At 37.7% G+C, this 221,823-nt stretch overlaps 1 protein-coding gene and 1 pseudogene across 1 annotated transcript; one reads left to right on the forward strand and one right to left on the reverse strand.

Annotated features, from left to right (window-relative positions):
• Positions 1-2,106: 2,106 nt before the first annotated feature.
• PIK3C3 (phosphatidylinositol 3-kinase catalytic subunit type 3) lies at positions 2,107-144,640 on the forward strand. Its single transcript, XM_003995149.6, has 25 exons — positions 2,107-2,276; positions 5,759-5,947; positions 10,409-10,552; positions 17,816-17,945; positions 43,022-43,108; positions 45,208-45,303; positions 47,908-47,979; positions 51,340-51,444; positions 52,165-52,257; positions 61,176-61,361; positions 65,966-66,120; positions 67,705-67,795; positions 73,930-73,997; positions 80,366-80,471; positions 81,978-82,094; positions 85,118-85,249; positions 88,707-88,835; positions 89,692-89,761; positions 91,515-91,579; positions 98,301-98,385; positions 104,861-104,935; positions 119,415-119,583; positions 124,922-125,012; positions 134,572-134,697; positions 144,279-144,640. Exons 1-25 carry the CDS (start codon positions 2,209-2,211, stop codon positions 144,291-144,293), a joined length of 2,664 nt encoding a protein of 887 aa, XP_003995198.1. The 5' UTR covers positions 2,107-2,208; the 3' UTR covers positions 144,294-144,640.
• Positions 144,641-167,633: 22,993 nt separating this feature from the next.
• On the reverse strand, positions 167,634-168,106 carry LOC101099664 (annotated as a pseudogene).
• Positions 168,107-221,823: the final 53,717 nt, after the last annotated feature.

Below are 221,823 nucleotides of genomic sequence, written 5' to 3' on the forward strand. Positions count from 1 at the left end.
AATTGGTCTGGAAAGGCATTGCCAGTTTTGGTTTCTGTGACTTTTACCATCCTTCTATGACTTACCAAAATCCTCCTTAACTGGCACACTAGCGTTGTTGTTGTTGTTGTTGTTGCTGCTGCTGCTGCTGTAGTAGTGTCTCTACCAATTACTGTCCAATCTTCTAATATTTCCCATAATAAATTTTTAATGTTATTTTTTCTTGATGATTATCTTTAAAAGGTTAATATATGTCTATCCTGGATTCTATGAATGAATATCTTAGAACTAAGTGCTGACACTTCATTTTTATGCCTTTATCTGTGTTGTGTTTGTAGCTGCATTCGGGTCAATTAGTATCACTTTAATTGTCATGAGCTAAGGAGAAATGGACAGAGATAGACTTAAGGCTAAAAAAAACTCTTTTGGGGCCAACTAAAGGCCAAATGCCATTATGGTACTTATACTCCTGAAAATTTCATAGTAATGTGAATAAAAAAGGAGGCAAGAAAAAAATATTGCTATGTGAAATACAGCAATACAGACATGCTGAATTTCAAAGAACCAGTCCTGTAAGAGTAGGCAATGCATGTTGTAGACAATAGAGTTTCAGCAAAAAGACTATATATTATATTAAGGTTGTTAATTTGAAGCTTTTTATATTTAATTTATAAATTTTAAAAATAATTTATAAGAATTATAAATTGCACATATATATGTAGGTTTATGGTGTTTTACTTAGGTTTATACATTAAGTAACATTATAATAAAAGTAATTTAAGTGAGTACTGGGATCATAGAATTTATCCTTCATAAATTATAACTATTTTATTCAATTTTGGTAAGTCTGTTTCACATCAAACTTCACAACCGTTGCTGGAATTATCCCATAGGGCACGTGTATTTGTTTTACTGTTAGACAGCTCTGAGGATTAGACAGTTTAATTTTTATTGTTTCCTGATATTACATTTCCTGTAAGTTCCAACTATTGGTAGTAGTTACACTTAAGAACAACTCAATTCTCTTCTCCTTTTTGGGAACTTTAAGTTACAGGAGGATAACTATCATGTTTTTTTTTTCCTTAGCCTTGCTTTCACAAATGTTTTTGAGAACTTACTTTGACCAAAACATAGTGCATAAGCCATGTTTTGCTCTTTTAGCTTAACAGCTACACTCCTTCTAACTCTTCCGTGAAACCTATTTTTCCCCTAATTACTGTAATTTATACAAAGTCTACCCATGTTCCTATTGTAATGTGGCACCTAAAAATAAACATATACAAAATGGAAACTTTTATTTATTATAGCCGATGATAATAAATAGGAATTACTAAACTCGACAGTGTATTGAGCATTAGTGGGGGCAGATACTGAAGTAAATGCACACTATTCTTGTCTTCCAGGAATTTTGAATCTAGTTGAAAATAAAAATTACAAGTTTAAGTAATACTAAATATTATAAAAAAAAATATGCATTGTAGGAGTTCATAGGGTTCAGGAAACTTAGTGCTAGATTGTTACTGGATGTTTCCACGTTCTAACTAGGGTTGTCTTGAAATCCAAATTGAGTGTGAAAATTAACTTTGCAAGCAAGTACCAAGTGATTTGCCCAAAGTAACATAAATATCGGTAGTGCCAAACTGGAACCCAAGTTTCTTTGTTCTTTGTTTGGTCCTTTCTCCACAAAGGAGAGCACACAGAGGAAATATAGCACAAAGAGAAAATCTTTGTTTGAGATAGGAAATTAGCGATTAAATTCACAATTTTTGTAAACGCCGCTGGAAATTGAACTTGCCAAAATTCTAATTCCTGTAATTGCTCCTTGTTTAGCCTACAGCGAGCGAAGACTGTTACCGTTCTTTTTGAATCGAATTTTGTTTTGATTTTAGATGGAGCTCAAGCGCAAAAGCCAGCTTCTTTTCTTACGGGGGAAAAAAAAAGTTCTTCAAACAGGAAAAACACAGGAAGCCTGGAATGTAACCAGATAGGTTGTTTCCGGAGTCCCACTTACCCTTAAGCAATATGGTGAGCTACTTTTGCACTTGCGCAGAAGGAAAAGTTGGGCGGGGAGTTCCGCTGCGTCGGGTCGCGCTCCGGACAGGGATTGGTAGCAGCGGGCGTGAGAGGCGGAACCGGAAGCGCCTGTGTTGTGGGGCTTAGCTTGCTCGGTCCCGGTGTCTTTCCAGCGCCTTGTTTCTAGAGGTTGGTGCTGCCTTTGCCGCGGGTGCCATGGGAGAAGCGGAGAAGTTTCACTACATCTACAGTTGCGACCTGGACATCAACGTGCAGCTTAAGATGTAAGGGAATCGGGACAGTGACTGGGATTGCTGGGGCTTGGGGACGCTGAGGCAGGGGCCTGTGGGTTGGGGGGGAGAAGATGGTTATTAGCCTAAAGGCCTGCCTGGGGCGGCAGGGAGGGCTGCAGCCAGGGAAGCGGAGGAGAACGGGAGCGTGGAGAGGGGCGATGTCAAAGAAAGATTGAAGACTAGGTCTCTGGGAGAGGGTAGCGGTAGGAGGCTGCTCTAAAGTCCCACGATGTTTTACTTTGTTTGAAGCATCTTGCTGTTGACAGCAACCTTTTGAGGGTTTTTACATTTTACAGATGAAGGAATCAAGTCTCAGTTAAGTCGTCCTCTGGCTGGTAATAGTTGGAAGGTCTTTAGAACGGGGCTGGCAAGTGGAAGGGAGACTAAAGAAATTATGGAGAGGTAGACACAGGCAACGACCTGGTAGTTGAGAATAAGATGAGCACATGGATACAGTACTAGAAGCACAGGAGGTGATAGAGGCTTGGATTGAATCTTTGGACCGTGTGGCATTATTTAGCCAGGGAAGTTGGGAGTCATTCGGAGGTGACGGTGGCAGTTGCAAAGGGACCAGAAGATATGAGAAAAGAGCCTTGCAGGAAAATCTTGGGGCATCACAGTTGAAGTAAAGGCCAAGGGCATGACAGCTGGAGATGAGATTACTGGAACGGAGACTGGGAACTGGTGGGACTGAGTTGGAAATTATGTCCATTTTAGGGCAGTCTTATAGAAGTATTTTCATATGTGAAAGCTATCATAAGTTATGAATCATATCATCATTCATAATATGTTTAGTCAGTATTCGTCTAATGTGCCTCTGGCAAAGGGCTGCATACAGGCAGTGAGTACGTTTTCTCAGCTGTCAGATGCACCTTTGAAGGACTGTTTCCTTTTATTTTCAGAAGTTACTTATTTCAGACTCTGACGGATCTTTTACTATCCATCTTGTGGTGGTAGTAAAAATAATAATTCAACAACCAAACTATACTTTTGTAAAATCATTTACACACCCATTTCAGGAAATTTCTACAGCATGTGGCACTAGTTGTTTATACAGGACTGCATTGTTATTATTTGGTAAAGGGCTTTCCTTCAGTCTCCTGCCTCTCAGTATTTCTTGGACATATGAATGAATTTTTTGAAACTTTTGAATATTAGAAGGAAAGAAGAAAAGTGAAACAAAACAAAACAAAAACAAACACAAAAAAACCCCTGACCTGTTAACAGTTACACACTTGGTATTTTGAGGCAACAATAAAGCATAAATTAGAAGTTTGACAAAATTCAGTGCTGTCTTTCAGCTTCTGTGACTGCCATTGTTGTTTATTGGGGCACAGGAAGTAGCAACTTAGAATCATATAATCAGAGAATAGTGAATTCTTTAATTCAGCTTGTTCTCCCCTTCAGTTTGTTTCTCCAGTTCAGTTTGTTCTTTAGGTTAATTGCTACAGTTTTAATAACAAGTTACACTTTGATGTCTCTTTTCTTAGCGCTGTAATTGGAAATCAAACTGCCTGAGAGACATAGTCACTTTGGATGTGCCAAAGCACTTTAAAAGCAGCTGTCTGAAACTGGCACATCATTAGCCTACCCCTCTAACTCTAATCTTCCCATGTTGTCTCTCTTATTTTCATGATTGTTGGCATCATTCAGCGGGTTGGTTAAGACAGAAAACTTTGGAGTTCTGCACACACCCCTCTCTTACCTTCTGTGTTTAATCATTCACAAATTGTCTTGAATCTACCAGCTTCATATCCTTGATCCACACTTTAGTCTCTCCTCTCCATTATGTTCTTATACTGCTGCCAAAAGTATAAATCTGATTGCATTACTGTCGCTTCAGATCATTCATTTAACAGATTTTTGAACGTTCACTTTGTGTCAGGCACTGTGCTGAATATGGTATCTGCCTAGCTTCATTTTATACCTACTTTTCATTTCATCTCTAGCTTCTTTGCCACATGAGCTTTATGCTTTAGCTATACCAAACAACTTGTAGTTCCCTAAACCTACCATCTTGCCTCTTTGCCTCTATATATGGTTATCTGTTCTTCTGGGATGACTCCTTACCTTTTGGTTCTCATCTCCATATATTGTTCAGGCTCATTTCAGACATCTGTCTGGGATGCTAAGCTCTTGCTCCCAAGCAAGGTTAGGTGTTCGAGAGACTCTTTGAGTTATCTTTCTGCAGTAGGAAGGACATTGGCTGGCTTTGGCCTCTTCTGCCCTTGTTTCTATTCTCAGCTCTGTTACTTCGTGAACAATAAGCTTGATCTCTGAGTCTCTGCTTCATTATTTATAAAATGAGAAAAGAGTGAAAAGTAATAAAGTTTATAAAATGCCAGGCACAATATTTGACATAATCTTGTCCAAGCAATGTTCCCACCTCTTTTTTAATGTCTGTACGTATCTTTTATGACTTCTTTTAAAAAAAAATTTTTTTGTTTGTTTTTATTAAAAAAATTTTTTTTAACGTTTATTTATTTTTGAGACAATGCGAGAGACAGAGCATGAGCGGCGGAGGGACGGATAGAGGGAGATACAGAATCTGAGGCAGGCTCTAGGCTCCACGCTGTCAACACAGAGCCCGACGTGGGGCTCGAACTCATGAACCGCGAGATCATGACCTGAGTTGAAGTTGGATGCTCAACCGTCTGAGCCACCGAGGCGCCCCGTTTTTATTTTATTTTAACATAAAATAGATTTATTTTATATTTTGAGAGAGAATGCAAGCAGGGAAGGGGCGGAGAGAGAGGGAGACACAAAATCCGAATCAGTCTCCAGACTCTGAATCGTTGGCATAGAACCTGACTTGAGGCTCTAACTCACAGACCGTGAGGTCATGACCTGAGCTGAAGTCGGACGCTTAACTGACTGAGCCACCCAGGCGCCCCTCTTTTATGATTTCTAACTGTGTTTTTTAATTTAATGTGATCAGATAATATTATGAGTTACATTATATATGTAATGATAATATATATAATAATATATATAAACATATATAAATAATAATACATAGTAACAAAAATTAAAAGAGTAATAAAAGAATATACAGTTACAAGTAATTGGAAGCAAAGACTTTATTTATTATTTATCTCATCTTTCATTTTTGGACATCTGTGCCCAGCACAGTGAATGTTTGTTGAATGAATACATGAACAAGTTCTCAGCTTGAAATTAAGTGAAACTAAGGCCTGGAAAGCTGGTGATGTCTAGAAGGTAGATCAAGAGATGATGACAGAATATAAAATTAAGTAAAAGCGTAAAATAGAGAAATATGTTGATGAAGATTAGAATGATTTTAGGTATGTTGGGATTTTAAGAGACCTTTATAAGATGTAAAAGTGGCTTTAATTTTATATACAGGAAAATGTTGAGGTAAGATTACCGTGATACAAACATAAACTATTTTTGGTGTATGTTGTGTATATGTTTAAAAATGTCTATAAACGTTATTATTCTTATACTTTCAGAGGAAGTTTGGAAGGGAAGAGAGAACAAAAGAGTTATAAAGCCGTTCTAGAAGACCCAATGTTGAAGTTTTCAGGGCTGTACCAGGAGACATGCTCAGATCTTTATGTTACTTGTCAAGTTTTTGCAGAAGGGAAGCCTCTGGCCTTGCCAGTGAGAACATCCTACAAAGCATTTAGTACAAGATGGAAGTAAGTTGTTGTCTTGCATATGGTGGGTTCCAGACTATTCTTCTATTTCTTTATAAATGTGGCAAGAATGATTTGGTAGGGATTAAAGAGGAAATTAAAAAAAAATTTTTGTACCTAATACCTGTAAGCATTGATCTAATAGTTTAAAGCAGTAGCCTCCTCAGATGGAATAAAATATTATATATAGTAATATTGTAAGCACAATTTAGGTAGAAGTGAATTTGTGTTTGTATTCAATATATTGGTGTATTTTTATAAGTACTTGACTGATTCACAAAGTGAGCCAAACCAAAAATACATGTGTAACATCTTTAAGTTTTCTACCACTCTACTCCCTGAACACGTGAACACTCCTGGATTGTCTGAAATGTTGTCCAACCTGATGTTTGTAGCTCAGATTTTCAGAGAGAGAGATCTGTTGTCATCTGTTCGGATCGGATTTTTATTATTATTTTAAATATGAAGCTAACTTAAAAAAAAGTTCATGGTTTATTGAGCATGGTACATTAGCAGACCATTGTTGGGTTGGAAGGTAAATCTAGTGAACATGAAGTTCCTGTTTTTCCAGAACACTGTTGTGGGTCCTGAAATCAAACTCTTGTCTCCTCTTATTTGATAGATTATGTGGTGCAGTTTTGTTGCTCTACCCATGAGGGTTATTCAGCACCCTGGTAGGCTCTCTGCAGGATTCACAGGTTATGTGCCTCTTAAGGAAAAAGCTTATGCCCACAGTGTTAATGAAAAAAGGGTGTGACCAAATGGACTACCAGGTTGAGGGTACAGCCCTGTGTTTACCAAGTGTGGTCTAGTAGGTTGAGAAGGGTTTTTTCAGAGCAGAAATCTGAGCTCTAGTGATCTGGCTTCGTTGAAACCAACTATTTTAATAGTGTAATTTCTTTAGTAGTCCTTTTGTGGATAGCTATAAACACACACAAACACACTCAAGTATATATATATGTATATACTTGTTATTTTGGAAAATTTCAAACCTGCAAATGTAGAGAGAATAATACAATGAACTTCCAAGACTCTATCACCTGGCTTTGATAATTACTAAATCAAAGCCAATCGTGTTTCATCTATATCCAGTTATTTTAAAGCATATTCTAAATATTTTATCATTTCTGTGTTTTTTTTTTTTTTTTTTTTTTTTTTTTTTTGAGAGAGAGAATATGTACATGCAGGGGGAAGGACAGAGGGAGATGAAGAATCTTGAGCAGGCTCCACGCCTAACGTGGACCCCGACTCAGGGCTCGATCTCACTGAGATCATGACCTGAACTGAAATCAAGAGTCTGATGCTTAACTGACTGAGCCACCCAGGCCTCCCTTTGTGTATTTCTTTTGTTAAACAAAACTGCAGTACATAATTATAATACATAATTACATCTAAAGCAATGGACCAGGATTCCTTAATTATATCAGGTTTTTAAACTGGAATCAGGAAATGTGCAAAAACCTGCAATTGTATGTAGAATTTTGTATCTTGTGCATTTTTACAAGGACAGAGCTCAAAGCTTTTATTAGATTTTTTGAGGTGGCTTATAACTTCAAAAAAGACTTTAAAACTACAAATTAGGTTTAGACCATCAACATTTATGGTGAGTTCCACTTTTCTTGGTGAGGGAAATTGTATAGTGGTTTTGCTTCATGCCTTGGCAATAAAGAAAATTAGAGAAAAAGCATATTCCTAGTTACAGGGAGATTCAAGTCTTTTCCCATTTGCCAACTCCTTTCTTCATTTCTTATGTGTTATGTATTGTTGAAAGATATAGACTGCCATATTCACTGTCCTGAAGTTTGAATTTTTTTTATATTTTTAAAATTGTGACTACACAAGTGAGTGATTACTACACAAGTAAGTACTGCAGAATAATTAAAGGGGCTTCTTTTAATTGAAAGGTTCAACACATCTGTGTAGGAGATAGGGTGAGAAAATACCTCCTGTTGGGTTAATATGAGGATAGGCTTTTTGTTTGGTTTATTTGTTTCTTTTAAATATATTCTTTTGGCTCAGGGGGAAGACATTTGTAGATTTTGTACACCCTGCTTTTTGGTATTTAAGAGGTGAATTTTTTACAGTTTATCAAACCAAAAATTGCCCTCCTAAAATGCTTGAGGGCAAACTTTTCACAGTCACCTTTTATACACTTAAAAAAGAAATAGTGTAAACTTAGGAAAAATAAATTATACTGTAAAAGGATCTCTTACAATGTAAAATTTTGCATTTCCTTAGTTTAGACCGTATTTTTGGATAGTTGAGATTCCTAATGATCTGAATCTGATTTTTGAGATTCTGATAGTGACTTGTGAGAGTTCAAATAGTAAGGATTCATCCAAAATTTACCCAAGTCTATTCTATCTTCTCCTATTCTATCCTGTCCATAGTGGGGAATCTTGTACTTTAGTTACATTTAAATAGAGTTGTCATTTGTGTGGAATATTGCAGATTTCCATGTTTTATATGTAAGTATTATTCTGTAGGCAAGTGGTTTAAATCTTTTTTTTTTTTTTAATTTATATTCTCTCCTGTCCCATAAAGGATGTAACATGACTTTAGAGAGAGAAACAGACTGATAATCTAATATAATTAAGAAATGACAAAAGTAGGATTTAGGAGTGCACTGGTCAGACAAGAAGGTTAGTACAGTCATATGTGGGGTGGTGAGAATCCAGCCATGCAGAATCAGGCTTCAGAATATTGAAATGTTTTGAAAGTTGCCAACTAGATTTAGTCTCTAGCTCAGTGAGGGTTGGGGCGTGTGGAAGGCCTGATGTGCTGAGAGGGAGAGAACAAAATGGGGTTCAGAATTTATATCTTCTTGATATCTGATCAGATCTTTCCATAATTTCTGGAAAATCTAGAGTTTTGAAATCATATATCTGCAGATTGATTTTCTTCAAAAGAACTCTTCTGCAGCAGTCCAGTATATAAAACAGGTTACAGTATAGTTAATTTGATTTTAAAAAGGTGTGGGGGTGTGTTTTTAGATGACAAGTTTGAGGCAGATGATTGTGTGGTCATAGATATTGTTCTTTAGTCAAAGGACAGAATATAGAAGTGAGAATTTCCATAGTTCATTTTGGATATTGTTGTTGATTTTTCTGTCTTTAGCCTGTATTAGTTAATTTTTGTGTTTTTTTTTTTCCTTGGCACAAGATGATACTGCTTAGTATTTACCCTTTCAGTCAGACCCACCTTGTGTACGGTAATTAAATAAATTCATTTAGTTCCTGAAGTTTATCTAGTGAAGAATGGCTTTTTTGAGAAAGGCTTTTTTGAGAGATGATTTATTTTTTTAAGTTCTTCATAGAAGAAAAGGATTTAATAACTTTTGATTCTCCTTTAAATTGGTAGTCATGTCTAATTTTCCTGTAGGTCCTTGAATTTATATGGTGGGCATAAATGATTTATCCTTTAAGTTTTTGAAAATTCTGTTCGATTTCTTACTGATGCAGATGTATTTGACCTAGACTGGGATATGCCCCTTTGATAATAATTTTGAGCAAACAGAATAATTTTGAGTAAACAGAGAGAAACAGTTCTGTGTGTCTTCTGGGTATTAGTTTGTGTATTGTTTGCATAATTTTCTTTTGGGATTTTAAAAGCCATCTGTTGTTTAAGGGAGTTGAAATTGTCAAATAGATTCAGTATGAAGTTTGAATGCAGAAGAAAATTTGCAGGGATAAATAGAAATAAAAAAAGAGCTGTGTTATTACTAAATTATTAAGCATGAACATTCTTTAGTGAAATCATACATACAGGTATGCTTTAAAAATGTGACACCTGATAGCTTTGCATTATCAGTATTGATGAAATAACTTGAGGAACAGAAAAATATGTAAAAAATTGTCATATATTTGTCCAGAGCAGTCTGGTAACTTCTTCATGTTAGGGTGGTAGTAGATAGTCTACTTTGACCTCCTTAGGGTTTTGGTTGTTTTTTTCTCCTTTGTTTAGGTACTCTTGTATAATATGGGACCATACTATCCTCAGCAGAATTTTGAATAATTCTTTTTTTTCTCTTTATAATGTAAAAACTGTGTTCTGGAAAATGCTTATAGATAATCATACTTACATTCAAAACAAGTTTGGATCTAACATGCTTGTGTTTTACCAGATTTTTATTAGCCATTATCACTTTCCTGTGTCTTAGTGATATGTGAATTTCTTGATTAAAGCATACCAGTGTAAATTTTCATGAGCTTGGCTTTTCATTATTTTTTTTTTCATGTGTTCTGTATTTAAAATTGAAGTTGCCTCCATCAGAATCGAGGTAAGTGTCACATTTTTTGTAGTACCAACCTAATCTTTTGGAACATTTTCTCTCGACAAATCATACAGAAGTATGGTTTGTTAATTTAAAAGGAAGTTTACACACACACACACACACACACACACACACACACACACACACTTTATTTCCTTAGCTTTATGTTTATGTTGACTTTATTTCTATAGCTGGAATGAATGGCTAAAACTGCCTGTAAAATACCCAGACCTGCCCAGGAATGCCCAAGTGGCCCTCACTATATGGGATGTGTATGGACCAGGGAAGGCAGTGCCTGTGGGAGGAACAACGGTTTCGCTCTTTGGAAAATATGGGTAAGCATTCTTTTCTTCTGATCTTTTAGGAATGTTGGGAGAGCTTTTCTTTTTGGGAGAGCTTTAATAGTTTATACCCACTCTGGTGCTCTGTGTCCTATGAAGCAAAAACATATTTGGTATATATGATTCCTTTATTCTTGAGACTGAATTTGACACAAATTTCCTATGGGATATGCAGGTAGATTAATTAAGAAACGCAACTTCAGTTACTATACAGTTAGTGATTGGTAATATGATTTCTATTTGAAAATAGTCATTAGAAATTCGAATCTTGCTAGAAAAAGAGGCTCTTTGGAGTATACTGTAATTGCATTGTTAAAGCATTTTTTTTTTTTTTGCTTTCTCAAAGTAGTGACAGGGCAATAAGCAGAGTTAAAAAGCATTGCTAATAATGACAGTGATTATATCACTGTGACTGTATCATTGAAAAGGTGTCAGCTCAGTTTTTAAAAATTTACAGATAATAGAAGTTTGTTGTAAAACAATAACAACAACAACAACAACAAAAGCATAATCCTGAAAGGTATTTTTTCTCCTTTTTTCTCCTGGAACAGAAGGATCACTATCTTTAGAGAATTGGTGATATTCTATTATTCTTTTCTGTGTTTATTAATTGGGGTTTTCCTCTAAAGAACGTGGTCTTTCATCAGGTATTGAGTTATCTCGGTACACTGTTTATATAGGAAAGGCAGATGAATGTTCACTTTTTTCTCCTTTACCAATTTTAAGAATGAGTTGGTGTTCTGATAACTTGTCTATTTGATGATGGAGGTTTTTTTTTTTCCTTTTTGTTTTTAAGTTTTGTCATTAACTTTTAGTCTTAAACATTTTTGAAATGTTTTAATTAATTTCACAGTGTTCAAACACTCCCATTTTTGGTCGGTAATAGTTCCTTCAAGCTTATCCCCTCCCTGGTTCTGTGACAGTACTCCAGTAGTCATTCGTACCTTCTTTGCTGTCTGGTTGACACACTATTTCAGGCTAATTGGGCAGTTTCTCATCCCCGAACTGGAATCTCTGAAACCCTACTTCTTTTCAGTGCAAAATAGGTAGAGAACTTAATCTAGGTATTATCAGACTTATTAATTTGTGTTTTTAAAGTCAGATAATGTTATTGCCTGAATTAACTTGCACATCATTAAATTTAAACGAAGATGGTCATATTTTAATATGTTCGTTTACTGTTTGTGTATGTTTCTGTGATTGCTTTTTGATGTCCACCTATTTTTTCAAAAAGTGAAATATAATTCACATGCCATAAAATTCTGCTTTCTTTTTGAGTTGTCAGGTTTCTTACTAATGTATAGGTGTTATTTGTAGATTAATGAAATTAGCCATTTGCATGTTACATGTTACAAATACTGTGTTTCCTGTTCGACTTTTTTTGAATTAGTATATATTTATTTGTTTGCTTGCTGTTCATGGACCTTAAATTATCATGTTGATCAGCTTTTATTTTTATGGGCTGTGAATTGTTTTAGAAAGTCCTTTTCTAATTTTAAAAGAGATTTCCTCTTATGATTTTTATTCTTATTTAAGTCTTTGATTCATCTAAAATCACTTTCTGAAAGGGGTGATGTATTGAGAATCAACTTAAAAAAAACCAGAAGACTGACAAATGGCTACTTACTTGTCTTAACACTATTTATTAAATTGGCTTTGTTTCCAAATGTTTTGAAATGGTACCCTTATATATTCAGTTCATCACATATTGAAGTCTAAGAGAAACAGTGTAGTATATCATACGGTGGTGGTTAGGGATGCAGCATGGAGAACCAGATTATCTGGGTTCAAATCCTGGCTCATTTGTTTATTATCTTTGTACCCTTGGGCAAGTTATTTAATATCCTGCTGCCTCAGTTTCCTCATCTCTAAAATGATATAACAATATTTATCTTATAGAGTAGTTTATGATGATAAATTACTGAAGACACATAATTAACTTAATAAGTGTTCAGTAAATATTAGCTTCAACATTATTTCTGAACTATTCTGTTAGTCTTGAATACTATTACAAAATGTTTTAATATTAGATGGGGAGCATTTTCCTTATTTGCCTTTTTATAATTTCTCTGGATATTCTGTTTGTTAGATAAACTTTTTATTATTTCTTCAAATAAAAAAAGCTCACTGTTATTTTGTTAGGAAATTGTATTGAATTAGATATGTTAATTAAAGGAGAAAATTGACACCTTTGTAATATTGAATTTTGCCATCCAGGGATAGGGTGTGTTAGAAAGCCTTCAACTCATGAACAAAATCTAGATGTAATTTCATTTAGAATACTTTGGTTGCTTAATAATGTGAAGGTATTTTTGTTTGATGTAATTATTAAAGAGATATTTATTACTGAAATTCATGAAAGAACAAATTTAGACATAGTCTGACACATTACATATAATTTGGTTAAAATAGCATGTTACATTAGAATGGACATGTCACTAAGTCAGTATTGTTCCTTTTCCAGAGTGTCTGTTCCTTTTTGCTGTACTCTACTAGGGTGGGGTTTGCCACACAGTAAAAAAGTGCACAACAGTTTATTACTCTTGCTGTGTAGTTAGTGGTTAAATGTTCTTGAGAAACAACAGATACACCTCTTGGTTTTTCCTCTTGACCTCTTTATAAGTGGTTTCCCTTTTGGAAAATCAGCTGGAGGTTTTGTCATAAAAGCACACCTCTGCATTTAGATGACCTTAGGATATAGTTTCAGGAGACAATTGGACTAGACAGTAAGTATGAGACAACCGAAATTTCCACAGAAGTGCAGTAAAATGAACTGCCTAAAGCCAAACAAACTCTTTCTTTCTCAAATTAACATTTGTGACCCAGTTTTACTTGACTTTTGGCAAGTTTTTGAAAAGTACACGAAGTCAGTAGTAATCAACCTATGAATAAGAAGCATCTGGGAAGCTCACTAGACAGTCATCTTCCTGTGTTCTCACTAATTCAGTGAGGGTGTCATGAGGCCCAAGATTCGGCATTTTTAGTAAGCAGGATCCCGAGTGATGCTGTGGCCTATGGATCAACATTTTGGGAAACGCTGCATTAACCTTTTTATAATAGTCGACTTGTAGAACTTATGCCAGCAGTTGTTTTCAGAGTTTCTTTCATCCTGTTGCCCGCTTGATTTGTATTTCTGTATGAACCCCAGTAAAGGAAGCATTCCTTTACCTCTCATCCAAACCATGATGGAAATGTGCCTGAAACATGAGTCAGTAGTATTTGTTGTACTTTAAGAAGTAATTAAACACCAAATATTTCCATGAAGGTAGTGGTAGCAATAGGTGGGAGTTCAACTTCATTTAGTTTTCCTGATATTAAGTAAATTAAGACTTTGAATCTTGGAGAGTCCTCTGTTTTTTCATAACTCTTAACTGGACATTAGGTCATGCGGCCCGTCCATGTCCTGAACACATGAGGTGTCAGGTGAAAATAAAACGTGTTGGAGATTGGTACCGACTCTGTGCACCTCCCTCACTTAGAGCAGGGTTTCTCAAATAGGACTGGTTGACTTATTACTTTCCGAATTCCTGCCTTATCTCTGTACTGAGTATCTCTGTACTTGATTATCTGAATTAGCTCACTTTTAAAACAAAAACAAAAACAAAACACATAGCTCCTATGTGGTTGTATGTCAGTTAGCCAAATGATAACATCAGATTTCAATAGAGGTTTCTCTGATACTTTGAACAGTGGGGAAGGAATGAAGAAAAGGTGGATCATCTACTCCTGTTCCCTCTAGGTTGACGTTTATCCTGACCTTCACCTCAGAAAAAGGAAGCATAAGAAACTTTATGAAATTGAAATAAGTCCTTTTTCTCTGTGTGTCCTGGGGCCTTTCCTTGAGATGAACTGGGTTGTGCTGCATGTAAGCCCAGGCGTCTCCTGGCACGGTACTAGACTGTGTGCAGCTTTGTGTGTGACTGCTCAGGATGTTCAGGTGTTGTGGCAGGGTACACACCTCTGCTGGTACTGCGGGGTCACAGCTGCTTCTCTGCATGCTGCTGCTGACATTTCGGCAGAGAGAGTGGCATCCATCTTTTGGGTGGCCTCAGCAGGAAGCTGCTGCAGTTGTTTTTTTTTTTTTCCTTCCTACCGTTAAAAATCATGTCACGTGCCACCACGGTTTTTGTGATTTAAGGAAACTGCTTTAGACTGTAGTTTCTTCAGATGTTTCTTGAACCATTACATAACCCCAGTTGCTCCTCACCTTTTCCCCTAAGTAGGGCTGGTATGGACTTAGTTTTTAAGAAGTGGTCTTCAAAGCATGTGATAGTTGTCTTATAATATTGGGAACCTTGTGACTGTCAACTCTTGGTATTTGCTAATGTCTGTTTTGTTTACTTGAGTCTGTGTGAAGCAGTGCTTCTTGGAGAATAGTATAATTAATAATTGAAAGACTCATCTCTTAAGATACAGCCAGAATGACTAATTGTCCTCATTTTGAAAGTCTAGTTGGTGAGATTTCTAAGTAGCTAAAAAACGGATTGATCATTAGATTGAATTGGCAGAGAACCATAAGCAGGCTGCAGATTTCTCGTGCAGATGTTTTTCCACATGTGAATTTGAAAGTCAGGGCAGTGGCTGTGATAGTGGCTTGGCACTGGGAGCTGGAACGTCAGCAGCAGCTGTTGCTGGGGCCTCCGCTGGAGTCCGAAGGAGATCCTGCTATGCTGTGTCTTTTGTCTTGCCTGTTTGGCTTAATTTCCCAAGTGGACATGATGCTCTGAGCATCTTTTGGCTTGCCACCTGGAGGCTGTGTAACTCTCTGCAAAGGTTCCATTAGTGTCAAAAGAAAGTAATATGTTCACTTGATCATTTGAGTCACTTGGCATCACCCCTTCCCTCCACGTCCCGTATCCTTAAATCTTCTCTCCAGATTCATCCCAAGGCACCTAAATCATTTAGTAAACTGACTTCCTGCCAAATGTACTTATTTTTGATTTAGTTACATTCAGCCAGTCACAGTATTCACTGGGGGATACAGAGGTAGAGAGAAGGAAGGCAGGCCTTCTGCTGTTTCTCAAGGTACATGTAAGGATATTCATTTAAAGTGGCATTATTGCTTCACTGTACCCAGTTTCTTAGAGACTAAGCAGGTCTGCTTGATATTGAATCTATACCTGATTTGAAAGAAAGTGAACTTTATAAAAGGCTGGCATATGTGCTTTTTTTGTAATATAACTTTTTGATCTTTATTTATTTAATTTTTTTTAAAATTTATTTATTTTTGGGACAGAGAGAGCCAGAGCATGAACGGGGGAGGGGCAGAGAGAGAGGGAGACACAGAATCGGAAACAGGCTCCAGGCTCTGAGCCATCAGCCCCGAGCCCGATGCGGGGCTCGAACTCATGGACCGCGAGATCGTGACCTGGCTGAAGTCGGACGCTTAACCGACTGCGCCACCCAGGCGCCCCAAACTTTTTGATCTTTAATATGGTAGATAAATCTTGAGAATTTTTATTCTTTACAACTAATCAGTGCATTTTTGGGGGGCCTCTAAGGTAAGCTTTTGCATGGCTGCTGGGTGCCACCTGTTTATTGCCAGCCTTAAAGACCTTGTAACAAATATGGTTATACCTTAGTCTTACTGTGCTCATGAGCTTGTAGCTATCGTTTATCATTCCATTCTCATTGTTCATGGCATCATTGCTTATATACATTACAGAATCAGTGAAAATCCTCTTTATTATCTGGGAAAAATCTGTGAAGAAATTTTCCATTAGTCAGAACATGATAATAAATGGCTTAAAAATTTTATGTAAGCCTTTTATAGTTAAGTATAATGTTTTTAAAGATGGAAAAATCCTGTATCAATATATGTAATGTACTTTATTAAAATTTTTTTTAACGTTTATTAATTTTTGAGAGGCAGAGCATGAGTGGGGGAGGGGCAGAGAGAGAGGGAGACACAGAATCTGAAGCAGGCTCCAGGTTCTGAGCTGTCAGCACAGAGCCTGACTCGAGGCTTGAACTCATGAACCATGAGATCATGACCTGAGCCAAAGTCCGACGCTTAACTGACTGAAGCCACCCAGGCACCCCATAATGTACTTTATTTTAAAAAAAATTATTAAATGTGAGAGTGTGCAAAATGCTTTGGACTTGCCTACTCACTTCCAGTCTTATTTTTTTCCATTGCAGTCATCAGCTTGCTCTTTGAGCTTTGGGAGGATGCTCTTTGATAGACTTTATATTGTTTGAAAGGTCTTGTTTAAAAAACAACAACAACAACAACACTTAAGAAAAAAGAGAACACACTAACAGAAGGACATCTCTAATCCTTCCCTGAAAAAACACTCAGACACTTAGTAGTAGCATATTTAAAAAACAGTTGTCTAAATCTCCTTTATGACTTTGCTCAACCTTTACTCTAGATCTTCTTGGTAGCTTTTGAAGGAAATTTGGCCATCAATAATCATATATATAGTTTTTCACTATAAAGCAGGATCTCACCATCCTCAGATTGAATTTTGGCTGTATGTTAAATCTCTTGATTCATATACATGGGATTTTTTTCTTATACGAATCTGCATTTGTATTCTGTTTTAGACCTATCTCTTGTGCAAAAGAAGATAGAGAAATCATGATACCTAGTGAAAGGCTGATAATAGCTAACATTTATTGAATACTTCCTGTGTTGCAGGCACGGTTCTAAGTACTTCTTACTTCTACCGATCTATTTAATTTTTCTAACAACTCTGAGATACAGGTACTCTTTATAATCTTATTTTATAGATGAGAAAACTGAGACATAGAGGTTGGGTAATATACCCAAGGTCATGTAGGTAATAGTTGATGGCACTGCTGGGATTCAGATCCCAGCATTTTGACTTCACCTTCTACTGTGCTGAATTGTCACTGAAAGTAGAGAGTTATGTATTCATTTAAATTTGGTTTCAGTTATTATAAATGTGACATTCTTTTATTTGATAGGAATTTGGTCTCTATTATTTCTCAGATCTCCACTGAAATGATGAAATGTGAGTGTGGTCCATTACGGAACGTTCTATTTCTACTCTACTTGTAGGATTTCTGTAATAGTTCTGTGTGGAGGGGAAAAGAATGGCATGTAAAAAAACAGTGTTAACATGGATTTTAGTTGCTTAGTTAATTGCTTTACAACCCACTGGAGGTTTCAGGCTTGGCAAGACAGACATGCATTTTCCTGTGTGGAATTCTCTCTGTTTTAGGAACCTAAATGTCCTATAATGAACTGCATTAATTTACTTCTACCCTGAACACTATCTTTTCGCCTAGCATGTTTCGCCAAGGGATGCACGACTTGAAAGTCTGGCCTAATGTAGAAGCAGATGGATCAGAACCCACAAAAACTCCTGGCAGAACAAGCAGTACTCTCTCAGAAGATCAGATGAGCCGCCTTGCCAAGGTAAACAAGAAATTTGGATCAGGTGGAAAGTTCTGAATGTGTACTATAGTACAAATGACATTATGATTTGTCCGATTATTTTTTAATTTAAATTTAATTTTTTTAAGTTTATTTATTTTGAGAGAGAGAGAGAGAATGAGAGGGATGGAGGGAAAGTAGGGGAGGGGGAGAGAGAGAGGGAAAGAGGATCGCAAGTAGGTTCTGCACTGTCAGCGCAGAGCTGACACGGAGCTCAAGCTCAGGAACCATGACCTGAGCTGAAATCAAGAATCTGACTGACTCTTGATTAACTCACTGAGCGACCCAGGTGCCCCTATTTTAATTTTTAATAAGAATATTATTGAAATAATAATTCACATACCATAAAATTCACCCTTAGAGAATGTATAGTTGAGTTGCTTTTAGTAAATTCACTAAAAGTTGAATATGTAGTCACACTACTATTTAATTTTAGAACATTTTCATCAAATATGTCACCATGCACTGTACCTATTAGTGGTCAATCCCCGTTCCCTCTTCTCTTTGGTTCCTGGCAACTACTGATCTACTTTTTATTTCTGTGGATTTTCCTATTCTGGACGTTTCAAAAAATTGAATTATATAGCACATAGCCCTTTGTGTTTGAATTCTGTCAGATTTGAAACTGTGGAGCTTTTGGTGATATTTTCAAGATAACCACTTTTTTTTGGTGATATAGTCTTAAAGATGCAGGTGTTACATGCTACAGATTCTTACATTGCTTGCTTGGAGGTAAAGATTCCTTGTATTACTAGCTGGTCTAAATGGCTCTCACACCTCCCCTGTCTCTTTTTTTTGTAAGCAGACTGAATTACTACCTTTTAATTTAAAAAATGCTTCATTTATTTATTTATTATTATTATTATTTTTAATTTACATCCAAATTAGTTAACATATAGTGCAACAATGATTTCAGTAGAGTCCTTAATGCCCCTTACCCATTTAGCCCATCCCCCACCTCCCACAACCCCTCCAGTAACCCTCTGTTTGTTCTCCATATTTAAGAATCTCTTATGTCTTGTCCCCTTCCCTGTTTTTATATTATTTATGCTTCCCTTCCCTTGTGTTCATCTGTTCTGTGTCTTAAAGTCCTCATATGAGTAAAGTCATATGATATTTGTCTTTCTCTAATTCGCTTAGCATAATACCCTGTAGTTCCATCCACGCAGTTGCAAATGGCAAGATTTCATTCTTTCTGATTGCCGAGTAATACTCCATTGTATATATATATACCACATCTTCTTTTTCCATTCATCCATCGATGGGCATTTGGGCTCTTTCCATACTTTGGCTGTTGTTGATAGTGCTGCTATAAACATGGGGGTGCATGTGCCCCTTCGAAACAGCATACCTGTATGCCTTGGATAAGTACCTAGTAGTGCAATTGCCTGGTCGTAGGGTAGTTCTATTTTTAATTTTTTAAGGAACCTCCAAACTGTTTTCCAGAGTGGCTGCACCAGTTTGCATTCCCACCAGCAGTGCAAAAGAGATCCTCTTTCTCTGCATCCTCGCCAACATCTGCTCTTGCCTCAGTTGTTAATGTTAGCCATTCTGACAGGTGTGAGGTGGTTTCTCATTGTGGTTTTGATTTGTATTTCCCTGATGATGAGAGTGATTTGATCATTTTTTCATGTGTCGGTTGGCCATCTGGATGTCTTCTTTGGAGAAGTGTCTATTCATGTCTTTTGCGTATTTCTTCACCGGATTATTTGTTTTTTGGGTGTTGAGTTTGATAAGTTCTTTATAGATTTTGGATACTAACCCTTTATCTGATATTTCATTTGCAAATATCTTCTCCCATTCCGTCAGTTGTCTTTCCATTTTGCTATTTGTTTCCTTCGCTGTACAGAAGCTTTTTATTTTGATGAGGTCCCGATAGTTCATTTTTGCTTTTATTTCCCTTGCCTTTGGAGACGTGTTGAGTAAGAAGTTGCTGTGGCCAAGATCAAAGAGGTTTTTGCCTGCTTTCTCCTCGAGGATTTTGATGGCTTCCTGTTTAATTTAGGTCTTTCATACATTTTGAGTTTATTTTTGCGTATGGTGTAAGAAAGTGGTCCAGGTTCATTCTTCTGCATGTCACTGTCCAGTTTTCCCAGCACCACTGGCTGAAGAGAATATCTTTATTCCATTGGCTATTCTTTCCTGCTGTGTCAAAGATGAGTTGGCCATACGTCTGTCAGTCCTTTTCTGGGTTCTTTATTCTGTTTCATTGATTTGTCTGTTTTTGTGCCAAAAAATTGTTTTAATGTAGTGTTTCCATTTAGGAAAAAAGGTAGGTTCAATTCTGTGTTTAACTCACAACAATATATCTTATGTGATGAATGTTCACAAAGCGCTATGCTAGATACTGCTTAAAGATCCTTTTACAATTCTTTTATTAAGAGACTCTCTTTTAATTCTTACATGTAAATTTCCTTTGCAATCTTGTTCGTGTGGATAACTCTTTAGTGTCTGGAGAAAGTTTTCATGCCAAGCATTTTACAGCTTGTTGTCTTAACCTACATATGGAAGAAATATTAATTATCAAGAATAAGTACTTGCATTGGGTTTGCTTTGTTCTTCAACATAAAATTTTCATTGTCAAGTTCATTCTGTGATTTTTGTATTGCTCTTTTATGGAAAAGTGATGTATGTCATGGTTTCCTCATAAGCTACTTAAGCAAATTACTGTTGTCAGCTTCCCTCCCCCCATAATTAGAATTTAATTTCTAATTCAGCCACTCATTCTGAGGTTTTGTTTGCATTTTTACATGGGATACAGAAAAGTTCTCAAGCTTTTCATATGTCAGCCTTCTTTTTAAGAGTTTATCTTGGTGATGGACTTTATGCTACACTTTGTGACTTTTATAAACCTGGAACAGTTATAGAAATTTTATGAGAATCAGCTCATTTATAGCATGTGGGTCACAGAAGGTTAAATCTCCAATGCAGGAGGAAGGTAGCATGTGTGGAAGAAGTAAAGCTCTTAAAATTTTTTTCTGTTTTTTGCGAACAGCAATGTGATGCATATTATGGATGAAATTCCAAATTTGAGGGGGTAACAAGGAGAGTCAAGAAATACATCCATTTTGGTTCTCTTTTAAATGAATTATTTATGTTTCTGTCCATATGTTCCTAATTTTTTTTTCTCCAATTATTTTTGTTGGAAGATTCAGATATAATTTTTATAACAGGTGACTATGCCATTTTTCAAAAAGCAGTATATGCAGCATAGGAATTTGTTTGAACTGGACTTTTCTGGATTTGTAAGGTAGCACGATGTTAAGTATTTCTCATTTTTATATTTTGAATTTTATGGTAGGAAAAAAAGATGTGACTTGATAGTGATCAACTTTTTTTATGATTGAAACAATAACCGCTTAAAGAGTTTTATGGGTTCACATTTATTCTTTTGGTTCTTAGTGCACATTTGCAACTCTGGAAACGACGAGTAACCATATGCAGAGCAAAATAAGATGTTGGGAAGAAGCTTTCTTAACATGTTTGGTAATTGATAGTAATCATTAACTGTCTAAATTCTTTATATTGAAGAATATGGCAAGTTTGGTCCTACTTTTTTAAGAGATACTAAAATTTTAATGTTGTCTGTATTTCCCAGAGTGGATAACAGTTTTCAAATAAATTTTTATCCATTAATTTCTAAATCTTTAAAATGGGTGTAAAAATTAATGAGAATAAGCATCTTACAGCCTTTCTGAGGCTATTTGTAAATGAGCTCTTTTCAAAGTTCTTTGCTCCTAACAGAATTGTACTTGTTATTTCTGAGTGGAATGGAAGCTTCAGAACTTGCTATGCTGTGACTTCTTGCTTTAGTGTTACCTCAGTGTTCCCCAGAGACGAAAGAAAAACTATTAAAACCAGTAATTACTTTTCTTACATGGAAAATACATCGTGTTTGTAGCATTGTTGAAAGAACTGTTCCCTCTTTGAAGGAAGCTCTTTCTTTTTCTTGGCACTTTTGGCTAATGTGTTTCATTCTTTCTGTATAGAAGTTCGTCATGCTGTTTGAGATTTCAAAACCTTTTCAAAGCCTGCTGCTGTGGAGGAAGAACATGTTTTAAAAAATGATGTCTTAGGTTTGATGAAATTGGAAGCTTGGGCACTTGGAAGCACTTTTCAGTGGGAAGAGCACTGTGGTATGAGTCAGAGACTTGGCCATCCCACTGACTCACAGAAAATTTGAGCCCGTAAAATCAGAAGTTTAGAATGGATGATTCCTATGTAGGTCCTGTGTAGCAGCTATTCATACTCTGTTATTCTAAGAATACTGAAATAACAAATGATCAGGATTGTTTATCTAACTGGATTTTACAGTTATCACTTTAGTAGAGAATAAACATGTGATCATCTATTTGCAGTTGTGAATGAGCTGTGTTCATGTCATTCCTTCTGTGATCTGTATGCCAAAAGTATTATTCCGACCTGCCTAATAGGAATGATATGGCTGTGCTCTTAGATTTTATTTTTGTTGTTGTTGTTTGATTCGTACCTTCTTTAGTTACACCTTTTTCAGGCTGGCTTCCTGAGTCTGTGTCTCTTGTCTCATACCAGAGACAGTATACTTTGGTATTTGTTATACCTGAACTTAAAATTATACTTCCATATTTCTTTTGTTCTGAAAATTGTGCCACAGTAGCTCTCTTTCCCCCTTATTCTCCTGCCCCTCTCATTTTTCTGGTTCCACATTAAAAACTTTGTTCTTTTAGATTGGCATTCTCTTCCACAAAACACTTTGAAGTTGTCTTTGGTACAGTACATTTTTAAGAACTGGGAAAGAATGTGTATGATTGTGTTTCCATTTGTATACAGTAAGAACAGATTTTAGATATAATACTCAAATTTCTCACACTACCATTTTAAGAAAATAAATAAGTATTCCAGTAGAAGAGACTTAAATGGTTAGAACCGAATGGTTTATTTCTTGTACTTTGATTTTCCAGCCGGTGAATTTACCATGATTGTTTCTAATTGTTGAGAAGGCAGTTGGACTCAGAGTAGATAGGTGCACATAAATCTTAATAATAGCAAAGCATAGTTACCATGCATTGTACCCATGAGCCAAAATAAATAGCACAGAGACAATTTTCAAAATGCAGTGTAAGAAAGTCTATTCAGTTATAGAAGTGCTTCAGTCTTGGCTGCCTGGGGATAATGGGACAAGAGGACTGTGAAATGAAGATGAACTACTTAAATGACTTGTGAAAAGATGGTGTTCGATAATTATTAAGCAAAGAACCTCAAACTCCAGCTGGACTAAATATTTTTATTCTCACTTATTGCTTGCTTAACTATGAAGTTTGTATTATAACTGCAATATGAACAACTGAAGTTTAAAAGCCTGATTTTTAGGTTGAATATTTTTAAAAGTCAAACCCTTTCAGAGGGAGTTTAGTGGAATTAACCTCTCTAATGATTTTACATCATTTTGTGAACATGCCTAGTTTTCCTTTGAGGAAACGCTTGTGAGAAAAGGAAACAAATTGGAAGTCTTCAGTTTGGTTCTTATTTTTTAAAAGTTGGATTTCTTAGATTTAGCAGGGAATAGGGAGAAATGAATTCATTAAAATATACTCCTCTCCCATCCATTTCTTCCTAATTATCTTTTCTACCCCCGCTCTACATTTTCCTATTTAATATTTACAAGTATAGTATCTTTCTGTTTGAATTGATTTGTGAAAATAATCAAAGGCCAGACTTCTGGAACATTTATTCTACTTTCATTGTCCATGACCCAGCCTTTTAATGATTGTGGGCCTTACTTGAGCAGATTTGCCCATTGTTCCCATCTGCTGCGTTTTTCAGCTTGTCATATTGTAAGAGTTTTATGACTAGGATGCATATCCACCTGGGGTTTTGGATGTGACTACCAAGCTTCAGTGTTTGATTTATATTTGAATCCATGTCTTTAGACATGAAAGGTTAGTGCAAAAGCATGCCTCTCCACTGTCTCCTTTTCATTTTAGCAGCTCTGCTTGATGCCTTTGGAATGTGCTTTAGTTTCTGTCAATTTGATTAAGAGGAGGCAAAGAGAAAGTAACCCACTAGATGAAAAATGCTTTGTGGTCTGTGTGACACAGATAGGTTGGGGAAAGTTGAGTGTATAGGTGAGCATTGTGACAGTGAAGTTGTGGTAAAGTGAGGTGATGTTTCAGGCTGACCCTAACATTGTCTGCATGGAGTCATTCTGGGTCCAGGGTCCAGACTTCAGGTCTATAGCAGTAGGATCTGGATATTTTTAGTTCATTCAGGAGCAGTTAGTATCTTGAGAATAGGCTCATGCCAATCAATTTAAAGAGTTATAATCTAGAGTTGTACTGTCTAAAATAATAGCCATAATTCACAACTAGCAATTTAAGTTAATAAAAATTAAATAAGATTAAAAATTCAGTTGCTCTGTTACCATAATCACATATCTAAGTGTTCAATTGCCACATGTGGCCAGCAGCTATTGAACAGTGCAGATATGGAATATTTCCATTATTGCCAAATGGTCTGTTGGATAACACTGGTCTAGAGTGCCAATTTACTAATTTGTAATGGGCTGGTAACCATATTATCTTTCTGGTAACCATGTAACTTGTATCTGCTACCCAGGACACCATTTTTTTTTTCCTTTTTTTTTTTTTTAAACGTTTATTTATTTTTGAGACAGAGAGAGACAGAGCATGAATGGGGGAGGGTCAGAGAGAGGGAGACAAGAATCCGAAACAGGCTCCAGGCTCTGAGCTGTCAGCACAGAGCCCGACGTGGGGCTTGAACTCACGGACCGTGAGATCATGACCTGAGCCGAAGTCGGACGCTTAACCGACCCAGCCACCCAGGTGCCCCATAGACACCATTTTTTAAGGTACCTTGGAAATTAAATTAGTCTTCAGGAGATTGTTGGTTTCTTAGTGAGCCATAAAGGAGCTAAGCCTGAAGGAGCTAGAAAGTTCTGTAAGTCATTTCAGTTTGGGGAAATCTTAAAAGGACTTTCTCTCTTGACATTAACTTTTTAGTTGCAGCATTACTTGAATATGCTGTCTACACTGCGTCTTTTGAGTAAACGTTGACAAATTATCATGGTTACAAAATAATCTTTTAAAATTGAGACCAAGGTAACAAATTTTCTGCTGACATAATTTCGTGAAGTGGGATTGAGGCTATTTATTTTAGATTATTTTATAGTACTCTTTGACCTGCTGAAACATTTGCCCTTGAAAGAAAATAGTTTACATTGAATGCATTACATTGCAGGGGTACTAGTCTAGAGGTTTTAATTAGAGGAGCTCACTGAGATTTTTATTTCAAGTATATGGAAAAGTCCTCTTTTTTAAAAATGTTTTTATAAAACTAAATTTATTCAATGTAAGGGACTTTATTCTAAGATTGTGTTCTTTCTGTGCTTTTGAGTATTAAAATGACCCTCATTTGACAGTAGCATTTAAAAAATGACTATCCTTGGCAAAATAAGATTTGGGAACATCTATAACTGTAAAAAAATTCAGTTGACATGTTATATTATATTGGTTTCAGGTGTACAACATGGTGATTTGGCATTTATATACTTTGTGAAATGCTCACCACGATAAGTGTAGTTACCATCTGTCACTATATAGTTATTATAGCATTATCTGTCTCTATCTCCATCACCATCACCTCCTGTACTGAAGGCACACTGCTGTATGTTGGAGACAAAAAAAAAAAAGTTATTGGGTTGATGCTGTCATTATTCATAGTGCCATTATGAGTAATAATAACTAATAATGATAATCAGCTTGCATGTATAAAATGTTTAATGTCTATAAAGCCCTTTAGCATAGATTGAGAACTAAAATGGAGAAGTGGTAAAAATCATGGCTTTGGAGACTGTTTTTCATTCAGATTTCAGTTGTCTTTTGTTTAGTTGTGATCTTAGATTAACTACTTAACTTTGTCTAAGCCATGAAATCCTCATCTGCACAATAGAAATAATACTTACACCTACTTTCTTCAGTTATTGTGAAGACTAAATCTAAATGAGATAAAATAATTAAGGATTTAGCATATTGCCAGGCATCACTGAGCATTAATAAATATTAGCTGTTGTTATTACTTTATCTTATGTGCCTTCATTTGATTCTAATGAGTGTAATGATTAGACATTGTACATATTAGAAAATGTACCAGACATTGTTTTTAAACTAATGAAAAGATGGAAGCTTAGAGAAGTTAAGTGATTTGCTTTAAGGTGTCGTGTTAATAAGTTGAATCTGGACCTAAAATCAGGTCTTTAAATTCTTCATGTAAATGTGTTTCCAAAGGTAATTATCTTGTTTTCTTAAGATTTAAAACTTGTGAAGGATTTTTTTTTTTGTATGGAGAATATGTTTTTCTTATCAGGAAGATTAGAATTGAAAATGGAAGAGACGGAGTAAGAAACTGTATATATCTGGAGGTACTCACTCAGGTATGGCATAAAAAAAGATGGTGCCCAGGAACTTAGTAAACGGTGACTTCCTGTGGTCAGTACCTATGGCAAATGTGTGCCATGAAGGAACTAGAGTTATAAATGAGACTTGTGACTTCAGTTGTTACCAATGCATAAGTTAAAGGTAGTAAGTAACAGTCACTCTTAAGATTTCTTTCACCCATAGACCTCAAACAGCTAAGGCTTAAGAGGAAAGGAAACACGATAGTGAAGAGGATAAGTATTGTTCAAAGAAACAATATGGTAGGAACTTCAGGGTGCAGATGCATGTGAGAATCCTTTGCTAAAGATAAAAGAAGGAAACAGATGCTGATAAAATTGTGAAAACATTTCAGAGCTGTGGAGAGGAAGGTGCTGATAGTTTCTTTGTGTCATCACAAAAAAAGATACACCTAGAAAGTTATTAGTGGTAATGAAGTCTCATTTGTGCAGCCCAGGCTTTTGTCAAAGTATTGCTTGATCACTGGGTAATTTTTTAGAAGATTAAGGAAAAAAGGTGTGGCTTCTCTAGCATTAAGTTATTATCAATATGAAGGAACCAGTTGGTGAAAGGGGAATAATAGGAAGTTTGGAAGAAACTAAGGATGTCTCATCATACCTTGAGATTGCAGTTATAGCCAAGGAATGGGATATTGGATCAAGAGTGGGGTTAAGAAAACAATTTCAACTAGAATGGAGAAGGGCAAGACATTATGGCGATTTGAGAATCTAAAAAGGAAGACAGCCCCAGAGAATCAGTGATTCTCAGGTGATTTGGGCTGGGCATAAGAAGGATTTATGACAGGAATTGTTTTGAAGAAAAAGTCCCTAAAGATAACAATATTTATATTTAAAATATATTTTAATAAATATATAAATAAATTTTATTTTAATACATTAATAAAATAAATTTAATAAATATTTAAATATATTTTAATAAATATATAAATAAAAATATATTTAAATAAATATATATTTAAGTATATTTTAAATATAAATATTGTTTTGTTTTGAAGGCACTAAAAGCACTTTTGAAGTAGGTCTATGTGAGATAACCTAATTGAATTAGTTGAGTTTTATCTTCTTCATCAAACTGTTCTTTAGCCTAAGGGAGTTAACCAAGTAAGTTAAGTGGTAATTGAACCCTAAGAGTGGTGAGAAGAGGTAGTAGAAGGCACACACAGACTGTAGATTAATTCAGTTTTCCCAGCCCTGCCAGGTTAAATGCCTGGGTTTTAAAATTACGTATGTGTACAGTTATGTTTTTAATTTTTATTTTAAAACAATTCAAATAAAAATAATACTGTAATGGACACCCATGTATTCATTGTTAAGATTGAACATTCAACATTTGCCTTGTATCACAGTGTTTTAAAAAAGGATGAAAAAAACCACAGATACTTGTTAAAACTTCCCTTGTTTTTTTTGTTTGTAATTTGCTTTTTTAAACTTAATGCTGTTTTTGAAATTTATCCATGTCAATATATGTAGCTTGAGTTCTTTCATTTAAACTTCTGTGTAGTATTCCATTGGATGAATAAATCAGTTTATTTGTTCTCCCAACAATTTCAGCTTTTTGTATTATTAATAGGGCTAAAGTGAATGTCACTTATTGCCCACAAGTGATTTCTTTACTATAGAAATCTAGGAGTGAAGTTGTTGGATTTCAAAGATTAACATCCATACATTTTCTGTTCCATTTATTTCTAAATTTCAGGTAGTTTTTGTTGCTATTGTATATATTTTCTAAGGAGTGTATGTTTAGATTGGTAAAAAGGAATTTGGAATAACATTGATTCCTGTTTATTGACCTTATGTTCAGCAACAATTCTGAACTCATTGTTTCTAATAGTTTGTCTGATAGTTCTTTTGACTTTTCTATGTGATAATCATCTTAAAAAGTTTTAATTTCTTTCATTTATGTTTTTCTTGTATGACTGGTACACGAAGCTCTGGTATAGTGCCTAACAGAAACAGTAGTAGAGGCATCCTTGTGTTCTTCCCGACTTTAGTGAAAATGCTTCTTACATTTAACCATTTGATAAGATGTTGGTTACCACTTCCTCATATATTTTTTAAAAATCATGTTAAGAAGGTCCTCTTTTACATTACCAAAGCTTTATGCGATGCATGAGTGTTGAAACTTATCAAAAAATTTTTGGGATCCTTTTACCAAATGTTTTTTTCAAAGCATTTAGTGTAGAAGGCCCGAGGGCTGCTATTTTTATGAGGTCCTGCCTGCAATGTTGGCCCTTGGCTGATGTTTGAGAACTTGGCTTCTGAAACATTACCTAGCTGGTATAGATGTATAACTGTGCCTAGACTGTCTGTACATTGTGATTGATGGTGAACACCTGCTTTCTTCCTAGGAGTCTAGAACTTTGGTAGGTGATAGCAGAGAATGCCTGTGTGACTAGCCCTCTATAAAAACTTCTAATCTCAGTCTCAGTGGGCTTTCTTAGGCTGCATTTTCCTTGCTAGAGAAAGAAGCATACCCAAGTATGTTTCTTTTTGGGCAGGGGAATGAAGGTATAGGAAGCCTGTGTATGGACTTTTCCAGACTCTGACTTTTCTGTTTCCCTTACTGAACCATCTAGCTGTATATTCTTACTGTGTTGCTATAATAAATCTTAGCTGTGATTACAACTGCCTCTGAGTCCTGTGAATTTGTCTACTGATTTTGGGGACCCTTGATAACACTCAATAATGTAATGGATTACACTAATAAGTATTCTGTGTTAAACTGTTCTTGCATTCTTAGAATAAATCATGTTTCATCATGATACGGTTTTTTAAAATTCCTTGATTCATTTTGCTAATTTTATGCTGAAGTTTTGCATCTATATTTATAAGTAAGAATTGCCTATAACTTTCCTTTCTTTGACTTTATAGCTCTAATTTTACTATCATGGTCATACTGATCTTAGCACGTTTTGTGGATCCAGATTATGAAACCACTTGAGTTTGAAAAAGGGGAGTAAAGGGGGAAGAATCACTCTACCTAATATTAAGGCATACGTATGTTTGTGATAAATAATGTGTTATTCTTTTTTTGTGTGATTTCTTGATTTATGTTTAATGTTTTTATATTGTTATATTTTGAAATAGTTGTTTTATTTTCAATAACATACTACCTGAATTTCAGACAGATGTATTCCAGTTTGCTATGATTATTGATTTTATTTTATTTATTTATTTATTTATTTATTTATTTATTTATTTATTTATTTAAAAAAAATTTTTTTTTCAACGTTTACTTATTTTTGGGACAGAGAGAGAGACAGAGCATGAACGGGGGAGGGGCAGAGAGAGAGGGAGACACAGAATCGGAAACAGGCTCCAGGCTCCGAGCCATCAGCCCAGAGTCTGACGCGGGGCTCGAACTCATGGACCGCGAGATCGTGACCTGGCTGAAGTCGGACGCTTAACCGACTGCGCCACCCAGGTGCCCCTATGATTATTGATTTTAGCTTTCATTGGATTGTAATTGTAGATTGGAAACTCATCTCTTACGAGACTTACCTTTCTAAGTTGTTATACCTATTTTACTGTTACTTCATATGTTTTAGCTGTTTGTTGTGGGAGGATTTTCAGTTTTTCTTAGTCTTCACATTATTGAAATTGGAACTCAAACCCAATGTTACTTGCTTATTTGCTCTTACTGTTAGATGAATGTAGAGAACAGAAGAGCTATTTTGGAAAACTGAGATTGGCAAATGTTTGGGGTTTTAGAAATATGATTTAAGAAAGGAGTTTGTGATAGGCTGGACATCATTTCTTGTTACAGATTTGAGGACAGATTATCAGATTGATGATTTAAATGTGTACTTGCATAATGGTATTCTCTGGTTAGATTTTAGAGACATTAGAAACATGGAATTATCCATGGAGATGGTTTGAAAAATGAAGGCATTGCCTTTTATTTTATGCTTTTAAAATTAATAGAACTATCAAAACTGATGGAAGATTTAAATAGTAATGAGATACATTATAACTAGGTAGGAAGACTGGCAGTCAGAACCCCTGATTTATAGCTCTCACAGTTCATTGCATAACCAGCTATTTCTGCATTTGTAGATGTTTTTCATTGATAAAAAGTGGTCAGTTGGACTCCATTCTCTCTGTTTTTATAGAAATCATAAAAATGCCCTTATTATTGTGATTGTTATCATCATCATTACAATGAAAAACAAACAATTGAAACTTGACCACATAGTAATGAATACAGTAGAAGTATTGTCATGCTCTCAAAAAAAATGAGAACCCCATTTATGTATTTTGTCTATAATAATGTACTTTAGGGGCACCTGGGTGGCTCAGTCGGTTAAGCATCTGACTTTGGCTCAGGTCATGATCCCAGGGTTCGCAGTTCCAGCCCTGCTTCTGGCTCTGTGCTGACAGCTCAGAGCCAGGGGCTTGCTTCAGATTCTGTGGGGGAGGGGCAGGGAAATCTCTGTCTCTGTCTCTTTCAAAAATAAATAAACATTAAAAAAATTATAATAATGTACTTTAGTGACAAGAAACCAGCAAAGCCAAAAAACTCGTATTTTTAAATGTTTACATTTTGGGGGAAGGAAAACAGTGGTCAGAAGTGTTAATGGAAAAATTTCTTACTTTAAAAATGAAAAAACAGAATCCTGCTATAAAATTTCAGTTAGGCAGAAGCATCTCACTTTGGCTTATTTCCTTCCTTAGATCTTTTGTAAATGACAGTAATAAACAACAGAATTATGATGACAGCTGCTGAAATTACTCAAGGCTATGAAACATTTTCAGTGGCACCACTGACATCATCAAAAATACCTCTTAAGTACAGGTTTTTATATAAATAATACGTGTAACTTTTCTAGACATACCTTATATGATTTGATTCTGTGTTGCTGTTCTTTTTTGTCATAAAAGGAAGATTTGGGAATCTCTTCTAAATTTGGTAGATGGTATATATGGTAGAATCTAATGCTATATGGTAGAATCTTCTTTATCAATCACTTTGGTTTGCTTACTGTTGTCTGAGACTGTCAAAGCTTTTAGATTTGTCTTGAAAGCAAGGGTAGCAAGTAGACTAAATTAGTTTTTGTCAGTGTAAGATTGAGCCCTAAAAGAATATTGATCGATGTTCTATAAATCTGTTGTCTGTCTTTACAGCGATGGTTTCTGCCAGAAAAATAGGAAGTAACATGCTTTTAAGAGTAGATTAATCTCTGAGAAATTTAACCAAATGAAACTTTTATGATGCAAAAGCTACTCTTCCTAAATAAGATTTACATGTAAAATTTCAAAGTAAAATTGAAGATTTGTAGCTAAGATTTCGTTAATCAGGAAGATAGAAGAAACTTTTGCTTCCTAAGAAAAAATACATAAGTGTGTGTGCTGAGTCTCTAACACACATACACAGCTGCTTTTGTAATCTCAGTAGTTCACATGAATTCATATATACAACTGTATTTGGTCTTGAATTATAAATTACTATATGGTTTGTATTTGATTTGATACAGGTAGGACGCATCGTCTTATGTTTATGGAAGAATTGTACGTTTTAACAATAGAAATTTATGAGCCATGGTGCATCATGTGAATGCATTATCTGGCCTATAATGGTATTCTGTTCGATGAATATTTATTAATTTAGCTCAGTTCCAATCTAGGCTCAGGGAATTGTTAGAGTTGAAAGAGTTATATTTTGGCCTTTACGTTGAGGGAATTTAGAGGAAGAAGATACAAGATAGTTGAATTAAACACCATTTATATAATCATGCAGGAGAAAAATAGTCTTGTGTCTGGTAGTAGCAAGCACTTTTATTGGTCAATATTCTCATAACTGTTTCAAGACAGAAATTTTGATCTTTTCACATAGGTTCTGTGAATCTGAAAGTTTTCTGTGTAGTGACGGAGCAGAGTAGGTTTTTTCATTTGTTTAATATTCCAATGGCAGGGGAAAAAACACAACTTCACCATTTTTTCCCCCTTATATCCCCTAGAGAGCATATGTGTATCTGGCCCAGGCATCATCTATCATATAGCTCCTGTTTTTTGGGGGGTGGGAAATTCATTTATTTCCAAGAGTCCTCGTAAAGTTTCTTGACATGAGTAAGGTTTGACACATAAAACCTATAAATTTCTCTATATAGGGATTTTTAGTAAACTGCATATTGAAAAATAGTAGTTTTTAATTTACACAGTTCTTTACTTGGACCTAGTTGAAAGGCTTTTGGAAGAAATAATTTGAGAGAGAACAGTTATGTTAATGCCTGGTTTCTATTTTAGGTGATCAAATTAAATTATTCTGCTAGGTCTTTAAAAAATTTTTTTTTAATGTTTATTTATTTTTTGAGAGAGAGAGAGAGATACAGAGCATGAGCAGGGGAGGGGCAGAGAGAGAGGGAGACACAGAATCTGAAGCAGGCTCCAGGCTCTGAGCTGTCAGCACAGAGTCTGATGCAGGGCTCGAACTCACGAATCGTGAGATCATGACCTGAGCTGAAGTCAGACGCTTACCAACTGAGCCACCCAGGCACCCCTGTGATTTTTATTAAATTGGGATCATATTGTCTGTGTGTTTAATTGAGTCCCATTCTTGCACTTAATGTGTGTTTTAAAAATTGTTCCAGGTCATTTAAGAGACTTCTACCACATGATTTTTTTTTTTTTTTTTAAGTTTATTTATTTTGAGAAGGAGAGCCTGAGCAGGGGAGGGGCAGAGAGAGAGGGAGAGAGAGAAAATACCAAGCAGGCGCCACACTGTCAGCACAGAGTCCAGTATGGGGCTTGAATTCAACGAACTGTGAGATCGTTACCTGTGCTGACAATTAAGAGTCAGAGGTTCAATCGACTTAGCCACCCAGGTGCCCTTCTACAACATGATTTAAAAAAAAAATTTTTTTTAAGTTATATATTTATTTTGAGAGAGAGAGAGAGAGAGAGTGCATGCAGGAGGGGCAGAGAAAGAGGGAGAGAGAGAATCCCAAGCAGGCTCCACACTGTCCACGCAAATCCTGATGTGGGGCCTGAATTCAAGAACCACAAGATCATTATCTGAGTGAAAACAAGAGTCGGATACTTAACCGATTGGACTACTCAGGCACCCCTCTAATGAAGTTTGGGGTGATGGTGGGGTTCGTGGGGTCCAGAGCCAATGACCAAGAAAATTCTTGAAGATGTCTTTGGTGAAAAAAGGTGATTTTATTAAACCATGGGGATAGCATCCATTGGCAGGAAGAGCTACACTGTAAGTGTGGCGGGGGGAGGGCGGGTTTGTGGGGGTGGTGGTGACCATTTTATATGGTGTTGGGGGAGAGGGGGTTTCCAAAGAGACTTTGACATGCTAAAGACTTACTGGAGGCCTAACTGTGGTCAAGCTAAGGTTGTTTTTCCCTCTAGCAAAGCATTAACATTGAGACAGTAGGGAGTTCCTGGACTTTAGGCTATGATGGATGGGATTGCCTTTTTCTGGTAAACTGATGGAGACTCTTATGAGTTTAACCATTTGTTTTTTCTCCTTTCCCATTTTTGGATAGTCATGAATGTCCAAGAAATATCATACTGTCCCACCTGGGAGGGAAGGTGCTGTTAGCCTGCACCTTGCCCTCAGCTTGCCCCATGCTCCCTCATCACGTATACAACATGATTTTTAAAGACTACAGGAATTTGCATGCTGTGGATGGATATGCCATAATGAATTTCAGCAGTCCTCTATGGTTGAATATTCAAAATGTTTGTGAATCTGTGCTGTTGTAAAGCCATTATCCACTTTAAATTTTCTGTTGGCTTGAAAATAAAAAAGGAGGATTTTTCTGAGTCATATTTAGATTGCTAATTTGATTTGCTCATATACTATATTTCCATGTTATCAGACATAGTCATAAGGTATATGCGGGTGCTTAAAATCAGGATTAAAGTTTGGTGTACATCTTTGAATTCTTTTATTTTATCAGTTATATTCTGTCTTAGGTGTGTTCATCTTGTTTTCCAGCTACATACTAAACTCTTTATGCAATCATGTCATCTCTAATGTTGCAGGATTTTTTACCTCAGCACCCAGGTTGTACTGTCTCGCCACTTCGAAGAATGAAGAGATGGACACACAATAAAATTAGCTGCATGCAAAAGTTTATTAAAGTATGAGATCAGAAAGGAGGAATAGTATGAACCTCTCTTTACAGAGAGGGGGCATCTGAAAATGAATGCCTGAGACTATAGGCAAGGGACTTTGTATTTGTTCCAAATACTCGGAGCCCAGGAAGAGAACAGCTACAAGCACTCAGGAATCAGAAAAGACTGTTTATTTCGCACCTGTGCTGGCCAGTGGGGTCACTTCCAAGGGCTGAGCCTCCATTTTGGGTTTTACTAATCTTTTATACATATGTGCTTCCAGGTTGGGTGGGACTAGTATAGTCAACCTTCTGGTTCCTGGCTGCTCGCTGATGCAAGAGGCAAGCAAGATTGCAGAAGCCAGAAGCATGCAAGGGGAGTATCTGGCCTCAGACATCTTGCTGGCTCTTCTTACTTGCTTTTACCAGCTTTCCTTCTCATGTTTTATAAGGTTTTTGTTGGCCTCTTTTCTTTCCCCTTGTTCCTTCTCAGACTCTATCCTTATTGGCTTGGTAACTCTAAATGCCTAGTCATTCCTTTTTAATTGGGTTTTTGTTGTATGAGGGGTGGTCTGTGGCCATACTGTTCCTTGTGGGTCATTTATGCTCTACTTATTTTTAGTCAGGTCTTTTGTCATAGAGAAGCCTGAGGTGGGGAGGAAGAGGGGGGCAAAGGGGAGGGGTAAGTGGTGTCTGTCACATTCTCAGGAGGAACTTTATGTTTGAGGGATTTTGCTCTTGATCCAAAGCTCCCAGCATTGTTTTAAAACGTGCGTTTTTCCCCCACCCAGGGACCTCAGGTCCTAACCTTTCCCTCTCTGCCTATTTTATCCTATCTTTGCCTATCATATTAATAAATAAAAGTAATCCCCTTTCATGGCACTTGTGAACTTAAGCCATGTATCTGATATTGTTTGATAAATACATGTTGATTGATGTCTTTTGTAAAGATAAAGTAGGTGTATGAATATGGAAGAAATTGGCCAAGGAATATTTGTAAAGCAGAAATCCTTTCTCTCCATTTTCCTTGTGAGTGAGTCTCTTCCTCCTCCTCCTCACAGATTCCTGGGCGGACTTGAAATAAACATTGCTTTTTAGTCCTTATTCTTTCCTTTCCCTCTTTAGGCTTTAAGTATAGTATCTACTATAAGGAAAAATCTAGATATTGATGAACCTCAAGAAAGCAGATTCCCAGTAAGCGTCTTATGTATATATAGATCTTTCTACCCTCCACCTTAAAGATAGCTTGATTTATTTAATTAAATGTTCACTGAGGACTACCTTCCTCCTGTTTCTTTAATGTCTGAGCATATCAAGCTTATTTTGATGCTAACAGCCATTTCCTCTGCCCTGGAAGTTTCATTCTTTTTGTTTGGCTGATTCCTTTATGTTTGAAGTGCCTGCTTAAATGTTAGGTGCTTGAGAAGCCTTCTTAAGACTACCTATTATTTTGTGTCACAGCATCCTGTTCAGTACTTTTACATCAGTGTGTCAATTTGTTGATACACATATAGACATTTACCATATGATTGACTCACCCCTTCCTACCCTTAAGTTCTATGAGGGCAGGAACTTGCTTCTGTTGTTCAATATTCTGTGCTTCCCTCCAGAGCAGAGGACCTAATGGAAGTTTGTAACTTACAATAGCAATCAAGTACTATATATTTATGTTGAGAGTATATAAATGTTATGCCCAGAATTCATGATCCCCAAAAACCACCAGGGAGCCGAGTCCCATGCAAAAGCAAAAGAGCCTTTATTCGAGCTTGCTCGAGCTCGAGCTCAATCCCCTACCTGCACCAACGCAGTGGTGAGATACCGGGGAGAGAGAGCGAGAGTTTCAAAAGCACAAAGGTTTTATTGGGGTCTAGGGGCAGTTGGTGAGGTAATGGCTGTGGCCTCAGCAAATTGGCTGGGGAAGGGCAGGTCGCCGGGACGTGTTTTGATCTGGAAGTTTGAACGGGTGAGTGGGAGGTTACTCAAGGAGAGGAGGCGTGGTCAAGGTGAAGGACACAGAACAAGATGGAGTAGGCAGGCGTAGGCCCGCCCTTTCAATAAATACTATGGAAAAGTGACCCAATGGCATGAATCATTCTTCTCTTCAGTTTCCTTTTGAGTGTTACCCCTTTCTCTGATACCGTGTTTCCCATCCACTCCCCACAAGTCTGAAGCAGAATTCTGAAGTATACAAACATTTGTTTTCCATCTATCACCCTTTTACATTAGAAGGCTTTTCAACAGATATATTCATTGAGTAAATGCTAGGTTCTATCAACCCTCATAGTTTTAGCACTCAGGAAGCTTATAGTCTAATAGAGCAGATAGAAATATATCTAGTAAAACAGATAAGGAGAGATGAACGGTGAGTTGTGATCACAAAGTCGGTATTCCCAGGGATGACTGTCAGATTTGGCATTTGTTTTCCCAACTGTTCTTAGTTCATATGCAGGGCAGCAAATTGGCCTACTTTTAGTTCTGTTCTTAGTACTTGTATTGAACACCTACTAATCTGAGACCTTGTTTCTGCCTTCTCATCACATCTGATAATACATGGTTGGTTAGTCCTCCAGGCAGTTTCTTGGGCATGTTGTTACTTGCTTCTTACAGATTTTTTTTTTTTTTATTTAAATAGACTTTAAAATCCATTGCTGTAATTTTGGAGAAGTTAGAGCTAGTAATTTTGCTATTACTTCTATGACAGTGGGTTTCTCTCTGAATTCTCTGTGTTTTCTAAGTTTCTCTGTAGAAACCTGTGTTCCTTAAAAAGTGAAAATGACACTTTCATTGATTTGTTGACCTATCTCCTTCCTAGGATGGGCACCCTAGTGAGGATTATTTCTTTACAAGCAATTTGAAACAGACTGTACTGGTTTTATCCTGCTATTTAACAGAATGCAGATTTGCTCCTTTGAAAGATCTAGGTCACTGACATTTCAGACCCAAAATGAAATATAAGTTTAAGTTCATTTTTTTAAAAGTTTATTTATTTTGTGTGTGTGTGTGTGTGTGTGTGTGTGAGAGAGAGAGAGAGAGAGAGAGAGAGAGAGAGAGAGAGAGAGAGAAAGAGAGAATTCCAAGTAGGCTTTGTGCTGTCAGTGCATAGCCTGATGCAGGGCACATTGCGGGGTCGATGTGGAGCTCAGACTTAGGAACTGTGAGATCATGACCTGAGACAAAGTCAAGAGCTGGATGCTTAATGGACTGTGCCACCCAGATGCTCCTGTTAAAGTTCATTTTTGTTTTTTAGTTACTGTGAAAGTTCCCAGACTGGAGATAACCAGCAGCTTTGGACTGGTGAAAATCATCCAAGTTTGTCTCTATTGTTATCAGCACCTATAAGAAATGAAATGACGTAGATTATGGTCTAATTATGATAGTTGCTTATATTGTGCATAGTGCTTTACAATTTTATAAAATTTTATAAAACTTGTAGTAAAATTTTTTTCCTCTAATACTTAATCATTTCATCCATGTTGAGTCTTCAAAGTAAAATGCCTTTATAAAAGTTTGAAGAACAAAAGGGGTGACTGGAGTATAGTGTGTAAGTTGTAGGAGATCATTTTGGAGAGGAAAACAGGACTTAGGAATTGTGATAACTATTTCTAGACTTTGCCTATTGCTTGAAATCTAGGTAAGAGTTGACTGCCTTCTGCAGAGTCTCTCCCACTGCTGTTTTGCAATTGAGCAATCAACTACATGGTACGCGTGGGCTTTCCAATAAGTGCTGTGCTAACTAGTCTCTAAAAAACACCCTCAGTGATGCCTCCTGATACTTCTACCCTTCTGTTCCACATTGGGATCTGCATTAGTGCTGTGACTCATTTTAACTGATACAGTCCTGCTGAAGTGATGCTATGTCTCTTCCAGGCCTAAACCTTAAGACAGTTTGATAAGCTTCTGTTTTTCACTTTTGGGACAGTGAGCTATATGTGAGAAGTCTGGTATCCTATTGTGCTGACTATATTGAAAGACTACCTGGAGAGGGAAAAAGCACTGAGAGTAGATGCAGAAAGAGAGAGGCCCACCCATCCTGGTTTCCCAGTTGAATGCACTTTTTCCCACAAATGTATTAAACGTGTGAGTGAAGCAAGCTATCATGAACATTCTAGCTCCAGCCACCAATATGACAGTAGACTGTTGAGACACTGGTAGGCCAATAGAAAAAAAAAAAAATCTAGGTGTCTCACAAGAAGATGGCTTCTTGACTTCTTGAAGTATCAGAAATAAAAAAACTGAATATTGTTTTAAGGCACTCAGTGCCTTAAACTGAGTGCTTTGTTACGTAGTAATAGGTAAATAGTGCAGATGGCTAGTAGACATTTTAAATAGCAACTTTCTAATTCTGCAGAAATTATAAAACTAATTCAAACAGAATTAGTTTTATAGAACATAGAATTTCTTGCAATTTCAGAGTCTGATGCAGGAGACAAACTGGTAAGCAGTCATAGTATAAGTGGTATCTCTCTTTTGGCAGTCACTTTTGCATTCAATGGAAACAGTGATTTTTCCATGTCAGGGTACATAGTATTCCATAGTGTACATGTATCATAATTTACTTAATAGTTTAAGATGGACATTTACATTTCTTTATGTCTAAATTTTCTGTATTGCAAATAAAGATGCAAAAATGTGAATTTAGGATAATTAAACTTGTCCTCGTGCTTTACCAAGTTTATGGTACTACCATCTTAACCATTGACATTCTTCGTTGTAAATTTGAGAATGGTCACCTTTACTATTCAAATGGGGGCATTTGGAATATGCCATATAGGAAGTAATATGTATTAGTAGACATGAATTCTGGAACTAATGAAAATGACCCCAGAAAATTTATGATTTGTCTGATGATTTAGTAAGGGAAAGAAGGAGCCCCACCACATTCTCCCACATCTAAACTTAGCCTGCTATTGCTAATTCTTTCCTCAAAGGAAACTAGTGGAGAATCAACCACAATAACATAAATATGAAATTAGTATTTAATAAGTTACAAAAATTAGTTGAACTTAAATGTCTTACTAAGAGTGCATATTAGAGTGGGTAGCAAAACCTGGTGGAAGGAACATGGACTTCAGGATCATATAGACCTGGGCTTTAACTCCTCATTCTGCCGCTCTACTGTAGTAGTTGATAATCATCTGCAAATTGGGGTCAGAACTATTTATTTTATAGTGTGGTTAGGTTATAAAAAGTGCCAAAAATTTGGTATGTGAATAAATGTTATTTTCCTCTTCCTTCTTGCTATATATGTCTAGGAATATAAACTCTAATTACTGGTTTTTACCATTACTTTGTTCATAAGTGTAAAGCATGTAATATGACCCTTTATATTTTCATTAATTTTAAAAACCAGTTTGGAACATGCTGCAAAGTGTGTGCGAATATAATTCTTTTTATTTATTTATTTATTTATTTATTTATTTATTTATTTATTTATTTATTTATTTTTTCAACAGTTTAATTTATTTTTGGGACAGAGAAAGACACAGCATGAACGGGGGAGGGGCAGAGAGAGAGGGAGACACAGAATTGGAAACAGGCTCCAGGCTCCGAGCCATCAGCCCAGAGCCCGACGCGGGGCTCGAACTCACGGACCACGAGATTGTGACCTGGCTGAAGTCGGACGCTTAACCGACTGCGCCACCCAGGCGCCCCAATTTTTTAACATGTTTAGATTGGCAAATTATGGACCTTTAAATAAAATGTTTGAAAATTGTTTTTCTCTAAAAATCGTAGATGATTAGTCTCTAGCCAAGTCCATCTGTTATCCTGATAGTTGTATACGGTTTCTATTATGTATAGGAACGTGTCAAATGTGAAGGTGACATTACTATCCATTTTTTTAAAAGACTTTTTAAATATTTTATTTTTGTAGAGAAATATTAGGTTCATCGTGATATTAATAGGAAGATACAGAGTTCCCATATACCCTCTGCCCCCATATCTGTGTAGCCTCCCCCATTATCAGCATCCTCTACCAGAGTGGTACATTTGTTTTAATTGATGAATCTGTATTGACACATCATAAACACCCAAAGTTCATAGTTTTCCACAGGGTTCACTTCTGGTGTTGTATATTCAGTGGACTTGGACAAACGTATAATGACCTTTATCCATCATTATAGTATTGTACAGAGTAGCCTCACTGCCCTAGAAGTTCTCTGTTGCACCTATTGATTCCTCTTCCTTTGCAACCTGAAGCAACCAGTTATCTTTCTATTGTCTCCATAGTTTTACCTTGTTCAGATGTCATATAGTTGGAATCATATAGTATGCATGCTGTGTAGTTTTTTTCAGGTTGGCTTTCTCATTTAGTAATGTGCACTTCAGGTTCCTCCACATCTTTTTATGGCTTGATAGCTCTTTTCTTGTTAGTACTGAGTAATTTTACATCGTCTGAATGTACCACGTTTATTTATTTATCTATGAAGCACGTTTTAGTTCTTCTAAATATTAGCAATTATGAATTAAGCTGCTATAAACATCCATATGCAGACTTTTGTGTGGACATATTTTTAACTCCTTTGGGTGAATACCAAGGAATACATTTCCTGGATTTTATGGTAAGAGTATGTTTTTTTTTTTTTTATTTTTTTAAGTTTATTTATTTGGAGAGAGAGAGAGAGAGAGAGAGGGAGCAGGGGTGAGGCAGAGAGAGAGGGAAAGAGAGAATCCCAAACAAGCTTCATGCTATCAGTGCAGCGCCCAATGCAGGGCTTGAACTCATAAACCATGAGATCATCACCTGCGCCAAAATCAAGAGCCAAACCCTTAACTGAGCCACCCAAGTGCTCCAGATTATGTTTAATTTGTAAGAAACTGCCACACTGTCTTCTAAAGTGGCTGTACTATTTTACATTCCCCGTGTAGCAACCAATTTCCAGCAGTGAATGACACTTCCTGTTCCATTTCTGCATTTTCTTCCTGTTCTATTTCTTCCTGTTCTTTATCTGAATGTGGTGTTGTAGGGTTTTACAGATTTTGGCCATTCTAATAGGTGTTTAGTGGTATCTTTTTTTTTTTGTTTGTTTTTCTTTCTTTCTTTTTTTTTTTTTTTAAAGAGAACGAGAACCAACAATCTCAAGCAGGCTCCAGGCCCAGCACAGAGCCTGGTTTGGTGGCTCATTTTCATGACTTTAAGATCATGACGTGAGCTGAAATCAAGAGTCAGACACTCAACGGACTGAGCCACCTAGGTGCCCCAAGTGTTATCTTGTTTTAACTTGCATTTCCTTGATGACATATTGATCATTTGCCATCTATGTGTTTTCTTTGATGAGTTGTCTGTTAAGGTTCTTTGGCACATTTTTCTTAATTAAGTTGCTTATTTTCTTGCTGAATTTTAGGAGTTCTTTGTATATTTTTCATAACAGTCCTTTATCAGGTCTTTTGCAAATATTTTCTCCTAATCTGTGGCTTAGTTTCTCATTTTCTTAACAGTGTCTTTCACAGAGCAGAAGTTTTTCTAATTTTAATGAAGTCCAGCTTGTCAGTGATCTCTTTCATGGATTGCGCCTTTGTATTGCATTTAAAAAAAATCACCTCCATACCCAAGTTCATCTAGTTTTCTCCTATATTATCTCCTAGGAATTTTATAATTTTGCATTTCACATTTAGGTGTATAATCTATTCTAATTTAATTTTTGTGTGTGAGTTCTGTGTCTAGATGCATTTTTTTGCATGTAGATGTCCACTTGTTCCATCACCATTTGTTGAGAAGACTGTCTTTGCTCCATTATGTTGTCCCTGTTCCTTTGCCAAAGATCATATGTCTGTCTTTATGGAGTCTAGTTCTGGGTTCTGGGTTTTGTTTACATGATTTATTCATCTATTCTTTTGCCAAAACCAAACTGTCTTGATTACTGTAGCTTTATATTAATCTTCAAGTTGGGTAGTGTCAGTCCTTCAATTTTGTTCTTCTTCAGTATTATGTTGGCTATTCTTGGTCTTTTGCCACTCCATATAAACTTTAGAATCAGTTGACATCTACAAAATGTCTTGCTGTAATTTTGACTGGGATTATATTGATTCTATAGATCAAGTTGGGAGATACTGACATCTTTACAGTATTGAACCATCCTATCCATGAGCAGAATATCTCTCCATTTATTTAGTTCTTGGATTTTGTTCCACAGATTTTTGTAAGTTTCTTCATGTAGATCACGTTTTGTTCGATTTATACCAGTCTCATTTTTGGGGTGCTGATGTAAATGATACTGGGTTTTTAATTTCAGATTTGACTTATTATTGGTATGTAGGAAAGGGATTGACTTTCATATATTAACCTTGAATCATGCAACTTTACTATATAATTGCTTATTAGTTCCTGGAGTTTTTTTGATCTTTCTTTATTTTCTACATAGATAATCATGTCATGTGCAGATAAAGGCAGTTTCATTTCTTTCTTTGAAATTCTTATGCCATTTATTTCCTTTTTAATGTCTTATTGCACTTTTTCCCACTATCATGTTGATGATCATTACCATTTTTATTCTCCTTTCTGTGAAATCTATGTTAAAATTTTCTTCATTGTATTTGTTCTGCAGCTCACCAAAGCTCATCGACAAGGACACATGGTGAAAGTAGACTGGCTGGACAGATTGACATTTAGAGAAATAGAAATGATAAATGAGGTGGGTTGTATCCCTCGTTTTTTGCATTTTGTTTTCTTACAAAATATTTTTTCCATATTACTAACTCAAACTTTGTTTTTTTTTAACTTTATCTTATTATGAGAGAGCATGTGCATGTGTGCATGAATGGGGGAGGGGCAGAGAGAGAGTAAGATAGAATCCTAAGCATGCTCTGTGCTGCCAGCATGGAGTTCGACTTGCGGCTTGATCCCAGGAACCATGAGATGGTGACCTCAGCTTAAGTGACTGAGCCACCAGGCAGCCCTCTAAGTCAAACTTTTTGAGAAGCATTGTTTATTGACAGATAACTTAGAAATGTGAGAGCATTTAGGATAACCTGTAGTTGTGAGTTCTATGGTAATAATTGGGAAATTTGAGATACCTGTTTTTCTTTAATTTTAATGTTCTCTCAAACCATGAAGTAGGTATAAGTTATCCTTAGTGTACTGAGTATTATACAAGTGAAGCCTGTGTTAAACTTGATGCCTCTTTTGGGTGTTCTCTTTCTCCATTTGGCAGCATATATTTATGTTCAATTCAGTATTGGATTCTTTCAACCCAGTGCTACCTGTTTATTTCAGTAATCTTAAGTCATTGTTACTAATTCTCCCCAGTTAACATACAGTGTGTATTATGTACTACGTACAGCACTCTGCACCCTTTGTGAAGTTACATGGTTCAAAGTAATTTGTTTGTTTTTTAATCTTGTTTACTGGCCCAAAATATGTTTAATTAAAAGATGGCTTCCGTGAAACTCCGAAAGTTAGAACAAAATTTTCTTTTCTTTTTTATATATTTGCACTGACATAGTACATGTTTGGCCTAACATTCTGTGTCTGGGTAATAGAGAGAACAATTATTTTAATCACATTAGGAGAGAGGAATTTCAATTTTTGTGATATGCCTAATTTACTGTGATTACCACAGGGCATAACTGACTTATTTTATATTCTGTGAATGTTTTTTTAGCAGGTTGAAAGAGAGAAATTTTTAATTTACAATGAACACTTATAAAAGTTAAATTCTACTATTGTTTATTTAAAAAAATGAGTGTTTTGTTTAACAATACTTACATTCAGTATGAATAAACTGGGCATCTTTTCTAAATTTATTCATAATACATTTTCATACTGAAACTGAAAGAAAAATTTATTTTTTGAATTTTTATAATAGTTACATTCCTAAAATAGTTAAAGTGTTTTCATTTTTCTGTTCTTCAACTTAGATACCCTTGAGTGTAGAAGAAGCTGTGTCACAGCTTACTTTGTCCAGCCTTACTCACCTTCCCTTCTTTAAAAGATAGGAGCGCATTGCCATTACCATAATTAGACTATTATATGCTTCATAAAGCTGAACAATTTAAGTGACTTCTTTAGACCTTTATGATTTTATACATACAGATTTAATACCATTTTTAAAACTGGGTTAAGACTTATCACCCTTTTAGACTTTATTTTCACTTTATTATTGTCCTAGTATTTGCTTTTTCCTTAAGAGGACACATTTATACATGCAATATTTTTTTATGTTGGAGAAAAGTAACTATTTCCCAGTATATTTAAAGTATATTGATAAAAATGTATAAATGATTGCCAGTTATCTTAAGACCATTTGTGAATTGTGAATAACTTGTAAAGGTTGTATCTGGGAAGCTCAAATAGCTTCTGTTTTTAATTATATACTTTACTTAATTTACATACTTAGACATATGGTTTAAGGATAAACAGTTATTTGCTTAAATTAGAAGTACAAAACATCTTTATTTCTAAAATAGTTTTCATGAAAATGTATATAAAATACCTTCCAAGATTTTATATAATATAATCCCACTAGAATAAACCAGAAATGTCATTGACTTTGAGGAGGGAGTTATAGGAGAATAGTAGACACTACTTTATAAAACAATGGTGCTATATAAAATAAAATAGCAGTACTGTATAAAACAGTGTGTTTATAATAATGCAATAAAAATTTACTACATTTTAAGTTGTACTTGATAGGTCATGTATTACTGAATTGGAAATAATGATGTATTACTGATCCTTTAAAGGAATGTTGAAGATCATTATTTTTCATAAAAATCTTTTTTTTTTTTTTAGAGTGAAAAACGAAGTTCTAATTTCATGTACCTGATGGTTGAGTTTCGATGTGTCAAGTGTGATGATAAGGAATATGGTATTGTTTATTATGAAAAGGTATTTGTCTTGGAACTGTTTATAGTCTCTGAAGTAGAGGGGAGGGGAAACATTAAAAAAAATTACCGTTGTACCTGCTGAGATGAATTATTTGGTTGCAGGATAGCAGCAGACAGCTGTCAGCCGCAGCTGTTTGTGTATACACAAATCAGATCATATAGCTACAACAAGATTACAAAAACCGATCATTCATGTAATGGAGTTCTGGGTTCCAGAATTCAATAAATATGCAACAGATTAAAAACTTTTTGATTAATTGTTTTGTAAATTGACAAGTAGGACATTAAAGCAATAGCTTTGTTAACAATTGATATTCATTTGAAAAATAAAAAGAATAATTTTTTTAAGTGATAAGGTGTTGAAAATTAAAGGTATACTTCTTATTTGAGTAAGCATATATAATGTGTTAGAATTGTATATGTGATCCTTACATAAGTATGCTTATGAAAGCCATTCTAAATATGTATTTTTTATATATAATTAATGCAGAATTAAGAAACCCATGTTATCTGACAGTGATAACAAGTACGCACTTATGGATTTGTTCTGGTCTGCTCATTATGCAGAAGAAAATACGTGTATGTTTGATATGTAGCTAGATGAAAAATATCTGTGCCTTTAATGCTTGTTGAAGGGTCTTAATTTAAGCACTATAGAAATAATTGCATGCATAGTTCAGAACTACGTAAACCAGGTATTATTGTGGAAATACTTAGGTGCTTAAATCATCGTGGGTGAGGACAGACTTTTTGATACATGGCATAATAGAATAATATTTCTTCTAGTATATAGTTATATGCAGTATATTTGTTTATTAGAGGCAGCACTTCTAAATTATATTTACGCTCTAGTGTTATTTATTAAAGCTGTCTCAGTGATTTTTGAAAATATACATCTTTTTATAACTATAAATTATTTGAAAGATCTTTTTGTAATGGAGTTTTAAGGTTTATATAGTTCATTTATGATCATTTTTTTGATACTTTTCAAGTTACCATATATCTTTTTCTCTTAGGCTTGTACCCCTTCTCTTTAATAAAAGGTTAGGAAAAGTTAACTTGTTTCAGCTTTTTATTTTATAAATGATAGTCTTTGGTAAAAAGACATTAGGAAGGTAGACTATTTAACATTGTTTATTAATTCATTAGAAAAACTGCATTAAAAACAGTGGGAAATACAGATGAGTGAAATTATTTTGTCACTAATACACTTTAATAAACTCACATTTTACATTTTATACTATATATCATATAATTTAAAGCATTATTTCCTGCCTATGTGGAGTTTATATTGCAAAAACATGATAATGGAAATGGTACTTTCAAACATAAGAGATGTGAAGAATCTTTTGAGAGACAGCTTTGATAATAGATGAAATAATAACAGAACAAAAATTAGAAGAATTTCAAGTATTTTTGAAAAGGTTCTTGACCCCTTTCTACTGCTTCTTGAAAATTGCTCATAAATTAATGCCTGTCTACCTACCCTGTCATATTTCCACTTAGTGTAAAGATTGCTGGGCCAGTGTATTGAATCTAATGGAAATAGACTTTCTTGTCACCTGTCTTTTGTGACAGATAGCCTTAGTGAAGATTACTTGTCACAGTTGGGCTGATAAATGTGTCTTCTGGTATTGTGACTGAGAACCAGCCTGTTAAACAACGGCTGTGGGAATTTGTGGTTTTCTGTAAGACTCAATTATTGAACTAAAGTCAAGTCACAGTACTTCCCCTATTTCAGTCTCTCCTGGTTTTGTGCACATTATCTAACAAAGGAAATACTAGCATTTGGAAATTGACACAACAACTTGATCCAAGATGTACAGTTAGGAGGAAATGAATTTTGCCCTTAATTAGTTTAGCTTTTCCCACTATGTACACAGTGACATTTATTATGCTGAATTACCTCTCTTGCCTGATTTGGATAAAAATAAAAGCCAATACTCTTCAAAAATGATAATACCAACAAAATAAGGCAGCTTTATTTCTTAATAATTGATGGATTGATTCTTTTTATTCAGGTTTGCATTGCACTGAAGAGGTGTCCCTCTAAGAAGCAATGCTGCTGAGTCTCTGTGTATAAAGTTCAGCAACATTAACTCCACACCTAAAATTTGACTTCTTTGAATGGAACTTTATTGTGATAGTTTGAAAAGTTACCAACATCTACTCAGTAGTTTTTGCAAATAATGCAACACATCCCTTGTACATTTTATTCATATTTATACTTATTATATTTTAATTATACTTTGTGGTTTCTTGTTTTAAGTTGGAAAATGAGGACATACTAATTTTGACCCATTATCATTATAAACAGTTAAAAAAGCTTACAAAAACAATCTACTAATTTCTATATCTAATATATCTAAAAACTGTAACAACTTTTTGTTAGATTTTATTTTTCCCAAAGTATTTCCTCAGCAACAACAGGTAAAAAATGGATATGTATTTTAAAATACAGTTGAAAGAAGATACTTTTTTTTTAAAAGGAGGAATGATGTTCATTAAATAGAATTAAAATATATAGGATGTGCATTATCATGTATTATTTTTTACTATTTGGTTAAATTTTATCTGTTTTTTAACTTACTACACTGTAACCCAGGATGGTGATGAGTCATCTCCAATTTTAACAAGCTTTGAGATAGTGAAGGTTCCTGATCCTCAGATGTCTATGGTGAGTTATTGTCAAATTTCTTATGAAAGTGTGTTTCTCCACAGTGATTATGACTTGGATCCACACATACACTTTCTTTTAAAAAAGTATGTAACTAATTCAGACACCTAAAAGTAATTCATAAGTGCATTTTAGCTATCTGGAGTCAAGTTCAGTGAACTTTTACAGTATCAACACCTAAAAATAAGGTCAGGAGAGTATAGTATTGGGGAACCATTTTGATTATTGGAAGAGTTAGGGAATGTAGTCTTGAGAACTTAGGGAACAGGTATTTGAAAGGTTGTCGTCATGTGGAAGGGGAGTTTGTTTATGCTGGAATGAAACTGTAGGCTCAATAGATAATTATAGGGAGACTGATTTTGTTGGAAAATATGGAAGATTGTTGTAGCTACAAGAACTTTTTTATTTGGATCATGGTGACTTGGATGATTTTGAGAGATACCTACATATGGAAGTTTGAGATGATAGCACTTTCAGGGATAGGAAACAGGAAGAATTCTTACTTTGTACCAGAGGATTAATTAGATGACTTTAAATTTAGAAAGTTTCAGGCAAAAAATACTTTTAGTAGCATAATGGATACCATGATATTCACACTTAAAACTCCTTTACATCACTCTGAACCATCTTATTCTTATTTTTTTTACCTTTCTAATTGGATTAGTTACCTTCCTAATCAGACCAAAGTGGATTAAAAGTGGCATATTAGAAGATAAAAACATGATGATAGAGGTAAATACACATCATTAAAGCAGGAAGTAGTAACCGATGGCCCAACACCAAAGGAAGAGATGGCAGGAAAAACACATAAAAATTAGGAAAAAAAAGGTCACTTGCAAATCTTTTAGAAACAAACATCCTGAATTCCTTCACAGTCCCTGTGCATAGTATAGTAAGTTCGAGTTAATATGTCTAAAATTGAAACTGAATTTTCATTATAAGATGGTATTATATTTTTTATTCTGGATATTTGAAACACATGAATGGACATATTTTATGCTTACCTTCAAAGTGGCCAACAGTAAAAAAGATTTTTGGGGGCACCTGGGTGGCTCAGTCCATTGGGCACCCTGTGTCGGGCTCTGTGCTGACAGCTCAGAGCCTGGAGCCTGCTTCAGATTCTGTGTCTCCTCCTCTCTGCCCCTCCCCTGCTCATGCTGTCTCCCCCTGTCTCTCAATAGTAAATCGTCCGACTTCAGCCAGGTCACGATCTCGCGGTCCGTGAGTTCGAGCCCCGCGTCAGGCTCTGGGCTGATGGTTCAGAGCCTGGAGCCTGTTTCCGATTCTGTGTCTCCCTCTCTCTCTGCCCCTCCCCCGTTCATGCTCTGTCTCTCTGTGTCCCCCCCAAAAAAATAAATAAACGTTGAAAAAAAAAGTAAAAAAATAAAAAAATGTAAGAAAAAAAAAAAAGTTTTTTATACCAGGACCTTAGTTAGCACTGTTACTCCTCCCAAAAAGTCCGGTAAATGAGATGTTTGTATTTTTAGTGTATTCTTTTCTAAAGAAGATACTCATCAAGAGTTAATAGCTTTAGGGTGCCTGGGTGGCTAAGTTGAGTGTCCAAAATCGGCCCAGCATCACAATCTTGTGGTTCCTGGGTTCTAGCTCCACATCTGGCTTGCTGCTGTCAGCATGGAGCCTGCTTTGGATCTCCTGTCTAGCTTCTCTCTCTGCCCCTCTCCCGCTTGCACTCTCTCTCAAAAATAAATAAAGCTTAAAAAAAAAAAATTATAGCTTTAACATTATGGATACTGTAATCAAAACAAAACAGGGGCGCCTGGATGACTCAGTCGTTTAAGCATCTGACTTTGGCTCAGGTCATGATCTAACTGGTGAGTTCCAGCCCCACATCAGGCACTGTGCTGACAGATGAGAGCCTGGAGGTTGCTTCACATTCTGTCTCCCTCTCTCTCTGCCTCTCTCCGGCTTGAGCTCTGTCTTTCTCTCTCTCTCAAAAATAAATAAATATTAAAAAAAATTTTTAAACAATTAAAAAAAGTTTTAAATGCAAGTGGGCAAACACTAAAAAGATAGAAAGAAATCCAAAACTAAAACAAAAAACCAAAACTACTCTCCTTATCCCCTGTGCTCAAAAATTTAGTTCAGTTTGTAGTCATGATTATTTACCAAATAGAGGACTATATTTTAACAACAACAACAACAAAAAAACCCCAGCTATTATACTACTGAATTGGAGAATAAAGCACTATAAAACTTCTGTAATTATAAGCACATGTACTAGCACGTGTACATACACAGATAGACACAGATAGACTGATAGAACAGCAGAAAAAGCCCAGAAATAGATCCAAGTACACATGCAAATTAGTATATGATAATTAGTGGCATTTCATTACTGGAACATAGTCGTGGGGAACTGGTTAGCCATTTATAGAAAGATAAAATCAGACCCATACCTCACATCATACATTTCGAAAAAGATTAAGTCAGATCCATACTTCACATCATACGTAGAGAAAAATTCCAAATAGATCAGGGATTTAAGTATTAAAATGAAACCTTACTAGTACTTTACTGTCAGTGTAGGGAAAGCTTTGTAATCATGTTATGACTCAAAATCTAGAGACTGTAAAAGAAACGATTGATAAATGTGACTACGTTAAAACAATCATGGCAAAACACTATAACAAAGTCAAAAGACAAGTGACAAACTGGAAGAAACTCTTTTTGACCTACATCACAGACAAAGGGATGAGTATCTAATGTATTGAGGATTCTTAAAAACTGAAGTAATAAAGGACCAGAAAGCCAATTGGAAATTAGGAAAAAGATATGAACAGATAATTCACACATGCAAAATAAAAATAAAATAAAAAAATCCCTTAAGCAAAGACAGTATTTTCAAAACTAATGGCTTTGGCTATAGTTAAAATAGTCCATACCAAGTATACATATGTATGTTCAAGCATTATGGTCACCATCCCTTCCATCAGTCACTGCTGGCAGATGTCCCAGGGTCATTAGTAGCTCATAGGAAGAGGGAATGCTTTAGTCTGGGTTGTCAGGGAAGATTTTAGAGTAAAGGTGATACCCGAGTGGGTATGAAAGCCTTGAATATATGAAGAACGAGGGGTATAATGAGATATTTTAAGAAGCTGGAACGGTATGTGCATATTATGGCACTAGTGAAGCATAAGGCATATTTAGTTTCCCTATCTCAATATGGTGATATTTAAAAGAAACATACACAGGGGATGAAAGTTGTAACAAGAATAAAATGTTAATTATTTTAAAATGGTTTTAAGTAAGCAACTACTTACTTTTATATTTCTAATTGGCTATTGAAACTTCCTTTTGATGAAGTTTACATTATTGATTAATTTTATAAATAATTTATAGGAGAATTTAGTTGAGAGCAAACATCACAAGCTTGCCCGGAGTTTAAGAAGTGGACCTTCTGACCATGATCTCAAACCTAACGCTGCCACAAGAGATCAACTAAATGTAAGAGAATTTATGGACTAATAATATAAAAATAATGAAATGTGTAATTTAGTTGCAATTGATGTGATAACCACTTCATTTGAAAGTGATTCAGGTGTATGTGTTTTCCAGGGTAATGAAATCTGCATAATTTCAACAATTTTGCATTTTCTGTATGTTTTTTGAAATCAATTTTGGGGCTTTAAGAAAATATATTAATCCTGGAGACAGAGAGACAAATAGTATATACTTTCTTGATATAGTGGTCTGGCCACCATATAGAAACTGGCCCCAAGGTACATTGCCTGGGAATATAGAAACTGGCCCCAAGGTACATTTCCCAAGGGAAAGCCTTGGTGTGCAGATATGCATTGTTGTGTGCTTTGACTTGACAGGGAAAGTGTTCATTATTTATTTCCTTTTTCCTTTTGGAAAGAAAGGGGGATTTTGTTGTTTTGATATGGTTTATTTTTGGTTGAATTAAATGAGCTCTGTAGTTACAGATTTCTATATGGAGTGTGACTTATTACATCATTTTTTTCTGTCCCTGCACTCTAATAATATCCTTTTTTGGACTGAGAAGTACAGCAAATTTAAGCCTTATTCTGCTTCATGTACATTTCTCTACTTCTGTAATATTCTATTATAGAAATATTTAAATAAATGAAAAATTTTAAATGAAATGGAAATACATAGGAAGAATATATTTAACCAACGTAGTTCTTTTTTTCTTTGTTGTAGATTATTGTGAGTTATCCACCAACCAAGCAACTTACATATGAAGAACAAGATCTTGTTTGGAAGTTTAGATATTATCTCACTAATCAAGAAAAAGTGAGTATCTTGAATATTTTCGTATATCAGATTTATTTGCAAAATTTGTTACAAATGAACAGGAGAGGTAAAACTGCCATGGAAATAAAATGTTATTGTCAAAATAAAAACATGCTATAGAGCAATATACATGATACTTCATTTTTTAAATATTACAAAGGGTATATACACAAAGATACATGTACCAGTTTGTTGATGCATAGATTATTTATAGGTGCGTAGTTTGAATGGTTAAATCAGAGAGACTTGGGTTCACTTTTGGTACCACTACTTATTCTTACTAGGTAAGGTGAGGAGAATTGCCTTGGAAGCTTGGTTTCCTCATTTTTCTGGTGATGACAATCCTTGATAGGTGAGGTAATACTGGTGAATAACCTGGCCAAGTACCTGGCACATAGTAGATGCAGAGTAAATGTTTCACTTCTATCTTCATGGTTCTCACCTCTTTGAACTTGGATGACTACCAAACTATTTATGTTATTAAAAGGAATATAGAACTTTGGAGGAGATGTGGCTGGAGAGGGAGTATGAGAAATGTAATTTGAAATGTATAAGTTGAGTCATAGAGTGGGATCCATCTTGGCATGCGGAATAGAGGCAAGGTCAGAACTAGACATTTGCTTTTCTTAATGAAACCATGGAGTTACTAAGTTTCTGGAGAGAATTAGGATAAAGTAGTCAGCACTAGATTACAGTCTAGGGACTTGGTTCTGAGTCTTACTGTTGCCACTAAGAAGCTTTTTGAGTACTGGCAAATCACTTCCACCTGTCTGAATTTTAGTTTCTCATATTTAATATGAGTTGATTAAATGTGAACTTTAAGTCTCTTTTAGTTCTTAAAATAGTCTGTAAATTCTTAGAACATAGGTTCAAGGGCTAACTCTTAAGATCTAAGAATAATAACCAGTATCTGTTAATCAGCCACAGTATGCCAGGGATCTTTTAAATCCCACAACAACCCCAGAATGTTGGTGTGATCATGAGTGTTCTATATATGAGGAAGCTTGAGTCTTAAAGACATTAAGGAACCTGTGCAAGAAGCACAAAGCTCTTATACCATCTTGATGTGCTCACATCTGTGAATTAGAAGAGAACTTAGTGGATTTTAGAGAAAATATTTGCAACATCACGTACATGCCTCAGCAGGAATTATGAAATGTGTTGGGCACAAAACATAGCAGCATCAGGAAAATTAATATCTGTCAGAAAGCTATTACATAATTATATGAGAATGAATGAATATGTTTTACAATCTCATGAGACAGTCTTTAGCTACTTTAACTTGTTTTTCTGAAACAATTTTATTTCTTTTCATTTCTAAAGTAAAGGTAAAAATTCAATTGCAGCTCATCTTAAACTTTCCAGCTTTACTTCTTTATCTTTTATTGATGCCTTGGGAAATTCTTTGTAGATGAATTATATTAACTCTCCTTTACATCCTTAACAAGAGTGAAAGAAGAATTTTAAATTTTCTATAGCTTTGAGTGTTATTCTCTTCATGACTGCAAAAAAGGAAATATTCATCAATAAAAACTTAGGTTGTGATTCTGGGTTTCATAAAAAGATTGAGTTAGTACATGATACTCTGTTAAATGAAGAAAAACCTTGGTCACAGAAATTGCATCTTGAATGTAGAAGAGTGTTTGCTAAAACACACAGCAAGATATTGAATTAAACCTGTTAGAATGTATGGGTTCAAGAAGCATAGAAAAGATTTACAGAGCAGAACTGCCTTAGATAGAAACACTTGCAAGAAAAATTGTTTGTTTAAACAAGTAGTCACTTCCCACCGAAATTCAATTACTTCCAGATATGTGCAAAAGAAATAAAATGCTCAAGTGATATAAAGTATGTGACAAGTTTCATTTAACTAGTTGATTTCAAGTTTTTGAAATGTGGGTGATGAAACTTCAGTTCTCAGGACACATTATAGGATTCTTATGATCACTAGAGTAGAACAAACAATATTTCTTAATGTTTGGGAAGCACTTTTCAGTAGACCAGATATATATATTGGCTTTCAAGTGACCAGAGGAATTATTCACACAGCCACATTTGTGTCTTTGTAATAATTTAAAATGGGTTTTGTAGAAAACAAATACTCTTGTACTCCTGTCCCTTAATTTACTTACACAAAGAAGTTCTTTCCGTGTCAGTTTCTCTGAAACTGATTTAGGTTATTTGGCTTTGGGCCCTGAAGCTGAAAAGATTTGGTGGAGAGAAAACAGTGGTCAAAAATTGATGGAAATTAGTTCTTACAAACTTACATTTCTTATTTACTTTTTAATTAAATTTGGTCTTTCCACCTATTTTTTTCTAAATGACCTGTCTTAAGTATTTTGGATGAAAACCTTCTACTCTGGATGTGTTGTTGCACCTACGAAGTTCACAGTAATCACTTTATCTAGCAAAACCAGTGAAATTCAGGAAGATTTTAAAAATTTGTGGTCCATACTATGTAGAACTATTTCTACATAGTATGGAAAGTGGCTTATTATTAATGAAATCCAAAATGTGAATACTGTAACTTTTCAAAACCGGTAAATGGCTTCTTATAAAAATGTTAATTGAAAATAACTTTCTTAATGCCTTTCTGTTATCTTTGGGGGAAAAAAAGCATAGGAACTGTCACACAGTGGAGGTAATAGTGATGCACTGAATGTTCATATGAGGCTTTTCCTGAAGTAGCTGTTGGGACCGTAACATCAGGACAATAATCATATTTGTGCTGTCAAGAAGTCGATGAGGGGCAGAAATGAATTCACTTCAGCAAGCAAAGTTACCACTTTGGCCTAGTAATATTTAGACTCAAGGCTTCAAGATACCATTTCTCTGTCTTCATATAAATTAAAACTGTTTTTAGGGAAAGGATATTTATACAGAATCAAAATGGGGAAACATAAGCATGTAAATTGATTAAAGGTTATCCTCCTAATAAACATTTAGGTAATTAATAGATATGTAGAGTATAGCAAGATCAGTGTGCTATGATATGAAGGAAATTTCACAGAGCAAAAGATTGGTCTTAAAGTTTGAATAAGCTTCGATGATATTTTTTATGTGATGATCATTTTTCATGGAGAAGAAAAGCATGAGTAAGGCAGCATGTTAAGTTCAGAGACAGAAAAATTTGTGTGAATGGTTATGAAATAAACAAGTTGGAGTCAGTTTGAGCCTTGGATTCTAGGTTGGGAGTTGGATTTCACTGGTGATAGGAAACTACTAAAGCAACAGAGTATGTCTTAAGAAGTGATGTTTTAAGGAAGTTGAATCAGGGTGGGTTGGAGCAGATCTGAGAATGAAAGAAGAGACCTAATTAGGAGACTCATGTATGATTTTGAGAGTGATCTTGGAGGGCAGGGGAAGGAGAGGAGAATGTGTAAGATGACTTGGTGACAACTCCCAGGAGTTAGGCTTGAGTGCCTGAAATAATGAAATAGGGCAAATGGAAGGAGCAGGGTGAGCAGATATTTTCAGTTTTGAAATTAGAAGCACAACTGTGATACTGTGATCTAATAAGAAATATATACTTGGTTTTTGTTTCTGGCACAGTTTCTAAAGCCCTGGGGATTTCCTGAGTGGTAGGGATGGGGGTGGTGTCTTTTTGTTATTCATAATAAGCCCCTTTCAGCCATACCTGAGTTTATGCTAATGAGGTGATTCTTGCAAGATGGAGCTGGTTGCTAGAGGAACCAACCAGATGAATATGATTAGAGGGTTGGAATTTTCAACCCCACCCCATGACTTCTGGGAGAGGGACTAGGCATTGCATTAATCAACACTGGCCAGAATAAATCAAACCTATGTAATGGAACCTTCATGAAAACCTATAACGACAAGGTCTGTAGAGCTTCTGGGTTGGTGAATGCATTCATGTGACAGGAGAGTGGCACATCCAAACCTCTATAGGGACAGAACCACCTCTGCTTGGGACCCTTCCAGACCTGTTCAATGTACCTTTTCATCTGGTTATTCATTTTGTATCCTTTGTAATAAACCAGTAGTAATAAGTAAAGTATTTCTGAGTTTTGTGAGCTATTATAGCAAATTACTGAGCCTGAGGAAGGTGTCATTGGTAACTTCTGATTTGTAGCCAAGTCACACACAAGTGTGGGCAACCTGGGGATCCAAAATTTGTAATTGGCTCTAAAACAGGAAGCAGTTTTGTGAGACTGACCCTTTAACCTGTGGAATCTTCAGTAACTCCAGGTAGTTTCAGAATTGAACTAGATTTTGGGACATCTTGTTGGTGTTCTCAGAGAATTAAGCAATTGTTTGGTGTGGAAAACGACACATTTGTTGTCAGAAGTGTCCTGAGTAGAGGAATAGATTTCCCTTTAGCAACAAATTAGAAATTTCCCATAACTTAGTTGGTAGGAGTTAGAAATAGAGATATATATGATGAACATAGTTTTTTTCAGCTCTGAAGTGATTGTGAATGTGATTCTAAGAATAGGAGATAATAGTGAAGAGGTTCTAAGATCAGAAGGGAGGTTAATTAAATACTGCTATTTAGGGGTGCTTGGGTGGCTCAGTCAGTTAAGTGTCTGGCTTAGGTCATGATCTCATGGTCTGTGAGTTTGAGCCCCGCATCAGGCTTTGCGCTGACAGCTCAGAGCCTGGAGCCTGCTTCCGATTCTGTGTCTCCCTCTCTCTGTCTGCCCTCCCTCCCTTGCTTGCTCTCTATCTCTCTTTCAAAAATAAACATTAAAAAAAAAAATTGGAAATACTGCTATTTAAAACATGGCAATAAAAGTGGTAATGTTGTCATTTGACATTGCACCCAACATCAGAAGTAGAATAACAATAATATCAGATGATAAAATAATTAACATCAAATATATATTATTTCCAAAGTACTGTTCTAAACATTTGCGTTCAGTAACTTATTTAATCATTACTGCAACTTTATAGGACAAGTCACTTAAAAGTTAAATAATGTGCTAGAGGTGACTCAGCCAAAAAGTCATGGAGCTGGGAATTAGGATTTGACCTCAAACACTCTGGCTCAAAAGCCTGTACTTCTCATTTATCAGTGGAAACTCTAAAGATAAAATTGCTTTTGAATCCTTAAATTTACATACATCAGTACAGCATCTTTAAAGGGCCAGGAATTAAGTATTATTATTGCTTCAGATTCTTAAATTTTCTATCTTTCTCATTTCCCTTCTCCTTGTTTTCCTTCTTCATTCTACTACCTCTTTGCTTACATTTGTAACATTCAGCATTAGAAAGTTGTATAATTCTTTGTACAGTGTCTTAAGTTCCTTGGCAGCAGCATGCTATAAATCTTACTAGTAAATCTGTAAATCTGAGAATCTGGGGGTTAGATTGTTTCAGTTATTGAGCTGAGTACATCAGCATGCTGCAAGATTTGCTTGTAAGTACATATCTGCACATTTCTATTAAGACTGCTGATGTGCTGTGAAATGGAAAAGGTTTTGCTGTAGTTATTTAAGAAGTATTGCTTTGCTTCAACATTCAACATAGAAATGCATTCTAGAAGTGAAAAATAAAATGCATGGAATAAGTTAGAAGGGTGGTCTGTGTTCTTACATGGAGAGGGAGCACTGTGCTAAATGGCATGCTGTCGGTACTGAAGAAATGGATAGCTGCCCTTTCGGAACACACTCCAGTTGTAGAGATAAGAGTGCCCACAAAAGTGTTTGGCAGTTAAGAAGAGCATCATTTGAATGAAAGGGATAAAATTGAGGTAAGTACTAAAGGAAGAGCTCAAAGTTGCTGAGAACTTACTGGAAAAGTTGAGTCTGACAAGCTGGCCTTGAAGATGACACTACTGTTTGGGTGAAGAGCATAGGGAAAGCTTGTAGACAGGAATTAGAGAGTGATGTATTAATTAGGTTAAGTTGGTTGAAGCATAGAAAGAGAATGGGAGTTAGCTTAATGAGAGAGGATTGTGATGAGAAGTATCATTGAAGTGTTTTGAGAAAGAAGCCAAGGTTTTGTTGTTATGTTTGTTTTTTGTTTTGTTTTGTAAATTAGAGTGATCCTATTATCTAATGGGAAACCACACTATAACAATATGGTAGTCATCATTTCTATTGGAAAAGTTGTCCATGTATGGGGGGGGAGTTAAATTTACTCTCATTCTCCGCAATGAAACGGACATTGGGAGCAAGTTACATGAAAACACTTCTGTCTTTTGGTTCATTATAGTTAAAAAACAACAAAAATGGCTTCAAAGTAGGTACTTTAGAAATTAGCCACTGGAATTACTTAAATATTAAGTCTCTTTTTGTCAGGGATATTAGAAATACATTTCTGTTGACAATTGGTGGTTCATGCTAACATTACTTCCAACTTGAGCTTCTGAGAATTCCTGTGAAATGATTAGAAGAGAAACTGGTATTAAGGCTCTTAGCTAGAAGGCTATGCTAAACTCTAAATGTGTGACGTAGTGAGAATCAAGCTGAGGGTAAAAATGCAGGAAATATTGCTTGGGAAATAATGGACAGGAATTGGTAATGGATTTAGGAGATCAGTGTTGATGGAATAATGGCTCTACGGGGCATGGATTTAGCCAGTCAGGAGATGGCAGTGCCTTAATGGTAGGGAGGAACCATCTGGTGAAAGATGCATGGGCTCAGAGTTAGTGGATCCCAGTTTTGGGTGTAGCTTCTTCACCATTTTGAGGTGACAGGCAAGCCACTGACTTCATTGAGATTATATACAGTTTGAGCACTGGACTAGATAATCTCCATCGGGCCTTTTTGCTTAATTTACTTAAATCAAGAATAAGTTAGGTCATGGGCATTAGGGTTCATTTTTTTTTTTTTTTAATTTTTTTTTCAACGTTTATTTATTTTTGGGACAGAGAGAGACAGAGCATGAACGGGCGAGGGGCAGAGAGAGAGGGAGACACAGAATCGGAAACAGGCTCCAGGCTCTGAGCCATCAGCCCAGAGCCCGACGCGGGGCTCGAACTCACGGACCGCGAGATCGTGACCTGGCTGAAGTCGGACGCTTAACCGACTGCGCCCCCCAGGCGCCCCATTAGGGTTCATTTTATGTCATACTAACCAATAACTGTGTTTTGTTGTCCAAAAGGGCATTTTCTTCAGAACTGGATTAGATTACTAATGAAAAGATTTTAGTTGGGCAGAACAGGAATTTTAAATTAAAAAAAAAAATTTTTTTTTTAACGTTTATTTTTGAGAGACAAAGAGAAATAGAGCATGAGCAGGAGAAGGGCAGAGAGAGAGAGAGAGAGAGAGAGAGAGAGAGAGAGAGAGAGGGACACACAGAACCGAAGCAGGCTTCAGGCTCCGAGACAGAGAGAGAGAGAGAGAGAGAGGGACACACAGAACCGAAGCAGGCTTCAGGCTCCGAGCTGTCAGCACAGAGCCCGACACGGGGCTCGAACTCACAGACTGCAAATTCATGACCTGAGCCAAAGTTGGACGCTTAACCGACTGAGCCACCCAGGTGCCCCAGGAATTTTAAATTTTAAAGTTATCTTTGTTCAAGAGATGAATTCATAGACAAAGAGAAAGAAGAAAATGGGATCAGCCAGGAAACTGTTCCCAGTAGGGAGATGTGACAATAGAGATAGTTTTTTATGGAGAACAAATATACAACCTTGTTAAAAGAGCACTTATTATGTATGCAACCATGAATGATATGCTTGAAGGTCATTTATTTACCTGGACAATCTTGTAAAAACTTTAGTTATGCTGCTTGTCTAAAGAAGTGAGGTTCCAGAAAGATACTACAAACAGGTAGCTGAATCATAGAATATTTGTTGCTGCTTCTGTGTTTTTCTCTATGCTTGTTTGTGTGGAGTTTTTGTTTGTCTTTTAAAATAGTTACTTCTCTGTGTAAGAGATGTACATATTTAATTTAGTTTGAGCCCTCATGTGTGAGTATCTAGGAAACCCAGTGATCCTGGGGAGGTTTGAGAGTGAGGTTCGTGGTAGAGATTGTACCTTTGCTTGACTTTGAACTCTTTTTATTTATTGGCTGCAATATTTTATGTCCCATGTTGATGTTGTAAAATGAAGGTTGTTTGTAAAACATCTCATGAGAATATGTACGCCTCTTTATTTCCATGTCTTGAGGCCTGCACTATTTTGTTATTAAAAAAATATTTTTTAATGTTTATTTACTTTTGAGAGAGAGAGAGAGAGGGCAGGGGGAGGGGCAGAGAGAGAGGGAGACACAGAATCTGAAACAGGCTCCAGGCTCCGTGCTGTCAGCAGAGTCCTAATCCGGATCTTGAACTCAGGAACCATGAGATAATGACCTGAGCCGAATTTGAATACTTCACTGAAGGAGGCACCCCAAGGCCTGCGCTATTTTAAAATAAAAAAGGAAAATGAGGAAAAGTCAAAGAAAACTTAAAAATTTGTAGTGCTCTGTATAGTGGTTTAACTTGAAAAATGTAGGGTCGCCTGGTACAAGGTACAAGGTACAAGCCAGTACCTTCATGTGGGTTCAGACTGGGTGGCTCAGTCCGTTAAGTGTCTGACTTTGGCTCAGGTCATGATCTCATCACGGCTTGTGGGTTCGAGCCCCGTGTGTGGCTGTGTGCTGACAACTCAGAGCCTGGAGCCTGCTTCGGATTCTGTGTCTCCCTCTCTCTCTGCCCCTCCCCTACTCACGCTCTGTCTCTCTCTCTGTTAAAAATAAATAAAACCTGAAAAAAACAAAGAAAAAACTAAGCTGAAAAATGTAAAGTTACAGGGAACATGCTTTTTTTTTTTTTTTCTTTCTGTCCTGCAGTATTTTTCTAGGAACATATGTGTAACTATGTTTAGTGGTTACACATGGAGTCTGTCATCAATTCTGTGACTTTGTCATCAGGACCAAGTGGGAAACTCTGCCTACTCACTCTTGACCTTTCCTTTTCCCAGGTAATAGGCTGTTGTTTCTAATGTTAAAATCTTTTCTGATTTTAGGCTTTAACAAAATTCTTGAAATGTGTTAATTGGGATTTACCTCAGGAGGCTAAACAGGCATTGGAACTTCTAGGAAAATGGAAGCCAATGGATGTAGAGGACTCCTTGGAGCTTTTATCCTCCCATTACACCAATCCAACTGTGAGGCGTTATGCTGTTGCCCGGTTGCGACAGGCAGATGATGAGGTACATTGTTACTCATTACTCTTCTTTGGGTACATTTTAAACTAGAGCCTGATTATAGACTCATTTACTCCTCCCCACGCAGTCCAGTGTGTGTGTGTGTGTGTGTGTGTGTGTGTGTGTGTGTGTGTGTGTGTGTGTGTGTGTGGTAGAGAGAGGGGGAGAGAGAGAGATAGGTAGACCGGAGAGAGAGAAAGAGATTTTTAGAAGGGAAGAGGATATACTAGGTGTGTTTTCAGAAGTAAAATTAAAATATTCCTCCAAGGACTCTTCTGTGAAATGAAAATTTACTTCCTGATCTGTTACATGATAGGACAATCTCTCCCAGGACATTTACCTGGCAGCAGAGCTTGTATTGCTCTGTCTGGAAAAAGGAATTCTAATGAAAAATGGTTTAATGCGGTACCAGCTAGGGAATAATTCAGATCCCCTCTATCAGTCAGTATACAACAAGCCACATTTAATTGCAGCCTTGAGAAGCCCTTGGGGCCTTTAAAGCATAGAGATGCATGGTCATCTTATTCTCCTTCAAACTTCTCCTTTAAACTTTCAGCTGCTGACAATTACATGTATATGTAGATTTTCTGAAGGTGGTTTGAATCCTCTGGAAAGCCAAGCCTGCAAACTTTATGCTGGCTATTTATATACATATAAAACCACCAGGGAAGGAGGAACACTCTGTGGACACAAAGCATTGCTGGATTTTGAATTGGAGTTATTCCTAATAAGATAGAGTAATCCAGCAAGTTTTTAACGTACTAATTTTTATATGGTGAATGAATGCCTTTTCCAAACATAACCTAATAATTTATGCTAGCCTGCAGGGCTTATGGGATACAGGATAACTTTTCTTAAGCCTCGATGTATATAACAATGTTATTTCCATAGAATAACTAATACTGAAGATCTTTTTTTAAAAAAAGTCATTTTGAATTTGTAGTGGCAAAACATAGCACTAAGGTCGATGTATGTCTTTAATTATAGTAAAATATGAGCACTAAAGTAAATAGTCTAGTGAATGCTCACATATAATTTACCCATCTTCAGTTGCCAGCTCACAGCTAGTCTTGTTTCATCTGTAACACCACTTATTTTCTCTTCCCCTTTTCCTACCCTTCACTGGATTATTTGGAGGCAAATCTCAGCTGTTGTATAATTTTATTGGAACAGTGTTTTTTACTCTCCTGTCAAAAAGCAATCCTAAGCATTGTGATTCAGCATATTATCTTCTTCCTCACTGTCTTTACTGTATCACAAGTAAAATTTATTACATATTTATTTGAAATGTAGAAATGTTGAAATATTTATTGTGAAATTAATTGGAAATTTAACTTAAATCATTAATTCTCAATGTTTGATATGAGTCATAGCGTTTAGCTAAAGGCCTCTGGGCTACAGTCAAGACAGTACCTTCGTGTGGGTTCAGAATTTAAATAGAAAAATTATCAGTCCTAATTTTTGATTGTCTTATTTCAATTCCCTCACAAGCTTCTAGCTTAGTATTTGATTGTCTCTGGAGATAGCTGTATTCATGCAGGTACTGAACTATTTCCAGACCATTTTAGAATTTTTGTTATTAGGTAGAGGATAATGATAGAAACATTGTGTACACTTTAAATTGCAAAATATGGTAGTTTTTTTTAGGTTTTAGAGATCTTAATCTTTGAATACCTTTCTGAATTTAATTTGCTAATATTCTATGTAGGAATTTTTTATTTTTATTTTTATAATTTTTTTTTCTTTAATGTTTATTTTTGAGAGAGAGAAACTGAGAACGTGAGTAGGGAGGGGCAGAGAGAGGGAGACACGGAATCCAAAGCAGGCTCCAGGCTCTGAGCTGTCAGCACAGAGCCCAGTGTGGGGCTTGAACTCATAAACCATGAGATGATGACCTGAACTGAAGTCGGATGCTTAACAACTGAGCCACCCAGGTGTCCCTTTAGGAATTTTTTAAAAACTGTATTTCTTATTGTTGTGTGGTTCAAAAGGAGAGGTTCCCCATTAGAGTTTGAGGAGGAAGTGGCATTAGAGATACTCATTAAAGGAAGAGTAAATGTTCACAGTTGGACATGAGTTTACATTTTAAGTGGAGAGACCAAAATGAGCAAAGGCAAGGGGAGTGAAAAGTAATAAGAAAATAGCAAGTATTTCACTTTAACTGGAATGTGGGATGTATGTAGCTAGCTGTTCAGGATGTGAGATCAGAACCTGTGTCCTTCTAACTGTAAATGCCTATATGAAGAATTACTCTTAATTCAATAAGAAATGGGAAGTCACTTAGTGATTTTTGATACGGAATTTTGCCTGTGTACCCTGAAGCATTAGAATTAACTTGTTATTGAGAGAAATGGTGATCACTATCTAGATAATATTCCATAGCTCTTGGGAAATTTTACTGAATTGCCTCAGATGGAAACCTGATCTTTTCTTTTGTTTTACTCCAATGCTATGTCCTTCATGCTTAGAGGAATTTTATGTTTTTCAAGATGTGACTATATAATGAGCAAATAGACTTTGTACAAATGAAGGAAAGTATAGTTTGAATATAGAATACCAAACCAACAAATCAGATAGTGATGAGTGACAAAAAGAGGAACGTTTTCTTCTGAATTCCTCCTTTGTGGGGAATTTAATAACGATATACCCCTTTTGATTTCATGTGGAAAGTCTTCTATAATTGGGAAAACATAACAGGTGATATACTCAGCAGCATTTTCGAAGCATGCTTAGCAGTGAAACACAATTACTTAATTCTCCTGAGAAGGATATTTGTCATTAAATATATTAATCAATTTTTTGTTATGAAATTCACCTTTTTTCCCTTGGAAAAAGCGTACCTATTGCTATTAGATGTCATAAGTCTCAAAATAATAGTAGAAAATCAGATGTTTATTACTCCAGTTAAAAAATGGTTTTGGGGCACCTGGGTGGCCCAGTCCGTTAAGCTCTTGATTTTTGCATAGGCTGTGATCTTATGCTTTGTGTGATCGAGCCCTGCATGGGGCTCTGTGCTGACAGTCTACTTGGGATTCTTTTTCTCTCCCTCTTGCTCTGCCCCGTCCTGCTCGAACTCTGTCTCTCTGTCTCTCTCTCTCAAAATAAATAAATAAACATTAAAAAAAATGATTTTTAGAGAACAAAACACTGTAGAGGTGCTCTGATACAGCCATTTGATTTCTCTGGCCACTGACATTGATATATTTGAATATGAATGAATAGGCCAGTTAAACTTTAATTTTTTTGTGGCAAAATCATAGTCGTGAAATCCTGTGTATTCTTCCCCTGTCGCTATTTAGATAATGATAAAAATATTGACTATGTCAATGTAAGAAAAAAGGTACGGAAAAAAAAATACAGTAGAGTATAAAGTAAAGGAAAATAGGTTGTTGGGAGTGGACTTTGTCCTCATGGAGTTTGCAGTAAACTGGAGAAGATGAAGAGTAAATAAGCAAATAACTACAAATTCTATAGCTGTTACAAGTAAGGAAGGAAAGCGTGGATCCCGACTGAAGTTCTGACAGGGGATTTCACTTGGCTTATGGGCCTAAAGAGGAGACTGAGATTGAGGTGGTACTCATCAAGTCTCAACAATTATCTGATTATGAGTTTTGAGGGGCTAACTAGGTGAGTAGCAACTAGAACTCGAAGATAATGAAACTTTAAAAAAGTGTTTGAGTTGTGTGGATTTCTTCAGTTTATTATTGGTTTTAAAAGTGACACTTTGGGAGTTTTCTTAATAGTCATTGAGAAGGGCTAAGAACTACATTTATGGAGAGTAAGATAGGCTTCATATCCATGCTAAACATTAAACTGGAAGAGTCTTTTTACATTAAAGGAAAACTCAGAAAAGTAAAAACGATTTTGTTGACACTTTTGAGTCCTAATTATCGTGTTGATTGTCAATATCAGTATGGGAAATTTAACCTTGGGCATTTGTTTTTTTAAGCCATTATTGCTAGTTGGCAGGAAAGTAAGCTTTTCCTGTAACCAAGAGTGTTAAAATTAAAATGTCTGTTTTATAGGATTTTTCCATTTAGGTAGCAACCTAAATTCTCTAAAACCTGAGCTCTCAAGGAAAAAAAAGAAGAAAGGACTCAGGATTAAAAAAAAAAAAAAAAATCCTAACCAGAAAAGTTTATGAAACAGGAATTCTTTGAGAACTTGAAAATTTAGAGTTTCTTATGAAATCTTAGACATAAAATGCCGTTATCTGATCTATTGCTGAAAAAAGGATCCTTTCTAAATTTTTTAGTTTTACACGAACCATCTTAATCCTTGTTTTTGTTTTCTGCCTTGCTTTTTGGATACCACTTTAAATGCATTTATTGGCCATTTACTCTGTGCCAGGCACTGTTTTGTGACTTTCTTCTATTAACTGATTTAATCCTCACAACTTATCTCTAAGGTATAGATGATTTTGTCCATTTTACAGATGAGGACCCCGTGAGGCAGCAAGAGGTTAAATAACCCAGTAACTTGCCAAAAGTAGCACAGCTGATAAGTGGTAGATGAAACTAAACTGTTAGCTTGATATTTAAGAATAAATGATGTCTATAATCAGTTGCATTTGTTTTTCTAATATTAGCCTATTTTTGTTTGTTTTCCAGGATTTGTTGATGTACCTATTACAGCTGGTCCAGGCTCTCAAATATGAAAATTTTGATGACATAAAGAATGGATTAGAACCTACCAAGAAGGATAGTCAGGGTTCAGTGTCAGAGAGTGTGTCAAATTCTGGAATCAATTCTGCAGAAATAGATAGGTATGGATATGCAGGGAGGACTTATGTTCAAATCTAATAGTCTCCCCTCTTTTCAAACATCTCCTTTCCTTTTTCCTTAGATGTACCAAGCCCTAGTTGGTACTAAGTTTAAAGTTGTACCGATAAATGTGACATATGCACTCACAGAACACACATTACTGTATTACAGAGCAGTGTTTTGCAAGCTGTGGAGTCAGAATACTTGAGTGAATATCTTGACTCTGCCACTTACTAGCTGTGTAAACTTGTGTAAGGTGCATAATCTCTGCTTGGCCCCAGTTTCTCATCTTAAAAATGGGAATATAATAATAGTAACTGATTTTTGCAGGTTGTTGGAAGATTAAATGAGTTAATACACATAAAGCACTTAAGATAGTGCTTGGTAACAGAAAGTGCTCATGCAAAAATAAAACAAATGGTGGGGCATGGTAGTGGACTCAAATATTTTATTGTAAAGTTTATGTTTTACACCTTTATGCTTTGCACCTTTTTAGTAGTCATAATAAAAAAAAATGCCATAGTACTTGAATTAAAAGCTGTTAACAACAATGACAATTAAGAACTCCTACCTCTGTAGCAGACACTGTGAGGGGGCCCACATACATTAAGTCATTTTAATAATCCTCTGAAGTACATATTCATATCTCTAATTTAGAAATGAAGGACGGAGCAAGAAGTTAATTGTCCAGAGTCTTATATCCTACAAATGGTAGAGTTGACTCTAAAGCCCACGTTCTTTCTACTTTGCCATTTTAGTTTCCATAAAATCTTAAAGAATTTGAGACAAATAGGAACCTTTGGGTGAGAAACCTGAGGCTCAGTGATGAAAATTATTTTGTGAAGGTCATGAGATTTGTTAATGACAGATGAGGTCTAGAATTCAGATTTCCTGAATTAGTCCAATGATTACAATTATCCTATGGGCTTAAGTTTGTGTTTTTGAATTTTTCACTATGATTATGATACTGCTGTTTTTATCTTCTGTGTTTCATTTGAAGAAGAACAGAAAAACGGGAAAGATCATTTTTTTTTCTTCTATCGTCTGCTTTATATTTTTTGTTTTTAAAAGAACAGACCCTTGACTTTGTCTTCCACTGTACATTGGAGTCAAGTCATGCTTATTTACCTTCTTCCTTACTTCTGCCACCTAGAATATTTTCTTAGAAGCCTGTTAAGATTTTACAATGTAATGTAAGCTGTAATTGAGTATTTCCCAATTATGGTCTGCTGCTCACTAACTTCTATATTTTGTAAAAAGATAAAAAAAGAGATGGGCTGCTCTTGTGGGCAGAAATGTTTGGGAAATGGTGGTTTAAATTAAAATGGGCTTTTTAAAAAACTACAGTACTTATCAAAAACCTTTAATATGCCAGCTTGCACAAAAATCTTCCGAGAGGACTGTGGCCCATATTTGTTGACTATAGGCTTTTTCCAGGCTATGTGACTCTAGTGTTGCACACAACATGCTTTAGGAAGTGATGCTTTAACCAGACAGAGCTGAGGTGAACTATGCTAAAAAATGTATATCTTCTCTTATAGGCAGAGTATTTTACCTATCAGTTATATCTCCTATTACTTTTTCAGCTCCCAAATTATAACCAGCCCTCTTCCTCCAGTGTCTTCCCCTCCTCCTGCATCCAAAACAAAAGACAGTTCAGATGGTGAAAATCTAGAGGTGAGTACAAAGCTTTTCAAGTTTCCTACAGGAGAAATCTTATAAGATTTCAAATGAACATTTTATGTTGGTCTTTAAAACATTGATTTTGATTAATAAACAAAATATTACAACCTTATTAAATAACTTGTTTTATGATGTATGTTTATGACTTTCTTCTCAGCAAAAAGTGCCAGATAGTCTTCAATTCAAGGCATTTTATTGGTGCTTTGGGCATATAAATGGATTAATGAGAAATGTGAAAATAAACTGGGCGTAAATATTTTATTAAGGAAACTCAGAATATTTATTGTTAACATTTATGAATATTACTGTAATTGTCGGTATTTGTGATTACATTGTAGAAATGTATGACTTTGATACTGGGACTTTTATACTAAGTAGCTGTTTTTAACTCATAGAGAAAAATTAAGTGAAGTTCTTCTAAATAAGTAGACTGATTTTTGAGGTAAAATAGGCCAAATAGGCTAGCACTACTCTGAAAGGTACTTTTGGAAGTACATTTGCAGAAGCTGATGTAGTATGTTGTTGAATTTCTCCCCAAGACTTCTAATTTGAGAAGAACTTTTCACATCTCTGATGTTGAAAACAAATAGTACATGCTTTGATACTAGAAAGTTCAGCTAATTTTTTTTTAATATATATCATATTGCTTTTAGTCCGATTTTAGGAGTTAATGTTGATGAGTGCATTATTCCTGTTTTTATTACTGTTAACCAGAGTTTGATATCTGCCTACCTTTTGATATAATAGGAAATATTTAAAAAAGAATTTTACATTATAGGATCATAGAATATTTAGGGGAGCCCTTTAAATAAAGAACCATTTAGCTCCAGTTTAATTGTTTTGCCTTTTCAAAGCTAAGGTACTGATAGATTGATTCAATAATTCATCCTTTCACACACTTTTTTAAAAAAAGTTTATTATTTTTAAAATTTTCATTTTTTATATTAAATTTTTTTTAGATTTTAAATGTAAATTAAAACTTTTAAATTAATTTAATTTTTTTATATTAAAAATTTTTTAAATTTTATTTACTTTTAAAAAAAAAATTTTTTTTTCAACGTTTATTTATTTTTGGGACAGAGAGAGACAGAGCATGAACAGGGGAGGGGCAGAGAGAGAGGGAGACACAGAATCGGAAACAGGCTCCAGGCTCCGAGCCATCAGCCCAGAGCCTGACGCGGGGCTCGAACTCCCGGACCGCGAGATCGTGACCTGGCTGAAGTCGGACGCTTAACCGACTGCGCCACCCAGGCGCCCCAAATTTTATTTACTTTTGAGAGAGAGAGAGAGTGTGTGAGCAGGGGAGGGACAGAGAGAGACACACACACAGAATCTGAAGCAGGCTGCAGGCTTTGAGCTGTCAGCACAGAGCCTGACGTGGGGCTCAAACTCATGAACCATGAGATCATGACCTGAGCCGAAAGAAGTTGGATGCCTAACCAACTGAGCCACCCGAGCGTCCTTTAAGTTTATTTATTTTGAGAGAGAGAGACTGGGAGAGAAAGAATCCCAAGCAGGGTCTGCACTGTCAATGTGGATCCTGATGCGGGTTTCGAACTCATGAGCCCTAAGATCATTACCTGAGCTGAAACCAAAAGTCAGATGCTTAATCGACAGACACCTAGGCACCCCTCACACATATTTTTTAAGCTCTTATTATGTACCAGAAACTATTCAAGGTGTGAGGGATGGTGCAAGAGAGAACAAAAGAGTCAAAATCTTTGTCTTCATGGAGCTTATATTCTGGTGTTTAGGCTGATGATAGTGATACTTATATATAGTAGAAAAGATAATAATATCTACTTTTTAAGGAAAAAATAAATCAGAGAGGGATGATTAGGGGGTGTTGGGGTGGGGCTAGACAGTTGTGATTTTGAAAAGCGGTCAGGGAAGGCCTCCCTGAAAAAAGTAACATCTTTTGTAAAGGTGATAGAGGTGAGGGAACAACCATGTGGATGGTCTGGGGAGAGGAGCATGTGAGGCAGAGGGAACAGCCAGTATAGAGGCTAGAGCTTAAGTGTGTGAGGAAGAGCAGAGGATGCCTAGCTCCAGATTGTGAGCAGAAGGGAGCATGGGAGAAGAATGAGTCCAAGAAAGAGCGGGAGATTAGCCATGCAGGGCCTTGTAAGCCATGTTACCAAATGACTTTTACTGAGAAGCTATTAAAATAATCCACATAAGACTTATTGGTGGCTTAAACTAGGATAGTTTACATTGAAGAGTGTGTGAGGTGATTGGATTCTGAATGTTATATTCAGAATACAGTTGTACACACTGTCATAGTTTTTACATATTTCTGATTCCTTCTCTTGTGAAAGAAGGTATATTCCCCAATTTTTGGGTACACCATTGTACATGTCTGTTTGACCTGTTATTACGTAGTGATTAAGCCATTCTGCCTTTTCTCAGCTGAATAGTTTCTTAAAGGGTTTATGTAATTCAAGCTTTCCCAGAAAGCACTGGGACTTATTTTGAGTACTTTTTCCCTCCCCTTTCCTGTATTGCTCCCAGCAGAGTAATAATGCTGTACATGCAGTCATCCCCTTTAAGGTACTTCTAAATGATTAAGTGTTTAGAGATGTCTAGGTATTACTATCTGACCAAGCTGAAATTCCCTCTCTTATCACTGCAGATACTAACATTCTTGTCTTCTCTTTGGCACTTGAGGAGTGTCTTGCCTTTTCCCATCATTCCTTTCCCTGTTCTTAGAGTTTTAGGAAACCACTATGCATGTCTGGCCAAATGTTAGAAACAAAATAGAAACTCAGTTAATCTAATTGCTCAAATATGGTCATTTTCCATAAATTCCCTGGATTCTTGAAAAGAAGATATATTCCCCAATTGTTGGGTACACTATTGTACATTTATCACTAGAACCAGCTTGAAGTTTTTCTGTGTTTGATATCTTAAGAATTAGGGTAAAAATACCCCTGTATCATGGTAGAATTGTTAATTTCTCCTTTTTGCCCCCTGTTGATGTTTGCTTTAAATATTTTGAAACTGTTTTATTAGGTGCATTTGAGTAAATTGATTCTTTTTTCACTGTTTATTAGTGACCTCCTTTATATTTAATCATATTATTTGCCTTAAAGTCTGTTTTGTTTGATAGTAATGGAACTTCGTCTTGATCAGTGTTCACTGGTACACTTTTCAGTCCTTTCATTTGAGTTTTTCTCTGGAAAGCGTATAGCTAGAGTTTGTTTTTCAATCCTGTTTAACACTATTATCTTTTAACTGGAGGTTTTACCCCATTTTTATTGTGTTTAGAGCTCTATTTGGATTTATTTCCTCATCTTATGTGTTGGTACTTTTCTCTCCTTAAATATTTTTTCCTTGCCTCTATTTGGCTGGATCCCCCTCCTATCCTTAACGTGGAGGTTATATTGTCTTTATCAATTCTTTAACTGTGCTAGATATTTTAACATCCATCTTTTAAATTTGGCATAAGAAGTATTATCCTCCTCCAAAACAGTGTACCTCTTTACTTGTATGTCACTTTTACCCAGTGACTCAGTCCTATCTTATTTAATTCCCTAATTAGATAATATTATTGTTGTAAACAGTAGTAATAAGTATTTAGAGGTATTTATCTGTGTTCTTATTTACTGTTTCTTTTTATATCTTTGACCTTTAATAGGAGATCATTTTTTTCCCTAAAGCACATTTTTTTCTAGTTGTTTTAAAATTTTAAAAATTGCTCACCTAAATTGAGTTTAAAAATTAATAGTACATATATATGTACTAGCAAAAAGTACATTTGTTTCACAAATATTTTTATATTTAATTCTTCCCTGTTTATGCTCTGTAAATCATTTTTTAATGAAAATAGCACACTGTCAAGTGAAATATGTGTTCTCTATTCAAGTATATTTATAAAACTATATAAGACCATAATGTCCTTCTCAGAAAGCCAGAGATAAACTTTAGGCTTAGATTCTACCTGTTACATACATGGATTCAGTATTATGGCTTTCTGGTTGAGGCATTTCCTTACTGGACATTTAAATGTTGCCCATTTAAAATCTAGTGCTGAGGTTTTAGCTCTAAAATTAGATAAAAATCTTGCCACTTCTGACAGCATCTGGCATATCTGCTTTATGATAACAACCTTTTATTACTAGAGCTTACTTTCTGAAATACCCCTACCACATAGACACTTCTAGTCTGTTGATCTCTACCCCTTTTTTTGTTCATCAGCCCCCTTCAATATTTGCTTTCCTCCGAATACAGCTTTTATCCCTTGGCTCAGCATTTTAGTCATTTTTTTTAATTAGTACCTTCAGTTCCCCTAGTGAAATCTCAGCTCTTGATAAGGCTACTTACCTAATTGCTTTATACCTGAATATTGCTGAAGAAAAGCACATAGCCTAGCATGTTGGCATTACTCTAAATTCATGATCATAGACATCAGGTGGGCACTCAATGCTGTCGGCCATCTTACATTTCTCTCAGTGGGTTGGGTCGCTCTCCCTGCTCTGCAGTGACTCCTTCCTACTTTTTCTACTCTGTTCTTCATGCCCTGCCTCACACTTAATGGAAACAAATAGAAGTCGCTAGGTAAGAATGGTCTCAATTTCCCATCACCAGGATTTACAGAATCCTTTTCCATCCTTTCCTTCTGTTTTCTTACACAGAAGAAATATAACTCCCTTCAAAGATACATTCTCTTCTTTTCCTGGTAGAAATATTCAAATATGTCAGTATCTCTTATCTGAAAAATTCAAAAATGAAACAAAACAAAACAAAAAAAACTCTTGACACCATATCCTTGACACCAGCACCTTTATGATCAAGCTTCTAAAAGGAGTTGTTTGTACAAAGTGACTCTTCTTCCTTTCTTTCCATTCTTTAATCCACATCATTCTGGCCTTGGCTTCCCATCTTTATATCAAAACTTACTTTGCTAAAGTGGGAAATGACTTTAATTTTTGTGGTTATATATACTTCTCAGTTCCTCTTTGTAGTATTCAGCAAAGTAAATGGCTCCCTTCTTGAAGGACACTTCTCATGGTTTAGATGATACTGTACAGCCCATGTTTTCCTCCTCACTTCTCTGGCTGCGCCTTCTCAGTTCCCTTTGTCAGCACTTTCTCTGCTGCCTGACATTTTAATGTTCCTCAAGGTCTCAATTTATACTCTTGCCCCAGGCAGTACTGATAAACTCAAATTTATATGTCTTGCACATTTCTCTCATCTGAGTTTTAGATTCATATATCCAGAAACCTACTTGATCTCCTTTATATATCCGACAGGCATTTCAAAGTTAATATTTCAAAATACAACTCTTTCCCCACACTCCAACCTGTTCCTCAGTTGGAATTTCCATCTGTGAAGTAGCAGATCAGCCCATTTGTTAAACCTATACATTTGGAAGTTACTGTCCATTCTTTTCCTTCCTTCTTCCTTTCCGTCAGCAACTCTTATTAATTATACTTCCCAAATGTTTTAAAAATCTGTTTTTTCCTCTCCATCTTCATTCTCAAGGTTCACTTTTGCAGACTACTGTAATAAGCATCCTAACTGATCTCAGGCCTATACTTCTCAGAGCAGCTGGAGTCATTTTCATAAAATAGAAATCAGATCATCTCATTCTTCTGCCTAAGACCTTTTGTTCGGTATCCATTGCTTTGCAGACAAAATCCATACTCAGTAGTATGACCTTAAAGGTCTTGCACAATTGGGCTTTGCCTGCCTTTTCAGCCTCCTTTACTTTCATGTTCACCATATTTAGCTCTACCAGGCCTCTTTAAAATTTCTTTAACAGTCAAGTTTAGGGCCCCTGTACATAGTGTCATTTTGGTCTTGCCTAATATCACATCCCCATTGCTGCCTTTTCTGACCTCCTGTGATCTGAATTATTCCTCTGACTTTCTTTGATGTCTGTCCTCCACGAAGTGTTAAACTCTAGTAGGACAAGTAACTCTGTGAACTGTGATGTCGTTAGCCTCTCATATTCTGCCTGATTGAGAATAAATATTAGATGAAGGGATGGTGGGATAGATGGATGTGTGAAAATCTGATCTGTGACGAGATATGTAGATCAAAACGATAGAGAAACATAGACTCTCTTCTTTCCTTCTTGTTATTAGCAGATGGTAATAAATATACATTTCTTTTAATTCTTTCAGCAAGATCTCTGTACCTTCTTGATATCAAGAGCCTGCAAAAACTCAACACTGGCTAATTATTTATACTGGTATGTGAAATAATTTTCTGTTTATTTTCTTATTACTGGTGAGGACTATTTTTTCCTCCATACTATAAACATAAAGGCAGTTTAAAATAAGGTATAAGAAGTCATCAAAAGCCTAAGTGTAGTACTTACATCTCTCTGGCTGTGCTTCTTTACAACTGTGCTCGTGGAAATGCTTGTTGGCACCACTGTTTGTCTTCCCTTTACTGATTTGCCACGATCTAAGATAAAACTGGGTAATGGTTTTGCAGTTTGATGTCTGTTTGCCTTTTATGCTATTTAAGTAAAGTATGATACATCACAGTCCTTCAGGAGTGTGTATTTTCACATTGTTTAACAAAACATTGGAATCATGCAAACACAGGAAGTTGGAATTTGAAGTTACCTCTCTCATAAATGAAGAAACTGAGGCAGAGAGAGGCATGATGTAACTCAACTGGGTAGAACCTCAGTTAGAATTAGATCATTTACTTAGCACTTTGCCATTTATAGAATACTTTCAGTGACCTTTTCTCACTTGTTCCCATGAAGTTAAATAGGGCAAGTAGAAGTATCTGTATTTTACATGAGAAAGGTTCCCTTTTGAGTTGAAGGAAGAGAAACTAAGGCCATAGAAAGTTTGACTGACTTCCTGAGACACAAGTAATATGAGGCTTGGCTTCCTTTATCTGTCACAGGATATTAAAGTGTAAAGGACAAGTAGCTTAAGCCCCAGTGAGTAATATATTGGTTAAATGAAAGAAGGCACAATGTTTAAACACTAGACAAGAGAGACTTATCCAGTTTTGTAGAGCAAATGAAGGTCCAAGCCAGCTGGGCCAGCCTTACCTGAAGCCTTCTGTACATTCAGAAATGTTTAAACTTATTGACATACTGGATAGTATTTAACTATGGAAATTATCTCTGATCTAAAATACTCCTTGACTGTGTTTGTTTAAACAGTAGAAATGAATAGATACCCATTTTGAAAACTCATTATTTTTGAAGTATAATGAGGCATTTTGCTTTCCATGAAGAAATGAAACAAAATACTGTCTTGTTTTAGACTGAGTTTGGAGAACTGTGCTGTAGATCAAATCAAGCCTTAACTTCATTCCCCCATTCTCCAAACATAATGTTATTTATTTTTTTTTTTTAAATTTTTTTTCAACTTTTTAAAATTTATTTTTGGGACAGAGAGAGACAAAGCATGAACGGGGGAGGGGCAGAGAGAGAGGGAGACACAGAATCGGAAACGGGCTCCAGGCTCCGAGCCGTCAGCCCAGAGCCTGATGCGGGGCTCGAACTCACGGACCGCGAGATCGTGACCTGGCCGAAGTCGGACGCTTAACCGACTGCGCCACCCAGGCGCCCCAAACATAATGTTATTTTGGACACTGCCCTTGTAGCCAAGAAATAGGCAACTAAATCAGAGGACTCTTATACAAACATAGCTGTCCATTATGGACATAAACAGTAAATAATTGTTTAGTTTTAACCTTTATGGTTCCTTTTATGATGAAGAAAAACTGCTATCAACAATTGTAACTAAATTTGTCTCCCCCCTCCCCCCCCCATGCTTTGGAACCTGTACTTTTTTTTTCCCTATTGATCTTAGTAATGGAAAGAAAAATAGTTCCTACTTTTGTTTTATCAGTGTAATATAATATTCATAAAACTACATTTCTTTCACAGTAATTTTCAGTATGTCCTTAAAAAACACCCACAGAATGTTTTGTCTAGTTGTTAATCACCATTTTTATTTTGAAAAGTTTACTTGGAAATTCACATATTAACAAATACCTATTTCTTTGTAATGTAATCTCTTGCTTCCTAATGTTCTCCATGTTCCAATCTAATTTCTTAAATGTGTGTCTATTCACTGGTGTTATGGAAAATTTCCTCATGAGCATCTAAGTAAATATTTAAAAGGAAATAAAAAAAAATGTAGCACTCAGCATGTTGCTGAGTTTTTGAGTAAGTACTTACAAGCTTCTCAGGTATTTTTAAATTAAGTTTTAATTTTTTAAGTCATTTACTTAAAAATACCTTTATAGGTATTTTTGTTTTCTCGCACTATCTATAAAGAGTTTTCTCTGGCTCAGAATTTATAGTCTAGAGTAGTCACTATTGTAAGAGCTATGTGTGCATATACTGATTAAATGGTGTTTTAAAATTCTGTATTCAGATTTAATTGGAGACCAGATTTCATTGTAGAATCTCAAGTTAGTTGTGATAGAAACTTTGATCTCTTATTTCAAGTAGGAAAATTTTCAAACCATTTTGAAAACAGCTAAACAATAGGAACCCTGTTAGAGGAACAATTTCCAACAAGGCAGTAGCTTCCATTCAGAAAGAGTGCTTTTTTTTTTCTCCATAGACGATAAACAAAGTGCAACTCCAACTCCCAGTCTTATAAGCATTCCATCAAACTTAGATTTGATTTGTGTTTTCCTGCTATATCTCTGATTCATTGAAGCAATAGCATGTGCTGTGTCTGTTCCTTCTCAGAGGAGTAATTGTTTTTCCTGTAGTTACAGTCTGCATATTACATATTCAGAAATACTCACAGGGAGGAAAAAGCTATTGATGGGGGCTTCTGACGTTGGTAGACACTGCTTTTGTGATTGTTGGGTGAAAACATGGAAAATAATTTCAGTACTTGGTTTAAAATGATCATTCTCTTCCTTTGAACATGGACAAAATAGTATAAAAATATTAATCAAATGTAACATTTCAAGGCCTCTCACTCTAAGCGTACTCTTATTATATAACATAACAATTTTAATTGATTGTGCTGTTTTCTTCTGAACATTTTGAATTTCCTTTTTCATTTGTTGCCTTTCCAGTGATTTAAATGGGATTCCTGCTATAGCTGAATCCTTAGGGGCCTATAGTTGTACAGACAATCCTTTTAAAATGAATAGTGTCAACCTTTTAAGCCACAGAGGGGAGTTATAGTCTCCAATCTGTAAAGTGTTAGGCATCAGGATCTATAAATCGTTCCACTTTTTTATTTTTATAGCTATTCCAGTATGTCGAAATTGAAAGTAAACTTTGGATGCTTTGACATGTTTTTCTATGACTGTTAAGACCTTTCAAGGTAATAAAGGTTATTTACCTCACAAAATGAAATTGCCAGGAAGCAGGTAGCCCACTGATGTCATCTTACAATGGGTACCTGGACAGTTTTGTCTGCATTTCTACTTGAAGATGATAGGTTTCAAGGGAATACCTTAGACTGCTTTGTAGAATCTACTTACTGCTGTGACCAGAAGATTCAGAAATGATTCAAATCTACGTCTTTTAGTCTTGATCTAAATTTGTCCTTCATATATAATTGTCATGATATAAATGACACTGTCATCTGTATTTTAGATGGACTTTTCTTTTTGTAGAAGAACGTTGGCTTGGAAGAGTTTTGACCTTTATCATGAGCACCAATGTAGACCCTCAGTCAAAGGAAATAGCTGTGACCATTGTGTGTTTACTTGGTGGTCAGGGAGACCTGAACAAAGCAATGGCTATATGTTCTGGTTATCTGTATTGTTCATTTGGAAGTGAATTTCTGTGTAAACACACAGAAAAAGACAATTAATATACTAAGGTGATGGAGATAGGGACTTTAAAAGATGGGAAGTTTTGGATAGGTTTTGAATAGGAGTGTGTTGGCAGTTTTATAGTTTAGAATCACTGTCTATTTAACACTCCTAGGTAGTGTCCTGAAATGACCAAACATTTTGGAATACTGTGAATAGGAAATAGGAGTTTATCTTAACTGTTCTAGCTTATTCATCTACAACAGAGCTGTCCAATGAAACTTTCTGCAGTGATGGAAATTATCTATAATGCTGCACATACGGCTACTGAACACCTGAAATGTAGAATGTGTGATTGAAACACTACATTTTTAATTTTGTTTGATTTTAATTAATTTTACTAGTATAAATACTATTTAGTCATATGTATCCTGTGGCTCTAGAAGGCTTCCTTGATTCAAGATTAAAGAACGCCTTCTTGAATTTTTGGCTTAGAACTTCTGTTGGGAACATGATATGGTGGCTGTAAGGTCATGGTTCAGTTCTTCATTCCACTTTACAGAAAATTCTAGGTTGTGCAACTCTACGACTTCAGAACAGCTGCTATTATCATGGTAAACCATTGCACTGGTTGGCTAATAGAGGAGGTAGAGAGGCTTTTACTTTTATCAGTCCTTAAAATTTTTCTGTGTGTAGGACTATTAGGGGTGTATCCGGGGCTGCTGAAAAATTTTAAGATATGGCATATGGCATCAGTTTCTTTGTAATCTATGAAGGGAACTAAGAGTTAAACACATGAAACGGTGATGAGCTAGGTAACATCAGCACAAGTTGTCTGAGAGGCCAGGCCTATTCTAGGAAATCAGAGAAGAGTGAACTCGTCAGGGTCTGTGAAGACTTCCTAGAAGAGATCAAGTGTCTCCTGTACTTGAAGGGTGAGTAGAATATGGAAAGGTGGAGACTGGAAGGTCTTTCTGGAAATTCCTACAACATGAGCAAGAGCACCAAGTGGGTGCATACTAGGAGTGGTTAGGGGACTGACCTGACTGCAGTGTGTGTGCATACATTGAGGATAGTGGACGTTTGAACCAGATGCTTGGGGCCACAGAAACTGTTTTAAAATAGTCAAGGGGCACCTGCGTGGCTCAGTCGGTTAAGTGTCTGACTTGGGCTCAGGTTAGGATCTCATGGTTCGTGAGTTCGAACCGCATATTGGGCTCTGTGCTGACAGCTCAGAGAATCTGAAGCCTGCTTCAGATTCTCTCTCTGCCCTTTCCCTGCTCATGCTCTGTCTCTCTCTTTTTGTCAAAAATAAATATTAAAATTTAAAACGGTAGTCAAGAGGGAACCATTGATGTTTTTGTTAATACAGGTGGAACGTTATGAAGATAGTTTAAAGAAGAAAAATTTAGGGGGCTTCTGGGTGGCTCAGTCAGTTGAGTACCCAACTCTTGATTTTGGCTCAGGTCATGATCTCATGGTTGTGAGATCAAGTACCCTGTCCGCTCCACACGGAGGATGGAGCCTGCTTAAGATTCTCTTTCAGGGTACCTGGTTGGCTCAGTAGGTTAAGCGTCCGACTTCGGCTCAGGTCATGATCTCACGTTTCATGGGTTCAAGCCCGCATTGGGCTCTGTACTGACAACTCAGAGCTTGGAGCCTGCTTCAGGTTCTGTGTCTTCTTTTCTCTCTGCCCTTTCCCTGCTCGTGCTCTGTCTCTCTTTCTCAAAAATAAATAAATATTAAAAAATTGATCCACTGAAATCAATTTAAAGCCTCACAGTCTAGGATTTGTTAAAGAAAAATGAAATAGAACAGAGTAGCAAATATTAACATTGTTTATAGAGTATTTTTGAAACTTTTTTTCCGTTTTTTGGGCATCTGTGTGTACCCACATGGCTGTGTGTCCTGAGTTGTGATATAAAATGTGTTTGTTAGTATGGCTTGTTCCCATGAGAGGAGTTAGAAAACATTGGTGTCTGAGATCTAATTCAGATCAGTGGTTATATGACTTGGCAATTATATAAGCAGTTCGGGTGTAAAAATATATTAAAAATTTCTTTAACCCTCTAAAACCACAATTTTGTGATACACAAATTTATATATGATTATATATGGATTTTTGAGGAATGGGGAGATTGGATGGGAAAAAAAACATTTTTAAATTATTTTGAAAAAGTATGTAAATGAGAAGTTAGCTTCAGAGTAGTTTTCAAAATAAGAGAGCCATATGTAATACCAAAAGTATTACACAGATTATGAAAATATTGTTTGAGTTACTTGGTAGACATGGGAGCTTAGATGATTTCTGAGGATGGTAATGCTGTATGTACCATATAAAGTATTAGGAGAAAATGTTGGCATCAAAAGAACATCTAGGATATTATACAAATTAAGGCGTTATTGTTATTAATTTACTTTTTTATAAATGGTTGTATATGTGCCCTACTTTTCCACTTTTATTGTTTTTAAAATTTTTAAAGTTTATTTATTTTGAGAGAGAGAGAGAGAGAGAGAGAGAGAGAGAGAGAGACAGACAGACTGCATGTGTGTGAGGGAGGGGCAGAGAGAGAAGAAGAGAGAGAGAATCCTAACCAGGCTCCACACTATCAGCATGGAGCCCAATTCGGGACTTGAACTCCCAAACTGTGAGAGCCAAAATCAAGAGTCAGATGCTTAACTGTCTGAGCCACCCAGGTGCCCCTAATTGTCCACTTTTAAAGAGTGATGGAAGAATATGTTTCATTTCTTCCACTTATTTTTTGCAAATGTGAATTAATCAAGTTTTGTGGAAAAGAATATGTATTTACAAAATGAATCTGAGTGTCATTTCACCTCTTATGAATTTTTAAGGTATGTGATAGTGGAATGTGAAGATCAGGACACTCAGCAGAGAGATCCAAAGACCCATGAGATGTACTTAAATGTAATGAGACGATTCAGCCAAGCATTGTTGAAGGTAACCATTTAATGTAGGGGTTGCCAAAAACACCGTACATGGGCCAGATCTGGTCTGTTGCCTGTTTTGGTATGTCCCATGTGCTAAGGGTGGTTTTGATGTTTTTAAATGGTAGAAAAAACCAAAAAGAATAATATCTTGTGACATTTGAAAATTATGTAAAATTCAAATTTTGGTGTTCATATGTAAAATTTTATTGGAACATGATCATGTTCATTTGTTCTCATATTGTTTATGGCCACTTTTGCACTGCAATAACAGTTGTATAGTTGAAATGGAAACTGTATGGCCAACAAGACCTAAAGTGTTTCTTCCTTGATCTTTTACAGGAAGTTCGTTGACTTCTGATTTAATGAAATAAAACTATACATGTAACAAATTCCAGAACTTTGCTTTTTTATTTCCCTTTGTCTTTTCTATTTTGTTTATCAAGATAGGTACATTTTTAGAAATCTGAAAATGGTCATATTGCAGGTACTTACTACATAACTTATATTTTTGCTTCCTTAACGGTTGTTAAAATCTATGTAAAGCCATTTTCTCCTCTTAGGTGTTGTGATTCTTAAAGCACTGTGGCACAGTGCAGCCAGCAGAGGGTGCATGGGCAGTGAGAACTGCCACATCATTGATCTGTGATTTGCTACAGAAGTATATTACTTCACAGCATCTTTTATCTGCAGTTTCATGTTTCATGTTCTTAAAATTTTAAAGCACATCTTATTGAGCTCTTTGAGCCTAAACATTTCTATAGTTCTCAGAACTTCTCTGCATTTAGCTTATTGGCAGATAAGTACTTGGTTGTCTCTTCTAACGTCAGTCTGTCACAGCTTTTGTCATCTTGTGAAGAAATTTCATTTTCTCTGAGCTTAAATTTCCTCACTTTCAAAATGAGGATGATAACATTTGCTCTTATACTGATAAGCCACTCTTATCAGTTTATTGAGAAGATTAAATGAGAAAATGTATTTTATAATATTTTATGAACTGGGTATTCACTACATAAGACTTTATGGCATTTAATTTTTATAACTTACATTTTACGAAGCAAGCATGCATTATGTTGCTATTTGAGTGCTTTCCTTTTTTTTTTTTTTTCCCAGTAGAGTTTTCATTCCTTGAAGGTGATATTGTTTCTACCATATGCCCAGTGCATTTCTAAAGACATCATAGGCTTTCAGATACTTACTGAGTCAATGAGCGAATGCATTTTGGGTGAATGAATTCTATCTTATCACATGGTTGTATTTGAAAAAAAGTGCTGTTTTTGATAGATTAGTATTCGCTGAAGACTCAGATAATTTTCAACTTTGGAAGAGTTGGCAGTGTTTAAATAAGCTAGCAGTTTTCTCATTATCTCTGAATCAAGATAATTAATCTTTTTCAATTTCAGTTTGTATTGAAGTTTGTAGCTATTAGAAGAATAAATAAAGATCACCCATGCTATTAAAGAAACCCTGATCATTATGCTACACAGAACTAATTTTCCTTTCCTTTGAATCCCTTTAGGGTGATAAGTCTGTCAGAGTTATGCGTTCTTTACTGGCTGCTCAGCAAACGTTTGTAGATCGTTTGGTGCATCTAATGAAGGCAGTGCAGCGTGAAAGCGGAAATCGTAAGAAAAAGGTAAACCTATGGGCTTTGCTTTTTATTTTTGACTAATGATGTCTTGGTATCATAAAAATACTGAGTCCTGGTACTATCTTTTTGGGTTGATCTATTTTATGAAATTCTTATGCAATTATAATAATAGGAGGATTTATAAGTATTGATTATATACAGGATCCTGTTTTATGAATTTATATCTATATAGGTATAGATAGATAGATTTAATCCTCACAACAACTCTGTAAGTTAGATGATGCTATTATCTCAATTATAAGAACAAATAGGGGTAGAGGGGTTAAGTAATTTGTCTACCATCCTCAGCTAGTAAATATTATAGTTGGGGTTTGTTCCTAGGCATTCTAAGTCCATGTATATTTTTTAAGTTTATTTATTTATTTTGAGAGAGAGAGTGCAAGTGGGGGAGGGGCAGAGAGAGAGGGGAGACAGAGGATCCAAAGCGGGCTCTGTGCTGACAGCAGAAGGCCTGATGTGGGGGCTCAAACTCCCGAACCATGAGATCATGACCTGAGCTGAAGTTGGACGCTTAACTGACTGAGCCACCCAAGTGCCCCTCTATGTCCATATTTTTAATCTACAGTGCTTTATTGGGTCTCATTTTAGCATCTTAGCATCTTTGAATATAATCTGTTTGATGTGGAAAGGACCTGTACAGATCATTGATACTGGAAGCACTCTGAGAAAATGAAAGTCCAGAGTGACTTGCCCAAGGTTGCAGAATTAGTTGTTCGTGACCTCACTGGCTTTGCATCTGTTCTCATGGCTAGAACAGGGATCTTTCCATCAAGTAAGGCTTCTACTTGATGACAATAGATGAGTATTTGTTCTTCATATGTTGTTTTTCCTCATCACTAGCCCAAATGATGTGAAGGATTCACTCTGAAATCTTCTCTTTACCTAATCCCATCACAGGCAGATCTTTCTTAGTGATCTTTGTAAAAGAACACAACACACTTTACTGTTGTTCTTCAGACTTGTGAGAGGAAGGTGGAGAGAGGAAAAGGTGAAAAATTGAATCAGGAGTTCAAAGGCAGGGGATCAGCTGTAAAGAGAAATGCTAACAGATATGTGCGTAAGGAATAATATTCACAAGGTTAAGAAGGAGAAAATAGGCGGAAGAGAAACACATTTTTATTGAGATGACCTTTTTTTGTTGTTGCTGAGAAAAATAAGAAACCAAAGTTAAATAACTAAATCCCTACTGCTGTTCCTTCTGGAGCCGCTCTCCCCAGAGGTGCCTGTGTGAGGGAGCAATGTGATCCCACATACCCACCTGCAGGAATGTCTGTTCCTGTGGCTGTCAGTGTGGGGCATGGATTTCAACCAGCTTGTTTTTGTGTGGTGTGCTCTTCTTTTTGGCACACACATGAGTCTCTGGCTACACTTCAATTTTAGCTATCCTGGAGGATAACTGACTCCTTACCTATTTGAGGCATCGCTTAAAGCTTCCTGAAATAACTTTTGTTTTTACCACACAGCCTAATATTTAAAAAAAGTTTTTTTAATGTTTATTCATTTTTGAGAGAGAGACACAGAGTATGAGTCGGGGAGGGGCAGAGAGAGAGGGAAACACAGAATCTGAAGCAGGCTCCAGGCTCTGAGCTGTCAGTACAGAGCCCGATGCGGGGCTTGAACTCAAGAGCTGTGAGATCATGAACTGAGCCAATGTTGGATGGATGTTGAACCAACAGCCATTCAGGCGCCCCCAAAATTTAAAGCTTTCATTTTGAATATTGTTAAGTATTCTGTTTTCACTTTATCATTCTTTAGGTGATAATATTCATGTATTTGTTGTATAAAAATGTATTTGGCATGCCTACAGCATGAATCTAGGGATACAGCAGCAAACATAAAGATCTCTATTCTTAGGGAGTTTTGGAGGAGAAAGTAAATAGAATAAATAAGTGAAATATGTAGCGTGCTAGATACTGTTGTATGCTACAGAGGAAAATAAAGCAGCAAAGGAAGTAGGAAGTGCTGGGTTTGAGGAGTAAGGCAGTGAGTGTTTCACTTCTCAATAGAGTGGTCGGGAAGACCTCACTAAGAAGGTGACATTTGGACAAAGACCTGAAGCAGGTGAGGGAGCGAGCCATGTGAATATTTAGAGAAGACCATTGCAGCCAGAGGGACACCAAGTACAAAAGCCCTGAGGTGAGAGTGTATGTGTGTGTGTGTGCACGTGCGTACGTGCTCACGAGAGATAGAGAGATATATGTGTGAAATAGGAAGAAGCCCTGTGTATTTGGAACAAAGGGGAGAGCAGTAGGGGATGAGGATGGAGGACAGAGATAATAGGGACACAGATGGAATATATCCTCGTAAGTCATTACAAGGACTTATGACTTAAAAACTGAGCGTAGAATCTGTTGGGAGTTTTGAACAGAAGAGTGACATGACCTGACTTTGGTTTTAGCAGCAGTTCTCTAGTTGTTTGTTTGTTTTATGTTTATTTATTTTTGAGAGAGATTAGAGCATGAGCAGGGGAGGGGCAGAGAGAGAGAGAGAGAGAGACACAGATCTGAAGCAGGCTCCAGGCTCTGAGCTGTCAGCACAGAGCCCGATGTGGTGCTTGAACCCACAAACAGTGAGATCATGACCTGAGCTGAAGTCAGATGCTTAACCAAATGAGCCACCCAGGTACCCCTAGTTGTTTATTTATGTTAAAGTTTATTTATTTTGAGAGAGAGAGGGAGGGAGCAAGCGCGTGCATGTGTGTGTGATTGGGGTGGGGCAGAGAGAAAGGGAGAGAGAGAGAGAATATCCCAAGCAGGCTCTGTGCTATCAGTGCAGAGCCCAACCCGGTGCTTGATCTTGTAAACTGTGAGAAGTTGAGCCGAAGTCAAGTGTTGGACACTGAACCGACTGAGCCACCCAGGCGCCCCTCCTTTATGATGCATTGCACATAATTTTATGGTGCTTTGCAAACATTTTAAAGTTAGTAGAATTAGTTTTTATGTCTTTACCCTGTATATTATAAACTACCTTTACATTTTAACTCAATTCTTTCTGATTTGTTCTCTTAGAACGAGAGACTACAGGCATTGCTTGGAGACAATGAAAAGATGAATTTGTCAGATGTGGAACTTATCCCATTGCCTTTAGAACCCCAGGTGAAAATTAGAGGAATAATCCCAGAAACAGCTACACTATTTAAGGTAATTGTGATGGATATCTAATGTATATCATTGGAACCTAATTCTGTAAAGCAAAAACACTCCCTTCAACAATGATTACGTTGCAGACAATATCTATAATTTTGTTTGATTTAGTACATGCTAGATAAAAAATTGTCTTGTTTATTCAGTGTGTCTTGATTTAAAGATCTTGTATTATCAGTAGGCATTTTTATGTGAAATGTGTAAAATACACTTTTTTTTAAACTCTGGGTTTTTTAATCTTTAATTTTTGAACTTTTTATTAATTAGAACCACACCTACTTTTTCCATGTAAGCTTAAAAAAAAAATAATTGCAAAACTTATATTACTCATTCAGTTCATAAATCTATGTAGTAACAGTCTCAGTTAACCTTTTTAACATTTCTTGATCTGATATCTGTTCTTGTGACTTAAATTTTTTCTTGTATCTTCAACTAGTAATTCTCATTAGTCCTTTATAGCATGTCACGCTTCTTTTGGCTGGCCACGACTTGGATAGTTAGAAAGAGCTGGTAGCAGCCACTTTTTCCACTTAGTCCCAAGGAGTGAGCAGCATTAGCTGTGAAGCATCATTATCTGTTGGGCATCATAAAGAATGGCCTCAGGGATACCTGGTGTTTAAGTTTTGTGATTCTAGGGGTACAAGGCATAAGTTGCACTCAGATATTACTTTGTATCCAGAAAAGAAAGGGCTCATAGGACAATGACTTATGAATATAAAAAGGGGTGTGATTATAGTAAGAAGTAGTTTGGAATTTTTTCAAGGGTGTGTTTAAAGGCAGCCTATGGCTGCACATCTCATTCAACTGAAAGGCTGAGTTTTATAAAGCAGCACTGAACCTTATTGCATGGTATGGACTCTGATAGTTTCTATTCTTTTAAGAATTATTCTGTTCCATTAAGTTTTACATTTAACTTGCAACTTGTTTAATTGGTTTTAAATCTCATTAATGGATTATTACCTGCAATTTGAAAAATACTGGTACAGGAGATAAAATGCAAATATTTCTCAGCTTGTGCTTACAACCCACTGGAAGCTGAAATGTAAAGAGTTGCACACAGACATTAACAACCAGTATACCTGTATACAGCTGGTGTTCCTTTGGACTTGAACTCTCAAACAAGATCAGCTTCTAATATTCACATTCCCTGAGGACTAATTGATAGAGCAGTAAATCAAAAAGGTAGTTTTACCAATTTTTTGAAACAGGATGAGTTGAAAGCAGGAGTTATAAGAGTGGAGTATAAGAATATACCTGCCACTATTGTTAGGTAGATTCTGGACCCATTTTCTCCTGAAGTATGCAGATAATTATGTCTTACATGCACAAAATGGGTAGCCAATAAAATACCATGAAATGTATTTTTGATCCTGATACTCAGTTTTTTTTTTTTTTTTTTCTTCCAACCCTAAAGTATGTGAGCATTCTTGAAAATTCTGGGTTGGAGTTTAGGGTTAATGGTTTTAGGGTATTTACTACATAACTCTATCATAGTAATTCTTTTTTTTTTTTTTTTTTTTTAAAGAGATCGAGCTCATGCACAAGAGCGGGAGTCGGGGAGGGGCAGAGGGAGAGGGAGAGAGAGAATCTTAAGTAGGCCCCATGCCCAGTGAGGAGCTCCATCTCAGGACCTTGAGATCATGATCTGAGCCCAAATCAAGAGTCAGAAACTTAACTGACTAAGCCTCTCAGGTAAAAATACTATAGTATTTTTAAAAAAGTTTATTTATTTACTCTGAGACAAAGAGAGTAGCAGGAGTGGGAGAGGGACACACACACACACACACACACAGAGAGAGAGAGAGAGAGAGAGAGAGAGAGAGAGAAAGAGAGAGAGAGAATCCCAAGCAGGTACCCTGTCAATGCAGAGCCCAATGTGGGGTTCAATCCTACCAACCTCGAGATCATGACCTGAGCTGAAATCAACAGTGGGATGCTTAACTGACTGAGCCACCCAGGCACCCCAGTCCTAGTAACTCTTAATCATTTTTTGGGTCACAAAAGCCTTTGAGGTAATTTATAAAATATATTTTTGCTTGGGGTGATAAAAGAATACTCCAAATTTAAGATAATTTAAAATTCAGAGTTTTAATACACAAGAGGTTGTAAGTTCTAAACATATATTCACTGAAGCATTTTTGATGCCTTTTACCCTTTCATTTTATGGGGAACTGTTGAAGCATGCAGCAGTGTTTAAAGAATTATACAGTAAACAACTATATATACCTACTGTTTGACTTTTGTTAACATTTTATGTATTTGTATTTGCTCTGTCACAAATTTGTCTGTTTATCCCTCTGTCTGATACTTCTTTCTGTTATTTCTCATCACCTGTGTAAATTAAAGTTGCAATGGCTTTCTTTGTCAGACACATTTCTTTAGACTATCATATATTTTTTCAAATTTCAATATTAAAGGATTTTTTTCCCCTCAGTGATCTAAACTAATAGGGCATCTTTTTCTGAACAGTTTTCTGACCTTTTATCTCCAAGTAGGTATCTCAGTGTGCTACTACTCCACATGAGGTGGTTTCTAAAGTGAGTTTAATTCCATTAATCATTGATTTAGGCACATTTATAAGCTACATTGGAGATTTCAGCTAGTTAAGGGAAAGATTCAGGGCAAAAATATAATTATTCCAGAATAAAATATATAGGTATTTGAGACCTCCCCTCATTTTATAAAAGAGGAGTTTGAGTCTCAAAGCTGCATGACTAATCGTATGCCTGCTATTAGTAACCATGGCTCATGACTTTCTATCTGGTGCATTTTTTTTTTTTTTTAATGTTTGTTTATTTTGTGAGAAGAGGAGAGTGTGTGCATAAGTGAGGGACAGAGAGAGAGAGAGAGAGTTCCAAGCAGGCTTTATGGTGTCAGCGGGGCTCAGTGTGACAAACCGAGAAATCATGACCTGAGCCGAAATCAGGAATCGGATGCTTAACTGAACTGAGCCACCCAGGCACCCCTCTATCTGGTGCACTTTTATGCTGTAGTTTTATCTCATTTATTTCATTATGTCTGTAATACTAAAATGATGATGGCAAACATAGATAGAACATCTGCTTTGTATCAGGCGTGGTGCCAGACTCTTGTTCCTCTATGGTTTCTAATCACCTTAGCAGCTGTGCAGAGGAAGTGTTACCTTCATTTTACACGTGAGGAAACAGGGTAAAGAATATGTGCAAGATCCAACATCTAGTACCTGGTGGAGCCTGGATTCCTATCTGTGACTGACTCCAGAGCTTTTGCTCTATATGCTGTGTAATCTTCTGAGTATTAGCTAGTTCGTAGTTTTCTTCAAGGATTCCTATTGTGTCTTGTTGTCAGCCCATTTTGTTTCTTTAGGTTCTGCTTACCTATTTGTTTACCTTATGTGTCAGCATTTCCTATGTGCGTGGTAGATCTTTGTGCATTAATTTACATCCATATTTGAAAACAATATTTTTATTTTCAGAGTGCTCTTATGCCTGCACAGTTATTTTTTAAGACAGAAGATGGGGGCAAATACCCAGTTATATTTAAGCATGGGGATGATTTACGCCAAGATCAACTTATTCTTCAAATCATTTCACTCATGGACAAGGTAACTATAACTTTATATTGGCAGGGACCATTTTTTAATTTTGGTTTAGTATATATGCAGTGAATGGACACTGAATTTTTTTTAACATTCAGGTGCAATCATAGGAAGCTCAGCAATCTCCAGTTGACCTTAAACAACTTTAGTTGTTTTTATGCACTGCAGAGTGACTCTTGGGTTGAGTATAAAATGAAATTGCAACTGTTCCTTTTTTTTTTTTAATTCTTTTTTATGTTTATTTATTTTTGAGAGGGAGATAGAGTGTGAGCGGGGAAGGGGCAGAGGGAGGGAGACACAGAATCCAAAGCAGGCTCCAGGCTCTGAGCTGTCAGCACAGAGCCCGACATGGGGCTTGAGCTCACAAACCGTGAGATCATGACCTGAGCCGAAGTCGGTTGTGCAACTGACTGAGCCACGCAGGTGCCCCTGCAATTGTTCGTTTTTATTAAAACTCTTTTCTCAGTTAAGTTCTCTTGATGTCGAGTTTAGTAACTCCCTTCCTCTTAGTCAACTAGATCTTTTTCTTCTTTAAATCGCATCTCTGCCTCTGGCTTTTAAAGGAACGTATTTGTCCTCATTTCCTTTTTTTCTGAGTTCTAAAATACTTTGTGACTAGAAAGAGCTGCATAAATGAGTTGGAAGACCCCCCAGTGTTGATTGGAAACTATTGACAGTGATTTAGAATAAGTTTAAAAAAATTGACATTCCATCAAGTGCTTAATAAATTTATTTTTGATGATCAAAGTACAATTAATTTAGTAATCTCTTATAATAAGCTATTATAATACTTACCTGCAAGACTGCTTCAGAACAATCTTTATACTTGTTTGGTTAATATATTTTATCATTTGATCAAAAGCTGCTACGGAAAGAAAATCTGGATTTGAAGTTGACACCCTACAAGGTATTAGCCACTAGTACAAAACATGGTAAGTTTATTTTACACCATGGTTGTTTATTTGAGTATCTAATAAGTATACTTTTCCTCTTTTAATTGAAAGTTAAGAATGCTAGAGATTGAATTCATTTGTAGCACTGAAGGCTGACTGGGCCTCTTTCTCTTTCTCCCTGGCTCCCTCTTGAAATCAGCATATTTGTAAGACAAATTAATACCTTTACACTGTATTTCTTTGCATTCAAAACTGGTTATAATTTACACTAGTTTTTTTTCATACTAATCTATGTCCAGAATCATCATTTGAGAGTTACTGTGACCCAGAGTGACTCTGTATTGTGCTCTTAAAAAAAGCCACTCAGCAATGATGCTGCCTCTGAACTAGTTTTTTTTTTTTTTTTTTTTTAATATAGAATGATAGCATCTAAATCTTTCTGAGATTGAATAACCTCTGGAAATTTGATAGACGGTTCCCTAGGAATGCTTGCCTACAGCCTATTGTCAATTCCATAGTCTTGATACTCTCAGAGCTTCTCACCCTTCGACACCTGGGAAAAACAAATGTATCCATTTTAGGTTTCTTGGCCTTCTGCTGGCCACCCTCAAATCTTTTTGGTGGTGGTTTAATTCCTCTTCTCGCTTTCGGAATGATGTTGTTTAAAGTGCACATATGATCTTTGACTATCCTGCATAAAATGATTTATTCACTTCCATTTGTTCTTTGGACAAAGTCAAAAACCTTAGCTTGTTTTACAAGTTCTAGCATCCTGTGACACACTCCTGTACCTGTCTCTCAAGCCTCTCTTTTTCCAGTCTCCCCCTTGCTTCCCAGGCATTAGCCACATGGGCCACCTTCCATTTTCTCGAATGCACCATGCTCTTTTCAGCCTTAAGGCCTTCATTTATGTTATGATCATTATCTTTAGCATCCTTTCCTCACAGCTTTACCTATTAACTTTCACTGTCCTTCAAAGCATGGCTCAAATGTCAGATGCCCTCTGATCTCTATGGTAATTTAGGTCTCCCTACACTATTCTCTTTCACAGTACCTTTTTATTCACAATATTTATCCCAGTAAAAATTGCAGGCTTCTTCAGTGTATAAAGGCAGGGTCAAAGCTCTGTTTTTTATTGGCAAACTTATTATTGCATGGGAGAAAATCAGTAAATATCTTAAGTGAACTGATACACACTATTCCCTGTTTGTGATACAGGAATGAATGAGACATTTCTTACTTTAAAGGAGTATACGGTAGTTCCTTCATTCAACTTTGATTTTTCATAATGTCCTCCTCCTTTTTGGTAGTTTAAGGGATTTATACTTCTGTCATTTCCAGGAAATGGCAGAACATGGAGTAGTAGATAAAAAAGGCAATGAACATAATGCAGTTTTAGGCTTAGTTGATTGATATTACATAATTTCAGAGTTCTTAAAGTGATTTTAAATTTGGAATATTTTTAATTGGCATATGTTATAAAAGTACAGAAAGAAGAAATTTTTGTGCATATTTAAGAAGCTTAGCTATTACTTTTTGTCTGTGTATACAGTAATAGAAATTGCCCTGGAGAAACATACAGATTAAGTCAGTTTAATTGAAAGAAGAGTTTACTTCTAGTTCCTATGACTCAAATGCCAGTCTAAACTTAATATATTGTTTACAGACTCTTTAAGTCATTTGAGTATGCAGTGTATGCATTTGAAAATGAAGGTTATTCTTAGTAGAACCCTTATTATTTTTATTGCTTAACCAGTGTTGCGCTTAATGCAGTGCATGTATTTCTGTGTAGGCTTCATGCAGTTTATCCAGTCAGTTCCTGTTGCTGAAGTTCTTGATACAGAAGGAAGCATTCAGGTACAGAACCAATTTTAAATGAGTTATGCAATTCATGGATATAATATCGTTTTAAAAAGTTCAATCTTCATAAAAAGTGTGTAGAGTTAAAAGTGCATGTTTCATTTTATCACTGTTCTTTCCTTGAGTTGTTTTTCTTTTCTCAGAAGTGAATAATACTAAAAGTTACAAATTCTTCCATGTTAGTATGTACAGATGCTTAGTTCCTTAAACGGTGCCTGGCACATAATAGGGGAGCGGGAATAAATTTTAAAAGTTTGTTAGTTTATAGTTATCTTATATTCCAAACTATGGAAATTCTACAGTGTGTTTAACTACAAATTAACATTTGGCTATTTCCAACTTTATGGTTCTTCACAACAGTACTACATGCTCTTGCTGACACATGTTTTGCTCATTTGTTTTTAAGACCCCTCTTTTCCCCTTCAACCTTGTTGCTGTCCTTTAATATAGGAATAGGTGAGCAGTTCCTAGGATTATGCCATGTGTGTCTTTGAAAATTTTACACTTTATAGACATGGATCAATTCTTATCACATCTTAATGGTTAATTTGTGTTATTTAAAAAAATTTTTTTTCGTGTTTTATTTATTTTTGAAAGAGAGAGAGACAGAATACGAGCTGGGGAGGGGCAGAAGGAGAGGGAGACACAGAATCTGAAGCCGGTTCCAGGCTCCAAGCTGTCAGCACAGAGCCCGACGTGGGGCCCGAATCACAAACTGCCAGATCATGACCTGAGCCAAAGTTGCATGCTTAACCGACTGAGCCACCCAGGCACCCCAATTTAAATATGACTCTCTTTTTCCCTGTGTAAGAAGAATGTATGTAATTTACACAAAAAAACCTGATATGCCTGAAATGAAAGCTAATACAGGACGGACTTGACAGGGGATATTTGTTACAATGTGTTTTTGTCTTTCCCAGTTTAGCATGTAATTCAGTATGGAGTTTAGATTTGCAGAAAAGCATTATTCTCATTTCTTGGCAAAGCAGGTGGTTATACTGTTTCTTGGTTTAAGGAATAATCACTTGCAGTAGTTAAACATTCATGCTCACTAGAGTCTTTTGGGTTTTCTATGTATGTAACACATCATCTGCAAATAGTGAAAGTTTTACCTCTGCCTTACAAATTTGGATGCCTTTTATTTCTTTTTGTTGTCTAATTGCTGTGGCTAGGACTTCCAGTGCTATGTTATATAAAAGTGGTGAGCGTGGACATCCTTGTCTTGTTCCAGACTTTAGGAGAAAAGTTCTCAGTTTTTCCTCCTTGAGTATGATGTTAACTGTGGGATTTTTATATAAGGACTTTATTATGTTGACGTATGTTCTTTCTAAACCTACATTGTTGGGGTGTTTTTTTCTTTTTATCATGAATGGATGTTGTACTTTGTCAGATGCTTTTTGCATCTATAAAAATGATGCAAAGATAATTTTAAGAATAAAAATTATTCTTTCTCTTATTAATATGACATACCACATTGATTGATTTGTGAATATTGAACCACCCTTGCATGCCAGGAATAAATCCCACTTGATTGTGGTGAATGACTTTTTTTTTAATGTATTCTTGGATTCTGTTGGCTAATTTTTTTAAATTAAAAAAAATTATTTTTAATGTTTATTTTTGAGAGAGAGCGAGATTGACAGAGCATGAATGGGGGAGAGACAGAGAGAGAGGAGACACAGAATCTGAAGCAGGCTCCAGGCTCTGAGCTGTCAGCACAGAGTCTGACACAGGGCTCAAACCCACAGACCATGAAATCATGGATTCATGAGCCGAAATTGGATGCTTAACCAACTGAGCCATCCAGGCGCCCCTTGGTTTGCTAATTTTTTTTTTTTTTTTTTTTAAGATTTTGCATCCATGTTCATCAGAGATACTGGACTACTAGAACTGATGAATGAATTCAGTAAAGTCGCAGACTACAAAATCAAGATATAGAAGTCTATTGCATTTCTATACGTTAATAATGAAATAACAAAAAGAGAGGAAAATAATCCCATTTATAATTGCACCAAAAATAATAAAATACATAGGAATAAACTTAGCTAAAGAGGTGAAACACCTGTATTCTGAAAACTACAAAATTGAAGATGACACAAAGAAATGGAAAGGCACTTCATACTCATGGATTGAAAGAACAAATATTGTTAAAACGTCTATGCTAGTCGGGGCGCCTAGGTGGCTCAGTTGCTTAAGCATCCAATGTCAGCTCAGTTCATGATCTCGCAGTTTGTGAGTTCAAGCTCCGCGTTGGGCTCTGTGCTGACAGCTCAGAGCCTGGAGCCTGCTTGGGATTCTGTGTCTCCCTCTCTCTGCCCCTCCCCTGCTCGCACTCTGTCTCTCTTTCTCTCAAAAATGAATGAACATTAAAAAAAAATGTCTATACTACTCAAAGCATTCTACATATTTAATGTAATCCCTATCAAAATGCCAACAGCATTGGGGCACCTGGGTGGCTCTGTCAGTTAAGCGTCATCCAACTTTCGGTTTTGGCTTAGGTCATGGTCTCACAGTTTTGTGAGTTTGAGCCCTGCGTCAGGCTCTGCACTAACAGTGCAGAACCTCCTGGGATTCTGTCTCCCTGTGCTTCTCTCTCTATCCCTTCCCCACTCATGATGTCTCTGTTTCTCTCAAAATAAATAAACTAAAATAAAAGAAGAAAATCCCTTAAAAAACTACCAACAACATTTTTCATAGAACTAGAACAAACAGTCCTAAAATTTGTATGGATCCACAGAAGACCCCATAAATAGTCAAAGCAATCTTGAAAAGCAAAATTGGAGTTATCACAATTCCAGACTTCAGATTATATTACAAAGCTGTAGTAATCAAAACAATATGGTACTGGAACAAAATTAAGACATACACATCAGTAAAACAGAATAGAAAGCCCAGAAATAATCCACACTTACATGATCAGTTAATCGTTGACAAAGGAGACAAGAATATGCAATGTGAAAAAGTATCATCAGCAAATGATGTTGGGAAAACTGGATAGCTACATGCAAAAGAATGAAACTGGACTACTTTCTTAAATCTGAAAATGGATTAAGGGCCTAAGTGTGAGACCTGGAACCGTAAAAATCCTACAAGAGAGCATAGGCATTAATTTTTCTAACATCAGCTGGTAACAACATCCTTCTAGATGTTGTATGTAGATGATGTCCAAGGCAAGGGAAACAAAAGCAAAAATAAACTGTTGGCACTACATAAAAATAAAAAAAGCTCTGTAAAACAAAGGAAATGACCAATAAAACTAAAAGACAGTCTGCTGAATGGGAGAAAATATTTGCAAATCACATATCTGATGAAGGGTTAGTATCCAAAATATATAAAGAACTTACACAACTCAATACCCAACAAATAATTGAATTTAAAAATGGGCATAAGACATTTCTCCAAAGAGGACGTCCAGATGGCTAACAGACACATGAAAAGATGCCCAACATCACTCATCATCAGGGAAATGCAAATCATAACCACAGTGAGATACTACCTCATTTCTGTCAGAATGCCTAAACTCAAAAACTCAAGAAACAACAATTGTTGGTGAGGATGTGGAGAAAACGGAATCCTCATGCACTGTTGGTGAAAATACAAACCAGTGCAGCCATTGAGGAAGACGGTATGCAGGTTCCTCAAAAAATTAAAAATAGAACTATCCTATGGTCCAGTAATTGACACTGCTGGGTATTTACCCAAAGAATATGAAAACACGAATTTGAAGGGATATATGCATCTTTGTGTTTATTGCAGCATTATTTATAATAGCTAAACTATGGAAGCAGCCCAAGTGTCCATCAATAGATGAATAGATACTAGGGCGCCTGGGTGGCTCAGTCAGTTAAGCATCCTACTCTTGATTTAGGCTCAGATCATGATCTCACGGTTTGTGAATTTGAACCCTGAGTTGGATCTGAGCTGACAGATCAGAGCCTGCTTGGGATTTTCTCTCTCCATTTCTCTCTGCCTCTCCCATGCTCATGCTCATTGTCTGTCAAATTAAATAAACTAAAAAAAAAAAAAAAAAAATCGATGATACATGCTTGCACACACACACATAGGAATATTACTCAGCAATTAAAAAAGAATAAAATCTTGCCATTTGCAACAGCATGGCAGGATCTAGAGGGTATAATGATAAGTGAAATAAGCTAGTCAGAGAAAGACAAATACCATATGATTTCACTCCTATGCAGAATTTAAGAAACAAAACAAACGAACAAAGGAAATGGAGACAGATCAAAAAACAGACTTTTAACTATAGAGAACAAACAGAACATTAGCAGCAGGGGTGGGGTGGATGGGGGAATGGGAAAAAAAAGAAAAGCAAATAGCTGGGGCTCAGAACATTAAACTGCCTAGGGTTGATGTTTTGCTATGCAGTTTTCCAGCTGTGTAACCTTGAGTCACTTCTTAACCCTTTGTGCACAGAAGAGTTAACAGAGCAGACCTGAGGCTATTACCTTTAGAAAGGTCTGCTTGCTAAGTTAGCCTTTGACTGGTATCTGGGAACTTGGCTTTCAGTGTGTTATTCCTGTGTTCTCTGATAAGAGTGGTTCAGTGTGCCTAGACTGTACAAATAATTTGATTTACAGTGAACAACTTGCTTTCCTTCTTGAATTTTAACAGTTGCTAGACAGAGGGTGACTTTATGACCAGCCTCCAGTAAAAACCTTGAGTGCTAAGTCTATAATGGGCTTCCCTGGACAGAAACATTGCACCCAGATTATTGCCTTTTTTTTTTTTTTTTTTTTTTAAATTGGCATTGGAGTAAAGTAGTAAGTATGCTCAGCATATCCCCTCATAGAAGAGAGCCAGGAGGCTGACACATGGATTTCTCCAGACTTTGCCCGTGTATTTTCCCTGTCCTGATTCTACTGTGTATACTTTTGCTTTAATAAGTGTCACTTGTGATACAACCATATGTTGAGTCTATGATTCCATCTAACAAACTTGTCGGAGTTGTTGACCTCCTAACATACCCTTTAGGTCTCAGTTTTTGCATCTGTGAAATTTGGATAATAATTTAATAGCATCTGCCTCTAGGATTAGTACCTGAAAATGAGGTGAAGTGTATGAGAGCTTTAACATAGTTTCTAACTGAAATTATTATTTAATAAAGTTATTAGTTATTATGTTGCTGTCTGCAGTTGTGATTTGGTAAAGTAAGGACAGTGCAGTTGGTATATTGATTCTTGGTTTCATGTCTGATCTGTGTAAATAGTTTTGCTGAGTCAGAGGTTATTCTCATGTTCAACTTCAGTAGACAATTAAAACGTATTTTCTAAAATAGTTGTTTTTGGGAAGTTATTCTGTTTCTCATTGCTATACATCTTTGCCTAATCTTAATATTGTCAGACTTTTAAATTTGGTATTGTAGTTTTAGTTTTCCCTAATTATCACAGGTTGAACATTAAAAAATATATGTGTAGGCTATGCATTTCTTCTGTGGAGTCCTTATTTACATTTTTTGTTCATTTTCCTCTTGGGTTGTTTGGGTCTTATTGATTTATAGGAGTTCTTTATATATTCTAGGCATAGATCCTTTGTCAAGCCCAAGGGTGTTCAGAAAAGCTGAAACATAGGGTAAACTTTTTTTTTTTTTTTTTAAACAGCATGTTACTTGTGTTTTCAAATAGTATATTCTGTTTTTCTTTAACATCTACATGTAAGGGAATAGTTCTAGTTGGTAATCAGAAACAAAACAAAACATTATTTTCCCCACTGTTTCCAGACTCTTTGGACACTCTAGTGCATGTATTGTGTCCCTATAATTCTTTTGTTCAGTTAGCATCTCTCGTATATTTATCTTTCCATCAATTTCCCCTGGGAATTATTGGCACTTTCTAATCATTTTTATTGAGCTTTTTTTTTTTTATTATTATTGATGTATCATTGACATACAGTATTATATTACTTTCAGGTGTACAACACAGTGATTTTGACAATTACATACATTATGAAATGATCACTATAAATCTAGTTACCGTCTGTGACCACACATAGTTATTATAAGCAATATTATTGACTATATTCCCTGTGCTGTAGTTTATATCCCCTTGACTTACTTGGTTTATAACTGGAAGTTTGTTAATGCTAACAGTGTTTCAGTAGCTACACTTAAAAAGTAATTTCAATAACTCATGTTCACTTTAAGGAGAATGTATGATACAAAAAACCCCCTCTGAATCGTTTACATTCAGAAGAAAGGTGAAAAAAAAGTGATAGAGTATAGAGAAATAAAAGTAAATTCATTTCATCTAATGTTTACCCCCTAAGGTGTAAAAGTAGCAGTATACTTTTTTTTATCTTAACTGTCTGCAAGCACAGTAGTAAGACTGATTCTTAGAATATACTTTTTAGGGGCGCCTGGGTGGCGCAGTCGGTTAAGTGTCCGACTCCAGCCAGGTCACGATCTCCTGGTCCGGGAGTTCGAGCCCCGCGTCGGGCTCTGGGCTGATGGCTCGGAGCCTGGAGCCTGTTTCCAATTCTGTGTCTCCCTCTGTCTCTGCCCCTCCCCCGTTCATGCTCTGTCTCTCTGTCCCAAAAATAAATAAACGTTGAAAAAAAAAAAGAATATACTTTTTAAAGTCCACATTTTATAATTATTGACTAAACATTAGGTCAGGTACTTGGTCATGTTTTACAATTGCAAAATGTCTGATTTGTTAAGGATTGTATTGAGTTTGTAAACATGTGAATTATATCTTTTCAGAACTTCTTTAGAAAATATGCACCGAGTGAGAATGGACCAAATGGAATCAGTGCTGAAGTTATGGACACTTATGTTAAAAGCTGTGGTAAGTTTTTCAAGCTCTATTTTCCACTGATGCAGTGAAGTCAAGGAAATAGGCTATCCTGATGTTGCTATATTCATACACATTTGTACATTGTAGGATTTTATCTTACTCCATGTGGGCTGCTCTAACAAAATACCAGAGACTAGGTGGCTTGTAGGCTGGAAGTCCAAGATAAGGTACCTACGTGGTCAGTTGACGGCCCTTTTTGAGGAGAAGACTTTTTTGTTGTATCTTCATCTGGCAGAATGGGCTAGGGAGCTGTGTGGACTCTCCTTTTAGAGAGCACTAATCTCATTCATGAGGGGTCTACCCTAATGATTTAAGCACCCCTAATACCATTACATTGGGCTGTACGATTTCAACATGTGAATTTTGGGGGCCACAAAGACATTCAGATCATAACATTTCAATTCTCTATAAGAAGATGACTAAAAGATATACTGATAGAAGAAGTCAATTAATGTTTTGACATAATAGTAATTAACAAGGTATAAATTCTGTTTAGTCTTTGGTGAATGTATCTTTGCAATCAGTTAACTGTGTTATTATTACAAGTTATCTCTTCCTGGAAGCTGTTAATTTTCTCCAAGATTTTCCCTGTGTTTGAGTAACTACAATTAAAGAGACTGAGGGAAAAGTCTCAGCAATAATTATGCTTTAGATAAATCTCAAGAGCTATGTTAGGAGGATGCCTCTCATGATATTTTATTTTATGGTTCCTTCCTGGAAATAAGTAGGTAGTAGAATGCCAGAGGGATTAATTTGTATCGTTTCGACCATTTATGCCTACCTATCCTCATGAAGCTTATGTTCTAGAGGATTTTTTAATTTTCTTAAGCAGTTTTTTGTTTGTTTGTTTTATTTGTTTTTGCTTTTAATAGCTAGATTGTTTAAAAGAGGGTTAGTAAAGGAGTTGACACTAGAGTTAGCCCTGGATGGGATATGGTATATAAGTTGTTCCTGTTTTAAGTTCCTATTTATACTTAAGGCAAAGTAGGTAAGGGACTTTAGACACATGTAACAGTTGTATTTAAACTTTCATATCATTTAATGGCTTATAAACTGATTCTTATACATGACATTTAAGAATTTTTCACAATGTTCGTATGAGGTAGTATTCCAAATTATTTTAGACAACATAATTTACTCCCAAATTTATACTAGATGATATATAAATAAGTACATCTAGTTGGCTGAGAAGTATAAAGAAAATGTAATATTGCTGGGAACTTTAAAAGTACTGAAATAAAACATGTATGTGTATATTAAAATCCTTTATGGTTTTAATCGTATTTTTACTGAAGGAATATAACGTGGTACGTGTAATTGTGCTCTCCCTTAAAAATGACCATGTACAGTGTATTTAAAGACTAAAGAAAAATTATTGAAACATTCTAGAGAAAATGTATTATTTCTTTTAGTTCCCCTTGCTCTCCCAACTCTGTATTTCTCTTTTCTTTCTCTCCTTCCCTGCTTTCCTTCTTTTCTTCTTTCCTTTGCCCCTTTCTCTTCTTTCCTATTTTTTTTGACCTTCAACTCTTGTTTTCTGTGTTCTGAAAAAAATTACGTATCATCTAAAGACTAGGCAGGACATCTAAGATCACTCACATGACAGTTCATAGTTCATACTGTCTTTTATAGCAAGACTTGTCTGTCAAATGACCTGTACGTGGCTTCTCTGTGGCTTGGGGTTCTCAGAGCTGGGTCCCAAGAGGAAGTATTCTAAGAAACAGAAAGTAGAAATTGTTGGTTTCTGATGGCTTGGACTGGGAAGCTGGTCATTTGTCATTTCTGTCATAAGCTCTTGGTCAAAGCAGTCACAGAGCTTGCCCGGACCCAAAGGGAGGGGTTATAGTTCCCACCTTGAGTGAAAAGCATGTTAAAGAATGTGTGGCTATTCTTTAGTCCACCATGCCTAATTACTGAAAACTTTTTAACATCATGAATCTATTTAATAAATGAATGCTAACTTTTTCTGCTTGAAATATATACACACACATACTATCTATAAATATTGACTAAAATTTTGAAAGCCCTGCTCACTCTTAGTAAAATTACCGGAACAGTATATTATGGTTGCATGTCGTAATTGTTGTACCTTTTATGTAATGTTCTATTTTTTTCCAAGACCTAATGAAAATATGACTGGGTTTTTCATATAAAAAAATAGCCATTTCAAATTGAACTTCTTGGGGCACCTGGGTGTCTCAGTCAGTTGAGCGTCTGACTCTTGATTTCAGCTCAGGTCATGATCTCACAGTCCTGAGATCAGGTTCTGTGCTGGGTGTGGAGCCTGCTTAAGATTCTCTCCTCCCTCTTTCCCTCTCCTGCATGCTCATGCGCGCGTGCTCTCTCTCTCTCTCTCTCTCTCTCTCTCTCTCTCTCTCTCTCTCAAAAATAAAGACATAAGTTAATTAATTAATTGCACCTCTTGGATACTTCAGTTCAAATTGGATCTTGCTCCTTTCTTTCCCCAATATTGTACTTTTATTCCTTTCCTGATAATCGATTTGATGGCAAGCCTTCTCTTCATCTTATTTTGAATAGCCTTCTTTTTCCTTTGTATCTTGTTGTGTTACAAAATAATCATTTGTATTTTAGGGTGTTTGGTATATTGGAGATTGAAAGCCATTATTTGAGTTTTTCATTAGAGGATTTAGTGATCAATAAGTTGCTACTTTGTACTAGAATCTGATTGTTGGACATTATCATATAGATGTATGTATAAGTTTCATTTTAGAAAGTAAAGTTTTAGATTTTTGGCAGAGTGTAAGAAGAAAGTGATAATAGTTTTGGTGACAGTTTTTTTCCAGATTATGCAAGGTATCAAGTATATTTCATGCAAGTAAATAGAACATTAATTATTTTTACAAATATATTTTTGTTAAGTAAAGGGAGATACTATCGTTTGGTTCTCTAATATTTCTCTGAATTTTACATCAAAGTTGTATTATAATACCAATTTAAAGATATTGTGCATTTCATATGGGCTCAAAACACTAACGGACAGCATCCTTTGGACAAAATTCTCTTGGACAATCTACTCTTTGCCATCTCATATTGTTCTGAATCTGTTTTCTGTGCTTTAAAAATTTCTGGGGATCATCTGACTCTTAATTCATGTCTTTTCCAGCATGTTCACTCTTAAGCATTGATACTTTGAATTATTGGAACACCCTGATTTCACCACCCCCCTCCCCCATCTATATACATATGAAAGAGAGAAGATCATATGTTATCTCACTTGACTTAAAAAACAAAACAAAACAAAACAGCGGTGCCTGGGTGGGTCAGTTGGTTAAGTGTCTGGCTCTTGATTTTGGCTCAGGTCACGGCCTCATAGTTTGTGGGATCGAGCCCTGTGTCATGCTATTAGCATGGAGCCTTCTTGGGATTCTCTCTCCTTCTCTCTCTGCCCCTCCCCTGCTCGTGCACTCGCTCGCTCTCTCTCAAAACAAATAAACTTTAAAAGAAAAAACCAAAAACATCTATTAAAATGACCCTTAAACATATTTATGACCTTAACCCACTGAGGCAGGGTAAAGGCTCTTTCCCATACATTTCCCATTTCCATTGGAAAATAATCCAGTAATAATTACTGTAAAAGCAAACGTGATGATAGAAAGTAGTATATAAAAACATCTTGCTTTGTCAGTAGAGACAGGCAAAATTCATGGCATGTCTAGTTGTGTAAAAATTTTAGGTCAAATGTACTGTTGCTACACATGTGAATCATTACTCTGTAGAGGTAGCTAAACAATGAAACAAAGTAAATAATGATAAAACTAATTTATAATGAACCAAAAGAGAAGCTGCACCATACAACAATTCAAGTATATTGATAACACAGTGATGTTCTTTTGGAAAATTGCCAGTGTTTTAACAATGTTCTGATGCACATTATCAGGAGTTTTCTATCCTTCACAAGTATTGAGTGGCAGCCAGATTGCTAAGTGACTCATGTATTAGAGAGCTCGGTGTCCTAAATTCTTATGTGTTCTCGTTATGAATTTCCTTTAGCATGGCACTCACTAATGTCGGAGTGGAGGTCCATTAGTCGTTTGTGGATTGCATATTTTGCAGCAGTTTTAGAGCAGCACCACTCCAGCATTACCACTGTAATCCCTGGACCAGCAGCATTGGCTTCATCTGGGAACTTGTTTGTATTAACAGAATCCCAGGCCTTGCCCCTGATGTTTTGATTAGAATCTTCATTTTAACAGGATTCCCAGGGGATTCTAGTACATTAAAGTAGAAGGGAGTACACAAACTGTGGTGTGTATAGCAATCACTTTCTAGCACTGCCCCGAGAAATTCTGATGCAGCAGGACTCAAGTGGGCCCTAAGGGTTTGCATTTTTAAGAAGCTTCTAGGGGAGAGTGATGCTGCCAGTCTGTGCATCACATTTTGAAGAGCAGTTTCCTAGCAAGAGTCAAATTAGTTTCTTCCTACAACCTTCCTCATAGTAAGTATTTTAGGATTTTTAGGCCACATGATCTCTTTTGTAGCCATTCAGCCAGACCAGTGTCGTGCTCAAGAAATAGGTAAATGAATGGACGTGGCTGAGTTCCCGTAAACTCTATAAAATATAAAAACAGAGGAGGTCCCATTTTGGCCGTCAAGCTGTATGTGCTCACCCTTTATGTAAGTGGCCCTCAAGTCCCTCAGTGGACCACTTAATGTGTCAACAATTGTATTCAGCTGAAGTTAACATAATCTATAGTGATGTACACACACAAGTCATTTTCTTTTTTGTAAGAAGCCCAGATGTCAGTCATTGTAGTTGCTTTAGCTGCTTATGGATGTTAGGGCCAACCAAGGTCTTTGTGATTCTCTTGGCCTTCTCCCAGTGGTCCCAAATGACTATTGCAAATGCAGTCATCATGTTTGCAGTCCAGCCAACCAGAAGAAGAAACCTAAAAGGCTCACTTCCCAGCTCAGCCAGCCCCATCTTTAAACATGCTCATCACAAACCTACATTTGCTTATAGTTCCCTGGACATGCCTAAGTGCAGGTGAGGCTGGGAAATACAGTCTTTTACCTAGGCATGGTCTTGTCTCCCAGATCCTGGTTTTGTTTTAAGGAAGAAACAGATTAGATGGTGTGTAGGCAAACTAGTAGTTCCTGTCACACTGCAGGTTATATTTTGAGAATAACTGATTTGTTACAGTTTAGTGAAAATTGTTAGTAGACCAGTAATATGATTAGAAGCATTTTTTTGGGTAATAGTGTGCTTTCATTCATTCTGATACATTTTGAAATATATAAAATGTATAATTTCACCTGTAATTAGTCTATGGTTAGTTATTCTAAACAAATACACTTGAACTTAAATATCTTGAGTGTTGCATCTGTCTAAATAGCCACTTTGGGGAACAGGAGTTATACAATGCAGAAGTGGCTTGAGCCAAGGACTTTAGAGTGAGAGTTAGGTTCAAATCCCAGCCTAGTGACCTTGGACAATCTCGTTAACTTCTGGAGCCTGAGATATTTTCATTAGAAGGATAGTTACAATACTTAACTGGCATCATTAAAGGGCTAGAGACGATGAATGTAATGTGCCTACCTAAGGGACTAGCTTTCAGTAAGTTGTAACTATGATTAATTAATTAATAATTAATGATTAATCCGGTGAAATTAATTTGGTCATTAACAGGTGGTCCAGTCTTTTTCCTACATATTAACTGAAATAAACATGCTTTTGTAAATACTGATATAGCCATGTGTATGTTTGTAAGTTATGTTTCTTGTTACATTAATAAGAGAAATAGAATGGAAAAAATAATCTTCAAAAAGGTGATATTTGCTTAATTTTATTTGAGCATTTTCAACACATGGCAGGTTTCCAGACTTTTTAGAAGAGAAAGGCAAAAGAATAAAGATAGAGCCAGTGACTCTGCCCCTAGCCCTGCTCATGTAATTTTTCTTAATACTTTAGAATATTGTGCTGTTAACTTCTTAAGCGCCTTTACCACTCAAGTGAATTTAATTGTTTTTCTATCTGCTGGCACTTCACGATTGTTTCTCCAAAGATTTTTCTTTTAAACCTGCATTTACTTTTGTTATCTTATAGATAATAGGGTTGTGGGATGCTTGACTTCATTATGTGTATTTCTGTAGACACTTCTTTTTTCTGCTGTCATCTGTAACATGTGTCCAATTTGAAATGAGAAATGGGAGAATCATATTATAATTAAGGTTCCTGAAGCCTGAATTAACTTTTGATAGAAATGACTTTTATAATTTGACAAAATTCTACAAGATGTTATTTCTCATGCAAATAGCAATTTATATTGAGTTTCAACTGATAAACTCTTCATAGAGTCAAAGAAAATTACACAATTGAGAATTTGGGTGATAAATCAAAAAATAGTAATTAAATTGAAATGAAAGTAACACAGACTGCTTTTATACTCATTTGTATGTTTGACCTGGTTTGCATGTGTTTTCACAATTTTTTAACTGTTATTTGCAGCTGGATATTGCGTGATTACATACATACTTGGAGTTGGAGACAGACACCTGGATAACCTTTTGCTAACAAAAACAGGTATCAAATCATGGCCACCAGTAGATGTATATATTTTATATGCCGGTGATTTTTACTGTGGAATCTGCTTAGTAAAACAAAATAAGTTGCATAAAACAAAATAAGTTGCAAAATGTGGTAGGCACATTGCATAAGTGAAGAAAAGTCAAATAGTCTTTTTTTTTAAATGTTTATTTTTAAGAGAGAGAGAGAGGGAGAGACAGAGCTCATGAGCACAGGAGGGGCAGAGAGAGACAGAGGGAGGAGAGAGAGTCCACAAGTGGAGGAGGGGCAGAGAGAGAGGGAGACAGGATGCAAAGCAGGCTCTGTGCAGAAAGCAGAGAGCCTGATGCGGGGCTTAAACCCATGAACTGTTGAGATCATGACCTGAGCCAAAGTTGGATGCTTACCTGACTGACCCACCCAGGCACCCCTGAAAAATCATATAGTCTTAAAAGTCCCTTCATATGGTACCTTTGAAAGAAACTCCCATTCTTTTTTATTTTTTTTAATTTTTATTTATTTATTTATTTTGAGAGCACAAGCTAGGGGAAGAGGGGTGTGTGTGTGTGTGTGTGTGTGGAGAGAGAAAGAGAGAGAGAATGAATCCCAAGCAGATTCCACGCTCAGCATGGGCTTAATCTCACGACCCCGGGGTCATGACCTGAGCTGAAATCAAGAGCTGGACACTCAACTGACTAAGCCACCTAGGTGCCCCCAAAACTCCCATTCCTTACAAAGAATCACTTCAGTAGTAATTCTATGGGTGGTCTTCTCGCTCTTCCTTCTGAAAATGCCACCTTTGGGGGAAAGCCCATAATAATGTATGCAAGCAGTTGAGTTAGTGTTACTTACTGCTTACTTACAGTGTTACTTCCTTACTTCCTTACTTACAGCTCTAGTTAGTGTTAGAATGAGCTCACATTAACCCCTGTCTTTAATTTTTTGCTTTTCCCCTTGGAGTTCCATGGAATAATCATTCTCATCCCCCTCTTCGTGATAATTATTTAGCCCCTTGGCTTTAACACCATCTTGAAGCAAACAACTTTCAAACTTACAGCACTGTACTTTAGTCCATTTCATTAAGCTTCAGACTGAAATATCCAACCACTTACTTGACACCCAAATTATATGGTCAGTTGTAAAAGTTGTTCCCTTCCTCCACTACCTGCTTAATTATACCTGCTCCTCACCTAATTTTTTCCCATCTCAGTTAATTGCAACATCATCCACCCAGTTGTTTAAGCCCCAGGTTTAAGAGTCATTTTTAATTCCACTCTTGGCCTCATTTCACATATCAAACCTATTAGCAAATCTTGTCTACTCTTCACCTCCAAAGTGGATCATGAAGTTATCCACTCTCTTCATTTCCACTCCTTTGACTCCATTTGAAGCCACTACCATCTTTTGCCCAAACTATTTGAATAAAATCTGAACTCTTTACTGTGGTGCTTGTGGCTTGCCCACACTGACCAATTTGATTGTGTAATGTCAATACTCCTGCCTCAGACTAATGCCCTTGTTTTTCTCTCTGGAAAGCTCTTCTCTCAGATCTTTGCAGATCTGACTTCGGTTACTGAGTCTAAGTTTGAGTGGCATCTCCTTAGAATAGCCTTTTCTAACTCTCTGATCTGAAATGGCTTCTGAAATGTACTTTCCACACCACCCTTCTCCATTACTGTCTATTATTATTTCGTTTTCTTTAAAGCACTTACCACAAGCCAAATTTATCATTTTTTGTACGATAAAACCAAGATTTATTGAGCAACTGCTATGTGTCCGGTATTGTTCTGGGTTCTGGGGATACCAAAATGAACAGAACAGACACAAATCCAGGTCCTCATGGAGCTTGTTGATCTTCTCATCATCTTCTCCCATTCAGGATGCAGGTTCCATGAGAGCAGGGACCTTGTCCATCCAGTTTGCTACCATTCCTCCAGAACCTTGAACAACACCTAGCTAAAGTGATTGATAGATCACTGTTGAAATAATGAATGAGTAAATAATTCTTCTCTTCTGTGTAGTCTTTTCTTCCCTGGGCTAAATAATTCAAGTTTCTTCAGTCTTCCACAGAAAATAGATTTTAAATTACTCTTAAAATGGTCTCTCAGGTAAGAACATTTTCTGTTTTGTTAGTATTCCTCCAGATTGTGATACCAAGAATTTAACACATCAAATGTAATTTAATATATCAAATGTAGTCTAATTATTAATATATAATTATTAATTCACAGAATCTAGGATTTCATATATTAGTGTGAAAAATTATCTGTGACAGAATTTGCTTGTGGGATTCATGTCTGTGTCAAGGCCAGGCTGTCCCTGTAGTAACTAGGACCACAGAATGTTGTGGAGGTTCTCGCCAAATTTGCCAGTGTAGCAGAGGATATTCAGAAAATTTTATGGTGTATTTGGAGAGAATTTTAATTTGGAAAAAGTTTTCCTGTGTTGTTCCTTAATGCTCTGATATTTTAATTGAATCTTTTAACCACAAGAATCAAAGTACCAAAGTGATTTTGTTTGTTTTTGTATTGAAATTATTTTATAATTATTTTATAACTACAATGCAATTATTTAATGTATAGAGTGCCATTACATCTATAATGTTATTTTCACGTATCTTGTCACATACCTTGTCTCTTCTTTTGGAAATTGATAAATAATAGACCTTTTTCTTTTGGACTTTGAGAACTGCTGTCTTTGTGTGTGTGTGTGTGTGTGTGTGTGTGTGTGTGTGTGTGTGTGTTGTTGGGATTTTTAAAAATAAGATTTGGAAATCAGAGTCTATTTAATACACTTCTGTGGTCCAGTTCACAATTAATTTGTTTTAATGGAAATAGAATATAAAATTTCAGAAGCAGGTTTTAAGCATCTTGTCACCTATTTTCCACTAGAGGGTGCTCTAAATATGACTTTAAAAATCAAAAACTTACAATGTGCTAGATGAGAGACATATTCTCTTTCTTTTGAAACGTCATTTCTTTTGGTTATTTTTTCTTAACTGGTCTTTAATTATTTCATTATTGATATCATACAGTTAGCATTTTAAGTCTTACTTGCTAGGATTAATGCCTTTAATTTTCAAGTTTAGTTTTAATGAAATTAGATTATATAAGGAAATACCAATTATATCAGGACAAATGCAAGTATGATGTATTCCTCAACCTCTAAAAATTTGTAATAATTTATTTTAAAATGTTTTGTGTTTATAGTCATTTTTTACTGACAGTTTATATTTCAAAGTGGTTTTTACATATGTGATATAATTAGACTTTGTATAATTTAGACAAGTATTACATATTTAATTATATACATGAATTTTGAATGTGGTTCATTGCAGGAAATACACCTTAGAACTTGTAGTTAAAAAGTGCCTCAAGTATCATGAAGCTCCTCCATTGTGTATTTTGTATCCACTATGTCTTAGGCACAGACTGTGACGTATTAAAACTTTAAAACTTTAGATTCTCTTATGTAACTCTCCAGTCTCAGTGTTGATGGTGCAGTTTTTATTATAAGTAACATTGCTCCCATTCTTCAGAATAAAATACCTTTTGTCTTCTTATCTGCCAGCTTGAGCAGGTGTAGTATCCATGACTTTGCTTTCAGATGAAAGTGGTTTGGAATTGTAATCAGAGTTCCACTGATTCTTCTGTGCCCAGTTCCTTGGCATGAGAGATGGAGCAGAGAGGAAGAAGATACTTAGATTTCATTTTATTGGGGATCTCTTGGAGATTTGCCCCCAACACACTGTTCCACCTGTAAACTTAGATGAGACACAAGAGGGTTAGATTGATAACTTTAGAAGTGTGTGGAGGAAAATGTTTCACTGCATAGAAAAAAATTTCAAAATGTATACAACAATAATGTGCAAAAAGGCAAAATATGAGACTCAATTACAGATTTCCCAGAAATTTTTTTGCCTGGGTTTATTGGTGTGTTGATACTTTAGCTTGGTTGAAGTATCCTCAGCTTGTCCAGCAGAGGGCATTGTGTGTCCACCATAAATGTGACAGTCTGTTAATTCCTTTGTCAGTGTATTGCCCTGTGGTCACTTAAAACATTGTTTTCCTGAAGCAAATTTGGAGTGAATGGTATTTCACTTATCAATGCAGTGATGTAGCATTATTTGGGCAAGAAATTAAAAATGTAAGCTCTAGAATGGGATTGGAAACGTGTATTTCTTTCAGAGCTGGTATCTTTTGAGGAAGCTTTGAGAAGTTTGTTCAGGGTTATTTGATTGTGACAGGACTCAAAGCCTGATTTGGGTTTATCTCAACTGTGGGGAAAAATTTTTTTATTGTTTATTTTTTTAAAATTTGAGGGGTAAAAACCAGGACTGGTATAACTGAAAAACTTTATGATTTACAGACTTTATAACAGAATGAACATTTATATCAGTATATAAATAAGTGAAAAACATTCATAAATGAAAACAAGGAGCTAGATATCTGTAGTAAATGGAAAGTTCCCTGTAGTTCCTGAGGATGGCTCTTCTAATCTGGAGCTGTCCATTTGTACAGTGAGAGGGGTGGTGTCTCTTTGTCTGTCTCAGCACTTCAGAGTAATGCTCTCTGAACCTTTTGTCACAAAGCCTGAAGGTAAGAAAGTCATTGTTCCCTAATTGGAAACTTTTCTTCATCATTCTTTAACTTTATGTCAAATTGATGCACATCCTTTTTTAATTCTGAGGAACAGTCTCACATAGGAGTTAATGTGTCAGGATCTAAAGTAAACATCTTTAGTTTTAAATTGCCCCTCCACCATTGGGTGACTTTGGGTAAGTTGTCTCTCTCTATGACTCAGTCTCTTTTCTGAATGTGCCCATAAGAATAGAACCTCTCTGCCTGTGGTGTGTGAGAGTTGAATGAGATAATGTGGGCAAGGTTTTGTACGTATCGAGCATATAGTCAACATTTCTTAAGGACTGGCTAGCTATTATGGTTTTCTTTGTTGGTTTCCTACCAAAAAAGAAGAATGCCTTCCTTTTTTGGCTTATGTAGCTTTTTAATTTGCAGTCATAATTTTAGAGATAAAAATATAATTAATGTATTTCAAAAATTTCTTTTTCCCACTCTTAAAAATACAAACTCCTTTCAGTTACTGCCTTTTAAATTCTGTTTTGATTGGCTCTTTATTTTAGTAGTATAGGAAGGTTTATGAAAGAGAAACAGTCAATTTTATCGTGGATTTAATGTTATTCTTTTTGTTTTAAGGTAAATCTTGATATTTTGAAAGTAAATATGTTTGTTTAAGTGTTTTATTTTTTTCTTAGGGTAAAACACAGTAGTTCAAAATCTTCCATAGGGAGAACTTAGTTACTACTCAAATGGTGATGTTTCCTAAGCTATTTGTATTTAAGTTAATTAGTTTGGTAGGTTAAAAATACTGTAAAATCTAAATCTATAGACTTACTTTATTAAAAAAAATATTTAGTGTTTATTTACTTTTGAGAGAGAGAGAGTGTGTGAGCACAGGAGGGGCAGAGAGAGTGGGAGACACAGAATCTGAAGCAGGCTCCAGGTTCCTTCAGCATAGAATCCCATGCGGGGCTCAAACCCACAAACCATGAGATCATGACCTGAGCCAAAGTCAGACCTTGACTGAGTCATCCAGGCACCCCAACTTGCCATTAAAAAAAATATATATATTTATTTTGATAAAGAGAGTGGGGGAGGGTCAGAGAGAAGGGGGGAGAGAGAATCCCAAGCCGGTTCTGCCCTGACAGTGTGGAACTTGATGCGGGGATCAATCCCATGAACCATGAGATCATGACGTGAGCCAAATTCAAGAGTTGGACAGTTAACCGACTGAACCACCCAGGCACACCGAAATCTATAGATTTACTTTCTTAATGTGCTTGTTTATTCCCTGGGACTTGAGAGAAAGGGGTGTAAAATGTTTTATGCAGTTGGTAGGCACCTAGTAAATGCTTTTAAAATGAACAAATGAATGAAGTTTTTTCCTGTTATTTTTATCCATCTTTAGGGTTTCTAGAATAATCTGTTTTCCTGCCTAAACTTATTTTTACTGTAGACTATAGACATAGTAGTATTTACCAGTTTGTTTTTTCTCAGTTGATGTATGCAAAAGAGAATCAGGCACATAAGACCACCCCTTTTTAATCCATAAATACTTTTTAGTCTCTATTAATCATTACTTTAGTTGCTTAGATAATGACAAGGACTCACAATCATGTGAATAATTTTCTTTTCAGACATTATTTAAAATATGATATTTTGAAAGTTTCTTGAATTTTTCAGTATCAGAAATCTGGCAGTCTTTTTTTTTTTTTTAATTTTTTTTAACATTTATTTATTATTGAGAGACAGAGAGACACAGAGTATGAGCAGGGGAGGGGTAGAGAGAGAGGGGAGACACAGAATCTGAAGCAGGCTCCAGGCTCTGAGCTGTGAGCACAGGCCCAACGTGGGACTTGAACTCACGAACCATGAGATCATGACCTGAGCTGAAGTCAATCACCTAACCAAATGAGCCACCCAGGCGCCCCTGGCAATCTTCTTATACTTAATGAAACCTATCATAAAGAAATTGTTAATGGTGCCTTAAAAGGTGCTGGGTTTTTTTCTTGTTTGTTTGTTGTTGTTGTTTGTTTCTTTTTTAGAGAGAGGGAGAGGGACAGATGGGGAGAGAGAGAGAGAAAATCTTAAGCAGTCTCCATACCCAAGTGTGGAGCCTGATGTGAGACTCAATGTCACAACCATGAGATCATGACCTGAGCTGAAATAAAGGTCGCTTCACCAATTGAGCCACCCAGGTGCCCTGGTGCTGTATTTAGAAGGACATTGTTTCCTCTCATTAGAAGTAATAGAAAATGATAAAGTGCTATATATACTCTTTATGCCTAAGGAGCTGAAAATTACATCACAGAGAAAGTAACTTAGTATGAAGAATGTGCTGGGTTTCTATGAGCTACACATTCCAGTAAAAGTACGCATTCCAGCAAAAATACCTGGAAGCTGAAATAATCAATGCCTTTGCAGGTAATACATAGGTTGGTTAGATTGATTTAGGTCAGATTGTGGAGACAAATCAATCTGTTTCCTTTTGTATCACCTTTTATATGACAAAGCTTGATTCATTGAAGTAAAACTGTAGATTAGGACATTACTTTTTTTTATGTAAGTTTTCTTATCAGGTGATATATTTCTTAAAGCTGGGTAGACACTGTATTTGTTTTGCAATACATAATTTGGAGGGGGTTCATTTTTTTTTTTAATTTTTTTTTTCAATGTTTATTTATTTTTGGGACAGAGAGAGACAGAGCATGAACGGGGGAGGGGCAGAGAGAGAGGGAGACACAGAATCAGAAACAGGCTCCAGGCTCCGAGCCATCAGCCCAGAGCCTGACGCGGGGCTCGAACTCACGGACCGCGAGATCGTGACCTGGCTGAAGTCGGACGCTTAACCGACTGCGCCACCCAGGCGCCCCTGGAGGGGGTTCATTTTTAATGAACTTTAAAGCATTCAAGTTCCACCATAAACTAGCAACCATAAACCAGATCTAAAAAGTTAGTACAACCATAAACTAGCAACCATAAACCAGATATAAAAAGTTAGTACATTTTTATAGTGACCCCTCGAACAAAAGAGGTGTCAAATTTAAAAGTAATGGGGTTGTACAACACAGAGAAACAGTAACCATTGGTATCAAGTATGAGTTTTTATTCACTGAAGTGATTCACCTTGCCACTGTCTCTTCCATAGTGATCTAACTGAAGTTAAGAGTTGTATTCAATGTAAAGTAGATCAGAAGTCCTCAGACTTTGTCTTGTATCAGTATCACCTGGAGAGCAACTTAACCTATAGATTGCTGGGCCCCAGGCTCAGTTTCTGATGCAGCCTGGATGGTAGGCCTGAGAATTTAAGTATCAAAGAAAACTATCCATAATTATCTGAAAACGTAATTAAAATTCTGAAAGTTTGTATATATTTAGAGGCTGGATTCTCTTCTTACTTAAATCAAAATAACACAATAGAAAGAAACAAATATGAGAATCTAGCAGTCACCTATTAAACCAGACATTAAAGAGGTTTGCAAAATGAAAGGAGTGCCACTCATCTCATTAATTTTTTGTATTAGAAAATAGTTATTATTCATAAAAAATGTTAAAATGTTCACTTATTTTTAGATTAATATTTTTGGGAGGTCTCAGTTTTAATTTATTTATTTATTTATTTATTTAAAAAAATTTTTTTTTTCAACGTTTATTTATTTTTGGGACAGAGAGAGACAGAGCATGAACGGGGGAGGGGCAGAGAGAGAGGGAGACACAGAATCGGAAACAGGCTCCAGGCTCTGAGCCATCAGCCCAGAGCCCAATGCGGGGCTCGAACTCCCGGACTGCGATATCGTGACCTGGCTGAAGTCGGACGCTTAACCGACTGCGCCACCCAGGCGCCCCCTCAGTTTTAATTTAAAATGCAGGAAATATCTATAGAAGTAGCCCAACTAAGGCTTATTTGGGGTCTTCAGTAATTTTTAAGAGCATAAAATTTTACACAAAAGAGTTTTAGAATTAATATCAAAGGCCGTTTTTTAGGTTTTTAAAAAAATCTATAAAGGGTTTCTGTTCTGTTTTAGACATTAAAACAGTTCTGTAGAAGAAAAGAATATTGCAGGGAATCGATCCTTTATTGGCCTTAATAACTGTAGGAAAAATGAAAATGAAGATCATTTAAAAGTTTTTCTTGAATAGAAATGGACTATATAATCAGATATACTACATAGATATGTTTTGCCCCCCTTTCATTAGTTAGCTAAATTTTGTTCCTATCATCAGAAACCTAAGATCTTTATAGTTGAATGTGAAAAAATAAATTATATGAAATATTTACCAGATAATTGGCATGTCTATACTGATTTTTACTTATGTATGTCTTATTGTTTTCGTTACTCAAAAACTATTACTAAAAATATTTCATCATTACTGTGCTTTTAACTGTAAGTGAAAATAGCTCTAACCAAGTATATCATAAGGGCTTAACTAATAAGCATTGGGAACATTCGGAGTGTAGTTTAGGGAGCGTTTTTAATTCTAAAAATACAGGTTCCATTGTATCAGTAAATGGTTGTTCACTACCTTCTTTGTTTCTAGGTTTCATAGTAGGGCAACTTCAACATTCACATGAAGAAACATAAGAAAAATACAACATTCACATAAGAAATAAAAGGCATTCTGTGGAAAAATAGTAAAATGTCAGGTGTATGCCAAGAAACTGAAGACTGGAAAACTTATTATAGAGTAGAGTGGCAGGGAAGAATATTTGAATTGGGGAATTGTGTGGGATTAAAAAAAAATCGAGTTTGGATTATAGGGAACAGAAGAAAATTGTCAAATAGAAGCAAAGTTGTGAAAAAAATGGAGTAAGTACAATTTTGAGATTGGTCATATGTAATTATTGTATAGACAAAAGGGAAATAAAAAAAAAACTGCTGTAAAATACAGTTCATTTCAGCAGTATCTTTTGTCTTTAATCCAAGAACTACAAATACTTTGAACCACAATTTTAGAAATAAGTTCGTGTCACTTATTCAAATAACAAGAAAATTTAATTAGCACATCTTATTCCCTTTGTATTGCAAGTCAGGGACAAAAGGAGGTATTTGCAATCAACAAACATTGTTTGTTTTATGTACACTTTACCTCTTGATTGTTTAAGATTAATAAATTTGTTAATAGATTTGAATAAGCCCATACTTCCTGAATTTCTTAATTAAACATTTTTTTTAAAATTTCATGAAGTGCATTTATAAAATCATTGTAAGTTTCACTTTAGATATTAACTTTAAAAGAGCCGCTCCCTTTGGTATCTGCAAGGGTGAATTTTCTTAAAACATTAATAGCCTCTTTTCAAAATACATGACTCTTTGAACTTGCAAAGCATAATAATGGTTTCATTGTTAGATACTGAATCTTTTATACCTTATAATTAAGCAGTAATCCTATTCTTTGAGAGTTTTCTTACAAGAAAGATAGAAATATACTCTCCATTTGCAAGCAGTGATGCATAGCCCACACTGGACTTCCAGTAAGGCCTGTGGTGAGACAGAGAAAAGTGGGGCTAGGTTTCTTATTAAAGGATGGAGCCCATTAAATAAACCATGTGTGATGGCTGATACAGTTTGATACTAGGATAGCATGATTTATTAAAAATCAGTTTGAATCAAAGAGGGGTCAGATAGGTTATCTGCTCAAGTGCTAAGTATCATTAGAAATTATATTGGTAACAGAACAAAACAGCATTTAAAAAAATTTTTTTTAATGTTTACTTATTTTTGGGAGAGAGAGACAGAGAGTGTGAGCAGGGGAGGGGCCGAGAGAGAGCGAGACACAGAATCTGAAGCAGGCTCCAGGCTCTGAGCTGACAACACAGAACTTGATGCAGGGCTCAAACTCATGGACCATGAGATTATGACTTAAACCGAAGTCAGACCCTTAATTAACCGACTGAGCCACCCAGGCGCCCTGAACAAAACATTATTTAAATAATTAAACAAAACCAAGGAAAGCTTATCTGTACCTATAATGTAAGTTTTTCATCTCTTTACCTTTTGAGGGGTAGACTGGTATTTGTCTAACAAGGTAGAAAACAAATGGGAGCTCCAGAGTGAGAGGAAAGCACAGAATGAAGTGCTTAGCTTAGCTGTAGGGAATACACATTTAGTTTAAGGAAATGGAATCCTTAAGAGAAGTTGATCAGGACTTTTTACCAAATAATGGACAATTGAATGATAGCCTGCTTCCTTGGACCTTAAGCATTAAGAAATGATGCTTTCCCAGTAAATACTACAATTATCAAACTCCTTGTTCTAAAAGTACTTTCTCATCTTTTTTGGAATCATGAACTTCCCTTGGGGATTTGGTGAGGTCTATGGCTTTCCCCCCAAAATTAATTTTATTGTAGTTAGGGACCTCTGAAGTCCGTTTTGGGATTCTGAAATGGTGTTTTTCAATCACGAATAATACACAGAACTGTTTTAAATAGAAGTAAAACCCATTGTGCTGAGTTTATAATCTTAAATATGTACAAGGTAAAGCTAATACTAACTTCTTGTGCGTTTCCTCTTCTATACTATAAAATAAAAATAACTTTATAAATTAAATCATGTTACAAACTAGCAAAATGCAATCCAACAACATTAATGTGACAGATGAAATAATATTGTAACTAAATGTCACTTGCAGTGTGAATATGGTGCAGATAATAGTATAGTGTGAGTTTGAGTTCAGAGCACTGTAAATATATCTCATGTGAATATTCTGAAACTACTTTTCTCTACCTGAACTACTTTATAACCTTCATTATTTCAGCATGCTGTTAGGTAATTTGAAGATATAACCAATTCTGCTTCTCTTAGCGTTAGCCTGAAAAAGTTAAAGTAGCCTTGTTGTTTAATACCAACCCAATCAAAAAGTGAAATCACAGGATAGTACTAAGTAGTAAGGTAGCATCTAGGTGATCCAGACTCAGCCTGTATTAATTTTGTTGTAGATCTTAATGGAAGTGAAAATACAAAAATTTTAAACAAAACAATTTCCCATAAGAGCTATCATTTCCAGAAAAAAATTTCTTGCAATAGCAATGTTATTAAAAGGTGCCTAAGCTATAAATGTGAAGTTGAGGTGTCATTGGTTAAGTAAATGCAAAATAGCTACACTGAGTCCTTCTGCATGCTAGGGCATTATCCTAGGTTTCAGTACTATGCAAAAATAAATAAAGCACAATTCTTAATTATAAGACTCCTAATGGTTCAGTAAGAGTTAACTTTGGGGAGAAAGATAAGTGAAGAAATAATTTCATTATACTCTTAGCTGAAGTGTTTTGAAGTAGGAGCCTCACTAGTAACTACTTAACGAATCCTTGCTCAGTAAGCCCTGGGTGTGAGCTTGAGGAACCAATTCGCTAAACTGTTACTTTGTTAGTTTGGAGAGAGCAAACCCTTTTCCAATTCTATATAGGTTCCTTGCTTTATCTAATTATAATTCCTTCTCCTCTCACCTCCCCCATCTGTCATTTACTATACTAGATACACACATTTTTTTTGAAAGTTCTTATGAGATTTTCATCATTTCTCCAATTTGAACAGAACATTTTAAGTGTGGTATAAGCTTGAAAAACAAAGACAAGGAGATGATGTGGAGAAATGGAAAACTGGTTTTCAGTGCAATAGTTACATTGTTAATGGGTAGTTTTTCTATAGGCAGGTGATGATAGTGTTTAAACCTTCCAATACTTGTTTTGTGAGCAATCATAAATAAGCTGTTGCTTCTTTTTATATATGAACTCCATATCCCAAATGTAGTACATTGTCTGCTGTCTACTCCAGATACTTTTCAGTGTAGTTTTCTTTACTAATGTGTGAAAATAACGCCAGTGTCTACTTTGAATTTTACATAAGCTTAATATCATTATTGCCTTTAATCTGGACTTATTATTATTATCATTATTATTATTACTTGGTCTTGGCAAATCCGAAGTTCTCTCTCATTTTCAAAGTTGTATAGGATTTCCCGCTTAATGTATTATTTAGTTTTTCATTGTAAGAACGATGCCTGAGATGAGTTGCAAATAAGATTGCTTATCCCTTTAATATTTAATTTTCCTAATCCCTGGCAGTAGTGATCTCAGGTATAAGGAACATATAAATACCAATTCAGTATATTTTAAATATCTTTGAAGTGGTACTTATTAATATTTCTTTTTGAGCAGTGTTTAGTATTTTACATTTTTTTAAAAAGTGGTATTCAAAGTATTTAAGATAAACATTTGTATGCGCCTTTAGGAGACATGGTCATTAGATATCATATAGCTTGATTTAGTTTTATGTTCAGACTAAAATGTTTTTTTTTCCTCTGAGGGACATAGCTTCTTAAATGAGACAAGGCTATAGATGTAATCATTCTTGACTTAAATGGGGTTTTTTATTTTGCTTGACCCTGTCATCTGTAGCTTAGTTGGAAATAATAATAATGACAGGAGACATTTAGACTGTTTACTGTGTATCAGGTACTATTTTAAGATAACATATCTTTATCTCTTTTTAATTCTGTCTTATGAGGTAATCAACAGTATTAACCTATTGTGCAGTTTAGAAAGTGAGGATTAAAACATTAAGTGGCTTTGTCCGGGTTACATATCTCATCAAGTGAGACGTGAAGGTATCAGTCGTACTAAGGGGCAGTTATACCACTGACTCAGAAGGCCTGCCAGTGTGTCACTGTTCACCTGTGATTTCATTGCCACACCCAGAGTCAGTTCTATGCCCATCATTGCCTTAAATTTCCAACAGTGACCTAATGATGGAGTATAACATTCGCAGATAACAGTAATAACGCACAGAGAAAGAGGTAGGGGGCTTAGCTAATATGTTAATGGATAGAATTGATGTATAAAAATACTTTGCAGGATGGCAAAAGTATGCTCAAACTCAGTACATGTACTTGAAGAAGGAAAGATTTTGGCTGCTCCCCTTGAGGGGTAGGGGGAACCTAAGCTTCCCAAATGCATGATGGAGGATAGGTTTTCACATAAAAAAGGTCATATAATGTATCACAAGACAAACAAGAGTGGGAAGATTACACTAGGAAGATTTTAGGTTGTTGTTTTTTTAAATGAATTCATCCCTTCATTCAAAAGTGAGTGCCTAGTGTGCCAGAAACTATTCTAAGGCATGGGTAGAGTGATGTACGAAACGGCATAAATCCCTGCCTTGGTGGAGCTTGGGTTGTAGGATCCACGTGGCTACTCTTTGTGTTAAAATGTATGCTTCTTTTACACCTACTTGTAAGTCACAAAATGCTTATGAATTCGGTGGTGAATCCTTCTCTAAAGTGAATGATCAATCACATTTTTACATGTCTAGTCTGTGGGCTTTGGCGACTCATGGAGAATTTGTCTTCGTGGGCACCGCAACTGTATTCAGTTCTTGGTAGACATAAATACTGTGGTTTGTTCCTAGTTTGCAGCTAATGAGTGACATGGATTAGTTGAAAATGGTTTAGAAGAAGCAAAGAATATAATTTGCATTTTGGGGGATTTTTTTTTTTTTGCGAGGGGAATAGTGAAAAGTTAAAGGATTCGTTTCAGAAATATTTAAAAGAAATGGTCTTCTGCTGTATGAATGGAGTTTGTGTAAACTTCAGGGTGAGAAATTTGCTGCAGGACACTAATTTCTGCTAGTACCTTAAGTTACGTAGCCTTTGATTGTCTTTGATTCTGGAGATCTTGAAGTAGAATATAGATTAATATTACTATGAGATTATTTTAACTGAAGTTTCATTTGAATAACTGCGTTACAATGAACTGCAGTATGCTCTTAAGGCCACACCCGAGCCTGGCTGTAGAGGATTCAACAATTGAATAGACTTCATCATGACTTAGTATTCGTTGTGAAGAGACACTGCACATACAATAATATGACATATTCCCTTCTCAGTTTTTAAAGATAACAAATGAGTTTCTTATCAACATCCAGGCAAACTCTTCCACATAGACTTCGGATATATTTTGGGTCGGGATCCAAAGCCTCTTCCGCCTCCAATGAAGCTGAATAAAGAAATGGTAGAAGGAATGGGGGGCACCCAGAGTGAGCAGTACCAAGAGTTTCGTAAACAGTGTTACACGGCTTTCCTCCACCTTCGAAGGTAAGTTGATTTGCTTGGCATAAAGAATTTTGATAAATTCATTTCATAGAGCAAGAAAAGGAGTTGTTCCAATGTATACATTCTTTCACATCACTCTTTCTCAGAATGACACAGACAAATGTATTTAAAAATTTTTTTTGTTTTACATTTATTTATTTTTGAGAGACAGAGCACGAGTGGGGGAGGGGCAGAGAGAGAATGAGACACAGAATCAGAAGCGGGCTCCAGGCTCTGAGCTGTCAGCGCACAACCCGATTGCAGGGCCCCGGGGCTCGAAGTCACAAACCGTGAGATGACCTGAGCAGAATCCAGACACCCCACCGACTGAGCCCCCCAGGCGCCCCAGTATTTCTTAATATACGTTTGATGTCTGTTTTGATAAACAGTCTGATAGCAAAAGGAAGAAGACTCTCTTGCTTTCCTACTCAATATTCGATCGCTAAATCCACCAAACAAGAGGCTGACATTACACAAGATTAGGCAAATATGGAAGCTTCAAAATCAGTGGGTTAAAATCATTTTAATAAAATATACTGTGTTCTTTGACAGTGCTGGAATAGAGAAAAGATTAAGAAGCTTCATAACCATTCACATCTCCCTGAAGCCAGTCTGGAAGGATTATAATCACGATATTGAGTTGTTTAACTTCTCCCAAGCTCACTTCCCACTTTTTTATCAAAGAATGAAGCATTTAGCTTATTTACAGTGATGTTAATCCATTCATTTTTATTCTTTAGCAACTTTATCAGCCTTGGTTTTGGTTGCTCTTCAGGAGCATTCAGAAGTTTGTTAAATGATGGAGTAATAAATGTTACACATGATTTTGTCTCCTTTTAACACCTCATCAGTCATTTTGCTGAAGGAAAAAGGTTGATTTTTCTCTATCCCTTCTTCTCCAATGCCATTCCATCTCTGCTTTCTTCATCCTGGTTTACTTAGAACTTGTAACATCATATATCATCAGGAAAAAAGTAAATGAAGTCAGGCTGGTTAAATTTAGGACATGGCTCTGATGGTTAGTCAAAAATGACGGGATCATTTGACTCTAAATCCATTTTCAACTTAACTTTGCAAAAATGAATATTCTTAGTCCAATGAAAACTCCCAGCCCAGGAGACCTACTACCTTCTTTCACCTCTTCCAGATGAAATTATAACCAGTAGACAGTGAGCTGCCTGTGCACGTGGGTTCTGTCTTATTTGTCTTTATAACCTGTTACTCATGTGGTTAGAACGTAAGACTCCCAGTGTATGGTTATTAAATGAATTTCTGCTTCTTATCTGGGTTGAGACCATGTTCCTGGACGATGTTGATGCAGTTGGTCCAAAGAGAGTGGCTGTACACTATTAATTAGATTTCATCTTGGCAGTGACTCATTAGGCCTTCATTGTTAACTCAGTCTGTACCATGTGTCACAAACTCTGATGTGCATTTTACAAACAGTCACACTATTTATCCTTTAGGTGGCAGAGTGACTCAGTTTTGCTTTCAGAAATGCTAAAACAATAATGGAAGATGGGTGTTCTGTGATTTGTCTGGTGATGCAGAAACACTTTCAGAGAGATGAAAGTTCCACTTTAATATCTTAGGATTTTTAATTTAAAATAGTCCAAGCCTCCTAAAAACTAGATGGAACCATGGCATTCTCGGTAAGGAGGCAGACAGAATGATATGAAATGATAACTAGAGAAATGTCAGGGGTGCTCTGTCTTACTGAAAGCAGAAGGAAAACAATGTGCTTTATAAACTGTCATTGATAATGGATTAGTAGCAATTCAGTAGAATGGAAAAAACAGAGGCAGGTTATTAATGTGGAGCCAAAGTTAACTTTTATCACTGCTAAGAAAAATCACAGAGTAATCTAAATAATTTTATGTTAAGTCATGAAAACTTTTATTTTTTATTTGTTTTTAAATGTCACTATACTTTGGTTAAGATCAGCTGGACCCTAATATTTGGATCAACATTTATTTTTTAATGTTGTATTTTGGAATATGGTTCTGTTAGTAAAAATTTTTCTTTATGACATGAGAATTAACCTGATAGTTGAGTCAGTTTGGAGTTAAGGTTACTTGACACTTTTATTATTAGGGTTTGGTTTCATGGTTTTTGTTAATTGTTGCTCATTTCCTGCAACAAGAAACCATTACTAACATTTGACCACATAAGTAGAGCAGTCTGTTTTGAACTAAGTTGTGAATGCTTACAACTGTATAGATGTTAGAACACATTTTATGCTGTTATGATTTTCATGTAACAAAATATATTATTATCTTTTACTAAATAATACCTATTAATTATATGCATTCCTATTTTTAGTATTAAAGGTTTTCACTGAAAAATTTAGACCATCTTTGTATGACCTTATATTTTTTCTTGATAATGGTTTTAAAGATTTCTAGTAACCTTTAAATCTATTTTCTGGGTAGGATATTGAATGACTATTCAGAATGTATACTTTCTGTTTGGGGTCGCTCACCCTATCTTAAATGGAAAATTCAGGTTCATAGCAGCAGGTGTAAAAGTTAAGGTTGTGACAGATGTTCTACAAAATAATTGAATGTTTAAGCTTCTTATAGACTATTCCTTATTTACATTTTGTTTCCTTTTGCTACAATAATAGAAGCATGGGTGGTTAACTTAAAACCAACAGATAATCCAGAAAACATTAATATTTGCCTTATTAAAAAGAAACACACATATGTTTCCACAAAAACAAACATTTTAACATGGATCCTGGCTGTCCATTAGAATTGCCTGGAGGAACTTTAGGGGGAAAATAGTTTGGGGGCCCATCTGATTTACTTGGTATGGGATTGGGCTCAGGCATTAATATTTTTATAAAGCTCCCAGGTGAATCTAGTGGGCAGCCAGTTTTGAGGACCTCTGAAATATCCCCTTTGAAGTTGAGCCTTGTATTCCCCTCCCTGGGTTACTCTGAATTTACCCTGTGATATATTCCTGAGATTCCCTTATGACAAGATGGGAAAAAACTGTATGGTCAACAAAGGAGAGTAAAAGTAATTGAGGGTTCATAGAAAGAGCATATTTTATTCATGACATAATACATAGCAGGTGGCTGTACTCTGCTGATGCCATGGTCCTTGCAGCCCTCCCAAGTGGATCTTCTTTATTTCCATGTCCTACATATTGTAGAGCTTAGAGAAGGGCTTGGTGCCCCCCTTGCTCCCTGCTGCAACTTCCAAATGATTTCTTTCCTTGCTTTCTTAAGGAAGAAAAGCATAGACACACACTGGGAGATCACACCAATAGGTATCCTCCCCATTGCTAAAAGTCAGGTGTCTGTCTGTCATGCTGTATTCCTTGAAAACTTGTATTGTCTACTTCAAGACTACTGCTGTGACTTCCACATTCACATAAGTGGTCCAGCCATGACCTGACCTCTGAGTGTCTTGTCCTCTTCATGTAGAACCAGCCTTGTCTATTGCCTCTCATGAGTAACATTAATTTACCCCTCAAAATCTCAATCACCAGCTTTCCACTGTGACCAACATCGTCTATCCTTGCAGCTCATTTTCGGATTATACTCCTTCCTGGAAGACTTCAACCTCACTGATAATGTCCAGTCACCATTACACCATATAAAATTACACCATATTAAATCTGCCTTATATTCTCACTTTTTTCCCCACTGAATTTTATGCCCTAAAGCTATAATCACTGCCCTTCTCTCTAAACTTTCTTACACATTTTTATCCAGTCCAATAACCTCACCTGCTGACACTTCATCTCTAATCACAACTCTGTTCCTTCCTGTCTCATGTGTACAGTGCAACAGCTGTACGTTACTGAAGAAACTTCCAACAGCCATGGTGTTCTCACCATTGGTTTTAAGTAGCGGTTCTCAGCCAGACCTGTTTTACACTCCCCTTTTCCCCAAAGCACATTTCACAATGTCTGGAGATAGTTTTGGTTGTCACAGCTAGGTGAGTACCTCTGGCGTCTGTCTGGTGGGGAGAAGTCTGGGATAGTCCTAGACATTGTACTTCTGCCCTAGTTCTTTACTCTTTCACAGCCCATTTGCTTTAAAAAAGTCTATCTTGGTGCCTGGGTGGCTCAGTTGGTTAAGCATCTGACTTTGGCTCAGGTCATGATCTCACGGTTCATGGGTTCGAGTCCCGTATTGGGCTCTGTGCTGACAGCTCAGAGCCTGGGGCCTGTTTTGGATTCTGTGTCTCCCTCTCTCTCTCTGCCCCTCTCCCACTCATACTCTTGTCTCTCTCTCTCAAAAATAAACATTAAAAAAAAATTTTTAAAAAGTCTTTCTCACTGTCTCCACTAACCTTCCTTTTCTTCCTTCAGCATAAGACTTCCAGATGTACCCTATCAAAACTAATTTTATCGAGATAAACTGTCACCTATACCAAATCTAGTGGCCACTTTGCTTTCTTGCCGCTTGACACAGCTGAGCACCCCTTTGTTCCTGAAAACCTTTTTTCGATTTGGTATAACCCGCTCCTCTGTTTTCTTTGTGCCTTGCTGACCACTTCTGCTTCTTTCCTGATTTCTTCCCTCTTCTGTCTGACCTTTACATATTAAACTGTCTAGAATTAAGTTCTGGATCGTTTTTCCCCCTAAACTCCTTTTCAGCATTTTCATCCAGACCTGTGGCTTCAGTTAGGAACCAAATGCTGGTGTTTTGAACTAATACCATCAGCCCTGATATCCCCCCTGAGTTCTCTGACTGCCTACTTGATGTCTTGACTAAGAGTCTGCTAGGCATTTCAAACTCTCAATGTGTCTAAAACAGAATATTACTGATCCTCAGCCCCAAATCCTGCTCTTTGTTCATTCTCTCTTATTTTGGTGAATAGTAGTTTCCCATTGCTTAGGCTGAATCCTTAGTAACATTCAGTTCCTCTGCCCCCTCTCCCTTGCTCGTTGAAACCATCAGCAAGTGTCATCCACTCCATCTCCAAAGTACATCCAGACAATATCCATATTGTTTCTTTTCTACCTGGACATCTGTGAAATAGTTTCCCTACCTCCATTCTTAGTCCCTACGAGATGGCCAGTGAGAGCTTTTATTCATTTATTTTTATTTTCTTTTTGAGAGAGGGGGAGAGAGAGCGAGCGAGCAGGGGAGAAGAGCAGAGAGAGAGAGAGAAAGAGAGAAAGAATTCTAAGCACCCTTCATGCTTAGTACAGAGCCTGACACAGGGCTCGATCCCACAACCCTGAGATAATGACCTGAGCCAAAATCAAGATTTGGAAACTCAACTAAGTCACCCAGGTGCCTCTAGGAATATTCTTGACAGGAGAAGAAGCTGCAAAATTCTAACACACTGCTATTTTTTCTTTCTTTCCCACTCTCTAGGTATTCTAACCTGATATTGAACTTGTTTTCCTTGATGGTGGATGCAAACATTCCAGATATTGCTCTTGAACCAGATAAAACTGTGAAAAAGGTAACTTTTATGTTTTCTACTTTTTATATATAAAAGATGTTAAGGTTTTAATAACCCATTTCCCTTTGATGTCCCTGGCTCTAGACTCTTAAGTAACATAAATTAAGAAAAAGAGCTATTGTATAATTATTTTTTACCTTCCAGAACACAACAGCCTCTTAGGTCCATGCAGCCAGCTCTGTTCATACCCGCAGTCACATGACTAGGTCATTGCATCTACAGAGAAAGCTTACTGCTACAACCATTGCTCTTTTTTTTTAGAAAGTTGTAGCTCTCCTTTAATAATCCTGATACGATATCTGATGCCTGGCACTCACAGGCTATACACGCTAAGGATCAGAGACAAAATATTATAATCCTGTCTGGGACAAGCCATTTTATATCCTTCCCATCCATACCTTGGTTACCAGAGTTTTTTTCCATGTCAACAAAGTAGAGACATCCCCTTTAACTCAGCTTCCAAAGAGAAGAAAAAAGGGTAGTCGTCATATAGGTGAACAGTGATTCAGATTGCCTTACCATGAATTCTTTGTTTTTTGTTTTTGTTTTTGTTTTTTAACATTTTTTATTTTTAAGACACAGAACATGGGGGAGGGGCAGAAAGAGAGGGAGACACAGAATCTGAAGTAGGCTCCAGGCTCTGAGCTGTCAGCACAGAGCCAGATGTGGGGCTCAAACTCAACAAACCGCGAGATCATAACCTGAGCTGAAGTCAGACGCTTAACCAACTGAGCTATCCAGGTGCCCCTGTTTTACCATGAATTCTAACAAGAGATGGGAGGAAGGGCAACAGATTTGAAGATTTTTATCTGAATTAGCTTCTGATTCTCTGATTCAGCGGGCGTGTTGGGGGTGGTGTATATAAAGTGCTTTTTTTTATATCCAGAGATAACGTAAGATCGCCTTCAATATCAGTATGATAATCATTATTGAACTTGAAAGAAAGGTAGTAAAACTTTTTACCTTGCAGAAGTATACAGTTACTCAAGGACAGTAGCAGTCTCTGAGATGGAGTCTCTGTGGTGGTTGAAAATAATAATTGGAACCAAAAAGCTCTAAGTTCTGACATAACCGACTCCGAACCAACTCCAGATTCCTCTGGATTGAACATTGTCTTAGTCTATTTGGGCTGCTGTAAGAAAGTACTAGAGACTAGACGGCTTATAAACAACAGAGAAACAAATTTCTTATAGTTTTGGAATCAGGAAGTCCGAGATCAGGGTGTTTGTATGGTCAGGTGAGAGCCCTCTTTGGGTTGACTTTTTGTTATATCTTCATCTGGCAAAAAATGTTAGGGAGCTCTGTGGGATCTCTAAGAGCACCAATCCCATTCATAAGGGTCCCATGTTCATGACCTAAGTGCCTCCCCAAAGCTCTACCCTAATATCTTCACATCGGGCATTAGTATTTCAACATGGATTTGGAAGAGACACAAATATTCAGACAATTGCAAACATAAATGAGAATCCCTTTTACTTGGTTTTATAAGTCTGTCACAAACAATGAGGGGTTTTAATGTAAATATTGTTCAGTCTTTTAAGTAAATTATCCTCTTATTAAAACTGCATTTATTATTGTATCCACAAGCACTGTTTCAATAAACACCTTTTTCCCCTTAGGAAATAGACTACTTATCACACTGGTTTTTGGCGTGGCTTATTTTTGTCATTTATTTTTTATTTATGGACTAAACCTGGTCATCAAGAAATGTAATTGGTTGATGAAAATTTAAAATTTCCTTGACTATAATTGATGGGTGCACTAGATTCCAAATACTATTATTTTTTTTGTTTTTGTTTTTTGCATTGATATATTCAGGATTTGTTTTGCTGTGTATTTTAAATCCATTTATCTCTGGTTATATATTCACTTTTCCCTAACTTCACTTGTGTTCAGAAGTCAAATTATGAAAATTCTCTAATGGTGTTTGTCAAACAGAGTCTTCCAGTTTCTTCTGCCAATTAAGTTATGTCATTCTTATTCTTAGTAGATCTTCTATTTCTCTTTTAGAAAGTCATGATTTTACTGTATAAGGTCAGTGACCTTTTGTTAACAGTTGTCTTTGCGGCCCTATCTTTTAACACAGAGGTAATTTATTTTGTGAAGAAAAAAATCATGGATGTATTAGTTGTTTGCATTTAGATGGGTACTCCTTAGCTGTTTTCTGATTTCAGTTAAGTGAACCTTGAAAAAAATGTATTTCACCAAATATCTCCTCAAAAGGGTATTTCATAAAAGGCTTTCTTTGCTTTCTGCTCTTTTATTAAGAATGTGAGGTAATTATTTGCAACATACACTTGACATTACCTGATAATGTTGTAAACTTATGCTGGAATAGGCTAAAATTTATGTTTCATATATTTCATTTTTTAAGAAATGTAAATATTTGGGGCGCCTGGGTGGCTGAGTCGGTTAAGTGTCCGACTTTGGCTCAGGTCATGATCTCAGCTTGTGGGTTCGAGCTCCATGTTGGGTTCTCTGCTGTCAGCACAGAGCCTGCTTTGGATCTTCTGCACCACCCCCCTCCCTGCCCCTTCCCAGCTCATGCTATCTTTCTCTCTCAAAAAAAATAAACATTACACAGAAAAAGTGTAGATTTTTATACCTTGTTGAAATAACAATTGCTAACATTACTTCGAAGTCTTACCACTTGGAACATTTTTGTGTTGGCCTCATGAATAGAAGCCAACTAGGGAAATAGAGTGTAGCAATTTGAAGCTGAGAGAAGGAGAGATTAGTTAAATTATTCGAGTAATCCTAACAAAGTGCAACAAAATTTTCCTGTCTCCATAACTTAATTTAGTATATATCAGTTTTGTTTTAATTTTTGAATTGAATACTTATAGATGGGATACATAATATTTTTGCTGATCAGATTTGTTCATTTCTTATAAAACCCAATTGCCCAAAAAATGTGAGATGGAATCACAATGATTTAAACACATGGTCATCAATCACAGACATCAGTTACGTATCTGGTGGTAGTAGGTTAGTGTGCCAGTCTTTGCTATATGCTGTGGGAAGCTTGCACAGAAGTTGCTTTAATCCTTTTAATAATTTAGAACAAAGTTATCCAAGTAGTCTAATAAAAATAATGCATATTGATAAAAGCAAAGTGTTGTAGTGCTAATATAACTAAAGCATAATGGATAGACTAATTTTCAAAAATGAGCAAACAGATCATACTAGTTTTTTTCTTTCAGTAAATTTTATATGAACTACTTAAATCATAAAGAATACAGATGCTCACGTAACAAACACCCAGTAATCACCATCTGTATTTAAACATTTTGCCCTATTTGCTTTAAATCCTCTTTTATTAATGGATCAAAACAGTCATTAGTGTTGAACTGCACCCTACCTGCCTTCCTCTAGTCTAAGGGTGATTATTCTCCTACATTTACCTTTATCCTTCTCATGAATATTTTTTCTACTTTATTCATTTACTCAACAGTATTTATTTAAATTTTTTTCAACTTTTTTTTTTTTTAATTTATTTTTGGGACAGAGAGAGACAGAGCATGAACGGGGGAGGGGCAGAGAGAGAGGGAGACACAGAGTCGGAAACAGGCTCCAGGCTCTGAGCCATCCGCCCAGAGCCTGACGCGGGGCTGGAACTCACGGACCGCGAGATCGTGACCTGGCTGAAGTCGGACGCTTAACCGACTGCGCCACCCAGGCGCCCCGGCTACAGTATTTATTGAGCTATTTAGATTTACTATGTCTCAAGCACTATCTTATTGTTTGAGTTATAGTGATAATAAAATAAAATTTCTTGCCTTCAATGAGCTTACCTTCTAATAAGGGAAACAGAAAAGAAACAGGATAAAGTAAGTTAAAATATGTAACATATTAATAGTGATTAGTGTTTAGAGAAAAAATAAAAGTGAGGGGAAAATGAAATGTTGAGTTGGCATTGATTTTGAAAATTTTAGGATTTGTGGCCAGGAAGGGCCTCACCAGTTAGGTTTGTCAGCTCTTTCTGAATAAATTAAAAGGAGGTATTTTATGAACCTGTGGTATGGAAATAAGATTTCTTAGCTCTGTCCGACTAGATTGTCCTAGTGAATAAAAGGAAGTTAAGATATTTGAGATAAAAGACCTGTGTATTCAGAAACTGATGTAACATTGTATGTTGACTGTACTTCAATTAAAAAAAAAACAAAACAACTCTATTTCCTAGCAAATTACTCACTTTGTTACCAGGGAGAGTGTGTTGAAAAAAGGCAATTGCCTATCTACAGGGAGTTTTGAATTTTCTTAGCTTTTTGATACAGGTGAGTCTCTATTTAGAAAAAAAAAAAAGAAAGAAAGAAATAGAATAGTTTAATGGATAAACATCACCACTTAGCAGTGCTTTTTCATTCCTGTTTTTCTTTAAATGAGTAATAAATCTTTTAAATTGTGGTAATGAGTTTATTCAAAGGAATTTAACAAGATAATACTGTTTTGTGTTGAAGAATAAAGGGATATGTTCTTTCTCTAAATTGATCTTTGACTAATCTGTAAAACAAAAAAAAATTATATACATATATATTTGTATGTATACACATATTTATAATGAATATGTGTATGTATAATTGAAAATCTACAAATTGAAGATCTGTTTCGAATGACCTGTAAAATTAAATTTCCTTGGTGCCTACAAGTTATGTTTATTAAAGCATATAAGCCATAATATCCACTCTTAGGGAGTTTTGGTAATGTAGGTGTCATTTTTCTTTAGCAGTCTTGTGTCCTATTACAAACAATTATAGCATTGATTCTCTTTTAGCAGTAGTTGGATGGGGGTTTCAGTTTTTATCATTTTTCTTTTTAATTACTCTTTATTTTAAATTCTGGTTTTTATTCAATTAAGGGATTTTTTTTTATTATTCTAATGCAGTTCAGATAATCAAATGAACTCAGCAAGGAAATACTGTTTAGATTAAAACTCTTTCTTTCACCTTGATGAATGAAAAGTGTTCCTTTGTTGTAATCACTTTTGTGATTGAATAATTATTACAAGGAAAATTTTTTTATTCTAATAATTTAAATAAAAAATTTTAATAGGAAGTGTCTGCTTGTATTATTTTAATGAAAGTTACTCTTATTTCAGAGATGCTAAACACTAAATTGTTTTAAGCAAAAGTCTTTATTAACGAATGCTAAATTAGTTTCGCAATGATGTGTTTTGAGCTTTCAGAGACAAAGGGTAAAGATTAAGTATAAATGATATCTCTGTGCTCCTTATGAAAGACAAAATAGTTTAAATTTATTTTCTTAATGTTTATTTTTTAAGAGAAAGAGTATAGAGTATGGAGAAGGGGAAGAGAGAGAGGGAGACAGAATCTGAAGCAGGCTTCAGGCTCTGAGCTGTCAGCACAGAGCCCCACACAGGCCTTGAACCCATTAACCATGAGATCATGACCTGAGCTGAAGCTGGACGCTTAACCAGCTGAGCCACCCAGTCGCCCCCAAAGACAATATAGTTTAGTCTAGAAATGTGTGTTGTGTGGGGAATAGCTCTACACCCCTGAGAGTGTGGATGCAAGAAGAGTGTACATCAAAAGGTCATTGAAGACAAACTCAATATTTAGTGCTAATTGGAATGTTAGAGACTATGTTTGTGCATGTTTGTGTGCATGCACACATATAAATAGAGCTTACGTATACAATCTGAAGAGCAAAGAGAATATAGCTTGAAGAAAATGATTAGAATCTTAAGGACCTAGGGGACAATACCAAGTAGGCCAGTCAGTATATGTGATACCAAATCAACCATTTATATGCAGTTAACCTTAACTTCATTGTTATAAAAGATTATTTTTTCATATTTGGTAAATAACATCTTTTTATGCCAAATATATATATTCTGTTTGTGTTGCAAGCGCATATACAAGCATTTAAGTTTTGATCAATTGGCTGAAGTTCTGATTCTTCTGATCTGTAGTTTTTTGATGCTTTTAAAAATAGTTCCAGACCTGTCAGACATCTTTCTAAGTCAAGGAAAATAAAGGATTAAACTCAAAGAAGAGATATGCCATTAATTGGGATTCAGAAATAGGAGAGCTAGTTCATTCAAGATAGACTTTCAGAGGCACCTGGGTGGCTCAGTCAGTTGAGCATCCTACTTCAGCTCAGGTCATATGAGTCATACGAGCCATAGTTCAGCTCAGGTCATACGAGTTTGAGCCCCGAATCGGGCTTTGTGCTGACAACACAGAGCCTGGAGCCTTCTTCGGATTCCGTGTCTCCCCCTCGCTCTCTGCCCCTACCCTGCTCATGCCCTGTCTCTCTCAAAAATAAATGTAAAAAAAAAAAAAAAAAAAAAAAATTAAAAACAAAAAAACCCAGACCTTTAGATGTCCCTCCGCCGAATCATCCTTCACTCTTTATGCCCACTTCTCTTGTACTTCCCAGCCTGAAGCTGCAGAGCTGTTGGGTCATTCGGTATACCTCCGATCTAGCAAAGAGATGAGCACCGTTCCACGGCCATGGTTGTTGTACTGTGTCCTTCTTCGTTTTTCTGGTAGTTAAATTCTATACTTAACAGTAAATACTAAATACGACCATTTTTTATCTGCTTGGAAACATCATTTTCTCCTTGCCTGCTTTTTCCAAAGTATATATGGATCACTTAGAGGAGAAAGGAGTAGAGTATAATGCTTATAAGCATTATCTCCACTTATAAGAGGAGAAAGGAGTAGAGTATAATCTCGTGCAGTGGCATGAAATTGTCTGGAAGTGTGAGACCCCTGCCATCAGTTAAGGGTCTTTGGGTTGGCTTCATAAATTCTCTGTGCCTCAGTTTCTGCATCTTCTAGATGGAAATACTATTCTACTTCACTGCTATCTCAGAGTCAGGCAAAATCTTGATGTGAAGTGTTTTACACAAAGTGGTCATCAATAACATTGACTTTTATTTTTTAGGAACCATTCTCATACGTTTCTACTAATTTTTCTAGTACTTCTTGTTATTGGGAATCAACTGGAACTATAAATATGAAACAAAGAAATTTTGCCACTGGAAATTACAGACCAACTAAAGTAGTTCTTTGCAGAGGTATAAGGAATTGCTATAGGAAGGGAGACATTTTTGGAAGATCTACTTCAGTTGATTTTGCCGGTGACTAACATAGTTTCTGTTCTTCTATAGGCAGTGAAACAGTGGGGGAGATTATTATTATCATCTCACCTTGGTATATCCATTTAATAATGAACAACAGGGATAAAGTGAAGGAGATTATTTATTAATAAATATGTCACATTTTAAATCTTACACAGTAGTTCTAGCTTCAAAATGTGAAAAAATAAAGCACCCTTTTGAGTTAAAAGAACAGTTTTTTTATTTTTAATTTGCAGGGCCTAAGAATCATGTTTACTATTTAGTTTTTCTTTTTTTAAAAATATAATTTATTGTTAAATTGGCTTCTATACAACACCCAGTGCTTATCCCAACAAGTGGCCTCCTCAATGCCCATCACCTACTTTCTCCTCTTCCCCACCCCCCATCAACCCTCAGTTTGCTCTCTGTATTTAAAAAGAGTCCCGTGTGGTTTGCCTTCCTCCCTCTCTGTTTGTAACTTGGTTCCCCCCTTCCCTTCCCCCATGGTCTTCTGTTAAGTTTCTCAAGATACACTGACTTATTTTACTTAGCATAATACTCTCCAGTTCCATCCATGTTGCTGTAAATGGCAGGATTTAATTCTTTCTCATTGCCAAGTAGTATTCCATTGTGTATATAAACACATCTTCTTTATCTATTCATCAGTTGATGGACATTTACGCTTTTTCCATAATTTGGCTATTGTTGAAAGCACTGCTATAAACATTGGGGTACCTGTGTCCCTATGCATCAGCACTCCTGTATTCCTTGGGTAAATTCCTAGTATTGCTATTGCTGCGTCATAGGGTAGTTCTGTTTTTAATTTTTTGAGGAACCTCCACACTGAGGTTGCATTCAGAGCAGCTGCACCAGTTTGCATTCCAACCGACAGTGCAAGAGGGTTCCCATTTCTCCACATCCTCGCCAGCATCTACAGTCTCCTGATTTGTTCATTTTAGCCACTCTGACTGGTGTGAGGTGGTATTTCAAGTGTGGCTTTCATTTGTATTTCCCTGATTATGAGTGACATTGAGCATCGTTTCATGTGTCTGTTGGCCATCTGGATGTCTTCTTTGGAAAAGTGTCTATGCATGTCTTCTGCCCATTTTTTGTCTGGGTTATTTGCTTTTTGGGTGTTGAGCTTGATAAGTTCTTTATAGATTTTGGACACTAGCCTTTTATCAGATATGTCATTTGCAAATATCTTTTCCCATTCTGTCAGTTACCTTTTAGTTATGTTGATTGTTTCTTTTGCAGTGCAGAAGCTTTTTATCTTCATGAGGTCCCAATAGTTCATTTTTGCTTTTAATTCCTTTGCCTTTGGAGATGTAACAAGTAAGAAATCCCTGCAGCTGAGGTCAAAGAGGTTGTAGCCTGCTTTTTCCTAGGGTTTTGATGGTTTTCTGTCTCACATTCAGGTCTTTCATCCATTCTGAGTTTGTTTTTGTGTATGGTGTAAGAAAGTGGTCTAGTTTCATTCTCCTGCATGTTGCTGTCCAGTTCTCCCAGCACCATTTGTTAAAGAGACTGTCTTTGGGGCGCCTGGGTGGCTCAGTCGGTTGAGCACCCGACTTTGCCTCAGGTCATGATCTCACAGTTCATGAGTTCAAGCCCCGCATCGGGCTCTGTGCTGACAGCTCAGAGCCTGGAGCCTGCCTCGGATTCTGCGTCTCCCTCTCTCTCTGCCCCTTCCCCGCTCATGCTCTGTCTCTCTCTGTCTCTGAAAAATGAATAAACATTAAAAAAAATTAAAAAATAAAATAAAATAAAGAGACTGTCTTTTTCCATTGGATACTCTTTTCTGCTTTGTCAAAGATTAGTTGTCCGTATATTTGTGGTTTCTCTATTCTATTCCATTGGTCTATGTGTCTGTTTTTGTGCCAATACCATACTATCTTGATGATTACAGCTTTGTAGTAGAGGCTAAAGTCTGGGATTGTGATGCCTCCCATGTTGGTTTTCTTCTTCAATATTAGTTTGGCAATTTGGGGTCTTTTCTGGTTCCATACAAATTTTAGGGTTGTTCTGACGTTGAGAAGAATGCCAGTGCAATTTTGATTGGGATTGCATTGAATGTGTAGATTGCTTTGGGTAGTATTGACATTTTAACAATATTTATCCTTCCAATCCATGAGCATGGAATGTTGTTGCACTTCTTTGTATCTTCTTCAATTTCCTTTATAAGCTTTCTATACTTTTCAGCATACAAATCTTTTACATCTTTAGTTAGGTTTATTCCTAGGTAACAACCAACAAGGATAGGGTGATTTACAGCATATAGCAAAAACAGTAAACTTTGACACTCAAAAGAATAATAACTTCAGAACTTCTTGTAAGCTATAAAACACTTCTTTGTCACAGAAATCAGTCATAATATATTGTAATAACGTCTGTATCCATTTGGTTCTGTCTCTTCAAAGTATGTCCCCCCCCCCGCCACACACTCAAGACTAACATACTGTGATCTTATAGGTTCAGGATAAATTCCGACTAGACCTGTCTGATGAAGAGGCCGTGCATTACATGCAGAGTCTGATTGATGAAAGTGTCCATGCTCTTTTTGCTGCAGTGGTAGAACAGATTCACAAGTTTGCCCAGGTAAGTTCTCAGTGCAGTGGACTTTATCTCTGCCTCCCCGTGTCCTACCCCAGAGTCCTCAGAGAGCCATACTTTTCTCCTGCTAATGATGCCTTTTCCTTATTTTCTTTGTCAAGTCGTTTTTGCCATCTCACCAGCCAGCCACTGTGAACATGCTGCATACATTATCAATTCTAAAACAGCCCACTGATATTTTCTTAGTCGTCAGCTAAATTGTGGAGTATCAGCATTGGTGTATTTGTCCTTTGGCGTCAGTGTTGATTGTAAACCTTCCTTGAGAATGATCATGGGTCTAATGGTGGCCTTGGCAAGTGAGACTTGAGCACATGTTGGGTTTTCACAAATGGTGAAGTGCTGGGAAAGGAGTTTTGAAGCTGAGTGAAGCAGTGCGCATCATGTACTGAAAAGGTCTGTCTGTAGCCTTACTGTTAGCAGAAGCTTGCAAAGAAATGTCTGAGGGAGGGAGACCTTTTCACACTAGCCTGTGATGCTAAACCTCAGGTTTAAAGCCTGGTTTCATTATAAATTTCATAATGAGGGTGATTATGAAAATGGTGAGCAAACAGAAAAATGAGACCTCTTTCCCCCTGCCCCCTACCCTCACACTCTTCTCCTTGTGCACCCCTTCCTCACTTCGCATATTCTGTTGGTAATTTTACTAATCACCCAAGCTCAAAGCCTGTCCGCTTGACTTCTCCCTCACCCTGTGCCATTGTACCACCAAGCCTTGCCAGTTTAACTATTTCTTTAATTACCATTTTCTATCATTTTTGGATTCCTAACATTTTAATCCATTTTTTGCTCTTTACGATACCTTGGATAACTAAAATGCTTTATAACTCTTCTCTCTGTTTTAGCCTTTTTTTTTTCTGTTAGCATTTTTTATTCTAAATATCAGATATATTTTCACAATATAATGTTTTATTTTGTCCTCTCGCCCCCCTTGTTAATGTCAATGTGCAGTGTTTCCCCGTTGCCTAACAGTGAAGACCGGTCTCTGGAAGTTCAAGGCCTTCCAGGATTGTATTCCAAGCTACTTTCCAAGTTGTTTCCCTAATACTGTCTCTGAATATTTTGATCTCTTCTGTCTCTGTGATTACTTTGCAGCTGCCATTTCGTCAGCACCAGAACATCCATCTTTTCTTATAATGAATCTTTGGTAAACTTATGCTTACCAAATCCAGTCTGTCCACCAAGATGTATTCTTTTTTTTTTTTTTAATTTTTTTTTTCAACGTTTATTTATTTTTGGGACAGAGAGAGACAGAGCATGAACGGGGGAGGGGCAGAGAGAGAGGGAGACACAGAATCGGAAACAGGCTCCAGGCTCTGAGCCATCAGCCCAGAGCCCGACGCGGGGCTCGAACTCAGGGACCGTGAGATCATGACCTGGCTGAAGTCGGACGCCTAACCGACTGCGCCACCCAGGCGCCCCCCACCAAGATGTATTCTTAATGCCACTTTGATTGATCTTCCTCTGGATATTTATAATACTTTTAACTTTATTGAGTTGCACTTATATTTGCTTTCTATTATAGATATTTGTTAACGTTTATTTATTTTTGAGACAGAGAGAGACAGAGCATGAATGGGGGAGGGTCAGAGAGAGGGAGACACAGAATCTGAAACAGGCCCCAGGCTCTGAGCTGTCAGCACAGAGCCCGATGCTGGACTCGAACTCACAGACCACGAGATCATGACCTGAGCTGAAGTTGGCCGCTTAACTGACTGAGCCACCCAGGCGCCCCTCTATTATAGATATTTGGATTCTTGTCTTATAACTCCTAAAATGCAAACTTCTTGAAGTCAGGGCTATGTCTATTACTCACCTATTAGTACAATGGCTTATCCACTTAAAAAATATCCAATGAACTTAAAGGGGTTTCTTCCTGTAGATGTTAGCTTATACTCTTTTCCTGGTTTAACAAAAAGTTTCTTCTCCCAGAACACCAATTCAGGTCATATTTTATTATAAGGACCAAATCAAGTTCTGCGTCCTAGGTTATTAATCCTAGCCAGTCAATTCTCAAGAGAATAAACTGTGATTCAGATGGTATGTAAGTGATTTGTCTAGCTAATGGTGAATCTCAGTCCACACATAATACAGCAGAGTGTTTTAGAGCAATAGAAGCAATAGAATAGGATAGAAGTCCAGAACGGTTTAATGACTTAGCCATCTTCATGTGGCTAACAAAGAAGGGACAGAACCAAAACTTGAACCCAGATCTTTTGACTTCCATGTCTAGTATTTTGAAGCCAGTTCTCTTGTCAACATTTTGGTCACCACTATTTATGTTATGTGTTAATGAAATTTTCTGTGGCATAGCCCACGCAGTCCTGTTATTTTCTCTCCCTTTTTCTTCCCCTTTATTTTTTAAGTTATCTATAAAAAAATTTTTAATGTTTATTCATTTTTGAGAGACAGAGACAGAGACAGAGTGTGAGTGGGGGAGGGGTAGTGACAGAGAGGGGGTGACACAGAATCCAAAGCAGTCTCCAGGCTCTGAGCTGTCAGCACAGAGCCTGATGCCGGCCTTGAACTCACAGACCATTAGATCATGACCTGAGCTGAAGTTGGATGCTTACGTGACTGAGCCACCCAGGTGCCCCTCTTTTTATTTTTATTTTTTTTAAGACAGAGAGAAAGACACAGAGCACAATGGGGGAGGGGCAGAGAGAGGAAGATACAGAATCCAAAGCAGTCTCCAGGCTCTGAGCTGTCAGCACAGAGCTGGATGCCAGGCTTGAACTCATGAACTGTGAGATCATGACCTGAGCCAAAGTCAGACACTTAACCGACTGAGCCACTCAGTCGCCCATCTCTCTCTGCCTTTTTCTATGTACACCTTTTGTTTTTCTTTTTTAAATACTCAAATAGTTGTAACGTGTTTGAGGTTAGAAACTTTTAACTTCTGTGTCTTTGCATTTCCTTTAGAGTTGGTTATTTATATTTTATTTTGTTCTGTCCTTATTGACAACTGTACAAATTTCTCTCCTTCATGGGTTTTCTTTCTTGTATACTTGAAGTTTCTCATTTTTCTCCCTTATTTTCCTGGACATTTATTTACCATATATAATGGAGCTAAAATTCCACACTTGAAATTAATGCAGCTGCCTAACACCTCATTTCAGATTATCTGTAGCTATGTAACAAACCTGAACTTCCTAGCTTAAAAAACTTAAAAAACTTCTTATGATTCTCTAGTCAAGATTTCAGCCAGAGCCCAACCACATGGTTCTTTTGTTTCCTGTTACGTCAGGTGGGTTCACTATTCAGCTGCTTTCAGCCCATGATTGGCTTTGTCTGAAGGGCCCAGAAGGTTTCACACATCTCTTTGGTGCTCTTCCAGACGGCCTCTCCACTTCTGTCACCACTCAGGACTCTAGCCAGGGCTGCTGTTCTACTGCATGGTGACTGGCTGCTCCACAGGAACGCGAGAACAGAAGCAGCAGGCCTCTTAGAGCAAGTCTCAAGGCCAGCCCCTGTTCTCAGGAACAAGAGATAGAGTGTTCTCTTGGGAGGAGAGGGATTAAGTGTTACATCTTTGAAGGCTTAACTACCACTCATCTGATACAATCCAGGTTAAAGTTTGAGCCTTCAAGTTCTGTAAATGAACTTGTGGCATACTTTACTATAGTTTTGAAATTGTGTTGTCAATTACATAAGATGTCTGTTTTTGCATTGCTCACTCCATCTAAGAATAGAAAGACTCTTTTTCTTAATATTCTGTGTTAAAAATAGAGGAGACAGAAAGCTAGATTAAAAAAAAAGGGACCACATATTATCTGGGGGAGGTAGTAATAGAGGCACCTTCATTTACCAATGTCTCTGGGCCTCAGTTTCCACATCGGTAAAGTGATTGGTATTGAGGTAAACGCTAATATAAATTTAATCTATAACCAGAGATGTACAAAGGTCACTTGCTTTCCATATATAAAGCTTATACTGACTACTACAAAAACTAAAAGTAAATGAAACCCCCAGCACTGATGGTTAAATTATGAAGGTTGGTCAGAACTAAGAGTTGATGCACATACCTTTAATGTTCACAGGGGAAATATGAATATGGGTGATAAATTGGTAATAGAGATGGATGTATTCTTAGATGTGGGAAGGATCATTTTATACATATGAACTAATGGATGATTATATTTCTTGGAAAGAAGTATTAAGTCTTTTAGGTTTCTATTTTCTTAGAAATCCTGGATAAATAGTTATTTGATCTTACGTGGTCTTCGTTGTTACACACTTTCTTGGGCTAGGATAGATTCTTGATAACAAAATAGTGTTATTATCTAAAATTAAGGCTGTAGCAGCATGAATATTAATAAGAGCAAATATCTGGATTATTCCAGTGACTTAATACTACCAGCATCATCCCAGACAGGTAAAAGTAGAGGTTTAATGCAACATGAATATTTATGTAGACAAAAATTTTTAGACCATCTCTCTCAGCTGTCTACTTTGTAATGACAGATAACAGTGTCTGAGACAACAATAGCTATACTTTATTTATTTGAACTTTGTATTTCATATAGTGCTTTGCTATTTTTTAACATTATATAATCCTTAACAACCACAAAAGTGAGTTTTAACATTCTCTTCTTTTATAAATGAGAAGGCTGAGCCACATAAAACGTTTCCTAACTTACTAAATTCAGGTCTTTACCAGAATATCCCCTTTTCTACATCCTAAGAGATGAACTTGAAAATGCTCATGCTATCTGAGGTTTCCTTAAATATATTTGTCACCTGTGTCTGTACTCTTGTGCAACTGAAACAATATCAGAATAAGAATAAACTAAGGATGTTTGATTTCATTGGAATTTTTTTAGGCATTGAGGGTTACAAGAGACAGTAAAGTTTTAACTTCACATAGTCTTTTGAAATTATCAAATGACAGAAGCATAGCTGTATCTAAACTGAAGTTTATTTTCTTCTTGAAACTCACACTCCTAAATGCAGTATATTTTCTAAATAGTGACTATGTATCTTTTTTAGGTAGTGATACTAATAAAGTATTTGCACATGCAAATCCGGGTGACCAACATCTGTTTCTTCTGGTCACTCAAAGCATTTATTATAAAGATGTACATTGCTAAATGAGTTTGGCTAATTTCAGTGCATTCCTATTAATCACTGTGGATTGTAGGACAGTTTTCTAAAAATGGAGATAAATTAATTGATACATGTTAACAAAAACTATAGTTTTTCAGCATAAAAGAAATTATAGTCTATAAGAAGACCACAAAATTGCCACATAGAACTATTATGTTGCAATGCTGAAAAGCCTTATTTTCTTCCATCATACCATTTGCTAGGAAGGGTAGAGATTAAACACTGCAATATATGTTGCCTAGCAACACCCACCTATTAGTGATACAAATTTTCCACTGAAAAACACTTTTATTTAGGTCATTGTCTTTGAAATTGCTTCATCAGAACTCTTGTCTCCACTGAAATGGTCTTTAAAAGGCTTTCTAGTCTTAGCTGCACAGAAAGGTAGAGGTCACTTAGTTTGGGGCACTTACTGCACTAAAACTAGGCCTTTGGATGGTGACCTCTCACAGTACAACCCATTTCTTCCCTGTTTTTACTTTCTCCTGTCTCTCTCTTTACCGATTGATGATAGAAGGCTAGAAAGTGGGGTGTGGTTTCCAATCATTTTAATACTTATAGATGCATTTTTTGCAGACTGAGAGTAAAGCAGTAACAGATTGGGTTCAGAAAGTTTGCCTAAATTCCAGCCCAAGATACCGAGAACACATTACTGCTATACATTTGGCAAGAATCCTTACTTAGCCCCTGTGGTGCTCAAGGGGGAAAAGCACAGGTCCAAGCAGAGGGGCACCTGAACTTAACACTTGAGGTAAAGTTATATGCCTTAACTGAAGAGAATTCAACTATACATACTTGTGGGGATTAAAAGAAAAATGAAAAGAGAAAAACAATGTGGTTATTCTACCTGATGTTTTTACTGAAGAGCATACGTCCTCTAATAAATGTGAGAGGAGCTCCTTTGGTAATGTTTCAGACCCAGTGTCTCCCATGACTGTGCTGCGTGTGATTCCAGTATTGAAGATTCTTGTGTTTTGCACAACACGGCTTCTGAGTGCAGGCAATCTATCTGCCCCATCTGCTGCTCAGAGAAACAAGTTGTTTTGCGTCAGTATTAAGGGAAAAGCTTCCTGTTTTGGACTTTTGGGGGGAGATAACTGTCTGCAATGTGTTTCCTTGTGAAGGGCTTTTCTCGAGTAATCGTGTTTTTTTGTGTTGCTATTTTACCTTTGTGTACTGACCTTACCACTGACCACAGTGTAGATGTTTGCACTGTGCCTGCTCTACCCTCTACTCTCTCGTGAGAGCGCATAGATGCAGAAGATGCCCGCGGAGAGGAGAAGAGAGCATCGTTTCTGAGTTTATGTTATATGGACCGTATTTTACCATTTGGAATAAAGGACAACAGTATAAAATATTTTATTGAACAAAACAAAGAGTATTAAATTCTTTAGCCAAAGAGAAATTTTTCTCAAGAAACAAACTTTTTTTTTTAATTAAATAATTTTCTAAAGAGTCAGATGATTCCCAGACCAGTGGCTTAAATAAGTATCATAATGCCAGTATATCATACAAAACTATTTTATATCATTTTGTGTCCCCGATCTGATCTATTCCTAATTTGTTTGAATTATCCTGGGAGGAATAAAAATTAACAACAAAGAAACAGCAATAATAGTAGTAATTACAGCCTATTGAACACTTGGATGTACCAGGAATTATGTAAAGAGATTTCTCTGCATTGCCTTGTTTAATCCTCACACCTGTGAAGTGTGTATATCACCAGGCCTGTTTCATCGATGAGAAAACCGAGGCTGAGGTTAAATAACATACACAAGGTCTCGTGGTTAATAGGGGACAAAAGTCCAGAATCAAACCCAGACCTGTGGTTGTAGAAATAGACAGTAGTTTCTAAATCATGTTTTTCTTGATACACGTTAAAGCTTTAATTTAATGGAGGTGAATGGATTTTTTTGTGACTAGCGAGTTTTAAAAAATACACTTGTAAATAAAAAAAGAAATGATCTTTAATTTTTCTTTGATCTTTCATCTGCCCAGTGAAAGAAAAAGTCAGCTGTGCAGACAGCCAATGGAGTATGATATAAAAAGGAGCCATTGGGAGTAGTTACTCCCAGGTAAATATGGTAAATGTGGGACAACGTTTATTTTGCACGTTGGTCATAAACCAGTCTTGCTTGAATTTTATTGACCCACATGTGCTCTCATGTTGCACTGCTGTCAGCACCACGGCACGAACAGCCATCAAAACCTGTGACATTTACAAACCTACTAGAGGAGCTTGCTGCATTCCAAATGTTTTAAAGTCTTAAGATCAGTTAATTACTATAATAGCAACAGTCAGCAGAATGCCCCAGAATTTTCAGCTAAAATGCCCTGCAGTTTACTTTTTATCTGTAGAAATTTAATTTCCTTTAATTTAATTTAAATTCTTAATTTCTTCTCCGGGGAAAGTTTTTAAACACTTGAGTATCATCCACGGTGAGATTTGTCTGTTTGCTTCATTAACTGCTTTTAGGAAGGTTAGTCGTCATGACCTTGTTTTTCCGCCCTTCTGGTTACATTTAACTGTTTTTTATAAATTCATCAAACGTACAGGGCTTTTGAATATTGTGGGACTGGCTCTGCTATGTAGTATTACTAACTTTTTTCTCACAGAGACACTTTGAAGTACTTAGGAGATATAGACCGTTTGTTCAGTAGCAGTGTTTTTCTCACACATACAAACACATATATACACTTGTGTGGTTTTTTTTATCGTTTTCAGGATATTTAGACTTCCTAACAGGTCTGTGAGGACCCTTCACAATTTGGCTCTAACCTGCATTTTCAGCTTTAATCATTTTCTGCCAACCTTAAAAAGAGTCCTTTTTGTATTATACTCTAATGATTTACCCCCATGACAATTTCCCATACGTAGTATTTCCCCCCAAACCCTCACAAGCACTACCTCTTTGCTCTTTGCCAGGAATGAGTTCCCCAACCATTGCCCAACTTTTGGATATGCTTGTGTGTGTATATGAGTGGTGACTCTCTCTATGAGCATTTTGTCTGCAGGGTTTTTTTTTTTTTTTTTTTTTTTTTGTCTTAAGTAACTTGGGGACTCTCACACAACCTGAGGCATTCCTGGCACATGGTAGGCACCAAATAAATGTATGTGATTTTATATAAGTGCCCAGGACCATTTGAGAAGTTGATTTTCTCTGATACCATCTTGAAAATATTCAAACAGCGTTTTGTTTTCTTTTTTTCCCTAACTAGGCTCCATGCCCAGCATGGAGTCCAGCATGGGGCTTAAACTCAAAACCCTGAGATCAAGACCTGAGCTGAGATTAAGAGTTGGATGCCTAAACTACTGAGCCATCTAGGTGCCCCTGTACAGCTTCTTTTTATTTTATTTTTTATTTAAAAAAATTTTTTTTACATTTATTCATTTTTGAGAGACAGTGCACAAGAGAGGGAGGGGCAGAGAGAGAGGGAGACACAGAATCCGAAGCAGGCTTCAGGCTCTGAGCTGTCAGCACAAAGCCTGACGCGGGGCTCAAACTCACAAACCACGAGATCACGACCTGAGCCAAAGTCAGGCACTCAACTGACTGAGCCACCCAGGTGCCCCCTATACTGCTTTTTAAATCAGAAATTACATTCCTCTTAGCATTAAAGCTGAATCTTACCATTTTCTTGCTAGGATTGCCACCCTAAATCATATCAGACCAAAATCAGTCAGCATCTTTGACATTTTTTCACATATATGTGAACGCACATCCACATCCACAAATACTTGTCAGTGAGTTTTTTTCCCCCTCATGTTTTTTTATCAGAGTAATAATGAGGTGAAGTTCACGGAAACAAGATTTTGTTTCACATGTACAGCATTCTTATTTCCTCCGAGATAATGGCCAACATCTATTTTATTGAATAAGATGGCACATGAGTTATGGATGACTCAGTGTATGTTCGCCCAACAGGGAGAGTTGTTTGTGCTGAGAAAGTGGTGGTTGGTGGCATCTGTACGTGTTAATGACAACCGTTAACTGTTACAGATTATTTTTGCTTAATACTTCTCAAAAGTAAGCATCCTCTCAGTTTCAATGAATGCTAATGTAGAGAGAAAATGAGAAGAGGGTCAGTGTCACAGATCTCTTTATCAGCCGTATCTGAGGTAACTGTGAAGAAAAGTAGCAAAAATAGGTGATAAAAGCATTGCTTTCTTTTATTTTTACTTGGTATCTTAAAATCAAACACTGTTTGTATGTTGGCCCCCAAACAACTCTTGACCGGGCTTCCTTGTTCTTTCAGGACTACTTTCTTTGATTTGATTCCAGCTCAGTACTGGAATAAAGTGGTTGCACTCAATGAAGTGGAATAAGCAACAGGTTTTCACAGTCTCTAAAAATGTCATGACATAACTAAGCATTTTTTTTTTTTAACTATAGACTCTGTTGTCTTTCTTTGTGAACATTGATGTTAATTACTACTTGTTTATCTGTTTTTAATTTTCATAGTACTGGAGAAAATGAAACTGGGTTTGGCACCTCAAAATGTTTGGCTCTGTAAGAGAACTACTTTAGAAGCAACCTCTGTATAAGGAAGACTTCAGAGTGACAAGGAAGAGAACATTTAATCTTCAAGATACCATATATCCTAAATGTTACATGGTGCCTGAATTCAATTTCCTTGGATGTCCCTGTCTAAATATTGTCTTGAAGGGTTTGTTTTGAAATATTGTATATATTTATTTTCAAATGTACACATTGTTAATAAGCTAAGAAGTGAAAAATTTATTCCAGGATCATGTATATACTTTGAGAGCTCTGGAAGAATTTTATGTTGAAATAGTAAAACATTTTAGTCTCTGCGTTTGAAATGTTCTTTTTTTTTTTTTTTTTTTTTTTAATCATCTCTTCACACCAAGACAGCCGTTATGAATTTGGACTGTCTCACTTAAGAAGGCTTTTTTGTTGTGTCTCTCCCTTCTCCCTCCTTCTCTTCCCCCTCTTTCTCCCCTGCTCATGTTTGTTTTTGCCTAATCTACAGTACTTCAAGGTTTACATATTGTGACTCATTCTTTTACAAAAGTTCAGCAATTGCATATACTTCAAATAAGACAGTCATTTTCTCTCTAATTATTAAATATATATCTTTTTTGAAAACTATAGTTAGTTCACAGTTCTCCTAGCGTGTAAGTACATGAAGCAAGACATGCAAATACGTCAATCTGAGTCACTGGCCAAAAGGTAACAATGACACAGATGTTAGTATTGAGCCCAAGATACTTTTACATACACATGTAAGCATAAATTGTCTTTCTGCAATAAATACTTTTTTGATGTAAACTTACTTTTCAAAAGCTTTTTGAAATAGCTCTCTTAGACTTGTTAATATAATATATCTTTCCTGATTATTGTTTGTATTTAATAATAATTATTGATTATTATTTCTGATAATTGTTTGTCTTTTAAGACGAAAAGTCCTGCTAATCCATCTAGCCTTTTTGCCTCGTGGAACTTTGGGAAATGGCACATCTGAAAATAGAAGAGTAACACACTAATAATCTCTACAAATTAATGCATTGCATAGTCACATGTGACTTTGTTTTGGAAGAAAAACAATGTCTCATTCTTCCATTGAGTAAATAATATTTGAATAAATATTAAATATCAGATGACAGAAAGATTAGAAGGTTAAATTGAGGCACCGTTTCAGAGAGTACAGTCAATTACAACATCTGTTTGTCACCACATCGTCATTATCTGTGAGCTTGCCCTTTTAGAATGAGGTTACCAGCTGGATAGCAAGCACGTAATTGGGAGACGTCCTTAGAGGCACATGGAGTTTGGTTTGTGCAAAACATACGTGCTGACCTGAAAACCAGAAAAGATGAAAGGGCCTCTGCAAATCATCTTTCGAGACTTGACGCCCACGTGAGCTGGAAGCTCCATCCTTCTCTTGCTTTTTCTGTGCTTCACATGTTTTTATCACTTTCTGTTGTTATGAAGTGTTGAACCCATCTGCATTCTCTTTCCTTGAGTCCTATGTCTATTGGCTCTGAAAATTTTTCTCAAAATGGCCCTGTTGAAAGTGGCCAACCTTCTGAACTCTTAAAATTCTTTATTTATGGCCTTTTAATTGGCATTTAGTAAAGGTGGGTATTATTGTTATACTTGCATCTCCCAATTCAGAGGTTTGGCAAACTTTTTGTGTAAAAGGCCAAGGTAGTAACTATGTTAAGCTTTGGAAAGCATATAATCTTTGTTAGAACAACTCAACTCTGCTGTTAGGGGGAAAAAGCAGCCATAGACAACATGTAACAAATGGCCTTGGCCAGATTTGACCCTCGAGCCTTCATTTGTTGACTAGTTTGAACTAAGTTTAAGGTAAAAACTCCCATCTTACTCATCTTTATGAACTTTGCTGCACTTTGCATAGGTAGTAATATGTTGATAGCAGGGCTCAATGAATTATTTTTGGACTAATAAGGAATTCTATAAGGGCCAACACTGACAAGTGGTATGGAGAGTTGATCATGAATAACCTTGTATTCAGTGCAAACTTGGTAAGAATCATAAGGGAAATAAAGTTTTCTAAGAAGGAAGATGGGTACTGAGTGAGGAAATAGCATCTTTGAGGATAGACAGTGGCCATGGTTTTGCAGAGAGTATTTTAGCTGTGGGTGGTGAGCCTACATCAGAAAGAAAAGTGATTTATCAGTCTTAATTTCTGTTGCTTCAAGCAACCTCTTTGTTCCTACTCTCTTCCCCAAACTCGATTGTTTTTGTTGTTCAGAGCCTTCTTTACAGTGTAGTCTGTATGTTTCTTCATTATCATTACCTTCCACATTCTGTCAGTATTTGTTTTGAGTTTGAGAAAGGTGTTTGTGAGGACACAGTGCTTTGATTCAAGAATGTGGGTACCATGGTCACGTACCATAAGCACTCAGAGTGAGATTTCTGCATTGGGGAAAGAAAATGTTGATGGCAGCCACCAAGAGTGGGGCTGCAAAAGTGGGGAAAGAAGTAAAGTGTGGCTCACATTCCTAAATGAAGAACTGATACAACCTGATTTTTGCTATTCTGTATACACTAGGCTTAGATGTTCCCCAGCTCATTTGTATTATAGAGGTTTCAGTTGGGTATATGTTGTAATAATAGCAGTCAACATCATTTATAAGGGCTCACTGTTATATATTAGGACTCTGCTAATTGCTTCATATGCTTTATCTCATTATTCTGTATATAATGGTCCAATGAGGCAGATGTGTGTCCCCATTTTCCAGAATTTTAAGACAGTTGAGTCATTGCCCAAAGTTAGGTTGCAAGCGAGAGGAGAGTTGGGATTTGAAGTTGAATAACTCAGATTCTAGTGACCAGTCTTGACCATCAAATTCTCCTGGCCTTCATTTCTCACTGAGTCCGTGGTGACAGTCCTGACCTCTACTATGTGCAGGAGGTATGTGTATGTGGTCCATGAGACTTGGATCCCCCCAAAACAAAATTCCATTTATTTATTTATTTGTTGATTGATTGATTGTTTGATTTGTTGACTGATTGTAATGAACAGGATTACCAAAGGTACAGGCAGTAGTTAATAAAACAAAATTAAAAATTCTTGAGAAAGTAAATTGAAGTAAATTTCAAATTTTTAAGAAATGGAGTTGTATCATCATACCACATATTCATACTTGCCTTGGCATAAATCATTCGAAAACATACAGGTAAAATAAATCTTGACTATGCAACTGTTAACCTACAATCCTGATGTACCTTGTATCTTTGCACATAGACCTAACATTGCAATTAAAAAATAGATAAATAAACCAGATTGAGATTTAGGATTAAAAAAAAAATAGATCGCAAAACACCATGGACTATCTATATCAAATACAGAAAATATACTGGTTTGCCAAAATGAATAATTTGATATGAACTTCACCATAAAGAATGCATACAACCTGGATGGGATCCTGGAAAAGAAAAGGGACATTAGCTAAAAACTATAGGAATCTGAATAACATAGCAGTTTAAAGAGGAATGGTATGAGTAGCCTCAGAGGGTCGTGAATGTCCCATGATTTGTGTCCACTTAGAGAAGCTGAACTGCTTCAGAAGGCGATCTTCCACCTGAAATTACTCTTCAGCCCTCTTGTCTTTCTTGACTTTGACATATTTTTAAAAGTACAAAGCAGTTAGATACGTTGGGTTTGTCTAATTTTCCTCAAGGTTGATGCATTTTCTTGTAAGAATACTTAAAATGCTTTGTTCTTCTCAAGTACCCACCAGAGGGTACAAGATGTCAGTTTGTCCTATTCCTGGTGGTGGTAACTTATTACTTGGTTAAGATGGTTTCCAGCTTTCTTCATTCTGAAATTAATTTGTAGTTGATACTTATAAAATATTAAGCAATTCATAAGTTTTATGAGGAGACACTTTAAAACCATGTAAATATCCTGTTCTTTACCACTTTTACCCATCAATTTTAACATGGATTGATGATTCTTGCCTGAATCATTTACTACTATGGTAAAAGCCAAATTGTTTCTTTTTTTAATTTCATTATTCTTCTACGCTTTTTAGTGTTCTACTGTAAGATAGAATTCTCCTTTATCCGTTAATTATGAATTTATTTGTTTATATTAATATGGCTTCCTATTGTATTAGGAAATGCATTCCTATTATCATTTATTTTGATGGTAAAATTACTCCAGAACTGAGGTATTTTCAAGCTCGTGCCTGTGTCCCTTGACATAGTCCCAATATTCTCTGAGCCCTTTTTTTTACTTTTTGGCACAACAAGATATTCCAGGCTCATCTCCTTTCTCTGCCTCAGCTCTGGAGTCAACCATTTCTCCAAGGAGTCCTAGTTCTTAGCTGGTCTGAATTTAGCAAATAACTCCCCAAATAAAATACCTGATTTTTCTAAAAACAAGTTAATTTAGCATCCAATATTGCCATTGTGGAACTCTGGAGTGTAGATAGGGACATATGGATATAAATAAGCTCAAAATAGAGTAATCCATATCCGAATGAACCAGCTCCACCTTAGGGGTCCTTAGCTGTAGATCATCACCATCCTAATTGCCTTGAGACCATGAGGACTAGTCTTATTATTATGCCCTTTATCTCTGTTTATGTTGGTCACTGCAAGAGACCCAGACCTCCTTAAATCATTCTTTACACCCAGGTCCCTCATTTCCATCAGCTTTGTACAACCCCTGTCTCCCAAACCTCTGGACTTCCTTGGGCCGTTATCCATCCACAGAATGAATCTGTGAGAGTCAAAGTTTACCTTTTGTGCTGTATAACTAGGTATTGCCTATATATATATATATATATATATATATATATATATATATATATATATGAAAAAAGCAAGTAAACCAAGTTAGTTTCAGGAATTCAGTGAAAAGTGAACTAAAAAAAAAAAAAACACCTCAAGAGTATATCCTAGTGCCTCTATACCTTTAGCCACATTCTCTTTACACAGTACTGAACAATTACTGTTTTGTTCATAATCATGACCCTTTGCAAGATTACCAGTCATCAAAGGAAACAATTATGTTTAGTTAATTATACCAAATTCCAAATACTTAATACAATGTCTATCTAGCTCAGTTTTTCAAAAAGTAAAATAATGGTTAATTCTCAATTAACAAGATAATAATTAGAATTTCCATCACCAACTTTAATTAAGTTGGATTCTTGATCTAACCTTCTCTTTTAAACCTAATAAAGAGATCTGAGTTTGGCATAAAAAAAAAAGTTTGACATAAACTTAACTTTCAAAACTGCAATCCCACTCTTCGATATCTACAAGAGAATTGAAAACCTGCCCATCTAAAGACTTGTATATAAATATTCCTAGCGTGATTCATAATTACCCCCAAAATTGGAACCACTCAAATGTCCATCGACTGACGAGTGTCCAAACAAAACATGATGCATTCACACACTGGAATATTATTCGGCAATAAACAAAAACTGCTTACACTGCAACAGTATGGATGAACCTCAGAAGTATGACATTTAGTGAAAGAAGCCAGGCACAAAAAGCCACGTAGTATAAGCCTCCAGAAACAGTAAATCTTCAGAGGCAGAAAGCAGATCAGAGGTTGCCAGGCACTGAGGTAAAAAGGAGAATGGACTATAAAAAAATGAGGGAGCTTTGTGTAATAGTAATGTTCTGAAACTGGAATTTGGTGATGGCTGCACAAGTCCATATTTACTAAAAGCGACAGGATTACATTACGTAAATTGTACATCAGTAAAGCCAGGGTTAGGAAAAGAGATCCGAAGCAACTCCAGGTCTAAAGCAAGGCAATGCTGGCTTCCTAGCTCGCCGGAGGCGCCAGAGGTGGCCGGGGAAGTAGGTTGGCTCCTTGGCCGGGTCTCCGCCTCCTGCGCACCAGGTGGTTCCGGGGGCGACTCCTCCCCAGGCTGCCGCTTCCACCACGTGTCTACCTGGGCTTCGCCTCCGTCTCCAATGTCGCCCACGCTGTAGCTGTGGGACCTGCCGTGAACCTCCAAGACCCTGGCGGACGCCACGTCTACCAACTGTCCTTCCAGAGTCACCGAACCTGACGTCTTGCACATTTCCAGCTTTCTTGCCTGTCGGGGTAAGTGTGGACCAGCCCAGGCCGCTGCAGGGGAGCGAGAGGAGCCCGCGAAGCCGCGGTTAAGTCCGAGGCCCCAGGCGGGTGCTCGCAGACGCCCACGGACGCACGTTCCTGAGCAGTTGGCCCAACTCCGACCAAGATAACAAATTGCTAGCAAGACTTCGGTCTTGAAGGACAGTATCGTGCTTTATACATTATTTGAGACGTGAAGTCATCAATTCAGAAAATGCTTGAGACTGGAAAGTCAAGTGCAAAGCAGAAATCAAACAGGAGGCCATGCTCAGGGTATAAGCGGACACCTCCCAACTTCTGGGCACTTCTCTTGGGGCCTTTCTTCTGCTTGGAGTAAGAAAGCACCACCGCCTTCACCATGAGGAGGAGAATAACCTCTTTTTGAGTGTTGCACTCCCATCAAAAAGGTAACCCCTTTAATCCTTTTATTTGCAGCATGCGTGGCTGGTGTAGCGCCCTTTCTATAAATTGATGCCTCTTAAGTTATGAGAGGACAAAGCCAAACTGGTGTTCTGGGATTACCGGAACTCTTTCTTGCCTCGGGAGAGGAATTTGTCTCCCTTCCCAAAATGTATTGGTAGAAACCTCCAGTGGTTCTAATCCCTCTTCTAGGGTTACTGCTGCAGTACCTGTGGGCATTACCACTACGAAGCAGAGGTTTGGGCTTGTCTTTCCCTATAGAACCCCCCCTCCCCCACCCCATGCACCTTGCTGCCACTGAATCAGTAGAATTAACCCTCAAATGTCTGGTGCATGTGCACACACACCTAACTCAAATTTCCTTATGAGCATCTCTCTGAATCCAAAAACTGTTTGGAACCTGCTCTCAAATGTTACTGCACTTTCTTTCCTATGAGAGCATTTATATGCCAGTCCACTACAGCTGAATGGACTCACTTCTGCCATACCCACCCACAGTCCGGGTAGTTATGCCAGAAACTCAACAGTGAGCCCCTCAGACATCACTGCCATCCTGTTTAGTGTGTCACAGAAAGAAAGGCCCAGAAAATGCAGTTAACAGCATCAAGTCCAAATATCTCTTCATATAGTGTCCTTACTTCCCTGGTTGCTCTTTCTTCACCACCTTTGTGGGTTCTTCTCTGATGAGCCCCTAGATGTTGAACCACCACAGTGCTTGTGGCTGGGACCCTATGTTCTTTCTGTCTGCACTTCCAGAAGTTATCCCATCCAATCGCGTGGAGTTAGAGGCCAGTGGTGGCCTGCTGATGACGGGGGCCAGCTTGGTGGGGGTACTACGTGTGCAGTTGCACAAAAGTCCACATTCAGAAGGGCCCTGAGCTTAGTTTAATGCTCTGTTGTTGCTGTGTTAAGAGCGTTAGTAATTTAATCTTTGAGTTGGTGTTTTTTATCTGAAGTCTGTTGAGACAGTGGAGCATGTGCACGAGTGGAGGAGGAGATGCCCATAGTAGGTTTATCTGTCTGTCCCCATCCCCTGCCCTTGCTACTCCATTAGCATTTATGGTGCCAGGTGAGCACGGAACTCTGGGAGGCCCACAGTACAAGGGGAGAGGGGATTAAGTGAGACTCAAAGAGAGAATAAGATAATTATGTTCTATCTGTGACTGAAAGTGGGGACACTGAGAGCTTTAAGAGGCCACACTTTTCATTTGAAACAGAACTCACTTGGAAAACGGAAAGAAGACAGTGGTGTTCTAAGAACACAAACATCCAAGAGCCCTGTGCACATCCGAAAATGTCAGGGAGCTCTGTGAGTGTGTGAGTGTGTGAGTGAGTGTGTGTGTGTGTGTGTGCACGCGCGCATGTTGTGGCAGTGAGGATGGTGGTTTGAAGGTTAAGGCCCATACCATGCACAGCAGTGCCTGTTATGAGGCTTCCATCTATAACTCATTTTAAAAAATATTTTTTAATTGAAATATAAGTGACATATAACACTGTGTAAGTTTAAGGCATACAGTGTGCTGGTTGGGTACATTTATATATTGCAATGTGATTACTACAGTAACGTTAACACCCTTTTCACGCCTCTATCATTCTTTTTGTGTTGGGAACAGTTAAGATTTAGTCTCTTGGCAACTTTGAAATTTATAATACAGTATTGTTCACTGTTATCACTCTGTTGTGTATTAGATCTCCAGAACTTACTTGTCTACCAGTTATAAATTTGTACCTTGAAACAACATCTTTCCAATCCCTCCCTACCAAGCCTCTGGTAATCACCATTCTACTCTGTTTTTATAAATTCTTTTTTTTTAGATTCCACAAAAAAAAGTGATATTTATCCTTCTTTGTTTGACTTATCTCACTTAGCGTAATACCCTCCAGGTTGATCCATGATGTTACAAATGACAGGATTTTGTTCTTTTTGAGGCTGAATAGTATTCCATTGTAGGTGTGTGTATGTATATATATACACACACCCACCATGTTTCTTTATCCATTCATCACTCGACGGACACTTGGGTTTCCCGATCCAGGCTGTTGTGAATAATGTGTTTCCATGTTTTGTCAATATCTTGGCTGCAATGAACATGGATGTGTAGATATTCCTTCAAGACACTCATTTCAGTTCCTTTGGACATATACCCAGAAATGGGATTATTGGATCAAACGGTATTCAATTTTTAAGTTTTGAGGAACTGTTATACTGTTTTCCATAATGGCTGTACTAATTTACATTCCCACTAGCATGGTTCCTTTTTCTCCACATCCTCACCAACATTTGTTATCTTGTGTCTTTTTGATAAAAGCCATCCAGCAGGTGTGAGGTTGATAGCTAATTGTAATTTTGATTCACCTGCAACACTTAAATTCACATACCCCTGGGCTCAACCATTTCTATTAAGAGCAGCGGCTTCTCCTGACAGAACTCACTGTGTCAGCCACCCATCCGAGGTCACCAGCCTAGACTTCTGATTCCTTCAAGCATATTTTACTTTGAGGACCTTGCTATCCTTCCTGTCATCAGGCTTTTAGGAGGCACCTACTTCCATCCTTTATACTCCCTTAATCTTAGAATTTCAGAGTTGAAGCAAGGTGCTTTTTTTCTGCCTCACAGTCCTGTGGGATCGTCATGCAAATTGTTCCATCCTTTCTCCTAAAGTCTGCACACAGTCAGGGCCAGGGAGAAGATGCCAACCTCCGAAAGTCAAACCAAAAGCCCCCTTCCTCTTTTTCCATAGGACTTGTGCCTTCCTAATGTACATCAGTGTAGCACCGTAGTTGCAAATGTCAGTGCCAGAGCCAGAGTGCCTGGGTTCCGATTGTGGGTGCTCATATCTTATCAGCGTGACATTGAGGAAGTTGCTTATCTTCTCTGTGTCAAAATTGGCTTTTCAAAAAAAGAAAAAAAAAAGAGGGATAAGAATGGAAGTACCTCATAAAATTATTTTGAGACTTAGATAAATTTTTTGTGTGAAGGTTGTGTAACAGTGACTGGCCTGTACTAAGCATTATGAAACTGTACTCTATTATTAATTTTTCAAAAATGGCTAAAAAAGAGATATTTATACAAGCACCGATTTAACCAGTACTTACTGTGTGCTTAGTACTGAAGATAAACTCTTGAAAAGAACACATCTGGTTCCTGCTTGTATGGCTCTTATAACTTAGTGAGAGAGATGGACAATAACCAAGCGCATAAGTAATTAAATTAATAACTATAAAATGGAATAAATATTTTGAAAGAAACAACTGTGTGCAGTGAAAAAGGATACAGGAGAAAGACTTAATTTAGATATAGTCACCAAAGAAGAATTCTTTGAGGAGGTGATCTTAAGCCAATAAAAGATGAATCAAAGGAACTATCAGTGGAAGAGTATGGGGTCATTGTGGCAGGAGGAGCTTTATAGTCAGAGGGAACAGCATGTGCAAAGACCTCAAACGAGGATAAAAGGCTGCTTTGTGCAAGCACCTGAAAGCTGGTGTGTCTAGAACCTATGAGCAAAGTGAGACACTAAAAGATGAGGTGGGAGAGGAATCATGCAATGTCTTATATAAGCCATGGGAAAGATTGGAGATTTCATTATAACTGTAAAACTTTTATTTAAAAAAATTTTTTTTTAAATTTTTTTAACGTTTATTTATTTTTGAGACAGAGGGAGACAGAGCATGAACGGGGAAGGGTCAGAGAGAGAGGGAGACACAGAATCTGAAACAGGCTCCAGGCTCTGAGCTGTCAGCACAGAGCCCGACGCGGGGCTCGAACTCACGGACCGCAAGATCATGACCTGGGCCGAAGTCGGACGCTTAACCGACTGAGCCACCCAGGCGCCCCTAAAAAAAATTTTTTTTAATGTTCATTTATTTTTGACAGAGAGAGAGAGAGAGAGAGCACAAGCGGGGAGGGGCAGAGAGAGAGGGAGACACAGAATCCAAAGCAGGCTCCAGGCTCTGAGCTATCAGCACAGAGCCTGACGCGGGGCTTGAACCCATGAGCTGTGAGATCATGGCCTGAGCTGAAGTCGGATGCTCAACCGACTGAGCCACCCAGGCGCCCCTAAAAAATTTTTTTTAAAGTTTATTTATTTTGAGAGAGACCAAGAGTGAGAGTGGGAGGGGCAGGAGAGGGGGAGAAAGAGAAACAGAAGTATGCTCTGCACACTGTCAGCATGGAGACAGATGTGGGGCTCAATCTCATAAACCATGAGATCATGACCTGAGTTGAAATCATGTCTGCTGCTTAACCAACTGAGCCACTCAGGGACCCCTTATACGTGTAAAACTTTTAATAAGGGCACCAAAATGATTTGTTGAAGTTATTATTACTTTGTTTCTGGTGTAAACAATGGACCTTTTGGGAAAAAATCAGGGAGACCAATTAGTAATTTTGGAGGCAATTATAGTGGTTTGCATTAAGGTTTTATTTACTTATTTATTTTAATGTTTTATTTAGTTTTGAGAGAGCGACAGAAACAGAGCGTGAGTAGGGGAGGAGCAGAGAGAGGGAGACACAGAATCTGAAACAGGATTCCAGTCTCTGAGCTGTTAGCACACAGCCTGATGCAGGACTTAAACCCATGAACCGTTTGATCATGACCTGAGCCAACGTCAGACGCTCAACCAACCAAGCCACCCAGGAACCCCTGCATTAAGGTTTTAAAAATGGCTGCAGGGACAAGTGAATGAGTTTGAAGTTTGGTTTGGAGGAAGAATGGATAGAACTTACTGATAGAATACGAGGATAAAGACTGGCCCCAGGTTTTTTGCATGAACAATGGGATGAATGGGGTCACTTGCAATGATTAAGTACAAGTGACAGAAGAAGAAAGGGGATTTTGGGGGGAGTTATGAGGATGAATTTTCAGTTTGGACACTTTGAGAAAGCTGTGAGATAGTCAACTGTGGAAGCCAATTGAAGCACAGCTTGTGACAGCTGCAGAAAAGGATTGGGGGATATAATCTCAAGTTTTCTGTTAGTAAATGGTATTCAAAGGATAAAAATTTATGAAGTGAAAGTGATCAAAAATGCTCAGAACAGGTTTCAAAAAGAACAAATTTAAAGGACTCAAGCTCCCTGGTTTCAAAACTTACCACAAAGCTATAGTAATCAAGACAGTATGGTATTGGCATAGGATAGACATATAGGTTGATGGAATATATTTGAGAATACATAAATAAATCATTAATTTATGCTCAATTGATTTTTTTTACCTTATTTATTTTGAGAGAGAGAGAGTGTGAGCAAGGGAGGGTCAGAGAGAGACAGAGGGAGAGAGAGATTCCCAAGCAGGCTCTGTCCTGTCAATGCAGAGCCTGACATGGGGCTCAAAACCATGAACCATGAGATCACGACCTGAGTTGAAATCAGGAGTCAGATGCTCAACTGACTGAGCCACCCAAGTGCCCCAATGGTCAATTTATTTTTTACAAGAAAATCCAATTGTGGTAGGGACTGGTTTTCAACAAATGATGCTGTGACAGTTGGATAGCCTTATGCAAAAGGATAATGTTGTGGCTGTTTACCTCACATTATACACAAAAACTAACACAAAATGGATCATAAGCCTTAATGTAAGAGCTAAATCTACCTAAAATGGTTAGGAAAAAAAAAACATAGGAAATCTTTGTGACCTTGGATTAGACTATGGCTTTTTAGCTGTGACGCCAAAACCATAAGCAACAAAAGAAAAAATAAATTGCACTAAATCAAAATTAAAAACTTTTGTGCTTGGGAGAAAATATTTGCAAGTCATATATTTGATGATGGCCTTGTATCTAGAATATATAAAGAACACTTACAATTCGGCAATAAAAAGACAAATAATTAAAAAATGAGAGAAGATCTGAATAGATATTTCTCCAAAGAGTATGTATATACACATGGCCAATAAGCACATGAAAAGATGCTCAACATTATTGGAGCGCCTGGATGGCTCAGTTGGTTAAGCATCTGACTTCGGCTCAGGTCGTGATCTCACAGTTTGTGAGTTTGAGCCCCATGTTGGGCTCTGTGCTCATAGCTCAGAGGCTGGATCCTGCTTCAGATTCTGTGTCTCCTTTCTCTGCCTCTCCCCTGCTCATGCCCTCTCTCTGTCTCAAAAATAAACAAACATTTTAAAAAATTAAAAAAAAAAGAAAATATGCTCAACATTATTAGTCATTGAGGATGTGCCCCTTCATACCCACTAGGATAGCTATAATAATAAAGACAGACAATAACAGTTGTTGATGAGGATGTAGAAATATTGGAACCCTCATACACTGTTGAGATTGTATAATAGTTCAGGAAGCTTTGGAATGCAGTTTTGCAGTTCCTTAAAATGTTGCACAGGGTTACCATATGACCTAGAAATTCTACTCCTAGCTATGTTGAGATAAATGAAAATATACATCCACATAAAAATTGTATACAAGTGATCATAACAGCATTATTGATGACAGCCAAAAAGTAGAAACAACCCAAATACCGGTCGACTGATGAATGGATAAATCACTGTAGTATATACTACAGTGGACATTATCCATCAGTAAAAAAGAATGAAATTTTGATACATGCTATAATGTAGATAAACCTTGAGAACATGCTAGGTGAAAGAAGCCAGCCATGAAGGCCACATATTGTATGGTTCCATTTATATGAAATATTCAGAGTAGGCAGATCTCTAGAGGCTAGCAAGTTGAGTATGAGGAAACAACCACTGTATTTGGTAAAGCAGCATTATCTTTATTTCCTATTAGACTCTAAGTTCTTTGAAGGCAGGTTGATAAGACCATCAGTTTGTATGGGACAGAGCCAGCTGGGGAGGGTTGTAGAGTGAATGGCAGGTGAAGGACTGGAAACTAGAATGGCAGGTGAAGGACTGTCTCCACTAGAAACAATAAGTGGAGACAATTGGCAGAGCTGGTAGGTGAAGGGGCAGATGGAAGAGGATATAGGGCAAAGGGATGTTTTTCTTTTTAAAAACACAGAACTAGATAATAGAGCCATAAGAGGGTGGTTATGAATTGAAAGAAGGAAGGCTGATAATGGAGAGAGGGCTGTAACTAAAAGAGTAAAGTTCGCAAGAAGGTGACGAGGCTTGTCATCCAGAGCCAAGTGGAGAACTTTGTTTTAGATGGCAAGAGAGTGATTTTTCCACTGTCAGGGGCAAAAGGTGGGGCAGGAGAAAGATATAAAAGGTTGATAGAGGGGCATCTGGGTGGCTCAGTTGGCTGAGTATCTGACTCTTGATTTTGGCTCAGGTCATGACCTCATGGTTTGTGGGATTGAGCTCATTTCAGGCTCTGCACTGTGACAGCATCAGCCTGCTTGGGGTTCTCTGTCTCCCTCTGTCTCTGTCCCTGCCCTGTTCTCTCTCTTTCTCTTAAAGTGAATAAATAAAATTAAAAAAAAAAAAAGAATGGAACTCTAGTTAATTTTTTTAAAAGAAGGTTGATACATAGGAAGGAGTTTTAATTTGAATTTTTAATTCCACAGTGTAAAAATGGTAGGAAAGGTTATTAGTTGAGAGTGATAGGATACTGTGGGAGGTTTGATGGAAGAGATTATATTTAGAAATGTCATCATCTCACATTATTACAATTTTGTACGTGTATGTGTGTGTGTTGAGAAGTTGTAACATACTCTCTTAGTAACTTCCAAATATACAATATTTTTAACTATAGTCATCATTCTATACACTGCATTCCTAGAACTTAGTCTTCTTATAACTGGAAGTTTGTATCTTTTGACTAACTTCATGGGTTCCCTCACCTCTGGCAACTCCCTAGATTTAGGAGTTCATTTTTTTTTTTTTTTAGATCCCACATATAAGTGAGATCATACAGTAGTTGTATTTTTCTGACTTATTTCACTTAGCATAATCCCTGCCATATCCATCCGTGTAGTTGCAGATGTTAAGATTTCCGTCTTTTTATGGCTGAACGATATTCCAGTGTGTGTGTGTGTGTGTGTGTGTGTGTGTGTGTGTGTGTGTGTGTATGTGTGTTCCATTTTCTTTATACTGTTATCCATCCATGGTCATGTAAGTTGTTCCATATCTTGGCTGTTGTAAATGATGCTGCAGTAAACCTGAGGGTGAGGATGTCTCTGTGAAAGAGTGATTTCATTTGGTTTGGATATATACTCAAAAATAGAATTGCTGGATCATATTCTTTGTTCTATTTTTAATTTTTTGAGGGACCTATATGCTGTTTTTCATAGCGGCTGCACCAGTTTACATTCTTACCACAAAGATTTCCTTGTGTACAAAGATTTTTCTTCCTCCACATCCTTGCCAGAACTGTCTCTTTTCTTTTAGATAATAGCCTTTGTAAAAGATAGGAGGTGATATCTCATTGTGGTTTTGGTTTGCATTTCCCTGATGATGAGTGATGTTGAGCATTTTTTAATGTGTCCATTGGCTATCTGGATCTCTTCTTTGGAGAAATGTCTGTTCAGATCTCTTGTCCTTTTTCAAATCAGATTATTATTATTATTATTATTATTATTATTATTATTTTTGCTATTGTATGAGCTCTTAATATATTTTCTGTATTAATCCCTTAATCAGATTAATTGCCAGTTGTATTATTTGTCTAATATCATTAATAAACATTAAGCATTATTAATTAATTGTGTTAATCAGATATGTGGTTTGTAAATATTTTCTCCCATTCTGTAGGTTGCCTCTTTATTTTCTTGATCATTTCTTTTCCTGTGCAGAAGGCCTTCAGTTTGTTGTAGTCCCACATTTGTTTTTGATTGTGTTCCTTGCGCTTTTGGCCATATCCAAAAAAAATCACTGCCAAGACCAAAGTCAAGGAGCTTTTTCCCTGTGTTTTCTTCGAGGAGTTTTATGGCTTCAGATTTTCAGTTTAATTCTTTAATCCATTCCTAGTTAATTTTTATGAGTGGTATAGATAGGGGTCCAATTTTATTCTTTTGCATGTGAACATCCAATTTTCCCAGCATCATTTATTGAATAGACTATCTTTTCCCCAATGAGTATTCTTGACTCTCTTGTCAAATATTAGTTGAGGGTATATGCATGGGTTTATTTCTGGGCCCCCAATTCTGTTCAATTGATTTACGTGTTTTTATGCCACTACCATAGTTTTTTTTATTATCATAGCTTTGTACTATAGTTTGAAATCAGGAAGTGTGATGCCTCTAGCTTTGTTCTTTCTTAAGATTGCTTTAGCTACTCAAGGTCTTTGGTGGCTCCATATGAATTTTAAGATTGTTTCCTATTTCTGTGAAAAATGCTGTTGGACTTCTGATACGAAGTACATGGAATGTGTAGATGGCTTTGGACAGCATGGGTAGTTTAACAACAATAATTCTTCCAGTACTTGAAAACACAGGGTATCTTTGTATTTATTTGTGTCTTCTTCAGTTTTTCTTATGAATGTCTTATAGTTCTCAGTACAGATCTTCTACCTCTTTAGTTAAATTTATTTTTAATTGCTTTGTTGTTTTTGATGCTATTGTAAATTAGATTGTTTTATTTCTTTTTCAGATAATTTGTTGTTAGTGTGTAGAAACATGATTGATTTCTGCATGTTGAGTTTGTGTCCTGCAACGTAACTGAATTTGCTTGTTAGCTCCAATGGCTTTTTGGTGGAGTCTTTAGGATTTTTTTTTACATATAAGATCATGTTTTCTGTAAATAGAGACAGTTTTATTTCTTCCATTCCATTTCAGATTCTTCTAATTTCTTTCTCTTGCTTGATTGCTTTGGCTAGGATGATTACCCCAGTAAATAATTGACAGTGTTCTTGGCCCATTTCAAGATTGTGATAATGAAATAAAGTGAAGAGAGTTGTGTAATTTCTCCTTTTCTAACAATATTCAGCTGCAAGAGTGGAAAAACTAGATTGTTGGGGGTGTCCAGAGCTTGGGTTTGACCCCACTAAAGTGAAGAAGACACAGAAGAGTAAGAGAATTCAGGATTTTTTCAGGAAATTCTTGAATTTGATGAGGCATGTAATCTACACTCCACAAAGAATGGGATGTGAAGAATGAAGAGGGAGAAGATTGTGAAAGTGGCGGAGTCAGTGCATTGGAGGTCTGTAGGAGATTTAAAATGTAGTGGGCATGGGTGAGCAGGTGAGGTAGAAAGGTAGGTGGTGACAGTCACCAAGTGACAGTTGAAGCCAAGATTTTGTAGATAATGGAATTTCTGATGTTGACATAGTCTTTGAAGAATGGGACACTGTGAGTGTATAGCTAAGAAAGGGTTGAGAAAAAAAGTAAGGGGTATTCAGTTGAGAGGCCTGGGCTTTGGATGGGCCATCTTGGTGCATATAGAAGAGAGTGAGAAGGATGGTTCCCTAACTACTCATAGTGGTGATGGGCTGCTCTCTCCAAATCTGCTTTATGGTGACACCTCATTGTGGTTTGAATAGAGAGCAACTTGCAGCATCTGCCTAAAGAAAATTGGTGTCACCCATGTGCACATTGGAAATATTTTTGGTGGTCAAATCTAAGTGTGTCCCAAGGACCTTTATGTACTTTCATTTAAAACTTAGAAAACCTTAAAAAAAAAACAAACTTAAAAAATCTTAAAGATTTTCTTTGTGGGACCATTTTCATAATCCATAGATGAGAAGGGACATTTTATTATTCTGTGCCTCTCTAATTCTGTGTTTTTCCAACTTATTCACTTGGTAGTTTCTTTGTCCTTGCATGCTTAGTGTCAGGAATGTGTGAGCACTGCAGGTTCTGTTCCATACATTCTAGCACTGGCCCTCCCAGAGCTCTTGGTATGACAGACTGTATGGTAGTCTAGAGTATGTGATGCCTCATTATATATCGTGTGCATAATTCTCTTGTGTTGGTTAAGTTTGTGGTTTGTGCATAAATAAATGATTATGACTCACCATTAGGAACTGAAGGTAAGTTAAATTCTTTTGTAGTGTTGACATCACCACACCTGCCCAGATTCATTATACATATTACTTTTGTAGTTATTTTCTTAGCATTGTCTGGTTTGACTTATATGATTTCTTTGCCTTCCAGACTTTGACATTTCACTGAAAGATGGTGAACTGGGAATGTCTTGGAATGGAAACCCTTGATGGTCTTGTTTTAGGGTATGTGCCACTGAAGTATTCAGGGTTGAAGGATTTCTAAAATCTGGTGTCAGGAACTTATTGTTGGAAGCTACTTTTCCTGATTCTAAATCAGGGCCATTGAGCAAATTCCCAAACTCTTCTCTTGGGATATGCGAGTTGCTTAGGAAAGGAGACTCAGGTTCTTTCAGCTTGGCATGTAGGGACAGTCTGAAAACTGCCTCAGATGATCAAATATTCCCTCTTCTTTTTCAAACATTTTTAATTGTACTTCAGTCCTCCTGTAGTTTAGTGTTCAACCAGGGTAGCCAGCCCTCTTCAGTATTTCAGCCAATCAGATAGCAGCTCTGCTCAGGGTCCCAGCCAGTGCATTTTCTTGGCACATATAGAATTGAGCTTAGCAATGAAATGCCAACTCATTCTCTATTTAGCTTCTCTAATGACCTCATTTTGCAACCTCATTCCTACCCATTCTCCTAAAAAGGAAATGGGTTATAAATGTGGTTGCATACATGGTACTCCTGTTCCTACATCCTAATTTCCTTTTGGACTTCAAAACAAAAGTTCACGTTATGCCTTGTAGGAGCTCATGATAGAAAGGACAGTCGTCTAACCCTCCCTGTTCTCACAGTTTTCCTAAAGCGAACTGGCGTGGAATTTTCCACTTCTGCATGTTTCCGCTCAGTTGAGAAAGCTTAGTGGTGAACTAAAAATGAATGTTGCCATTGAAATGTATCATGTTATGAAAGCATTTCCATACAGATCTATATATATAGAATTTTTCTCACCTTATTGGTGGGATTTTACATTTTTAAAAATCACAAGTACTTTGGATCTTGAGAATAAAGCAAATACCAGGGTAAACATTTTTGCTCATGTTAGTTCTAACTTTGAATCTTCAACTTCTTTACATGTGAACTGAGGTTTCCACCATTTTCAATGAAATGCAGGGTAGAAGGTTTCTTGTTAGGGAAAATATCTAAAAAGTGCTATGTTCCTTTTATAAGATTTTATAAAATGGCAGTGGTTTGAAACAGCAAAAAATAAATCTTTGTAACTCATAATTGTAGTGCCTAAAATCATAAAATGCTTAGAAATCACAGAGTTTAAACTCTGGAAACTGAGGCCCAGAAAGATCAACTAAGTGAGTCCTTTGAGTCACAGGGGAATGTGTGTGGGGCTGAGACCATGTGTTGAATTCCCAGTCTGCAAACGAGCTCCTCCTTCCCGTGGGGAGGCACCTGCATGGCCTTCCCTGTGCTACTTGGTTCACTGAAGATGGGTGAGATCCCATTTTCTCTTCTATCAAATGAAGGGGGTTGAATTAAAATTATATGATTCTGCTTGGCTAGAAAACAAGATGATTGTAGTCTCTGAATTTAGATAAGAAGGAATCCAAGTGGCAGGAGAAGAATGTGCTAAATGGGGTTTTTGACCCCATCACAAATTTCAGTCACGTTTTCCTCTTCAAAATAACAATACAAAAATTCTTTTCATTTTTGTAACATTCTGTGTAGCTCTAGGGGACCTCCCGGTTATGGTTCATAGCATCCACAGCAACAGCGGTGGCTATGTGACTTGCGCCTGCCCTAGTCATAGTACCCATGCATGTTATATACAGATGGGACTTTATGTGCTGTCACTGGGAGAATCAGTTAAGAACCCTTTGCTGTGGGGTTACCAGCTGGGATGGTGTTAGCCTGGAGCTCTCTGTGGATCTTCCCAACCTTCCAACCCCAACCCTAGCTCCCAGCCCCCTGGTACAAAGGAAATATGACAGGAGAGAAAAGGGGCAAATGAGAGGACATGAGGGGCTGAGGCAAATGCAGTCATTTGAATCCTAGCCTTATCTATGCTCAAAGTGTCTTCCTGATCTTCCCAATTACATGAAGTAAGGAATTACTCTTTTTTTTTTTTTTTTTTTTTGCTTAAGCCGATTTGAATTGGTTTTCTATCACCTTTATCTGTAAGACTCCTGACTAATGCAATTACCTATACCCAATAGGGGAATTGAAACTGGGTCAGGAAAAAGCTTCAAAGTAAATCCCAAGGATACTGGGTAATAGTGGATGATCCTTAGTTATTTTCATTTACTCATTCATTTGCTGAGCACTTTCCATAAGCAAAGCACCCTAACTTAGGGGAGGGAAACTGAGAACAGCGTAAAAAATGAAACCAGAGAGCAAGTCAAAACATGATAAGGCCAACATACCAACCTCAAGACCTATGGTTTGTGGAAGCAGGGAGTGAAAATCAACTGAAAAATCTGGGGGATGTCTTTTAGACAAGGTGAGGACCGCCTGGGACACTGAAGTTCCAGATGATTTGGGCTGAAAGCAGTTTGGTTGAAATGAAGATTTGGTGTGGACAAAAAAAAAAAAAGAATGCCTTTTTGGCAAGGATTTTATAGTATTGGTAACTGTGGTGCACTATGGGGTAATTTAATAACTTTTTAAGCATTTTCTTTCTGCTTAGAATTTGTGTAGTTTTCTTCTTTATTTTTGCTTTTAAAAAAAGTCTTTCTTAATACTATCTGTAATGAAGAAATTTGGTATAATAATTGTCACCCAGTGATGGATTTGTTAAATAAAGTAGGTTATAAAACATAATGGATGGCACGTTCCTATTTTTGAGTAAAATAATACATGTGCATATAGAAAGATTTATAAGGGGATATATGCCAGTGTGTTATCAGCAGGTGACTCTGGGCAGGTGGGTATCATGAATATTCTTTATATTATTTTGCCTGTCTGTATTTTCTGGTATTTTTGGAGTATGCATGCCTAATCTTTGCACTAGGAAAATAATAAGAAAAACTTAAGAATTAAAAATATAAAAACAGAAGAAACTTGAATATGACCAGCAATGGCAAGAAGGAAGGGCTGGATTCATAGGAGGTAAATGGACATCTGGACAGAAAGTAGAAATGGCACAAGCAGAAATCTGGGACTGGGGGGCAGGCAGCTTATACTAGGAGTTTAGGAGAAAGGGAATGCAATGAGGAAGAGAGCTTTTTCTGTTGTACCTGCTTTGTGTCATCAGTATTTCAAATAGCAAGGTGAATATTGTTTTGAAGGGAAATTTCAAATAAGGATATATCAGTAAAAGGCACTGCCTTGGGCTTAGAAAGAAAAATGACTGAGAAGTCAAATAAAAAGGTATCTATAAATATCAGATATATACGATATATATGTATGCTTTTTAAAGTCTATTTCAGGGGCGCCTGGGTGGCGCAGTCGGTTAAGCGTCTGACTTCAGCCAGGTCACGATCTCGCGGTCAGTGAGTTCGAGCCCCACGTCAGGCTCTGGGCTGATGGCTCAGAGCCTGGAGCCCGTTTCCGATTCTGTGTCTCCCTCTCTCTCTGCCCCTCCCCCGTTCATGCTCTGTCTCTCTCTGTCCCAAAAATAAATAAAAACGTTGAAAAAAAATTAAAAAAAAAATAAAGTCTATTTCAGGGGCACCTGGGTGGCTCAGTCGATTAAGCGGCCAACTTCGGCTCAGGTCATGATCTTGCGGTCCGTGAGTTCGAGCCCCGCGTCAGGCTCTGTGCTGAACAGCTCAGAGCCTGGAGCCTGTTTCAGATTCTGTGTCTCCTTCTCTCTGACCCTCCCCTGTTCATGCTCTGTCTCTCTCTGTCTCAAAAATAAATAAACGTTAAAAAAAAATTTAAAGTCTATTTCAACATCTGTAGTTGTTTTGGACCTTGAATGTGTTGATGAAGGGTTAGCATACATGTGACAGGTAAGATACGATGACTTAATAAAGTTTGTAAGGAGAGGTTATAAGCTAAGGTGGATGTTACCTCTTGGATAGAAGCCCCTGCCTTTGCCCCTTTGCTGTTGACTTTGAGAGAAATTCAAAACACACTGACAATGTGAAACAAATAATTCAGAATGAAAGAATGTGAAAACAGAAGCAACAATGAAAAGGGAGGAGGGACTGCCAGGGATTCATTAGGACAACAGATATCAATCTCCATGTCTCCAGGGACTTGAAAAATTAGTTGGGTTACTGGAGAAGAAGCATTTCTCTTTGAATGTGACTGATGGAAAGGATCAAAAGGCAGGAGTTAGAAATAGGTTTGTGAATCTAAATAAGCTACTTAATGTTGCTGAATACAGGAAAAAAAAACATAGATATATATTTTGAGCTTGCTTCTTAGAATGTTCAAATATACAAAAAAGACAAATTAGCAGCAACAACTTTCTATAGACTGAATCAGAACAAGCTAACAGTGATGGGAAGAATTGAAGTCTTGGCAATAAAGTTCTCTGGGGAAGATTTAAAAAAAAACACAAGGAAATAAAGCTTACAACATTGGAACAGCCTTTGAAATGAATATCCTTTATAACTGGTAATTATGTGAACTTTGTTCCAAAATCTGTGAATTATTCAATGACAATATTTCATAGAGAGTTTTCTTTGGGGTCATTTCTCTATTCCTGGGTTAGGGATAACATAGGAGTACTTACCTGAAGAGAAGACAAAATTTGAGATTCAGAAGTTTTTTTGTTGTTGTTTTTTTAATGTTTGTGTATTTTTGAGAGAGCATGAGTGAGGGAGGGGCAGAGAGAGGGGGAGACAGAGGATCCAAAGCTGGCTCTGCACTGACAGCAGTGAGCCTTATGTGGGGCTTGAACCCACAAACCGTGAGATCATGACCTGAGCTGAAGTTGGACGCTCAACCGACTGACCCACCCAGGCACCCCTGAGATACAGATTATTATTATTATTATTATTTTTACTTCAAGGCACATTTCATTTAATGTCAAGAGTGTAATACAAAAGGCCCGAATGCAATGAAGGAAACATTCCCCCATGAACACCAACAACAGTGCTCTTTCAACATGTGCCTATTGAATGGAATGGGGATTTAATTTCACTACTAAAAAAGATAACTCAGTGAGTCTCATCACAGCCAATATCCTATACAATCTAGTGGTGAAACGAACGTTCATAATGCTTCAAACAGTCTCAACCTGAATACCACACCTTTACGTTTGTACAGTCCTCCATAAGATTATCTACAGCACCAACAACCATTCAAAGAATAAACCACTGATTAAAACCACATTGATTTAAGGCTCAGTCAGGTAATATAGAGCCCCAAACTAAATGGTTAAATATATGAACTACTTGTACTGACATCTATTATTTGATTCTCTCACAGCTATTAAGTTGGTTCTTAGTGAATGAAACTCTTTAAAGGCAAAATTCACCTCATTTGAGTTTTGACCCAGAAGTTCAACAACAATCACAAAGTCCACAGTCTTATTGGCAAAACTGACATACAGTGTCTCTAAGTCACTTTACTCAAGGTTAAGAGCGATGCATATTCCACTTTTACATTTTACTGGAAGTTTACATGTTCAATTCATGATTTTAAATCTCTAGGTTTTCATTCCTCCAAACGGTCTGAATACACAGTGTGCCACAGACTTAAGACTTCTGCTTCTCCCTCTATTTTCTTCAAACAGAAACATTTCTCAAGTGTCTACGTGTTGTAGAAGGGAAAGTTTTCGGAGGTGGCCACTTCTTCGGAATAGTCTGATGCCATCAGGCCTCTGAAGCGAGGGGAGGGGAAGAGAAAAAAGCTGAAACACAGGGTTCATCTGGTAAGTTTTACAATAACAATTACAAGCTGAATAGTATAGGAATGTGGCTTTTTTTTGGCTCAAAAAGTCTGAGTCTTGGTGTAGCAACGAGTACGTGGCTGTCCCACCACAGCTTTCTCGCAGTGGGACTGTCCGGGAAGTCTTGACTGGGGACTATGATTTGTTTACCTATCAGGTGTATACTTCCAGGCACTCAGTTCATTTTGGGCTTGTTCCAGTTTGTCTTTAGTCTGTTCCAGTTCACCTTTCATTTTTAGGAGAAACAAGTTGATCGCTGGGTCTGCCGTCGTTGATCTCAGTTGGGCAACGCTAGGCTGCTGGACTTGCTTGAGGTACTGGATTTGAGTAGTACACTCTTGTGTCTCCTGCTCCTTGGTAGCTAGTGTCATTACAAGGATGTTTTCCCTGCGGGCAGACTCTTGTTATTGCTTTAGTTTTTCTTCAGACTCCCTTAAACCCAGTTACATCATTAGAATGAAGATCTATGTATTTGTCCTCCAGAGCTTGGATGTGTGCTTCATATTGTTTCCATCTTAGAATTAACTCATCTCATGCCATAACTTTAAAGTCTGTTTCACTCAGTCGAACCTTTTTTGGGAAGAGGTTCCTCTTTGGTCATCTTGAATCTTCTCCAAACGGAGGCTGTGCAGGTGCTACCCAGTCACACAGGCCAAGGTGACACTGCTGGCTCACTGCCCAGGCAACCAGACCATGCTGCCGCTGGCCCCCATGCTCCTCCTCTGGCCACAGCCCTGGCATTCCCCTTTATTTGCGGGTCTCGCTTGAGATTAAGTTTTAAGTGAAGGATCTATGATATCAGACTACTAAATGAGAAGATACAATATTTCTTTGTAGTAACATGGTCATGAGAAAGTTAAGTTAGTGAGTTAACAAAATTGGATGGGATCCCAGAACCTTTTCCTGTGACTGCTTCCTACCTCTTCATTTTCCATGACTCAAATTTAAGTCCAAGCTCTTGCATTTGTACCATTATTAGGGATACAGTGTATGTCCCACCCATTTGTCCTCTTCAGACAGTTATCTGAGGTGTTGTTTTTGTCAGGGGATACCTATGGTCAGGCCCCACTCAGTGCAGCCCAGCAGATCAGGTTCTTGGCTGGCTTCCCAGAGACTTTGGTCCCTCACTCTGCAACAAATGACCTCCATGCCGCTGACAAGAATGCTCCTGCTGGAACACCCATTGTCATACTCTTGAGTACTTGAGTACTTGTCCAGATTAAACTGCTGCTGTTTGCTGGCTCTCAGGGGTTATTAATGCCCAGGTAGCAGGGTTTCCTGCTAGTAGATCCGGAGTTTCAGCTGTAGTATTTCATATCACCTTACGGAGTCCTCACTGGGATGGAAAAGCACTTGTTCCATTCTCCATTTCTCTTCTGCCTGTTACGTCTCAAAGACAAAATTCTGGACTTACAGCTTCATCTGCCTTCTCCCCATGGTGCATGACTCCCACCTCCCACCTGGTTATTTGTAGTTATAACTAGTCTGTAGCACCCTCGGGCAGGGAAGCCCCATCATGACACTTAAATTTTTATAAGAAATTTGCTCAGAACCTTACATCTGCTGGTTAGGTGTGGACCAAACAGTGGCCCTCCCTGTACAGCAACACCTGGAGAAAATCTCTAATTCAGCCGGAAGATGTGTTGGGAATAACTGTACCTGCACTCTGTATAGCTGTCTGTCTATACCTTACTATGCATAGTTGATATATAAAAAATTATAGAGTGCTTAGTGGAAGGGGTGGACACCCTTTAAGGTGTGGCTGATGGAACAGTTGTTAATGTGTTTCGACTATTTCCCTTTGCAGTCCATAATGCTTTTGTCATCCTATCTGTTGCTTTAGGGACTTGTACTCTTTCTAAAACCAACCCTTAAGCACTGATTCTCTCAGTTGATTTCTGGGAAGGTTTTGGTCCTCCCACTGAGTTTTGCAGAGTGCTGGCTGCAATGGTGAGCAGTGGTGAGGTATAGCATATTTCTTTCTCTCCCTCCATCTCTTCCTTCCCCCATCCCCTCTAGATCCTTCCCTCCCTCCGTCCCTAATGCAGATGTTCTGCAGCTGTGTTAGCTTGGCCGTGCTAGTCATCCTCTGGCAGTCTGATGTAGGCAAGGGCCCTAAAACCAGCGAAGGGGGCGGTTGGAGGGATCATCATCCATCTTCTGTCTACACATCAGCTGTCTCATCTTGCTAATGCAGGTTTCTGACTCTGAAGGTAGGGAGATGGAGAAGGAGGTGAGTGGGGGGCCTGGAAAGTCATTCCTTGAATGGTGCTGCCCTGAGACAGCTTTGTAATGGTTGGGTCCTGCAGGTGACAGCTGTCCCTTTCTCAGGTGCATGCTGCAGTGGGCTTCTCAGAGGCCTCCTTCTGGGAGTGTGTTGCCGGCGACTTCCTCCAGATCGCTGCGTTGCTCTCAGCCCTTCATTTTTTGGCAGTTTACCTCAGACACACACTCTGTCTGCTGGAACCCATCATCCTTCCTGGCAATTTTCTTGTGTGGGATTTAGCATGGCTCCTGGCCAGCTCTCTCTCCTGCTTGGACCACATCTGGTCCATGAGAAACTCCTAATGTAATTTTGGCCCAGCAAAGCAGTGGCTCTCCTTTGCTTTCCCTCCCAAACTGTGCACCAGCCATCTCTTGTCCTGTGAGTTTCGTAGACTGGAGTTGGCTCCCAGTCCACTGAGTTCTGTCCTTAGTGCAGGGAACCCACAGAGGTTTTACTTGTAGTCTCCTCCTTAATGCTTAGTTACAGGGCTGGACCACAGGAGAAGCTGAGTGAGAAGTATGGCTAGGCTCTGAATCTCTTCTTCCTTTCAATCCTGAGTAAATGCCCTTGAACTAAAAGTTTATTCTCTTTTCCTTAGACTGCAGTTCCCTCTGGCAAGCAAAGCCACTCCAGAGACCTTCTAGACATGTAAAATGAGGATAATAATAGTTCCTACATCATAGGGTGTATGAAGGTTAAATGAGTTAATGTGTATAAAGCACTTACAACAGATCCTGGCACATAGTAATTGCCATGTAAGTATCCGCTATTATCATAATTACAATGCCATGTGGATGAACCGTCTAGTTCTTCCCTCTCATTCTGTGGGCTTGCTGCAGAGGGGTGGAGGTAGAGGTGGAAGAAGCCAGAGGATCAGTCTTGAGCTGGTGACATGGGACCACGAGTGGGGGTGCCTACATACATGAGGCTTACCCACTGGACAGGAAGTAGCTGATTAAAAAGTGTTATTGGAATTTCTTTGAGCTAGACTTCATGAAGAGGAAATGTTGAATAGCCAGACAGTGAAATATTAAAATTATGCATTTGGCTGGATTGGAAGAATGAGTTGATGGGACATATTGCCTTGTTAAATATATACAATAATTAATTTGTTACTCAGTGAAGTAGGTAAATTGTTAAAATCCCAATTTATTCCTCAAACAGTGCCTGAATGATTTGGCTAAGATTTCAGAGGGACTGTGAAGCCCAATAGGAATTAAGATGCCAATTCATTAGCCCATGGCTATCAATATCTTGCTGTCAGCAGTTGCTCATTTAGGCATTGAGTTGCTGTGTCTCCTCTGTTCTTAGGCTACTGAAAGGTGCAAAGTATGCATACCAAATACAGGTAATGCCTGGTAGTCAAAGCTCAATAAATGTGGACTGCATGTTGAATATTTACTGGCCTACCTGGGTGCATTCATTCATTCAACATGCCCTACCATGTCTTAGGGCTCTGTTAGGGGTTTTCCAAATTTTATAAAATTAACACATTCTTTACGGTCAGATAAAGTTCCCTCCAAGCTGAACTCATAAGCACTGTGATCAGTGTCCACCTGCTTTGATTGTTCTTTCTGCTTATCTGCATGCTTGGGCTCTCTTCAGCCCCTGCCGGCCTCCCTGTCTGCCAGTTTCGCAGCCTTGTTGACCAGTTCAGCCTTTACATGTTCTTTCAGATACTGCTGTCTGTGTCTGCTCTTTCCCGATAGTGGCATGTAAAACACGGGATGTTCTGCATGTTTTAATTTAGCCACATTGATTCCATCGATGTCTTGTCAGATACTCTGGAGCCTGTGGCCTCATCAGCCACATAGGACACATCAGAGATGGGCCCTCTGGTCTTTTGACCCTGATTATTCTTTCTTTTTGTTCTGATTTTCTTTTGGCATTATAGAAGTATGTGGACATGGAGAGCCAGGGGGAGGAGGAAGGGAGGGAATTAAGGAGGAGGGAGTAGGAGGTCAGTGCTCACAAAAACACAAGAACAAAGGAACTGCAAATTGGGACCTCTCTTCACAGGCACCTTCATTAGGGAAGTCAGTGGGGAACCATCCATCATCTTCTAGGACTCCTGGCTCAGGGCTGGCTTGGACCAAGTGAGAACTATCTAGGCAGCCACTTGTCAGACCCTTTCTAGGGACACCTCTGTGCAGTCATCCTGCCTTCTCCAGGAGGACCCTCCCACTGTCTTTTGGGGCTTCACATCCCACTTAGTTATTAAGGAGACAAAAGGAATGGTTGACAGAACCCATGGTTGGAGAGCAGCAGATAGTCTGTGGCTGGAGGGACAGGCTGTGCTTGGTAAAGGTTCAACCAGGTTTATTTTGTTTGGATGTTTTTGTGTAGTTGTTATTGAACACACCCAGAGATGATATGTACCCTAATTGCATTTCCAGAGCATTTCTTGACAATTCTGATAATCTATTGGTTTTTAAAATTCAAGTCTTGGCATTGGAGGTTCCTTCAATACTCGAATCTAGTTTGTATGTGAAGGGGGGTCGGGACTGGGGAGTCCATGAATAATATATGCAATTTGTAACCATCTGTGGAGATGAAAATAAAATAGACTGGGTGTTGTGTGTGTGTGTGTGTGTGTGTGTGTGTGTGTGTGTGTGTTTAAAATCTCTGCATTTCCATCCTGTATTTGGAATTTAAAGTTTGAAGGGAAAGTTGGTGCCTTTATCTGACCTGTCAACATTATAGATGATACTGTATATTTATAAAGATATTTGCATATCTTCTATCAGATGGATGCTCTTAGTTGATTTAGTGTTCCAGTTGCTATTTGGAAGATGAATTAATATTTGAAATGAAGATGAAAAACTCTGGGGACCTGGCTCCCTGTCGGTCCTAGGTTCCTCATGTACTTGGGATGTTTGACCTTTTGGGGTTAATGCTGGATGTAGGGCATATTAGTGAATTAGGACCTCTCTTACCTCCTTATCTTTTGTAACCACCCACCTACAGATCTGTAATGTATCTTAATCCTGAAAGTTTCCTCTGAGCTCTGCTATTCACTAGTTATCATTTAAAATGCACCTCCCTTCTATTGAGTTTTAAGTGGACATTCTTGAATACTTAATGTATCTAAGATTAAAAAAATAGAATGCTTTAAGGATTTCAACAATGAAAGAAAACTGTAAGAGTGTTTTTTGCATATATCTTATTCTGATTTTTCTAAATTATAGAAGCGCTATTCAATAGGAAGGACAGACTTTATTATGTATATTTCAAAGATGATAAAACTGATATTTAGACAGGTAAAGGATTTATTATTTTTTTTTAAATTTTTTTTTCAACTTTTATTTATTTTTGGGACAGAGAGAGAGAGAGAGAGAGAGAGCATGAACGGGGGAGGGGCAGAGAGAGAGGGAGACACAGAATCGGAAGCAGGCTTCAGGCTCTGAGCCATCAGCCCAAAGCCTGACGTGGGGCTCAAACTCACAGACCGCAAGATCGTGACCTGGCTGAAGTCGGACGCTTAACCGACTATGCCACCCAGGCGCCCCGACAGGTAAAGGATTTAAACCCACAGTGAGCCTCAGCCCAAAGATACGAGAATTCACTGAATCTCACAAATGCTTTTTCTCCTATGACACAGCACTGCCTGTCTTCTCCAATAATGAAGTTTTAGGTGGTAGGATAGAAGAGGGAGAGGGATTTTTGGTTGGAAGCTTACTCATACCCTTGAGGATGGCCTTCTGTTCTAGCTCATCCTAAGGAATAATATGGAATGATACAGAATTCAGTTTTTAATCCACCTCTGTAACTTGCTAGCCATGTGCTCTTTACAAAGTATTCAACATCTCTAAGGCCTAGTTGATATTTTGTAAAACGGAAAGAAAATGAAGAATTGTAGTGAGAATTTGAGATGTGCGTGTAATATTGGGATTCTTTCTCTCTATCTTTCTCCCTCTCTCTCTGCCCCTCCCCCTCTCTAATAATCATAATCATAATCATAATCATAATAAAAATATTTGTTATTGAGCACTTAATATTGTACCAGGCATCACCGATGCCTTTCGTGAGTTTGATAATGTTATTTCCATTTCACAGATGAAATAAGTGATAAGGCAGCTTAACTAGGGTCACAAGGGTGATTAGTAGCAGGGATTGTACTGAAAGATCTTCTGGTTCTTTACAATTTCACTAAAAAAAAGAAAGAAAAGCATAAAGAATTTTTGATGCAGTTCTTCCTTCTTGAAATACAGGAGGGGAGAGGGGAGGGGTGGGCATAGATGGAATAGGCAACTGAGAAGCAGGGGCAGAAAAACTGGGGAAAAATTATCTTCACCCTTTATGGTCACCATTTACGTTGCTATATATACAAAGGGTGCTTGGGGAAAGCTATAACATAATTAATAGCGCATGGGAGGAACATTTATATTTCAATTGTCTACATTTAAGAAATACTTTGCATATCTGTTCAAGGCTTCTGATCATGGTCTTGAATATGAATGAGAGGGAAGGCAACAAAGGAAGCCCAGAGGCAAGAAAAGCCAATTAGAGGGCCTCAGATAGGACACCTCAATGCCATAGAATCCCAGGTATGACTTTGTGGCCAAGCTGGGTAGAAGTCCATATCTGATTTTGTCTGTTTTCTCTCTGAGTATCAAGTCCCCTTCAGGGCCTCCTCTGAGATTTACCACTGATTGCTTCAGAACTGGGCCCATAATTTCCCTGCATAATTGGCTTGTGTGGGCCACAGACGATATAAAGGTTATTGGGTTCTAAGCAGTCACTTCATAAATTTTCAGATGCACTAATTAGGTTCATGTGTGCTACAGTCCTAGGAGAGAAAACAAATAGTTTTCAGCTACACTTACCTAAACTCACAAGACCTTGAGGGTTCTGCTTTCTGTTAGCATTAGAGCAAAAATTAACTTTCATCTTTCAAGTGAAGTTATGAACTTATGATAAAGACCCCGAGGCTCTGCATTACTTTGTACTTATCACCCCAGTAGCTCAGAAGGTCTACAGAGCAGGCACTGTGGTTTCCAATTTTATGCAGGAGACCCCTGATGCAGAGTTTAAGCACTTCCTGAAGCTGGCCACCTAATTGCTGGTAACACCGAGACTAGAAACAAAGTGTTTCCACTAGATGGCGCTGCGCACTAAGATAGAGGGTTAGTGCTGCCCTGCCCGCAGTTCACTGAGCTTGTTTATCAGTATACAGCCTGAAAGAGCTTTTCTCCTTAAAAACTAAAAAAAGAAAGTCTCCTTTTATGTTCTAGGGCCTTCCTTAACTCCACTCATCTCAACTGTGTGGTTAGTAACAAGGCACAGATCTGAGCACAGTATTCCTGAAATAGCTGTCCATTTTGGAGTCAGCATTTATAAAGCAAATTTATAAAAAATTTATAAAATTTAAATTTCCGAAGACTGGGGTCATTTTTTTTAAACTTCTGTTTACATGATTAAAATTGAGATAGGTATCAAGAAAATAAACATCCCAGACAAAATATGGACTAGATAGAAACAAGAATAAGCAATTAAGATAAGAGTTCCAAAAGAAAATCATACATACCATTAGGATGTGATTTTGGTAATAATAACACAGAATAAGTTATAAGGAGAAATACTATTTTGAAACTTCATTCTCTTTGAATTACAGATATCCAAGGAATACCCTAATAGTGTCGGAAGTCAGCTTCTTTTGTTTGATTAGTGCACTCTTTCTATTCTAAATATTCTTTTAAAAGACATTCACTTTATAAATATAAGAAAACATTGGCCATGTGCTTGAGTTTAGTCCTAGTTGCTGTATTGAAATCTCTTTGTTGATCGTTTGCATGATAAATATTTCTGTCCTGGTTCCTGTTGAATTTTTTTTTTTTTTAAAGAACTCCCCCCCCCCCCTTTTTTTTTCTATTTAATAGATTTATTTTTATAAGTATGTTTAGATTCACAGGAAACTTGTTCAGAAAATTCAGGGAGTTCCCAGATCCCTCTATTCCTGCCAATTTTCCTTATTATTAACATCTTGCATTAGTGTGATGTATTTGTTATAACTGAGGAAACAATATTGACACGTTTTCTTAACTAAAGTCTATAGTTTAATTAGGGTTCGCTCTTTGTGTTGTACAGTTCTGTAGTTTTTCATGATGTATAGTGTCATGTATCTACCATTATTGCATCATACAGAATAATTTTACCACCAGAGAACTACTTTGTGCTCTACCTATTCATCCCTCCTTCCCCCAGCAACAACCCTGGATCACCCTTGATTTTAGATAGATGATAGATAGATAGATAGATAGATAGATAGATATAATTGTCTTTTTTTTTCCTGTCACTATAGTTTTGCCTTTTCCAGAATGTCATATAATTAGAATCATTGTACTTAGCCTTTTCAGACCGACCCCTTTCACTTGGCAATATGCATGTGTGGCTCCTTCATGTCTTTTCATGGCTGGTAGTAGCTATTATTATTATTATTACTGAATAAAATTCCATTGCATGGATGTACCAGTTTGTTTACCCATTCAGTATTGAGTGTCATCTTGATTGCTTCCAGTGTGGGCAACTATGAATAAAGCTATTATCACTTGCGTGCAAGTTTCTCTGTGAACATGTTTTCAAATCATTTGGTAAATACCTAGGAGCATGGTTGCTGGATGACATAAATGTATGTTTAGCCTTGTAAGAGATTGCCAGACTGTTTTCCAAAGTGGCTGTACCACTTGGCACTCCCATCAGCATGAGTGAGAGCTCCTGACGTTTCATATCCTTATTGGCATTTAGTTTTGTCGGTGGATTGGATTTTAGCCATTATAAGGGGAGTGTAGTAGTATCTCATTGTTTTAAAGGTTTTTTTTTTTTTTAATGTTTATTTTTAAGAGAGAGACAGAGTGTGAGCAGGAGAGGGGCAGAGAGAGGGAGACACAGAATCTGAAGCAGCCTCCAGGCTATGAGCTGTCAGCACAGAGCCCAAAGTGGGGCTCGAACTCATGAACCGTGAGATCATGACCTAAGCCGAAGTCAGATGCTCCACTGACTGAACCACCCAGACACCCTGTATCTCATTGTTTTAATCTGCAATTGAGCATCTTTCATATTTATTTGCCATCTGTTTTCTTTGGTGAATTGTTGATACAGATCCTTTGCCCATTTTTTAAATTGGATTTTCTTACTGTTGAGTTTTAAGAATTCTTTGTATGTTTTGGATATATGTCCTTTATCAGATATGTCTTTCTGCAAATATTTCCTCCAGTCTTTTGTTTGTATTTAATTCTCTTTAAAGGACTTGCTGTTTTGGACTTATTTTAAAATGATCTTGGGCTAACATGAAAGCTTCATTTCTTCTTTTCCTTCTATGGCCTCTGTATGTAAAAGAAGCCAGTGGATTTTCAGGCAGGCTCTGCTTCTAGATAGGAAAGACAGTTTCCTCTCTAAGCATCAAGTTTCTCATATATAAATACAAAGAAGTTGAATTGGATTGCTTCTGAATTTGCACATAGCTTGAATGTGCTGTAAATCTGTTTGATAACTGCAGATTCTACATAGGCAGGGAGTTTTCAGAAGCTTACTTCCTCTACATGGGTGTTATTACTGGGGACTTTTGTGAGTCTTCACATATATTGAGGTCAGAAGTGGAGAATTCATTCTTCCTTGGGATGGGTACTACTCAATCTGTTTTAAAGTGTTTGTAATTCTGTAAGATAAATAGAAGAATGACTTTGGAATACTGCACACAAACTCACAAAAAAATAATGAAGTAAAACCTGAGTTGGTAACGTTGAAGAAAGAAGACTGAAGGACAATTAGAACCTCTGCAGTAGCACTCTCAACAATAGCCAAATTATGGAAAGAGCCTAAATGTCCATCAACTGATGAATGGATAAAGAAATTGTGGTTTATATACACAATGGAATACTACATAGCAGTGAGAAAGAATGAAATCTGGCCCTTTGTAGCAACGTGGATGGAACTGGAGAGGGTTATGCTAAGTGAAATAAGCCATACAGAGAAAGACAGATACCATATGTTTTCACTCCTATGTGGATCCTGAGAAACTTAACAGGAACCCATGAGGGAGGGGAAGGAAAAAAAAAAAGAGAGGTTAGAGTGGGAGAGAGCCAAAGCATAAGAGACTCTTAAAAATGAGAACAAACTGAGGGCTGATGGGGGGGGGTGGGAGGGAGGGGAGGGTGGGTGATGGGTATTGAAGAGGGCATCTTTTGGGATGAGCACTGGGTGTTGTATGGAAACCAATTTGACAATAAATTTCATATATTAAAAAAAAAAAAACAAAAAAAAAATAAAACAAAACCTCTGCAGTAGTCAAGAGTAGTATCCTAGGAAGTGTGGTAGCAATCAGCCCAGAAGATGGTGTTTAGCATTTAGAGAGAAGAAAAAAACCCAAAAAACAGGCTTTTCTTCTGTCCTTCATGCCAGGGAATTGGGGATTGGGCAAACAAGAGCTTGTGGAATAAATGGGGAGTCCAAGGCATAGGATGATCCAACAGTGTATCCAGGGTATTTTCTGATCGCAGTTGGCATTGAGTGTGCTCCAGAACTAGACTTAGCTTATCTTTGGAGCTCGTTTCCATTTCTTCCCTTTGCTTGGGTGGCAACCACCCCGAACCCATGCATCATCACCAGATCCTAGTTCCAGCTCCTCCACCAACTCTTACTGATTCCAAGTCAGAAAGAAAAAAAAAAAAGGTTTTAATTTACCAGAGATCCTAAATACACTTTATGCGTCTCTACCTTCTTAGACAGATTTTTCTGCATGTTCCTACCAGGTACTAGGCACTTGTCCCAGAAATAATCAAGTTCACTCCCATCTTAGGGCTTCTACTCTAGCTCTTAACTCTGCCAGTAGGTTTGTTCTCTCCCTGGCTTTTGCAGACCTGGTAACTTGTCGTTCAGATCTCAACCAAATACCCCTTCCTGGAAAGATGCTCTCTCTGACTCCTCAACCCAAAGTAGAAAGCGTTATCCTCTTTTCCTTCTTCCCCTCCTCTGTTTCTGGCTTCTGTTAGGATGATTAAGATTTCAAATTTCTCTTGTTACTCTATCACTTTACAAGTTATCCAGATAGTTTGTTTTCTTCTGATGGTTTCTTTTACATTTTAAACATATACACTTACCCCCCAAAGGCTAAAATTAATTAGTATCTTTTCTCCTCTGAAGCATCCTCTGAAGTTTAATCATGATCTTTGCCTTTTTTTTTTATCCTTAATATACATTTCTGCTTCCCAATGTTTGCCATCTTTTTTCTTCCTTTTTGCATTCCACTTCTTCTGTTTTCCTCATGTGCAAGTATATCTCTTGTATAGTTACTTTATTCAGGATTTGTAAAGAGTTAGTCCTTCTGCTTTTTGTATTTGTGAAAATATTTTATTTTGCATTTTGTTCTTGAGTGATTATTTTGTTCCCTCTCAAAATCTAATCTGACATTAATTTCCACACTACTCTAGAAATGTGAATCTTTGGTTTTATGGCCTCTGTTATTGCTTATAAAAGTCTATGTTGGGGCGCCTGGGTGGCGCAGTCGGTTAAGCGTCCGACTTCAGCCAGGTCACGATCTCACGGTCCGTGTTCGAGCCCCGCGTCAGGCTCTGGGCTGATGGCTCAGAGCCTGGAGCCTGTTTCCGATTCTGTGTCTCCCTCTCTCTCTGCCCCTCCCCCATTCATGCTCTGTCTCTCTCTGTCCCAAAAATAAATAAACGTTGAAAAAAAAAATTTAAAAGTCTATGTTATTAGTGTACAGTTCCTTTTTAGAGAAATAGTCATCTCTTTCTGGTAGCAGTTGGAATTTCTCTTTCTCAGTTCCATTGTGTGGTTGTTCACTAGGAGATGTCTAGTGTGGATTGATTTCTTTGTTTTGTTTTGTTTGGGATCTAGTACACTTCTCAAATATCAGAATTCATAACTTTCATTGATTTACATTCCAGTCTTTAAAACTTCCCTTCCTCTGCTTACATTGTATTTTATTTACTCTTTTTTTCTATAATGCCTTTAAATTTTTTTGTTCATTTGTTTGTTTGAGAGAGAGAGTGTTCAAGCATGAATGGGGAGGGGGCAGGGGTGGAAGAGAGAAAGTGCCAAGCAGGCTCCATGCCCAGTGTAGAGCCTGACATGGGGCTCAATCTCACAACCTTGAGAATCATGACCTGAGTGGAAATCAAGAGTCTGATGCTCAACCCACTGAGCCACCCAGTTGCCCCTAATACTGTCTTAAGATGGAAGGTAAAGTCATTCAGTTGAGGCCTTTGAGTTTCTAGATTTCTTTTTGGTATTTATTTCTAATTTAATTCCACTGAGGTCAGGGAAAGTATTTTTCTTTTCATCACTGCTTTTGAGAAAATTGACTATCATGTGCCTTGGTATAATTTTCTTTATGTTCTTGTACTTGGGATTATGTTCTTGTACTTGAGATCCATTAGTTTGTAGTTCTCATCAGATTTTGGAAAGTTTTGGTCATTATTTCTTTAAATATTTTTTTCTGCCCCTCTCCCTAAGGACTCCAATTATACATTTATTAGATTGCTTATCCCACAGTTCATTGATGCCCTTGTTACTTAAAAAAATTTTTTTTCTTGCTCTCTTTCCTTTTGGATAGTTTTTATTTCTCTGTCTTCAAGTTCACTAATCTTTCATCTGCAATGGCTATTCTACCACTACATACACACTGTATTTTTTTCTCCTCAAACGTAATTTTAAACTTTAAATGTTTGTTGAGCTTTTATTCATATCATCCATAGTGTTGCTTACTTTTCTTTTTTGAACACCTGGAATACAGTTACCTTTTTTAAATGTTAGAAATTTTATTATTTCTATTCTGTTTATTCATTCTCTTTCTTGTTTCTCTGTTTGCCTTTTTTTTTTATCATCTTGTGACTTACCTGAACTTTATTAGAATTCCATCGTCACTTCCTCTGGTATTATTAAATATAACATTTTATAGTTTTTATATATAAATATGTAACATATCACAGTCTACTTGTATCAACATTTTATTACTTTGAGTTAAATGTAGAAACCTTACCTCCATTTAGGTCCCTTTATACTTCCCACTCTTAAGACATAAATGTTGTTTAGTATCTCCTCTATGTGCATTGAGTATCACACCAGAGGATGTTACAATTTTTGCTTCATCCATCATGTATAAATATAAAAAACTCATGATGGAAAGGAGAGTCTATTCTCTTTACACCTATTTTTACCCATTATTTTTCTTTTAAAAATGTTTATTTGTTTATTTAGAGAGAAAGTGAGCAGGGGAGGGGAAGAGAGAGAGGGAGACAGAGAATCCCAAGGAGGATCTGTGCTGTCAGTGCAACGCCTGACACGGAGCTTAATCTCACGAACCCTGAGATCATGACCTGAGTCGAAATCAAGAATTGGATGCTCAACAGACTGCGCCAGCCAGGCGCGCCCCCCTCTTTAATCATTCTGTAAGAAGTCTGTTGGCGAGGTGCCCAGGTGACTCAGTCGGTTAAGCATCTGACTTTGGCTCAGGTCATGATATCACAGCTCATGAGTTTGAGCTCTGTGTCAGGTTCTGTGCTGACAGCTCAGAGCTTGGAGCCTATTTCAGATTCTGTGTCTCCCTCTCTCTCTGCCCCTCCCGTGCTTGTGCTCTGTCTCTCTCTCTCTCTCAAAAATAAATAAACATTAAAAAAAAAAGAGGAAGTTTGTTGGCAAAAATTTCCTTAGTTTTATTTATTCTGAGAATGACTTCAGTTTTCTCTTCATTGCTGAAGATTATTTTCAGTAGATACAGAATTCAGTGTTGACAGTTCTTTTGTTTCAGCATTTGAAAAATGTGGCTCTTTTATGCCACTTCCTTCTGGCTTCCAGGGTTTCTGTGACAAATCTGCTGTCATTTGAAAAGTTTCTGTCCCCTGTAGAACAGACTAACTTCTTTCAAGAGTTTGTCTTTGTCCTTGTTAATAAGAAGTTTGATTATGATATATCTAGATGTGAACTTCTTTGGCTTTATTCTGTTTAGGGTTCACTTATCTTCATATACTTATCTACATACATACTTATCTTCATATATGAAAGGTTATGCCTTTCACTAAACTTGGAAAATTTTCAGCCATTATATCTGAATATTTTTTTCAGTTCCAACTCTTTCCTCTCTTTCTATATAGACAGTGATACAGATGTTAATGTTAGATCTTTTGTTATTATCCCAGATGTCCCTGTAGCTTTCCCCATTTTTTTAAATCTCTTTTCTCTCTTTTGTTCATATTGGGTAATTTCTATTAATATGTCTTCAAGATCACTCATTCTCTTCTCTGTTGTCTCCATTCTACTGTTGAGCCTGTTCTATGAGAGTTTTTTATTTTGGTTATTGATTGTATTTTTCATCTCCACATTTTTTCTTTGGTTATTTTTTATAACTTCTATTTCTTTGCTGAGATTTTCTATTTTTCATTTGTTTTAAGAGTCTTTATCATTGCTAATTGAAGAATTTTTATGATAACTACTTTAAAATTCTTGTCAGATGATTCCAACATCTGAGTCATCTCTGTGTTAGTATCTGTTGATTGTCTTTTCTCAATCAATTTGTGATTAGGTACAGTGCATAGGTCCAGGTTGGGGAGGGAATGTTTAATTACCTTCTTGGCCCTGGTGACACTACCCTGACAAAAGAGAAGCACTGACTTATATGGCTTCATTGCACAGGAATGCAGGATGGGTGAAGCTTCTGGTTGGGCCCTGCTGATGTCTCCTTGGAGAAAATGAAGCATGAACTTGCACCTCCTTTTTGCTGAGACATGGGTATGTAAGCCCAGCTCCCTAGTTGGTCCTGCCATCAGCACTGTGATGGGGAGGTTGGAGTACCAGTGACATCTTCTGTGGGTGGGGGCTGGATCATTCACTACCTTGTTGGCCCCACAGATAACACAGTGCATTTTCCCATTGTTTTCTATTGGTGTTTGGCTGGAGTAGGGTGAGTATTCTCAAAAATATTTTCTGTTTTGTTAGGCAGGTCTTTTCCCTACTATTTTGCCTAGAGAGAATAATCTTTTCTTGGAGCTTTGTGTCCGTTTGGAGTTCTGGGTTTCAGGCTTCTACAGCATCATCTCAGGGATATATGGAAGACAAAAAGAAAACCCAGGGAACTCACTGCTGTGGTGTATCTCAAGTCCTTGTATTCTTTCTACCTGTCAGAGACTTCCTATGGTTGCTTTTTATATTATGTCAGAATTTTCTACTTGTTATAAAAACTATTTTAATATTTTTGTTTGCTAATTATAACATTTGTGCTTGTTATAGGTTAGGTTCAATCGTTTGGTTTCATTTTTCCTTATTAGGGGTTGTATTTTCTGGCTTCTATAATTAGATGCCAGTCTGACATGGTGAATTTTATTTTGGGGGGTTCTGGATATTTGTGTATTTTTATAAATACATTTGGATTCTTTTAGTACTCGTTAAATTACCTGAGAATAGTTTGATCCTTTTGGGTGTAATTTTTAAAATTTGTTAGGTGGGACCAGAATAGCATTTTGTCTGGACATCCTCTTGTTCAGTCATCTGAGAAAGTCATGTTTCCTGCCCTTTGGGTATCACCCTTCTTCATTGCTTGATGTCTAATCTCTTGAAAATTGTTTATACATTGCCTATTTATTTATTTGTATTTGAGAGGGAGAGTGCATGCGTGAGCAGGGGAGGGGCAGAGAGAGAGGGAGAGAGAAAATTCCAAACAGGCTCTGAGCGGTCAGCACAGAGCCCGACTTGGGGCCTGACCCCACGAACCATGATATCATGACCTGAGCCAAAAGCAAGAGTTGGGCACTTAGCCAACTGAGCCACCCAGGTGCCCCTATATATTGCCTTTTAAAATTTTGTTTCAGGGGAGGGTAAATCTGGTTCCTGTTACTTCATCTTGACCAGAAACAGAAGTCTCATCGGCAGCCTTAAAATGGGAAAAAAAATCACAGAAAAATAAGAAAAATGAAGTTTGGGATACAAATGTGAGGAAATGAGAAAATTTCATCTGGGTTCAGATGAAATTAGAGGTCTTTATGATAGTCTTCAAGAAATACTTATTTCTTTCACACCTAGTTCCATCCTACAATTAATACTTAATGCCAGCAGTGCTAAAAGATGCAGCTAAAACAACTAACTGTCCAGTGTCTGGTCTTAGCTTTCTCTAGGGCCAATGGAAATAAATCAACTTCCTTCTCTCATTTCCACTAAATCCCACCTGTTTCCAAGGACAAATTCAAGTGGTCCTGGCATCTCTCTGAAGCTAAACTAACTTCCTCCTCCATGTATCTAGCACTCAGAATGATTAATTTTGCTTTCATTGATGCAGAGAATGTTATAATTGGAAATATGTTTAGAGATAAAAAAAAATGTCTCATTTTACATGCAGAGAATGAAGAGTGGGATGTGGAGAGAACTGATCAGTGCAAGTGATAGTATTAAGTACAATATAGTGAAATAGCCAAGGAAGGAATTCCTCTTCATGTATCATAGATTGGGAAAGCGAAGTTTGTAAAAGTCACATGACTTATTCAGTGTTTTATAAAATGATAGACATGGGTCATTTGGGCATAAAGTGTATGTGTGTGTATGTGTGTGTGTGTTTTCATACTTATAGTTCTTTCTTGGAAATGAGCTATTTTCTGATGCTCAGATCAGAACTCCTTTTGCAGTAGTCCTAGAGTAACTTATAATTATTGTACTTTTAATATTTATTTATTTTTTGAGAGAGAGAGTGGGGAGAGGGAGGTAGGGGCAGAGAGAGAGGGAGACACAGAATCTGAAGCAGGCTCCAGGCTCTGAGCTGTCAGCATGGAGCCCGACATGGGGCCAGAACCCACGAACCAACAGATCATGACCTGAGCCAAAGTTGGACGCTTAACTGACTGAGCCACCCAGGTGCCCCAATCCTGGAGTAACTTATGAGAAATCAAAGAACTATCTGACTCATATAATTCATTATATTATGAGGCAGAAGCCAGGATGTGGATATCTCTATCCTATCTCTGAAATATAAATCATGAATAAGGCTTATGTAATAAGAGGAAAACCTCTACTCCATTGCAACATTTCACATTTCCTTCCAGTTTTAACCCCTCAGTACACTGCAACCACCTGTAATATGTGGCCTTAACTCAGACAGTTGCACTGGGTGGTTCCTCATAAACACAGGTGTGGAGTGAGACTTTTCTAGACTTTTTGGTACAATTACAGGCACTTGGGGCCTCCTTCTCATGTGCAGCGTCTATAGACTTGGCAGATACTGAAAGGCATGATGCCTTATAATTTATATCAACTGTGTTAGAGGGCCGAAGATTAAAGTAAAACATCCCCAAAGAAAAGAATTATAATTATATAATTATAATTATATATATATAAATATATATATATAATTATATAATTAGGTTATATAATTAGATGTCTCTGTCAAATAGATTAAAAAATATTGGCAGGACATGAGAAAAACGATAATTAAACTGGCTTTGATTCCAGATCCCTGGTGTTTGAGAACTCTCCTAATATCCACAACAGTCACCACACTAACATTTTACCCTGGTCAGGTGTAATGCCATCAGGACAAATGGTTTGGAAAACAGAAAACAGCAAAGACAAATTCTGAATAATTAAATGATCTTAGTATCAATTTATGTTTCCTTTGGTTCAAGGATTCGAAAGTTTGATTTTCCCTTGGTAATGTCCCAAAGAACAACATTCCTGAGGTTGCTTCTCAGAGTTCTTGTAACTAGATTAATATTGGCCATGGGATTTAATAATCGACTCCCTGTTTGCCTGATTCAGTGTTGTTCACATGCTAGAGGCTCAGGCCATGTTTGTGGTTGATACACATATCTTACTGGCACAGTTGGGGTAATGAAAACGTTTTGGGACCAGATAGAGGTAGTGGTTGTACATGTGCTAGATGTCACCGAGTTGTCACTTTAAAATGGTTAATTTTGTGTTATGTAAATTTCCCAAGCTGAATTTGGACAAGGAGGTAGGAAGAGGAGTGACTTGTGCCTAAAAATAAGCCTGTAGGAAGGATTATTACTCTCTAGATTGGGGACTCTGAAAATACACAAATACATTTTTGAAAGTTGTGTGTAAAATAAAGTGAGTGTGCGTGTGTGTGTATGTTATCTATTTTGACTTTCTAGAAAACTGCTTTGTTTACTTAATGGTTGTATATAAAATAATGTTATAAAGTTTTAGATACAAGAATATTCTAGAAAGATGAGTTCTGGCCGTGCAAATACATTTTGTGATAATAATTTAAAAATCTGTGATCAAATGAGATAGAATATCTGAGAAAGAAAATGACATTTAAAGATATTAAGTGTAAAAAATATTCAGCACAATGTCATGTCCAGGAATTCCTGGATCGAAGATAGTATTTGCCAAATGATTTTTTGAAAAAAAAAAAAACCCACAAAAACAAACAAAAACAAAGCAAAAAAACACCTTATCATTAACAAGGAAATAAAGGGGATGGGGCGACTGACAAGGTGAATAAAAGCTTCATCTTGAAGGGCCTCCCGTTGGCCGCATGATGGCTGTCAGCCTCACTGAGTGCATTTATGTGCGGGAGTGTGTGTTGCTCTTCTAGAAACACAGAATGAGTGAGCGCTTGCCAAGAAGCCCAGCCCAGCCAGCAGCAGAGCCATTATTAAGCTGTAGCCCTAGAGCCTCCCGGTTTTATTTTATTGTTTCTGGGATGAGAGTGCTATGCAGCTTTTAGGCAACTTTCTTTCCAAGCAATTAAGTCCCCCATCTCCCCATCTCAGAAGCCACAAAAAGGAAGTACATAGAAGGGGGAGGCGGCCGCGTGGTGGGGGCTTCCAGGTTATTTATTACTTTAATAAATCTGGGTTCCTCCCAGCCCGCCTCAGACTCCTGTTTCTGTCAGGCTGGTGAGGACAAACGATCACTTAATTGTAGGGTTTGTGGGCCGAGGTGGGTACCAAGCAGTTTATTGTCCAGGAAAGGCTGTTAAGTAAGACAGTGTGATAGTGCCCTGGACAATACGTCATTAAACAGGAATTAAAAGCAGAAAACTTTCAACTAGCCGGTCTCTAACTTGTATTAACTACTTAAAGGCAGGGTCGATTGTGTCTGGAGCCCAGGGTGAATCAGAAAAAGGGCTAGTCAGACAAGCAGGAGACCAGAAGTGGCTGTGGAGTCATCGTGTGTGTCCTGTCCCCTGAGAACATGTCCCTGGCTTGCTCCATCTGGACAGCGGCTGTCATACCTGGGGACTGGAGGCCGCCAAAGTTCCAGCAACGTGTGCTCTTCTGTTATTTCACTTGAACTTTATTACGTCCTTGCAATATATGGGCCATGTTCCTATTGCCACATGAGAAGGTGGGCAGGGCCCTTGGGACTTGCTTAGGTCACACAGTCAGGTGATAGCCCTGCTGAACGTGGGCCACCTCTTCTCAGCTGCTCAGTTTCACTGGGAGTGGAAATCTCTTACCTCGGGGTAAGTTCATTCAGGCAGAGTGATTTTCTTGGGTAGATTAGAGTACAGTTTCCTGCCTCTGGGTTTCAGGAAGGGAATAACTAAAGAACTTTGAATAATGGTCAACCAAGTGATCCCTGCTTCTAACAGCATAACAGAGACATTAGAGAGCAAGTGAATAAATAATAAGAGAATGGAAATTTCAACTTGCCTTTGCTTATAGCTCTACTGAACTGTGCTCTTTGCCTTTCTGTTCTCACTTTAGTTTTTTAACCTTATCTCTTTTTTAAAAAAAAAAGTTATTTTGAGAGAGAGAGCATGAACGGGGTCGGGCAGGTGGGGGGGAGGAGAAGAGAGAGAGAATCCCAAGCAGACCCTGTACCATCAGCCCTGCAGTGTCCGAGCAGAACCCAACATGGGGCTCCATCCCACGAACTGTGAGATCATGACCTGAGCCGAAATCAAGAGTTGGATGCTTAACCAACAGAGCCACCCAGGAGCCCGCCTCCTCATCCCTCTTGAAATATCTTCTCTATCTGCTCCTCCTTATTTGTGACTTTTCCTTACTCCCCCCACCCCGTTTCTACTGTCCACATCCCCTATTCCATCCAGCCTCTATCTTTGTCTGTTCCTCTCCAGTCTGACAGTTTGTTGATGGTTCTCTTTTCTACTTTTCCTTTCCTCTTCCTTTTCCTACCTTTACTCCTGCTTTCTTCCCTTTCAACTTACATAAATGTGAAACTGAAGAGTAATATCTATTTTCAGCCCATGTTGGTTGTATTGAATACATTAGTATTAGCTATTAATTAAAAATAGCAAGTGTTGAGTATTTTATATTTCTCTAAGAGAAACAGCATCAAATAAATCAAAGTCGTTCTTGGGGTGCCTGAGTGGCTCAGTTGAGCTCTGACTTCAGCTCAGGTCATGATCTCGTGGTTCGTGAATTCGAGTCCCATGTCGGTTTCTGTGCTGACAGCTCACAGCCTGGAGCCTGCTTCAGATTCTGTGTCTCCCTCTCTCTCTGCCCTTCCCTTGCTCACACTCTTGTCTCTCTGTCTCTCAAAAATGAATAAATGTTAAAAAAATTTTTAATTCAGAATCATTCTTGTATGTGTCTCTCAATTTTTTTTTTTCCTAGGAGGTCAGTAATTCTCAGAAGTCATTTCCTAGCCCATTATTAGTCTGTTTGTAACCTACCCACAAGGATTTTTAGACAATGGGAAAAAAAAAAGGATTCTCAACATTTTTCTAATTCTGTGAAGATTATTTGCTCAATTCTGTATTTCTCAGATTGAAACCGAATCCTCTTTTCTCTTATTTAGTCCATAGCTGAGAGTGGTGTTTTTCTCCTAACAATGCACTTGAATAGAGGGTTGAGTAATGACCCTGACATCCCAATTCTTCCTTCAGTTTTATAGAGGTTTGTTTCCACTGTTGCTCTCTGCTTCTATTCTGCCTTTGTTGAGCAAGATTATCCAAAACTTGGAAGTAAGGCAGAAAGAATCTTGCGTGCCCCTGTCAATGTCTTCCTAGAGCATTTTTTAACATTCACCTTAGGGTCATCTCACTTTGAGGAAGATAACTTTGTTTGGTTTATTATTTATTATTAGATTAAGGCTCAGATTCTCTAAAATTGGTTGCTAAATTGGGGAAGATTTATGTGTTGCAAATGGTTGTTATTAGGTAGAATAGATACCTCCAGGGGCTATGGCTTTATTGTCCTGTAGGACATTAACTGGTTTTCAATCTAAGTTTGCAATCTTCTTTTTTTGCACTGACATGTATCAGTTTCTCAACTCCTCAAATTGGCTTTGCCGTCCTGCTGTTTCCTTTATTAAAGAGTTAAATACATCTTTGACTCATCTCTTTGCTCATATGACAGTTAACTTATTGAAAAATGTTCTGATATCTTCAGATATAGCTCAGGCGACACTTCATGCAGGGACCTTCCCTTATTATTTCTGCAACATCCATCTTGCCTTTCCAGAGTTTCTGTAATTGATTCAAGTGAGTTAATATCTCTTTGTTTACAAAAAAGTGTACTATTTTAGAGACAGAACCAGTGTTGTATACTTTTTCTTTATCCAATTCTTATCCATCAATGAAAACAGAGACAGTCTCCTTAAATGTTTATTGGATTGGATAGAATTGAACTGAATCTGTCTCAATTGTCTTCAGCCTTAGGCTGCTAACAATAGTTTGCATGGAAAGAAAGCTTTAGTGCTCACAGAATATTAGTTTCTGGAGCTCTCCATTATTGTCTCTTGAGAATATTTACACTGGCTAGTGTTTGCTCTCCTAGCTGTCCATCTCTGGCCCAATTTTGGAGCCTTTCCAGGAATCTCTTGGTAAGCAGCAGAACAGATTTGAGTCATTTTGCTTAATGCCAGTAAAATGTCACCTGGGTGCCACCTCGGGGTGCTGGGCTGGAACTAACAACATCATCCCTTCCTCATCTGTGAGTTGTACCCACACTGACTAGATGCTGCCTGGGAATTAGAGAAAATGTAACATTTGTGCCCTTCTTTTTTTTTGTTTTCATCTGTTGAAATTAATGTGTCATTGTGAAGATTCTAAACAGATGGGAAAAGGTCAAGGTTTCTTTGTTGCTAAGTATGTTTCCATGGCTACGGCAATATATGTGCATTATCAGAAAGCATCATTTGTTTGGCTGTGGTGGCTCATTAGCGGAGGGAGGAGCCCCCCTTTTGATGGTTCTGGGTGGTTTATTTCTGTTTTACTTTTTATCTTGTTCTGAGAACCACAGTGATAGGTTGGAAGACAAATAAACCTGGTAGCTGTAGGTGAATAATACTTGCAGCAGCTTAACACTCCCATATAAATAACCCAAACAGTTTAATTGGGACACCTGAGCCCAGATTAAAAATGAAGCAATGTCCAAACAACTGGGTGTCTGGGTGTTGCTTGTCTTAGGGGTTCAGTACTTTGTGGAGTGCCTGCCTTTTTTTTCTTCTGCTTCTCGGTACTTTGCTGCCGAGGAAAGCCCCATTTTGCCTGCTGAGGGGAAGCCCCATTTTTTTTCTGGATTTTTCTGGGAAATACTACCTTCCATACTTGTTGCTTTTGTCCTTCCCAGATGGTTTTGCTCCAAGGCATTTCTGGGATTGCAGTAGGGAGATTGAAGAGGAGTACCTTGGGTCAGGCAGTATTAGGACTAACAGAATTGACAAAGTTTATCCCAAAGGAAGCATCTGTAATGAAAATTTTTGGATACAAATGCATGGCAAATTGAGATTTAATTCAAGTAGAATCTAAGAGATTTGGATACGTGTGAAATAGGAGTGAGTGTCTTTGAGCAGTAGGGGGTGCTAGAAGTCAGACCCATGGCAAGCTGCCTGTTGGGTTGTAAGCCAGATCCCAGTCAGTAGCTAAGAATTTCAGGGACATAGCCCACATCCCAGTGAGAGGCATTGATAAGGCAGGCTTGAAGGGGTATCATCCAAGGGAAACTGAGGTTCAAATCTGCATTTCAACCCTAGTGAACACATAGAGTAGGCACCGATGCTGTGAATAGCATTCCAGACTTAACAGTGGCAGCAGGTAATTCCAGATTCTGCTAGCCATTGGAGTCAGCCAAGTGCTGCTCAGCTTCATAAGGACTCGTTGTAGACACGTGACAGGCCTGGGATGTGTTTGTCTCTGCATTTCCAGCCTCTAGCATCAGGGCTGTTCTCAGCAGGGTTTGGTGACCACTTGGTAGTAAACGTGTGATCTGGGATGGCAGTGCCTGAGGGGTGGAGGGTTCATGCCTCTCACTTTGAGTAACCAGGACAGCCAAGAACAACCTTTCTCCACTGGTACCACCCTCACTCTGTATCCTGTTGTCTCTGGAAGGTGATGGATGGTTTCTAGAGTGAAATGCTGGTGTGACAAGAGGTTCATTGGAAGCCACAAAAATGGAACTGTTTGTTCTCCTTTATCAGCCACTGAGACTGGCTGATTTAAGGCAGTCTTCTCTGTTTTCTGGCTTCAGGCTCCTCATTGGTCCAGTTCAGGGCTGGGCTTGCAGTGTTAATGGTTCTGATGTTGATTTTTTAAATATATGCTAGAATAAACAGCAGAAAATATCCTGGTATCAGATTTTAAAGTGAAAGAAATCCATGTTAGTTAATGTCTTCAACTGATACTTCTACCATTCGGTAGGTGAGAAAAATATGTCTGATCCTCCATTTCTCCTGCCATTACTTTAGTCTGGGCTATCACCATTCGGGTCTGCTTTATTTGTTCAACCTTTATTTTGCAACCAGTCTTCTCTGCCTCCAGTTCTCCACCTTAATATGTCCAGCTCACTGCTGCTGGAATTATTCTTCCTAATACTATCATTTGTCTGCTCAGAAGACTGTTGTGTGCCCCACTACCCACAGGATAAAGAATAAACTCATTAGCTGTGTACTGAAAGCCATGCACTAGCCATCTTTATATTCCATCACCACAAACATAGAACAGGTAGGCTGGCTTCTTTGCTCTCCCCGGATTGGCCATTTTTCCTTCCTGCATGCAACATGCTTTCACATGTCTTCGCACGCTCATACAGACTGGTTTCCTGCCCTGGTTTCTCTTGTACCTGGCTAAATTGTTATGCACTGATTGACTCACCTGTGACATCCTGGGCATGCCTCTTTCATGGGATGTACCTTGACCTTATCTATTTAGGGGTGCAGAATCTGTGTCATATTCATCTTGGTTCCCCAGTTTGAGGCATGTACATTTGATTGAACTGAACCAACTACAGATTTCTGCTCATGTTATTTCTCCTTTGGGAATCTTCTTTTCTCCTATGTCTCACCTCCAGCCATGTCTCCCCCAACCCTGCTGCATTCTGTGACTAGTGAGCTACTTTTATCTTTCAAGAACCTGCTTATACATCAACTACTTGTGAAACCTCACCTGACTCTCTCCTCCCATTTACCTTCATTGCAAGCAGTCGGAGAGAAGCAGCCAGGTTGCTCACGATTGTGTCTGCAGACTCCAGCCCAGGTCCTTAGTACTTGTTTGAGGGAATTAATATTTATTAATTTTATTTCTAAGACACTATACTTTGTATAAAGTTCTCTTATCAGAACTGTCCCTTTTAATAAAACAAGGAGTTGTATAGATAGGGCAGGCAACATTCACCTTTTTTTTTTTTTTTAATACATGAAGGGATAAGATTCACATGGAATGGAATCTGGCAAAGGTCAGAGTTAGAAAGCAAAAGATGTGGGATTCAAATCATTATTTATGACTTAAACTGAATGATCTTTCACTGTTTCCATAGGGAGATGATTGCCAAAGTCTGCTCCCCGTGGATTCCAGATTGCCCATCCACATGGATTGCCCCGAGTCTTCAGTTTGATGCTTCAATATCCCCCTGAGCCCACACTGACCCCCTGCTTCTGTTAGTTGGCAGGACACCTATTTGACAACGTGTAATGAGAGGGAGCCGACATCTGTGGAGTTACTAGGTGCTAGAGATTTCATAGTTGTTACGCAATTCTTAACAAAAAGTCTTTGCTCTACCTATTTTTTATCTTTTATTAACGTGACATATTTCGTAAAATTTCTCAGTGGGGGAATAAAGGCTTTTAGTCCTTATTTATGTCAACCTACTTATAAGAGAAGCCAGACTCAAATTCTTATCTTCTGTCTCCGATGCCATGGTATTTCCATCAGACCACACTGCCCAATTAAGGAAGGGAGAGAGTTAGGGCCTCTTGGACATGAGCATGCCACATTCTTAATAACACACATTTGAAAAATTCCTTTTATTTTCCACCTTTCAGAAATTCCCTTCTATGGGAAGCTAACAAGCAGCCGACCAAATACTAAAACAGAGGAACATCTTTGGCCCGATTTGTCCTTTGTAAAACAAGAAAAGCATGATTTCTTTATCAGAAAGTACAGGGTTTTTTTTTGTCATCCTGTCACACAACTGTATTTCAAAAGTAGCATTTAGTTTGGTGCAAGCACTGGGCTCTTAGATAACCCAGCTCCACCAGGGCAAAATGGCAAGGGAAGAAGGGCATTCTCCTGGAAATATCTGGTCGATATGTTTTCCTTGAATGTTCCTTCTGCCATGTGCTTTTTTTTCTGTGAAGTTGAGGTGCTGCAGGAGTGTGGGTTTTCTCTAACAACAAAAAAGAAAGCATGAAATTTGGAAAGAAAAAAAGAAAGGACATTTCAAAGCCATTCATTATCAGGAAACTCATGAAAGTTGGTAGATAAGGTATGTTAGAAGTAATGTTATACACTCTGGCCAAAATTACTTTATATGTGGAGCTTTTCTGGATCTGGAAAATCACTTTGACTGTCCACATGATTACAAAGGGTCTAACTTTAAACACGAATTAAGTAAATGGTCACTTGCTTGGAGGGACTTAAAGAGATGAGAGACGAATGATGGAATCATTGATTTAAATATTTTTTTAAGTTTGTTTATTTTGAGACAGAGATAGAGAAAGCATGAGCAGGGGAGGGGCAGAGAGAGAGGGAGAGAGAGAATCCCAAGCAGATTCTGTGCTATCAGCACAGAGCCCAAAATGGGGCTCAATCCCCGGAACCATGAGATCACCGCATGAGTCAAAATCAGCAGTCAGACACTTAACCAACTGAGCCACCCAGATGCCCCCAGAATCACTGATTTAAAAGGCTGTAAGAAATCTTAGAGAATATCCTCTAGAATGATGTTTTTCAAACCACTGATCATAACCCTTTAGTCAGGGATGAAATCAATTTAATGTCAGCTTTAAAAAAAAAAAATTAGAATAGAACAGACCAGAACAGCAAAGTGAACTTCATATAAAAAGATTAGTGGAATTTTCATGGAATTTTTATTTTTATGCACATATACATGATGTTTGATTTAAAATATATTTGTATATTTCTTACAGTGGGTCATGCCAAAATGCTTAAAAACTATTACCCACTAAGTTCCATGAGAACAGGGAACTGAATGTCCTTGTCTCACACCCAAACAGGGTATTTAAAAAGTATCTGTTGACTGATCTAGTCCACCTCTTTCATCTTACAGTCATATCACTGTGGCCCAGAAAGGTGAAATGTCTTCTCTAAAGTAACAAAACTGGTTAGTGACAGAATCAGGAGTTCTTTGTACTGAGCCATAACTTACAATGCTTCTACTCCATCATTCAAGAAAAAAACTTTTTGGCAGAATTGTGATTGCATTGGCAACTGAAACTATTGCCCCTTAAAACATGAATCCCTTTTCCAGGGATCTGATACATTCCTGATCTCCCCAGTGCTTCCTGGGTCTTCCCACTATATCCGTGCACCTTTGCCTTGGACTTGGTACCTGTCCTCAGACTGTTGACCATCATCGCATCCTTCAGCTTGCCTAGACTTTTGGTCATGGTCTCCTTTACTTTGGCCCCTACGATGTTGTTTTAGATTCCAAACCCTATCACCCAGACATGGTCATCTTTAACTCATATTTAAAAAAAAATTAATTTTACGTAGTTTAGTGGCACAATAAATTTGTTGTCTGCTTTCTTCTAACATTTTAAATGACAACATGTTTGATGATGTGGAAATGCCTGTAGAAAGAGAACTCAGAAATAGGGTGGCTTTTCAGAAGACAAAAACCTGAGTAATGTTACATGTTAATTGGATTTTGAGTTGTAGGAATCATTATTTCTCAAGAGTAAAGGGGATGCATCTTTTCTATTAGGCTACAGAAAACCAATAGCCATTGTATATTAGAGCAGCTACACTGAAAACCAACAGTTTTTTCCCGATTGGTGCTTCTCTCCGTAATGGCATGGCTCAGTCAAGAATCCCTCTTCTTGGGACGCCTGGGTGGCGCAGTCGGTTAAGCGTCCGACTTCAGCCAGGTCACGATCTCGCGGTCCGTGAGTTCGAGCCCCGCATCAGGCTCTGGGCTGATGGCTCGGAGCCTGGAGCCTGTTTCCGATTCTGTCTCCCTCTCTCTCTGCCCCTCCCCCGTTCATGCTCTGTCTCTCTCTGTCCCAAAAATAAATAAAAACATTGAGAAAAAAAAAAAAGAATCCCTCTTCTCTGCAGTGCTAAGCAGCTGACAGCTGTAAAGGGGAGGATGGCACTGTGTAGTAGTGACTTGTGCTGATGGAGTAATGCACTGTTTGTTTTGCACTTGGGTCTTGTTTCAGAGACTGGTAACTTCCTTCTGTTTTGATAATTGAATAAATAACTCCAAGAACTAGGAGAGACAGAGTAACATAAGCTTCTTACAGAACCAAGGTAAGATGACATATCATATTAAAAAAAAAATCTAATTAGAAGTGAGGTGGTTTGCATTGAACTCCTGGCTCTATCTCCAAGAACTTGTATATTTGGGACCACTTACTTCCTTTGTTTGAACCTCTGTTCTCACATCTGCAAAATGAAGGTTTGATAAGACCACTAGTTCTGAACCTTGGGTAAACGTCAGAATCACTCGGGGAGTTAAAAACAACAGCAAACAAAGACTGACAGGTGGGCTCTACCTATAGAGATTCTGATTTAAATTGGACTAGAGTGGGGTCTAATTTAGGTATCAAAACAAAACTCCTTAGATTATTATAATGTATAGTAAGGGCTAGATGACCTCAAGGGCCTTTCAAGATCTGATATATTATGGTAATTACAGTGAAAGCATGATGGTTTTAGGCAAATAACTATTTTAGCTATAGTAGAAATACAACTCAAACTGGAATGATAAAAAATGAAAAGAAGATACTTAATGACTTTGGGCTTCAGGGCTTCCCAGTGTGAACTTTGTTTCCATTTGTGGTTTGGTCTTATTTTCTCCCTGATGCAGTTTGGCTACCCATGTTTATCAAGGAAAGTTAGTGGATTCACCTACTGCAGATTCACCTACTATAGATCCATCAGTGGAAAAATGAGTTGTTTCCTTCTAATATCTGTATATCAGCTCCAGAGATGGGCTCTAAGTGGTCTTGCTTGGCTCATCTGTCCCTCTCTTGGTGTGTTGGGTTATATGATTGACAGTCACACTATATGGCGGCCTCCAGATGCTGCTCCTTTGGATCTACTACATCATTCAGACCAGGACCCCTGTTCACTGGGTTGCTCCCAGCTAGTGATCAAGCACATTGAGGGTACTCAAATCAGGTCATTCCTTCCTGATGAGGGATTCCTCTAATGGGCTCTAGTGAGTTCAGGGTACTCTCCCACCCCCACCATTGGTCTGGCTGAGATTCTCAAAACTGCACAGTAATCTGAGACCCTTTCTACCCAGTTATTCCTTCTCTTTCTCCTTTTATAGATGCCAAACCTGCATTGTGGTCTAAAATGAAGGTTCTCATTACGTATTCCACTCTCTCCTTCATCCTTTGCTGGAGTTTCCTCCTAGAAACCTCTTGCTTACTCATTCAGATCTGATGTCTATTTCTTGGAGGACTTGAATGGATTCAAACTAGAACCACAGGCAATGGGAATGATGTGGTTCACCTAGGCAAGAGATGTCAGGTGTTTGAAAGAAAGCACATGCCTGCTACAGGCTTCGTCTTTGGATCTCTGTCCAGTATAGGTCACTCTAAGAGAGGATACAGACCAAGTACTAGTACTGAGCAACTCAGCCTGTTTCCAGTGCTCAGGTGTATTCTAGAGGAGACTGATATTCCCACTGTCCAGTGAAACCCCTAACGATGTCAGATCTTCATGCGTTGAAGAGTTGGTTAAAAAGAAATTAATCAAGAGTCATCTGGGTGGCTCAGTTGGTTGAGCATCCAGCTCTTGATTTTGGCTTAAGTCATGATCTCAGGGTCATGGGATCAAGCTACACATAAGGCATTGTGATCTGTGCTGAGTGTGGAGCTTGCTTAAGATTCTTTCTCTCTCTCTCTCTCTCTCTGTCCCTCTGCCCCTCTCCTCTGCTCATGCACTCTCTAGAAAGAAAGAAAGAAAGAAAGAAAGAAAGAAAGAAAGAAAGAAAGAAAAAGAAAGAAAAGAAAGAAAAGAAAAGAAAAGAAAAGAAAGGAAAAGAAAAGAAAAGAAAAGAAAGAGATTAACCAAGATGCACATCCAGAGTTGTTACATGTGTCAGTCTGAGCCCTCTGCAGACATCAACCATGGAGCCACTTGTCTTACTAACATTGGACTACCCATTGGATGTTTCCAGAGTCCATTTAACTTTTTTAATTTCAAAAAAGAGAAATACAGTCTCTTTCTATTCATTATTTAGAACTGATAAAAGCTAATGTTTTATTATATATGCTTCACATTTGTTTTTTGGCTGTTAATGATTGTGCTTTTTGGGGGGAACTTTATCAGAATGATGAAATGCAAGGTTTTCAGAGGAGAGTAAGTAGAATTCTTCCATTACTTCTCCAGCCTTAGCCTCAAGGTGTCAGCCCTGTGATCCCACCAATTTTCCTGGAGATAATCCAGTTGATATTCATTAATTCTTTCATTTGGGAAAATTATTTAAAAGCTTATTATTAGACTAGTGATTCTGAGAGGAGTTACTTTTAAATGTGATCTTTTATAAGCTCTTTGGTGTGAGCTACTTATTAGCTTAGATTTCCAGCTGGTGACTTGCTGAGAGCAGGAAAAGGAAGGAGCAATTTCAGTGAACTTGGGGGTGAGAGCAAAAGTGTCTGTGGCACAGGGTGCTGTCTCCACAGGTTGGCTCTGAGGGCCACTAGAGTCATGGGTGTGAGCTATCTGGGGCCACTGGGCACCGCTGAGGGAACTATGATGTGAGGAACTAGGGAGATTGAAGGAGAAATGAGGGAGGATGAAGGCAGAGGTTCTTTGCTTTGTGATTTTGCCTAGGACCTGGCTTAGACTGTGTTTGCCTGTGCAGCAAGATGTGCAAGAGGTACAGTGACATCCTGAGCAGAACAGGTGGTCACAACCTCCCTTGCCTCTCTCCAGCCAGAAGGAAGCTAATGTCCAGCCCCTGGCGAGGCCAGCTCGATTCACCAGGCAGAGCACAATGATCTGAGGATATGTGCCAGCTCTCCTGCCTAGCCAAGCTGTGAGACCAACTGTTCCTTATTTTCCAAGCATTGAGCTGCTTATGGAATTTGCTCCTTTGTGTAGCAAATTCCTCTCCCCTGGATTTGCTTGATCTCCAAGCCTGAAGTCAAGCCAGCAGTGGCTATCGTATCTTCTCCCAACCACACATTTATGAACCATAGTGACCACAACACATATTTATGGCCTCTCTTCTTGTTTTCCAGGGGCTTCTGCATATTCTTCCTGGTTTGATACTAGAAACTAAGCTCTACATTGGATTGGGCAAATGTTATCACCTGTTTGGAAGGTGTTGGCCTGAGGTCCAGAGAATCTAATATAAAGCAAGTGTCAGAGCCAGGAGTCCATCTATAGTCCAGGGATATCAGGGATACTGTTACTGCTTGGGTAGATAATGCACATTCTCAATTCCTATTGAATAATATGTTAACTCTTATATGGCTTTTATATTCAGGTTTTGTTGTTGTTGTTGTTGTCCTCAAGTAGCCAAATGAAGGAAGGAGGGGGGCATTAATATGGTGAGGCTCAAGGCCATCCGCTTGATAAGGCAAAAGTAGAATTTGTTGGAGCAGGTGGTCATGTCTGTGTCTTATAGGAGGAGCCTAAGAGCAGGAGTAAGAAAACCTAAATTTTATTTTAGTTATTTTACTTTTTAAGTTTATTTATTTATATTGAGAGACAGAGAGAGTGTGCACAAGTGGGGGAGAGGTAGAGTGAGAGAGAGAATCCCAAGTGGATTCTGTGCTATCAAGGCAGAGCCTGATGCGGGGCTTGAATCCACAAACTGTGAGATCATGACCTGAGCTGAAACCAAGAGTCAGACGCTTAACCGACTGAGCCACCCAGGCTCCCCAAGAAAACCTAAATTTTAATTCAGACTTGTGGTGGATTATCTCTGTGACATTCATTGAACTCACTTAACCTACGTCTTGTTCTCTTCTTAAGGAGGAATAACACTAACCTGCCATTTATGCCCCCAAAGGGTTGTTAAGGTAATCTGATCAAACTATAAAATAAAATTGCACTTAAAATTATAAAGCACCATTCAAATAAAAAGGTATTTTTCAGCATTGTCTTCCTTATTTTCACATAGAAGGACTAAATAGGTATCTGTTGGAAGAACGAATGAAGAAATGAATAATTTGTCTCTTTTGAATACTTTGCATCTTCCCAAGCTCTTGCAGTCTGTTAAATCCTTCAAACCCTCCCTCTTCCCAATTTCTCACTGATTAAGGTTAGATTGTCTTTTTCCCTTTGCCTTTAACTAGATGTCAAAGTTTGTCACCAAGTTTGACTAATAATGAAACTCTTGGATACTACAGGGGAACAGATTTACTGATTCAAAGAACCTAAAGGGGCCTGAGAGACCATCTTAACCATCTCCTTATTTTACTAATGCAGCTGTTGAGATCCACAAGGGTAAAAAAAAGGCTACAGTGGGCTCATTCACCCAGTTAATGCCAGAGCCACTAAATCCAAGACTCTGGATTTACCAGTGCAGTAGTCTTTCCAGTTTCTAATTCTGGGAGGAGGCTTGCAGAGTGAGAATGCCAGAGGAACCCCTAGGACTATCTGTCTTTGGGGCTTTCCTTAGATAAAAGAATGAATTTCAGAAGGCCTGTCTCTCCTGCCCTGACCTCCTAGTTTTGAAGACCTCCCTCTAAAAACTCCTTCATCCAACACAGCCTTCCAGTTCTATAGCCCACTGAAACTAACTCTTCTAGGCAGTATTATTTTTCTGATTGATGCTTTGGGGACACGTGATTTAGTGCACATATTCTTGTTGTTTGTGCACTTTTTATTTTTTATGTCTGGAGAGGGTGAATTTAGTTGATAACTCACATGGAGAGCTCACTGAGGAAAATTCTAGAGTGTTGGTCCCACTTTGTTCAATAACTTGGAAACGAAGGAGGTCTTGTCAGGTTTGAACAAGCTGGAGCAGGCTGGGAAATGTCTTAGAGGTCATATTTCTTTTTCTTTTTTCTTTTTCTTTTTTCTTTTTTGGGAGGGTGTTCATTACTTTAAACTTTTTATTGAGGCATAATTGGCATACAACATTGTATTAGTTCAGAATGAGTTGACATTTGTGTATACATCGTAGAACCATTACCACAGATCTCGCCAACACCCATCACCACACACAGCCACAGTATGCTTTCATATCTATGATCTTTTTAAAGAATTATTTCTTTCTTGATGTATTCAACAAATATTTTTCTTTAAAAAATTTTTTTGTTTTAGAGAGAGAGCATGTGTATGAGTGGGGGAGGGGTAGAGGGGCGGGGGGAGAATCCCAAGCAGGCTTAGCACAGAGTCCGATCTGGGGCTTGATCCCATGACCCCGGGATCGTGAGTTGGGATCCCATGACCCCAGGATCATGATTTTGAGCCAAAATCAAGAGTTGGATGCTCAATGATGACTGAGCCATCTAGGCACCCCTATTCAACAAATATTTCTTGAGTTCCTATTATGTCTCTGGCCCTCTAGGTAAAGATTGTTTTATACAGTTTACAGATCAACTGAGGGCTAGTGATTCAGCTAAGCAGGGAGGAGACACAGCTTAGACTTAGGGCCTTCTGATTTTAGGTTCAGTGATCTTTCTGATATATCATGTGCTGGGTCTCCTGACTTCTGCTATATGCTCAATTCCTCCAGAATTAAACTATGTACTCATAGCATGAAACAGTCATATAGATATAAGAGGTCAAAGCTTTGAATTGAATATTGTAGAGTAAGCATGCAGTTAGTGGCTGAATTTTTCACATTTTAACTGTTTATGCCCATGTTGATTATCCCACACCTTTGCCATGCTAGCTGGTAGGTATTTGAATATCACCTGGTTATGACTCCATCACATTTCAGGCTGTGATATTTTTGTTTGTTGTTTATTTTAAGAAAACTTTTTAATTGCGGTGAAGTGAAAAAGTGAAGTGAAGTTCACCATCTTAACCATTTTTAAGTGTGCAGTTCAGTGGCCTCAAGTACATTCACATTTTGTGCACCCAGTCTCCGGAACTCGGCAAAACTGAAGTTCTGTGCCCATCCCCCCCCCCCCCCCCCCCCCACTTGCTGGCAACCACTCTTTTATTTTCTGTCTCTGGCTTTGTTCGTGCAGACAGAGACTTAGCATTCTGCAACTGCTCTCTTTCTGTCCCTCCTGTTCTCCCAATACAGTTACGTACATGTTAGTGTCATTTACCTCTGAGCCCAGTGTTATACATAAATTATGTTTCATTTCTTATGTATGTTCGTATTTTGTTCTGGTGTAATAATTGCCTCATCTAAAGATTTGGTCATTTTTCTACATGTCTATTGCTGATTTTTCCCCTAACTCCAGTGGCTTCTTATTAAAGGCTTTTATAGAGTCAAACCTATCAGACATTTCACGATCTCCATGTTTTCTTGGAGACACTGCTCCTGGAGCCCTTTGTGCTCATACTCTTCCTATCTAGATGGGTTGTTTTTTAACAGGCTACATTGGTTTTGGGCTGAATTAGCTGCTCAGCTTTGGAAACGGTGTTGGCCAGAGAACTACTCCAGCTCCTCACTGGCTCAGGTGCAGTTTATTCATTCAATGAATCCTTTTTCCAGTTGTGCTCTGGGGCCAACCGTATGCCAGGCCATGGAAATGGGTCAGAGGGATGGTGTGGAGAGAGCACAGTACAAACCTCAGTTTCCTCCTCTAAAATTGGAATAAGAAAGTTTATTTCATAGAGTCCTTCTGAGACTCAATTGCTCTAAGGTTTGTGGAAGCACTTAATAAATGATAACCCATGAGAGAAATAAAGGGTGGTGTTACTTTTATGCAGAAAAGAGTAAAATAGTTATTGCATGTAGCATCCTGTAACACATATAGTCAGGTACACTGATCTATAAGCTTCTACTATGTGGGGGTTGGGTGCTATTCACTGTTATTCTTGGTCCCCTGCATTGTGTCTGACACATGATATATGTTTGAAGGAATAAGGAAGTTAACGCCAGAGGAAAAGTACAGAAAGCAAGTCCTAAAGAAGTTCACTGAAGTGAGTAAATCTGGTTATATGAAAAGATGGTATGACAGCTTTCATGTAGGCTTAATGTAAGGAAGAGCCTTCTAAAAATAGAACTACTAACCATGAAATGAATGCCCAGTAGTGGAAGTACCGAATCATATGTAAATCTATTTTTAATTTTTTGAGGAATCTCCATACTGTTTCCACAGGGGCTGCACCAGTTTGTGTTCCCACAACAGTGCATGAAGGTTCCTTTTTCTCCACATCTTCGTCAACGTTTATTATTTCTTGTGTTTTTATTTTATCCATTCTGATTTTACTCCCATGGAAAAGAAACAAGACAAATGAGCAATAAAGAAAAGAAGCGACAAACAAACAAAACACAGACTCTTAATATGGAGAACAAACTGGTGGTCACCAGAGGGGAGGCTGGTCTGGGCATGGGTGAGGTAGATAAAGGGAATTTAGAGACACTTATCTTCATAAAAACTGAGAAATGTATAGAATTATTGAATCATTATATTATACACCTGAAACTAATATAACACTGGAGGTTAATTATATTTGAATTAAAACAAAAAACAAAACAGAAAACTTAAAATCTGTGCTGCATATAATAAAAATATGATAATCTCATATGCCTGCACATTCTCAAAGTAATTTTACATTAATCCTTTCATTTGATTCTTACCATGATTATAGTACTGTGAAAATAATAATACATGCTAAACACTATTCTACATATATTATTAATATGTTAATTATTATGTTATATTAATTGTTTAATATAAGACATATAAATTCATTTAATCCTCACAAAACCTGTGAGGCGGGTCACTATTATTATCTCTATTAGACAGTGAAACTATTAGGCAGCAAGAAGTTAAAGAACTTCACTAAGGTCACACAGCTTAAACGTGGAAGAGCCGGGATTTGAACACATGCCTTACAAAGCCAGCATCTGTGTGCTCTCAACCGTTGCACCACGTGGTAGAGAAGCAAACCTGATGCTTCCTGGCCCTGGTCTGAGCCATGCCCAAGTGGCCCAGAGAGTGGCTGCCTTTCTGTAGAAGGCAGCCGACTCTCCATTCTGGGTGGTTTTTGCGGTGCTGGTGTTGCCAGTTCTGAATGTTATATGGCATCCTCCACTTTATTTATTTATTTATTTAAAAAAATTTTTTTTTCAACGTTTATTTATTTTTTGGGGGACAGAGAGAGACAGAGCATGAATGGGGGAGGGGCAGAGAGAGAGGGAGACACAGAATCGGAAACAGGCTCCAGGCTCCGAGCCATCAGCCCAGAGCCTGACGCGGGGCTCGAACTCACGGACCGCGAGATCGTGACCTGGCTGAAGTCGGACGCTTAACCGACTGCGCCACCCAGGTGCCCCAATTTTTTAAAGTTTATTTATTTATTTTGAGAGAGACAGAGACAGGGCAAGTTCGGGGGGGCAGGGAGCGAGGGAGACAGAGAATCCCAAGAGTGCGGAGATGGGAGGCTAGAACCCAGGAAACCGTGAGGTTGTGACCTGAGTCAAAACCAAGAGTTGGATGCTTAACCGACTGAACCACCCAGGCGCCCCTGGCATCATCCAGTTTTTAAGTGTGTCAGTGAAGTGAATATATGCTTTAATATATATGTTTGTATATGTATATTAAAGCAGTGTTTACACCAAAAAAACCGGGAGGCTAGATTTAGCTTGCATGCTCTGCAAAGATGTGGCCTCTATCTTTGCTGAAACCTGGGGAAACACCCCTTTTCTGACATGCAGGGAGAGGTTAAATGACGTGCTTAAGGTGAGAACAGTGAGTTGACTCTGGGCGTTATGAAGACCTGGCTTTTATCTTGTTGTCATATCCATTCTGTGCCATGTTTAAGTAAACACAAGGTGAAGAAAGAAAGAACTGGAGAGGGAGCCACCCTCCCTTCTCATGGACCGCATCTTGACATCCCTGTGGTGGATTAAAACGGCCATGGATCCTTTGTTATTCTTGTCATTGAGAGATGGAGTCTCTCCATCTGCTCTCCTAGTGATATGCTTGACCAAAAGAATGTGGCAGAAGCCATGTTCTGAGATGCCTAAGATTAGTCGTAAGAGGCCTTATAGCATCTGCCTGTGCCTTTTGGTACCCTTGCTCCAGGGATGCTTTGTCTGGAACCTGGCCACCTGCTGTGAGAAGCCCAAACCACATGGAGAGACATCTGGGCTCCGAGCCATCAGCCAGAATCAAGTGCCAGGCACGCAGCCCAGGCTTCAGTGTAGTGAGGGCAGATAACCCCGTCCTGGATGTGAGCCCTCCCTCCTCAGCTGCCCCAGCTGATGCCACATCGTTCAGATTTCAACTTCCCATTGCTGCCTCTTCTAAATTTTTGACCCACAAAGAAATGTGAGGCAAATAGTTATTTTAAACTACTATTTTGGGGTAGTTTGTTGCACAGCAATAGGTGACTACAACAATACCTCTAAATGTTTCACTCAGGGACACACTCCCAAAGCTGCAGCCTCTCCACCCTCTTTCTCTTAAGATTCTCCCGCAGAAATTTCATTTACTGCTGGAACTTCACACAAGCCTGGGAAGTCATTTTTGTAATAGAGGGCTTGGGAGGTTCCATTTTCATATTGAATGCATTTGTCATTTGGACCCAGCTGACAGGTAGAAACCCTCTGACAAAGGGGTGAGTGACATGTGTGTGTATGTCCCTGGCCATGGGATTTATCATCCCCCCTCTGTGGGCCTCCGGAAGACAAGTAGAGTTGGAAGGATGAAAGAGGTCTCTGTAATGACTCCAGGCGCTGTTGGGATTCCACCTGGAGTCACGGCAGTGATTGAAAGGGCCTGTTGCGGGAAGAGAGAGCGAAGTGTGGCCCAGGGTTGCTGCATTGGACAGCCTGACACTGTGGGCGTGCCAGACTGAGTGTGTCTGTATCCACCTGGCAGCCTGTCGTGTTCATCTCGCCGTAAGTGCTGTGCCAGGGGCTGGGGCTCTGCCAGGGTTGGGGCCCTAAAAGTGAACAAATGTGCCTCTTTCTACATAAAGCTACGGACATAGAGGATGTATGTGTGCATACACACTTATGTACATGCATATATACACATGCATATATACCTACATACATACATTTATACACATACATTTATATACACACATGCATATATACCTACATAAATGCATGTGCACAATGTAAACAATAAAATGAATTTATTACCTGGGCTGATCTTTGTAGAGTATAAACAGGAAATGGCTTTATTCTCTTCTTATTTCCTGTAGCATGCTTTATCTCATTTCCCTTCTTTGCCTATTTTTAAAAAAATGTTTATGTATTTTTGAGAGAGAGAGAGAGAGAGAGAGAGCAAGCAGGGGAGGGGCAGAGAGAGAGGGAGACAGAGAATTGAAACCAGGCTCCAGGCTCTAGTGCAAAGCCTGACACAGAGCTCAAACCCATAAACCATGAGATGATGACCTGAGCCGAAGTTATATGCTTAACCCACTGAGTCACTCAGGCACCTCCCTTCTTTGCCTGTTGGTGGCATCTTGGGTAGATTCCATAGCTGTGCAATTCCTTGTAACTCTTTTTTTTGACAGTGTAGAGTCCCTTTCGGGTATTCAGAAGCCTAATTCTGTCCTTTTTAAAACTTCTAGATCTTGTCTAATTTCAAGCTTCTCTTCTTGAAAGAAGAGGGTTCCAGGGGGAACCAGTGTGATCTATTTCTTCTTTTTGTGTTTGCATGTTTCCCCCTTCTGCTTCATGTTCCTTCGGGGCTTGGGGGTGGTGTAGGAGAGGTGAGGCCAGGCACTAGATGCTGCAGGGATAGGGGACACAATGATTTACATGACCAATGGTCTGTAAGACAGGCATGCATGCCTTCGCCTGTAGCAAGTGTACAAATGCTACATGAGGCACATAGGTAGGCCCTCCTGCCCAGTACCACCCCCACACCTGCAAGGTCAGGATTTCTGCAGTGCAGTTTCCGGATGTGGGGGCCACATTCTCTGACTCCTGGCAACCCCTTTCTAGCTCCTGTCTCTGGAGGTCAATCCAGAGGCATCCAGCCCTCTTCTGTAGGATCTCATTAGGTTGCTCCCGCTCTGCTGTGTACCCTCTGTGCCATGCACTTGGCCCACAGGAAATGTACACGTCTAGGCTAAGCCTGACACTGCTCCCCTGCTGCCCTTTCCCTGCCATCCTGGCCTCCTCTGGCCAACTCTATGCAGCCAGGCTCCTCCAGGTGGGAAGCAGGTTCCAGCTTCTCTGTCCACATGTGTCACCTAACTTAAGCTCTCCCAAGAATGCTCTGGACTGCATTTGGATTCCTGGCTGCCGTGAGGCCTATGATTCGGTGGCACAGTAGGCATCCTGCTGGGAAGCAGGACTCTAACCTCCTCCTCCAACGACTACCCCAGGACCTATAAATGATGCTCTTCAAGTCCTTTCTCCAGCCCCTTGGTTGAGAAAGGCCAAGAACTTCTATTCCTTCACTTCCCATTTCCAGTGTTCTTTCGTATAGCCTGGATGGTCAGGTGGTCTTCAGCTTCTTGCTAGAATGTGTAGTTACTTATCTGGTGTCCACAGTGTTAGCCAAGATTCTAAGATATTGGTAGATGTCCCATTAAATACAAACTCTTCCCAGACACACTGATAACTGTTAACAGGAGCCAGGGATTAAACAAGTCCAAGGGGAGGAAGAGGCAGGAATGCCTTGAGTTACTGAGTATCGGGGAGAAGAGCTCTGGAAGGACCAGGGGGGTTTCATCAGGGAGGACAGCAAGGAGGGAATTCTAGGCAGACACATGAGAACAAACTTGGTGACAGAGTTTGGTGAACTCCAGGCTCAGCAAGTCTGCAAGTTGGGTCTGTGAGGGAGGAGTGGCAGTCAGGACTGCAGAGGCCAGCTGGCCCAGGGGAGGGGAGGCGGGGAGGGATACTGACCAGCCATAGGTATGCAGTGCTGCCATATCATTTATGAGTCAGAAGGGGGCTAGGAAAGGAAGCAAGGGAGATCAGTTAAGAGATTTAGCCTTGCGTGTATGAAGGATAATGAAGGCCTGCTTTAGGCAGGATAGACATAGAGAGGAGAGCTGGTTGGAGAAAGGTCTTCAGATAGAACTTAGTGATTGACTAGCTATGTGGTACTCAGGGCTATGGATAGGGAGTAAAACCTTGTCTGGGTCTCCCAGGTAATAGCAGTTACCTTCAAAATTTTACTTCCTTACATCTTCCTTAGATACCCAATTGTTTTGTGTGCTTGAATCTCTCCGTTCCTCCCCAGAGGGGTGACAGACACTGGTAAGTTAGTGGCAAAGTATTTATTTGATGGTGGTGGAACAGGTCCATATGGCTACAGCCAATTTTGGCCACATCAGTAAGACTGAGTGAGGTAGGTGTATGGATATAGTCTATAAAACTCCCACCTGAGAAAATGCAAGGAGCTCTTATTTTTAAGCAGATATTGTTTGTGCAGCTTGTTTGGCAATCAATCATGAACTACCTGTGACATTTCTTCTCTTGTTATCTGGAATTGGTATTTAAGTCTATAAATCCACTCACCCCACCCCTCGGGGCTCTGCTCCTCGGTTTCCAAGGTGACACAGCTAGCTGGCAGGTAGACTAACCCGTGCTGAGTTGTTAGTTGATACCATAGGAGGCAACTCTGAGTAATGCCAGGCATTTTAAACCTAGTAACATTCAGGCTTCTTTTTAGAAGAAAAAAATATTTCAGACCCAAAGTAATGACCTAGATAATTTTAAGTTATAACATCAGTTCAGTAGGTATGCAGAACATTTGAGTGTACAGGATGCGTTACATTACTTTATGTACTTTCATTCAGACCAAATAAGACTCTGAGCTCTTAATCTGCCAGGCCTGCAGGACATTGAATCTTATTACTGTTCTCTGAATCTCAGCTAACATATCTACTAAAGGTTGTGCAAAGGTCTTGGGAGAGTCTTAGGCAGGGGCAAAGCACGTAAGCCTTTAGTCCTGCTATGTATCAGTGAGGTGGTCTTGTCCAAGTTCTCAAGGCAAGTTAAAGTCCACTTCTCTGCTCCCTCAAGACCATGTCTGGGGACCAGAAATCCCTAGGATCCAATTCTCCAAGGTGTGCTATGCACCCATTTATCCCATCTCCTGTGCCTCGTCCTGATGGGGAGTGGGCATGGATTTCTACTACGTGATGGACCTTCAGAGATTTTTCTCCTTCCACAGTTGGGTAAGTCTGACATCATTTTTTCTATTTCTTCCTCTCTCCCTAGTAAGGGCCTTTGCCTCCTTCCATCCCCCTCTTGTATACTCAGCATATTTCCTTCGTCAGTGAAGTTTTTATGGAAAGCTCTGTGTGATGTGTTCATCAAGCAGATTCAGTACGGCCCCACAAATACTCCTGATGTGAGAGAACACAAAGTGCCTGGTTACTGTGTGGAATGGAAGTGGTGGGCGATACAAACCACAAAACACAACATCTCAGTAAATCCTTTTACCTCTTGTACAACCATAAAAGTAAGTAAATGTTTTTTAATGCCTCTGCCTCTTAACACAAGAATAAACATAATAAAATTATTAATCAGAAACAAATACACACTCCAATAAAATTTATATTTTTTTCCAATAAAATTTATATTAACAATGTTACTCATGTATGATGATGGTATTTGAAAAAAAAAGTCGGTCCAGGTGCACATGGCTCTGACTCCAAGGCATGGGCCTTTGGAGGTCAGCATGAGTGTACTTTGTGGTGACCTCTTTTCAAATAATCAGCTGTGATGTGATTTGGACTTTACATTGTAATCATTATTTACATAATAAACATGCTGTGCTCTTTCACCATTATTTTGAGACAATTAAAGTAGTACCAGTTGTAACCAGCTCCATTACCAACCTTCACACAAGCTTAGACACAGAAATCATGTGGTAATGTCTGGTTTTTAGATGGCCGTTAACATAAGCCCATATATACTCATCATTTCAAAGACCGTTGCAATACAGCCAGAAAATTCAGAAGTTTTTGGATTGAATGCTTTGAATTCTGGCCACCTATGAATCCTAGGCCCATGGAAGCCAATTTGGAAACACTGCTATGGTTGCATGAGTATGAGCTTGAGTCAGAGCTGGATTTGAATTCTGCCTCAGTTTCCACCTCTCTAACATAGTAGTGATAATACTTACCTTCTGTATTAGTTTGTTAGTGCTTCCATAATAAAATACTAACAACTGGGTGGCTTAGAACAATAGAAATATATTATCTCACAGCTCTGGAGGCTAGAAGTTTGAAATCAAGGTATTTGTAGGGCTGTGCTCCTTCTAACGACACCAGAGAAGGATCTTCTCCATGTTTTTCTCTCAGCCTCTGGTGGCCTCACGCATTCCCTGCTTGTAGATAGATTCCCTGCTTGTAGATAGATCACTCCAATCTTCCATGTTCACATGACATTCTTCTGTGTCTTCACATCATCTTCATCTTCCCTCTGTGGGTGTCTGTCTCTTGTCCAAACTTCCCCTTTCTATAAAGACACTGGTCATGGGATTAGCACCCCCTGTGACCTCACTTTAATTTGATTACCTCTATAAAGACCCTGTTTCCAAATGAGGTCCCATTCTGAGGCACTGGGAGTAGGCCTTCAACACCTTTCTTAGAGGCTGGGGACATAATTCCAACCATAGCATCATCCTTTGCTATTCTCCGGATTAGAGATAATGGATCTAAAATGCCAAGCTCAATTTTTAGGGGTGCCTGGGTGGCTCAGTCAGTTAAGCTTCAGGCTCTTGGTTTTGGCTCAGGTCATGATCTTGTAGTTTGTGAGTTTGAGCCCTGCATTGGGCTCCGCGCTGTCAGCGGATTTTCTCTTTCCTCTCTTCTCTGCCCCTCCCCCTGTTCATGCTAGCTCTCTCTCTCTCTCTCTCTCTCTCTCTCTCTCTCTCTCTCTCTCAAAATAAATAAATGCACTTTATAAACTGCCTGGCTCATTTTAAATGCTTAATAAGGAGCAGTAAGTATGTTCATAATAGGACGGCTCATTGCCCCTCCCAGAGACAGTTCATGACGACATTTACATTCAGCATAAGGGCTGTAGTTAAGGATTTCCGACACTACAATGTATCAGTGAGAGAAAGGCCCTTTATTATAGATCAAATTCCACTAAAATGTTTATGTACTCTCAAGGCTAAAGCTGTCACATTTCTTTATCTACCATGTTAGTCTTCAAAAATCTCTTTGGACCAGATTGTGAATCTTTTGATCTCATTCACTATTCTATCTCCACTATCCAACAGCTGCTGAGCAAATACCAGCCCCTCAGCCCTTTCAGTTTAGGTTGTGAGTTTCTTTTCCTTTAAAGAAGCAGCCTGCTATCTATCTATCTATCTATCTATCATCTATCTATATCTATATCTATATATGGGTGTGTGTGTGTGTATATATTCTTCTTTACTTTTGTTCTTTCATTGAATTTTGGCACTGAATCTGATTCTCCCACAAATTAAGAAAATTAATGCCAAGCTAGGGGCAGTGAAATGTGGAACCCAGAAAGAAAACTTTGGAGGAAAGTGAATATGTATGATTTTTTGTGGGTGTGTCCAGCTGTGTCCAAAGTCTTTGAAAGTGTCTATATTTTAGTACTGGGCTGTCATATTCCGTGCAGATTAGAGTCCCAAGGGAACTCTGAACAGTGGTCCTTGCCTCACAGACATAAAAACGTTCCTTGTGGAGTCTCATGCCCATTAAAGCAAGGAATGGAGCCTAGCTCATCAGACTGGCTGAGGGTTTTTATGTGGTGGAGGGAGAGTGGGGGACCAGCTTTATAGAATGCCCTATCAGGTAGATACACATTTGACACAAGAATGCTGAGTTATCAAGTTTTCTCCAAGGGCAACCATATATCTTGGGAATCCAGAGCCAAATTATATTTGACATTTCATTTAAAGCCTGAGACATCTTGATGTTAAACCAGAGTCTAAGAGTGCTAAAGTACGGGGCCGTTCAATTTGACAGAGCGGATGTTTCTATTCCTATCTCACCTGCATGGGTAATAGACAAGTCCTGATAGTTCTTCCTTATTTCATCCAGATGAAAATCACTGAGTTAGCTCTTTGCCGAAATGACACTAGCTCAAAGTTATTTTCTCTCTGGCAGTGTGTAGAGAGCACATCTGGAGCCATTCGGAAGCTACATTGGGGCTGGTGTTATTTATGCAGTGGGTAACAAAGCTATATTTACTTGGCTTACATTCTGGATTGAAGAGGTGTGGGTGTGTGTGAGCGGGAAATACATGAACCAGACCCTTCGGGTGACATTTCCTCCAGATGAAAGAGGGAGGGGAGAGGGTGGAGGCTGGGAGAATTGCCGTTAATCCAGGGTGGCAGTGATTTCCATATCCCGCTTTCCTTTTTAGGAGAATTTTGCACTACTTGTCCTTGTGGGTGTCGGAAAAGGGGCAGGGAGGACAAAAAGGGACAACAGGAAGGCTATTTTAGCCCAGTGTTTTTGAGGATATGTGGAAATACTTTGTTGTGTAAAAATAAGAAAAATTTAGACACAGTAAGTTAGTATGGTGGTATATAACATGTACATAATTCATAGATAAAGAAATGTGTGTATGTGCTCAATTTTTATTCATATATTTTTGTACTGAGGGAGTGTAGGGTCAAAAACATTTGGAGATAACCAGCCAATGGCCCGTACTGGTTGTTATGTTTATTGCCTTAGGAAATTACGAAAACAGAGTCAGCCCATCTGCTAGTCAGGAATTATTTTAGGAGTACCTAGTATGTAAACAGTCCTGTGCTAAACTTTACAGTAGAAACAGAGAAGCATGCGTGATGGGCTTCACCCTCAAAATGCCCCATAAGGGGGAAGAGGGAGAGGGATAGCCTGAGTCCCTGGAAAGTTGCCAAGGACTATGAACATGCATCCGTGTATCCATGCCCATGGTCTGCGTCAAGCCTCCCAAGTAGCAGGGGATCCAGAATAGTGGGTGAAGGAGTGAGTGACCAAGTAAATAAACAAATGAAAAAGTGCTTTGTCAGACTGAAGCTGAAGGAGAACTCAAAACACAGAGGGCTACAGTGGTCACAGAGAATTCTTGGACGCAAAGGAAAAGTTTAGGAGCTGTGAGTTCTGTTTTATCTGTGAAATTCTCCAGGTGCAGCCAGTTTCGTTTCCAGAGACCCCAAACAGGACCCACTGGCAAAAAAAAAGGCTTCTTGAAGGATGAGAGCAGACACATCAACCCTCAGACACCATCATCTGTCATGGTACCTCTGTGCTCCACAATGTCCATTTTGCCTCATTTATCACCTCTCTTTTTAAAAATATTCCTATCATGTTACAGCCCAATGTTACAGCACCAGTAGAGGTGTATTGTTGAATTTTAGAGAAAACAAAAAACAACAGCACATTCTCGTCATCCAGAAGTCAACATGGTTAGCACCTTATTACCTATCCATCTGTGCATATTTATACCAAAATGAGATCATACTGTATATACTTATCTGCAACCTGCTCCTTTTTTCAGTAATGATGTCCACCTTTCCATTTTATTAAGTTGCAAACTCACCAAATATTCTCCCAAAGGACACTCACATGACTCTTGTAGTTGGTTTCTCCTGTTATCAGTCCAGGACCACACTGGGCAGGCTGTTATGTCCCATCAGCAGTGGTACACTACAGCTGGCTTGTACTGTGTACAAGGAATTCTGGAAGCTATTTGATATCACACAGGTAGCTTGAAATCACCATTATAGGGGTGTTTACTGCATGGAAATTGGCAAATAGTTACAAATTGGGGCTTCCCCATCATATTGAACTGGTTGTGAAACATTTACTGGCACACCTTTGATGCTGGTATCAGTTAATCTCATGTAGCACTCCCCGCCCATTCTGTCTTATGCCACTGACTTGTTATGCAGGTCAGTTGTCCCACAGAATGTACTATAATCTGGATTTGTTTGGCTCTCGGTGCCATTTGGCACACACGTCTCTTGTATCTCATGTATTTCCCATATACTGGAAGTTATGCCAGAAAGCTTAATGCAAACGTTTCTGGCTAATTTTAGGTGATTTTAGAGGTACAATATTGTAGTATGCCAGGGGACACATATTTTTTGACCCATCATTAGTGATACTAACAGTGACCCCTGGGTTAAAATAAGGGCAATTTGAACGCTCCATTGTAAAATTACTTTTTTTCTCTTGAGACTAGAGAGTAATCTGTTTGGCATTATTTGGCAATGTATGAATACATTACCTCAAACCATTCACCTACTGGTGTTAACACCAATTGATAATACTTCCTTGAAGCAGTTAATCTAGTTAGAGTTTCTAAAAGGTTTTAGAAATTCCACCACTGCTCCTTCATTTGCTAGCTGATATTCTGATGTAAAGAACAAATTTCCCATAGCAAGTGGCCTGTTTTTATTGCCCTGAAACCAGATGCCACCAGAAATGCAAGATAAATGATCAGCTGTTTTACTTCCCAATTTTCAAAGAGAGGAGTTATGCAAGTACTTACCTCAAATGGTGACAAATGTGATTTCTATGACTTTCTCTTTTATAGTATCATGATGTACTCATTGATTTTTCATTGATTCAATCTGTTTCAACCCACTAAACTCATTATTCTTTTTGAGGTCCAACTTTGACAGGTTGTAGCCTCTCCACATTGGCCCCTGGATCTGTTTGGCATAGTCCCGTTAATCTTTGCAGGCTTGCTTGCTTTCTGATACAGCAAAAGGTCCCAAGCTCATCTTGCTCCTCTTTCTCTCCCAGACTGAATCAGCCATTTCTTCTGGGAGCCTTGGTTTCTTCCCATGGGGAACGGTAATAGAAGCCATAATCTGGGCACCAGGGATATGCACTACTGTTGAGATTGCATTGCTTCTGGAATCTTTCAGGGGTCTTTGAATATATAATTAAAAAGTCGTGAGCTCATATTCATAATTTAAATTTGACTTTTAACATTGGAATGTTCTTACTCGTTTTACTTGCATTATTTTTATACTGAAAGTTTTGATTCCTAAAACATAATTACTTGTTTTTATATTAAAAAGAGTTTGAAAACACCAATACCAATTTTATAACAGTATAATTACTGAGGAAGGTTTATTTTTGTGTATGTGGTTATTTTTCCTTAGAGTATCTCACACTAAGTCTTTACAATTAAAATACTATGTTTTCAGGTCCTTTGAATTAAATTCTATCACTTTTACCAGTTTGATATATAGTTTCATTTGTTTCCATTTGTTTTCAATTTGAGGCTTTTTTTCCTTATTTAATTTTTTTGAGAAGTTACTATATCAACATAATTCAAAGCTCAGAACAATACAGAATATATACACCAAAGTCTTGGCTTTCATTTCCCCATCATCAGTTTCATGTACTTATTTAATAATTAGTTTCCTATTTATCATTCCAGTATTTATTTTTTTTAATGTATCTCCCCCCACCATAGACTGTGTACATCATTCTGTGTCTTGCTTTTTGTTATTGTACAATATTATTGGCGATCTTTCCGTATCAGTACATGAATATCGTCCTCATTCTTTTTTGCCTTTGCAGAGCCTCCCTTTTTAGGAGGTCTATCATAGGTGGAGGAGGTAGAATAAAAGCAGAAGAGGGGGAGTTAGGAAGACAAAAGCCAAACTCTGTTGTTTGGGAACATCAAAACAAGGTCAGAGACAAGGCGAAGTGGGAAAGTCCAGGTTTATTCCAGCTGGGAAGAAGGGCATGTTTGGTACTGAATAATGTTTTCTCAGCTTATACCAGACAGCTACCTTCCTTCTTAGGGGCTAACACTTTCTCCAACAGCTGAGCCCTGCTTACTCAGTATGACAAGGTACAAGGCTCTCTGTGCTGTGGTAAGCCTGCAAATGAGAAGGACCAGCATTTCTTAGCTAACATCATGGTGTCCAAAGGATCTGATGATTGATGAGAGGTTGATGAGGTCAGATTGGGTCTCCTGTTGGAAGGAGACTGATGGTTGGTCTCACTGAAGTTGTTCTTTATGATCAAGTCCTAAAGTTTTGTGCTTAATTGATGAAAATAGGCTGATAAGGAGTCCAGGAATACCAAGTTTATAGCCATGTTCATTTGTTACTTCATTTATTCAACATATATTTATTGACTGCTATTTTCTAGTAACTTAGCTAGGCTCTGAATATGTAAAGCAAAATAAGATATAATTGTGTTTAAAGGATCTTCTAGTATAGAGTAGGCGTCCCCTAGTGTTTTAAATTTCACCACACCTCAGCACTAAATACTTTTCAACACGCATCCCAATTATCTTTATTTATTCCTAACACTTTGCCACTCTAATGTGAACATTATGAAACTTACACAAAAATACACCTTACGAAGGGTTTATAAAAATATAAATAGTGATGTTTTTTTCTCTCAGAATGGTTTTGTAAAAACTGTTGAATAAAATACCAATGTGATATGGGTTAATGCAACTTGTTAGACATCCAAGTAGAAGTTAGGTTTAAACAGAATTTGTCAAGGGTCTTCTTACCTGGGTATCTAGGTATCAGGATCTTGCCTCTAATGTTTACTTGGAGTTGCCCAGTTCAATTAAACCAAGTGGACTTTTGTATTTTTAAGCTAAGACTCAAGGAGACAATACAAATACTTCTTTTTTTGCGGGGTGTGGGGTGACCATATGTAATATCTACCACCTGTTTAAAGGCAAAAGGTCCTGAAATTGTTATCCAGTTCATCTGCCATAAGAAACTGGTGATGATCCTAATTGGTGTGGTTAAGGGGATAGTTTGGATCCACCTTTGGATTTCTTCTGGATATACCATAGTATTCTGTGAGTTAATGTTAGTGTGTCTTACTCTTGATTCAAAAGTACTATTACTAAGGCATAGTCTAAGCTTAAACATTCAAAATAAAGCCTTTAAATACTTAAACTCTATTAGTTAAGTTTGATGAAGGAGTTTTTGCCTCCCTGGTGGTCTCAGAACTGCTGCCATCAGCTCTGTGATGCTGCAACATTTTGCGACTTGGGTCTTCTTGGCAAGAAGATTCTCTATGAGCTGTGGTGCTTAGGAGTGAGGGTGGGATGGTTAACTCCACTGCAGAAAGACCTCCTTCCTTCTTGAAGTCTTGGTTGAAAAATGAGTTCCCTCATTGTGGAAAACATAAGCACTATGACATTTTCTGCAGACATTATTAAACATTTCCATGGCAACAGTGAATTAGGACACTGAGTTAATCACTCATGCCCAATATTTTGTCAGTTACAATAAGATAGAAATATCAGTGCTAAATCAGAAATGTAAACATTTTTTTTAAACTTCAGGCTTACTGTCTTAAGTTGGAAGAGAAATTGAAAGAAAGTAGTTTTCAAGTGTTCCACAGGAGACTTGTTTTTAGAAGAAATAAAAGAATTTTTTTAATTTCCATGGTTGTTTGTAGGTAAACAAGTGCCACTAAAATGTTTGGAAATCATTTACAGATATATTTAAATATCTCTTACTCCAGTCCTCAGAATTTACTTTGCAATATTAATTACTTAGCAAAAGTCCCTTCACAGGTAACTTAAAATGAGACTTCAGCCTGAGTCAGAATTCTTCAGATTTGAAGTGTCACAATCCAAATTATAGAAGCCTTGGCGAACTTTGAGGCTTGGTTTAGAGTTAAGCTGACAAACAGCAATGAGCCAAGCCTGGTGGTGAAAGAGAAGGCCTCCTAACATAATATCTTGGCAGACTCTCTGTTCTCTCTTTACGGGCTCTGCTTAGCTCTCTCATGTGAGCCCCATTTGCAATATTAATATAATAACATCCGCATACATATATTTATAGGGTGCTTCTTTTCCAAGGAGGAAAGACATTAAGATTAAGCCAAGTATTTTTATTTCCCCAGCCATATTATGAAAAAACAAAACAAAACAAAAAACAAAAAATAATTGCTTTTCTTGCCTCTGGGATGGAAAGCCTCAGTTATCTACAAGTCACCAGTTTATGCTGGGGATAAGGTAACTGAAATTAAGCATCATTTTAAACCTCCATACCACTCTTGGGATTAATGAAGACAAGTTTGGAAAGTGAAATTTTCTTGGAGAGCATTTATTCAGCTTTGTGGCGTTAACCAGCAGAGAGATGGTGCCTTCACTGAGATGGCCGTCATGGCTCGCCACTTGCAGAAGCATCCAAGCATACTTACTGGCTCTTAATTGATACATATGCATGTCCTAAGCACTGTGCACCTGAACCTCCACTTGTAGCCCTTTAATAATTCAACTTACGTTTATTTGCGTGAACGTTTTATGAATGTTTGTATTCCCTTAGATCACTTGTTCCATCAATGCAGAGACCCTCTCTGACTTACACTCAGTTTCTGCACAGGTGCTAGCAAATAGTAGTGCTAAATACGTATTGGTGGAAGGAAGGAAAGAAGGGAGGAAAGAAGAGAAGACAAGGAGAGCAAGAAAGAGAAGGAAGGAAGGACTGAATTCAAAAGTACAATGTAGCTGTAGTCCTTGAGCTCTTGGTTGAGGCTCTTCAAGTGTTTTGGAGAGATGCGTCTATTTTTAGTTACTAAGAGCCTTCGGATCATGATGGGTAGGGTGACATAGTCCTGTTTGCCTGGCTCAGTCCTTGTTTACTCTTAATTGACATGATATAATTATTAATAGTGTCCCTTTTCAGTCTCAAAAGTGTCCTGACTTGGCAGACAGATTATAGCAGTCTCCCCCTTATCAACAGGAAATATTTTCCAAGATCTTCAGGATGCCTGAAACTATGGAGAGTACTGAGCCCTGTATATATTATGTTTTTTCCTATACATACATGCCTATGATAATGTTTAATATAGAAAATATGCATAGTAAGAGATTAATAATAATAACTAATAAAAGAACAATTATAAGAATATACTGTAATAAAAGTTATGTGAATGTGGTCTGTCTCTCTGGAAATATCTTACTGTACTGTACTCACCCTTCCTGTGATGATGTGAGGTGATAAAATGTCTATGTGATGATATGAGTGAGATGAGTAATTTGGGCATCACTGTGACATAGTGTTAAGATACTACCGACCTAAGGATAAATCAGAAGTAGGATCATCTGCTTCCAGAACTTCAAGGGTAACTGAAACCATGGAAAGTGAAGCCACGGGTAAAGAGATGGGGGGTACTGTATACGGTGATGCTAGGGAAGGGGATATGGAAAATGGGATCTGGTGGCATTAAACTATGCTGACTCAGTACTTTTCTGTTTTTATGAAGTATGGGCCCAGACTCCACCCCTCACAGCTTTGTATGAGAGAAAAAGAATTTTCTCTTTACCCGAGTTCTTGGCTGAAACTCCTGGAATAAAACACAGATTAATAAGATAAAAACAAGTGGAAGTTTATTAATACATATCCTTCATGTATACATGGGAGAGACCCAAGAAAAATGAGTAATCCTAAGAGGTGGCTTTAGAATTTAGGGTTTAACAAGTCTTTTTTTTTTTTTTTAATGTTTGTTTATTTTTGAGAGAGAGAGTGTGAGTGCTGGAGGGGCAGAGAGAGAGAGACACAGAATCGGAGGCAGGCTCCAGGCTCTGAGCTGTCAGCACAGAGTCTGATGCAGGGCCTGAACTCATGAACCACGAGATCATGACCTGAGTCAAAGTTGGACACTTAACCAACTGAACCACTCAGGTGCCTCTAATAAATCCTAAGGAAAAGGGGGCAGGGTATAAACCTCTCAAGGGAGAGTAAATGATTATTAGGGACAATTCTTCCTATCTAGAAGACTAGATAGGAAATATGTCCAACAAAGTTTGTCTGGATGTGGTGTTGGACTTCAGTCTCCTCTCCTGTCATAAGACTCAATCCTACCTGGTTGATGAAACTCCTGAGGAGGGGATTTCTGACAACTGTGTCCCTTTTGGAGAATCTGTCTTTAGGCAGATCTGGGGAGTTCAGAGAAGACCTCTCCCTGCATTTGCTGTTAGGTGCCTACAGCTCAAAATAATAATTTTTTAAAGTGGAATATTTTGGGGTGACATATTCTGCTGCCCCTTCAACTTGCACTCCTTAAACTGACCCCATGTGCGGTGCTGCTCTACAACAACTTTTGAATGAAAATATTTATATCATCTGACCACCTTTTGGTTCTTCCAGCATACACGGTCTGTCTCCAGTTTCTTAGCCATCAAACAGAAGTGAAGCAGCTGGAAGAAGTGGTATGTTCCAAGTGTCTCAGTGATTCCCTTGGTCCTCACTTGTTTGTGACTTTCTGTAGCAACCAGAGTGCTTATTTTCACTGCCGGATAAGAGCAATGGAGAGAGAAATGAGAGCCAGCGTTGGTTTGTACAGTATGAACACATGAGGACAAAAAAGAAACCCTTCGTTAAGTTACCTGAATGTCTTATTTATTTGGCTTCTGTCATTTAGATGGGGGATTTGGAAATAGCCAAAACACTCTGATCTTCCACTGTTTATGTAATTATTTTTCTCACCATATGTAACTAGTACTCCTCTGACTTCATGCTTCTGGAGGGGCAGCAGAGCCAGACCCGCTAAGGGTTCAGTTGCAGCTCATTGTGAAGAGAATTAACGCCTGAGTGCAAATGAAGCCATAGCTTGTCCCATCCTCATTTTGGCAATGAAGAAATCAAGGCTCAGAGAGGTTAGGTGACTTGTTGAAGGTCACACAGCTGCGCAAGACTGAGTAGACTGCAGACCAAACATGGATCGCCCTCTGATTTCTGATGCTCTCAGTGTGAGGGGACGCCAGAGTTCTTGCTTCAGAAGGAATGTGCTGAAGCAGGATAATTGAGGAGCATCACACCAGGCTCTGAGAGGGATTTGCAGCCATCATGGGAAATTTGGGTGCCTGGCTGAAACTGACCTCAGTCAATCACTGCCTCTTTCTCTGGCTATTGGGAAGGAGGGGGTGGAATTTTTTGGTTATGGCTATAGTTGCAAGTTATGGGTTGGTATTTTGAACAAATGCGTTTTTTCTTCTTAAAAATTTTTGTTTCTGGTAAGGTTAGATTGGGCACTTGGTTTGTCGTATCCAGCACCAGGGAAAGAACATGGCTTCTCCCTTCAAGCCTGTATGTAGTTTCCAGCCTCTGCAATTTTATGTATCTCAGACCAAGTAGTCCATACATCTTAATTATGCAATTATTTGAAAGATTCCAATATTGTCTACTTCTCAGAGGTCTCTGGAATACACACCATACCCCCTCTGATTAGGGGTGATTAGGGGTGATTAGAGAAATACCTGATATCAAACTGTTTTCACATTTCCTTCTGTATCGATTGTCCAAAAGGTGATTATTGTGGCTGCTCAGCTGGCTGTTCTCATTAGGAATCCATTGATTGTAGGCTGGTTATGGTTCCACACGCCAGGCTAAATGTGCTGCTTTCGATTCATAGTGTGAGGCAGCCAGATAAGAAAAAGGAAAATGAAAGCCAGCATTTTATTGTCTAAGCTCTGGTTAAATTGCTCCACCTTCTCGCTACTTTCCCAGCTCCCTCCCCACAAAGAAACAACGTTAATTAGTCTTTTCAGCTATGCAGTCTTTGGAAGCAATACTCTTGATCTATTGAAGGCTGCATTATTAAAATTATCTGCTGTGTCTGTCCTTAATAAGGTCAAAGAAGGAATCTATGAAAGCTGATTCATCACAAAGGCCCTGGGGATGCACATCATTGAGAAAGCCAATTTTATTTTCCTACTCCAAGAGAGAATTGGGTTGCAGCCTCCCTTGCTTATCAGAAGTGCAAAGCCCAGAGAATCCACCATTAATTTGGAGAAAGCCCTAATCAGTCCATCTGGCCTTTTTTTGTGGAGGGTTCCTCAAGACCAGGCCACCTGTGGAGGATGAAGTGGTGAGGGAGGATTTTAACTCTCTAAGTGAATGATAATTCCTCTCCGGAGATGCTTGTTGGAATAGATTTCCCTGTGAGCTCTCAGCTTACACTTCTTTAATGGTTATTTATGCCACTGTATTGGTGATACTTTTCTACCATGATAAAATCTCTCCAAAAAGGATTGCTATCACATGCGTTCAACAGGATTTAGGAAGGCAAGATGCAGGGAAAGAGAATTGATTTTCCCTCTTTTAGTCGAGGACAATGATCGGTGTGTCTTATAGCACAAAGTCTGTAAATTACTTCAAAATTGCATGGGATGTTTTTCATAATGTGGAGACTCCCATCTTGGTCACTTTACCTTAATTTGTGTGTTGTTAAAGAAGAGTTTGTTTCCTATTTCTCTAAGAAATTGAAGTCCTGGAATTTGGGGAACAACCAGTGTAGGAAAAAAATGTTGTTTGGCTCCCCACTGCACCAGGCACATCGTAAGCAATCAGTGAATATTTGTGGACTTGTGGATACACTGCCAAGATTAAATGTTAAAATTTCCCATGAGTCATTTCAATACAGCTCCCGTTCACAGTAGGTAATGAGAGCTTGATCTTTAACATAATTTATTTCTTAAATAAGTGTAATTATGAAACTATGGAATCTGAGTACTGGAGGTTCTGTGAACTCTCCTTCACATCAAACTCAGGCAGCAACTGAGAAGTCCTCATCCAGCCTCTGGCTCTGGGGTCACAGTAAATTTTCCCCCCTTTACAGACTTACAGTGATATTCCTAGAATATGTGTACAATTTTGGTCTGACCCCTAGCCAAATAATAGGAATGTTAATAAAATGAGCAGCAAAGTTATTATTA

This window comes from Felis catus, chromosome D3 (assembly GCF_018350175.1).
Source record: "Felis catus isolate Fca126 chromosome D3, F.catus_Fca126_mat1.0, whole genome shotgun sequence".
In the NCBI taxonomy this organism is placed as follows: domain Eukaryota; kingdom Metazoa; phylum Chordata; class Mammalia; order Carnivora; family Felidae; genus Felis; species Felis catus.

Coding starts and splice junctions, on each gene's coding strand:
- PIK3C3 (XM_003995149.6), top strand. CDS start 2,209: ATGGGAGAAGCGGAGAAGTTTCACTACATCTACAGTTGCGACCTGGAC. Junction 45,304..47,907: donor GTATTGTTTATTATGAAAAG/GTATTTGTCTTG, acceptor ACTGTAACCCAG/GATGGTGATGAGTCATCTCC. Junction 85,250..88,706: donor AAACAGCTACACTATTTAAG/GTAATTGTGATG, acceptor TTTTATTTTCAG/AGTGCTCTTATGCCTGCACA.